This window comes from Tyto alba, unplaced genomic scaffold (genome assembly GCF_018691265.1).
Source record: "Tyto alba isolate M040663 unplaced genomic scaffold, T.alba_DEE_v4.0 Super-Scaffold_45, whole genome shotgun sequence".
In the NCBI taxonomy this organism is placed as follows: domain Eukaryota; kingdom Metazoa; phylum Chordata; class Aves; order Strigiformes; family Tytonidae; genus Tyto; species Tyto alba.
The window spans coordinates 16614368-16902725 of NW_024881321.1; the positions used below are offsets into that span (position 1 = coordinate 16614368).

Genomic DNA, 288358 nt, shown 5'->3' on the forward strand with positions numbered 1-288358 from the left:
TTAGATAACAGAGTCTCGAGCTGACTCCCACATTTTCTATTTCTTTGATAAGACCTAGTTAGCCAAGACTAAACTGTCCAGCACTTATAAATAATGGCCTACAAATAGACTGTCTGCTGCTGGAAACATCCAGAACTCAACACCCCAGGCAGGAATGGTGAATGAATAAGCTCAATTTCAGCCCTAATGAACAACTGCTTCCTCATTAACCACAAATGAAGCCCCGATGACTAGCTCATGAACAGCCAAAGCTAGGAGGAATTAATGTGATGTTTAATTTTAGGCACTTCTTTGTTGTCACTCATAATGTATTGTTAGAGTTTATATTATTGGTCTGGTTCTATGGAGTTATAGTCGTGGTCAATGGCAGACAAATAGCACCAGAGGAGAAAGCCCCTCTGAACAGAAAGCAATAGAAGAGAGATCCACTTTGGCCCTCTTGCAGCAGGAACAGATAGGCTTGAACAGAAACAGCATGAAAAACACAGAAAATCAATGAAATTTCAGTCTGTATATTAGGCAGATTATATTTACCTACCTTGGATAAGTCTTTGGAAGATTATTGTTTAAGCCTATGCAGCTTTTTACAGGGCATGAAATGTGCACATTGTTACTTTTATACATATTTCCTATGATACCTTCTTCCTTTGATACCAACATATAACCATCATGTATTAAAGAAAGAAGAGATTCTCCATTACTGTAAAACAGATGTATAATATAGGATTAGCACCTGAAGAATATAATTTTAATTTTGCCATTTCATAAAGAAGCCTTAATTCATAAATGTTAATGACAATGGGGAGTAACAGTCTTTTCCCTGGAGAAAGATTAGACCTTATATCATATTGTATATTCTTGAACACAGTTTCAACCTAGTTTTTATTATCATGTACCTGTGATAATTCTTTTAGAGTTGATTCTGTTTCACTTATGGAAAACATTTGCATTTACCTGAAAATTTGTGATTTTAATATACATGACAAATATAATTTTTTAACCACTAACATTTCTGTTATTTTAAGTCATTGCAGTTCCCTGTCAAAGAGTGTGTGCATACAAAATATTTTTCTACTCACTAGTGTTGTTTACCACAATGTGTGATGCACAATCTTCTAAAACAGTATCCAACATTTTAAATTAATTCTAATATAGGTTTATCAGTTCCTTGTTATGGTGCAGAACTTATATTAAATTCTGTGATCCATAAAACCTTTTTTTGAATGACACATAGTTTAGTTTTTCATTTAGAGGCTATAAAAGTGTTCACAAAAGTTATGTTGGAAAAAAAATGATTGAAAGTGCTAAAACACTGTACAGAATATAAAATCCTTTCATAGACTTTTTATGACACATGAAACATGAGTCTTAAAGGTTTAATGTTACTGACTTTTATACAAGGCTTTTTAATTCTTGATTCCAGTTATGGTTCTGCAAATGAACTGTGACATTAAAAAGAATCAGGCTGGAACTGCCTTAGCTCTCTCTCTAGATGAGTTTCTCCTGGCCATGAAGGGTTCACATAATCTGCCCCACCCTGCCCACGTCTGGTTAGCACTAACTTGCTTTAGCAGCAGCCAAGTGTAAATCCTGCACTGCGTTAAATCTGCCTAACACGTCGCATCCTACTCAAATTCGTCATTAAGGTTAGGTGGGCTTATAAATTATTAAGAAGGGTGAATTGTTACTTAATTTCCCTTTCTCTTAATATTTAATAGTGTGATACAACAATTGGGCACATGATTTAATTGACTGAATACAGAACCAGCACTGATACCTACTCCAAATAAAGAGAGATTAAACCAGTTATTCCGTTATTTACATACGGGCAAAGAAGCTCATGCTATTGGGACCAGTGGAGAAACAGGTTCTTACACCTTATAAGAGCTAAAGGAAGGCAAGCATTCATACATGGAGCACTCTCCCAGCTCAACAGATTTTCCATACTCTCCAAAGGAGTAGTGACACACATTTTCTGGGCCTTTCTGTAGGTGGATCTGTCTCTAGACAATGATTGTACACTATATGCTTCCAGACAAATGCAGACATGAGCAGGTTGGAGGGGGCTCCCCAGCACACCAAGTGACCTGTGGTACATATACCACATTAGGGACTACTAATGGGGGAAGGAACTGCAGTCTTGGCCTCCTTGAATCCATCTCTACATAGCTACTTTGGGCAATCACATTTTGCCCGAAAAGCAGTTCAGCTCCATGGGACCAAGGACTTAAGGAGGCATGACAGTGACTGAACCTAAGTTTTGTTTGACCTGTACATTTGCAGCAGCTGCCTGCTTCAACAGCTGTATTTGAGCAAGTTGTGTATACAATCAAGAGAAAGAAAAAGGGTGTGTCTTATCCCATCCTGAAATAAGTATTTTACACCATTAGAAATGCCCATTTCTCTCCACTGAGTACAAAAGCAGCTAGGACAGCTAGTCAGGTGTAGATGTATATATTGCTATACAAGAGGGATCTTGGCCTTTGAGTCTCTTCAGCCTGGCAACAGCCAGTTGAGAGATCAGTGCAGTAGCAGATTGTGCCCATGCAAGAGTTGTGCCTTGCAATTATTCCCCTTCTGCTATCAGCAGTCAAGATAAACACCCGTGATTGCATCCATAAAAGTAAATAACGTAGGATAGAACCAATTATATTATTATTGGCCCTGTAGGCAAGAGACATGCTGCTGTTTGCATCTATACAGCTAAAATCCCTTTGCCTCCAAACAAAATAGCTTTGTCTCTACTACTTACTGAGAAGAGCCCTTGGCTCATGCAGAACTCTGCCCAGCTGTTGTTAGAGATAGAGATAGAGAGCTAGCTGGTATGGCTTCTTGTTTGCATAAGTGGACAAGATGGGTGATTCTGGACTCTGCTTAAGCTCAGGCCCCAAACCAGTTTAGTTTACTTGTGCAGATACAGTCAAAGGTTGTAGGTGAAGATAGACAAGAACATTCTAGGTTCTACCTTTTTTAATGTGTATATAATTCTCAATACAATTCCACACAGAAGATTGATTAAAATTGAAGTTTTAAGGACAGGGACAGCTTTTCACTGTTGCATTTTATTAAGTAATGCTGCATACCTGGAAAACAGTCCATCACTAAATTGTTATGGTTTCTATTACTACAATACACAGAAATTCTGTTCATAGCCCAGGTTTATATAGGGTATGTACTAGGCTATTTACAAAAAGGAATAAAAAGGGAGACTTTGATTCAGATAAAGCACTGTTACACAGTACCTTTTACAAGATTACATTCAAAATCCTGTTGTTTGGTTTCTAAGGCTTAGAAAATACAAAAATAATACCAAAGTTTTAATTTTTTCATATGTTTGTCAGAGGAGTAAACCTTGACTGCTGTTACACAGTAGGGAACCTGGATTAAATTACAGGTATTTCTGATATTTTAAGCTAATACTACAGCCACTACTCTGTATTGCCTTTCTCACATTTTACAAACCTAGTCAAAAAGAAAGAGTAGGAAAATGCCACAAATATTTCACTGAAATGTTGGGGGTTTTATGTCTAAGATGTCTTTTTATGTGTGTACCTATTTCTGCTGTCCATGATTGTTCAATAAAATCTCTTTCAATGTCTTCTGCAAAATTCATTTGGCAAACAGATTTTTATAATAATGTTATTGGTTTCTATTAAATATATATATATATATATATATATATATATATCATGCTAACTATCTCACAACAGAACAAAATATATACATATCCAGCTGAAGAAATGACCAACATCCTGCTGGTCCTTTGCCATGTAGTCTGCCTTTAGCTTGCTATTTGGTGCAACTGTGATATCAATAGATGGCATGATAAGCTGTGACTCAGGACCAATTTACTTTGGGGCATGATGGAATCAAAATATCTGTTGTAAGTTCTTATGCTTGCTTTATACCTCATTACAAAATGATTATAGTTGTAGCTATGCACACTTACCCAATTTCAGTGTATGCCATACTCCAAGTTAGTGGAATGGAATCTCACTATTCTGTACAGGGTTCAAAAACCTCAATAAAGTTTTGCCAACTTTCTTTTTAATCCTATTACTAAGTGGCAAAACCACATTTACAACAAAAGTTAATAGTGCATGATTGTGAAGCAGCAATCTAGCTCATGAGCACTGTGTCCAGCAAATGCTATGGGCAATGTGATTCAGCTGCTGATGAAGAAAAATCCACTGCTGTTACCACAGTACATTGATCTATTCTGAACTAATTTCATAATTCCAAGGTTTGAATTGGTTGCTCCTGAAGATTTGGCAAGCCCATTACAGGCAGGTAGAAACAATTTGTACATTGTGTATCAACATTAGCAACCAAACTTTATTTTTATTTTGCTTTTTAAGGTTTTTAATTTAGCTTTTGTCTACAGAACATGCTTGAGTTGTTTGTAAGAAGAAATATTTTTACAGTGTGAAGAAGAAAAGAAAAATAAAGCTGTAAAGTGCCATGAAAAGCTGTCTGCTACAAGGGTGATATTTCTCTCCTGACAGAAAAGCTCCATGTTGTTTTTCCAAAACCCCTCACTAAACTCAGAAACATTGATCCAGACATTTCTATTGCTTCCTTGCTCCACAGGTTGATTACATATTTCATGAAAACTCAGAGCTGTTGTAAATTTTCAAACAAGAGAAAGCATACCACCTATCCATATCACAGCAGAATGGCATTTCAACTTGTATTATAGTTTTGCCACCACAATTTCCATTCACAACCTAAGGACAGATTTAAATATTAAGTAATGTCAAGCGGTAATAACATATAAATGAAATTAAAAGTAATACCTTGCTCTCAAATCTTTGTAAAAGCAACCTTTTATTTTAATAATTAAAAGAGTCCTTTTTCATAAAGTGCCACAAAAATTGACAAAAATATGCTGAAAGAACCAAGGCCAAAATCTGGATTTTTTGTTGTCATTGCTTGAATATCAGTTTCCTTTAAAAAACATCAGACTAAGTTTAGTCCCTGGTGTAACTCTTGCACCTCATCACTTTCAACTACTCATCCTGTACCCAGTTTCAAGTGCAGGTATATGGGAGAGGGGTCTATCTTCATACAGTGGGTCATCTCACTATCTCAGGCCCCCACTTTCTCCCTGCTCTTTCTCCAGGACTTCCCCCTTCATTTAGCTAGAATGAACCCCAACTGAAAGCTGCCTGCTGCCTTTTTTTTTTTTTTTTTTTTTTTTAAATGCTGTTTTGAGAGTTGACTGCTCAGGTGAGAAAATTGAATTTTCTCAAGTATTTTGAGGACAGAAAGGTTAGAAAAGAAAGTCTCATTTAGAGAACATCATCTTTTGGGCAAATGTGTTTTACTAAAGAGGCAAGGGATTTTTTGATCCAAAAATCCAAAATACCAGAATCAAAATAGTTGTTAACTACAGTAAGAATGTAAAAAAACAATTGCAACCAACAGGACTATATGAGAGAGACTGAAGTTGGACAAAAGAAGAGGACATTTTCTTAAGATATTTAATTAAAGTAGTGACAAAGAATAGGAGGAAGAATTAAAAGATACAGAACTACAAAATAGCAAAAAAAAAAATTATTTTGCATTGAAAGCAGGAAGTTAACTCCTTGCCAAAATTCAATAGAGGTGCTTAACCTGGATGAGTGTTGAAAATACAGCACAGAAAGAGTGCCACAGAGATGTAAAGTAGTACAGGAGAAAAGCAGCATTAGAGAAAAGTAGGAATAACAGCACTACTAAGGAAAACGGAACGAGAAGTAATGACACAAGTTGGTAAGTCCAGGTTTCTGCTACCCCATGGGCAGGTGCTTGCTACTGAATTCACTTTCATTCTGTGCTTCTTTCATTGAAAATGTCTTTTACCGCTCACATTTTCTGCTTGTCCCTAAAATTCTTTTCAAGATATCTAATCTTTCCTGTCAGACTGGGATATTTTCCTATGTTTCCCCATGTTCTTTGTGTAGAAACTCCAATTTCTGTATTTTTAACTAAAGGAAAGTCAAAGTCTCCTGCAGATTTGATTGCCTGAATCCACATGTAGCTGACTTCATTATCTTACTAGAAATTATTTGTCTTTTTTTAAATTAATATACACAGATACAGATATACTTCAGCTTTTCCTTCCATTTAATTCAGTTGTAATCAAATTGTGATTCCGTGATCTGAGACCAGTTCTTCTATGATGTTTCTATTTTTCACTGAAAATCTAAATTAGCACCATCTCTTAGTTCAGAATCAGTTGGTGAAAAAACCCCTATTAATATATCAGTAAGTATCCAATATTACAAATATGAAAACATTGTCTGGTTCAGATAAATACATGTTAGATGTTACAAATTGCATTGTTGTGGTCATGATCTGATTCTGTACACAGAGATAATAAAATCAGTAGTTTAACTAGTATAGCTGGAAAGAATGGATAAACTTCTGGAATCATGAGCCGAGAATGGAAGGAACAAAACTGAAACATTGCTGAGACACTGATGGGTGCATATCCTGAATAGTACATGTAGTTCTGGAACCCAGTGTCAGAAAGGACACAGTAGCACTAAAAAGCAAAGAAGAATGACAAAGAGAAGAAGGTATAGAACAGTTCCCATGCAAAGAACAGCTAAATAAACTAGGATCCGTCAGTGCTGAAAAGATATGCAACAGGGTCCTGAGTGGCATGGAGAAAGAAAGCAGTACCATATTGCTTTTCTTAATAAAAGACAGAAAGAGTCTTACATGAAATTAGCAGATCATGCCGTCAAACAAAGGACATTTTTTTCTCATAATTCATAGTTAAGCTGCAGAACACTTAACCACAAGAATTTTGTGGATGCTTAATGGTTACATGAGTTCAAAAAGCAAATGGACAAACTAATGAAGAAAAAATCCAAGTCTAGCAAGTACAAAAATATGACTGTTATGTCCAGATGTCCCTGAGCTGCAAATCAGTGAAAGATGTGCTGGGCACGTATCATTGCATGTACTTCTCCAGGCACTTGCTGTTGGCTGTGCTGGAACTGGGCTAATGGGATTTCTGCTGCAGCGAGATACAGCCATTCTTACATTGCTATTAGCACCACTCAGTTTTAGTACAACTTGGTGTTGGTGTATATTGGGAAACAAAATTAACTCATGATTGAACTTCTAATAGTTTTCTTTTCTCTTAGTGCAATAGAGAATTGCACACAATTCAAAACGGAATAAATGGTTATAGTGTTTATAGCCAACTCCTAGCCCTATACCAGAACTTCCCTTATCTTTCTTTTTTATGATTATGCATCAGATTCTCTCTTTTCCCTGCAAGTCCTCTCTCCAGGGTTCTGTGAAGACACAAGCTTCATGTAGGAGGCTGAACCAGAAGGGTCACAGCTGTAGAAGCCAGCTAACAGAGGCAAAGAATTTCCTTCCCTTGACTGCACTGTTTACGACGCCTCCTCAATATGAATCTTTTTCTAGATGGTATTTTAATCTACATGTATCATTTTAAATGCTGAAAAAAAACTACAAAAATATTATTAAATATGGGGCCTGTGAAAAGCTGCTATTGACAAGTAGGATTTGAATCTTGTCCATGGTGTTGATTTATTCTGCCTGCAAAGGGAATTAAATTAATGTCAAAGTCTTCTGGCCAATCCATATCTACATCCACAAAATGGAAAGCATCTTGATTCTTGCAATAGTAGCACTGAGCTGACTAAAATAATATCCTTTTCACTGCCATTATACTAACACAATATAATTGGGGAATTGCTAGAGTCCCTATATTTAATTTTAGTGCCTCGGCAAATGATCCTAATAGCCTAATGGCTAGATGCTGCTGTTGCTAATGCCGTCCAATTGACTAGGTTTCAAAGTGTATCAATGAGTCTTTTAAGTATCCACTAGAGCTGTAAGGTTTCAGATTACGGCTCTTAAACTATATGTGATCTCTAATGAAAAAAGGGGAAAAAAAAGGAATTGATAAAGCAAGCTAAGGCAGCAAAGTCAGCAAAAATTGTGCAGGCGATCTAACTTCACTCTATAACTGGGTGAGCACATAAATTACATTTGGTCAGTAAATAATACACCTGGGGAAGTAAGCAACAGTGCAAATAATAATCCATTTTTTAATAATTAAATTTTAGCTAGGTTCTCATTTGGTCACAATGATAATTTTTTTATAGAACTATAAGTATAATCATGGGATTTGTAAAAAAAAAAAATTGCTTTGTAGCTTTTTATGAAAATTAACACATATCCAGTATTGATCCTGATTTGTGCATGTTAAAACAAGTCTCCTTGGGTAAAATATTCTTAAAGTCAATAATATGCTGTAATCTCATGTGACACTAATAAAATAACACAAATGACAATTCATTTTTGTTTACTTGTCTCCTCTTTAATGGATTGATAAATTTTGTTAAAAAAAGGAAAACTAGATCTTGGTGCATAGTAGGCATATTTCTAAAACAGTTCTGATTGATTTTTGGAGTCATTTCTGAAGAAACAATCAATCTCTAGAATTCTTTCCTGAAACATATTTTAATGGCTGTTGATATATGTTGTGCATATCACAATCACCCAAAATGCAACTCTGAAGGTCTTAATCCAGCAAAAAATTTACACTTGCTTCCCTCGAGCATTTGATTCTTCCAAACATAAAAGTAGTTGTTGTGCAGCTGATTTCACAGATTTTAAATTAAGAATATGTGTTTGCAGATTCTAACCTAAAAGAAGCTGAGATATTACAGAAAACAATTATGTCATAATCAGAACTTATCTGTCTGCGATGCCAGTTGTATTTATTTCAAATTGCCCCAAATCAAGATAGCAGCTACTATCCTTCCTCAAGTAGCTGCATCTTGCAACTCTTAGAAAGATAATAGGAAAAGGTGAAAGTGCTGTCACAATAGTTTTAAGAACTACATGTATCTACTAAGACAAACAGAACAACCTTGAAACTATTCTTCTGCCAAAGACAGTATTGCGTGTCCTCAGCTGTGGGAGAGAGAGAGAGAAAAAAATAAGTTAATTTACTCCACCGATGCGAACTGCTAAAAGGAAGTAGGGTTTCAAGGAGCTGACATGCTTTTGAATTTTGTTGGCTAGGTCAAGTATTTTCACAAGAGGAATCTCAGTGGTCTCAGCTGATATTTTGGTGTTCACATAACAGAGCTAAGAGCTCAGTAAATGGTAGAAAAAATAAAGTCTGAGTGAGGAAATGGTACCAACCTATCTTTTCAGAGCAGAGGTGGATTTAGAACAGCATTTGCCAGCTGTGAAAGAGTTCTGCAAGCAGCAGAACCAAAATGCTGTATTTGGGCTAAAAGGTAGAGCTTCTGTGGCAGCAGTCTGGTTTCTAATAGGGAAAACTCCACACTGAAACTGAGAAATTCAACTTCCCACAGTGGGATCATACTCTTCATCATCTGGATATAAATGTTTCTTGAACAGGGGACAAACAGTCTCCATACATAACCATGATAATGCAATTCTGATTTTTTTTTTTTTAGAGAAAAGGGACTAAAAAGCATTTAGTGGACCAGATTGTAAAGCACTGTTGAGTTCAGTAGAAATGCTCATGGACCTGATCTATGCATAAACTTGCTACCCTTTTGCACTGATTACTGTCCAGACACCCAGTTTCCTATGACCTTATATTTGGGCTGTCTTAATCCCACAGTTCCTGAGATTTAGAAGTGATCAAGCAGTACTAAACAGAAAATGAGCAAAACAAAGCAAAGCTATTTATTCTTTTTCATCTTTTCCTCCAAAAAAACCAAAGCCTCCTCTTTTTTTTTTTTTTTTTTTTTTTTTTTTATTTAAATATTTAATTTCTAAGGAAAATCTCTGTCTTCATAGGTTTCCTACAGAGGGAGCAATATCATTGATGCCTGGCAATTTTTTAATAAAAAGTAGTCATCGGTGTGAATAGACAAATTCATAATAAATTTGTAACAATTCATAGTACTGCCTTTTTTTTAGTTTACTGCTTCTGAAATAATCTAAGAAATTCTTTTTAATTCACAGAAGCAAACAAAAAATGTTTTTATATGTAAACCATATCAATTTAACAAATTACACACCCTCAAAATTACAGTTTAAACCAGTTAAATTCTCTGGCTAAACAAATTTTTGGTGTTGTTGCTCCATCGTGAAAAGATTTATTCCAGAGACAGGTTAACCTGTATGCTTGTTGATATCTGTAGGTATCCTACCTATCTTCCTACCTCTTCCTAATTCAGTTTAAGCAAAGAGATTACTTGAATTAATGTTACCTATTAAGTCATTCGCTTTGTTTTTGCCTTAAAAAGCCCTGCTTCCAGTCTTAAGGTCCTAGAAATTCCATCCGGCCCTCCACCATTCATTAAAACAAACACTGACTATTTTATTATTTGCAGTCTTGCCATCTCCCCACTGAAACAAAAGGGTAGATTGTCTGCTCCAGGAGACACCTGGAAGGTGCACACAGTACAAAGGCCAGAATTCAAAGGAGTTCCCAGTGTATTCAACAAGCAATTACTTCGGCTTGTGATGGGAGACTGTCAGCTTCAAACACGAGGCATTCTTTGGAAAGATTAGTCCAAATTACATTTTATTACATTGGCCTGCTTGGACAGCCTAAACTTCATCTCGTTCTTATTCTAATGGAATTCAATCAAGGGTATTAATATATTGTTTATGACATGTTTGGAGTTCTTGTGTTATCAGCATACATTCATGAGAGGAGCTTCAAACAGTATCAGATAACAGTGAGCTGGATGTTGGATGTTGTACAGCACAGGGGATTTTATCATCTTGTTGAACCAGTGGCAGTGATTAAATTAAACTGTCTGAACAAAGCTTTTGCATGTCAGGCTGTTGAATGGCAAAATGAAAGAGTGACACACTTCAAAGATCAAGGAGAGAGGGAGAGCTGAAAAACCATGCTTACGTAACTTCTTATTTAATATATTGAATAACTGAACCATTGGCTGCCTGGGCTTTTACTAGCAAGTAATCAGAACAAAACATTTTATGCATTCTAGCATTCATTCACTGCATGTGAATGCCAAGGTGCATACGAAGTTCTCATATCATTGTTACTCCTTTCATCTCAGTGAGCACCACACTGAATCTTACTAGGTTTTTTCCCTGCCATACTTTTGAAAAACTACCAGAAAATCTGGTTTATACCAATTTCCCTTACAGCTTAGTTTTCATATATTCAAGGTCCAAAGACACAATTCTTACATATTTTTTAAAATGAGCAATACCAACGTTCATAATTTCATAGACACCAGTAGGCCTGTTTGTGAGAATAAAATGTGTTCATAAAAGTAAGGTCTAAAATATCCAGACTCCAAAGTCTTGAAATACAAGATGGTTAATAATATATATTACCTTTTAATATAAATTAAAAAAAAAAAAAAAAAGAAAAAACAAGTGCCAATATGGAAAGACTGTTTGAAAAAAAAGAAAATAAAAAGCAAATTAATGACCTATATGCTATCATCCCAGATTGTCAGGTTTCTGAAAATAACTTTTACAGTATAGCATATGACTTGTTGCTATTTTTAGTATGAATTCAGATATCTTCCTTCTACCAAATCTTATGCAGACAAATACTGTTACCATTCCATCTATTACATTGCAATCTCCATAAAAAATGGCTTTCTTCTAAAATCCCAAATAAGAGACTCCTAAATTTAAAATAAATAGGCTGAACCAAAAAGCAATTTCTGTTACAAGGTTTCACTGAATCTTCACTGAGGATGGATTATTGGCTAGGTATTACATTTTTAAATATTCATTACTAGCATAAATAAAATTTTAAGAAACACCAGAATGATTTTATTTTGCTCTATGCAGAACCCAGAATAGGTCTTGACCTTGTTCAGGGTGTTAATATAACATGAATTATCATTTCTTATCAATAATAATTTCATTCCATTACTTTACTTTGTATATTTAAACAAGCACTAGTATCTTTTTTGCATAAATAAATAGATTTCCCTTATTTATACAGCAAGATTAATTTGTTTTCATGTGAAAAAAAAATGAAAGCATCCTTATTTTTATCAGTTGTGACTTAAAAAACATCTTCTTCAAAACTTTTAATGTTTTTATTTGATAGTAATATTCTTTCTTCTTGTAGAGCCATAGTGCAATGACATCCATTAACATTCAAAACTAGAGAACGCTTTCAAATTCAAATCCACTTGAGATGGTACAGTAGCAGAAATGGAGCCTGAGGGAAAGAATTTTGAGAATAAACAGAGGACCAGCCCATTAGAATATTCCACTGTGTATATCAGTTTTTATAATTGGTGGTACACGTGTGCATACATGTTTGTATTCCATTGCAGCTCTATGAATAAATCAAGATTTAATATTTATGTCAAACAGGCTAAATATTAAATGTTTCAGTGCACTACAGTCTTTATGCAATAGTACAAAGACATCTCATTATCTGGTGTATATTTAAGCATATGTATGTATGCGTGCTTATTTAAGGGCAAATACACAATAACTTCCCAGAAATACTTGTTTATGTTAGACATTTCAGGATTTTCAACCTATGATTTACTACATGTATAATTCTTACTTTTTTGATCTTCCTCTGTTTTCATAGTTAAATAGCACTGTATATGAAATAACTAAATTGCCAAATGACATGAAATGTCGTACTTAGAAAACACAATTGCTTAGTTTTCTTTGCAAAAAGTAAATATTACATATTCACTACTTATGACTCACTGGCAGCCTAACCAAAATAATGTAACCATTTTACGAAATAGCAAGTCTATTTTACTATTTTTCTAAGCTATATTTCAATTTAATTTTTCAAATAATTATACCTAAAATAAGTATAAAAATGCTGGGTTTAGTATCATGCAAGTTTCTAAAGTTTGCTGAGATGAACAGCATTATAGTGGATGGAATTCAAGAGGCTCTTATCTTTAATTTCAGTTCCGTTACTAGAGAAGGCCAAAAAATGGGTCTCATTATTCATGCACATATTCATGTACAACAAGGAGAATGTGACCCAGGTTGTATACTAAGTTACTACCTCCCTCTGTGTTGCAGTTTTTTCAATCTATAGACTAGAATGAAAAATATAGTACTATGTACACAGATAACATGTATTTTTTTTGTGTATAAGCATATGTATACATTCACTGTGCTTTGGGGCTTTATTTTTTTGCTTGTCTAATATAGGTGTAATTCACTAGTAAGTAAGGTGAAAACATTGACTAGCCGTCAGATTACAATTATAGTTGAGAATTTCCTCTGGTGTCTTTTAGCTACTATGTGATATACTGACACTTTCCAAATCAGATAACTTCCAGATATTTGTAGAACAAGGTCCCTAGCCTGTGAACACTTATACATACGACCAGTTCCACTGCACTCAGCAAAATTACTACATGAATAATGGTAGTTGGGTCTCTGAGAGGGGAATTCATCTGATCAATAATAAAAGTCTGTGTCTAATTTAATCTATATAATTAACAGATTAATATAATTTGATTTATCCATAACAGTAGTCTAAAACAGGTCAGACTGTACCCCAAAATTGCATCTCTCCACAAACAAACAAACATGCCTGAGGCAACTAGCTCAGTAGTAGACCTCATTATGGCAAATGTGAAGTTAGACAAGATGAATCTCCAAGCTAAATATCTGCAAAGTCAGTTTCTAGCATGAGGGAAGTAGGTCTCCATCCTGAACTATTCAACTGCAGGGGAATTCTTCTGTAACTCGTAAAGGAAAAATAAATATGTTCAAGACAGGATTACAATCCAAAGCAGGAACGAGGTGAACACTTGCATGGGCTGTATAGGTATGAAAGGATCCACTAACACTCTTTGAGCCATCCATTCCTTGTCAACAACCTTTCTCAAATAGGTTCACTTCAAATAATAGTAGCTTATTAATTATGTTTATCAGTGAAATTCATATTGTTTTCCTGTAGAAATAAAATAGAAAGAGTGTTGTGATTCAGTGGTATTATTCACCATGGAACTGTTTCATATTCAGGGAAAATGACATTTGGGCTTTGTTCCCCATATTGCTAAAGACTTTCAAACCCTGGATAGGCTCTGGGAAATCTGCTTGTGAATTCCTTTCCTCACCGTGCTATTCCATACAAAGTCATGCAGACATGGACTTACATAGTTCCATATTCCATATTGAAAGTGGAAACAACAGCGGAGTCCTGTTTGTCTAGTAAAAGCCTCATTTAGAAGAGCACTTTACAACATGACTTTCTGCAGCTAGAGGACACATTACTTCAACTAGAATGCCTGAGGAGTCTGTTCCCGTTCCTAATATCTAAGAATGTATTAATTATTCTTAAACACGGCTATTAGAAGTGTTAGCACATCAATATAAAGCAAAGAAAAAGGCAGTTTAAAGTGTGCAAAAGGAGCAAGGCAATATTTTACTGTCTAAACTGTAATGCTTGTGTTAATACTTGTGGTCGGAATCCATCATCATGCATCAATGCATGCCAGGTCATATAGGAAGGAAGCACTACTCTAACTGGCAGCCATAGCATGGATCAAAAGACCAGAGTGATATGCTAATTTGGTTTAAGATGAATAAGCATGTCAGCCGCAGCATTTTATGTAAAACAGAACTTGTGAAGTTTTACAATCAGGTAGACACCAGAAAGGAATTACAATAATCCACCTTGGAGGTGACAGAAGTACAATATGGATTAGCATTTCAGCTGTGGCCTGAGAAAATATTATCCTCAACCCAGCAACAGCAAGCACATAAATGAGTAAAAAGTGTAGTGAGGATGGCATGTAAACGACTACTAAAGAACATAAAGAGTAAGATGACTATGATTATCTCTGGCAAGGGATACAGTGGAAAATGTGGCTACAGACAAACAACACGAGGAATCCAATGAAGTACTTATATGTGGCTTTTATCTCCATAGTATCTGAAACACCTTTGTACCTTTATATGAAGGCCCTTATTCATCAATGCACTTAAACTGGCAATTTGACATATATCCAGGAGAGCTAGAAAACTCTAGCCACTGCCTAGTAAGAGAGGGGGTGACTCCTACTACTCGCAGCACAGGGTTGCAAGAGCTGTTAGCCCCCAAAACACTCCTAAATGCCCAAGTAGTTACTGTGGCTCCAAAAGGAGTTATTCCCCCTACCTTTGCTCCTGACACAAATAATGAGGAATTTTTCTTTTTCGTATATAGTTCCAACACTGTGTTCTAATAACAGTTCTTACTTCTTTGCATAAAGATTACCATCTACAAAAGAAGACGTAGCAAAATCACTGGTGTATAACATGGCTGCCTACTTAAAAATGGAAAGTCACACTGAGAGCACAGTAAGGCAGTGAACTTGGATTTGAAGTGGCTATGAATAAGCTTACAGAAGCAATTAAAATATTTGTTTAACATTCCATCTTAAACATTTGCACTCTAGGAAACACTTGTACAAGTCTGGCAGTGATGGTTAGGCTTCCATCTTCTAGTGAGAGAAATGGTACTCTCTGCTGCTTACAGGGCAATTATTCCGGACATGGCTTGAAAACCCAAAGCTTATGTTAAATGTATATACTAACATTCCTATGCTTCATTTTGTATGAACAAGGATTTGTCGAGTGCTGATATACCAAATACTTCCTCAGGGAATTACACTGGACATGGTGTAAGTCTAATTTAAACCATTATAGGAATATAACATATAAAATACAAAGATCATGAATTTTGATAAATATGGATAAAATTTCTGTTTGCTTCACTGGGATAGGTTGTACCTGGACAGGTGTTTTATGGGGACATTCCCCATGAAACTGATTATCCTTATTCTATTGAATGCCAACAGGCAGTTTAATTGAGAAAATATTATCACATGTTCAGTGTCAAGTAGTTTAATGGTGTTTAACCAGGTGCTAAATAAGTGTCAAATACTGAGCTCCACACTTCTAATATGTATGTTGCAAAGTAAAGATTAAGCAGGTATATTTCACATGTATATAACCAGGAATAATTTTTGTACTCAGTAGTGAACAGATAAATTAATAAGTGTACAGGATCTAAACAAGTAGAGCTAGATTCACAGCTTTACCAACACATGAATATAATTTTATAGGAAATATGCAATGCAAACCCCACCAAATTAGCACGTATAGTTGTAATAGTATTCCATATATTCCTGCAAATTTTATGCTTTATATTAATTTACAACAGTGAGCAGTTTGATAAGTAAACCAGTGTAAGAGCTGTATGAGCTTCTTTACACAGCCACATACTTTTACTGTCACTATCTGTCAGTTCTCTGTTTTGCTACTCTCCTCTGTATCAGGTTTGAAATTGGCTTGTGAACTTTTCCAGAACTTATTCAGAAGCTGCATCACATTAAAATAACTTTATCATGCCCCCATTTTCTTTTCTATTTAGGTAATGAAACATTATAAAAGTCCGTACCTTGCTGTCTGACTCAGAGCAGCAAATAACAGAATGTTTTCCCTCTTATTTTTGTAGTTCAGGATGCTTTAAATGTTGGTAGGCTGCGTAGAAGCTGCTTAAACTCGTCACCCTCCAAAGAATGACTCTTACTTTCCAAAAACATTTTGGACAATTGAAGAGCCCCTTAATCTTGGCCACCACTTAGGCCGCCTAGTTCTTGTGAGGTTTGTAGTCTGAGCATATGTTTAGCTTGTTCATAAGCAAAATCTTTGGGCTGCTACAATGCTTGTGAGAAAATATTTAGCTTGCAATAGACTTGGGCTATGCTACCGTATGGGAAAAATAAAAAAAACCAACAACTAAGTATATCTTTCAAGGCCTATTTTTATATAGCCTCCTCCAGACAAAAGAATCAACAAGACACTTGCAACAGTGCCATCTGGTGACTCCCATACAGTCAGCCTTAATAACAGGATTAATTTTCAACAGTTGTAAACTTGTAGCACAAAAGATACCCACAATAATTAGGAATGTCTTAATTCTAATTTTAAAGAGTAAAAAACAAATTCATTTACATAGTTGGATACTGTCTGGGGCCAGGGAGGTGATCCAATTACTTTGTATGTTTATAAACAGCAGTCAAAAGAGTAAGACATACAAAATTATAGAAAATAAAAATATTAAAATATCACATCACATGTTAATATACACATACTTGGAACTACAAAGAAACTAGTTTTGTACAGTTAAGGAAAACGGTGGGATGAAGGAAAACTTAAGTAAAAGATCTTTAGTCTAGTCCTATATATTTAAAAATCAGGAGAAACAAGACAAATCCTGGATTAGCACTAATATTGTACCATTCTTTTGAAGGGCAACAGTGATGACCTGGGTAACTTAAGGCCAGTAAACATCACAAAAAAACCCAGAGAAAATTAATGGAAAAACTAATAAGCTGATTCAATTAATACAAGATTAAAGGAATTAATGTAATTCATGATGGTCAACATGGTTTTGTAGAAAGTAGGTCTTGTTAAATAAAATTTATTTAATTCTTTGATGGGATTCTTAGTTTAGTTTATAATGATTTCACTACTCTGTCTGTAACTGCATACTTTTGGACTTTCATAGAGTTTTGACTTCAGAAGACCAGACAGCCTAAACCATCTCAGTTAAAAACTCCTTTCACTGGAATCAGAAATGGCTCAATATTCCAAAATTCAGTGACATTGTTGAGACTTGATTTAAATAAGGACAGGACATATACATAAGCACATGCTATGGCCATATTATATAATTCAAGTGCATGCAGAAGCAGGAGCATCCATCCTGATTTTAGCAGGGTACTACAAGTTTCAGTAGCTGAGCTGATACTTTGTCATTGATAACCCTGAACTAGATGAAAAAAATGTTGCTGATACAGTTTGTAGATTGGACAAAACCTGGCAGAGTGATAAATGTAAAGTCATGACAAACAGACAGAGGGTTTTGAACTGTTCAGTAAGGTGGACCAATTCAAATTAAATCCAGTTTAACACAGACACGTGAAAAGCTAAACAAATGGGAACAAGTTGGGCCATACTTGAAAAGTGGAAGCCCACGTTCTGCAAAACAATAACACTACAAAGGATTTAAGGGATATCTAAGAAAGCATAGTTCAAAGGGAACTGTGAGTGTGATACTGGAGCAAAACAGTGAATAGGGTAGACCAATCTTATCTCCACACACAGCACAGATGAGATTACTATCAGACAGAAAGGAAGGCAAAAAAATAAAAAAAAAAAAAAACAGGCTGAAGAGAAGACCAGAATGAGCACTGGAGAGAAGAAGGAAAATGCTTTACAGAAAGAAAAATCCTTTCACCTTATCAAAAAGAAGATAGAGTGGTGACTTGATTATAATAGCTCCCTCAGAAGAAAATCCCACAGACTAAGTGTTCTTTAGCTAAGAAGGAAAAAGCATAACAAGCAGCTCCATACTGAACTCAGGCCAGATAAATTAAAACCAGAAATAAGGCACATAAAGTTTAATAGTGGAGATGATTAACTATGGAACAAACCAACAAAGGAAGCAGTGGATACACTATCTCTATTAATGTCTTCAACTCAAGAATAAATGTCTTTTTGGATATGCTTTATCTAAACACAAGTTATTGAACTCAATAGAAAGGCTGTTGGGTGAAATTCAAAGGCTTGTGAAATACAGGAAGTCAGAGTAGATGATCTAATGGGAATATTTGCAAAGACTAATCTTAGCCTCAGGATACTAGTCTCCTTGGGTTACCTCTTCAGTCAATAGAGAGTTTTCTTTAGAGAGCAATTCAGAGACGAAGAATAACTTTACTGCTCTGATTTGCCCCTTTCGACCAAGAGTTTGCCTCTCTCCACTGACTGCAGAGAAAAACAGAGGTTTAAGGATAGTTGAAATATTCAGGCTTTTTCACTAAAATACCACCATCCTAAGGCATAAAATTACAATATTATTAAATGTTTGGGGAAGGACTTAATTGGTGAACTGTGGGAAGGACGGGGACTGGGATGGGGACAGCTCTCTTTTCACTAATTAACCCTTGATAACCTAATCTGATTATGCTGGGAGCTACAAATTGTCCCTGAGAGATCATAATTTAAAAAAAGAGGCTGAAGATTAACATGGCACTTCTCTTCCACTCCCTTAAATATCCTACTTTAGGAAATCTCCATCTTTCCTCCGTTCCCCTCATTTTGGAGACCACAGACAGGCAACAGATCCAGAAATATATTTGGTGGACAGAAATGAGCTCTTGGTCAGTGGCCAGGTAGGAAAATTCATCCTGCCTCTACTTTCTCTTTTCACTACTGGAAATGGTAAGAGTTGTCTCATCTCACTTCTTACCTAATCTACCACATCTAATAAATGTGGCTATTTATATGGTATTTATTTTAAATGACGGTGTTACTATGGTACTGGTATATCCTCACCAGGGTGGCATATCTTCCTACACTACAGTTAGCGTATGTGCCACCCTTATCTTGATTGTGCCTTCTTGTCTTAAACGTTGTATATTGCTAACTGCCAGAAAGTACATAAACACCAAAAAGAAAAAGCTGAAGTGGCTATCAACTACAGAGGGTTGCATAACTTCCTTTGGTGCGGTTTCTAAGACAGTTTGTGTATATTTTATTACTCTGAATTAAAGCAAAAAGATGCCACTACAGATTTGCTATGCTGAAAACTCTCCCTGTTGTGGTTATTTTACTACTGGTGTATCCCATTTGAGTACAGTTAAATGCATAAAATACAAAATGTTAAGTGCTTAAACCTCAGTTCTCTCTTTTGTGAGCCAAAATCATGCAATCAATAGCACGTTTTTTTATGCTTCCTTCTAGTTTTAAAATGTTTTTTAAAATAAATCAAAAGGTTGAATTACACCAATCCTTCATTAAACTGGAAATTGAGCCTAAAATAGTATTTATTAGAATCCATGCAAAACTAACAGTTATTTTACAAAGCAGCAGCAGTGGTTGCAAATGTTTGTCTGCCATCTAGTGGAATATGCAATAGTTTTCAGTAATATATATATATATATTTATCCTATTCCTTTGTGTTTTACAAATATTGTAAGTTCTTTAAAAAATTAATTTCAGAAGTATGAAAAGCATGAAGGATAATGGTACCATCCTCATAAAATTCTTCAACAAACTTTAATTGATGTAAAGACAAAATAGTCATATTTGTAGATGCAAAGGTCTGTAGCAAATCACGTTGTGTCAGCTGATTATCACAGAAGCTGGGATAGAAAAAGACGAATATGTTGAAAACAGGGCAAAACTGTTTTTTCTTCAGCCTGAGGATTTTTCCTAGAGATTTTCTTGCCAAAGCTAAACATACAGATGCCAAATGAGACTTGGATACATAGTATTTGACACAGCACATGACAGTAATACTAAAAAGCAAATAAAACTTGTATTTTAGGATGAATAATATTTTGGAATGAAGGACATCCCTGATATTTATGTGATAACTCTGCACACAAGATTGGCATACCTATGCCAATATATTGGATACCTACACTTCACACTGTAACACTCTAAAAGTATTTTAAGGATACAGAAATACAGAAGTTTGTGCACCAGGACAAGGAGCAGATTTGGCCATGCAGAACATTGTGCAACTCCATTCTCTCTGATAGTCGTGCACATATTAGGACCAATCAAAATATTTTTATCAAAACTGTTTCCAGGAGAAAAATGTGTTGCCAAGAAAACTCTTTATTGAATAGTGCCTGATTATCTTGGGGAAATATTGTAGAAATGATTGCTGAAAAATTGGAAGACATTGAAGCCTGACCCCCCTCTAAAGAGAGAATTAAAACTGAGGGGAAAGGAGAGAGGAAAATGGTGAATTGGGGCAGACGTAGTTGGCAGAAAACCCAACTCACAGATGAGAAATGGGAGCACAACACGTAGAATGAATGACTAATTATAACACTACTGAACAAAAACATTTGGAGCTTTAGTAAAATTATTTTCCTTTTTTATTTTAATTATTGTTACTTTTTAAATATTTTGATGAATAAAATGAAAAACCTATTTTAACTAGAGTGCCCTCCCATGAGAATGCTAAAGGATCTGCCCGAACAAAATCATGTCTTTATGTTCTCCATTCAGTCACAGTTAAGAGGAACAATGCCCATATATGTTGGTTCATGTCCTGTATTGCCATTTCACTAACTTCATTAACTTCAATAAAACTTCACAGGGTGCAAGTCAATACTGAATTTGGCACAACACATCTAAAAATGGAACAGCTGCTGCAAAGTCATCTGACCAGCGCATACAGAGAGCCACTGATTGACTAAGACTGGCAGCTTTATTACTGATGTCGTTCTTCACAGTAAAATGCATAGCCCGAGATACCATGCTAAAAATATAGGCCAGATTATCAGTCTGTGTATGCGCCATAGATATTTTTCTGCCTTCACTGTGAGTGCATTTGTCACAGAACATAGGAATAAATAGCTGTGCATGTACCTTGCTGAGTTGTTCCTATGCCTGAGATGATTGATTTCACCTGAACAGTGAAGCTAAACAAAACATTCTTGAATTAGAAAAGCACTTGATCGGAAAAGAGCCCAAGTTTTATTTCACCCTGTATCCCTGTACATACAATATCCTATACAATTCAGACTGTATCTTGTATTTTCCCTAAGAGAATAGAGATGCTTCTTTTAGTATGTCCTAGGAAACGTTTGGCCAGGTATTTTTCTTTGCATATTTACTTCAAAATGTGTAAGATCAGCATACGATTCTCCTTTAAATCCCTCATTAAATTTTATGTATGACAGAGTACTGTATTTGCAAGTGATTAATATTTTTCCTTAACTTTTCTCTTGCAGCATTTACATCTCATAAAGTCTTGACCTTTATATGTAAGGTGCATATTATTGTAACATCCTGGGGTTTTCACAGCTGTTAAACCACAAACAGTAAATAACCACCTGTGGCTCATGACTGGCTTTGAGTTCAACACAAGTTCACTGGTCACAGGAATGAGACTATTTCTCTGTCCTTGATTAGCTGTACCCTCCCAAAATTGTAATTCATCCTGTTCACAATCATCTGCCCCTGTAAACTGGCTTGGGAACAAAACCAGAAGGTGTACCAAGCAGCTTTCCGAGGAGGCAAGAAGAAATGTCATGAGGAGCTTTTCTGGGAGCCTGGGGAAGTGGGATGGAGCAATAGCTGATGACTCAGCTCCTTCAAGTACTGTCCTCACAAGCTGCGCCAGCGGGCAGCGATGGCAGAGGGTTGGGCGGCCCCACTCTTACCACTGCCAGCTTCAAGGCCAAAAAACCACTGGAACGGCCCAAAATGGTTTAGCTCGGCCATCCCAGGCTTTCCTTGGATGAGAGTTCCCCTCACTCAGCCTGGCCGCACCTCCCTGGCTGGGGTGGTGGGTCAGTCCCGGGCAGCCGGGCCCTTCCCTGATGGACCCCCAGGGCGGCCCTGGCCTGTGCAGTACCCTGGCACAGCAGCAGCATTGCTCAGAGTACTTAATAAACAATCCCATCTGCTTCAACAAAGTCTTGCTGTTAAAGGGACTGAACCTGTGGGTGGGGAGAAGGGCAATATGACCACCTCTTAACCCTAGTCTCGCTTACTTGTACCTCCTGTCTATTACATAGGAAGATAACTCTTACCTGTTGGTATCCTCAAGCATAACAATTTTGTACCAGGTGTACAAATAAAATAATCAAATAAAATCAAGCTGGGACATCCCTCAGCGTTGTCACCCTCTCATGGTGTCCTTCCCCACTCAGGGGTCCTCCCAGCAGTTCCCTTGGGGAACCTCAGCAGGGCCAAGCACCGCAACTTCCACTCCCCCATTTTCCATCTCCTTCACTGGAAGTTACATTCGAGCGTTAAAACTCCCACACACCCACATGATAACACCACTGAGATCTTTTCGAGATCCATTTTCACGAGCTGGTCTCTCCTTACATGGAAGAATTGGAGGTGATAAAACAGGAATATTTATAAAGTGATAATAAAAGTGCCTAGGCTCAATATATTCCAGATTGCCAGTTCAGATAATTAATAGTTGTGTTGTTTGAATTTTTTTATCAGGTAACATTTAAATGTTTTGAAAACTGGGCTTCCATTTATCTTACTGACAGAAACAACACAGATATTCATCCTAAATATTCCTAATAATTCCTCTGCAGTCAGAAGGAACTGCTACAGGCAGCATGTCTGACACACTGCAGAGAGGTATTACAGACTTTTCCCCAGAAACTGGATTAAACCATGTCTTTTAGAAGTATTCTTAATTTCATTTTAACATCAAGCAGTAGTCAGTTTGACATTTCCCTACTATGCCATGTCAAAGTTTACTTACCTTTACTCCTGGGAACTTGCACCTTATTTTTAAGGTATGATTTGTCTAATACCAGCCACTGGATCTGGTATGTTTTCTGTCATGTTGAAAAGATGTAGCCACAAGAATTCCTTCTATGTTCAAGAGCATACCATGGCCACTATGTATCTTCCCAAATTCTCTTTGGGAACCTGCACATTCCTGAATTCTTTGACCTCATGAGGCTTGCTCTTCAGTCCCAAAACAGTTTTATGGCTTTCATTTAAATTACCTTTGTGTAAACTTTCTAGAAGTATAAACTGGGCCTGGAAGCAGTAATCAGGCAGCATTATGGTTTTATGTCACTATTTCTACTTGGTAAACTTATTTTCTGTATCTGACAGGCACTCTTCCTACAACTTCACAAAATCCTCACAGTAAAGTAGCTGTTTATGATGCTTCAAAAATCCTTCTCAATTTACCGTTTCTTAAGAACTGAGATTTTGGTTTTTACATTTTTAAAGGTACGGGGTTTCTTTTCAAATTTTACTCCCAAGGTAACAAGACGGCAAAACAGGTAACAACACAGTACATTCGTATTTTTACTGAACGATGCCAATGTTGTGCTTTAAGTGAAAACTGTCCTGAATAAGTTGAGGTATACTACATCAACATCTCACATGTAAACCCATAAATAATAAAAAGATTAGCCCACTGATATTTCCACCAAAAAAAAATGTTCAAATGGAACCGAGAACATTTTTTTTGTCTTTCATTGCTGACAAAATCTCAACTTCACTGGTCCACTGTTCGCTCTTGCTGATGCTACACGACTGGTCTTCAATTCTGTTACCACCTTTGCTCTTTCAAACACTCCCTAATGTTAAGATGGAATCCTCAGGATCATGTTTGTCTTTTCTAATACTCCATGACCTCCTGTAAAGTTATTTTCTTAAGTTTATATTTCCAAAATATAATTAGACAGTTACAAATGTTAGGGATCCTGACAGTTACCTAGAATGTCATGCTCTCTGCAGGACTGCATTCATGATTGTGCTTAAGCTCTCACACCTGTGCTATATGTGACACTAAAGATTGTCAGTATAAGAACGAGAAACTAAGTGGTAGGCAGGACTGCATTTTATTCACAATCACGGAAAAGGAATGGGAATACTCAGTTCCTGCCACAGGTCAGCATGAGTGGTACTCTGCAGAGTCTTTGTTAGGTTGTGTGCTGCCTGACCTATTCATAATTATCATCCAAAAAGGGACAAAGCAACAAAATTTGCCGAAGATGAAGTTAGTGATCACTTTAGACTTTAGTTAGTAAGACTACTGGCAAACTGTGAAGAACTGCAGGAAGATATGTAAGACTGATTAAGAAATACAATGTCAGATGCAATTCAGCATAGATAAATAAAAAATTATACACATGGAGATAAACAACCATAGTTTCACCTGGAAAAATAGCCTCTGAGCTTAGCATTATCTCTCAAGACTAAGATCCTGTGGTTACGATAGATAACGCCAGGAAAAGAGCTCAGTGCTCAATTCAGATTTAAAAGGTCAAGTATTAGGAATTACTAGGAAAGGAATAAAGAACATGAAAGTAAACAGGCCAGTACTTAACTACATGTCTAATGCCGCATGCAGTTTTGATTCCCTTCTCAGAATATACGAGACCCAGAAAAGTTGCAAAGCACAATAAATGCAGAAGATATTCCATGCCTTTGGCTACTCAAGGAATATTTTAACTAATGCATTTTAGTTTAGAAGAAGAAATTTAAAGGTGAATGTTATATATCTGCAGAACCATGACTGGCACACACATGGTAGGTAGAAGCTTACTATGCAGGAAATTTTAAATTAAGCTAGTAAAAATCAGATTCAAAATCAACAAGCGACAATTCTTTATGCAACAGACATCAATTGATAAAAGCTGCTGTTATTCAGGAGGCCTATACAGTCCAAGGGAAACTGGACAAGTACTGGAAAAAGAAGCACTGGGGATTACTAAATCAACAAACCACATGATGTTCAGGAAAGCCTGGAATAGAAGACACTTGGAAGCTAGGAGAACACATACGGAAAAGAACCAAATGTGCTTACATTGTTCTTATCCTTCCTCAGGCAGCTGCTTTTGACTACAAAAGAGGCTATTGTGTTAGAAAAAATCTTTGCTCAGGACCTGGACAGCTAGTCCTGTTATGTTTGTCTTTTCATGAGTTCCAAAAGCATGTAAGGAGCCCAGAAGAAAAGCATGTGCTGTTTGCTTGGCTTCTTAGTTAAATGTAGTAGAAGGTGGTGTGTGTCAAATGCAGCCAAGGCTTCTCAGCCATCAATGGTAAGCCCGAGTGCTCATGTTCACATAATGGCGATGCTAATAGCAGGAGATTTATTTTATTGCAGAGAAACATTTCCAGTATGAAACTCCCTACTAGAGGAATTTTCTTTTTTTTTTTTTTTTTTTTTACCAAGAGGAAGAAAAAAAATATTTCGTGTATTTGTTCTGGATGGTACCCCAAATCAAAAGCAATTAGGACTTCTGTTACACCAACTCCTAAGCACATGTGTTCCACACAGTATTTTGAAAGAAACTTTGCCAAGTACACTGAAGAAAAATATACAGACTTTCCAGGTAACCACAGATCTACCAGTTTTAAGGAACATGTCCTTCCTGCTTTCAGCCCATGTATGTTAAATATTCAACCTTAAGGTTTGCATTTCATTTTGTAAATACGAACTTCTAAGTATAACCAATGTTACCATCTAGTTCACTGTAATAATAAAAATGATGCATTTTTAGTTTTATATACATGAAACCAGGTGTTTGAACGTCAAAACCATGCCCTGCTTCTATAATTCTGCATAATAAATGGTCTACCAGCAAATGTCTAAGTGCATAAAAACTGTAAGCTTATTGATGGTAAAATAGTAGGTGCAACCTACCGAACAGATCAAGAATTATATATAAACGTTGTTCTTATATTGCATTTGCCAGCTGGTTTTAAGCATTTAAGAGCTAATTGGCAATTGGTGTTGATCTGACCTGATGTTTTCATGATCTTTTACTGAGTTTTCAAACTTCCTAGGATAAATTTTATCAAGGTATCCCTAGTATGAAGGGATATAGACAATGTTTTCAAAAAGCATTACTCTCAGTATTCAGAAGTTATAAATCTGGGGTAACACCACCAATTTACAACTGATTTTAAGTGTTCGTGAGTGAACAAAATGTTGCCATTTAAAAATCCCCCCCCAACTCAGTTATCCAGAAGTTTTCACAGCACCCTCCTGGAATGATTTTTTTGGCCAGGCTAACTAGAAATAATGGTAAGCAGTTTGGTGTAATATAAATATTTTTCTATTTTCTCTGCCAGCAATATGGTGTATTTAGCCTTCTCCATCGCCTTTTGTAGAGCTATGATCTCAAGTACATATGATGTAAATTCTTAAAAGCAGAAAGAACTTTTTCTCTGCACAAATATAATGTTTGGCTTAAGTAAGATCCAAGGTTCATTTCCAGATGTGCTCCACCCTATTAACTTTGGAGGTTATTTGAGGTCCCATTAACACTACACCTTGAAACCATGCTAACCAAAAAATTGAAGAAGCTTTAACAGCAGCAGATGATGAACACACAAGAAACCATTTTCTTATGAAGTAGAATCCCTGGATGCAAATGTATTTACTGGAAAGTAACATGATAAACAGTTTACTGTATATACTACAAACACCTGCTTTGGCATCAGTGAAGATTCCTAGTGCTGAATGAGGAGACATTCCTATACCAAACAACTGCTTAAGACTCATTGAGTCCCATCATCCACATCCAATAATTCTCATATGTGCTTTGACTATGCATTAATAATTCAGCCTTAATATTTTTAGGTCTAGTACTCAGAACAAATGTAGCCTCTGAACTCCATAAAATATTCCATCTAGAATTTAAATTTTCACACATTTCTGCATGGATAACAAGTTCCTTTGTTATTAAAGTTAAAAAAAAAAAAAACAACAAACAAACAAACATTTTTTCCAGCAATTTGAATCAAAAGGACAATTCATTACTTACGTTATCAAAAGTGCTTTATTTCTTACTTTCGGATTGAGACTTAAGTCACTACTCATACTCTAATTAAATAAAGTCAGGATGGGCTTCATTTCCATCTCGTCCATAAACAATACTAAAATTGTAATTTTTCATCAAAGCAAGAGATAAAAACCAGGATATATTATCAGTTCTAAAGGATGCATTTACAAGCTATACTCATTATAATAATATTCATTGCTACACACTAGTAAATTCAGCAAGTGTGCAGTACCTGACACTGTTTGAAAAATACTGGATGCCAAAGAAGAGCAATTGCAGTATATTCACAAATAGTTCACAAAAATAGGAGGTAATGAGATTATTGGTAAACTTATTAAAAAACTCTTCAAATCTATTCTATATATCATCCTTTACAAAAAACTTATAGAAATATCCTGAAAGCTTTGCACACACACTTATTTCACTTTTTTCTGAATAATGGCAATCTTCAAAGCCTCTGTTAACTTTAACGTGGCATTCTTCTCACACAGAAATCTTCTCCCTTATCAGCCTGTCATATTTTCAGCAGCCTAGAAACAGAAAAAACATGTATTGCAAGTCACCAAAAGTTGACAATATGTAGATTAAATTTAATCTTTTATTGTAACTATTTTAGTTTACATAGAGAGCATAAAAGTCTAAAAATAAGCTTGTGAAAATTATAACGTATAGTATTGTTCTCTAATAAATACTTCTGTTTTTTAAAAAAAAACAATGCTGTCAGCTGCCATTAGCCTTTATTAACATAGTCATTACTGTTTGCTTGTGTTAAATTGTATATCCTGTATCTCAGCAGCTTGTATCCTGTACATTTTAGCCTAATGCTGTCAGGAAGTGCTCAAATGAATGATTTTCTTTTCCCTTTGGAGTTTACTTCATTATACAATTTATAGAAATTATTACTCCCACTTTTACAGATAAATTATTGACACAGAACTTAGAAGAGTAACACTAATAACTGCATAAATCACACTGCCAACTATTTGATTAAGTTAATTGGTATGTATTTTTATTACTGAATAACTGAACTCAGCCAACAAGGTACAGTTGTTGGAGACTGACACTGGTAGATTTTAAACCAATTATGGGATAAACGGGCCAAGGATAGAAATGGGAATGGTAAACCAGTAAAAGCAAAGGAAGAAGTAAAATGCATGCACACATGTAAGCATGTACACAAATATAAAATATGCATGAGCATAGAAAAATGTTAAGTTCAAAGTGCAGTAAAAAGTTTGAAAGCCAGTGAAAAATAGCCTTAACTAGCATCCATCTAGTCAAAAACCCATATGTTGAATTTTCTAAGAATCACAATGCAGTCTTCCAGAACAGAGATAGGCAGGCTATTCACTACTAGCGAAACAGGTGAATGCTAAATTATGAAAAGCCCCATATATAAACACACCAGGAAATTCCCTCTTGTTTGTCTTTGGAGAGATTCAAAGTACAGATTCATGACATAAATGCAATATGTGATGATTACATTAGCAAGCTGCATTTACCTGTTCACAAGTACTGCTGCATACTATCAGGCCTGAGGTTGCAGAAATGAAGTGATATGGGTTAAAGTAGAAAGTAGCAATCTATCTATGGTATGATGCAGGTAAGGGGGCAAATGGTGGCTACTAATGCCCAGAATAAAACTCTGTGGGTTTTAGCTGTTGTTTTTTGTCTTTCAAAAATGTTAACCCAATAATTTTTGAAAAGCATTTATTGCTTCAGGTTCCATTCAGTTGTGCTCATTGCCTTTCCTATGGAATAGTCAATTTCCTTGTTTTAAAAGTCAGTCATATCTTAAAGTACAATTTGCAAATTGAAGCATAGCAAGTTGGACATACACCTGACTTAAAACCAAATTTATAAGTTTTTAAAGAAAAAGCATTACCTTTAGAGCTTCCGTAGCCTTACGCAGTTCTTTAATAACAGATGATAATGCTTCTGGATTTATCCCTTGTTCACAAAGCCGCACACAAATAGACAATGTCTCCATATCCAAACCAGTGTTTAATATTCTTGATATCTCAAACAGAACTGCAACAGTAAAAGAGAAAGCACTTTGGTCCCTACAGACTATGCAATTTCAATGATCAAAAATGTTATTCAACAACATTTGATTTCTACAGCAGAGTCTGTGAACATGGCAGTTGTGGAACGCTCTTGCAGTCTGACCCTCAACACCAACATTTTTGTACAGCTTTCCAGCATAAGCTAGAAGCCACAGCTTCTAACATAAATACCATGCTTTTCTGGTTCAGCAGACTGAATACTGTATAATGGGTTTTGAAAAATAAAAAAATAAGAACTCAATAATTAACATGCATGTCAAATACGTAAAAAGTAGGCTATAAGAGTAATCCATGCTTTTGAACTCCAGATACTGACAAAGTCCTACAGAAACAGATTGGAACCACATTCTTAAAGTTTTTACAGAGAATGGGAAGAGTTTTCTAGACACCTCCTTCCACAACTAAACCCGTCTTTAGGTCTAACATTAACACTGGTTTAAGGATAAGCAATACTGTTTGATTTCTACGTGACCCGAATCATGAGCAGCACCACATGTCAGTATGAAACCTTTTGTAGGAGGAGATTCCAGTCAGCTTTGTACAGAAACAAAGATCTCACTCTCTCCTTCCAAACCTTGCCTGGAAGGCCCCTCTTTCATTCTTATGAACAGTTTCTAATAGATGTAACAGAACAACTCAGTGAGATTTTACTGCTGGTTGCTACAGTAATCTCCATCCTGAGGCTAAACCTCTAGCAATACAGGTGTATTTTGAACAGATGTCATTCACACTGTTTCTGTAATCAAACCTCCCCCAAACTAGGAGAAAGTGAAGTATAAGGTCTTTCTTACCACATAAAACCAATGTGGCAAGTGACTACTGTCCACTTGACAGCTCTGAAAATGTTCTACTTTGGTATACCAAAGACATAGTGCAGCACACCCTCCAAGTCACACCTACTCAGGCCAAGACATCAAAGGCCTAATGTATCCAGTTAATTCCACCGAAGTCACAAGGAAACGTCAGATGCTATGAAAAACACATCTAGGTGTGGTAATACTCTGGAAGCCCACACAAGTAGGCTGGATTAAGAATACACACCAGTTTAAGATGTGAAAGCAGCCTGACAGACCAAAGCCCCAGCTACAAGCCACAAGGGGAACTCGGTTCTCCACAAGACTTTCTGTCCCCACTGGCTTGAAAGCAAACCGTTCCAAACGCGTTACACATGCACACCCTGTCCACAAAAAAGCATCTTCAACAGCCAGAGCAACATCAAATTGATGCATTTGCAATAAAGTGCCACTGAACACTAAGAGCTACAAAACTAAGGCAGACTGGCAACTTCCCAGAAATAAACAATTCTTACTTTAACCACTTTAAAACTTATCTCAAAATTTACTAAGCATGTGACATATTTGAAGGCAGAGCAGTAAATCTAACTAAAGATAACTTCCAATTTTCTGTATCGGCAAGAGCTGTGGTTACTAGTTTCTAATAGAAAATACCTTTAGGTGTTGAGGCAGCAGTTTCTCCACAAAAAAATCTGAGCTTTTCACCATTCTGCAGAGAACAGCTGCTAAATATGTATACCTGACATTCTAAATTAAGCATTTTACTTCTCTAAAATATTAAAGATATAAAAGAACACTTTTTTTGTTAATATCAACCCATTTGCTTCCATTAGTTGCCTATTTTTAGGCAGTAGGTTAAGATGCGACACAGATCTCTATGGGGGGTCGACAGTTGGGCGGGGGACCCTGAAGGGGCCTGCAGTGTGGATCCTGACTGGGTTCTCACCCTTGAACAGATAAAAATGTATATCCTTAGTAATGCAAACATGCCCAGCTTGTGCGGGGCAACCTTGAGAGAGGAATAAAAGCAAACTGTTCAATGCTTGCTAGACTAACAGTGGGAAACCCAGAGAAACTGCAACTGTAGCACATGAAATCACAGCTGTAGATTTTTAGGGCACAGCCCTTCATTACAGGAGGTTGCTACGGAAAAGGCCAATAGAAGCTAAGTCAGTTAAGCAACTGCCAATAGGCTGCGATCTAACTGCACTGGTTTGCCTTGAGGCTTATAAAAGGTGTGTGAAAAAGGGCAATTAAAGAAATCATCATCATAATTGATCTGTAACCCATATTGTCATCTGTCCGTCTATAGCACAACAGATTTCATGTTCTATTTTAAAAAGTCTGAAAAAATTATCTTACAAATATTTTTCCTACTCATTATGATGGCCCTTATCAAGAAAAATCTCATTACATGGACATAGCTATCAGTGCTTTACATTTTCAACTACTTCACCAAAGCACTTCAAATAAATACTCTTATAATGGAAATTTCAAAAGATTAATGTTATTGTGAACACAAAAAAACCCCAAACAATTTATTAATTATTGAGTGCAGTAAAAGTTCAAACATGAGGGTATTTCTACGACTCTAAGTAAATCTTTACAAATCAAGCGTATATTTAAGTTAATGAAAAAAAAAAAAAACACAAACAAACAAACAAAAAAACCCACAAAAAAACCCTGACCTCAGGAAGAGATTAAATTATGAAAGTCTATCCTAAATAAAATATCCACATTGTTACACAGGAAGCCTGGGCTCTTAAATCTGAAGGCTAGTATACTTTACATAGCAGTTCTCAAAAGCCTTGCTTTGTCTTTATATCCGCATATTGTCCCTCCTGTCTAAAACACTCCTGCAGAAGTGGAGAGAAGGTAGGTGTCAAGTACAGTTAGGAGAACTTGGAATCACTGTCCTTCACAAATCTCTCTCTATCTGCATAGAATGGTCTTATCCTCTTGAGGCATCAAAGCAGCCATAATAAACCTGCTACGCCTGCCTCACCTCCAGCAGTGGGCCAGAGTGGGTACATCATCAGCTGAAACACTAATTTTTACACCAGTTCAACTTATGAAGGTCTTCGCTAAGTAATCCTTATGTAATAGTAGTCATAATACAAAGGAAGACCGTAACAAAACAACAAACGCAAAGCAATACCCCACTGAACACCCTCCCTAGCTTCTAGTCGCTCTCATTAAGGCGTTTCTTGAGAGTCTTCGTATTTAACAACCCTCAGAAGATTTCCAGGCAGCTTTCCACTCTGTCTGCCTGAAATCCATGTAAGCTTTTAGCATAGCCATTCCATGGAATCCCGGAGTTTCACAGGACATATTGCTAACAAACACCTCCTAAACGTGCCAGCTTTGATTCCTCAGAGTCAGGCTGGAAGAAGCAGCGAACCCCTGATCTCCACTCACCCTGCTCACCTTTCTCAAGGCATACACATCTCCAAAATGTTTCCCACTACTCCCAGTGCCACTTTGCCCACATTCCCTGTCCCACAACAGCGCCAGGGTTTTTTTTGGTATTAGAAAATATTCTATTTCTGTAATGCTGACTGCTCTTCTCAAAACTTTTTCACTGTCGTTTTTCGGTTTTTTTTTTTTTTTTTTTTTTTTTTTTTCAGTAAGTCACTTTGTTTTTCTGACAGGAGATGTCCACAGGAACAAGATACCGGGGTTCGGATCAGCTCAGGTGCTGCCACCCCCAGCACCACAGGGCTGGTCCTCCTGTTTAAATCCATGATGCACAGAGCGAGGTAACGCTAGCTTTCCTTAACCCCTTCAGATAACGAGAAAGAACAGCAAACAGACACGCTTATAAGCGCTGAAAAGATAACGCTGCTCTAAATGAAAAACCGAGAAACGCCACACGAGGCACAAGACACGAAGCGCTTCAGGCATAACGTGCGACAGGAAGCAAACCCAAGATAAATCCTTAACCGACTTCAAACCACGATCCTCCTCCTCCTCCTCCTCCTCCTCCTCCTCCTCCTCCTCCTCCTCCTCCTCCTCCTCCTCCTCCTCCTCCTCCTCCTCCTCCTCCTCCTCCTCCTCCTCCTCCTCCTCCTCCTCCTCCTCCTCCTCCTCCTCCTCCTCCTCCTCCTCCTCCTCCTCCTCCTCCTCCTCCTCCTCCTCCTCCTCCTCCTCCTCCTCCTCCTCCTCCTCCTCCTCCTCCTCCTCCTCCTCCTCCTCCTCCTCCTCCTCCTCCTCCTCCTCCTCCTCCTCCTCCTCCTCCTCCTCCTCCTCCTCCTCCTCCTCCTCCTCCTCCTCCTCCTCCTCCTCCGGGTGGTTTAAGAGCAAGCTAAAGGCCCCACGGCCCAAAGAGGGGCGAGACCCGCCGGGAGAGGCCGCCCCCGCCGCCACCACCCACCGTCCATCGTCTCCCGCACCGCGTTAAGGCTGGCGGCGTTACTCGCCATGACGACCCCGCGTCCCCCTCACCTCCCACCCGGAAGCGGAACGAATTTTAACCGCCCCCCCCCCGAAAGCCCCGGCGCCGTTCAAACGCTCCCGCCCCAGCAGGAAGGCGAGGGGCGGGCTTTCTTTCGAATTTGCGCGGCGGCTCTGCCGGCGATTGGCCCGTTCGAGATCGGAGGGGAAGTGGGGCGCGCCCTGCCGTTGGCCCGGGCAGCAGGAGCCGCGCGCCGCGATTGGGCAGAGCGGCGGGAGGGGCGGGGCTGGTTAAAGGGCCTCCCGGCGCGGCGGCGGGCGCTCTGACCCGGGGAGAGCATGAGTGGGCGCGGCGGCGTCATCTCCCCCCCCCCGGTAACGGTAAATCGGCCGCCGCCCCCTCCTCCTTCCCTGCGCGGGGGGGGGGTGGGGGTGGGGCTGCTGCGGGGCCCAGGCCCGGGGGGTGGGTGGGGGTTTTAGCGCCCGAGCGAAGCGGGACCTGCGTGAGGGCGGCTTCCCGCCGCCCCGCCGGGCTTGGCCTCAGTCCCCTCCCGCCGCCGCCTCCGCTGGCTCCGCAGCTCCGGGGGCCGCCCGCGCCCCGGCCGGAGCGCCGGGTTCCCCAAGCCCCTGAGGGCTCCAGCGTTCGGTGTGCGAGCTGCCCCCCTCTGGGGTACATTTGGCTTCATCGCCGAATATTCTCGTGTTGGTTTGTTGCTGTTGTGGGGCTGTTTTTTGTTTGTTTGTTTTTGCTTTTTTGTTGTTGCTTGGTGCTTTGGTTTTGTTTTTTTTTTTTTTTTTTTTTTTTAATTTTCAGTGTCTTTTTTTGTCTCGCTTTCAGAGGTTTTATTTCTTTTTAGTTGTTTGTATCCGCCTTAATTATCAGCTCTTCACACATCAAGATAAAACTAACCGGTTTTGTTAGTCTTTTAAATGTTTCTGGCGCCTTAAAAATGATTGATCATCTCTTCCCAAAACTTTCGGGATGACTGTGAAAAGTCAAAATTATAATTTCCTTTATTTTTTTTTTCCTGCCCTTTATTTTTCCTCTCCCTCTCTCTTTTCCAGGTATAGTTTAGTGTTATGGGTGATACAAAAGAAGCTAAAATGCAGATAACACCAGAAACTCCAGGGCGAGTCACAGTCCTGAATCCTTTTGAAAGTCCCAGTGATTATTACACTCTTCAGGAACAGATTGTCTCCAGTCCTTCAGTCTTTAAATCAACAAAATCCTCATCTGTAAGATACAGTCTTCGGTTGTCTAACTATACAGATGTAGTTCTGATATTTTGAAATGCCTTAAAAGGTGTATTTTATTTAGTGTACTTTAAGGTATATACTAAGCCAAAGAGTTTTGGTGGCATTTGGTGGTTCTTCTGATTACAGTAGTATGCTGCTTTTAATATTAATGTTGTCACTTAGTCTTCCTACTTTCCTGATTTTTTTATTTTTTTATTTTTTTTTTTTGTCTTTAGATATTAGGTGTATCAGTAGATTAGCATATACCCACTAAGTGCCAGAACCAGTTGAAAGTAGATAAAGGACAATTGTTGGATGTGGTGTTCTTGTCCCACTTAAAGTGGAAAAAACCCCCAGTTCCTACTTACATGCTAAGCAGGCTGGATGCAAATAAAACTTAATTGCTCTTCTATTATGAGCTGTTTACATAGTCAAAGAATCAAGTTAATGATTTTATGTATATATAACATTTTTTAGTTGCAAATTGTATTTTGGATTGCAGTTGGAATTACCTGATAAGCAGAGATGATGCTTTGCTAATGAAACTAAAAAGACTCATTTGGTAGATTATTTTTCAAACAGATATTTGAACAGTAGTTTGTAATTGTTAAAAAAAGGGGCAAAGCTGATTTACATCTGAATTTGGGTTTTGTTGTGAGCTATGCCTGGTGTTATGAGGGAGACTTTGCAGGATGTGTATGGGGATGCAACTCCTAAGTCTTCTTGGAAATGTGAGGTGAAAGGAAGGCTGCTGTATTTGGATAACTTGGTGCAGATATGGACGTTGGGTTTTCATGGAACCACAGTTTTGATTATGGCAATCTAGAAGCAACTAAACTTTATCCCAAGTTCTGTATCTTTAGTAGATCTGTCCTCAGAAATTGAGAAGAAATTGATACCTCAGTTTGTAAATATTGGCTATAACCTTCTACTTCATATTGTCTTGTAAATTGTTGTAATATCCCTAACAGGATAAAGAAGCCTGATTGACTTACTCATTCTTTTAAGTGGATCACTTAAATAGAAACTCTTTTGATTGTTTTTGACAGAAACTATATGGAAGTTATGATTGCACTGTTCCATTGAGATTTGTCCTGTGATTTTATTTTTACCTTTCTAGACTAGCAAGCATTAAGATGTCCATTTCTTTTTTTAGACACCAGGAAAATTTAGATGGTCTATTGATCAGCTTGCTCTAATAAATCCTGTGGAAATTGACTCTGAAGATGTTCGACGCCAAGCGATGTATCTGAGTCATGCTAGGTAACTCACCATCTGTTTTTATGCAGTTAATGTAGCTTGAATACTAGAACACTGTTCTTTTGCTTTATTGACGTCTCAGCGTGGCATTAAAGACTTTTTATTCAAATCTTTTAACATAGATTTTTGTGTCCCTGATGTGGATATACTATTTAGATTAGGCTGCCTCTGTGTCACTCTTTTTTAATGTTAGGAACTGCTGATCCACTCTGACTGCAGTTTGGAAGACAGCCAGGTAAAAGCAGTTAATGGAAGCAAGAAAATGACTTGCCAGTGATTGTTATCAAGCTACCCCTCCTGCTCCTTGTCACAACACAATTTATCTCTCAGCATGCTCCATACTGAGACCTGTGAAGTGTAGGCTTCTTTGGTCTTTGGGGCTCCTGCAGAACGGTAGAGCTGGGAAAGCTAGCTAGGTAAGCCAGTACCCTTTGTGAAAGGTATAGATTTGACTTAATGTGAAGGAGGGAAGACCAATAAGCTTGCTGTCTGCTTTTTGCCTTGGAGGAGAAGGAGATTGTTAGTTACTTGAAATAATTTGGGGATCTTGATATCAACTTTTTCCTTTCTCTGAAAATAACTTCTGCAGGGAAAACAAGTAAAACAGGCTTGGTATTCACAGCTCATCTTGCAGGATAATCTTACACAGTAATAGTATAGAACATGTCAAGGGAAGGCCACGGTGGTGAATCCTGTAGACACTCACACACGTTTCTCAGATAGGGACTTGCACAAAGAATTGTACCTCATGACACAAAGCACCACAGTAATAGAATAATAAAACAATCCCCCATCCTGCTTATAGGACTTTCAAGTCCTGTTAGTGAAATGAAACACAGATAGAGGGCTGTTTAGTGCAAGAGTCCTCTGAATACTCATAGAATCATATAATGGTTTGGGTTGGAAGGGACATTTAAAGGTCATCTAGTCCAACCCCCCTGCCATGAGCAGGGACATCTTCAACTAGATCAGGTTGCTCAGAGCCCCATCCAACCTGGCCTTGAATGTTTCCAGGGATGGAGCATCCACAATGTCTCTGGTCAACCTGGTCCAGTGTTTCACCACCCTCATCCTAAAAAAGAACTATTGCTCTTAGTGCCTGACTGAATCTAGAATCTTTATTTTTGAACAGGAAGAGCTATAAGAAGGAATATGAATATCTTGCTACAGTAGAGATGTAGAAAGAATGCAACTGTCCTCAGCTGTACCTGTGAATCACCATGTCTTAATGTTGATACTGTTTTTCTTAATATCTCTTTGTTTCCTGGCCTTCCTCTAGCCGCCAGTAGGTTTCATAATCTAATGCTTTTTATATGTTATAAAGCCTAAAGCCTTACATTTTTAGAGAGTTGATTACATTGGTTCTGGAAGCCTATTAGCACACATACCAACTAGCTTTAATTTAGATGGCTTGGGTGAAAATTCCAATGGTGATTAGTGGCATAGCCTGTAGATGTAAACGTGTATTGTCTCAGTGGGTCCTTTCAGCCTGTCCCACTGTTTCATACCCATTGTGATTTATTTTCTAGTCGTATCAGATGATTTTTAAAAAGAGGCTACTTTCTTTGTGTAGATATGCTGTGTCCATGCTTGCATGTCTCAGACTGAGGTGGTTATTTCTGGTGGCTGCAAACTGTACATAGTTAAATGCATATATATGTATGTGTGTAAGATTTTGTATGGCAACTGGGTTTAATTTACATTTCTTAAATACTGCTTTGTGGAACCTAAAGCGTCATAAATACAACTCTTGACATTAAAGGTTCCTGATAAAAGAGTTTTCAAAGTCCACGCATAATGCTACACAAACTATATACTCCATTTTAATAATGCTTGTTAACAAGTCATTTTTCTCAATTGCAAAGGAACACAAGCATAAGAAATTTGGTGTATAAGTACTCCAAACTGTTAATTCTCCATTATGCAGTGAAAACAGTTTGTGTAGCAGCACAGTGTAAAAGCTCATGAGTGCCTTGCAAAGTCTAAGTGTGTATCATGTGTAGACTTGATTTTGTGCAGTATTACTGTTTCCATAAACTAGGCATCACCTATGTGTATGTGTTCATCGCACTGCTTATAAAATGATTAAGAGAACTTTTCTGGCAGACAGTTAGTGAAAAATAGTCTGTCAGTAATTGGGCAGACAGTGACAGACTTGTCCACAAACTTTCCTCTTCGCTTGTTATTTGTACTGGTAGAAATGGAATGTTTCTAAATTGGATTCTATGCTACTATATGTAAAGTATTAAAAAATTGTGTACTGTACCTTGCATACCGTGTGTCACAGTTGCAAGTGCTCTGTTGCTCGAAGTTGCATACAAGGCTGGCGGCTTTTTATTTTTGTTAAATACATACAATGTTTTCACTTTTTTTCCCAGAGTTATGCACTAAAGAAAAACCATCCTCTTCTGCACTGACCAGCACTTTTAGCGGGAGCTGTTTTCCCAGGTCCCCTGTTTCTCCTTTGGAATCTGACTTGGAATTACATAGTGATCCCCTATGCATAAATATACAGTGATTTGTGCTTATTTTTTGGTATAATGACTAAATTTTGTGCCAATGTCTTCATAGAACTGTCACTTTAGCATTGTATATGGCAGACATAGAAGATGGCATGTCCAAGTATTGCAGATCCAGCTGAAGTCTGATTAGCATCAAAGAAAGAGGGTTGTGAGGGGAAGTTTATGTATGTATTGGGCACACTTACATGTGTTTGTGTAGCTAATTATGGCCATTTTCTGACTGATTTCTAAAATTGCTCAAGGGTAATTCAGGTATACTAACTGTATATGAAAGTATTATGTGATGCTACAGTGATGATGAATATTCATTGTAAAATCTTTTTAAGCTTTTAAATTACATAGTAGTATCTGAAAGTGAGACTTGAAGGTGGCCATTAAAGGATGTATAAATGTAGAACCTCACACATCCTTTTGAAGGTGGCTCAAGTAACTACAATATTAAAAAAAAAAAAACAAAACTAGGTTAAAAGGTGCATGAGCAATGTACCTTTTGAACCAATGAATTGATTCAAACTGAAATACAATGTTCTATCCTGAACTGAAGAAAATATAGCAGACTAGCTATTTGAAAGGGGGAACTCTGTGATGGGAAGATGGGCTGTGTCAGTAGTTTAGGCATGTAAACATGAGTATCTTCTCTTGCCCTTTTCCTTACAGCTCAAGTTTTTATTGTGCTTGGTTTTGTGGTGAGATTCATTGTAAGCCTACTCTCATGGCAACCCGAATAGTAAAATCTACTCATATGGCAAGTTCAACATAACTAAATGGATTATTTTGAAGTATCAGTTATGATTTGAGTTTTTGGCCAGATAAAGGTATTTGATAAGACTTGATAAAAAGACCTGATACAAGGAGTAAATAGAAGATTTGCAAATATGTACTTATAAATGGTACAGATATTTTTCAAGTGAACTGAAATAACTGAGAAGTACATTTATATTTCTAAATTTATAGTATGAGATTATTGCGCATAACAGTAAAAACATAAGATTTAGGGCTTAATGCAGTTTCATTTATAATGTTTCTCTTAAGCATCTGTAAAAGATTACGTGGTTGGACTTTACTCTTTTTTTCTTTCCAACTATGTGATGGTGTTGATAATTGAGTTGTTTTTCATTTGTTACTTAGAATTGATAAGGAGACAGAAGACAGAAGACAAAAAGCCATTGAGGAGGTAATAAAACTTTCTATGCTATGAAGTACTGATTTGTTTTACCTATACACCTACAAAAAAGATCCACGTCTATTATAGGATTTAAAAACTCATAAGTCTATTATTTTACTGGTCAGTGAGAAAGTAAATTTGTGTCCTCATCCCTTGCAGTTGTAGTTGGAATCCAGTTGGTCTTTTTCTTCCCATCTTCTTTCACGTACCTGTAAGTCAAAATAGTAGATTTTGCTGCTTTCATGTTGCTTAGTTAGTAGGAATGTAGCTGTAAGATAACTCTTATAAATAGTTAATTTAAGGTCAAAAATAATGATTGAGTATTTTGGGGTTTATAGTAACTGTTAGTGTTAGGTGGCTTAGTTTCTTTTATTGCATTTTTTAAAATATAGCAGAACCTTGGTGGTTGTTTTATTTCTTCCAAAGTCTGCTTAGTTGGAGGCAAGACTTTTTTATGGTAGTTTGTAGTTCTGTCCATTTTTCATTTTATTTTTTACTATCTGTCTAGCAGAGAAGGAAGAGTAAAGTGTTTCAAATCTTCACTACAGAAATCTTCAATGTTATTTCAATTAAAAAAAATAAAATAAACTAAGGCTCTGTTAGGCAAGTCTTCCTTAGTGTTACTGACCTTTTTATATTGTATCATGCTGTTACCAGTTTCTGTGTCTATAAGCAAAAAATATGTTTTATGATTCCATGAAGGTGCCATGTAGTTGACCTGTAACTAAGATACTCTGTTCTAAATCTGCATTAAAAGGATATTTCTTCTTTGGAATGGATCATTCAGCAGAACAGCTTGAGACCATGTCTCTGATAAAAATTATGCCTTTAATAGTTGGGTGTTTCAAGCTGAGTTGTTTTGTTTTGTTTTTTCATTTGCTTTGAGTCTTGCTTTTATTGAGAGCAGGATTTGCCATGTATTTCTTGAGGTTATGTAATAGTGTTCATGTCCTCAGCATCAGGGTGTTCGAGACTGCAACTGTGACAGCAGATAGAGTTTCTGGTTCAAAGAGTAAGACTGCTAACCAGTTTAGCCAAATACACTAATAATATTGCCAAAGAGCCTTGGTTGTCCACTTCTTTTACTGTTACTGGAGTGTCTCTTTAGCACTTCTGCAAAATAGCACAACTATCAAAATACTACGATTTAACAAACTGAAAATCTGAAAAGAATTATGTTAAACAACTGTGCAGTAAGTATGGCTGAGACAATTCACATTTGTAAATGAGTAATTAGTGTTAAATGTAACTTTTGTACAATTTTCATTCTTCAGACTTGAAAGATCTGACATGGTATGTGTCATAAAGAAAACGGGAGTCATCTTAAAATCTCTGGGCCTGAAGTAATTAAATATATTTTGGGTGTAAGGGATAACTAAGTTTTGGGGAAGAAGGAGTTAAAATTCTTAAAATATAGATGTGTGAATAGCAAAAGATATGACTTAAAGTTTTCTTGTTCAGGGTACTAATCTAAATTTAAAGTTGAGAGTCTCCAATTTTTAAAAGTGGTAAGATGGTTTATTTCTATTCTACTCTAGTTTTTCACAAGACGACTCATAGTTCCTTCTCCTTGGATTGAACACGAAGGCAAGCAAGTTTCTCAGTTTAATTCAACTAAATGTAAGTTGCTTTTGTGTGTCCACCCCAAATTACTTCGCTTTTGAAGAAAGTATCAAGCATAATTTTTTCAACCTCAATTTAAATTTTAAGAACCAATGATAAAAAAGGGCACAACTGATAGATTTTTAGTTGTTCTCTCCAAGTGCGTTCTTTGTTTTCAAATCATTTATTAATTCAGAATTTTACATAATTCTTCCTTTTTGTTATTGCTTTACTCCTGTTCTTAAATCTTTTTCCTTTCATAACCTGTCTTCAACTGGTTTAATTTACATACGCAACTTTGCTGTGGGAATGCTGGTAATAGTCAAGTCATCTACTTCACTCCTGATACCTGCACATCTGACACTTTCTGACTGCTTTCCTGCCAATATAAATACATGGGGAAACTGAGTTCCATATGTTTCTACCCTTACCTGCCACATAAATTCCTCTTGTCCTCTTAGTGTCCTGCTAGTTCATTGTCATTGTATGTCGGGTTGTGGCGTTTCTCAAGTTTATTTCATTTATGCCATTATTAGATTTTTTTTTTTATTAATGCTGTTGTTATTAAAGTGTATATATAACCATCGTAATGGATGGTAAATTGATTACAAGCTGGACAAATATCAGCTATAAAGTATTGTTTGCATTCGGTATAGTTCTGTAGGAAACTCTTAAATAAGTGTTTAGGCATTTTTGCATAATTTGGAAGAGGCTAAACTGTTGCATTTTTTTATCAGGGAGATGCAGCTTGAGGGTAGTGTATTTCCAGTTGTCAATTCTAGAATCGTCATTTCTTGGGCAGAGAACATAAGCCACAATCCTAGACCTGGGAAAGTGAGTGGTGAAAGAAAATGGTCTAATATGTTGCTTAGCTGTATAAAAAGGGGGCAGTGGGAGATTCTTCATCTTTGTCTTCAAGTCCAGACTGCATGATTTTCTGGAAACGTGTTTTACTTGAACACAGCCTGTTTGGCTAAGCATAAACGGAGTTTATTTTAAATCTCTAATATAGAGGAGGCTGCAGGAAGCAAAGATTTGAGCAAAGTTGATGCTACTTCACTAAGCTTTTTTTGAATAGAAAGGAACCAAAATTCTCTATCTCAGCTATAATAGTAACCTTTCTTCAGTACTCCATTCTAATCTATTCCAAGCTTTGATGCAAAAATTTTGTTTAGTAGTATTAAATATTCTAATTTACTGCTGCTAGTTTTCAAAATTCTCTATGCAATGCATGCTTAAATGTAAGCTCTTATCTGTTTTTCAGCCATAGATTTGAATAACATTTCTCCAATTGGAAGACAGCTAACTTTGCAGCCTGGGAAAAGCAATGGTGGGTAAAAAGCAATGTCTGAAATTGCAGGCTTTCTCTGAAGCAAAATAACCCATTTTTTTAATGGCTATTTAATTTCAAAAGGGAACTATTTTTTTGTTAGTATTCCAGTAGAAGTACTTTTTCTTGAACTGCATGGTAGTATCAATTTTAATATCAATTTCTCATAGTAATTTAATTCTATTATACTCTCAGATTTTTTCTGAAGTAAAACCAAAAGTCCTCTGTAGACTGTAGAGTGCATTTTTTCCAACTCCATGTATGTACTTTTTCTGAAAAAAAAGTGAATACAAGCCTCAGGTTTATGGGTAAATTACAGCTTCGAGAAACCTTTAATGTGTTGGATCATTTTGGGTTAGAGTGTCTAATTCTCTGCCAAATAAATAGCTGAAATCTTAAGACATCTTTTAAAATATTTCATTTTAAATAAATAGGTAGTGTTTTTCCCCAGTGTATTTTGATGATCTTTTTCCCATTTCCTTTTGAATCCTTCCTTTCTTCAGAGACCTCTCTCCTCAGTTAAGAATGTCTCTCTAGAGGCTTTTATGTTACAACCTTTGGTTTTTTATATCTAGGCCTGAGTGTGCTGTCAAATCAGAATCCTAGCTTTAATTAACACTTTTCCTTATTGCAACTGTAACTTAAGTAGCTCACTTGCAATGCAATTTGAAAGCCAATTTTTGCTTCTGCAGATTTAGTAAAAGGTCACTGCAAGCTAATTTTGTTGGTTTTATTCATTTCAGCTGCTTGTCAGACAGTACTGTCCTTGCCAGTGGATTTTAATTTAGAGAAAATACTAGGTATGTTGTGTAATATCTAAATTTAATTATGAATGTCTAAATAGAAAACTTGGTTTTGTGTTGTTTGCTGAGGTTTTTTTGTCTTATGAAATATTGAAAACCTGATGTACAAATGGAAGTTTTCAGTATGTGTTCTAAACAGTTACTGCGTGTTACATGGGACATCTGACTTAAATGTGATTTGAGTGTAAACATAAAAAGAGGAGGGATATGGAGGACAACTGGAAATGGATTAACAATTCTGAATGCGTAAAAGATAGTAAGGAGAAGACACCCTCGCCTCCCCCCAAATAGAGCAGTAATTTAATAGAGCTGTTTGATGTACAGATTGCTGGCCATGAGGCTTCTAGCCCAACTTTGCCTTGAGCAAAGCTACACTATAATTCTCAGCTTTTAATTTAATCGAAGCCGTGGTGGTGACGAGAAGTTGTGTGGTGGCAGTAAAGCCATGACCGCTGAGTGGGGAGACACAAGTCCAAATTAACTGTCTGATTATAACTGCTGTATCAAGCAATTACTGCCAGCTTCTCAGGCAAAGAGGCTGGAAAGGCCTGTTCTTACAGCTCAGGTGTGGGAATAGTGGGTGTAGCCAGCTCAGAGGTTTTTGGCTGCATGCTCCTATCCCAGTACTGAAGTGCACAACCATGATTTTGGGCCATCAGAATTAAAACAGGAAAACAATCATATCTATTGCTTTAGTGTTTTGTCTTAGCAAATATTTCCATCAGTGCATAGTTTGTGAATTACTGTTTCTTTCACAAGGAATATCCAATTAGAATAGAGCAAGAGCAAAAAACTAAAATAATCTGTTAAATCTCAGCATATTTTAAGGGGTCTTTGTTAACATCTCTATGCTTTTCTACTGTAAACTGCTAACTGCTTTGACTTTCTTCGAGTTGAGTCTGGGTTGCCCTTGGATGTATCATGATGATCATCAAAGCATATGGGAGACCTGAAAAAGGGTCTAGTTTTGCTTGGGTAGCATAATAACCCCCTTGTCACCACTCAGATGTGAAGAATAATAGAATTTTGGAAAAGGCCAGTAAGTAGATGCTAGGCAGTATTTATTATCTTTTTAAACGCAGACTTTAGTGTTAAAGGATGGTAGGCAGAAGTAGAACCTTGGTAGACAGAGCAGATTTTTGTAATTATAACAAGTGATTCTTTGGAATAGGTACCTAAATTAGATTAATTACTTGCTGTATTGGTAGATTGGATTAAACATTTTAATTTAGTTATATAGGTCTCTGTAGTGGAAGATTTATTTTTTTGTCTTGCATTCTTACTGAAAATTACTTGTCCCCCCATTTCTAGGTGAATATTTTAGAACTGATGAATTTGCAGATCAGTCTCAGGAAAATCTGAGCTCTTCATCACTCAGAAGAAAGCTGTTTCTAGAAGAAAATGGGAGTGTATCTGGGTGTTTGTCCCCTTCTCTACATAGTTCACGTGGTAGTCAGCCACTTGGAGTGCTTTGTTCAATAGACATATCTCCAGTCCGATGCAGAAGCCCTCTGGAAACATCTAGTTCAGTAAGTAGCCTGTTCTGGGGGCTGGGTGGAATGTGACTTACCTGGCACAGGAGGAGTTCTCAGAGCAAGATCTACCAAGTCTGTGTTCTAACAGACTTCACCAGAGGAACAACCGTGTTTTTAATAAGCTACAACTGCTTTATGACAGAGTAGGTGTTAGACCAAAGGGTGGTGTGGGTTTGGTTTGGTTGTGGTTGTTTTTTTTTTTTTTTTTTTCAAATTAATTTTAAAAAAGCACAAAAAAAGTCTTGAAATAATATACTACTGACTTTTTAATACATCAAATTATTAGGTTGTGCTGCTATTCTTTTGTATAAAAGGAATTATGCTTTCATTTTGTTATGAATAGGAAGATAGGAAGTAAGAATGGATACATATACAAGACCTTCTGAAATCATGTTGAAACTATTTTTTTTTTTTTTTTTTTCATAAAATGCGTACACCAAAAAGGCCTATTTAAATCCATGAACTGGCTAAAATACTAGTTATAGCTCAAATTCATTTATGGATGTGGAACTGGTGGATCTTTGAATGCAGTGCTAAATATGCTTTTTTCTTTTCCATTGACCAGAGATTTCAGATGAATAGACATTTATTAGAACACAGAACATAATGTCTTCTTTAAATTAAGCAAGATGAACTGTATTCCCAGATGGATATAGCACAGCTACACTGGTTTAGGTGGTGTGGTTTCATCTATTTGGTAGCTGAAGTGCATGGAAAAAACTACCTCAGCAAGAATGTGGTTTAAAAAAAAAAGTCTTCGCTATGGTAACCTAGTAAAGAAATCCTACAACATAATTAATACTGCTAGAAATGATGTTTGGTTTTGCACCACACTCTTAGGCAAGATCACAACCACTATTAAGAAAAAGTATGTTGCCTGCTGCTCAGTTAAATAACTCAGATAATACGGATTCCTTTAAAATACAAATAGTGGCTGGCTTTCATCTGCATTGCTATGCGCAAGAAATTGCAATTAAATACTTGACTATATATACAGATAACATTAATTCTCTGTTAAGGCTTCTCATAGTTCTTAAATATAATGGGTATTATAGTCTTAGTTGGTATTATGTGACAGTTTGAGTCCATTGCTCTTTTCCTGTGTGGAGGCATAAAGTCCAAGAAGTGAAGAGCTGCAACTGGAATATTTAAGATAGAGTAATGATACATTATTGTACATGATTAATTTCCTCAGTGCTGCCATATTAGGCTTTCTAGGTAGAACACATTTTGATATACATAGTAGTCAATGCTTACGTTATGAAAATAAGCCTTTCTTTGGTTTTGTTTTTAACTGAAGGGTCAGTTTTCATCAAGTCCTATTCAGGGAGGAACAAGGGCTTACAGTCTGGGAAGTATAACCAGTCCCACATTTCCAGAGGGGTCTCCTGTACAAAATGGTTCTCCTACTTTTTCACCAATTGCTTTTCACATCAGAAAGACACCACTGTCAGGTATGGTTTAATTGTATATATATTATTCTTTCTTGATTCACGTATTTTTATTATAAAAACTGCTGCATTCTTACTGGAACTTGTTTCTGTTTGGAGACGAGTTACTGTGCTTGGCAGACCAGCAGTCTCCTTCTATATGACACATTTACTGTTTAGCAGGGAAATATCATAATGATGTGAAACAGTGAAATGTATCTGCTTGCAAAAAATCAACTAGGGAGAATATTTTAGAAGAAGGAATTGAGAGGAAGGAAAAAAATTAAAGGAATAATCAAGTGTGAGAAGGGGGGATTAAAGCCATATGCCTGAACTAAGTTAGGTCACAATTCTGATTTGGCCAAACCAGATGCATTTTAATTGGACAAAGAATGTTTAGCATGAGTTTTCAAATCATGTGAATGCAAAGATTATTTGAAATGCAACTGACTAGTGAAGAAATCACAAACATTTTGTGTCCTTGTTGCTGTAGAAAATGTCAGTATTTCATGTTTCATCCATTACCCAGTAAGACTTAATGCCACGTTTGTACATGATTTTGCTCTTATGAGCCTTCTGTTTTTTTAACACTGTTATATGTGGAGATTGTATAGGTGCTTTCTCCCTTCTTTGATTTTCTTAAACTTTATTGCTGCCCCAAAATTTTTAAATGCCTATAGAATATATGTATTGATATTTTTTGGGGAAAAAAGCCACTGAACCAGCCTTCACAGTTTCCTTTGAACACTGTGTAGTATTGACATTTGAAAATGCAAGGCCTCCAATACACCAAATCATGTAAAAGGAAACAAATTTAGTGGTAAAAATGGAATAAAAACCTGCCTTTACCATGGTAGTTTAAATGTGCTGGTGGTTTGTGGGGTGTTTTTTCGGGGGGGGGGGGGGAGGAGGTGTTGGGGTTTTTTGGGTGTTTTTTTTTTTTGTTTTCTGTGTTTTTTCTTTGTTTTCTGTTTTTGTGTTGTGTTTTTTTTTTTTTTAATTGTATTCTGGGTTTTTGTGGTTTTGTTTTTTTTTTTTTTTTTTTTTTAAGAAGGTCTTGGAGCTGGGAGACAGTGGTCAGTGAAATACTATATAGTTGGCTATAATTCTTGAAAGGACTGTAGGGCTTTGAGGATGATGCCTTTAACTCCACCTAATATCTGATAGAAGAACTCCATTGTTTTTTACAGACCAAAGAAAATTCACATTTCATTCTCCAGATATTCCTTCTTCCTCAAATAGAATGACACCCCCAATTATGAGAAGTCCTTATATAGATGGTTGTTCCCCGATTAAAAATTGTTCTCCTATGAGGCTTGGATCATGTAGAGGAACTGCCCAGTATCAGACTTCCGTCATTAGAATACCGATTGCAGTTGAGAATCAGAGTGAGGATGAGGAAGACAAAGAAAATGCTTCTCCAGCAGAAGCTCGGTTCCCAGAAATGGATAACGGAATAAACTTATGCCAGGAAGATGGTGATTCTTTTGCACGTGGTACGCATCTCGTGGTAGCAACTGTGTCTATTGCATCAGCTCACTCAGAAGCTTGTCATCAAAGGTTGTCATCATTTCAGGATATAGAAGGCTCAAAGGAAAATAATACTGTAGATATGGCTGACGCAGCTGACGTGTCGGAGGAGAACACTTGGATAAAAGAAACAATTGGCAATAGCAATGCACCAATGACCAGCTTTATGACAGGGATAACTTTCAGCATTGAAAACTCTCGCATGTGCATGTCGCCTCTGGCAGAAAGCAGTGCAATTCCTTGTGACAACAGTAGTATTCAGGTAAAAATAAAAATCTTTTGCTTCTCTGGAAAACTGAGATTGACGTACTAGCTTTTAATATGTAAACCATTCTGGAAGTAACTGTCTGTATTCCTCTCATCGGGTGTAGCACGTAGATGGTATTGGGACTTATTCCTGTCCCCCATCCATTTTCCTCTTAGTGGAGTTAGCATAGCATTTATAAATTATTTTTGTGTTACTGTGTACAATAATGTATTGAACTTACTCCAAACCAATTCTGACAGACCCATTTACAATTTGCTTTTGTTACTAACTGATGGTAGTTGCTTTGTTGGATTAAGTTCTGTTAATTAAATGCAAGTCATATAATGTATGAGAATCTGAGAGGTTTGTTGGTGTTAAATGGCAGTAAATATTTAAAGCCCTGCTTCTTGATTTCAGGTGGACAGTGGTTATAATACACAGACTTGTGGAAGCAGCATTATGGATACTGCGGGGGCTGAAAACAGTTGCAGAGAAAATGATGTGAATACTAATGTGTTTCAGAATAAATCTCAGCTGCTTAGAACAAAGGTAGGAGTTAAATTGTGATACAAAAGTAATAGGCTTCCCATCTAAAGCATCTGTTCCCTATTTTATGCAGTTTCAGGAAGCCTGAGGGGAGAGACTGCCAGGTGATAACAGAGACCATGTTAATGTAGCCTCTTTTCAAGTATTATGTTAAAAACAAGAAATAAATGGAGGACGAATATAAGCTGTCAATAAAATTAATGCGTTCTATGACAACAGCAGAGGTAGTTTCAGATGAAACTGACGTATATGCATGGAGGGTAGTTGTGAGAAGAGCCAAGTTGCTTATGGCTTCTGATGTATTGTAGTCTGTCTTACTTTTGTTTCTGTTGTTCTTGCTGCTGCTTTTTATTGTTAAGTTTTTAAATGTCTGCCTGTGGATAAGTAAATTTTTTAGGAAAAGTTGTCCCCTACTTTTCATAAACTAGCCTCAAGTTTCCTAGACCATACCTGGCATACTCATTTGGTGGGGAACTTTCTGCTTGGGTACAGGCTTTTGATTACAAGCCCTTTGACCTATCTTAAAACAAATTGCAAAAGATAATACATATCTAGCAAGACTCCCAAACTTGTAATCTTGTGACTGATGGGAAGGAGTTCTACTTCTTCCACAGTATGGGAAGCAAGGCTAGTTTCTTTGGAGGAGAGAGCAAAGATCATTTCTTCTCAATTAGTAATTATGGTCTTACAAACTTAGTAGCTTATGGTCTACTACTTAGTGTCATTCACAGTCCTTGAAGAGGAGACAGTACTGATCAGTAGTACCAATTATAAAAAAATTCAAGTAAGTCCATTCAGCCCTCACTTCACTTCTGCATCTGACATGCTAACAGCCCCTTCTTTGCTAATGTAAAGAGCAGATTGCTGTTGTCTTATAGACCATTGACATCAAATTTTGAACTCCACTCATTCAAGATTGGGATAACTGTGCCCTTACAGGAAGATAGATGGATATTTTATCTTTAACTTCTAAAAATACCTATCTACTCTGAGGTCATGCCCCAGTCACCCTGTTGGACATGGATTATACATGTGAATATACGCACTAGGATCTGTTGCCTAGGATCAAACCTGTGCTAGAGACTCACCAGTGTCGTGCAGCTGTCTTTTCCCATTGCTAGTCTTCCAATTGCTAGATCCTGACTAAGCCCAACTTTGTATTTTGGATTAAGATTTAAGCGTGGAGGCATTAAGTGCTTCATTCAGCTCTCACAACAGAGAACCCACAGAGAATGCAAATAAAAAAGGACGGATGTTGTCGGCTGAAAGAATCCAGTCCAGCTCATTCAGAGCATGTGTGCTCTGAAGGGAGGTTCTTGCTGACAGCATGTCTCAAAGATTTGTGCAGAGAAAACTATCTTTCATGTCCTTTTCAGAATGGGAGAGATGGGAGGCTAAGGTACTAACTGTAACTTGAAATTTTCAGTAGTAAGTTTGGATCTTGTTTATTTGTGGAATTTTTGTGAAAATGGTTTTAAAATTAACTTTTCCTTATTAACCTAGGAGGGTTCCGTTTTAAACCATAAGGACAATCAGTTGCTGAAAGCAAAATCTCCAGAGAAGCAATCCTGTTTCCAAAAAGCAAAAAAACATAGTACAGTATTTGGTCAAAATACAACTTGTAACATTTCTGCCTGGAAACATAAAAGTGAAAATCAAGTTCAGGGATTTCACAAAAATGGTATGTAGTTTTCTGATAGAGAACTTAAATTGTGTTGTCTAATAAATTTTTATATATATGACCTCAATTACATAGATTATACATACATTGCTTTTTTTTTAATGCAAATTTAGTAAATTGTCTGGTATATATTAAGAGAGTCTTTTAATTATGTGGGATTTTTCAGGTCTTACCAAGAAATTTACTTGGTACTTATTGGTACCATTAAGTGATTGCTTTGAAAATTAAGGCAGCTAGACTTGGTGCAAAGAAACCATACTGTTTTTTCAGAATTGTGTTCCTTCTGTGATTAGGGTAGATTCCATGAGGAGCCTTGTTTTGAAAGTTTGGACATAACTTCAGCTTCAAGAGAAGTAATTCAGATAAATAGAGCAAATCTACAGTAATTTGTGTAGGAGCAAACGTAACTGCAAAAACACATACCTTTTAAGACACAAATTGTAAAGGCACAAGGGAAACTCTTGGAGGGGACAGAAAAAGGAAAGGAGTATTAGTTTTGATTTGGATGGTTTTTCCTCTGATCAGATTTATTGTGTGGCTTCAGGCATACTGGCACCAAGAGAGTCACTGGACAGAAGTGAACTGCAAGGGGTGTGACAAGAGCCAGGCTGGGGTAAGGGGAGAAGGGTGGGTGTCAGTACCAGACTAAAGTAACAGGGATGAAACTCGGCTATGACTTTCACAAGGAAAGAATAAAACTTCTGTGTTATAGTAGAGTGCAAACTGTTAAAAATTGGTGCTTTGATTTTTAATATCAAGCTAGTCCTTTCAATTGTTTTCCTTGTGAACAGCTGTATGAAAACACCATTCTAGTTATGCAAATCAGATACTTTTCCACAATAAAAAAGCTTAATTCTCTTATTACTAAGTTTTATGTCAAAAGAAACCTTTCAGCAATCCTTTGTACAGTTTTTCCTTGGTTTGACAGGAAACGGCATATCTGTCAGTTAGCTTTGCCATGTACTTAGGTAAAATGTACTATTGGGTACTTTAAAATTAAGTTAGTGTTGTTTATGAAAGCAATTGCATTAGTACTAATCTTGAAGTTGATCATCTGACTCCACCAGTGTCTCCTAAGATGACTTGTGTCCACACTGATGCTCTGGTACCCTTTCAAATGAACCAAGAAGGTGCAATAAGGTTAACTGGTCTCAGTACATCATTAAGATAATGGTGCAGCCTTCCTTCCATTACAGTAAACCAGTACACTTTTACTTCCCTCTTAAGTCCCAATACTATTATGTTGCTTACAGAAATTACCAAAATATTTAGATAAACTTTTAGAAATATAATTAACTATTGCATGTCACTTTTTGCAAAACGTATTAATATAAGCAAACTCTTGATTCTTTCAAGAAAACCACAGATGAACTAAAGTATTAGAGTGGGGGAGGGTATGGAAGCCCACAACTCCCTTTGCCTGATCAAATCAGATCTGGTTAAATTTGACTGGATTTCTTCAAAAGAACCTTCTCAAATTCATAAATGTGAAATATAGGAAAAAAATCCATATGGTAATTTTCTAGCCCTAGTGACTAAGAAGGGAAGAAGAGAGAACAACTGAGATTTCAGGGCTCTGTGTTTGTAGAGCTCTGACGTAAACTGTGTTGGATTCATCAAAGTCCATTCTAGTATGTGCCCCCCCGAATGAGTCTCTCTCTCTTTCCATAGCGAGGATATCCAGTCCCAGGACAGTGGATGGAGGTTCTGCTTCCTATTCTATTCCACAGCAAAGCTCACACCAAAGTGACAGACTGTGGCTGATGAGTAGCTATTGACACACTAAGCCTGAAACAGTTGGTCAGACCTGAATTTGAAGGCAACTGACAAAAATTAAAAAAAAAACATCTCAGAAGGGGAGGTATGAACAGAATTGCATAGCATTAAAAAGCAATGTGCTAGACCTGAGACTTGTGTGCAAGTCTTGTATGAATAGAACAGTTCTTGCAATACTTGCGTTAATAGTTCACCAGTGACGGCCTTCTGAAAAATATACTTAAAAAGGGAAACTTGTATACCATCAATAAAGCATCATTTGATTTTAGTTCTCACATTGCAGAACTAGTAATTAAAAAAATTACTTTAGATTTCTAACCAGCAAAAATGACAACATGAATTATTGTTACTTCCATAGCAATTTAATCAGTATTTCTTTAATGTATACTGGATTGAGAGGAATTGAACCTAATATCCTGAATTATCTATTTCATGCTCTTGAAACAGTGCCCTATTAAAAGCTGGAAATACACTGAATTGGTAAGTTCTAGGAGATGAATTTTATTAAAGTAGGGAATGACCTTAGACTTCTGGAAAATTAATTTATTGAAGAGGGCCTTCAAAATGTTCTTAGCTCTAGCTTGTAAGGTTTGTAGCTCAAAAGCAAGACAGAACTTGTCTGAGATTTAAAAGTTACTTATGACCTTGCGTAGTTTCTGTTTCTCATGATAACTCCCTTTAACCATAATCAATTGAAAGGGTCAATTTCAGATTTCTGGTCTGTACAAAGGATTTATTTTTGCAAGTGTGATTACTAAAAACAGTAGGAATGTTAATGTAAAGGGGAAGAGGAGAAGCAGGAACAGATCCAAATTAGGATCTGTTTGGTATGATATGTATAATTAAGATTTGGTTTAATTTTTTAAAATAAAATTTTTTAATACTTTTTAATATGTTCAGTGATTGGAGGGCTTCATAGTATTCATAAATAATGAAAAAAAATCACTAAGCTATCTAATTGTACCCTGTGTAAGTATTTTCTTAAATGTAAGAGAAAAGGAAGAACAGAAATAAGGGAATATGAGAATTAAGGGTCACCCTAATTAAATTGCCTGTATTCTCTGTCCTGTTTTGTAGTCTTCAATTAGGTGGGAATTATTTATAACAACATGCATATTTTTAGTATGTTTGTATAATTGTTTTGTAGAAGAAACCTACTGTGCAAATTATTGTGGAAATCATTTGACTGTTCTGTTTCTCGAGTTGTACTTAATGCATTGGTTGGCACATATTGCACAAAACTGTCATTGTTTACATTAAATTAATTCTAGTGGTTTTAATGAGTCTTTTAACATATGTAAGTGTAGTGAAACAGAATAAAAAGACATCTCTTTAATACCTAAGATGCTTGAATTTTTTTTGCTACAGTTTGCAGCATCTTTCATTGGTGTATATGTATGGGCAAGCTTTTTCCCATACATAGTTAAAAAATTGGTTTAGTTATTGCAATATACAGTGCTGAATTAGAAGTGCTGTAGCAGTTATAGACGTGCACAGCACTGGATCTTGAAACTGAATTTTACTGTTAAAGCCTCCCAAGTCATGTAGAACAGTGATGACGGGATTCAAACATCGCATTCATAGGATGTAGGTTTTCTCTATTGCACTTAAACATGTTAATTATCTCCTCTTGTTGCCTTTTATTGATAAAGTAAGTATTTATTTGATCAAGCCATTTACAAGGACAGCATATAGGAAGCTGAGTGAATAGGGCCAAGTGACAACCAGATCTTGATCAACTGTGACCCACTGATTAACCAAGAAAAGCGCTGACAAGTGGCTCGTATAGAAGTTCATGAGCTGTAACTTGAAAGCTGTCTAAGGAATAGCTTAGCATATGGGGTTGCAGTTTCTTGCCTTGAGAGCTGGGAATTGGCACTAGCAGAATCTGTCTATGAGAACTACTGCATTCCCAGGTGCTGTGGAGGAGAGCTTTACTGAGATGAACTTGCAGAATGCAATAGCAACCACCTCGGAGGTGCTGTGGTGGGAGTTCAGCACTGAGCCAAGGAGCACACTTAAAATTACTTCAGGTCTCAAAGCACATAAAACACATTTTATGACTACAGAGCCAGGTGATGGAGCTTGACTATAACAATGCAGTTCAAGGCATGAAACACTTAAGGGTTCTTTTTGAGAATTCTAAATAACTAGTAATTCTAACTCACCAGCATCTTAACAGTGCAAGCTAGAATGATTCACCCCAAGACTTGTCATTACACAAAAATCCACAAGTAACACAAACATAACATGGTTTCCATCTTTTTTTTAAGGCAGTTCATCAGAGGCTAATTAATGATTTCAAATTGCCTTAAGGTCCAGGACAAAGAATAATGCATTTTTATGATATGGTTTCTCTTTCTGCCTGCATATCTTGTGTAAATATAGACAGCTGATCTGGTGTGAGAGAGAACTTTCCCAGAAGGAAGTGTAAATCAGGCTGTGGCATTTATCTTTCAAGAGTAAATTCTGTTATGACTTAAGACCTGTAACTAGCACAATTACTTCTTTCAGTTCTGACACGCTAAAGAGAATGGACTTAAGAGACTGACTTTTGTCAGGCTCTTGTGTGGCCTTAAGGTTGTTAAAAAAAAACCAAACCGACCTACAACTCTTCCTTCACTTTGCAGAAGCATTTATTTTCACTCACAAGAGTAAACTGTAGACATACCTGGTTTTAAAACTATGGTTATGCACACACATATTCTTAAAAAGTTTGTTTTTTTTTTAAAAAAAAGGCAGCTTTACAAATGATTAAAATGTGTATTTAAAAGTAAACAAAATCTGTTTCTGGCATTTTGCCCATAGGGAAATATATGTCAACACAAATAATTAAGTGACTTCCTATTAACCTTTATATCCAGCTATTTCTGTAGCTTCTTTTTCTTTTTCTGCGGTTCATTCTTGCTGCTTATCTCTGTAGACAGGCTTGCAGGCACATCATCTTCTAGTATCTACAGTAAGAAAGGAATTAGAAGTCAGAACACTTAACTCATCTGAAGCTTATGCTATCCTGATAGCACTTGAGTTCACTTCTACAGACCTTTTACAAACACTATCAACATCAGAAATTTCTGTTAATAGTAGTCATCTGGAAGAGGGTCTGCCATCATATAACTATCACAGCTAGAATGCTCAACTGAAATAAAATCTGGAAAAAGCTAAGGGAAATACAAGCAGCAGCACCTCTTCTGACTAAATTGCCAGCAGTTCTTTTGCAGCAGATTCTGTGCTGCCTTCTCAGCTGTTTGCCATGCCTCAGCAAATGCTCAGAAGGCAGCAGGTATGAATGAGGGATGAAAAGGGGTCTTAACCTAACACTTTTCATTTTGCTTTTGAAACTATCACCACTGCAGTGTTTTATGAACTGCTGTTCCAGACAAGCAGAGGCCGTGTCAGGCTCAGGACAATGCACAGCAAAAATCTTTGGTAGAAACTGGAAAAACTTTTTAGATAAGTGGAAAACAAACAAGGAACAAGAAGAATAGTGAAAAGCCTGTATGCTTACAGAGAATGACTTGTCCTGAAGGAAAGATCATTAAGCAGCATGCTGTGCTTGCTTTGAGAATAGGAAAGTGAATGGTATTCAAGCAGAGAAGAGTGAAAGAGGCTATGATAAAATACAGTTCATTTAAGTAGGGTTCATAAAACAACTGGACCAAGACCAGACCCCTGAATACTCCTCTACACTTGAGTCTATGGGCAAACCATAATGTCTGATTAGAGAAGGTAATGGGCACTTCAGCAGCTTGATGCCAGGTTATAAATTATGTGAATGTGACAACAGCATATACAAGTAGAAGAGTCATTTAATTGTATTAGGCTAACACAGGCACCAATGGTGGAAATAAACTTGCCACTGTAAGCTGAAGGCTAGGGGTTTGGCCAGCTAGTTAGGATGGCAGTGATTACGACAAGCTCAGGAGCATCGGAGAGGCTGTGAGAACAGGTATCACTGTAACAATAAATAACCTTCAATGAGTAAATGTCACAAGAAGGCTCAAGACAGTCTAGGCTTCCAGGTACCAAAAAGGCCTGTTTCTTGAAGCAACTAGTCAGAGAACCCATAAAATGGGAGAAGCAACTCTTGCCTGAGGACCTGCTGAAGAGGTTACCCACAGAACCATCCCTTTAATACTGATTTTGGTGTACTTAAAATGCAGCACCATGGTAGGAGGAAAAAAAACCCAAACCTTAAAGTGTATTACATCAGCAATAAAAAGGAATTTAATGAAGACTTTATTAAAGGGGGTTGCAAAAAGGCAAAATGCTTTCAGGGGTGAGAGGGATGTTTAAAAAAAAAAGACCTGGAGTAAGAATACGCCAATTATCCACAGAATTTCAAGAGAACAGTTAAAAAAAAGTCAATAGAGTGATTAGTATTACAAGTCAACAGATATCCTTTAAGAGAAAATCTTGTCCAAATGAAGAAATAAGTGCAAAATTAAGTTAAAATAAACAGGCAAGCATAAAAGACTGAGGAACAGTAATAAAAATTCTCAAAGTTGAGAGGAAAGGAATTCTTCCTTTCTCCTCCATCAATGGATAGCTTGACAATAATAAAAGCCTAAAGCAGATATGAACAACACATAAGTCAAAGTGTATTTTGAAGCACTGCACTCAAGAAAATTAAGACCAACATCAAGAAAAATGCTACAAATGACCATCATAAAAAAAGAAGATTTAGAACGAACTGGTAAGAAGAATATTAACAGTGCCAGGACTAGACAGTGTCCAAAGAGTTCTAAAAGCATGTATAAAACTATCAGCTAGCAATTGTTGGCAAGTACAAATCTACTTGCTTAAAATTGGTCTTAATACTAGGAGGAAATAAAGATGATGAGAAGTGTTCCCACAGAGCACAACACAAAAAATCCTGTATGTATGTGATCCTGTATGGACCTATGGCATGCTCACATTCATGCCGGTGCTTCTGTTCCTCCCAGCTCAAAGAAATCATGTATCAGAACTACCAAAACATAAAGGTGGTAAGAGAGATCAAATATATAAAATAGTTTCCAGAAAAACAAGAGCTAACATAGTGGATAACAGAAGTATATAGAATTGAGTGGCATAGGAATTGTAAACAAGAATAAAACTTTTTCAGAGTGTAGAAAATGCAGTGTGTCATCAGGTAACAGTATTAGGCATCATTCTTGAGACAAATGAAAGGATAAGTACTTTTCCATACACAGTGAACTGTGGAACCCGCTGCTACAAGCTACCGTGGGAGTCAGAAGTGTAAGCTGGGAAGAGAGTGATAAAACAAATTCACAGAACAAGACTATCTACTGAACACGAAGATGTGTATCTCTGGGTGAGACAGTATTTAAGCTGTAAATTGCTGGAAGCTTTGAATGGACACGAAGGGAATGAGCACTGTACGTGCATCTTACTCCTAGTTCCTTACTAGGAAGGAGGACTAGTAACGGATGTTAAGGATGACAAAGTATTTTGGATTAACCAGTACAGCCATTCCTGTATCAAGGAATAAGCTAAAATAACAGTACTGGCTTCATTGCAGAGCAAGGACCTTCACAGAAATTAGTACAAGGGGAGGAGAAAAAACCAATAAATTAGTACAAGTAGAAGGGATGGGGAGGGGAAAAAAAAAGAATGAGCTTGCATTAACCTTACTTTGTGACTATATTCAATGACCAAGGTGTGTCCCTCTGGGACCGGTGTCACTGCAACAGGAGTTTCCCTCACGCCCACAACAGCAGCTCTGACAAACCCCAGCCAGTGAGCGCAAGCAGTGGGCAGCTCAGCACATGAACACACAGCCGGATGCAAGATTTCTTTCTATGACAAATTTCATTATCTATTTCCTCTCTTTAAAATCATGAGGATTGCCTTCAACTCAAGCTAATACAACAGCTCAAAGATCTGAATATTTACATGTGTTTGGAAACATGATTTCTTGCAAGAAAGAAGTAACAACATTTGACTGTATAAACAAGGACCTCTTGCTTATTTTGGGTTTTATTTTTCTGCCATGATTATGGATACTAAATTACTGCAATCATCTGTTTACCAAAAAAGTCACATGTAACTTGATGAAGTACACCATCTTGTAATAACATGCAGAATACTCAGCAGGCCTGAGGTGTGAGACCAGGTGAAAACCCCAGTGTCACAGATGTACTGAGCAGCTAGAACTGGAAAGTCTTAAGACCAGAGACAAAGTTATTAGGACATTACAGTTCTTACACAAGATTATCCAGAGAGAATTTTTATATTGTGAAAGTTGTAAGAAAGGACTGCCATTTGCAGCCAGCAATTATACAGTTTCCTTCTGAGCCACGCATCACAGTTACACTGTAATTTTTTGGAGCAAAAAGATGATCCTACTGAGTTTTGGCAGATTTTCAAAAGGGAGATTTGATTACAGAACCATGAAATTCAAAAGATATTACTTCAGCAAATCATCATCTCTCCCATCAGTGGAAATATCCCTGATGGGCCCAGAAGGAAAATTTAATTTAGAACCCTTTGTTCTTTTCAACAGCCAGCGAAGGCAGACCTGTGTTTTATTGAGGGCAGATAGGAAGCAATCACTACAATCTGCTGCTAAATGATTTTTTTCTTCTGTCTTAAATTTCAATTTTATCCTATGCTGATTTTTTAAGATTAGTGAAAGATAGTATGATCCTATGAATCACAAACCTTGTGCCTTACCTTTGGTTCTACCAATACCATCCGAATTTTCTGATGTTGGATGTTGGAAGCATCTAACATAATGTTCACTTTAACTTTATCAAATACACGTAATGTTGTGTCTTCCACAGTAAGTGACGGTACCTGAAAGTTCAAATTTTGTGTAAATACTCACTGCTTACAATGCCTAATGTTTTTATACAAATAAGTATTTTTGTAGGAAATTACTGATACCTGTCAGTAAAAAGGGAACACAGATTACTGTCCTGAATGTTCAGAGTGTCATAGTATGTGGTATATACATTTTTGCTGTATTTACTCAGATAATTAGATATTAGTAGTATCTATTACAGAAACCGATTCCTGTCAGAACCTATTTATTCAGGCTTGTAAAGACTACAGTGGCCCTACTACTACAGATTAATAAGCCTGTACTTAGAAAAGCTTCTCTTACCCTTCTAAATCCAACTAGAATAGATTTTAGTAATTCTGCTAATTTACCAAATCAAAAAATAAAGGTATTTAAGAACAAACCTTATAAAACATACCTCATTGTTGTAATCCAGTCTTGGTGTTGGTTTACCTTTTTCTTCAAAAAAGACTGTTCCTTCTAACCCATACTTGGGAATCAGAACCACAACTGCATTTTTTCTTACAAATAATATATACGCATCTTCATTCACTACTCCTTTGTTTTTGAAGAACAGCTGTAACAAAAGTAAAATACATGAATAAGAAAAAAAAGCACGAGAATGTTCTCTTTTGGATAACAAATATACTGGTTTAAAAAAATGAAAACATTCAAATACAAATCTATACTTAGTGATAATTATACACCATATACTGAAAGCAGATTTAGAAAAGTCATATGAACGGTTCATAACATTACCGTAGTATTAAGCATTCATCATGTTTATAAAAACACAAAGTAAAAAGGATCCTCAAGATAACATTATTCTAAATTTTTCAGAACTAGCTGCATAATGTTGAAGCTCTTCCTCAAAGAAGCAGCCCTCATTATTAATCATTCCTGCAGACTTGCTTGCTTTTGCTCTACAAAGCACAACTCAATGTTCCCTCCCTTTGACTAAAATCAACATGAATTGTCCATAGTTAATCCTCACATTTCAGAACCACTTACCTGTGTATGGAATGCAACAGATGCTCTTTGTGCATATTGAGCCATTTTATGTCGGTAATTGAGATTTTTACACATATCCGCTAGTTTATGTTTATCTGTAAGTTCTGGGTAAGTACTGTCTGCTCCTATGGCCACTGCCAAAAGTCGATGTACAATAATGTCAGCATACCTGAAAAGATGAGATTAAATGACATATCAAAACATAACTACTTTTTTTTTTTTTTTTTAAAGTTCCTGAATATAATTTTGTTTTTATGAATCTTATAGATCAGTAAGTTTTGGTAATAATGATGGTCTACTGATAACTCCTTGTATTAATTCAAGATCAGTCTATTTGCTGACCAAAGATTCATTCTGGCTCTGAACAGTGTATTATACTATTTTCTAAGATAAATTCTTTACTAAATTCTACCAATAGAGCCTATATTGTTGAATGTTTACAAAGAAGAAACAAAGTTTTATTTTTGTACTAAAGAATGATATTTCACCACGGCAGCTTAAGCTACGCGCTCTTCCCTTTCCAATGAACTAGACAAATCTAGTGTAGAATGGTATTTCAATGCCATTGATCTGCAAAGCATAATCACACTTGAACTATCGGCACATAACTTGTATGAAAACTTCAGACAGGAACTTTCTAATATATCTGTTGGCAACTGAAATTTGCTGTTAGGGCTCCTAGAAGCTCCACAAATTATCTACATAAATGCACAGAAATTTTAAGACACTTGTAAGATATTTCACTTTAAATGTTTCTAAGGAACAATATATGACAACAATTATTTTCCTCAAATCTTAGATACTTCTTGGTTAAAAGAAAAAAAAAAACAACCCTCATTTTCCAAGGTGTATGATTTCATTACAATGCAACAGCTACAGTAGCAAGTTTCAAATTTCGCAATGTTTTTATATGTATAATTACAGTCTCCTCAAAATTTAAACACAGCTTCTACCTGAAAAATGACTGGCCAAAGTACCTCAGTCTCTGGTTGACTTATATAATGCTAACTGATCCCCGAGTGCATTTCTATGCCAGAGATATGCATTAGGGATGTACTTCTCTTATTTTTATGAGTCATTTTAAAACATTTTATTAGACCTTAGGAGTTGTAGACAGTGAACTTGGGAGCTTACATGAAGACAGATCATCATGTAAAGCCACTGCTGTTTCAACTGAAATCTAAAGCTGAAGAGAAACAGTATTTTAAATTGACAACACCACAATTTAAAATGTAATTTCCTCACAAGTAAATCACATTTTGTTCTCTGAAACTTTTGTAAAATAAAAGTACCTTCTAATAGGTGAGGTAAAGTGGGTATAAATAGGTGAGGCTAAACCATAGTGATGAAAATCATTATCCATTCCAGAGCAGAAATAAACAGCTTGCATCATGCAGCGGGTGGCCAAAATTCGCAACAGCGTATTTAGATAGGGGAATGTAGGAGATTCAGCTCTGTCTAATGATTCAGCTAAAGCCTTTGCTGAATCTGTCTTAACTTCCAAATTCTGAGAGGAGGGAAGGAAAAAAAAAAAAGTCAGGTATTGCTAACAAATATTAACAGAGTATAAGCAGAAATGTAACAGCTAATCTTAGCAACTGGCACCAGTATCACACCTAGTAACCTAATGGAATGCAACAACAAAAAAGAATAATCCACCCACGCATAGGTCCCGCCCTCATTACTACTAGCAAAAAATAAAAAGCTACGTCAGTAGTCTAGGCATTCAAAAGACATCCATTCAGAACTAAGAAACACTTTATGCTAATATTAACAATTTTTTAATTTCCTTTGATTTTTCCATCCCTTTATGGAATAAATCAGATGGGATATGAAAAAAAAAAAAGTTATTTATGCCACAAGCAAAATGTAAGCAGTAATCAACCTTGTACTTCCTCCACAAAATTATTAAAACATACTTTTGAAAACTGATTTGTAAAACTAGTACTGTATGACAATTTGTTCCCTGTTTGCCAGTGTTCCCTGATAAAAATTCAGGTAGCGTGAAAAAAACATAATGCATTTTTAATTTCCAGTCACACAAAGTAAGTTTGAACTGATCTTGTGATGAACATTCTTTCCTTCATGTACACCACTGACAACAAAGTATGATCTTGAGATCAAATTATGCCTGTGTTATGGTAAAATAATGGGATATTTATTTTAAAAGTATAACAAAAATATACCATATTAATACCTAATTTTGATGGTTGTGTCAGAATAGTGAAAAGCCACTTTGGATTATTACAAGAATGTTTCTCTATGTACAGGAATTTAGCTTTCCACATAAAACAGTACTTCAAAAATAATTTTCAGAGTACAAATGATATCATTATTATTCCAGTTTTATAGCAATGGAAAACAAAATGGACTGGGTTTGGGCTTGTCTTTTGGTCTTATACTGATAGAATTTAGGAGTTTCTCTCTTGCCCCTAGGAAAAAAAAAGGGGGTGGGGGTGAAGAGTTGAAGAGAAAGGAAATATGAATGCACACCATAATGTATCGAAAGTTAAAAGTTTATCTCAAATAAAAGATCCTGAAACTGGAAAAGGAATTTTTCTGTTCAGACTTGTTAATTAAATCAGACTCATTTCAGGCTAAATTAACCTCTAGCTGATCTAAGGAGAGGATGGAATCTATAAAGACATATGAACACATTTTCTCACTTCCTGACTTTAAGAGAGACATGCTATTTGATGTGACTGACCAATTTTTAACTACATCAACAATATACGTGATCTGAAGCCAAAAACTGGCTCAAAAATCACAAGTGGCTTCAAGAGAAGAAACAGTCACAGCATTCAAGAGTTACAATACAAAGAGCGATTTGCTTTCTCACCTAAGAAAGGATTTAAAAAGCTAAGATTTTTCTTTCCATCTAGAGGTAGTGTTACCTTGCTATAAGTACCAGCAATTTCAAAGTCTAGCTGATACACTTTCAAAATACTGCTTTCCAACCCTTATTCTTGGGTAAATGACCAACCAGAGAGAAAACACAGCATTTTATACTTAAGTCACTTAATTAGAATGGTAAAAACTTGCCTTGGACTTTGCAGCCTTCACAAGGATGTCATAATTTGATGGGGGAGGAGCGGGGTGTTTCCGGAGCAAGGCAAACTCCGGGAACTCTTGATGAATTTTTTGTGCTACAGAAACATTGGCAAGCAACATGAACTCTTCAACCATGGAATTTGTTTCTCTATCAACATAAAACATTTCATATTGTTAGAAAAGCATTAAATATTTACTTTGAGTGCTTAATGATGAAACATTCCACCATCATAACAATATTATGTAACATTAAGTAGTGGTTTTGATCTTTATACAATTAGGCAAACATTTTTAAGACTAAAACCATAACAATTATTAAGTTCCAAATACCGAGTCAGAAGAAAAAACCTAAAATATTCCAAAATAACAAATCATGTTAAAGAAAAATGCTCTATAAAATGACCAAAAGGACCAACAGACAAGCCTCTTGATTTGTTCTTAAGAGTACTGTTCAAATATTGTGCCTATGAAGTTTGAAAGCACCATGTTGCACACCATGAAGTTGTGACAGTATATGTAACAATTTGTAGATTTTTAGCACAGAAGCTAAGTAGTAGTATGAGAGAAAGTACTTTATCTTCAGAAATTGAATCAGTAGCTGTTTTTAGAACTCCTCAGTAAGATTATCTGCATTACTCTGCACAGGTGCAGTAGGTGCTCCGTTGTTCTTAATGTTTCAGTAACCTGTAACTCCAAGGTCTACTTTCTCTCCTTTGTTAATACCAGAAGATGAGTATCACAGATAAGCCAGTGGGATGTCGAGAGTTTGGACCTTAGTGCTCCTTAAAACCATAGTAAAGACCTAAGTTCATCTATGAAGCATACAGTTCAAAACTTGCTTCGTACATAGTGCAACAGAATAGAGGAATTCTCTTTTACAGGATCTGATTGCCCAGAACAGCTGTGGCTGCCCCCTTCCCTTGAAGGGTTCAAGGCCAGGCTGGACAGGGCTCTGAGCAACCTGGTCTGGTGGAAGGTGTCCCTACCCATGGAAGGGTGCTTTGGACTAGACAATCTTTAAAGGTCCCGTCCAACCCAAATCCTTCTGTAATTCTATGATTGTCCTGCACTATTATAGGAACTTTGTATACTATTAACTCAGTGTTGCGACTTAAACATGTCTTTAATTCCATCCCTGCCCTGAAGTAACTAATTGAGGAAAGTAAAATGCATACTTGAGCTCCTTAGTCTGCAGATCAATAGGATCATGAGTTTCACTGTCCATGTGGAAACGAACTTCTGGTGAGGAAAGTGTCAATGCTCTGAAAGTCAGTAAGTGGTGTTAACAAATTACAGTAAAGCAGACACAGCAGCTGAATTGCAAGCCTGTACACAACATCAGGGTTTATCATAAAACTGTGCTTTAAAATGAGAAGAAATTTTAACAATTAGCAGAAATTAAAATTGTGGAATTAATGTTCAAAATGGCAGAAATTATGATGCTGACACACATCAGTAGTACTTCCTAAAATTTCAAATGCTACTCCTCTGGCTCTATTTTTATAATGACTGTAAGAGATCCAGATTGATTAACCTTGTGAAGGAAAAGATAACATCCCAAGTTTGTATTTTTGGGGGAATGAAGATAGGCATTTTTATGCAAATCAAAATGGAAAAATACTTCTTTCAAAATATTTTTCACTGGAAAAAATGGACAGAGAGGACCATTATACAGTTTGACAGAAAAAAATAGCTAGGAAGAAAACAGGTAAAAAAGATAACGGGGACACTGCACAGTTTACCCATTATCAATTCTTCTCTTCTTCAGAATTTTTGCTAATTTGTTTAGTCCACGTAGGCTGGTAGTAACATCATCATTCATAGCTGCTGAATCAATTCTCATCTGTGCTTCGGCATATGTAAGCGAAGCCTTGAAGAAGTTAAACAAAAAAAAGACATCATGTTACATAATTGAATACTGAAAAGAAAAACATAGTTCCGTCTTGCAGAAACTGCAGTTTGCTGTCAGAGCTGGTTCACAATACAAAGCTTTACATTCAACACTAAATGCATGTCATTTTCAAAGAATAATGGACAAAACAGGACAGATCTATGCAAGATATTAAGAAATACCAGCCATTTAGAGTGTGTTTTTATGCTGATCACAGATGTATTTTATACATTAAAGGTCTAACTTTCAGACACCTATTAGACATCTACAGTCTCCACTGAATTTAACTGAAAATTATGTCTAGGTGGTATATACCCACCACGTGCAATATATATATATATATGTATGTATAAATACATTTTTATTTTTTAAATGAAACATCATAACAAAGTAACTGAACAAAAAACACTCCAGCCTCGGAGGTTAAGAACAGAGCAGAATCAAACATTTTTATTTTTAGCATTTAAACATTATTTTCCAATTCTAAGAAAATATGAAACAGACGGAAAGAAGAAAACTTTATTATCAAGTCTGTTGATCACTGTTTTTATAAAAATGTCTCCAGCTTTTTTCCAGAACTATAATAACAGTTACATGACTAACCTTAGATTTAATAATACTCTTCACAAATCTGGTTTTTAGAATTTCAGCCTTATGGTTCATCTCCCATATACATGAAAATGCAAGCCTATGAGAGGGAGAAGGGGAGGAAAAATGTCTGTTAAAGCCTACATGTAAGCGTCTGGAGTTTCTCATCAGGATCAAAGTATGGTTCATATACATATACCTGTCCACATTAGACCTCAGGGAGCATAAATTGGAACTAAGTAATTCTGGAACCATATCAATCCTCTGCAAAGAAAAGAATAAAAATCATGACTAGTTATAAGTATGCATTTTGATCTCCTGATTTGTCATATACTAAAAACTTGGAAATAACAACCATTTTTTTGCCAAGAAAGCTCAGATTTCTGAAAGAAAAGTAAGCTATTTTAGCAGAAATTCATTCCAAGATCCATTTTAAGTATCAGTTTTTCAGTAACAGCTATTTCTGAAAATAAATTGTGGTCTAAGAAGTTAAAATAACCAGGACTAACTGTACAGTTGTAATTAATACAAATCATCGGAAACAACAGATATTTAGCTATCACAAGAAAAAAACAATGGAAAGGTTAGAAACAGGCCACCTCTGCAATTTTGGATCAGTATTAAAACAGAACTCCAGTTTTATTAACGCTTCAAACAGGAGTTGAAGCGGATATTCTCCAGATAATGGGTTTAAAAAGAAAAGAAAAATATTTCTCCCTCTTGCTGTGCAGGCTAAATGAGAGAGAGCATCTTCATTTTGATAGTATTCAGCAAATGAAGTGAAGCCCAAAGGAGTCTACTTTTTTTCTTTAGTTTAGAGACTGTGTCTCTACTTCCAAGAATTAAAAGAGGAAAGCAATGAAAATCCAATTGTTTAATTATACAAAAAGCTATAGAAAACAATTACTTTTTCACACAGATATACTGTTGTTCCTCTTTTCACCGACTCCTCATCCAAAGCATTTCCTGGACGAATAAAATGACTGACGTCTGCAATATGTACACCAACCTGAAAAACAAGCATCATGTTATGCATCTCAAGAAACAGAAATAATTCTCAACATGAAAGAAACTTTCTCAAGTTTTTATTTACAACTCAGTTTACCCATTCTCAGTTCACTTCAGCAGCTCCTATATTTAGTAATAGGAATAATTAAAACCTATCATACTGACGTTAAAAAATTGGTAGTTGCAGCAATTATTCAAAACAAGGGCATGTGCACATTTAGTGGAAAATTATATTCATTACCAATGCACCTCTTCTTGCCTGGAGGCTCAAATAACCTCTCTGTTTTTCTTCAAGGTTCACTTCAAATTTGTTTTTACTTTTCTGTTTGCTAGACCTTCCATTTTGGCACACCCTGCTATTACAATTACAAATTAATTTATAAAGAAAACCTGACTAAGTCAGATATAAGGGGGTAGGGAGCTGGTGTTAAGACTGTAGTTTTTTAATGTTTGTTTGGTTTTTTTTTTAAATAAACCAATAATTCCTTAGGTGTTACAGCAGTAGCTTCCCTTTCTCTGATAGTTCCTTAACCTAGCTGTAGATATCCAAGTTTATACTGAGCTAAAGCAGTAAATAAATTCTATGTTAATTTCCCATGCCAAAAGAGCAGAAAGCAGGGTGAATTTAGAAGACACTAAATTACCGCTTCTGACCCTGATGTAATGCGAATCAACTCCCTTTATTATCACCTTGCAGTTGTGCAAACACCACTAATTTCTTTTATGACAGATCTGGACCTTTGCTCATGTCATTACCATTATTGCACTGTTTATAAAATAATGGAAGAAATAAACAAATGGCTTGATTTAAAAAAAAAGACAATACCTCTATATTTCCATTTTCTATTTCTCTATAGTGTAATGCATCATCAATATCTGTACAGCCAGGAGGATCAACACTACAAACAGACAGATGTCTTAGGTCCTCCCTGTATTTCAGATCCTGAAATTAAAAAAAAAAAAGGTTGTTTTCAAGAACACCTTCCATATCAAAGTAAAAATGATCATTTGAGAAAGGTACTTCGCATAAGATTTTCCAAAGCAACCAAGAGTGGTTTTTCCGCTTTAGGACAAGATCAAAAGCAGATATGCAGAAACTAGTGATAGAAAAAATAAGAAGATGATCAAGTACTGAAAGTTTTTTTGTTTTACAAACAGGAAGAGAAGCAATACAACCACAGTCTCCTCATAATCTTAGAATCAGCAGGACCAGGAATCAAGATTTATTTTTTTTAAAGTGAAATTTTGATTTACATCCAGCTGAACAATTTGTTTAGGATATGATTGCTCTCAACTCTAGCTTTCTAAGGTTTAGATGTCTAGGCAGTTGAAAAGAATTGCACACTTTGGAAATATCTACCTTTTTATGATGGCTACAAAAATACTTCAGATATCTCAGACTAGAAAACTTACTTTTAGAGAGCTAATTTACACAAAGATCCCTCCTTCAGTTTCCACACTCAAAAGAAAGAACAGGTAATAAAAGTAGCCCACCTCAAAGAAATTAAAATACACAAAACGCACAAACAAAAACAGTCAGCCCAGCCCACAACAAAACAAACTAGCCCATCCTAAAAACATATCATGCTTGGATTGTTCCCTGAGGACATTTTTCCACATGTTCTAAAGCAACCATTTCTCATACTTAAGCTACTGGGGAGAACCTGAAATTCACTAACAGCATTTAAAACGAGCAATTCTGCAAACACCAATTTCTCTTTCTGTAATTACTCTACTGGATTATGGAGGGATCATATTAAATTATTTTTTATACATTTGATATATGCATCTGATATATATATATAGTATCCGATATATTCTATGCATCAGATTATCTTATCGATGACACAGGCTGCCACATTTGGTTACAAAGCTATTTAGCAAGATGAAAAATTCTTAGGGATCTTACAATTACCTGCATTGTAGTCTCTCCTTTGAAAAAAAAATGGGCTTTATATTTTTATTTTTTAATGAAACCTGCAATATGTTTTTTATCTTAAGATGGCTATCCTTAACACACACAGTTTTAGCCAAACCCCCAAAACCCACAGAGGTCTTGTTTCCATAGGAAATCCAGGTGAAAGTTCACCCTAAGACAAAATGGTTTTGGACAACATTTCTCCTCTATTTTTGGTGCACTGGGATGTCCAAGAACGCCACAGTTTGATTTGAAGGAGAAGGCACAGTAATTATTACAATAATTTTATAATTGTTACCTGTTCTGTAATGTTCCATGGCATTTTTGGTAGAAAACTAAGGACAGCCTGGGAAAAAGGCTGATGAGGGACATCATGCTCAAGCAGAAGAACTTCTGTCTCTGTCTCTTTATCTCCAGCACTTCCCAAGTTCTTTACAAAATGACCCTGAGAAACAATATACATACATATATCTATATACACACATGGACATCAAGCAATATTGTTTGCTCAGAAATAAGTATTTGAGATGATTATTCCACAGGTTATTAATAAATTAAACTACACAATATTAAGTAATCTTTCTTTCTTCAGACAACTTTCTCATCTTTGAGAGAAATGTAATTTGAAGTATTTAATTGATTCAGTAGGTCTGAACTGTGTACATCCCCCTCTTTTCCTGGAATGGTACTAAATCCTCCACAGTTAAGACTGCAAAAATTTTAACTGTGGCAATTAGGTATTGCTGGAAAGAAATAACATTGCTGCATAAGCAGTAAAACTAGTAAGGTTTAATTTCTCCATGGGTTTGTGTTGTGCCATACATTCCATTCCCTAATACCACATCAACCCTACTTCCTCCCTCATGTCTCATCCCCTGCAGTAATGCTCTTTGTCCTAATGCTCCTTCCATATATTCCAACTTTCCTTCATTTCTCTAAACTTGTGTGAGTCACCTGTGCTCTCATTCAGTACAGGCTATGTGTTCCTACATGAGCCAATAGAAGCCCCTCCAAAGCCTAGTTAGTATTCAACACAAACTGAAGCCAGTGTCCTCAATTTCTCTTACAGCCTCTTGTTTATTTCCAAAGAATAAAGAACTTAATTATCTGTAACTCAGCCTCACGGGCAATTTGATTGAATTTGGCCAAACTGTTTAAAACTACTTGCCAGGACAGTGATCAGTGTGTGGATGAGCAAAGTCACAGTGAAAAGTTTGCATTTGTAGGAACACAGACTAAAACAAGGTGGTCCCTGGTTAGTCTAAATAAAGCACCTTTGTTAGCATATATATTTTCACTGCAGAACCTGAGGAGTAAGCTTCGTAAGTATGATAACCCATACCTGGGTTTGGGGGTAAGAGTAAACTAAATCATTTATTGACTTTCTTAACTTGCACCATCAAATGGCATTCAAAGAACTTAAAATTCACATTTTTGAAGTTACTCAGCGTTGCAGATAATAAACATCTCACCTAATACAAAAAAATCAGAGATAGTTCAGAAGAAAATGCTTAAACTTACATTAGGATACCTGGAATTCCTGGGCCAGCCATCAATAGCAACAATTATTCTTTGTCCTTCCAACGTATCTGCTTGTCTTGTTTCTATTCGAATGCGAGGAATTCTGCGATCAGCTGGTGTAAACAAATGGCGTCTTGCCTATTGACAGCCAGAAAAAGGAACAAGTAATTTCCAATTAAAGAGGAAAAAAATAATCTGCACTTACAATAACTGGATTATTTCCTTACCTCTTTGATCTGTGATTTGGAAAGCATGCCACAAAACGGTCGCCAGTTCCGTTTTATAATGCCCACTACCTTTCCTGTAGGTCTCAGCATGTCCTTGCTAACAGAAGTCTTCAGCTGGTAGAACACACAACAGTTAAAAATACAAAACTGTCTGAAATCATGTTAACAAGTTGGACTACAGCATTTATATCAAACCTTGGTGGTCACATCTTATGTGTCATTATAATGCCATAAATTCTATTATGACTTCAGAAACTGAACTATGCGCCTCCCTGTGCTTTGCATGACTTTTAATATTTTTAGTATGTGTCATGACTACCCTGTTGTGGGATTAATGGACATCGTTTCAGGAAAAAAAAAAGAACAACAGAAAAACACTGAAGAAATGATGTCTTGTCCTACCATCTCTGCTTACTCCACAACTATCTCCATTTTCTTTTACAACATATTATTTTAAATTTTAGGAGCCCTGTTACATTGCTTTAAAATTATCCAGTAATTCTAAACACGATAATTAAAAAAACATTCCCATGGAATTCAGAGGGAAGATCATGTTTTTGAAGAAATGCAAATATTTGTTGAACAGGGTATATACATGTGTGTGCACTGCATGCACATTAGGCAGAATTACTACAAGAAGCTAAAGAATATTTTACAACTGGCTCCAAATGTATGCATTGCCTACAAAAGCTGACCATCATCGTGATACAGCACTTGCTCCTACTCTAGCAAATCCTAATCTAAACATCGGTATATAGGTTTACATTATTACCTGACTAACACTCAGAAACTTTTGGGTTTATTAAGTTTAACAAAGTAATGTGAGAATTTCTGATTGGGATTAATTAGAAAGTATTAATTTTATACATAACCATGTATTTAACATAACTGTGGAACTACAATTAAGTTCTACAATTTCCATATCCACAATAGTATAAAAAAGGATGTAGAACTCTAAAGCCTAACACTGTAAGGGTACTGCAGATTTCATCTCTCTCAACATAAGAGTTCAGTAAAGAGTTATTTATTTCATACAATGTTTTCTCTCTCCTCTTCATTTTCAATGTCGTCTTCATTCTGGCCATCATCTTGCAAGACCACTGAGGATGGAGCCACCCATTCATCTTTTGCCAACAGCTCCACAGCTACAATATCTTCATGAACTGCTCGGTTTAAATGTTTCAGTCCCTGTATAATTATCTGGATTTTTTAGAAAGCAAAATGGAAATGCAAATATTCATGGATGACAGCAACAGAAGACCCAAATCAGAGCAGTATAACAAAACAATATAGATGTGTAACAGGCTTTGTACTCTAAAGAACATTTGAAGGCATTTTTGTGATGCATTTTTTTTCCTCCGTCTAGGTTGCTTTCAGTGCTTGATGGTATTATTTCAGGATTCCAATTGCCTCTGTAAAAATAATTCGGTTTCCCCAGACACTCTTTTTTTTTTTTTTTTAATTTAAAAATCAGACAATCTTCCTACTTTTGCAGGCTATGGTGTTCCATACACTACTCAGAAATAGGAATAAAAGAAATTGAGAGCCAGAGAAGCACCTCCAGCTGCCACCACAAATAGAGAGGGAGGAGGCAACTCCTGCAGCGTCTGTACAACCGTTCTAACAGAGAAACCAGCTGGCAAACATATGGGTTAACTGTTTGGAGGGAAACAGGCCATCTACTCATCAGCAGGCACAAAAATAGCAAGGGAAATAAAGCAAGAGAGCCCCACAAAGGCTCACCAAAGATTTTCTGAAAAATACTCCTGCAAACTTGTCTCTCTGTCTCTCACCATTTATTTCAAACTAATTACAAAAAAAAAGGTTTATATTAGAGTTAATTAAAAAACTATTAACAACTAAGATTCAGCTTTACTTTACCAAATACTTTATGAAAGCACAAAGTGTAATTTTAAATACATTATCTTTTCAAAAAGAGCACAGTCAGCATTTCAGTAGTCTATATACATATAAATGAAAGTAAAGAAAAAAGTCAGAAAAAACAAAGAGGAAAAATTACTATAATGATCCATACTAACATATGTCACCATGAAATAACTGCATCTTAAGCCATTACTGAGGCAAATTAAAGTTCACAGCATGAAGGCAAAATGAAAAACTCACCTCTTTTTCTTCAACATCTCCATGAACCCAAACAGTAGCTTCAAGATAATTGTCTCTGCTTGCCCTGTAAGTTCCTTGGAGGTAAACACCAGATTTTATTCCTTGCTGCAATTTGCTAAGAGGAATATGTTCTGGGAAAATTATTTTTCCACTTTCTATTTCTTTCTTTCAATTAAAAAAAAAAAAAAAAAAAAAAGGAAATTTTCAATCTTTTGTATTCATGATTATTCCAAAACCAAGCTCAGAAGTATGACACTCAAGCTAACACACTCCAAAATTGTAACTATGTGTAAGTATGAATATGCACAATAATGAAAAAACACTATTAAGCAGTAATTTCTCAAATGAAGCATAAAAAGCATAAAAAAACATAGAAATGTGGCAATTCTAGGAACACCTCTTTTTCTTTCCCTGTTTGCCTGCCTGCAGTTACTTACAAAAATACTGCACAAGTGACATACGCTTTTATGTTGATTTGGATATACTGACTAAACATATACCTAGTGAAGAAAATACTAGCATACTACTACATAGTAAAGAGTACAACACACGGTATAAGTATGTACCATAAGCTATATGAAACCTTATGAAAATACACTACTGTAACTAAACTTTGGAGTGGAGAATTATTTAAAGCTGAATGAACTACAGCTAACAGCTGAGAACATCAGCTGAGCTCTCCACTTTCTTCCCACTCTTGCATGTCCCACTCTGTTCTGTAAGAAACAATTCTGATGCAATAAACCTTCCCATTTTCTTGGTGGTGTCAGTTTTCAGCTAGGTCAGTCTTAGGTGAAAATATAAGTCTTGATTCTGATAAACACAAAGCACAAGGAAATAGAAGAGGATGTAGCTCATCTTTGAGCTGCAGCCTGCACTTACGTCAACTGACCAGAAAAATAAGAGCTTTTGATAGAAAATGCTTTTGACAATAACTTAACATAAACTTTCAAACAACAGATACAATACAAAGATCTAAATGGTTTGCAATACACACATCTGTAGTTTTCGTTTTGTTTCCATCATTTCTAAAATTTATACACTTTCTTTAACCAACTGTTATTATTCCCATTTTCACATCAGTTCTCTAAAGCAAACAGATTTTTACAAATAACTAAATACCTACTAATAGGTATTTAAGAAGCAGTAAAAACAGCTGCAGTATTTCCTTTTTTCTTTTCATCTGTCAAAGTTATATTGCCAAAATGATGATAAAGTCCAGAGTGCTCAGATTCTGAACTGATGCTAGTAGCCTGACATACAGTGTCCAATAATATACTGCAAACCATTTGTCATTAATTTATTTTTGTAAGAGAAAATAAAAGCATACCCCATCATCAGATACACAAGCAAGACGATCTACAAGATCAGGACTAGATATCAAGCTTTTTATATACTCCTCACCTACAAAAAGCAGACACATAAATATTTATGCAAGAGATGCACGGGATTTAGGTATGAAGAGACTGCTGAGACTGTGTATCTGAGCAATAAATTAAACATACATTCCACTTCACTTACAAGTATAAGCAGTTATCCCTTCCTCCAGAGCTTTCTCCTTATTAGTTCTGTCATTTGTTAAAAAGATAACTTGAATTGGCTCCTCATCCTCTATTTTCTTCAAGTGTTCATTGTACCATTTTACCGCTACCCGAATGGCTCTGTCATTGCGGTCGTTAGAAGATTCTCCTTTCCTTTGCTCTACGTATGTTTCTCTATGTAAATAAATAATTAAAAGGGAGGGGGGAACAAAACAAATACCAACATCTATCCATCCTTACAAAAACTTTTCAGACAAACAAGAACAAGGCTGTAAAGCCAACAGAATCATTTCTTTACCGATTTTTAGAACATGTGTAACACTATAGGCCACTGAAGGGTCAGGAGACAGGTAAAGAAAAAATAGGAAGGAAATGTTAATTTCTAATACAACCATCTCACTGACAATTGAAGAGGACTGCATTCAAGATGCTAGAACTATAGATTTGCAATTCCTAGAACCACAATACTGCAGTGTTGGAAATTACATGTGAGCACAAATAAAGGCAAATTAATTGCACCTTCACTTCTTTGAGCTTTCTGTCACTGACTAATAGATTTTTTGCATTCCACTGCAGACTAAGCTGACAACATTAATAAAGCATTGGAGTATGTTTAAAAGGGACAGTAAAACTCCATTGCTCAATTCCATTGCTCAAGTTAACAGTCTTGTCTGCAAACTATTCAACGTTCCAATCACCTTTTCGTAATACACATATGCTCATACTAATTATAAACCAGAAAAGCTCTTGGAAGATGCAACTACTACTCAGTAGGATTTCTTAGAGGTATACAGTTCCATGTAGCCCAGTCAAATTTTTTTACCTAGTTCACATGTTCCAGTTCTGTTTTCCAGTTTCTTTTACTAGACATCAGTACAACTTTATTATACCCTATTCCACACCTTACCTATGATGTTCATTGGTAAAAGAATAGAAATGTTTTTCAGGATTTTGAATCACGTCCCTAATTCGCTTATATACTGGTGCACTCCGATTTCTGACTTCTTGTAAGACTGTCTGCAGCACAATGACATTCTTAATAACAGGATCTTCAAGTATATCAATCTGAGGAACAAAATGAAAATAAATCAAAATTGTTGTTTAATTCTGTTCAATAACAGGACTTGAAATATTCGTTTGGTTAATACATAAAAATCTAACGTGAATAATGAGTTGCACTACTTCTGCCTTTTTCTCTCACTGCTGGGAGACCGAACAGTGTATCAAGCTGCTTCTTCCTGCTTGTGGGCAAAAAGTTCAAATCGGATTTTCCAGCCTCTTTGTGACCTGAACTTTGCTGGCGCCAAATTAAGGGCTTATTCTGACTTCCACCAAATTCAGCCACAACATATGCAGGACTCCAATCAAATTTAAGGCCAGGTGTACACTAGAAATTTTATTTACATAAAATGTTTTTTTTTAAATTATAGTCTTCATAAACAAAATACATCTATGCACATTCTGACAGTAATCCAATGTAATTTAAAGACTGTCTGGCATATGTCTCTGTGAGCAATGCAAACCATAAAATAGTACCTGACCACTGTTACACATCTAACATGGACGGGCCTGTGCACGTGTAGGCTTAAATTCCCCGAAACCAATCCCACTGATGCACTGTAATTTTAATTTCTGCAGATTCAAATCAACTGGAGTTGTGTTAGCTGCTCTTCACCTTTTCAAAGACAATTTTTCTGGAGGAAATTTGTTTAAAATTTTTCAGCACTTTTGTTTGCCAACTCCTGAGAGCAGTGGTGTGCAAGAGACACAAATGTACACCAAAAATCCATGCTCCTGTCAGGAAAAAAAAGGTGAGCTTAATTTCATAAACTTGTGTCAAGGAACTGTGCAACCCCACCTCCAGAAAGAGACAGCAGTAAAACTCTATTAAAAACAATGCCAGACCAAGTTTCTCTGCACCTCATATTCAGATAACTTAAGACTTAGAGCCATGCTCATCGGGCAAAAAAATTCAATATTATTTTACGCACAAGCTAAATTACCAGCCCATGGCTTTCTGTTGCAATCCTGTTCCCGTTGCTAAAGGAGAAGGTAAACTGTTACTGTTACCGTGACTTCCTAATCCCCGCTGCCCCAGTTCACGGCAGCATAGTCTGGCACATTCTCAGGGAGCTCTACAGCACGTATATACAAACTTTACCAACAAACACGAAGAAGTCCATGGGTAACAGGCTGAAAACATTCTTCGACTTCCTGTTTTGGGAAGAAAATCCTTACTTGCAACTTTTGGGATGAGTAACTGCTAAAACACGCAAGCGCTGCGCTCCTCTGCAGCGTAAACCACATCGGCTCTCTTCCCCCGACATTTCCTACCCATACCAGACTCTAACAAACAAAAAAATCCTCGCTGTTCTTCACTCCTACCGTTCAGGCAGCAAAACGTAAAACCGGAATCTCGTCTAAAAGCAGATGCGACGCGGTGATGCTGAAGGCCTCCTCAGCAGCGGGCAAAGAAGGAAATAAAGCCTTCAGGGCTCAAGCAGACACAAGCGATAAGGGGAAGGCCTCAGCCCGCCTGAGCACTGCTAGAGGCGCCTCTCCAGGAGCGGTGCGTGGATCCCAGGCCTGAGGCGGGGTGCGGGAGGCCCGGCCGGGCCCGGTGGAGGGGCGCGGGGCCCCCCCCGAGAGGCAAGGTGCCGCCGAGGGGCCGCTCACCTGGTGGAGGAGGAGGTTGGTGTCGGGCAGCAGGTAGTGCGGAGCGGGGCAGAGGCTGCTGGCGGGGCCGGGGGGCCGCGGCTGGAGGCCGGCGGTGGGCGCGGAGCCGGCGGGGCGGGGCGGGCAGAGGCGGCACGCGGCGGCGCCGCACGGGATGTCCTCGCGCAGGTAGTGCTCGCGCACCACCTTCACCACGGCGCCCGCCCGCGTGCGCTTCAGGAAGGTCCGCGAGGTCAGCATGGCGCGCGGCGGCACGCGGGGCCTGCCGGGTCGCTCCCCTTCCCCCACTCCCGGCCTCGGTCGCCGTGGTGATGGCGTCGCGCGGCCCCGCCCCCCCCCCCCCCCCAGCCGCCCTGAGGGGCCGCGCATGCGCCGCCGCCGCCGGAGGTGAGGGCCTTTCCCCCGGTGTTCGCGGCAGCCTTCCCCCCCCCCCCCCCCCCCGCTGCTGTTACCGGTCGGGCAGTTGCCTTTCCCGCAGCGCTGGGGTTTGCAGCGGGTAGAGCGGCATCTCCTCCTGCCGCGGAGAACGGGGGAAAAAAAAGGGGGTGGGGGGTGGGTGCTGTCAGGGGTTTGGCGCCGGCCTGGGCTCCGAGCGCAGCGTTCCCCTCTCTGTGGGGCTCCCAGCAGCGCGCGTTAGCCCGTGCGCCGCCTCGGTGAGGGCCGCGGTCGGTGCCGGGCGGTTGTAAAAGCACCTGCGGCTGTTCGGTGAGCGAGCCGGGTGAGAGCAGCAGCGCTACGTCTGCAGGCAAGAGGAAGGTGACCGCTGAAGTTACTCCTCTGCCGTTTGCTCCGGCGAGGCTCGCGGTGCCCCACGTTGCGCGTTCGCTGGCACTGTACGCCTCGGGAGTTTTCGGGGCATTGCTCTTCCGACAGCGTGAATGGCAGGTGCACATCTTGATTTAGCTGTAACGTCTTACAAGTGAGCTTGATTCACACCGGTATTTAGTTTATTGCAGTCTTGCTAATAATTATTTAGGAAGAGAGTCCTCGGGCAATTGCCCACTTAAGAGCTTCGAAAATTGTTTTCCTTGGGTGAACAAAAATACATAGTCATGTGATGTCTAGAAGTATTGCTTAGCGGTCTTGTTTAACTGGTTAATTTTCCATAACGATATAATACCTTTTACTTAATTGTTTTGATTCTTGCAGCTGATTCTTCAAGGAGTTCATCTCAAATTATAACTTCAAAAATAGTGAAGAAAATGTCACATAAAAGCTCTAAGGAAATCAGAAAAGTAAACATTTCTAGCTCCTTGGAGTCTGAAGATATTAGCTTAGAAACCACAATACCAACTGATGATGTCTCTTCCTCTGAAGAGAGAGAAGGTACTGTTAAAGTCACGAAGCAGCTGATTGAACGGAAAGAGTTGCTCCATAATCTTCAGCTGCTTAAAATAGAGTTATCTCAGAAAAACTTGATGATTGACAACTTGAAAGTAGAATATTTGACCAAGGTAAGAAGTGTTGCTCCTTTCGTTGTATAATATTTTCTTGTTTCTAGTGCTTTTGGAGTATGGTAGAAACTTCTGTTCTGAGGAGAATTTCTGTAGTTTGCATGGTGGAAGCCTAGTTAGTTGCCTTCTGTATGTTTTTGGTTGGTTGGTTTTGTTTGTTGTTTTTTAATGAGAAAATGAGGAAACAGAAATATGGAGAGCTTAGCTGGCTTGTCCAAGTCATCATACTTATAAATGAATGATGCGGGGTCAAATTAGTTTTTCCTTGTTTAAAAACAAAGGAGAAAGAGCTGTTTGCTTTCAGAAATGAAGAATGGTTTTGTCACTGTTGTAAGCAGCTTAATAGGGCTTTTAACTTGAGCTTGTGGAATACTAGAAAAAGTAATCTGAATATTATTCAGTGGTCTATTAATGAAGTTGTAGCTAGAATATATCAACGTGCTAATAATAGGAGATTTTGTTGTGTACAGTTTCCACTAAGATGCATGAAACTAAGACAGGTGTAAAAGCTTTGCCACTTACGTGTGCAGTCCACATTTACAACCTACTGTATATTAACTGTGGCTTTCACTAGGTTGCTGTGCTGAGTTGAAGCCTCATTTGAAAATTAGCTGATCAGGTAGCTATTTTGCTGAAAAAGATAATTTTTAGAACTAAGTCTTTTTTATTTTTAGTTAGTTAGGACAAAATCCATATCATATTTTATGAAGTCTTAGTATATTTAGAGTTCTTGTTAGACAATCATTAATATACTTCCTGTGGCATTGGGCTTTCCACTTTTTTCTTTCAAGTTGTTCCTTTTGTAAAATATTTTTTAAACGTTATCAAGGTGGCTTCTTTTCTTCATTTTACACTTATATTCTTTATATTTAGATTGAAGAGCTAGAAGAGAAGCTTAATGATGCAATCCATCAAAAGCAGCTGTTGTCTTTACGACTGGATAGTCAGCTGGCATTACAGCAAGAAGATGCGAGGTATGATGGAAGTAAAACTAAGAACTTCATTTTTAATAATTTACCAATATGAACTCAAATTAATTAATGGACAGCTAAAGGAAACTGATTACGAATTGCAGGAGTAGGATTTATTTTGCAGATTATATTAGTATTTCCATTCTAAAAATTGAATGTACATTTTTAATTTGCATATAAGTAAATCTGAATTAAACTCTCACTGGCTGCAGTTTGTGGTTTTGGTTTTGTAGTTACCAGGATTCAAAATTTAATAGGAACTGTGAGTAAGAATGTTCTTAAAAGCAATAAAGAGCAAAAGGAGTAGGTAGAGGGGGCAGACTTTCCATCAGTTTAAACTGAATTTTTAATAACTCAGTAGCCTAGATGACTTGTGAAAGATAAAGGGATAATGTTTAGCATTTCCAATTAAGATTGCTTATTGGTCAGAAATGCTTTTGGTTGATAACGTAGAAACTTACTTTTCATCCTGTGTTCCTGAAACATTTTAAGTTAACCTATAGCTGAAAATAGGCTGTCTAGCAGGGTTCTCCAAATTACTTCAAGTTAAATGTTTTAACACCTGTGAAGGAAGAGCATTACTTAATAGTCTCATGTTACAGTAGAGGATGCACCAGTTTACAGGATGTGACTAATTCCAAGTCATATTCTGTAGTAAGTCTAGAACAGATTTAGGGATGTGAAGCCAGACCTGAGATTAGTTACAGTAAAGTCTTTCAACTGGAAGCAGCTGAATGTCAGAAAAATGTTTGTCATTCTGCATGGTTATTTGCACGAGAGTGGAATATTTTTATGTTGGCCATACTTGAATTATCTGAGGAGTGCTCAGTAAAAAAGTACTGATGTGCAAATTATTCTTAATAGGCATAAAAAAACTTGAACTACTTTCCTTTCCCCAATCTTTTCACTAGTTCACCTGTCTGTCTTTACCTCACTTTTCAGCCCCATTTAGCAGAATTGTACACTATGTGTAGAATATGCCCTTGTGTGACTGCTTTGCTGACCTGGGACTTTCTTTTGTCTTTTTGAAACCAGTGGGACTGACATCACTTTGTAGTACTAGCTAGTTTTTAATATTACTTTTCAAATAATGTAGGAATTACTGAGTTTTGGAGAATTATTTCATTTGCATATGTTTTCAAGAGTTACAGCTAAAACCTCCAAAAATGTGGTCGGTCACCATTGATTTAAGTAAAGAAAATGTTTGAAAGTGTTTTTTTAATTTTATAAGTGACATGCAGTTTCTCTTGTCATATAACCTTGACACTGGTGCTAATAGTAATGACAGTGTTTTAAGGCTGGAAACAAGGTTGCTTGTTCAAATGTAGTAGTGTTTGTGTTTGTTTTTTTAAAAGAACCCCAACTTTGTATGTTACACTCAGTAGAAAATAAAGGGTTGAGTGTGAAATAGACCGAAACTTGGTAATACACAAATTGAAGTTACTATTACATTGTTTGGTGATTTGCTTGTTCCTTAGGTTTTGTGTGGAAGTATATTCTGCTTTTTCATGTTTTTAACCTTTTGGTAATTTAAGACTAATTTATAAATTCAGGTCAGCATATGTGGAGATGGTTACTTCTCAGATCCAGTTTTGTATCGTCAATGACTATGAAGTTCCTGTCTTTTCATATATACTGTGTCTGAATAAGATTGTGTAACCATGGTGGTATGCACTCTTGTGCTAATTACCTAAACTCTCTGTAAATTTTACCGTCTACCTAATGGTTGTAACTCAGTCCCTTGCCAGGGTATTGTGAAAGTTTGTCACTTGTATTGCTTGCTACTTAATGTCTTCTGTTTTCAAATCAATCTTGAAGAAAACACCAGGCTCTAATGAAACAAGAAATGGAAACTATTTTATTGAGACAGAAGCAACTGGAGGAAACAAATCATCAACTAAGGGAGAGGGCTGGAGATATCCGTCGTAGTTTGCGAGACTTGGAATTAACAGATGATTGCTATGAGAAGCTAAAGGCTCTTCCCGACGGTCAGCTTTCTATCCCTGAATATGTTTCTGTGAGTATTGTGTTTTCTATTGGTTTAAAACATAACTGTATCTTGAGTCTGGCTGGGATGGAGTTAACTTTCTTCACAGGAGCCTGAATCTTGTGGTGCTTCAGGTTTGTGACTAAAACAGTGTTGGTAAGACACCAATGTTTTGGCTATTTCTGGGCAGTGCTTGCACAGCTAGCTTATAAAGGCTTACTCTTTTCCCCATGCTGCCTCCCCCTGTCCCCAGTGAGCTAGGGGTGGTCATGAGATTGAGAGAGGACACAGCTGGACAGCTGACCTGAATTACCCAAGGGAATATTGCATGCCACCTAAGGTCATGCTCAACAATATAAACGGGAGGTGGAGGAAGAAAGAGGAGGTGGGGTGTGGCTTCCAAGGTGGTTACTGCTCAGAGACTGGCTGACCATCTGTCTGCTTGTGGGAGGTGGTTAGTCATTGTCTTTGTGTGGCTTTTTTTTTTTTAATTCACCTCTCTCCTTCCTTCACTAATTAAACTGTAGAGAAAACTTGACACTTCAGTTTTCTTGCTTTCATTCTTCTCACTCCCTCTGTTCTGCTCCCACTGGAGGCTACAAGTGAGCGAGCAGCCTTATGGGTGCTTGGCTGCTGGCCAGGGTCAACACACCACAAGTAGTAAATTGTTTTTGTTTACAATTTAAAGGGATGCGTATATAATAGAAGCCTATCTGTATTCTTAGAATACTTATTCTTCCCTAACTAGAAATAAAGGAACTTCAGAGGCAGATGTGCTTCTGGATCGGTCTGTTACGACTGGATTCCAGTAAAGAGGGGAACCTTTTAATCCCAGACTCTGATGTTTTAAAGAGATTAAACTGCTGATCTGTATTAAGAAGGTTAACTAGATAGGGTGTTACAATTAAATGGTGGGCACACTTTGATGATATGAAATACAGCAGGCTGAATATAGGAATTTGAAACTCAGCTTGCCAGAACCGCAAGGTGAGATGGCTCTTGCAAACATCTCTTACATTTCCCTCATGTTTTCCATCTGGCCCTTTCCTACCTGACTAAAAGCAGGCAATAAAGTGTACCTCAAAGTCTACTTTAGGACTTATTTTCTTGATTTAAGAAGTTTGTTAATTAAAGTTTATGGGTAGAGGAAGGGGCAGGGGTATACTCTGCTTGCAATAAAAGGCTATGCCTTCACAGGCCATGGGACATGTTTAGATCATCTGGGCTCACTTCTGTGAATGAAGAAGATTTAGACAGATGAACCTTAATTCACCAAAGTATTAACATTGTACTTATCTATAGAGCTAGTTATTAAGGAAACTGCAAATAACATAATGTTAAAAAGCTTAGTGTATTTGTTAAAGTATAAATGCTGCGTGAATGAGTTCTCTTGCTGGGTGAAAGTCATGGAATACTGTGCTCTAAATATGTACAGAGAAGTAAAAGTTGTCGTTATTATCTAAAGGATGTTCTTGGGTACATCTTTTCAAAAGTTCTAAAATTTGGACTTTTGAAAGTGCTAGGAAAATCTTAAGGCTCTGAGTGATAAACAAGGACACTTAGCTTGCAGCCTATTAGGTTATTAACCCCTAGCTGTCTACCGCACTCATTGCCCTCTATAGAAGGATTTGAGGGGTTTTTGTTGACTTCTGCACCACCGTGGTTGATAAAGCAGATTTTTAACACAAACTGAAATCCATGCCAGCTTGCTTGAAATTGATGTGCAGGAAGCTCCAGTGCTTCAGGAGTTGATTGACAGTCAGTACAAAAGGTTGTGGTGTAGCTAGGCAGGACAGACACCAGGAGTTAGTAACCTTCCCAGCTGCTTTAAGTGAAGCTTTCACAGCACAGTTAGAGTGCTTAGATTGTATTTGTGAGTAAAAAGGGGCTCTAAAAAGATGTGAAGCAGGAGAGGCAAGTAACAGCCACCTTCTACCCCTAATCTACCTTTCTTTTCCTCTTGTGTTCAACCAATAAATGCGACTTTTGTCTGTGAATCAAACTCTTTTAGTTATGTATTCAGTGAGGCCCCCTTCCTCTTTAAAGATACGTCACTTTTTACTTTTGAATTGGTCCTTTTTTGGCCAAATTATTTTTATTTTATTTTTTTCTGTAGAAGACATTCTAAAGATACACTGTAGTAAGATGCTGTTTTCTGCTCCTTCTCTCAAGTTCTTTGGCAACTTCTTTTGGCAACAGAATCAGTATTAGTTAAACTCAATGATTGTTTATCATTACTTTGAGTTATTCAGCTGATACAGATGCTGGGAGGCTACAGAACTGTTTTGCATATCCTGTCTGTGCATCTGTTTGACTTCTGAAGGCTAGGAAATGGATGTTGAAGGCAAAAAGTAATTTTTCCGATGCTGTTTTCTGCTTTGCTTACCTAAGGAAGAATTGGGCATTTCTCAGTCTCATAAAATCTCTGGCTCCCGATCTATGTGCAGACTAGTAGTATAGCCTACTGATATTAGGGTAAAATTCTCCTTGGCGTGAGAGTTCAGCTTAGAGAAAACTTGACCAGGAAATTTCCACTCTTTTTTCTAATTATCAATTAGAAAATACTGCCTTACAGTTTTCCAGCATAGAAGTAAATGTATATATAATGCTTATACTTTATTTGAAACCTGGTATACTGGACAAACAGCAGGAAGTGCTTAAATAAAGATTTTGGCTATAGAGATATTGCAAGTTTAAAATGCTAGAATTAAAACAAATATGAGATGTTTTTCACTATTCTTCCACAAAGGGGTGCAATAGTGACATGTTAGAGTGAAGACCAAGCAATATTTAATGTTAATGATGATAACAAATGAAAAATTATGTCTTAAGCATCTTTCTCTTAAAAACATGCTTTTTTCTTTTGAACTTATATGCAAAAATTTAGATTTTTTTAACCATTTATAGAAATTACTTTTGAAACAGTATATGCAAAATTTTAAAGCACTTAAAGTCGTTGAACTGGTGCTTGGCAGCCAAATGACTTAATTTGTCCAGTAAAGTAAGCCTCTTGTGTACTCTTCTGTAAAAGTTTTTCACCAGGTTGTGTAAAAATGGTATCTGTAAATTCTGTTTGATCCAGTTTGAATCTCCATCTCTTTCAGTTGCATCATTTTGCTAACTACAGCGCAGTTGCTATTTAAGAGGGCAGTTCACTGATGCAACTACTTTCACAGAACTTCATTTAGCAGAAGCCAACTTTCTCATCCTCTGCACCCACCCATTTTTAGCTTAGCTAGTTTTCCGTAAAAAGTGGTGGGCTTATGCTCAGAGTTTCTTAAAAATTGTGTAGAAAGTGGTAACTTTTTCCTCACAGCACATCTATATAAATTTGTAATTTTTAAGATATGCAGTTGTTTCTGAAATCCCATTACACTAATTTTTTGGTTTTGGTGTATGAACTTGACAAGAAGCAATGTATGGTTTGAGCTGCTGAGTTACATGAATGTTTATTGACCATCAAGCAAGCTAAATAACAGTAACAGTTGAACTTTTGCTACAACCTTCCCCTCATTTGCACTTTCTTATTACCATGGACTGATCTGTTGTTGGGAAGGCTGTGCAGATATGTTTATCCTTAATACCTGTATCCCATATCATCTTGGTTTGATACTGGGTAATCTATTTTAGGTTTGTTGTGGTTTGGGAATGTGTCATGATGGTGTAAGTTATGTTTTCTAGGGAAATCACAGTAAAAATATAAAAATTTAAGGGAGAAACTGGGTGTGAATAAATAAAAAAAACAAAACAGTGTTTCAAATGGTTACCAATTAGTGATGATCAAGGTTATTTTTTTAAGGAAAAAAATATTATTACTTTTTGGGGGGGAAAAGTAAAGTATTTGATTGAAATTCAGTTGCTTGGTTTCAGATGTAATCAGACAAGTTCTTAAAGAATCCAGATAGATGAAAACTATAGTCAACGGAAGCTGTAGCTAAGAGACTAAAATAGTACTTAGTCGCTGCTTTGCGTGCACATTTCTAAAGTTTGGGGGTTTTTCCTAAGGAAGTAGTTTAAGTCTGTTGTACCTCGGAAATTAGAAAGAACCCACAAAGCTAACTTCACTGTTTGATTTAATGCAATCCCATTAGAAGCAATGTGATTTCACAGATGAATGTGAAAAAGCTCCTGAAATATTGAAGGAATAGAATACTGCAAGAGAAAAACAATAATGAAGCTGTAAAATAAGGCAATAATAAGCAGTTGGTTCACATCCCAGAAGAAAAAGGCAATTTGTAGTTTTAACTGTAGCATCTGATAGTTCAATTTGTCATTTGGAATTTGCAGAACATGAACCAAAAAAGTGATTAATTTGGGTTTAATTGGATTGTAGTTTTAAAAACAATCCTTAAGTTTGTTCATTTTATGTGTAAACTTATGCATAATGAATTGAGAATCTCTTGTTACCATCTTAAAAAAAAATTAAAATAGCAACTATATTTTGGGAAAGCTTGTATTTTTTTTCAATAAAAAGTAACTTTAAATTTATAGCATATATCCTGTTTTAGCTTATGTTTGTTTTGCAACTAAAGGTAAGGATAAAATTGGAGCTCTCTTGTTGAGTATAACAAATTCAAACAACTGCAACTTTTAACAAGCATGGTCTGTGAAAAACCTTGGAAAAAACCCCACAACAAACAAAAAATAAACCCCACTTTTTGGAAAATTTCACTTTTCTGCCGTACTAATAATCTTCCAATCATGTTGCCCACTTGCTTTATTGTGTAAAGCAAACTCCACCTATGTTTACATCATAAATTTTCATGGCTTCTGTGTTTTTTTAGAATTGTATGCTGTCAACTGTATGGAATATACCTGGAACTTTTTTGTCTTCTGCTATTTACAGGTAGCAAAACAGAGACCTGTCTGTCTTCTACGTGGAAGTGTAGTACAGCTTGCTCTTGAATGCTTACTTTATCTGTGCTTTCTTGCTTGTATTTCTTCTTTAATCATGTATCAAACAAAGCATTAATGATGGGGGGTATGGAGTAGCTTTTGCATGAAAATACTGCTTAATTATCTATTCTTTTCATCCCCCAAAACAAACATTTTTAAAGTATCAAGTTAATCTGGGAGCAATAATCTGTGTGTGTGTGGGTGTATATCAAAAAAGTTCTTTCTTCTTTGTTTTGTTTCTGTTTTTTACTACTGTGGTTTTACTACTGTATTTTCTAGTATTTTTTCTTGTTTAGTAGAAATGCTCTGGAAAAGTTTTATGGATCTGAAAATTAATTGTCTGAAACTATGACAATGACCGGAGTTGGGAAAAATAGGAGTATGTGTTATAGATCCTTTTTTTTTTTTTTTTAAATCCTTTTACAAGGCTATTTTTTTTTTCAATATTAATTTAACAGAAAAGAGTTTCAGAGGCCTAGTTGCATGATGCAGATGAATCCATATAGCAACATGTTACTGTTGAAAGTGTGTGTGTGGGGTGTGTCACGGTGCTGTTACCACTTCTTTGCATTGTTCCTGTGCTTGCTCTTGCATTTTTCTTCATGCAGATTCAGCACACTGAACTGTCAGAAAACAAAACTAATCTCTCATCATTTCTACACACCCCATAAAAATTCATATTGTCTTGCGGGAAGGTAGCAAGTTAAGTTGGTTTATTGCTAAACAGTGCTAAACAGGCTAGTGCTAAACAGGCTTTTTTTTTCTTCTTTTTACGCTGTTAATCAAATAGGCTCTAGAGTTGGCACAAGTAAGAGGGTGGGAGTAAGTGGTCCATTAGCAGCTGTATTTTTTAATTGGGCAGCCTGACTGGGAGCTGCCTTAATTGGATGGAAATGTATATCTTTACCTTTATTGCTCTTTTTTTTTGAATTCTATGCCAAACACAGACATTATTTCTTAGCTACTGCTGTCAAAGGCTAAAGAAAGACATTGTCTTTGCTTTTACATTTCCACATCCCCCCAGCCCCCACCAAGTTCCTGGTATGCACTAGAAATCATTTGGTGAATTATTGACGTTAAATGTTGAGCTGATTTGGTTTTGGGATTGTAGTTTTGCAATTGCAATTCTGCTAGTCTCAATTTTTAATATATATATATATATATATACTGTTCTTCTAGATCCGATTCTATGAAGCAGTCCATTCCTTAAGAAAAGAGCTAAGTGATCTACAGATGAAAAAGGAAAGCCTAACAGAAGAACTAAGTGGGTACAAATCCCAACTGAAGTGTCTGACAGAGGTCTGTGCACCTTAATTACCTCAGTTAAGGAACTGTGTAAATATATATATCTATTGCAAAAAACTTATTCTCCAAAGCATTATACTGTATCAGGTATAAAAGCTTTGCTGTATAAAAACTACTGGGAGGATGAAGGGGCAGGGTGGGAGGGAAAAGGGAAGCATGCTATATATGTACTTGCATAACAGCTAATTTTATGTTATGGTTACCCTGCAAGATTTGCTCATGAGACTGTTCAGGACAGGCTTACCAGCTGTGTTGTGAGGAACAAGGCTCAAGGTGGGGAAGCTGAGGCAGAAGGTCCATCCAGCAGTAGTTGAAGACACAACGATGATTTAGTGTATAGTTTTTGAGATGGTGATGTCTTGGTAGTAATTTGCTTCATCCTTTGTTTTAATTTATAAAAGTGCTGTCTTTTTTTTTTTTTTAAGAATTCTTTGGAGTTGCAAATTTTCTGCTATGCTTTTTCCACTTCTTGTATTTTAATTTCCCTATATATTTCTATATAAAATAAAAAAGATAATTTGATTTCAGGTAAGATATAAATGCCAGAAGTAGAGAAACAAATTACCTAAATATATTTAATTTTTATTTTCAAAGAGTAAAGGAGTTGGAACAGTATAAGGAGGATGTTGTTCAAGGTATTTGTGAGTATTTATAGTATTGTTAGTATGTATACAGCTAGTATGATTTGTATTTTGGCTTAATTCCACATAAATCTGAAGTTGTGAAAAGACTGTTTCAGGTACCCAGAGTATATTTATCCAAGTCATGGCTATCAAGGATTTAGATGCCACTGTCATTTTACTACTTCTGATACGATTCTTTATTTACCACCTTTTTTCCTCAAAATCTACTTATGGAATAATCAGGTATAAAGATATATTAATTATACAGGATTATCATGTTTAATATTATTTGCTCTTTTCTTTCTGATCGAATTTAAAAAAGTAGTCAAAAAAATTGTCCATTTGTGTTCTTCAGCATTATTTTGTGTTATCATCTCTGGTCATAATGGAAATTAAATAAAACCTGTTAACTTCAATTTACATGAGCACTTTCCTTCATTGTGCATTTAATGTGCTCTAATTTAATAAAATTCTGCAGGAGGGCTTCAGCCTTCTGAGATTTGACTGACATCTGTGTTAATTTTTGCTGCAGCAATTTAACAGGTTAGTAGATAACAATAATTAAAGTTGTGCTGGAAACATTTTTCTTAGTACGTGGACCTTTATTAAATGTAGAAACTGATAATTTTGTTCTTTTTGTACCACATGGTGGCAGCATCGACCTTTGCCACTGATTTATTTTTCAAAGTTTGAAGCTTACTGTGCTTTTCTCTTGATGCTGAGAAAGCACTAGAATGTTGCTTGTGTTGAAATGAGATGGTTCTTTGAATGCTTTTACCCTGTTTGCATAATCAAGCCTAAAATGAGAGACAATTAGTGAGAATAAATGCCTCATTTAAAAAAATTATAATCAGGGAAGAGATTCAGATGTTGAAATGTCACAAGAAAAAAAGTCTTACAGTTGTTAATAAAAATGATTCCTTAGGATTTCCAGGTTTCAGGTAAGATCACTTACTACACTTCTTCCACATGCACAAAAAACCTTCAAACCCAAGTCTTCACCCTACCTATTACACACAAAGATGATGAGTTTTGGATATTTAATGGAATGTGACCAGATATGAGGTATTTTGTGTATGGAGGGACTAAAGAGTTTGTATGTTGTTTCTGGCAAGCTCAGATTTGACCTAGTGACTTGGTGAGTGTCACTAACAAGGTACCTCAGGCTGTTTCAGATAATCGGGTAAAGAGGAGCATCATCAATATGTGAGGGTACTTTAGGATCTAATGTACTTAGTACACTAAAGCTAGCAAACCTATGTATCTCTTGCAGTTTGTGAAGAAGTGGTTTCAAGGTATAATGCTGGGGTAATTATTTATTTGAGCTCCTTCGATAAAGTCAAGGTTTATTGAAAGGAAATTTATCAGTAGGAAATAAAGGACAGTTTCATTTAAAGTCTTACTTAAGCTCTTATGCTCTTCTTTTACTGTTTTTGTGGTGTTCTAATCATTCTTTATTTCCAGCTATGTGGAACGTAGTTGCTGAAGTTTCTTGCCTGTTATTTAATAACTTACCCTCTTCAAATCTTTCCTCTGGTTTCCCATCCAATATTCCTTAAGTTTTAAGTTTTCTCCAACAGTTGCAGTATTTCCGTTCTCTACATAGTTTATCAACAAAGCATCAGTGCTGGGTTTAAAACTTCTTTAGGAAACTACTAATATAGACATTTGAAATACAGTCTTCACTGAAGTTAAGACAATCTTTTTTTTTCTGTGAGAATAAACAGCTTCCAATAAGCATTTATTTTTTTCATCTCTTGCAGATAATTAAGGCTCTTCCTAATGCATTTCAGCGTGGTTTTTTCTTCTTCTTTGTGAAACATGGAAAGGAACTAGAATACATACTTAGTCCACATCTTTCTATTAGCTACTAATGGTTTGGGGGAGGATAATTTTGCTGGCTTTTCTGGATGTTCATGGCTGAATAGGTCTGAGTAAATTTTATACATAGAAATGTTCACCCAGAAATAAAGGTATGAGAAGTATGAGAGAATTAGGTATAGACTCACAGGAAAGTCATATCTAGCCTACAAAGAATTGAAAAAGTTTAAAGGAAAATCTGAACTTGTGTAATATGTTATGCCAACTCTAGGAAAATTTAAATGTTGAATTAATTCAACAAGACAACCATTGCCTAACATCAGCTATGTTATTTTGTGACAGGATGGTTGTAGTCCTTTAATTTGGTCAAAGGAAATGAGCTCTAATTTTACTGTTCCTGTTTTGGAGTGTGAACACAGGACACTTAGATTGTTTTCTCTGCTCATGAGCCTTTATCTACTCTTTAGTGAAAAAGAAAACAACACAGTTCTATTCTCTGAATGCTCTTACAATGAGATGATATGGCTGAATATCAGTTATATAAAGTCAGGTCTTCAAGCCCACTAAATCTTTTCTTTCCTACATACTACAATATTATTTTTTTGGGGGGGGTATGGCTAACCCCCACCAAACAAAACTTATTGTTGGCACAACAGACCTAGCCTGGCGTGAAAGTGGGTGCAGTAGCCTGGTATGGTGGCCTATCAGCCAACTGAGTTTATAAGCATCCAACTGTACCAGCTAGGAAGCTTCGTTCTGTAAAAATTGAACTGTCATCATAGCTTTGTAGAAACTAATTTTCTGAGACTTGACAAATCCACCTGTTCTTTATCTCTAGACAATTCATTAATTCATTTTTATTAGAAAAACTTTTATTTCTGATGCTAAGGCATAAGACATCTTTGAAATGTTTATCACCTGTATTTGTACTCAGTATTGTCGTTGTTTGAGCCTGGTCAGCAGCTAAATGCCCAGCAGCTGCTCACCCACCCTCCCCCCACTTGGGAATGGGGAGGGAATCGGAGGGGCAAAGGGAGACTCGCAGGTTGAGAGAAAAACAGCTTAATAACAGTAACAGAACAACACGCTGACAGCAGTATCTGCAGGTAATGTACCATACAGCTGCTCACCACCCACCAACTGACACCCACCTGCTCCCAGCCAGCCATCCCCAACACAAAGGCCCCACAGCAACACTCCCAGAAGTGAGAGCCCCTCCAGGCCCACTCCTGCCTTTATATAGTGAGCACAATGTCACATGACATGGACCATCAGCCAATCGGGGCCCAGCCCTCCAGCTGTGCTCCCCCCGCCCCCGCACACAGGTGAGGGCACTGGGCCCTGGGGAGCCCCTGGGGTCTCAGGGGGCTGCAGCTCCTCCTGCTGCCAGACCAACGGGAGCTCTAGGCCAGCCCCAAACAGGGCAATTTATAAAAATATACTTTGTTAGTTCAGAAGGGGCATAAGGTTCTAAGTGTGTATCAGCTTCTATTGGCCCTCATTTAATTCTTAGTAGGCTGAGGAGTAAGGCCGTTAAAACTCTACAACTTTGTAACAAAGTTCTCTTCTAATTGTTGCTGCTCTGAATTAGCATTTAATCAAAGCCTGCTGAATCTGTAACACAGACCCAGTAGGGTGGTGAGATGCTTCTGACAACTTGTAGCAGAGAACTGTGTGAAGACTGATTTCTAGCACTGGAACGTAATCTGATAAACACAGCTAGTGTCAAAAGGTCTTTGTCACACTGACCACTTCAAAATCAAAAAGATATAAGTGGTTCAGCAGTACTACCATTAAGTTACTGGCTCTCTGTACACAATTCTTAAAACTGTGATTGAGACCAGTGTGGTTCCTCTGAGTCTAGGTGCAGCAGCAACAGACTGGGGAGAGGTGGTAGAAGGGGTAAAAATAATGTTCTTGTATTGCAGTGCTGACTGATCTGTTACCAAATGTATAGTACTGACTCATTTCAGTCCTTCTTTTACAGTACTCAGTACTTCAAGTACAGATAATGTTGGCACTACCACCTTTGGAGGTACAGATAGAGAAGACAACCCAGATATAGTGTTGTATTACTAGGAGCTTCCCAGAATCAAACCCAACTACTCATGTGTGTGTTCCCATGCTGAACATCAGTGTACTAATTTCAGAGTTGTTTGCTTCCAAAGTGGTTAGAATCTTCCCTCAAACAGATGTGATTTGCTACTTGCATGTTTCTCTTAAGGCTAGGACAGAGTCTGAGAAGGAAATTCTGATTTTATTTGTAGCTCTAGAAGATTAAGGATTACTTTCTTCTTCTGGCTATGAGTTTCTTGGCAATGTTTTCCTGGAATTTGGTCTTGATATGGTTTTATCAGGGCTTCATTTGTTTAGTTATTTTTTTTTCTGTAAAGTTGCCTTCAGGACTTGCGATCAAATTTATAGTATGACAGTTATCTAAAAGCTATGGTTAGCCTACAGTCAAAGCTGGATCTGTGTAAGACAAAGATCTCAATTCTAAGACCTCATCTCTGAATCGGGATTAGTAGCTGTCAGGTTTTGCCAGACATACCTAACAATTTTGTCTGTGATACTGTTTCCCTGCTGGAGGAAAAACATTTCTATAGTCTTCAAAGAATGAACTAAGCTATTGCACTCAAAGGAACCATTGGGGCTAGCTGTACCTGAATGTTGTAAAATCTAGGCTATTGTTGCTACTCTGGGAGAACTGCATTCCCTAAGATTTCTTCTGAAGTTTGCACATCTGTAATTAAAGACTTCACTCTAGGACCCTTCCCCACCTCCCTCTGACACCAATTCTTTTGAGCAGTGCTTTGATTACTTGGTCTTCACATCTCTCTCTAGAAAGGACGGATGAAGCCTTAGTCTTATGTGAGATATGTGCCTTCTTTCTTTCATTATTGTTAATATTTATCTCATTCAGGAAAAGAGCTGCAAAGGAAAACATATTAGCAATAACTAATAGCCTGGGACAGCAGTTTAGCATTTCTGAGACTTAAGAAAACTTAGGTATGGATGAAAGTTCCCCTTTCTATCCAGTGTCTTTATACTTCTTTTAGTATATAGCTATGACTCATATAGACTGCTAGTTGTTCACAAGTACCAAATGGCTTAATTCTGGTCTCTAATGCAATGATCTCAAGGATTTTTTTCACCTGAGAATGTATCACTGAAGATTCTAGTCAGCTCACATCCAGAGAGCAAGAGCTTTTTATTCCCCCCCCCCCCCCCCCCCCTTCTTCTGCATTAGAAGTACTTATGCCAGAGCTTTTCTTTCCTACCTTTCTTGCACAGCTTCCCTATTTTGGAAGTAGCTCAACACTTCTGTTTATTATTTTAGTGGCACATAGTGCCCCATCTACAGTCCTTGGCAGATTACCAATTTCATATGAACATACTAAGAGAGATGTTTTATTCATTCAGTGATGTATATTCTGATATTTAGGCAGTTGTATTCAATAAATAATGTATTGAACAATAATTTTTGAATGCATACTATGTAAACAGATTGAAGCAAAATGTCATCTTTACTAAGTAGCAGCACCTTGTCCAAATAACTTGAGGGAATTGGTTTTCACATCATGATAGTATAGTAGCTTTATGTTTGACTGGGGCCTATAGGTACCTTAGGATATGAACAGAAAGTGGTGGCTTGTGTAACTGATCCTTCAAAGATGAAGTTCTTGTAAATAATGTTAAAAGAAGGATCACTTTTTTCCACAGGCTTATCTGTAGACAGTATGAAGAAGTCATGCTACTTCTGCTTGATTGGCTGGTTAATGTTTTCCCTGCATTTCTGTTGTTTATCTTCTTATCCCCAAAAGCTTTTTGAAAGATCAACTAATCCCTACCATGTATTATGTGTCACTAACTTTGTTCAAAAAGTATGTCACCCAGATTTTGTACGTGAAATTTAGATAGCAGTCACTGAAACAAACACCTATAAGCTGCTATTCATTCTAAATGGAAGATAACAGTGAAGCTCAATGTCATAAAACTGAGGTTTGTCATTAGATCTTTAGTTTCTCTACCAGTTTGGATTTTAAATGGTGCAGGTCAGGCAAGTTCAGAATCTTCTTGCTTGAAACATCCAACTGTCCACAGTGTTTGTAAACAAATGAAAGTGCTTCTTGGTAGGGACTGCTTCACATGCTCTGTAGAAACCACCTGTACTGGTTATTACTGTGTCTCTTGGACAGCTATGTTAACAATTTCTTTAGGCATTGTTTGCATACCCATCTCACACAGGACAGGTTTGTTGTTTTAACCACCTCTTCTGTCTGAGTTGCTACTCTCTGCAGTAGCAAAAATTAATAAGCTGAAGAAAAGTCATGCGTTGTTGGCAGGATCATCGCAATCATGTTCCATGTGAGTATGTACTGGTTTTCCTTTAATTTTTTTAAGGTTTGTGGGCTTCCTTAAGTTATTTTTATTTACTGGAGTTATTCTTAGGACCTCATGTCCTTGAAAGTGCTCTGTATCTTGATCCTTTTAAAAGCCCCGTTTTTGCTTCAGCAGGACAAAGCTGTTCATCAAGACTTCTGAGCTATCTCTTGAAGATAAATTGAAAGATAAAGCTGTTCCATTGCAGAGATCTTACAGTTCAGCGTATACAGACATTGTTATAAGCTAAATTAACTTCATCACATGCAAAGCAAGGCTTATTCTTCCTAAGCACAGACAGCTTAATTGTATGTCTTTAAGATTCATTACTATAGAAGTCCAGAAGCTTGTGCATCTGCTACCTGAAGATATGTATACCATATAGGGGTTTTTCTGTATTAGCCTATAGAGTGTTTATTAGCTTGCTACGTCACATTTCTTCCTGTGATTAAAATACAACTTTGACTCCTAAAAGATTAGGTAGTTGGAAAACAGTGACCTATGCAGTAGAATTAATATTTTTTCAAGAACTATAGTAAATCTTAAAAAAAAAAACCCCACCCCAGACCAACAAAAACAAACCAACCCAAACAAACAAACAAAAAAACCCCCAAAACAACAAAAAAAAATCCAACCGCCCCCACAAAGCAACTCCCCTTTCTTTAATTACCTACTTAACAGATTGATATTTTAGGTATGTCTTAGTATGACTTTTCAAAAGTAGAATTTAACTTCCCTCCCCCTTCTCCAGAGTTATCATGTTGTTACATGACATTAACAACTGTTTTGTTAAATAAAATTCAAAACCTAGTTTAGGTCTCGGGTATTAGAAGAAACTAATTTTGTGGATATTTAACTGTTCTTTTAATTGATGCTTTAGAGCTTTTTATAGCAAATTTAATTTTATACTTTTGGTAGTTGCCTTAAAGCTGCTAAATGTGTAATACTGTAGGAGCTTCAATAGCCCACTCTGTGAAGGATGCATGAATTCCAGCATGGTATTAGCAGCAGAACAGCACAGGATACCCACAGAGGAATTGGATCCAAACTTAATCTTTCAATTTGCACCTAAAAGTTAAGTGCCCTTACCACCATTTCCTATTGCAAGATTAGTCATGTTTGCACTGTGTAACAGGGTACTTGCACCTGTATTTTATATATTTGAAACTCTAGGTAACTTGTAGGCAACACCTTTAAAAACATCTGACAGAGGCTTTATCATTATGATAATGCCGTCTTATTAAATGATGGCATGCTAATTGGTTTAAGAAGAAAGTGTTCTATAGTGTTAATTTGCTTAATGCATATCTATTAATTAGGGTAAACATAAACATAAGCCATATATACCAGTATGTTAGGACGAATAATAATCGTGTCTTTAGATGACGTGTTCTTAATGATATACCATCCAAAATCCTGATGAAAACTTTCTCAGTGGTGTGATTTTTCTGATTGTGATATAATGGGATTTTAGTGAAAGTGGAAATTACTAGATTTGTGAAATACAAACCAAAAAAATCCTTATTTATCAACAGAATAGTTAGAGTATGTTTAGTAGCTTAGGAAGCTTGTCTGTAGTATCTTACAAGTATTTAGGTGTGCGTTTTCAAGCAGGCATTCTGTCAGTCTTGCAGTTTATGGTGCCTATGAATTTGATCAGAGTATTCTTTGTGTCTTTCCATCCTTATCCTAGAGTATTATCCCTGTGTTCATTCCTCCTAGGAAGATGTATTAGGATTCATCCACTTCATACACGCTGTTGTCCTATACTTTTCTTGTCTATTATAAACTAGCTAGACACAATTACTGTCCTCTTATAACTTTAAAGCATAGCTTTCAATTTATTTTGAAAAATTATGCACTCATACAATGTCCCTCACTGCAAAATGAATTTAATTTGCAGTGGCTAAATAGTTAATTTAGTAGTCACGTCTTAAGGCAGTCATTTAGTTTTGTGTTCACATTCAATTAATAACATTGTGATGTCCATTTGGTATAACCAGGTGGAGTTATTGTTTATCAAGCATCCATTATCAAGCTTACCATTTATCAACCATAGCAGAGTATGAAAAAAAAAAAAAATAGATGCCCAGGGGGTATTTTCAAATTTTGAACAAGTAACTCTTGCTGTCCATCAGTTTTCCCTAGTATAGGTGGATGAACATTATTTTTGGTTGGTTTTGTGAAGAAAGTACTTAGTACTACAGCATTTAAGACAAGCAAGTAAGGCAAGTTTCTGAAAATAAATACCAACTTTGTAGAAAAATGTGAGAAATGGAGTTTAGTTTGGTACAAAGGCCTGCTACTCCTGCGGGGGGTGTGAGAGGGATGAGTGTGATCATTATAAAATCTGCTTGTTGTCAAAATGAATAACCAGTGTTTTAAAAGACAAATGCTTTCTGTGTGTTCTTTCTTTGGCTCATTTTTTCTAATTCCCAAAGTATTCTCTCAAAGTGTATGAGGAGGAAAAAGAAGAGAAAATTGAAATTAATGCTGATAGACCATTAAATAAGCAACTTTTTTCTTTTTTTTGCTTCCTCTACCAAAGTTTTGGACCATATACTTCAGCAAACATAAGTTACCAGATACAATTTGGGAGTAACTGGCTGAAATTTTTCATATAATGACAGAAGTTGCTGAACTTTCTGAACAACCAATCCTCTTACTTGCTGGTCCATTTGAGAAAAAGAATCTTCACAAGGAAACTTGTTTGAAAATGTTGTAAAGGTGATGTGACTTTTGTGCTGATACTTAGGTTTGTAGACCACCAGCTGTATATATGAAGGTTACTGGTCTTGGAAGTTGTACTAATGGACAAATGTCTTAGGAAAAATAGGTACATTAATCAATTATTTAGAATAAGAAAAAAATAAGTGTCAGTATAGCTGGTTACTTTGTGATGTGTGCTAGATTTCAAAATACTGAAACAAATGAAAATACTACCACCTGAATATTCATAAGAGGTTTTCACAAAACTTAGTTGGCTTTAAGTAAATATCAGTGTATCTGTGATAATTTCAAAATGTCTTGCCTTCTAGAGCTATGAAGATGAGAGGAGGAATCGGTCAGAGCTTGAGGTTAGATGCCAGCGTTTAACATTGGAACTAGCTGATACCAAGCAGATGATTCAGCGAGGTGATTACAGGCAAGAGAACTATGATAAAGTAAAATGGTAGGTATCTCTATAGTTCAAGTGTTCTACTAACATATAAATGCTAATAGATAAACTTGAACCTTGATTGACTAGAGTTTTTCATTTTTTTTGATTATGCACACCACAGATATTTTTTTCTTACCTCAATCCACTAATGGTTCAATTATCTCCAGTAGTCTATTGCAGTCATAAGATGAACAACATTTTGAAATCTGATGCATCAAATTATCTTCCTAAAAGTTTATATATAGGGATTTACGGTATTTTCAGAAGAACCTACCAGTCTCATTGCAACTAAAGAAGTGGGAGTTGTTGATGCCAAGCATCTTAGAACAAGTACTCCTTTTTTCCTAGTTTAAAAGCAATGATCTAACAAAAGGCCTGATGCTCTAATGGATTATGCTTACACAATGAATTAAGAGGTTAGGACCTTGGGAATTAATATTTCCAACTTAAGATATCCTTGTAACCATAAATTTGAAAGGGCTGTTATGAGAACTGTTTGTCAGAGAATTTTAGGATTATCTTAGTGAATTGGCATAATTGCAGGAAGTTCCAGTGTCTGTTTTCATTTTTGAAGTGCAGATTTTTACAGTTCTAGCCTATGCTTTAAATGCCCATCTTGTAACCAACAATTGCAAAATAATGAAAATGGACTTCTTATAAATACACTCATAGACCTATACTTCACAGTCCAGCTTCCAAATGGCTTTTTCATTGTGCTTGCAAGTACAAAAAATCTGGTCTTTGCAACATTTGTTGGGAAATGGATTAAAAAATGGGGATTATGAATAGAAAACACCCTGTCAGCTCCTTAGTTGTTCATACCAAATAAACTTGGGCACCGTTACTGACACAAATGACTTTTCCACTAAGTCATTGAAGGAGAGTCTGTCTTCTGGATAAGTGTTCACAGCTATATGTACTAAAACAACCTTTGAATCTATCTGGAAGCTTGTTGCAAATAGGATGGATTGATGCTATGGTTTGCTTCCCGTGTGCAACTGCATTTTAATAAGTGGATTGTAATAACGTTCATGTGAATGGCCCCACTGTTTAACAGTGTACATTTAAAATAGTCTTGAGTTGAAAAAGGCATGAATGAACGTGCCAAAACTATATTTGAGAGAGTAGGTTGTATTCATCGGGGTAGGCACAGTCGAAGGGGAGGAGAGAGCACTGTTGGCATGACTGAATGAGAATATTTGGGAGCATTGCAGGAGTTAATCACTTCCAGGCTTGTTTCTGCCTTTAGAAATTCTATGTCAAATCTTCTAGTTCTGGTGTACTACAAGTTATCTCAGTTTTAAGGCATGCTATGCTTAATATAAAACTGGTTAGTTTTTTTCCAAACAGCAAACTCATACTGGCTCATTCATTTCACTGTTCTGACAGGGTCAGATAGAGTGGAGGCATAGAGCTGCTTCTTTGTGCACATGGAAAGTGCTCTTATTCAGGACACCAAAATAATTTTTGCAGCTGTGTCGTGTGTATTTTAAACATAAGAGTAGTAGTACCACCCCCTCCAGTATCAGGGGACTGTATACAAGGGAGAGTAGCAACTGAGAACAAGTATACATTGCCTTCTGTTTGGTTAGGAAGATGGGAATGAGTTTGCTTTGCTTTTTTATGAGACTTCAGTGTCTGCAAAAAGATTCAAGAGAATGTCATGGGAAATAGCATGAAAAGCTTGATAAAGCTAAAAGGATGGATAAGGGTACTAACAGCTCATAGCTAAGGAGAAATGTATAGCCCAAAGTTACACTAAAGAATAATTAGAGAAGGATGAAATAATATAGGATGGGAATTCAGGATTATTGTATTATAGTTTAGGATTATTTTTTAAATACTTCAAAACTAAGAAAAATACTGTATGTAATAAGAAAAATACTGTATGTAATAAGATACTGTTGCAGGTGTTAATACCTCAAAAAATGTAAGATTATCACTAATTGCTCTGAGTGACTGGTTGAAAGAATTCAGTGTCATGAACTGAAAGAAAGCTGAGAAATTACAAATGCGCAGGAATCTTGCTCATTACACTTTATGCAACTAATAGTTTCACTTTATTTTAACAGTGAACGTGATGTATTTGAACATGAATTTTCAGAACTCAGAAGAAAATATGAAATATTAGAGGTGTCACACAAAGCACAAGCTAAAGAAAGAAATGACTTATCAAAAGAGGTAAACGTAAAGTTCGTATTTCAGTAATTGTCTGTTTCTTCACCTTGGGATTTTGATTCTTAGTCTAATAAATTCTGTCAGGATCACCTGTAGGATCGTGGAAAAATTTAGATTAGAATGGTCCTCAGTTAACCAGCGGATCCAACCCTCCCATGCAGTGCAGAGCCATCGTAGGTCAGGTTGATTAGGGCTTTGTCAACCTTGAGTGTTTCTGAGGATAGAGATTCCACAGCCTTTCTGGACAATCTGTTCCAGTGTTTGTCCATACTCTTTGTGAAAATGTTTTTGTAAAATCTATTCAGAGTTGTTGCAGATTTTTTCTATTACCTCTTGTCCTGTTACTATGTACTTCCAAGAGTCTGCCTCTTTCTGTGTGTTTCAGTTGGATAGGTGAAGATAACAATAAGATTTTCCCCAACCAGTTTCCTCTTCTGAAGGCTGAAAAAAACCCCCCATTTCTCTGACCCCTGTATATCACGTGCTGCAGACCATGACTGTCTTGTTCCAGTATGTTAATGTATGTCTTTATGAGGAACTCGGAACGGGACATGACACACCAAATACAGTCTCAGAAGCATTGAACACAGCATAATAATAAATTTCTTCAGCCTATTGTCTGCACTGTTTCTAATACAGCCTAGTAGGCACTTGACCTTCTTTGCTGTCAGGACACACTTTTGACTCACGTTAAGTTTGTTCAGCTGATACTTACTTATCCAATCCATATTTTCCCATAGAGATGTTACGGGAGATGGCTGGAAGCCATGCAAAAGACAAGGACAGTTGCCCCCCCATCCATAGAGGCAACTTTCTCAGGTTTCCTAGGCACAGTTTGGCCTTGGTAAATCCATGTTAGTTGTTTCCAGTCACCTTCTCCTCCATATGCATGAATATGGCTTCCAGGAGGATTTGCTTCATAATCTTTGCAGGGAATGAGGTTAGATGTACAAGCCCACAGTTCTCTGGGTCATCCTCCTGAAGAACTAAGGCCTGAACCAACAGGTCTTGAGCCAAAGTTGCCCTCTAGGTGAAGCTCACAACCAAACATATAATATCAGTATCTGATCATTAGCAAAATATGTAGCTTGGATAGAATATCTCATTAGCGATATAGGTAGCTTCGATAAAATGATATGAGAATATATTGACCTTTCCTAGTTTAGAAACGTGCTATCAAGGCCAAGTACACAAACTCCCTTGGTTCCTCCTTGAGCCCTGGCCAGTCTTGGGGAAGAATCCAAAAGGAGAATGACAAGACAAGCCAATTCACCAGATGTCTCCCATCTGTTTTGTCACATAGATAGATTTATAGATTTGATTAGAACTGTATGAAAGTAGGACCCTCTCACAGTGAAGATGGAGACCTTACCTATGAGTGGATGCACTGCATAGGACTTGCTGGGAAAGGCTCTCCGATCCTTCACTGTGACGAGGCTCTCCAGCTGAAGCACTGATCTGGATGATGGTAAAGTATGAAGGCAATTGGTGATGTATCTTTCTTCATCACTATGACTTATCTGGTATAGTAATGACTGGATGCATTGCCTTATTTCTTAACTGCCTTGTTTCTTATCTATTGCTTATTTTTTTGTATTACGTTGAGACAGCCAGTAAAATAAGCCTGTGTCTTTAACTTGATGTCTATATCCTTTGTGTTAACCTTGTCAATTGGCAAAACACCTCCTTGAAGCTGGATTCTGGTCATCAGAAGCCTTGTTTACTTGCTATGATCTTTCAGACAGCTAACCAACCTCACAGCAATGTTGGCTATCTTCCTCAACATTGTTTAAGTGCTTTCTGTTTTTCCCTATGCATTATGTACGTGCTGTTTTCCTGGGTCTCTAGCTTAGTCTTCTTTTGCTTCAGCCTTCCAAACTCTGCCAATAAGCTCAGGAACCTGGGAGACCCAAGGGCAAAATTATAAATGAAGGCTGAATGCTGTGAGTATGCTCTGTCCCTCAAAAGGTGCAGAACTAGTTAAAACTTGCTTTAGCTCTTTCTGACCAATAATGACAGTAGAGCAGGGCTACTGTAAGGTTTATGTTTTGTTGTGTATGTTTTTTCTAGACATCAATAGAATATATAACTTTTCTTTTTTGTGATTCTCTAGTAAAATAATGGTTCGGTTGCCAGAAGTTTCCTTCAGTTCATTTTTACAGAGGTTAGTTCTGTCAGGAATAGAGGCTGCTATTCTGGACCTCTTCTTTCTATGATACTGCATATTGACAAGAGGCGTTCCAGTCCTGCCTCCCTTTTGAGCAGGATTATCTACTATGGTGATGGACAGTTTTTCTCTAACATGCCTTCATTAGTCTTTGAAAGCATTTCTGCTGGGAAAATGAATAAATGCCTCATCAGGCACAGAATGGTTCTCATCTTTGTTAGGGTTCCACTAAGTTCTGATCCAGTTAGGTCACTCCACTCAGATCCTAGTTGTTGCCATTTTGGTAGCACTAGTATTACACAGGGGAATGTGTTTCTGCTGTTCCAAACACAGTCCAAGAGCCTGAGACCTGTCAGGTCAAGAGCAATGTCCCTTGCTGCTTCTCTGTTCAGTAATTCATTTATCCAAGAGTCACAGATTGTGTTCAGTGATGGCTCCCTTAGTGGACATGTGTGGTAACTATTGATTAAGTGAAGAGAAACATAAGGTAGAGAATGTTTCCATGTCCACTGCCTTGATCTGTAGGACTTCTGATGGTTTATACCAGTACAAGCTTGTTCATAGGAGGGGATTGCTTCACTGAACCTCCGGGATTAATTATTCACCTTAAGTAAGCTATTTAGGATAGAATCATCCAAAACTATTGGAATCAATAAGGGATTTTTGCCTTCATCTGATCTAGGTGTAGCTTGGCAACAGCTTTTCACGTGAAAGAGGCTTTTACTGAATCTCACGAAAGAAACTTTTCCAATTTGTATCATCATTGACTAATTATCAGATGGTTTGTAGCTCAGTACAACTTTGCTGCAAAAATAAGGCTATTTTTTAAGCTGTGTTTCTGTATAGACATCTTTCCTGGAAACACCAAAAGGAACAGAGAAATAATTGATTGTCTGTTCTGAATTAATTTGTGAATTTATTTCTTAATGTAGTATGAAAGGGGCACTGCATGAGAGGGTTGTTCTTGACTTCTGTACTGCTCTAGGCAAGAATCAAGTGGAGGATCTTTGTGTTAACACTTTGGCAGCTGAGTAAATGAGACCAATTATGCCTGAGAGGATTCAGGGGAGGTTGTGTTCCTTACTGTCTCTGTATAACAGTATTACAGATAAAATAGTGGCTACAACTACCATTTTAAAGATAATATTCCTCTGCCTAACTTTACAGGTAGCCATAGAGATTCTCTGAAACACTAGAAGAAACTGGGTTTCTATTAGGAAATATATTCTCCTCTCTATCATTCTCCAGGCTTTGTTAGGCTGTTTATTCATCATTGTTCTAGCATTGTAGGAGAACATCAAAATGCAGGTTTGTTCTCAGCATATAACAATGGCCAAAAAAGTACTGTCATATACATCAAGTTTGTATGTACGCAACAAGTACTGCATTGTGGCAGCATCACTGGTTTTTTTCATTAACTTTGTACTAAATTAATCTGAGGGGGAATAAAAGTAGCACTACTTTAAGCTAAATTACCACTTCAAACTGTGTGATTACTTGAATCTCCTGGAAGGTCCATGGTGGTTTCTGTGTATGCTGATACAGTATCACAAGTTCTAGATTGAAAGAGCATATAATTGTGTTTACACAGTATTTATTTCAGGGGAGGAGGAGTTGGAGGGTTAGTAACTCCTTGATTTCTTTCTTCATGTAGTAATCCATGATGTCTGTGTTTACTGTGGATATACGTAATAACCTGTTACTTAGAGACAGGACAGTTACAGTTTTTTCTTAAATAAAACAAAGTATAGGACAAGCATTTTTACCTTACCCTTTGTGGTGCTTAGCCAGTGGGCAGATGGAAAGAAGCATGCCTCTAAAAACATTTTTTTTTTTTTTTTTTTTTGGTACGAATTTTCAGCTGTTTAACTAGTTACTCCATGTCTTTGACTCGTATCTCCCATAAATAACCTTTAGTCCTTTTATGACTCAGGAAGGCTGAAGTCTATCTAAAACATGTACGTGATGCCTTTATAGCTTTGGGGAACATATTTCTGATAAATTATTAATTTATCATTCTTTGAACTTGGCATGTGACGTCCTCAGGAGAGTAAACAGCAAACTTACTTAAGCTGATAAAACTGCATTTTGCTATGATGAGTAAGGAGTTGGGCCGCTCTGCACCAGTGCCATTATGCTCTGTGGCTGTTCTCTGACAATGTTCACCTCAAACAGATGAAGACTACTCTCCTCCACACCACTTTCTTCTTGGAGTAGTAAAGATGACTGATCTGGTGATTGGGAAGGCTGTTACAGAGACTCACAAGTTATTCACGTTTCTGCTTTGACATCAGTTCAGCCTTCTGTAGCAACACCATGCTAAATGAAAGTCAAAGCAAGGCATGCATAGTCCTCTTTGCCTTTGGTGCTAGCCTGGAACATTACCTTGTCCACAACAAACACGATTTACTTCAGCCCCAGAACTAGCAGTTTTACCATTTCTTTACAGAACAGTAATCAATCTGGTGTCCTTAAACTTCTGTTTCTGAGAATGTTGTAGCCAATAAGATGACAGATTGGCACCAACAGTCAATATCAGTATTTCTGAGGTAGTACTATCACTATTCAGTACTATTCAGATACTGAGGCAGATTAAGAGACACTTTACTTTCTTTTTTTTTTTTTTTTTTTTTTCAGTTGCCAACCACCAGAAAGAAATGATGAAAACTCATAAAATTATAATTTTAATAAAGTATTTTTTTCAGCATAATGTAAGTTGGTGAACCTTTAAACATAAGTGCAAACATAGTTTTTTGGTTCAGATGATTTAACAGAAGAGAGTTAAAATGGAATCATGAATATGTGTACATAGGTTAAATATTTATATTGAAGTTCATGTTAAAGTGTTTTTTTTAATGCCTTTTATAGCTGGTGACCATACAACAGTCCCTCAACTTGTTGCAAAAAGATAAAGATTATCTTAATCGCCAGAATATGGAGCTTAGTGTTCGTTGTGCACATGAAGAAGATCGTCTTGAAAGACTTCAGATTCAGCTAGAGGATGCCAAGAAAGCTAGGGAAGAAGTGTATGAAAAATATGTTGCATCCAGGTAAGTTATTGTGTGTTCACTTCTGTTGGTAGATGAGTTATTTAACTGTTTTCCCTTGTTTCTTGCACAAATCGTGTTTAATTAAAAATAATTTTAACTTTCAGAAAGCTAGTCCATATTCATGTAACTAGAAGCTGAACACTTTTGTTGGGTCTTAATGTGTATCAGGAAATTTTTTTTTTTAAACGTTTGATATAAGACCATAGTAGTGAAGATATCAGCATGTGGCAACTATTCTCTTAGGTGTATATGGAAATTTACACAGGTAACTGCAATTAATTACAAGAGAAAAACTCTTTAAAGTACATATGTTACATATCTTACCACCACCCCTGCCCCAAATGACCTTTATTAAAACCACAAATATTTGAAAGACATTCTGAACAATTATTGCAGAATAAAATATATTTAACTTTTACAAATGTTTAAAATAGGACATAATATAATTTGTCTCAGCTATTAGAGCTATCAGTCTTTCATATCTCAGGTTTGAATACAGATTCTCTAAATGTAGCCTTGAGAAATAGATTGATCATTGTATGCTAGCCACAGTGGTAAATTGTGTAAAATCCTTATGCTATTTGAATTGGTGCAGATATATGTAAAGGATGTTGAACAGGAAACGTTACACTATTCAGCTACATGTCTTGCTACGTATGTAATTTCATAGAATATCTTAATTCAGAAGGGACCCATAAGGAGCAACGAGTCTAACTCTGCTCCTTGCAGGACTACCTAAAACTAAATTATGTGACTAAGAGCATTGTCCTGTTTCAAACCATACTTAGATTTTTCTTATTCAGAATGCAAGGGTATCCAGTTCATGGTATTTCCCTACATCTAGATGCCAAAAGATTACATTTCAATATATATCCTAAAATTACATCAAGTATTTGCCTGTATGTACTGCTTTAATGAACATAAACCCATTTTTTTGTTAATAGTGTCCTTAAACACCTGTGGATTGAATGAATAAGCTTAGAGTATGCAGTAGGTTCAGCTTCTCTTCATCTGCTTGCTTCTTTTTGAATCAGGGAGATGGAACTGCAAACAGCATCTATAAATCTTCTGTCCTTGTATAACTAAGATGGTGTGCTAAAATGACTTCTGTAATACATGTAAAAGACAAATTGTTATCTAAATGGAAGTAGAAGAGCACTCTACTGAAATTATCAGCTATGGAGTTCCAGCCCATATCAGAACTGGGTTTGATACTATTTTTTCTTTCAGTGCAGTCACTTAAACCTTTTTAAAATCTGTTTACGTGTGTGTATCTCAGAACTATGTTCACCTGGAACTTCTGCATTTTAAATAAATTTTTAAGACTCGCTTTTAAGTGGGCTTTAAAAAAAACATGTAGGTTTGCACAGTCTTCATCTAGAAATGTGCTTGTAAGCAGTGACACTTGTAGCTAGGTTTCTATTTCTAGAAAACCACTCTGAAATACTTATCCTATAATAATGATGCAGAGGCACTTTTACAGACTTGTTTGCATTTGAGGAACTTAGAAAGAGACATAAGTAGCTTGCCTCTACCACATCTTGGGATACTGTGCAAGCCTGCTTCACTGTCCTCTGGAATATCAGTAGTTTGTCTCTTGCGGTTTTGAGACCAACTAAAGAGAAATTCTGTGACTTTTACTTTGCCTCTATCAAAGCTGTCACTGGGATTCTGTACTATTGCCAACTCTCTCTCTTGACATCTTTGGTATTTGTGACTCTCTTTGTGATGCTAATTTTCATAGGACAAGCATTAACTGTAATGAATATTTCAGGTATGTCTGATCTCTTCTAGTGACTGTTACTGTCTCTTTCAGGGATAATATAGCATAGCAGAGAAGACAGTGTAGTGTCCTGAGCAGTATGTATAGGACTGCACTGCAGCTTGGTCAGCCTAAGTTATATTCAAGGTTTCGTTGCTGACCTGCTGATGAACTTTGAATAAGTCATTTCATAATGTAAAATGTAAAAATGTTAATGGAAGATTTCTTTTGTAAAATGGCAGTAATAGTATCCTTTCGTAAAATGCTTTAAAACCTGCATGTGATCTGCAATACAGTAGAAGCTGGCCCTTTACGTTTTGCCACACATGTACATACTTTGTGTGCATCTTCTGAGGCTGCGTCCCACAGTGGGGATTCCTGTCTATTCAGCAATTTAAACCATCCATCTCTTTGGTCAAATATCTATGGTATTAGGTTTCTTAGAGAGCTCTACAGAATCCTATTTATTTGTTAGAGAGGTACGTAAGAAAAGCAGCAGAAAACTGTACCAACTAATGAACATTCTACAGTCCTCAGTGCTACCTGCAGGTGGTATCAGTTTGGGTAATAAGTTTCTATTTGCTACCTTTTGAAAAATTTGAGACTTTTTAGTGCTTATTTCACATGTGAATCTCTTTTGTTTGCTGTAATTCAGGAATGAAGATGATGAAAATGAACTCACGTATCTGTTTTTAGGATTATAGAATAATTCACCTTCTGGTCACTGTCAGAACTGCTGACATTGGGGTATTGTAGTTAGAAAATTACAGACTTTAGGAAACTGAGGGATTAACCTGCCAAATTTTTAAGATGACACACTTCAAAATAGGTTGAGATTGTGGCAAGATGAATGACAGCAGCTCATAGCTACAGTTCTTGGGAATCTATATGTAAGCACAGATGAACAAACACAAAAGATTTCCCTTTATATGTTTAATCTTAAAATGCAATCCATAGTTGCATTGAAATGCTCAGATCACGTTTAGTTTATTTGCAGTATAAAGCCTTATGAATAATAGGCCTTGAAATAAGTTTGTTAAAGCCTGCAGCCTAAGGAATACAAAACAACTTGATAAGGCAGAAGCATTTTTAATAACTGATCAAGTAAAAGACTGTAACAGTGGGTCAGGAGTAGGAATGTCAAATGATGGTCCTTTTCTTCAGCAGCAACTCAGTGTTTAGTAAAAGGCCTTGGCAGGACAGTCAAGCTATATACTTGGAATATACCCTTTACCATTTGTTTATTTTACTCATCATAAAGATAAGTGTCATTTTGAACTGTCTTCTGGTGACATCACTGTGGGTGTTCAAGATTCTTCCAGATTCTTCTCATTTTTTTTCAGTGAACCTTTCTGACTTTTATCAGTCTTACCATGGGAAGGAAGGTGTAATTTCTACAATGGCACATGGTAATAGCAAATTGTCTAAGTACCAAGAAAATGGTGATGCTGATTGATTCTGCACATAAGAATTGTATCCTGAGGTCCTGATCTTCAGCATTCTTTTTTTCTCTCTCTTTTTTTTTTTCTTTTTTTTTTTTTTTTCTTTTTTCTTTTTTTTTTTAACAAATTGAGCTATATAACACATAAAGAACACAAAAACTTTCTAATGGTGACCTTACATTCCAGTACAGTGTGGATTTTGGCTCATTTTTTTGGTGTTCTTTTGTTGTGTTTTGGTCTGTTTTTGTTTTTGTTTTGGTTTTTTTTTTCTGTATTATAAATTTTATTGTATCGAAGATCTTCATAAAGCATTTTGCTGTAGTGTGGCGCAATTGAGGAAGGAGATAAATTCGCTTTTACCTTGAAGTGTCAACTAAAATTCAGTGTCTCCATAAAAAGAAAACAAGACAACCTGGACAGCAAGTATTCTGACATTTGAATATTTTGGGGCTTTTAGTAGTTAATGTGAAGGAGTTTTTGGCCAGCTCAGGTACTGATTTCTAAAAATTGTGGGCTATTGCACAATTGGAAGTTGGAAGAAACCTAAAACCTTTTATAGCTGTAAATGCACATTTCTTCATAAGCATGCTTGTATTTGCAAATCTATACTTTCTACCAGTTGCTTCATTGCCGATGGATTATTCTTGAACATTACCTAGATGCTATAAAAATTTAGCATTCCTTAGCTGTTAAGTTCTTACGACATAAGTCTTTTTTTGTAGTTTTGGGGGAGAAATTCTGTGTGGGATTCCCTACAATTTGGACTTCAGAAGTTACACAAAGTTATCAATATTACTCTGAAATTAAGTTCTTTTATTCTGAAATCTTCCGATATCTGCTGCTTAAAAACTTAAGTATGTATTTTAATGAATTTGTCACATTGACAGGATAAATTCCCAAATCTTGTGGGTTTTTTGACCTCACAAACCTCCACAGTATGTGATCTTCAATGTTTCTTGTGTTTTTTTTTTCCCCATATGAAGTGCAAAGAGTACACAACAAAGTCCTGTAGTAGCATGGCAGTACTGTAAGTTAGCAAGTTAATCAACCCTTACCCAGTGAGGAAGAAGCTGGAAAACTTTGGGAAGCAAGGAATTATTTTTTGTTTGGTTGTTTTTTATTTTTTTAAGTGGGTAATTAATATAAGCACTCAGGTAGAGGATGACCAAGAAGTTCTGGAAGAATGTTAAGCATAATGTGTGACTAATCAATGTCAAATTACTTTAAAAATATTTAAACAGTATGCTGAAAGCTTTTATTTATTCTCAATTAAATTTTATTTCTGAGTGATTTTTCACTCAATTTGCGTAACAACATAGGCTAATATGTATTTCAAGCAATTTTGGAGGGAAATGAGTAAGAATTAAAATAAGGTAAATCTAAGAAGTGCTCTGCTTTACCTTGTATAGCTGTACCTGAGGTTTTGATATTTTGGCTAGTGCAATTAATTTTTAATTCCCATGTTGTGTATTTGTTTATTTGCAGAGACCATTATAAAACAGAGTATGAAAAGAGACTGCATGAAGAGTTGGAACAAATAAGGTTAAAAACAAATCAAGAAATTGAGCAATTAAGAAGCGCTTCAAGAGAGATGTATGAACGTGAAAACAGGTAGATAAGATGCAGGCAGTAACGTAATTAGGGCAAAAGTGACCAAGTACTGTTTTGTGCTTGGATATGATCCTAGTTGACTGGCTGTGAGAGGTGATCAAAATGTGAACGTTTAAGTTCAGTTATAAAACTGACAAGAATCTTGTGAAAACTAGAATGAAATTATACTTGTATAGTAAATATATGGTGTTATATTTATTATTAAATGATGGACATCCAACATTGTCATTTAAAGGTATTATTAAAATTCATGTTCTATATAAACATCAGTGGTTTGAAGCTTGTTCAGATGTGTAGTTTTAGTTAATTAATGCAAAACGTGTTGGTTTGCCTGTCATGATATATATTGACAATCTTGAAACTGTGCCAGGAAACCAGAAGAGGAGGTGTTGATGCAGAAAGTAAAGCAGAAAAAATGAGGGAAACCAATAAGATTTATGCCTTTCTAAAATAAATCTTTGAGATTTGTTTACAGCATTATGATTAAAAAAACACATTGATTTCCTGTAAGTTACAAAAACTTCTTTTGAAGAAGATCCTAGTCCTGCAAAGACCTGCATATTGAATTTTGTATGTGTGTCATCTTGATGAATTCCATGGAATTACACTCAGTGTTAGACACATGCATAAGCCTTTAGGGACTTGAAGATTTGGACTTTTGACACTGGATTTATTTTTGAGCTTGTTTTTTTTTTTTTTTCCCCATTTTATTCCTTTAAAATGGGAGGAGCACTTAATTATTCATTATTACTCCATTGTAGATGTTCTGAAAGTGTCTTGTGTGGAGGAGATGACTGTATTAAAAAGATATTTGTGGCATCAGCATCTGTTCCTCTAATAGGTAGTTTTGTTACTGCTCGGAAGAGTGAAAAAAGAACATGACTCCTGCTGTCTGTCTTCCAGTCAACTGAAAGGTTCTAATTAAAGACATCATTGTGTAGTTTTGCAAGTGTGAGTAAAATATATACACACACTCGTATACTTCCACACCACATCCTGTATGCAAATCTATTTTGAATTACAAAGTATGAATTCAAACCTCCACTGTTTGTGGAGATTTGTCAATTGTCTGTATATCACTGAGAAAGCTACTCAAAGATATTTCATTTGTATCTGGAACCAATTTGCAGAAATTTTGTCTTATTTTGAAATAATTACTTCTGAAATATAAAGCCCTTAGATTTGACTTCATATTTTGCAAAAAAAAGGATTTTTAACGTATGCTCTTTTTATAAAATAGTAAAAAAACCCACTATAAGACAGTGCTTCCCAGTCTGAGGTGCCCCTAAATGGTGAGACAAATGGAACCCCAAATTGTGAACAAAGTAATTTGCAGTGAATTTGTGTGATGAGATAAGATGCTGATTGTGACTGAAAATACAGCCAAGATGCTAGTGTCATCTTCAAGCTCAAAGCATTGAATGGTATTACAGCTAAGCTAATCTAATATTCAGTTGCTCTTAGTCCTTACCACTTTGCCAAGCCTGATGTTTCCCTTGAATTTATTGGCACTTATTTTACACTTAGATGAGTCATTTCAAGAAGCTAAAATGATGAGGGGGAAGCCAATAAAAAGGTGATGCTTTCATTCTTAATTTATTTGGGATCACTTTCAGTTGTTTGGTTGTAGTAAGCTTGGCTATGTTTGCATTAGCAAGCATGAATGAATTCACAAGGCACATGAAAGTCTACATGAGGTTTGACTTTGGATTAACTATAGTCTGTTTCCATAGATCAAATGAAATTTAGTAGTTTTGAGCATGTTGGATGCTCTCCCTGAGCACATCTGACTTGGTTCAATCTGTCTGGAATCCAATTTGTGCTCTCTAGTTTAGAGATGTGAACAGAAGTTCAATAAATGGCAGTTGCTAAGTTTATTTCAAAAGCTAATATAGATGCCTCTGCTCTGTGCTTCTGCTTCCATTCCTCTGCCCTCATCCCACCTGTTTGGTTTTTGTTTTTTGTTTGGTTTTTTTTTTGTTTGTTTTGTTTTTTTTTTTTTAATCTATACCTGTTCATGGATCTGTGGGTAGTATTTCTGTCCCATTTTAGGACACTTTCACTTATATGATGTTTGCTAGGTACCTGATGGTCCGTATGGCTTGTATGTGCAGCCGTTAGACAGGTGCTTTACCTCTTTTAAAATTGCAGTCACACTGTCTGAAAGCTGGAGTGTCACTAGCGTATTTCCTAGCTCTGAAAATAGGTCAACAGAAGTTACATCACATCTGTGATTGTCATCTTGTTGGTTGAATAGTACCTCACTTGTGTCCTTTTCCCTTCTATTGTATTTTGAATTGACTAGCTGTTCAGTTAAGCAAAATAGTTTATTCTCTAAATAAGTTGCTGTGTATCTCCTACCATTTAATTTTTACCCCACTTCCGTTACTCTAGTCTTAAGGATACAACATTCCACTCCTACTCTGAGACATAATATGCTTGATCCTGATGCTGTTAACAAAATTAATTGCCATGCTCTTATATTTTGGTATGAGTCAGTTTTAAAGAATATACTCTCAAGATCATTCCCTGAATTTAATTGGTAAATTCTGTAGCTCAGTACCTCAATTTTTAAAGAAAACTTTGTTATCTTTCTCTCACAACCAGTTAATGGTTACATAATTCTGATCATTCTTCTTCATAAGTGACTATTTCCTATTCATATGAATTACTTTGAGTTCAGAAATCAATATCACTGATAATATTTCTTTACTCTAGAAAATAGTCTTTCATCCAAAAATTATATACTTTTAGTGTGGCTAAAGTGACCAAGGACAACATTTACACAGGCTTAATAATTTTCCACTTACCTCTATATCTTGACTTTTCTCTTCAAAATTTGTCTAAGACTGTAGTTTCACTTCACTTTAAGTCAAAAAATTTCTGTTGGAGATGGGGGAAGAAAAAACTTGAGTGGGAAGAGCTTGATTGAATCTCCATTAGCAGCTTAGTTCAGATGAAGAATGTGGTTTAGAATTGAAACTCCTTAGTCATTGCTGCTTGCCATGTTTTTGCTTGCCTCACAGTTTGTGCTTGAGTTTGCGGTATTGTGCTCACATTGGTAGCAAATTAACAGAATTCCTTCTAGATCAAATGAAATTGAAAGGAGTCTCTAAAATCATCTAATACATTCCAAAATGCTAGTAACTTTGTCACAGGAGCAAACCCAGAGTAAAGTAAAATCCTTGAAAATTATCATAAATAACATCGGTGTCTGGTCCTCAACAACCACTGTTTGCTCTGCAAATTGGCTGTTGCTGTGTTGCCCTGAAGAAGGGAGATACAGCCTATAAGTACTGTCTAAGCAGGACTTCCATTTAGAACAGTTTATTGCAGTGTTATGCTATAGGCAGACTACAGATTAACAGATGATTGATACCTATATAATTTTTTAACACAAATACTATATGTATTATTTTTTACATCATACTATTCTCATTTGTGTCAGTGAAATAATAATGAGGTAGTTTGCAAGTCTTGACTGCTTCTTGGTTAAAAAAATTGAAAAAGTACAGATTGAGTGCAATAAAATGTTTGTGGTGTTTTATGGTTCTGTACAGATCAAAAAATGATGCCAGCAATAGAAGCCAGAAGGAGACACCAATGTCTCTGCTAGCTAATCATTACCCGCTCTATCATGAAAATTGTGAATCATCTCAGCTAGGAGGACAGAGTTCCCTTAGTTATTACTGAAATACCAAGCAAAATTATGGGAATTTAATTAATTCCTACAAAAAATAAGTAATTTATAGTTCTAGAATTATTCATATGCTTCTACAGATAAATAGATGGTTTGATCACTGTTATTAGAATTTCAGAACTGGAAACTTTGCTGGTACATGTGAAAGTAATTTGAAGTAAAGCTTCTGTAATGAATAGGCATGTAGATAGACTGACCTCTCTATCGTTCAGTGAGAGCTGAAGAAGGTGGTATTGACGTTAAGATCAGTCAGTCATAATTCATGAAGCAAAACTGTCTTTTCCTTAACACAGTCTTGACAGAATAACTTTTGTTTCCTTTAGAAATTTGAGAGAAGCAAGAGATAATGCTGTTGCTGAAAAAGAAAGAGCAGTTATTGCCGAAAAGGATGCTTTAAGAAAACATGATCAACTCTTAGAACAGTAAGTATCTTTTAAAACTCATATAAAAAAATCTAAGCTTACAAATATATTTATATTTAAGGAGCTTCAGTTAGGAGGAATGACTGCTTTGTTTTTCTGCTTACAAAGAATAAATTGAATTACAAACATTTTGGTTAAATGAAGTTAAAGATTTAATTCTAGTAGTATTTTTTTTTCCGTTACCAGTGCAGTAAAAATATGGAAGTTCAATTCTTCTACAATCCTGTAAAGACAAGCAAACATAATTATGCATCTCATAAGAAGAATGTGGATTTCACACTGTACAGTAACAGGGGTCTAACTCTGAACCTGTTCTGTTGGGTTTTTTTCTTTAGTTAAAAGTAGAATATTATCTGGTATGATGACTTCAATTAATAGTTTTGTAAAGTGTGGATAGAAAGCAGTAGTCATGAACGGTTACATTTTGTTGCATGCATCTTTTCTTACTGTTATCTCTTCTCAGTTTTTCATATTTCATGTATGAAATATAGTGTCTATATAAACGTACAATTCTATTTATGTGGAGAAGGAAACTGGTTGATTTTCTGCCTGTTTACAAGCAGGCTTACCTTCCTGTTCTGCAGCACCTTGTCTTCACTTTTTGTAAATTTAGAATACTAGCTATGGTAAATTACAAGGCAATTTAAAGCTATGGACAGTAATAAAAGCTTTATTATAAAAGGCTTTGTCATGTGTCCTTAATGTTGGACTTGATTCATTATTTAATCTAAATCTTTTTTTCTAAAATAAAAAGATCAGTTCATTAACCAACTGAGCTACCTAGTCATCTACTAAAAGTACTAGATGTGAACTTTTTTTGCTTGGAATTGTTTTTAATTACAAGTAGTAATATGTTAAAATGTTGCTAACTTCATCATAGGCACTAATTAATTAAAGCTTTTACTTTTTATGTATAACTCCTAAATTGCAGTGGTGATATTACTGAAGAAATAGCATTGCCTAAGGACTGAAAAAATGTAATTGGTAACTAGTGGTGTGAAACAATAGGGGTAGTTATAGTGTAAATGATATGGGTCAGAGGATTTGATATCCATGCTGAGTTTCAGGGATTTGACTTCAGATTAATTCTAGTTTGGGCTGAATGGGCCCAAGGGTGCTGAATGCCTTCTAGTAATTAGAGTACGTTACAGGTGTTCTTGGAGTCTCTAAAAGGAATTCAGTTAGCAACCTCTGAGATTATGGCTCCACAATGCAAATCAAAATGTGGAAATCAAAGCTGGTTAAGTGAGGACAACCAGGAAAGTTGGTTCAAAACTTATTTCCTGAGTCAAAATAAAATGCTAATGTGAGTCAACAATGTGTTTCTTTCTGACTCCTACTTTAACCGTGATAAGACTTACTATGACATGTGGGGAGTTCATATCTGACTGGAAGTTCTTCTGGAAAGTAGGTCTGGCGCATGATAATTTGAGTATGCACGTTCTTGTTTTCAATTAAAATAACAACTTTATGATTCTTACTGTCTTTATTTTTAAACTTAAAAACCATGGAAACAATACTTTGCTGTTCTGCAGTATTCTCACTAATATAATGTGTCATTTTTTTCACATTGTTGCTTTTTTGAGGAGGGAAGTTCTCCTGCAATCAGAAACAGAAGATTTTTAAATGCAAGTTTTAGAGGGAAAAAAAAGTTGGTAATATGGCATTTGTTGTCATCTTGTTTGATACACTCATGCTTCTGTCATCCTGTAGCTTTTTGTAGTGATAAGCTCTCCAATTAAGTAAAACTCTCCTTTTCTTGATTTAAATAAGGTAATCAGTTGGTTTATACTGTTTTTTGGAGTTCAAGGAAGCAGATTAATCTTCTGAGGAATATGCTTTTCAGAGAAAAAACTTGCTTGGGAAAATGTGAAACCCATACTTCCCTTCTTTAAAATGTAGGTGTCTCTCTAAAACTACGTCACTTCTAATCACAGTACAGGTGTCAAGACCATGATTTTTTCCACATTCTAAATCATCTACCTAAATGAACTGCAGAGTAACACATTGACATGATGAGATGGAATAAATGCCTTAACTTTCAAGACCCCAAATTGTCAATTTAATGTGAGACAAATAAAATTTCTAATATCACCAGAAACCCCTACGATAAAAAAGGAATACATGTGTTGTCCAATTCTATATTTAAGTGATTATAACAGCTAGTTCTACTTTAGTGAAAACAAGGTGAGTCATCGTAGTTACCACTGGTATCATACTCTGTGTAAACAAACATGTTTGAAAGCTTCAGAAGTATGTGGAATGTTGACTGGCCTGAATGGTAGTTAAATAAAGCCCCTGGCAAATCTTGTGATCAGAAGTGTAACTAATGCCTAATTTTCTAGTCAAGTGCGGTTATTTTAATTTTTTTTACTGATGTTTGTAATAGCTTTTTGTAAACAGCTGTTTACAAATACCAAGAAAATACTGAAGTGATAATATTCATGAAGGAGTTACATTGAGGCTGAAACAGCAGATTCTTTCTCAAAGTAGATCACGATGATGTCAGGAAGTAAGTTCTGTTGCTCTCTTTGCTATTATACAGCTGTAAATTCTGTGTGAGAATCCATGTTTCATTTACCTGTGACAATAAAAAAAAATTAGCGGATTTGATATTGCAGATTAAACTGTGGTCAATGTCACACGTTTTAAAAAAATTATGACCAAATAGAAACATTTTCACTTAGTTTTAAACTGCTGATATTTTTTTTTTTCTAATTTTAAAGCTGTATTTCCTCAATCGAAAATATCTGGGAGTTGAATGAGGAGAGCAATTTTATAACAACTCCATCATCTACTACATCGTAAAGTGTAGATACTAAATGTGTTCTAAATTTTTCTTCTTTTCAATAGTCCTGGAGTGTTTTTTTCAAAGGATTCACTGTTAATCAGTTACTTCTCCTTGCCAAAAACCCCCAACCAAACAAAACAACAATAAAAAAAACAGCACGAAAAAGTAGAAAACAGGCATACTGGTTTCCTATCCTTTTTTTCCCTATTGGTTAAATTTTCTAGTTTCATATAAAGTGCGACATCAAACTGAAATGGTTCTTTTGTTCAGAGTGGACTCTAATGTTTAATATGGGTTGAACTCATACAAGAGCACTTCACCTCAGGGGATGCCTACAAGAACCATCTCTTGCCTTTGATTGTTCACTTTCTTTAAACCTTAAAGAGTATGATATCTTTTTAAAGGACTGTACAGCTCAGCTGTGTTAGTGGAAACTGCCTTAAAGAATCCATAATTACTGGGAACACAAGGGAAATCCATAGATGGTGTGATTTTTACAAAATCTTATTTTTTAGTGGGAAAAAAAAAATCTGTAGTCTGTTATAGTTGATTGATGCTCACATTATCTACTCAAGGTGATTTTTCTTTTCCTGTCTTAGTAATGATAAAAGGGAGAGAAACAAAATAGGTATGCAGGAAACAGAAAAAGAAAATTCAAGAAAATTGTGTTATGACAATACTATTCCTTCAACTTTGCAGTGGGTGCTATTTATAAAAAAAATCAGTTTTGTAGAAGCTAATGGAAGGTTTAAATTCCTGCCTCTGTCTAGGAAGTAGGTACTATTTTTTTCTTATTTTAATATGCACAGATGATGAAAGGGTAATTTTTAAACAATGTTTTTATACTTGTGTTGAGTAAAGTCAGGATGATGGCTACAAAAAATAGTTTAGAGCCTTAGGTTTGTTCTATAAAGATTTCAAAGGATTTTCTGAGTATTATTTAAACATTTCTGGATTGAGATAGATAGATATATATATATATACACACATACACCTCAGCTGTTTAAAACTAGTAGATATGTAATGGGTTATCTACTACAGGTGAAAATATCTTTAGGAGTTTTTTTAATGTTCCTATTTAGAAATGCCTTTCTCAAATAAAAAGCAAAATAGAAAAAAATAATTTATATTGCTTGATAGCAACTGTCTGTGCTTCATAGGTTAAAAAAAGTATGCAACAAGTTCTCTATATTTGTGTTTACCTACGTAATGATTTTCTTTCAAATCAGCTGCAAGCTGTGTGTAGGAGACTTCTTTTAGTCTATCCATTAATCTTTATAATTTGAATCTTTTTTTACCACTATTTTCTTTGGCCTCCGTAGTTGCAGTACTTTTTAGAATCTATTTGTGTGTGAGATTAATGCTATCTGATTTTAATCATCTGTCATAAACTTTGTAGGTGATGGAGAGGTGATCAATCCTATTCATAAAACGGATGTTTAAATTAAATGAAATTAAGATCTCTGTATCCTCTTATTAATTGCAGAGAAGCCTAGAGGACTATCTTAGATGAAAAGATAGTTGGGTAAATTTACTGAATAAAAAAATATTCTACTTTGCATTTAGAATCTCTGCTGAGTATGCAGGAATCTCATTATTAAATTAGCATTTATTACATTGTACATTCATCATTAGTAGAAACATGAAAATTAATTATTTACTCCTTTTATTAACATGCTTTTATAATCTGGATGTTGCTGACTGCAATGACAGGATTCTAATCTTAAAATTACTAAATCAGTGTATTCATGTGCTGGATTTACTGCTAACATTTAAATAAGGGCCTATTATCTTGTCGTGGTTTTTGCTCAGAGGACAACGGAGCACTGTGCAGCCGCTTGCCCCCCAGTGCTGAGAAGGAGAAAATAAGTAAAGACTTGGGGTTCAAGATAGGACAGGGAGGGACAAATCACCCAATGCAGTCAGGGGCAAAAGCCAGACTCATTAGGGGAAGAAAAAAAAGAACATAAATTTATTTTAGACACTAACAACAACAAGAGCACCACTTAACAGACAGAGTAGGACAGCGAGAAGCATTGCCACATCTTGAGAACACCTTCCCCCCACCCCTTCCTTCTTCCCGGGCTCAGCTCTGCTCCCGATATCTCTACCTCCTCCCCCAGCAGCACAGAGGCAGGGAATGGGGGGTGCAGTCAGTGCTGCCGCTTCTTCCAGCTTTGGGGAGGGGAGGAATTTCTGGAACAACTTCCCCCTGCTGCACTGTTGTCCCCCTCTCACAGGAGACAGTCCTCCACAACTTTTCTCTGATGTGAGTCCCTCCCACAGGCCACAGCATTCCCCACACTGCTCCAGTGTGGGTCACTAACTTTTTCCAACTGGAGTCCCTCCCATGGCTGCAGCTCTTCCCGAGCTGCTCCGGCGTGAGACACCCCCCCATGCTGCAATCCTCCCAGCGCTGAACTACAACAGCGGGGGCTGCTGCTTCCCATGGGATCCCAGCCTTTTTCAGGTGCAGCCACCTTAAATGGCTGTATGAGACCCCTCCCAGGCCATAAATCAGTGTCTGCTCCACCGTAGATCTTCATGGGTGGCAGAGGGGGGCCGCCCTGCCGTCTCACCACAGGATACAGGGTGGTCTCTGCTCCGGCACACCTCCCCCCTCCTTTCTTCCTTCGTTCCTCCGCTGACCTTGGTGTTCACACAGCTGCAGCAACTCCTCCTCACCATGTCCCTTCTTAAATACGTTATCGCAGAGGTTCAGCTGATTGGCTGAGTTTTGGTGCAGAGGTGGGGCTGACTTGGAGCTGGGGGAGCTTTGAGAAGCTTCTTACCATAGGGGTGGCCCCCTCCCTTGCTACCCAAAAACTCCGCCACTCATTCAAACCCAGGACATATCTCTTCAGGAATATTTGTGTAAAATGAGGATTTAAATAATTAATTTTTTTAAAAAAATCCACCCTGAAAACCTCTGGCCAAAATATTTCTTTGCCAAAACTCCCATAACCCTATATTAAAAACTAGTGTCATAGCCTTTTAAACCCTAGACATGGTTGCTACTTTTGTATATGAAGAGCTTTTAATCCCTTGAACTGAAGAGGTACATGGGTCTTGAAAATTACTGCCACTTTAAAGCTTCATTCTCAATTAACTTAAGTGTTTTCTAAAATACTTTTTTGGTAATAATCATTTGTTGCTGCTCTATTAATTTGTAACGTCTATAGTATGATGTGTACATATAATTTTGATAACACTTAAGATTTCTATCAGAATAAAGCTGATCCATTTGCTGTCATTGTTAGCCCTTGTATAGATTTTATTCCTAGCCAAAGTAACTACTACACATTTCCCATAAAAACTACCTTCATCTTGTTCTACTGATGAGGAAGTACAAGCTTCAGCTAAAGGGGTAGAATTCCATTAATGTCATGGAAATTGCTGGGAGACACCCTCTGGAAGTTCAGAATCAATGCAAAGAAGGCAGTGAAAAGACCAGGAGTGATAGTATGATGGAGCAGCAGAGAAAAATTCCATTTCCCAGGTGACTAGGTCTAGTTTGTTTCCCAACCATAGAAGCAGCACTGAAATCAGTAACAAAAACAATTCTATGCTTCCTGTATTTCTACTGAAATTACTAGAGAGCCTCCTGCTCTTTTTCTCTTCTGAGGATGTTATTTGGAGTTTACATTTTAATGGGTGATTCTAAGCTGCATTTTAACAAACAGGAGGAAACCTAATTAACTGATTTGATCAAATAGATGAATAGTGATGGTAGGAAGACTGCAGCCTTGCTAGGGTATGCCTGGTTGTCTTTAGTTGTTCATTAAAAAGGATCTCAAAATTTTATGGTCTTAGCTAAGATAGTGTTCTTCCAGAATGAATGCTTTAAGCCTTGTAACCAGTCATCTCATAACTGTACCTGTCTTGATGTCGTAGAACTATCAATATCAAGACTCGCAGGAATGATAAGTTAGTCTGATGGCTGACCTTTCTGAGCTTCGTTACATCTGGAACGCAGGCTTTGAAGTTAGTTCTCTTACTGTGCAAGGAAAGTTCAGTGATTATATTTATAGCTCTAGAAATCTTTTTATTTAAGTTCCTCTTGCCCTAGCTCTTAAGAAATAAGTCTCACAAAATATTATTAGCCTCTGAAGGATGCTTTGCAAAGGTTGTAATAGGAACATATCCTCGTATCATAAAGATTTTTCTTTAAACCGTGATGTTCTCATTTTACCAGTTCATTTCTTGCTGGCCAAAATGCCTTAATTTTAAAACATTAAGATTAGTAAAGGCAAAATGTTAAAATTCTGTGATGGCTATTGTGCAGAGTACCTAAGAAACTATTTACTCTTTTAAGTCCTTAGGTTTCTTTGTTAGCCTGGAAAGTTTGAAAATGTATCAGTGAGAACAACTTTGAAAGCAATTGTAAATTCCTACAAAGAAGCGTTATATGATATGAGAGTGCTGCTGCTTAGACTTTATATATTTCTTGAATTACAGAGTTGAAACTTCCATTGCAGTCCATGGTTTTGCTATGATTGTTAGTATCTCTTATGTATACACACATTTTTGTGATTCACTGTGCAGTTTCATGAAGACTAGCATTTATGAGAGAGAGATTTGGGCTGTTTTGGCCAGAGCTTGTCTTCTGCAGAATAGCATTCAAAGTGTTGAGAAAATGTTAGGTATAATCAGAAACCTAACTCTGCTGCTCTCAGTCTGGTCCTCGCTTGCATGGTGGTGATACTTCTTTCATATGTAAGTAACTCTCATTAGTAAAGAAAATGGTAGTGTATTGTTCTGGAATTAAGGGTGGATATTCCATTTGTAAATGAATAAATGAAGGACTACACATTACCAAAACAGTGTACATGAGTGAGCCAAAATACTTTCAGGCCATAAACCACAGGGAGCTGTTTGCCTTGCATGTTAGTCTGTCCAGATTTGAATATGCCTGATTAATCTTAATCATATTGAGGACTTCACGAAAGAGAGGGACATATGATATGTAGTGCTCGCAACCGATGAAACCACTGTTCACAATCGACAGAACAAGCATGCGAGTCATTGGCAACCTGTTTGCTGCTTTCTCTCTTCATGAGATGGGCTTGTCCAGTGACGAGTGCCTCGATGAGGAGAGAATGGGAAGACCAGGCTTGGAGGGCTGGCTTCCTTTTTGTATGGTCTTGTTTCTAGATAAGATTTCCTGAAGAATGTATCCCAGACTTTGTCAAGGTTGGCTCAGAGAGTTGTTTACATTCAGGGAGACCAGTACTTTTTTTTTTTTTTAAATTACATGCCTTCAGCACTGAAGTATTGCATCACATGGGATAGTGGGAAGGGTATGTCCTTTAGTTTGCTCAGTGCAAAGCTATTTAGATAATTTTTACAGCTGTTTGTCTTTCTAGCTAAATGATCTAAAGTTACAATTGTGTCTACTTATTGCATTGTGGGTAAATCTGTAAGAATATTCTGTGAAACCAGCAAAATGAACATGCAATTAATGTTCAATACATAGTTTACCAGAGTTCAAGAGCTTGCAAAGGATTACCTTGATCCTGGATAGCTGTAGGGTGGTAATGTGATACGTTAGCAGCTTTTTTGCCAAGCACCATATAGCCATAGTGGCACTTTAGATGTAACATGACATTTGAATAGTGGGGTCACCAAAAAGGTGGTACTACTTTGAGTTATTTATGATATCAGCAAATATATATAGACATGAACAGGTTTTATATTAAAAAAAAAAAAAAAAAAAGGTTACTTACAAACAGAACTTTAGCAAGACCAAAGTGAGATGGGAACATTTGTTCTGGGTGGGCCTCTGAGGGGAGTGCTGCATGGAAGTAGATATGCTGGACTGCTGCTGATGGTAGCTGGTGATGGTTAGTGAGAGGATTTGTAAGTCTGTGGTAGGAGGAGTGTGGTGAAAGGCAGCAAGGACAGAGAACCTAGGAACTGAAGAAACTCAAGAGGGATGGAGTGGAAGAGTTCGTATGAAAGAGTAAATCAGGGGGCTTTACCACAAGCAATAAAGGGCTTCTGTATTCCTTACCACTAGGTAGAATTCAGAAAGATGTTGCTCATATGAACATAGACTGCCCAACCCCATATTATAAGCCCTGTTTATTACCAGGTTTTTGTACTTGAAAGGAAACTAATGTTGATGACTGAAAAAAGTGTTGCACAGACCACCCTACAATCTTGTTTCATGAAGCATGGAGAGGGTAGGGATTGTGTGTGTGCCCCTTATAGATAGTCCAGACACAAAAATAAATTGCTATAGCTTATGCTAACTTCACACCCACAGAATAAATGTTCATATAGGCAGCATAACTTGAGAAACTTACTTTTAAAGGGAAGTAAACTTTTTTCATGAAGTGGTAGTGTAGTTGTAGAAATAAGTGTACTAGAAATATAATTTAGGTTCCTTTGAGATGAAGCTTGGGCGTTATGTAAAATGTTTGTATCTGTCAGTCAGTCTTTTCATAAAATGTTAGATTTCGTAATATACACATAAAATGTAAATGTACATACTTGCACTTACAAGCCTATTTGTATATCTCTTCTAAAATTTAAATACTGGCTATATTGTCAAAATGCTGCAACTCTTGGCTGATATTTTAACATAAATACTACTCCATGTATATGTATATAATTTAATCTGAGCTTTGATGTGGAATTTGTCATCTGGAGTTGTTTTTGTGGATATTCTAATTGTTTCATGGAAAGTGTTCGTTGCCATGGGTAAACAGATATAGAAGTGCACTGATTCATCCCTTCTGAAATTTTGCTTACTGTTTGCTCTGATTTCTCTGAGATCTTAACCTTTTCCTTTCCAAAAATACAATCTAGATCGTAAGTTTTGAGATGTATCAAAAAGTTACATTTTTCCATTTTACCTTGGATACATTCCTGAGGTCACTAGAATTGGTTGTGGGTTGTAGAGAGGGGAAGAATTTGTCCCATTCAAAACCCTGTGGGAGGGGGAGAAACTTGTTTGTGCAAAATGGTACTGTAAGTAGATAAAGGTAATTAGAAACCTTAGTCCTTCTCTTGTCTTCATACACCCATCACTTCAGTCAATTAACTGACACTTGAATCTGAGTATACTCAATATAGACTGTTTCTCTAAACAGTAGAGGTCAAACGCAGTGTGACTGATGTAAATCATGTGCCCCTGTGAAATGCCCAGAATTAGGTGGAGTGAAGCCTTGATTGATACCTTAATTCTGAGATTTTTAGACCTAAATTCATGTGAGGAAATAGTGTATCTTTTTTGTCCGTTGCATGTTCATCTGGGACATTTTTGGTTTTATAGGCAGTGTACTTTTTAGAAGCTAGCGGGGCTGGGTTTTTTGGTTTTAGATTTGTCCCTTATGACACTGTTCCCAGTCACAAGTTGTGAAATCTGGGTCTAATTTCTCTGTGGTGTCAAGGTTTTGGTCTTTTTTCAAAGTATTCTATACACTTAGATAAATGGGGTACATTTCAGGTTTATTTTCTTGGTGCCAGATGAATGCATCTTCAAAGAAAAATAAAAACTTTTTAAAGTAGTGCATTTGCTGCAATGTACTTGCATTATTAAAGTGTGCAGATGAACAGAAAGTAGTTGACATGCTACAAGTTAGAAAAGAGCTACCTTATTATGGTAATTTGTTTGCCTGCCAGGGCTCTCTCCCCCTAACCCCCTGCATTTTTTTACTTTGTAAAATAATCAAATCTTCCTTTTGTCCTTTGTCTCAAATGATCATCTGTTTATACAGAACAAATGTATTAAACAGTTTTAGTTTATCCATTAGAGTAAGCAAAAATAATTGCAACCTTTTTTTATTGCTAAATTGATATCTTTTGGCAGAATTGTTTGTGAATTATTTTTAAAGATAGTTTTTACATTTATCTTTATAAGTCTCTTTTGTTATGCCAGCTGTCTAAATCTTTTCATAAACTTCAGTTAAAAGAAACATATTTTCCATGATTATTTTAAAATATAATGTTTACTGGAAGGGAAGTCTAGTGAATTCCCACAGATGAAGTGTGAGTGTATTTCTCCCACTTGTAAATGAGTTCTTATTTCCTACAGTACATATTCTGGTACCACAATGAGTCATTTTCAACATGTTTTAGTTTAGCTTCTAAAACATTTTAAAAACTTGGCAGATGCATGTAAATGAATGTTACATTCAGTTTTAGAAACTGCTTCCAAATAATATTTTACTAACGTGATGACTTTGAATAGACCTTTCAGACTGCAGAAGTGTCCTTCACGATAAGCCTAAAAGCATTTGCAGAGGTCTTATTTTTATTCTGTTTTGAGATTTTTTTTTTTTTTTTTTTTTACCTTTAGCATGTTTTGGTTTAACCATCCTGTAAAACAGGGAGTATACTTTTGTGAAAAGCCTTAATGTTTACAGGCAAAGTGTTGTAAATGGAGTATTTTAGCCAGGCAAGTGATAGTTTTCTTCAGGTATATGAACTGAATTTTACAAAATGTCATGCTATTATATTTTATAACTTTTCAAAATAAATATAGTGGCATCTCTGGTTTAATATGATGTTGTTTAGGGTTATGCCTTTTGTTTTAAGGATATGCCATTCCATACTTTAACCTGTTTCCTAAGATGTTACCTTGGCAGTTCAAATATTAGAAAAGAACTCGAGGCTAAATAGTTTGTATAATTGAAAGGGACTTATGAGTAATGTGGGTGGAGTGGGAGGAAAATGTGGGAGGCAGACCTTACACCTTATACTTAGATTGTATAAAAAAAAAAAAAAAAAAAAAACAAAAAAACAACAAAACAAAACAAAAATACAGCAAACCAACAACACCAAATAACCCACAACCAAAAAAAAAGACTTAACTCAAAAACACCAGTATTCCATTTGTGAGAAATTTTCTGTTCATTTATCTATTGCTTAAAGAATATTATTTTAACTTCCTTGTCCTGGCTTCCTGGTATCTGGAACACTTATTATAATGGGACCTTAGATACTCTGCACACATATTGATACCTATGCTTAGACACACTTACATTTCTGCAGTCTGGATTTGAATACGACCCTAATTTTTTTCCAATTTTTGATGGCATTTGTCTTGTCAGCTTAATATGCATGGTAGGGATAACACTGCAAGTCTGTGACTATTCTGTGATCCAATTCTAACCATCTGTATGTTGTCCACAATGCAACACCATGTTATCAGTAAGTTCTTACTGTAATTACCACCCTTAATAATTTCTCTAGCTTTTTATTAGACACAGAAGATGGGGAAAACATTTAAAACTTGGATTACTAAGTCTTTCATTTAAAGATTTTCTGGAATTCCTTTTCCCTTAGTTGTGTGGTATAACATACAAAGGAAATATTTTTCAAAACCCTTCTTCTCCCCACCTCCCCCAAATTGGTCTTAAATATATTGACCTTTCATCAAGGAGAAATCAAAAAAAGGAGGGAGAGAAGTTAGTTTAGGGGATTGAGAGTCTTTAATTATTTTGTCAGACAAATACATTCTCCTCTTTCCATTATGTCTAAATTGTTGTGAAACTTGCAGAAAATGGATGGTAGACAAAAGAAGAAAGGTAATAAAGATGAGGGATGGAGAAAGGCATAATGTGAATAAAAGAGATAAAAAATGGCAGTCATGAAACTTAACTGGGTGGGATTCATCTGAGTGTAGAATACATAGTGCCATTTGCCAGTCTTTCTTTTTGGAAAAGTGGTCTAAGCCAGGCAAAGACAAAACAGTTGCATAAAGGGATTGGGTGAGTGAAAGGCAATGTGTTGGGGATGGTGGCAGGGTCCATTTCTTCCATTCTGCCCAACCAGTTACTCCTGTATATTTATTTGCAGAGGTGGAAACTGAATCTTATTGATGGTAACTTATTTGATATACTTTTTGTTCAGTACAGGGTGAATATCTCCTTCCAGTTCTAACACTGAAAACACCTGGACATCCATTTTCAGAGATCTGTTTCATTTGTATCACTGTTTCAGAATTTTGTTGATATTTTTGAGGGTTTTTTTTTGTTTGTTTGTTTGTTTGTTTTTTTTTTTAATGTAATATACTGTTAGACTTTGAATTCAAACATTAATTTCAGAGAAAAGTAAGTAAGTGGAATGTGGGTTTCAGTACAGCTTTTACTGCGGCTGGCATCAGTCTTGTCTAACTTTAAATACCTGTGCCGGGATGAAATCATGTCTATAAAGTACTTGTTTCTTTCCTTTGACTTATAAAGGGAGTCTACATGACAGGCTCAGATGTAGATACCCACGTTGTAAACATCTGAAACTGTGAGGCAAGTCCCACCTGTCTTTTCTGAGTTTGAGTTCAGCATAAACTCTTTCCAGTGATTGATGTTTTTTGGAGCATTTATGCTTTATCATCATTCTTACTGAGTCCTCTTCCAATGCAGAATCATTAAGCCTTTAAGCATTTGTCAAATGTTGGTCATACTTCATAATGAAAACATTCAATTGTATGATATACTTTATATGCTGCTTTTTATTTTTTCCCTCTTTTTTTTTTTAAAAAAAAAAGGACTCAAATGTCTTCCATGATTGGAAGGATTTTGATTGACAGAAGTTCACTGAGATTATGAAGGTCTAGAGTTGTGATTATACAAAGGATTAGATCTCATTAATGAAACTACAGAAGATAGGAAGATTCTATGCTCCTTCAAATTTTTCAATTTTAGCTATCTTACAGTAACTCTTAGAAGAGTTACCACACCCAAATTAAGAGGAAGATTGCATTTGTCTTTTTACAGAAAAGGTGAGAAAGGACAGACAAAAATTGGATAATATGCCAGACTGTTTCTGTAATATAAAATGCATGTAAGTCCCTTGGGGTCTAAATGTGATGGCACCATTACACAAAGTATGAAATAGCTGTACTTAAAATGTAATATATGGTTGACAAGTACAAAGCACATGGCTTTCCAGCAGGTTGTCATAGTGATATCTAGGGGTAGATTTTTCCTTGACTAGATTCCACTGAAGTCTTACCAATACCTCCTGTTCTCAAGCACCACCTAACCTCAGAGGCACTTAACATCAGTCTGCATTCCAAGTTGGAGCACATCTAGGTAGAGCTCCCTGTGCATGCTCGGAAGTCTCCTGGTTTGGAAAGCTTAAGTGCTTATTTTGATACGGGTAGGGAGGTGCTTGAACTCTGTTTGAGTCCCTAAAGGACCTGTTTTTATTAGATCATGGCTATCTCATTCAAAAGCATTGAGTTCACTCCAGAACAGTGTTAGAAGAGGAGGCAATGGCTAATCTTTGAGCACTCGCCCAGGAAGTTTGAAACATTGGTCCTTTCCCTCTTAGTCTCCCTAATTATTTAAACTGGTTTTGTGTTACCTGGGAGTTCTGTCAATTTGCCCAGAATTACGGGCAACAAGTGTTGATTTACATAATACGTAAGTTAAGCAATATGCCACAAAAGAGGGAAAATACACAAATTTGTTTGTTTGTTTTTTTTTTTTTTTTTCTGTGAAAGCCAATCATAGAAATCCTCAAAAAATTATAAAATTGCAATTAAGATACAAGTTTTAGACCTTTTTTTAGCTATGTTAAGTTCCTTTTTGCATTTATTTTTCCATTATTAAAAAAAAAATCCAAACAAACCAACAAATGTGGGTATTGGCAATCAAGTAGTTACCTGCAAGGTTTATAAATATAATTTTGAGAGTGAGCCTTTTGATTCTTTTGCCACTGCATGTAACAATATTTTCATAAATTAAACTCTGATCTCTACTGTTCCTAGTGGAAGCTATTCTAGTTGTCATGTTCAAATGGAGTTTTAATTTCTGTTATAAGATTATTTTTACATGGTTTATAACAAGGAGTTCTGATGAAAGCATTATTAGTCTTTAAATATCTGTGGTTCTGCCCTCTTCAAATCTTAGTCGAACTTCATTTTCCTATACTGTAGCTTACTTGACTTCTCATGGGATAGATTCCTTGTTCTCTTGAACAGCTGAGTACCATTTCTTTTAATCTTGACCTTCCTTTGACACAGATAACTGGAATTTTGAACAATGTTTCAGATCATTTCCTGCTCTGTCTTGTATGATACCATCATTTCCACTAGATGTACCTTAGTGATTCCTAGAACTGTATGTTTTTTACATAGCTGGATCATGTTAGCAGTTTAGTTATCCTGATACCATGTAATGATCTGGATCCTTTTCCTCAGTCTGTTCTGTCTTCTAAGTGTCTGGATGGAAAGAGCCACCACTTTAAGTTTTCTAGCCCTATTATAAGTCCTGGATTTGAATATGCTTTCTAATTTGGTTTTGTGATTATGCTACTAATGTAAGAATCTCACTCTCTAGCATGTGAGAGAGGCACATCACTCTAGAAGATGTGCAATGTTTTGCCCCAAGTACTCGACGTGAGATACAACTTACCTAAATATAAGTGTACTCAACATGAGTACTACAAAGGAGTTGCAAACATCTAAGATGTCATTATAGTAAGTGGAAATTTAGTAAGCACAGTGAATGGGATTTGGATAGCCATTCAGCAGACCAAATAAAGGTTGCTACTTCAGGGTTGCAAAGGGTTCTCTTTATAACCTTTTGACTGCACTGACTAGATTTCTACCAGTCATACTGGGGACTCAGCTTACAGGTGGATGCCTAAGCCTTTCTAAACTTACATTTAAAAAAGGACAGAATGGTTGAGGTTGAAAGAGACCTCTGGAGGTCACCTGGTCCAACCATCCCACTCAGACAGGGCCACCTAGATTCAGTTGCCCAAGACCACGTCCTGATGGCTTTTGAATATATCCAAAGATGGAGAGTCCACAACCTCTCTGGTGACCTGTGCCAGGGCTCAGTGACTCTCACAGTACAAAAAGTTTCCTAATGTTCAAATGGAACCTCCCATGTTGCAGTTTGTGCCTGTTGCCTCTGGTTCTGTCACTGGTCACCACTGAAGAAAGCCTGGCTCCATCCTCTTTGCACCTTGGTGGTCTTAAATGTACACAGCTGATGTAGTAATGAACTATATCATCTAAGCAAACTGGAGTTTTTAGAGTAGAAGCTATAAGTAGTAGTATGGTGATACAAAATCTACAAACTTATCCTCTACAGCACTTTCATAGAGGAAGCATTTGAATAATTTTAGAATTGGATTTAGCAAAATTTGATTGATGTGAAATACAAAACTATCATATGTTAGTGAGATAAGAGAACATTGGCTGTAACTAGCTTTTATTTCTATTTTTCTATTCTATTTTACTTTTCTACAGCATTCTTTAGACTGAGATGTGATATGACTGCCTAAGCAACAATTCCTGAAATGTTTTTTAATCTATATTTTTTTTTTTTTCCAAATCTTCAGCTATTTAATTATGTGTCAATAGTATACAAAAATTGAATTGCTGAAAATAGAAATTATGTAGGTTTCAAAAATTACAATTTTAGCTCTGGTATATGATACTAATCAATATGAACTTGCATTACTGAATTTTTGGGGAAAAAATAACATTTGTAAGAATTGCAAATACTTATAAGTTGTTTTCTTGTTTTTATCATTTAACAGTTTATACAAACCTGTCAAGGCATTTTTTTGTACTAACATAAGTTTTAACTCTTCTGTACATTTTATTTAGTAGCTACCAGATTTGTTAGAAAATGTTGACTAATGTTTTTTTTTTTTGTCTTTTAGAAATACATAGTTTTTAATCACATTTGTTTTGCTAATTACTAGGCAGATGGACTGTCCTTCTGTGTCCTATTAAACAGAAAATGCGTGAGCTGTAAGAATGGCTTTTTAATTCACTCTGGGTTTTTGAAGAAAGTAGTATAAATTATGTTACAGTTCAAACAACAGGCTTGCCTTTCACTTGCCTGCTACACTTCAATATTTTACCTATGCATTATCGCTGATCTGTAAAATGATAAGACATGTTTAAGCATCACTTCTTAAATTCTTAAAATCTCATTATTAGTACTTACTATTTTTCCATAGTGATTGCAGTTGCAGCAGTTTTTGTACTTACTTGCCTTGGCCTTCCTACTCCACTTGCCACCCTACAAAATAAATCTTTGTGTATTCAAACTGATGCCAAGATGCCAGCAGTACAAATTATAATGTATGATTCATATTACAAACTCTTAGAGCATTTACTGGTGTGCTAGTACATTCCTATGAAATGACAAAGTCAGATAAATTTATATATGTAAATGTACGATCACTGAAAAAGATTGTCTTTGTTGATCTTACATGTGTGCATATTTCATATCAATTCAATAACCTTTAAATATGGTTAGAAAGAAGTAATTTTCTGTTACTGCCCCATAATGCTAACATACCAAACGAACCATTTAAAATCAATCTTCTGAAATATTAAACTAAATCTGTTTGAAAATTAGAACCATGATATATTTCCCAAAATAAAAATTAAGTTTGTGTATCTGTGGGGGTATTTAATGAAGGAGAATCTCCTAAAGTAAGAGAAAAAACCTAAAATTTTAAAAGGTAACTGAAATGTGATTATACCAAATGAAGAATAGTTTTGCTAGTGTGACACTGATGCTTATAAATGGTTTTCTAGATCTTTACAGAAAGCTGAGTTCTAGCCCCTACCAACTGACTTGTGCTCAAGACCTCTTCCTTTTGCTCTTTTTGTTATTTTTTCAGATTACAATTTCAGAAATTTCATCTTTATTGCATGCTAATACTGATAATACTTTCAGAACTAATAATACTTAGGGAAGTAAGAATACTTTGAGAGGGCCTTGAGAACAAAATATTTTTTTTAATACAATCCAGAAAACACACACATAATTTTGTTACTGAAACTCAGTGGCAAAAAATGGCAGCATGGTTTCTTAATCACAGAGAGTGAAAGAAAAATATTTATTTTATATAGTACTATAAAAAGGTTTCTTTTCTCTTCTTGAGTCACTTCAATGTCAAATAGTTTATTTTTTTGTTTCTTTTCTTTTTTTTAGATCTATTTTTCTTTGCTATTCTTTTGAACAGTCCCAAACTATATTTCTTTCCTTTTCAAAGCTGCATAAATTAATTTGAAGTCTCTGAGAAATGTAGAACGGGAACTATACATGCCATTGGAGCTGTGAAAACTGTATTTTGTAGGAGAATAGTACCAGAGCACTAAGTATTGTTGCTTTTGTTTTTGTAATTTAAAGTATAAAAACTGACAAAGATATTTGCAATAGCAATAGGCTTTTCTTCATTAAATCCATAAAAATAAATGAACATGCAAGTTAGAATTCTCTTTCTAGTGTATATTTTAATTACTTTTCTCTCCACAAAATTTATGGTCCTGTTTTCTGTCTTAAGAGTACTGAATACTGCAATATGATGTTTATTTTATTATTCATATTGCATGCCGTATTTGATCATGATCTGAGAGATGCATTGAATTACTTTAAACGCATGCCTTAGATTCCTATAAATCCGTAGTACAGTTGTTGAACATACTCTGCGTTTCTAAAGAAGCAAAGAAGGATTGCTCACATTCATACAAGAGCTTGCTTCCAAGCCAAGAATGACAGATGCTGTTACAGCTGAGAAATGTAGTGTTTTAGGAAAACACTCAAACAGTAGTTAACTTAGGTCAAAGTAGAAAAAATGAATTTAAAATGTCTTAACCTAGGCTGGAGTTAAAGGTACTTGAAATGTTGGTTGTACAAGCCGTCTCAGATTATGTTCCAATTAGTAAATATGCAATATCTAAATGAAAGTAGTAGTTCTGGTCTCTGCTTTTATTAATCCAAAATGTGTCTAATTTCTTATATTCCTCATTTTAAGTAAATATATTTGCAATAATTTTTTTTTTGTTTCTATTTTCATATTGTAGGGTATGTGTAAATTATAGCGTATCAAGGAATGATGAAGAGGGGAGTTGTCTGTACATAATCCAAACTTTTGTGGCCTGGGTTTGACTTTACTGTGCCAAAGCAACATATTTGTCCTATTTTAACATTGACATGATCAGCTAGAGTCTTTAAATTTGTTCCATGTGCTATAGAGAATAATTCACGAGAGAGTGGTTGTAATTTTTAGCAAGAATAAAAGATAATAGGATAAATGGAAATTGAAAAATAAAGGAAAATTATTAATAAGACACAAGTGCTGAATTGTATAGCATCATGTATAATAATGCTATGTCTAGCATTAATATACACTGCTGTAGAAACACAGGAGAGGTAAGGGCATCAACTCAACAGTGTAGCACTTAATGTACCAAAAAACCTGGAACACACTACTGCACTTCAGTGTGACAAATTTGCTTCCTACAATACTAAAAAAGTGTATGGCTTTACCTGAATAAGAAAAATAGTCGTTCTGAATTATTTTCTTTTTTTAAAAAAGACCCTAAAGATGGCATAGAAGTAATAAATTATCAAATCTGTCATAATCCTTAACTTTGCAAATGTACAAGTAATTCTTTACAGTCCAGCAAGGAAACTTGGGAAAGGTATTTCTTGTCACTAACAAAAAAAATCAAATCATCTGTAATGGGTGAAAAAGTTATAATTCTATGGTTGTGACAAGTGTTATTCTTTGATTAATTTATAAAGTTGTGTGTGCTGGTAAATGGCAAATAACCAGTAATTTGTTTGGCTTTAAAAAGAGATTATATTTTGTATAAACAAGCAATTTCTGTTGAATTGTGTCATGTTCTGTGGCTAGGGAACAGAAATTCGCAAAGATCAATTTTTTCTATTTTAGGAAGCAATTTTAAGATGGGATAAAATGCTAAATGTTCTGTATCTTCCCAGTGTTGGTGTTACAGAGTTGAATTAGCTTGATATGTTTTATTACTATGAAGGGGAGAATTTCCCTTGAAAGTTCAAAGAAAATTGTTCAAGCAGTTTAAGCCACAGGCCACTGTTTAGAATTTGACACATATCTAAAAGACTGTTTCTCTCAAAGTAGATATCTCTTACCAGCATATTTTAATTCAAAGAAGAATTAATTCAGGAAAGTCATGTGTTTTATGTGGGTCAAACAATCTGATCTCTGTAGTTATTTTTGGCTATATCTAAGACTACGTATACACAATTCATTGTGTGTTTTAACGTATCTGGCCTAGTTTTATACTAGTCTTCCTATATACCATTATGAGTTTCAGCACAAAGCTAAGTGAAGACTAATTTATTGTTCTGCTTAGCTTATGTATTGATTGGAGTCTTGGAAAATGCTCTTCATTATTGAAAACCCAGACCTTTTTTTGAAAACCCACTGTGGCCAGAAGAATTGCAATTAATTCAGAAGTAACAAGTTTTTAATGAAATACTGATTCCATTAGGTATTTGTCTCCACATACGTTCATTCATACACTCAAGTCTAAGGACTGTTTCCTTTGTTTATTAATATTCATTCATGTCACCTATAATCAACAGTCCTGCATTCTCATACTTAGTCCCTTTCAACACGAAGCAGAGGATACAGAGAATGAGGTCCGGAACTATCCTGTGATTTCTGCTTTTTCTTCACTTTTCCGGGGGTGTCACCTCCGCTGGTAGCTTTCTCATTGAAGGTAACTTTCTCAAATTTGATACTTAGGTTTTTTGCTTACTCTGCTTTAAAGAGGGAAATGGACATTTCATGCAAGGTCCAAAACATTGACCAAAAAAAAAAAAAAAAAAAAAAAAAGCTGCTGTTAAAAATTACAGAAAGAGTTTCTTCTGAGAGAGTCTGTGAGCTGCTTGTCAAAAACAGGAAACATGGATGGAGGTCCTGTTTTGAGTAAAAGTGTTTTTGATCTTCAATTCCTAAGACCTTAACTCCCATGACAGAGACCTTTTACCTCATCTAAGGACTGCATTCCAGTAATCTGCTGATATAAGGCTTAAGCTTCACTCTGGGGAACAATTTACACTTACAGATCTCTGGGACTTAAGTGTAAGAAAAAATATTCACAGAATCCTCTGACTGTAAGTTCAGTATCATTATATGAATAATGATGGGTGGCACTATTTTCATATAATTTACTAACAAAACTCAAAATGAATTCTCACTTAAGAATAACTGATCGAATTAAATTGGTTCATCAATTAACAGGAGTGTTGAACACATTAGTAAATAGGATTGCTTGTTCCCAGATAAAAGATATTTAAAGTGAGGAGTTATGATTTAAGAGCTATTTTCAATCAAAGAACTTGGGAGTAACACAAGATTGGTCATCTTAGACACCAACAAGAAGTACAAATCTTTCTCTTCAAATTTGGGCAAATCAGAAATGAATTTGATAAGATATGGGGGTGTTTTTGTTTTTTGTTTTTTGTTTTTTTTTTTTTTTTTGTTGTTTTGTTTTTTTTGTGTTTTTTTTTTAGATTTCCTAACTGGGAAAGCTGCTGAGTGTTTTTCCTGTTGCTTTTGCTGACCAGAATCATCTGTACAGTAAATCCCCAACAGCCTGTAACAGTGGGAGTTCTGCTAATGGAAATATAACTAATAAAGTTCTTAAAAGAGAACTTTCTACAGAGAAGTTGAGGAGACTGCTAGTATTCTTGAAAATTTTGCTTTGAAATTGGGTCAGACTTGTCATGTAAGACTCACGTCCCTCCCCTATCAGGCGTACTGCTACATTGTCAAAAGTAGAGTTTTCCTACTCATCACAGGCTTTGAGTAACCTGATATGAGGAAGTATTTGTTACTGTCTGTGTGGCTGAGTCCATCAGATTCTTGACTTATTTTATGACTAGGTCGCTAACCTTTTTTGAGGTAATGTGACTAATGCTTCATTACATACTGTAGTTTGAAATGTTTGGCCCTTTAACTCTGTCAGACAACAAGAAGATGAGTTTCTTTCCCTCTTATTCATCTGTGGTGAAGTTCTATACCGCTTGTATATCTGACGTGCCTTCATTTGATGTTAGTAGACTCAAAATTTCGAAATACTTTGTTGTGTGTGGAAGAGTGATTCTAGGGAACCCTGATGTCTCAGAGCTTTCTCATGGGATGAAAAAGCTCTAATATTTGTAATCATAATCTAGTAGATCGTGTGTCACAGTGATGGTTCCCAGCACAAGTTCACCTCTGAGATCTGCTCTGCTGTGTTTAAACTTCTGAAACCCTTAGGCTTTATGTTGCTTTTAGGATGGTAATTCTGCATTTCTTACTGAAGATTCCCTACCCATGCTCATGGTGTTTTTGTGGGGAATACAACTTGGAGTCACTAACATTGTGGATGTCCTGAAGCAGAAATCACATTTACTTACAACTGGTCTTTAAGGCGTGCTTTTTATATGCACGTTTGCAGTGCACCCTCTTTATTGCTTGCCTTTGAATTTCCATTTAGGGTTACCAGGAATTCTGAAATTCAAAAGGAGTGAAGCTCCACACTGTTTATATAATAGCGGTCAAAGTAAAGTATTAGGCCATGTGCCCCACTAGTATATTGCTAAGACAACTGTGCTTCAGTGTCATCTACCTGTAAACACTGCATCATCAAGAACAGCTGACACTAAGCAGATTTTCTTGTTTTCTGAAAGACTGACTCAATTTTGAATTGTCAAGTTGAACTGTTAGCCTATTAAGTGATTTTAGGGTAAGCTTAGAGTCTGGTTCCAACCTGGTTCAGACTTTAACAGTGGAAGAATGGAATGCTGAGAATGGAACTCAGAGTGAAATAGAGTTTAAAATACTGTGGAAAAATATTAAACACCTCCATCTACTTAAACCTTCTTGTAATAAAGAAGGCAAAAGAATTGCACATGACACAAAATAAGGTTAACTGAAGTACAGTAGTAACTAGACTGGTTTTCAGTCATGGCCTAAGTATACACACAAAACTGATAACTAGCATGGTCAGACTGAAGTGCAACAGTTCATTCTTCAAATTTTAAAGGGGAAATTAACTTTTTCTGTCTATATCTAGGTCCTCATTCAAGGGAGTTCTTTCCTGTAAACCGTAAGAATACAAAGGGTTAAAGCCACGTTTCAACTTACTGTTCAGTGAATGAATTCCTTTACTTTTATCGAAGGCATTAACATTAACTATATGGCTATGTTGGAAGGAACTTTCTAGCTGCTGTTCAGCAAGGAAAAGAATTGCATTTGCAGTTGCTTCATTATTTGCATGATAGATGTAGCCATATTCTAGGGCTCCTAGCACAAAGAATAGATGATGACAGGGATGAAATGATATGGGCACTGAACACACAGAGCAGTACTAGCTTTGTCTTTCTATTCCACAGTAAAAAAAAAAAAAAAAAAAAGAAAAGAACAAAAAGGTGTCTACTTTGATATGCTACGATCTAAAAGATAAAAAGAAAAGGTTATAGTCTCCAGGTACTCAGTTGAGACAGGGAACGTTTGGAGATCAGAAGTATCTTGTCTACAAGTCCCATTAGGGGAAAAGACCTGAAAGACCAAATATTTGTTTTCAAGTCCACTGCAAGAATGAGAAAATTATGTTTCTCAGATGTGGTTATTTCAGGGATTGTCGTAGTTCAGCTGAAGAAACAAGTGTTTAAATGGTAAGACAGAATAGAGAAAATTGGAGGAAAATACAAAAATTAAGACTGAGATGAAGGAAGGGAGAAGAGAGCTGGACCTAATTAGAGGAAACAGAGAAACAGAAAACTTGGTTAGTCTAAGAATTATATGCACTAAAATAAATAAATTTCAGTGCTTTTTGCTGTAGTCTCTCAGGAGCAAGGTGATGGTTATATCACATCTAAGACTCTTCTTAGAAGGTATGCTAGAAACTTTTATTGCAAAGCTTGTCAGTATTCCCATAATTAATGAATTTTTACTTTCTTTTCTTCTTTTCAAACCTGGATTTTGTTTTCTCTTTAACTGCTTCCCACAATATTACTCTTCTCAAATTAATAACTTCAGTAGTAGAAAAAGTAGAAAAGCTATATAAAGGCAAAGTTGTGTCTGTCTATAAAAATTTTGTTAATCTTGTCAGACAACTGATAAAATATAGGAAAATATGTTGTGAAAGCAAATATGCTCAAGAGTGGAGACAGCTTGGAGTTAACTGATTATTTTTCAAAACAGTTACTGCATTTTTGAAGTATTTTCATTTTTCACATGTCTCAGCAGGTAACATAGGATAATTTGATAACTGAAGAATTTATTGGGATAGGCTGCTTTGTAGAAAACTTAGATTCATTGGACTTTTTCCTGCTTAGGAATTAAGAGAAATGAGATTGTTTCATTAGTGTCATAAACAACTTGGTGATGTATATGTTCAGGATTCATTTATTACTCTACTTGAAGCTTTTAAGAGTGTGGAGAATGTGACTGTAGCTCCTTCCTTTTGTTTTGGGCTGTAAGAGTGTCTTCCATATTCTTGTATGTTACTGATGCTGTTGTCTAAGTGTGTTTATTATTCTTATGATATCTTCAAAAGATTCTCTATTGTTTTGAAGGACTTGTACAGTTCAGAAAAATATTTTTTAGAAGAAATATATGTTTCATTTCTGGATAATGGCACACACACATAGCTACACCTTAAGACTTGTGGTAAACCAGCTAGTATACAACTTTTATTATTTGATAGTTGTCTCTAAAGTTGAAATGCAGGTGATGAGCTTGTTTTTTAAGTCAGGCAAATTAATAGAGGTCTTCACACTATCTCCTTTGTTTTCCCCTTCATGGTAATGTTAATGTGGTTCCAGTTACTGTCACTGAATGGAAAAGGATATTTCACATATCCTAGATTTAAAAGAAGACAGATCCAGTAGTGCTCCCCTAGCCGTTGCTTGTCTGTCAGTCATTTTAGTATCCTTTGATTATGCAAAACCCCATCTCTGCTAGCTGTTACTGTTATTGTGTCTTTCCATCCTTTGCTCTTCTTGCAAAAACTTCCCTGAGCTGCCCATTTGCACTGAAGCATGCCTGGTGGCCTGCAGGCAGCTTAATGGAAATTCCTTTGAGTTCTGAAAGACAGATGGAAATCCATGCTTTTTTCCAGTATCATACTTTGATTGAAACAACTGCTGGAAGTACAGTTACAGTGATCTTTGGTACATGTTTTTTAATACTTTAATACCTTTTATATAGCATTCAAATGCTAATAAGTAAATGCAGATTATTTTGTGTGTGATTACACATCATCTTTCTTGTCTTTGAAGGGAACAAATGTTCTTTTGCAAGCAGCAAGCTCAGTATTAGCCAGCAGTGTACCCTGACAGCATCCTGGGCTGTATTAGCAGGAGAATAGTCAAGACATCAAGGGATGTCCAGTTTTGGGACATCCAATACGAGTAACATAATGGTAAACTGGAGTGAATCCAGCAAAGAGCCACCAGAATGGTCAGGGCTGGAGCACTTGCCCCATGAGGGGACACTGAGGAGGGGATTTGTTCAGTCTGGCTACTGGGTCACCTAACAGCAGTGCCCCCAGTGCCTATGAGGAGGTCACCAGGAAGGTGGAGCCAGGCCCTCCACAGCAGGGCAGGGTAGGAAGATGAGAGAACATCAGCTGAAACAGGAGATTCTGACTTGGTATAAGGAAAAACTTCTTCACTACAGCCAAGCATTACTGTGGGCAGAATCCTTCCTTGGGATTTTTCAAGACCTAAGCAGCTAAAGCATTGAGCAATCTGTTCTGACTTCATAGCTGACCTTGTTCTGAGCAGGATGTTGGACTAGACACCCCCTGAAATCCCTTCCAACCTGAATTATTTGATAATTCTGTTTTCCATTTGCATTGTTGACATCTTGTTTTGAAGGGGTAATGTTAGTGGGGAATAAATGGAAAATTACACAGCAATATACTGGTTTCTTGTATTTAGATTTTACTTATTTCTTATGTCACTGCAAACATCAAGGCACTCCATTACATTATTTTTTAGGGGCAAAGTTGCTTTGCTGTCCATCCCTGCTAACTGTAACACTTTTAGGAACACATCCCTGACAGATAACAAGGTATGCCTGTACTTTGAACTCTACTTATCAGGAAATCAAACCTGTTATGTGTGATATAAAGGACATACCAATCATTTGCTAAATTATGGCAGTTTGAACTCTAACCCTCTGACCTACTCTGCCAGACTTTCAGTGGGGAAAATGGAGGTGGGGGGAGCAGTCTCTTTGCTAATACCGTAGTTATGCATGCATCTCCTCTTTTTCAGATGTCAGAGGAGCTTTGTCTGATGTTCTCCCAGTTAGCCCTATCTCAAAAGATTTGTCCCTACTTTCTCATTTCTCTCCTTGTCCATTTCTGGGAAGCTTCAGTGATGACAATTCCTTCTCTTATTTTTTCCCTGCTGATCATCCAAGAAGCTCCTTTTATTCATCACTGTATAGAATAGAAATTTCGTTTTGATGTTATTAATTACATAGAAATTACATTTGTGGAATTAAGAACCTAAATATTTGTATGACCATTTCTGACTTTTAAGGAGCTATATGGCATTCCAAATATTTTTCTTCTCTTTGTAGCTGTGTGGTTTTAGTGCTTTTTAGATTTTATTTGATAAAACTAGAAAGACATTTCGATATTGCTGTTGTCACTTATATAACTGCTGCTCTGTCAGTCATTTCACATTGACTTTTTGCTTTTTTCATTAATGAAATTAAAAATCATACTATAATTACCTTTATTAAATAAATATTTACATCTAAAAGTATGTTAATGAATTTTCTATTAAATCAGAGCAACATGTACAACAACAGACAATAAATACTATTGTGGAAGGTAGAGGACAAGATTGCTGATACATTTTTAAGTTTCTTTTCTTCTTAAACAGTATGCAATTCTTTCTCCTTCTAATGTGTAAATTGTGAATTGAATTTCATTATTCTGACTTATCTTTGTTATTCTTTCAGTCTCTGAGTTTACTACAAAAGTTTTGTCAGAGTTGTATAAGATGGTTAATTGCCTTTTGCTCATTACTATTTTGTGTATAGGAATACAACATATCTGTATACCCATTGCATGACCCATAATATTATTTCAAAATAACTTTGCAATTCAATTTTAATTTTCTGGTTTTTAATTTTAATAAACTGTTTATGCAGCCTGGTTTGTAGAAAGAGTAGCAAAGGAAAAGGATTGGAGAGGAAAGTATATGCAATTTAGAGACCGATGTGTTCACAACGTAAATGGATAGAAAAGGTAACAAACTTTGTCAATACGAACATACAGAATTTATTTCCTTGAATCACATTCCCCTTGTTCATTTATGGTTTAGATTCGATGAATATGTGTATATCAGAAGTTTTCAGTAGCTTCTTTTCAGTGTCTGCAGAGATTTGAAGTTTGTGACTTAAGATACTAAAAAAAAAGAAAAAAAAATGTCAAAACATCTACTGGCTTTAGCAAGGAAGGTTTCATGATTGCTTTGAGAATTTGGGTTTTGTGCGTATGCACACATGTATGCATGTGCATGTTTGAATGCAGTATTCTTTTTTCATGGTGACAGCACTAGTGTAAGTTGATTAACGAAAGAAAAACAAAAAAGTCTGTTACTTGGAAAGGATCTACAGCATACTGGGAATATTGACTGACTATTTACCTCAAGATATTCACATAAATTTGGTAGTTTACTTATGTCAAGTTTCTTTAATTACCAATCTTACAATTGTTTCAGCTACTATCTTGAAAAATTACGGCTCTAGGACATTCAGTAAAGGGAATGTATGCCAATATGCTAAGGGCCAGTTGTGAGCTGAGAAAGTAGGCAATGCTACATCAAAATGTATTTGAGCCACTTAAAGTAAAACTACATGCACATATTGGCACTCTGAAAACTCCCTGAATACTGAATTAGTCTAGCAAGTAATAATCATGCTATCCAGAATCACAAGGAAGACCTGAAAATACTTATATTGATTTAACTGAATATCTGATGAAAAACAACCTCTTTGACTAGTGGGAGTGGAGAGTTTTAAAAGATCCATTTTTCTATGTTTTATCCAAGAGGAAAAAACAATTCAAGCAACAGTTTCAGACTTTACTCTGATTTCTTAGTTTGTTTGAACAATGAAGAACGGTGCTTGCAGTGCAATAATAAAAATGTAATGAACAATTTCTGTAGCTTCTGATATCCCCCAAATCTGTTCAGGTATGTTTCATCTGCTACAATAGCAATGTATTTCAATTCTATTCCAGAAACACAAATACTACTATTATTAAAGAATGTTTTCATGAAGTATTATTTCTGAGAAAGCTAATACTTGGTTTAAGGAGATAAGTTGTTGAATCATTATTGAAATTGTATGACAGCATAAAAAAATAATTCTGAACAGTAGAAAAAAAAAATTATCAAGCCAGAGAATTCTAAGCATATATAGCAAACCTGAAATTTAGTATAGAATAATATTAAAAGTTAATGCTTTTCTTTTTAGTGTTCTATAGCACGGAAGTTGCTGGCATTTTCTTCATTCAGATCTGTTATGTATTTCCCATATCAAAACCTCTCGCATTTACAACTAAAATTAAGTATTTTCTATACCAATCAATATACACTGTTGGGGGATAAGTCTCTCTACAATTCATTGCCTTTTTGTTGATTTAGTACAAAATTCAGCTTTGTTAACATGGCAGTTTTTGCAAGGACTGAAGCAAGCCGTGAACTAAAAATACTGGTTTATAAAAGTTAATGGTTTGGAATGCTATAGGAAATGCATTTAGAGAATAGTGTGCACAGAAAATGTGACTAAAGACATAATGAGGTTTTAATAAATATACTTCAGCTTTTTTGCTCTTGGATTAAGATATGTACAGTAGACTAAACCATATTGCAGAGCAGGGAGCCTTTTCAATCTGGTACTTCAAAGTGATTTTTTTTTTTTTTTTAAATTGAAGTCTTTATCTGTTTGTGCAAAAATGTCGTTTAGGCAATAAGAAATCTAATCATGCTTATTCTGCTGCTTGTCCAGATGTGAGTTCCACCTCAGTTCAGCATGTTTTTCATACTTTCAACATTGGAGGCTTTTGCCATTTTATGTGCTAGCGTACACAGTTGCAAAAGATAGCTTTGTGCAGTGTATTGAGTCTGTGCTGGAAACAATAGAACTGTTCAGCTGCTTCTGACTGCTTTTGGCTTGAAGTAGAGCTGCTGGTGTCTGCATCCTTCAGCTTGGCAATGTCTCCCTTCTAGATTGTTGTCCTGTATTTAGGAGAATTTTATGAAGCTGTTTCCTTTTGTATCTTTTCCGTAGGCTTCAGAGAACTCATTTAATAGCCGTCCTGTTTGAAAAACAGGAATCTTTTATCTCTCTTTAGGGTTACTTTGAAGTTTTATTTAAGGGATCTTGTGAGGTGATAATTTCCATTTTTGGATTCACAAACTAGACATCTCTGTACCTGCATCTCCTAAAATACCTGATCTGGTAGGTGTTCTCTGACCAACCATGTATACTGATGATTTCTGTGTTTCATGTTTGTACAGTTTTTCATAGATTTAGAAGTCATCATTGCCAGAAACATAAGTGAGAATGAAAACAAGAATATACATCCTGACTAAGATGTATATGCAAAGAGAAAAGCAGTTACCATTAGACTCCTAAAAATTACCGAGGTGACTCTTCTCCTATTTATATATCTAAAAAACAGTTTTAAAAGAGGAAATGGTAGAATTATATCTCATTCCTTATTATATACTTATTGGTTTCTTCATATCCTTTCTTTTTGTTAAGGATGCTGTTATTAATATCTCTGGACTGATAAAATTCAATTAGGTATTTGAATATATTTTGTATTTATTTTATTGAATCAAATACCAAAAGTTAACTCAAACAAGATGCTGATTACTTAAACCAAGTAATAACAACCTAGACAAGTGATTCCGAACAAACTAAGCATGCATCAGCAGCATTGAATTGACACAGAGTAGCAACCACATCCTGTTTCATTTTTAAAAACAGTGTGACAGGAGTTGCTCATCTTTTTTACAGTAGACCAAAAGTAAACGCACAGTTTCAGGAAGTGGAGGACTGGTTTCAGTGTCCATCAAAGCTCCAGGATTGATAGAAAACTCCCTAGTGAAGGTTTATTATTAAATTCTCGTGGCTGAAATACAACTCCCAAGCACAGGCTAGGCTAGGCTGAAGCAGTCTCTACCCATTACTGTTGAAGCTGTGTCTCAGTGCATGACCAAATCTTAAGTTTCACAGACAGAGTCAGCGTCAAATAAAAGGAAGCACTATTGCATAGTCCAGAGACAAGGAAACAAAGACGGGTTTCAATCCCTGCCAGTCAGCATGATTTAGCAGATATATCTAAAGCAGACTCATCTTTCATAATGTTCATTCTTCCAATTCTTAGAAGAGATGGAACACTCATCGTGGTAATTAGGGCGCTGTAGCTGTCCTAGTGGAGTAACACAAAGATAAGCAGCTACCTTTATAGTAATTCATCAGGACAGGCCTTTTATATGTATATTCTACAATCCCACCTTTAACTTTGCGCTCTACTGGTTGTGTTACAGGTTAGTGAGATCTGTGCAGCAGCTAACCCATTTCTTTCTCCGGTGTAAGGCACAAGAATGCATGGGAAGTATGCATGTTCCCAAAAGGCAATGCCAGGAAAAATGTCCAGTCTAGTTTACACTGGGCTATAGTCTAGTTAGGGTAGAAGAATACACGGGTTCTACATATGTAAGAACTCCATTTACTGCACAGGTAATTTGGGGTGTAGTTGTCCTGAAACTACAGGCGGTGTAAAACAGCTGTGTATCTTGCTGAATCTGGATGTTTGGAGCTAACACTTCCTGCAAACTTCAAAATAGTATGTGGAAGTGTTGCCTCCAAGGAAGTTGTTTCGACAGAATAAGGATCAGAGGCCAATACGTAACAAATGCTCAGAATGCTGCAAAACACAAAAATCTGCTTTGAAGCAAGCAGCTTTAAACAAAGCTTCTAAGATTTCTCTCTCCAACAGATTTTTACTAAACCACATGCAAAAGTACTGTATGTTTAATTACTTGATATGAAGCAAATGTAACATCTGGCAAGAACTTGCATGTTGAATCATGTTTACCCTTTAGCATTTAAGCTATAGGTTTCTGGATTTTAATTTTTTTTAAAAAACAATCTAAACCAGGAATACTGTACAGAAAAAATTCTCAGCATGTTATTTGAGGAAAGCAAATTTTAAGTGAAAACTATTTCAACAAACAAATTTGTCATTGTTTAAACAATTTGTAGAAGGCATACTTCATCTTCTAGTTAATCATTATACTCGGATCTTATTTTTCTTATGTTGGAGGTATTTAAATTAACTGTTACTGAGTGCATTGTTATTTTAATCCAGATTTTAAGTAATTTAACATCTTTGAGAGACATTAATTAAGCAATAAATGGCATGAAAGACTGACAGTGCCTATAGTGTAACAATTTCCATAAAATACATGTCTTTAAATGAAGAATGACTGTTTTCTTACCCATTTTATAGTAAATATTAAAACAGACTTTCAGTTTGTGAAACCCGCCAGATACATGATGCATCAGAATTATGTTCAGTGCTTCAGAAGCTAAGCAATGAAAGCATTTGAAACTAAGGATCAGAGTTCCTACATTTTCAGTTACTTAGGGGGTAGCGTGTGAACTCAATTCATGGGAAATTTTTGATTGCTCAGAAACAAGACAACCAGGCTTTAATACCAAGGATCAAAAAAAGAACCAGTGAAAACAAGATCCTTTGAGTGCCTATGTTTGAACTGGAGTCTCACAGTTTGATATATGTATGGACAGCGTATGTGCAGTCTGTAACATGACTGAATTCAATTTAGGCCTGTCTAGACTGCTGTTACTCCTTTTGTGACTCCAAGTGGCACAGTGAAGAGCAAGGAAAACTCTGTTCTGTACTTTTGTACTTAGCTTTGGGCTCTTTGGGAGTGAGGAAGCCTTAACAGCCAGACACAGTTGCAAAAGGTGAGAAAGTTAAACTGGGATTTGGACCTCATATTGAAAGAAGCATGGGGAGGATTTGAGGAACGATGCCTGACTACGAGGGTGATAGAAGAATAGAGAGAAAGAAAATCAGCAGATGCAGAGCCGGGCTATAAGATCGGAATGGAAGCTGAATAGGCTAGGAACACAGGTGAAAAGAAAAACAGATGCCCCAGGTAGAAAGAATGAAAATAGAACTGGAAATCAGGAGAAATCTGGGCTGATGCTGGGACAGAGAGGAAGGAGGGCAGGAACACTAGAGGACATGTTGGGGCTGGAAGTGGGACGTTTGCAATAGGACAGCTTAGGGAGGAAATGCCTATGGCATTTAGGTTTCTCTGCAAATTTGGCACTGAACCAAGGCACAGACATTTGTACAAATAGGAGAGTATATTTTAGTTAGTCTAAAGATCTTAGATCTGGAACTGACCCATCTGTGGAATCAGGATGATTGCACAACTTGCAGGGTTTTTTTTCCATTTTTAAACTTAAAAATAATGTCTAAAATATATCCTGAAAAGCTTTGGACTGGTATAATCAAATTTCCAAAATTAGAAAGTGTTGGTGTTTTGAATAATTTTGATAGGAATCTCTTTGGAAGATGTATTATTTTAATTTACTTGCTTGGCATTCTTTCCTATTAACAAGCATAATACTAGGATTTGCTGCTTCTTGAATGCTTAATTTTACAAATGTATTCTCTTCTAATGTACTTCATTGTTCAATTTCACTTTTGAGAAGTGCTGCTGTACATCTTGGGTTTTGTCAATGGGATAGACAGTGGTAAAAAAGAGAGTCTTTCTGTTAGGTAAAAACAGATTAGAGTTGCTATCTCAGTACTCATGGGATGCTTATAAGAAGTTGTAAATGTTAAGTGAGATTACAGACATACATGGTAGAAATCTTTGAATATCACTACTAGATTAGGCCGTGCTGGGTGTGTTTTGTAGTTCCTACATTCAGAAAACAATGTGCTGCCATACTTTCTTCAGTATACAGACTATATTTTATCATGAAATCTTCCAATTTACTCATTATGTGCAGATTTTGAAAAGTTGTTATATCGTTATCCACCACTTACAAAAACAGACTCCTCTGAAAAAATCTTAAAACCATTCTTACAAACCAGAGTTATAGTCCCTCTCTGAATATTCTGTCTTCAACTTTACTCTAGAAATAACCTTTTTGATAACCATTGTGTCACTCTGCTTTAGCAGACTTCAGGCATTATTGACTGGTCATCCAAATGGCACAGAGACGTAATGAAGTTGAGCCCTCATTCCAGATGGTTCTTACATGTCGGATTTTGTCCGTATTTTTCATTACCTCAATCTGTAATTTCGCTTTCATTCCCAACCCTCATTCTTCTGTGAGACAAAAACCTCTACTCTTTCACTATATCAAGTTTGGTAAAATTTCTTGATGGAGAAAAATCCTGCACACCCACATTCCACCATTTTTTTCCATAATACTAATATCAAAGCATAGGGTGGTTTTAGTCTCTTTTGTTTTCCCTTAGAGACCATTTAGGCAGTTTAAGGAATGTATTTTGACATTGTATTACATGACTCTGTACACACATGCACACACACTTGTGCTGAAATAGTAGCCAAGAAAGCAGAGATACTATCTGGCCAAGTAAAAGCAAATATTGCAAAGAAACTCTGGAGCTACAGTGGAGGAGTTACTAGTGAGCTCAACAGTTCAGTAAGGTCAAAAGGAAACTGACCCTTTGTAACCTTACCAGTACAAAACAGATCATGTACATGTTAGCTAGTTCAAGTTTCCAAAATAAAGTACAAAACAAAGTTTTTTCTGAAGTTACTGTTCATGTTTGCATTGATAAGCATGCTCTGAAAGCACCTAGCTGATTGAGTAGACTTATAAAACCATCAGAGAACTACAGACTTCTCAGGAAAGTATAGAAAGTAGGTACAGAAAAGTATGCATAGCCTATGGTTATGTATGTTCCCAGTGTGTAAGTTCTGTACAGAACAGATCATTGAACTTCAGCCTAATTTAAGGTCTGAAGTTGTGTACAAGAATGCATTGCCATTTACTTTGTGTAAAGGCAGAAGATATGAATTCATTGTTGAAAGTCAATAACTATGACTTGTAGATAAATTTCATTTTTGTGTTGCGTTGCACATCAGTTGGTTGGATGACATGTATCATTGTGAAGACTTACTCATTTGGGAACAAAACAGTCTTCCCAGGATTGTAAACAATGTGTACAGCAAAACAGATTTAGTGTCATGTCTGCAGCCAATCATGTACAAAGTGTGGAGAATGTGAGTGCTGAAACTATTTTTGTTTGGTAAAATGAGAATAGGAACATACAGTCAGGGAACAGTGATGAAATCCTTAGAGTATCAGCACTTGAAAAGCAATCCTCGAGCAAAATTGACAGCAGCAGTGAATAACCAGATAGATAATTGTCATTTTAGCAGTTTGAGTGCTGTAACTGTTTCAGAACTGTCATACTATTGAAAAAGAAAATTGTTTTAAAAAGAATGGCCTTTTCATGAGCTTAGTAGGCAGAAGTTCCAATCTGTCCTCATGCAGCCTGTGTGGGAACAGTCTAATTCATGCAGTGGACTGTTTACTCATACACGGGAGTCTACAGAGTGATTATAAAAGGCATCATAATGACACCTGTTTGTTCTGTTCAAGTTAATTCCAGTGGAAATTGCTTCCTCTTTGTGTCTTAGAAACATTCCTACATCTGAAATCCTAGGGGAAAATATTTGAAGTAATCCCCTTGTTTTTGTTAAACACTCTCAATCCCCCCTAAAGATCAGGTGCTAAATAGGATGGAATTGTGTTACAACTGCAATTTGACAAATGACAGCTAACATAACAGCCATGCTGGGTTAGAGTAAAGGTTTATCTGGCATTCTAACAATTTGTTGTTAAGTGATTTCTGTGTGAAAAGTACCATGTTGCAATTAATTCTTGTCAAAGGATTTCTCTGCTGTTTGATACTGAGTTTGATAGTCTCAAGTAAGTTTAGTTTTACCATCCAAAGCATCTTATGGTAAGGAATTTCACAACTTTCATGTGTGAAGAATGACTTCTACTTGTTTTCATTCTGTGTCTGATGATTTATAGATGCCTTCTCATTTATCTGTTGGAAAATACAGTTGATTCCTTTTCTCATTCTCCGTGCCACTCATGTTAGAGGCCTCTCTTGTTTCTTCCTCTTCCTTATACCATTTCTTTGCGAAGCTGTAGAGTCCTAGCTTGATTAAATAATTTCTTCCACACAGTGCAACTGTATAAATGCACAATGTTGCTGGTTGTCAGAGGTAATCCTTATTACCCTTCTCTGATGCTTTACCAGTTCTGTTGTATCCCTTGTAAAGTGAGATACTAGAACAGTAGTCAGCACTCGGTGTACTGGCAGCAGCATGGAATTGTAAAGTGACATGGTGATTTCTGTATTTTCTCTATTGCTTTCACAGTAATTCCCAAAATGTCAGGTTTGACCATTATTTAAAGCTGAGCCAAAGTTTTCATTGATTTATCTAGTATAACCCCAAGATCTCACTTGTGAATGAAAATAGTCAGCTAGGGGTTCATTATTTTATGTATATGGTTAATATCATTTTTACAACCTGTGATTTACTTTCTATAGATCTCCTTTGAATTTCACTTGTTATTTAATGCTAAGATTCATAAGGTTTTCTACTGTTCTTCATATCACCCTCATTTTCTACATTCCAGTAGTTTAGTATTCTATCAGCAAAGTTTTTTACCCCTCTTTTTTGAGATTGCCTGTTAAGTATGAATAGAATGAATGAAGTCTACTTCTAAGTGCAATATTATTTATCTGTCACCTATAATTGCCTTATAGTGATATTCTCAAAAATATGCTTAATTTCTGCTTTTTCAGAAGGACCTGTGGTTCTGAATGACTGTGGAAATTAATACACCACTGTAGTCTGACATTTCTTCATATCTTTGGGTATTGGAAAAAGCATTGTAGCTGATATTCACACTATCCCGAGGGGTGTGCCATTGGTATCACTGATGTCTAATACCACTTCTCCCTATCACATGTGATGTGGTGGTGAAAACAGAAGACAACATCTCCATACTATCTCTTCCAACAAAAGACTTCACTGTCTTCAGTGTCGATACACAGGACGTGTACTGAGAAGGAGATTCACATTGATCTAACATTTAAAAAAAATAAGGCATATTGTAAGGTCATTGTCATTTGATTGTACATTAACCACATTTTCAGAAAATCCATGGACTGAGTTTTCCATATACTGTGTTTTGTTATCATTATAGCATTGAATTTTACTGAAGACACTTCAAATACAGGTTACAATAGTTGCATAGATAATCATACTAATACTTATTGAACTCCGAGAAATACTCTATTCATTTCTGAAATTGATACCTATAATGAACAGAATTAGCATGTATTCTGTTTATTTTTAAATCATCAAAACTTTTTTCTTTTTTTTTTTTTTTTCTTTTAGGTATAGACAAATGCAGCTTGGCACAGAAAGTAAAGTAGCTGAACTTCTTCACCAAAGTAAGTTAAAGTCCTTTGAAAGTGAACATGTTCAACTTATGCAACAAGAAACAGCTAAGAATCTTTCACAATGCCAAATGGAATGTGAGAAATATCAGAGAAAGCTGGAGGTATGTTATATAAAGAGACACTTTAGGGGGCGTTACATTGTTACGTAGTTGTTTTCAATTAGAATGTAAAATGGAAAAGCTTGGGGGAAAAATAACAAAGAACATACATGGCTGAATTAGTATCTCCACCAAATTCTGCTGAAGCAGAATCCAATGACAAAGCTTACTAAGTTTGACCAGTTCAGTGGAAAACAAGACTTAGAGGAGTGGAAGAAGGCAAGATAATCTCTTATGGGGAGATGTTGAAGACAGTACCTAATTCATGTGAGGTATATATATGCTTGTATCACAAAGCTGCTTATATCAGTATATGTGATTACTGCAGGGAAAGAAGACCAGAACAATTATGGTCAATTCAATATCATTATTAAAAACTAGGATTTGTAATAGCATTGTTACATAATAAAAATACTTCTTATTGATACACAATTCTGGAATAAATTTTTACAGCTAAAGGAATTAAGGAGAGCATGATGTATATAGCATTGGAAAAACCTAACACTGCTAATCCTGTCGTGGTTGGTTGACACTGGCCAGCTGCCAGACACCCACCCAGCCACTCTCTCACTCCCCCTTTCCAGGAAGATTGGGGGTGGGTGGTAAATAAGATGAAAAAGCTCATGGGTTGTTATAAAGATAGAGAGATCACTTAACAGTTGCCATCATGGGCAAAACAGACTTGATCTGGGGAAAATTAATTTTCCTTATTAACAGCTGAAATAGATTTGGATGTTGTGAAACAAAGACATAAGCTAAAGCATCTTTCCCCACCCCTTTCTCTTCTGGGTTTAACTTCCCTCCTTCATTTCTGACTCCTCTACCTCCCCCTCCCCGAGCAGTACAGGGAGGGGTGGGGAATGGGGGTTGCAGTCAGTCCAGATCAACTCTTCTCTGCTGTTCATTCCTCCTCATACTTTACTCTGCTCCATTGTGGATCCTCCATGGGCTGCATCTTCCTTCAGGAGAAAATCTGCTTCTACTTGGGCTCTCCACAGGTTGCAGTTCCTTCAGGGCATGTCCACCTGCTCCAGTATGGGGTCCTCCATGGGCTGCAGTGTGGATATCTGGTCTGGTGTGGTCTTTCATGGTCAGCAGAAGGACAACCTGCTTCACCATGGTCTTCTTCACAGGCTGCAAGGGAATCTCTGTTCTGGCACCTGGAGCACCTCCTCCTCTCACCTTGGTGTCTGCATTAAGGCTGTTTCTCACAGTTTTTTCCCTCACTCCTTACTTCCATGCAGCATTTTTGCCCTTTCTTAAATATGTTTTCCCCTGAGGTGCCCCCACCCCGGTGGAGGGGCCGAGCCGTGCCCTGCGGTGGGTGGGTTGGAGCTGGAACCAGCTGTGTCCCCTCCCCTCACAGGGGCTGCCCCACAGCCCCCACCATGCCTGCACCCGGGCACCCGCACTGAATGAACCTATTTACATAGAGTTGAATTACTTGGACCCATTTGTCTATACAAGCTTCAAATTTATTATCTTTCAAACGTGTACTTTCGAAAACGTATCATATCCTGTTCGCTTATTTCGGTATTGGAAATGTGTCGAGTATTCAGGGGAGCAAACTTGTATTAAAACAAAATTTCTTCACCTGTGCAAACTTAGTCCCAAAATCATATCACTGAGTCAAATTTGCGAGATTTAAGTGCGATTTGCAGTGTATGTCTAAAACAAATGTCAGGATACAAACAGGACAGGATAGTATAAAAGCTTTTTTCCAAGTGCCAGATATGGCAGCTCTATTGTTTTGGGGAAGGATGCTGTTCTTCAAGTCCCTGCATTTCTGGTGCTGGACCCGCCTAAGGTGTTTACGAAAAGGAACTATAGAGTGGAAGCAGAATTAGAGTTTTAGATAAAATGTAATTTCTTGTTCTGTCTGTATTGGGACATTCAGATCCTAGCTAATGAGGCTAGTTGTTGTCACGAGCACTGGTAGTACCAGTTTCACTAGACTTTGAGGTTGCTAAACAGATTTTTAGTTGCACGGACACGTCTAAACCTTGAGAAGATAGTTAAATTTGAGTTGTATTTCCATTTTCTTTGTGAATATTTGGTTGATCCGGTAACATCTTGAATATTTGCCATTCAATTCTGCTAACACTTTTGGAACTTCCTTTTCCCTCTAAAGAGAGGGAACACTTCAAAACCAGTACTCTGGCATTAAGAAATGTTCTTGCAGAATTTAAATATTTGATGTCTGAAGCTTTTACTTTTGTTCCTTTCTACTGAATTCTTATTTTTTAATTTCCTTTCTTATATATAGTATCAATGTACTGAGTTTTTTCTTACCCTTCTTACATGATTTTGATCTTAATGAATAGTATAATCACTAATATCTTGAGGCTCAGCTACAGCTGCTTTGTGAACCAACTCTTGTTTTGATTTGAATTTCAGCACAGTTTCTGTTATGCATGCTAAAATGAGAAAACAGAGGGTTTATATATTGCCAAATTGTAACCTATACATTTATGCTTCTGTGACACTAGACCAATCTTTTTATATTCAGGTGGCTTGCTTCTCTAAGCATTGTGCTTTCTTTTGTGTTTTTGACAGTGAATTTGGAATTACTGCTGTATCCACTGTGCATAAATTTTGGTATCTTAAGATCTATATTCCATTGTGACCTTGAATGTTTGGGATTTTTATTTGGGAAGTTAGTATTAAACTTAGCTGCAGTACTACTTGGTTATTACTTTACTTGTTTTGGTCAGATCTTTTTCTGTGAAGGTTGTAGATTACTTACCAAAAATTTGCTTCCTCCAGTTGGTTTTATAATATTTAATGTTGTTTTCTATTTTCAGGTACAATATCAATCTTTAATTCTTACACGGACCTTCATAACTTTTACTTCTGAATATGTGCTTTTTTGTTTAAACTTTGTGGATTAAGTATTTACATTAGTCCTGAATAATAATAGCATATTACCTTTCAGTAATAAGTAAATAATAAGAATCTGATATGTTTTAAATATCAAATTTTTATATTCAAACATTTACCATTCTTTAAAAGAATCTTCTTTTTAAATTGATAGCTGAAATCTGAATCCAGTTAAAGCAACAAAAATAAATGCATTTACCTGGTTTGACTGCTACGTAATAATTTTTTAGCTGTTACCATGCTTTTCCTAACTCCCCTTTAAAATTCCTGTATCTTTTTCAGAGAGAAACTCTTAGAATTACCGTGCCTTAGGAGATGGGCGTAGGTGATATGACCTGAGAGTGTAATCTGTGCAAGAAAATACACTTGAAAAAAACCCCTGTGTTTTAAAGTATTTTAATCTTTTCTGTGCAAAAGTTACATCAAATATTTAGCATCATACTACTAAGCATTTTTCATGTATTATATTTTGCCTCATTCATAAAAAGCTATAATGCTGAATCCCTCATCTTTCTGTTATTCACTCTCACAGGTGCTTACTAAGGAATTTTATAGTCTTCAGTCTTCTAGTGAAACACGTATTATTGAACTTCAAACACAGAATTCTGAGTTTCAAGCAAGGCTAGATACTTATGAAAAACTTGAAAAAGAGCTTGATGAGATAATATTGCAGACTGCAGAAAGTAAGTTCTGTCACAAATGATATTGTAACTGTAGGTGTTTCTGGCATTATGACAAGATGTCTTGTTTCTCATGGCACTTGAAAAGTATTACAGTACCTCTCATTCTCTCTCCTTATGCCTGATAATTAAGATGCAATAATTATTATGATAGAAAATATTAATGACAGGTTTCTAAGTGTATTTGTAAATAAATATCAAATAAGCATGAACTTATATGGATATTAAAAATCATATCAGTGTTTCTTTTTTCCCTCATTTCTCTTTTCCTTATTCTAGTCATCCACTATAATTAGACACATTTTTTTAGGATTCTCCTACTATTTAAGCATATTTTAAATACCAGGAAACCCTCTTTGTTGACAGACAATTATAGGTTTCATAATACAGTACAGTGATTAATGTGAATTTTTGAATAAATTGAGGGGGGGAAAGCTCTTCCTTGTGTTGAATTAATAATAAGTAGATATTAAGTAGTTGCTTGTGGCAGATCAGTCTGTTCCAAGTATTAAACCCTGGATTAAAGTCAGGCCTGATTACTCTTGAAAATTTTTGTCTCTGTTTGTCAAAAATAACAATATCTGATCTCAAACACAGCAAAATTTCTGTGAAATCTCTATTGATTTGATTCTTAGCTTAAATGAATCCATAAAGCAAATAATTTTTAATTTGAAAACAAGACTCTAACCTTGAAGTCTTTCAGCCTGTATGTAAACAGAGCAGGACATTTCAAGCTTTCAAACTAATTATTGTGTCTTCTTGGCATTTTCTTTTTAATTGCTACTCCAAAGAATAATCAAAATTTATAAATAATGTTTTTGAGGTAGAAGGTTGTTGCATAAGCTTTACATAACAATAATGTAGAAAAAAGTATGTATTACTGGGATGCAGTGGTGTCTGGATATCTTTAGTAATTAGACTGGACGTACTTTATTAATTGTATACATTGCAGATTGTACTTGTTAGAATGGCATAACTACCCAAAGGTTCCAGTCTGACCATGAGCACATTTGCTATAAACATGCTTATGTTTTAGTCGGTAACATGGTTTTTTTTCAAATGTACATATATATATATATATATATATATATATAAAAACTTGCCTAAGGAGTATTTATGTATTAATACAGAATTTTTGTACCTTACCTTCATTTTTTCCAAGGGAAAGATAGAGTTCAGAATGCTGGTTTTTATTTACACTGATTTACATTTTTTTATGCATTTTGGGATGGCAGTAAAACTTTCTACATATGTATAGTAGATATAGAATAATATAGATCAATAATAATAATAAGTATAGAATAATATACTTCAGTATTATTTCAATATAATCTCTATTTAGTAATTAACATTGGGTTTTCTTACTATTATTATAGTGTATTTGATATTGAAAGTTAGGATTAATACTAATTAAGACTGAATTCCAGGACCAAGGTGAACTTCTGAGGAAAATCAGAGGAAAAAGTATTTCTTATTAAAAAACACTTCAAAGGAGAACACAGACATACTTCCTCCTGTGTCTCAAATTATGTCCTGGTATATGCATGTCATAAATAGCTGGTAGAAAAATGGGTAGAAATTTAGTTGAAACAAAGGAAATACAATTATTTTTCAAATTCAGTGTGTTCTGGAAATAGTCCAGTCTATCCTTCAGAGAATATCATTTAGGCTGAAGCATTGTGTGGAAGACAGAATTTTCTATAGACTTCCATGAGAATGCAATTTTACTTTTCAGTCCTGTGGTCACTTATTTATATTTCAATATCATGTAATATTTTTTCTCTTCCTTGAGTTATGAAGCCTCTTCTATTTTACAATATTTGGGAGTACTGGTGGTGGTTGGATTCTCTAGACTTTTTAATAAACTGTATTTGCACGTGAGGTGGCTTTTGTCATATATAAGCTTTTAATTTTTTCTTTGGAGAATGTGCTTGTGGAACAGATCATTGAATTGTAACTGTTATTCCCTCATAATGCCTTGCTTTATTAATATTGAAATAACATTAAACAGCCTATTCAGGAAACTATCAAGAATTTATGTAGTCACTCCTTACTGCACCTGAGTGGTTTCCACAAGAATAACAATAGTAAACTTTCTTGGCATTTGTCTATTCTTCCTTTTCAGGGTAATAGCTTCACTTTGGGGTATTTTTGTTGTAGACTAGTTGTTGGCTTTTTCTTGCTTCCATAGATTAGTATCTTTTTTAAGAAAAATGTTGAACCTATATATATCCTCACAATGGCACTTTTTTCTGTTAAGTGGTGTAAAAAACTCTTGTTAATAAGTGTCCCCTAAATTGTAAAATGTATATTTTACACCACAGTCAGGTGAAGAACCTGGAAGGACATAAAAGAAGATAAGGGAAACACACACTGATACAGAACATTACTTCGGCTTGATATGTACAACATTTCCAATTTTTTTTTGTGTTTGTCTTCATGATCTGACACTTATATGGACACTACTTAGGAATTTATAGGGCTGGATCCTACTGACATTTTTCTGAGACATACAACACTGAATTTGTAACCAAAAAGAAGGATTATGACAAAGGCAGGTTAAATTATTTTTTGGGTTTTTTTCTGAACCACAGATATTTAAGGTACTAGAGAATTCCCCATCATAACCAAGACAGCCTTGAAAATCTTAAGTTCTGGTGCCTTTGTACTGCTACACCAGTAACCTTTTGCTGTCATACTTACTGGAATTTCTGTATTGTTTTTCATGTAACTAGATAGGTGACTTGTCACAAGTGCTCTACTAGATGCTTTTCTCTCTCTAAATGTGTTTTAAGAATCCTTTTCAAAATAGCATTAAAAGGGTATTAGGCAAGGGAGGAAGGAAGCTATAGCATTGTGCAGGTTGTTCAGAGAAGGTATTTCTGATTTTGAGGCACTTGAACATTAGGAAAGGTGAGTCAGATAGGACTGTCATGTCATTTCCTAAATTTGTTTTTCCTGTTCCCAAGTACTTGACTCATCAAAGCTGTTTTGTGGTGCCTGGGCTGGTGTTCATTTATGCTCCCTCCCTCTCTCACACCCCTGCTGCTCTCACTTTCTCTTTGTCCCCCTCTACCCCTTCTCTACGTCCCCCTCTCTGCCCCTGCCTACCTCCTACACACACACTTCTTTTTTTCTTTCTTTCTTTTTTTTTTTTTTTTTCTGGCCCACTTTGTCTTACAGGAGAGAGGAAACCTGAATTACACAAGCTGAAATATTAAAATCTGTACATGTTTTAATCTTGCTGTTATTGGGATTTCTTTTCAATTTAAATTTCCAATGTGTTTTAAATCCTTAGAAATATGTTTTCAGAAATCAGTCATCTATGGAGGCAGAGATTATTTTGAATATTTTTACTTTCCATAAACATAAGAATCTTCTTCTTGCCCTTTTCTGAAGATAGGTATGGCATTTGTTTTCCTCAGGTTATGAGAAATTTCTGATTGCCACAGTCTTTCAAAAATGATAGTGAGCAGCCCCACAGTGACATCAGCTCCCTCAGCAACCTCGGATGTGTCCCTTCTGGTCTCATGGACTTGTTTCTGCTCAGTCAGCTTAAGCACTCCCTAATTTTATCTTTCTGTACTTCCTCATGTGCACAGAAAATGAATTCTTTAGAAAAAAAACCTGAAGCAACCTAACCTGCCACTGCTGAATCAAACTTACACTATTGGTGTGTATATTGTGACTATACCAATAATATGAGTATTCAAGGACACTGAACTCTTTTTCTTTACTTTCGTATTGTGTAAGTCTTATGTTAATCAGAAAAATAAAAAGATAAAAGCCTGCCAGTGTTGTAGGAAATTAACGCATGGCATGGTGTTAATGCTAATTGTGAACAAAATTATTCCACTCAAGTCCAGAAGATTAGACCAACTGAAAGTCTTACTTCTAGAAAAATGTTTGTGCATGTGTATAATTATAAATAGAATTTCTTAGAAGTTTGTAAGTTCTTGCATTGTAATTATGTTCTTCAACAGTACCTTTTTGCAATTTTTTGCAGTGGAAAATGAAGTTGAAGCTGAAAGGGTTCTCTTCTCATACGGGTATGGTGCTAATGTTCCTACAACAGCCAAGAGACGACTAAAGCAAAGGTAAAAAAGTGCCTCCTGAATTTACTTGTTGAAGACAAAATAAATGAAGATATGTGCATTATGTTTTGTTTTAGAATTCAGCCAGTTTGATTAACATGAAGTGTTTTTTTTAATTACTTATGTATACAGGAATAGAGTGAAGACTAGGACCTGTTAATGTGATTGATGCATATAAATGAGCATATACATAGTTTTCTAGGTCATTTTAAGATCTTTCTTCATTGTCTTTCAGAAAGATAAATTTTAATTGTAAAAACTAAACAGCTGTAAAAACACACTAGTCACATTGTTTACATTTATAAAATAGGAAATAAGTTTTTAGTGCCCTAAAAATGATTGTATGTAATTGTAACAAAAATACGTCTGTCAGGAAACTAAGGCAGCCAAGGTTTCAGAGCATCACTATTTCATCTTTACAAATATAGGAGCTGATTCCAGTTATATTTCTTCAGTTTACTCTGATACCATTTGATCAATAGATAAAAATTATGTTGGCTGAATAACAAATGTCTTGAACATAGTAATTTTTAAATAATAAGTTTTTATTATGCATTGTCTTTTAGAAATAACAGTGACGTTTGAATAGCTCATATGAGCATAAATGCTACAACTCACTGTGAAGTAGAGGGAATGTAGATTTATTTATCAGATTTTTAAACTGTGACCACAGCAAAAGTGTTGCTGCTGTTCAAAATATGTATAGGTAGTATACAAAGAAAATATAAACTAAGATTGAAATTATGGAATAGTGGGATGTCTGGAGGTCAGCAGGGTCCAACACCATGCTCAGACCAAATCCAATTGTTCAAGAGCTTGTCTGGATAAGTTTTGATTTTCTCAATGGATTGTGATTCCACGTCCTTCACAATACCATGGGTCAGAGTAATGTGATGATTTGATTTGATTTGATTTTGATTTGATTTGATTGTTTTATCCAGAATCCTGTCTCCAGCCTGGCAGAGGAGATACCATAATTAGGATGGTGGTTCTCCCAGGATTAGACACATTCCTTGCACTTTGAGTATGCCTACAAGTTGCTCAAATGCAGGAAAGTCAGCTGCGTAATTTGTGTTAGGGGTGGGCTTTGACAATGCTGTCTTCTACCAGAAAGAGAAACTCCACCATCATTGGTGGATACACGAAGTGTATAAAGATAGAGTGAACATGTACCATAGCTTCACAGTATACATTTCTAGCATTCAGGTTCTGGAAGTGCAGTTTTTGTCATGTATAGCTGTTTTTTTACTACAAGTATTAGTTGTTTTTGTCCTCTCAACCCCCACCTTCTCCATGACAAAGAATACTTGACATCAAAAGTTACTGATGAGAATTAAGGGCAAATGATGGTCTGTTCATGTTTGCAACAAAGCTTTGCGGCCATGTACTGTTGCTTCTGTACTTCATATTTGGTTTTCAAGTAAGTGTTATGACTGTCAATCAGATGTCTTTGCAGATCAGTCCTTTTGTCCCTTTGCTTTAAATTTAAACTAGTCAAAAAACATATTGACAAGCATATTTGAAAGACATACTCGTGTTTATCCTTAAATACTTGCAAATCCAGGTCAAGTTCACTGAATAGTTGTAGCTGGGAAAATTATCATGTGCTACATTCCTGAAGTTGCCATGGGAAGATATCCAAGTTTCCCCTTGCACTCTAATAGCTAATGTATAAGATCCCTAACTAGTCAGAGAAGTGGTTCATTTCTCTTTATTACTAGATGAGATCTTAACACACATCTCCTATCTCCTAAATAAAAATCCAAGTAATTAATTTGGAGAATTAATTTCTCTATTTTCAGTTATTGTTTACACAGTCTAATGCTAGGAGGAACTGAGAGAACCAACCTCTTGATAAATGCTATTGAGAATTTCAGGTAATTCCTCTCATACAAGGTGAAAGTAAAAGATTGTCTCTGTGAACGTGTAGGTTTATAACACAGCTGAAGAATCTCAAGACTTCTGCCAAATCTGAAAGTGTATTCCCTTTTACTGAGGAGAAGGTGTAGGTTATGACTGGTCAAATTTTCACAGAAAGTCTGTACACTCATTTAGTTTTACACACTCTAAGCCTCAGTTTAAGGTTAAATATAATCTCCCTATTGGTCTGCTTTAGCTCACTTACACTCTTACAGATTCAGTATCATGGTCAAGAACTGAGTAACACTTTGCTATACATTATTTGGAGACTAACAGTCTTACGTGTTCAGTTTATGGATGGTATGCATTGAGAGTCTAAGATCTGAACTGGAGTCACTTCTCCCTTTCTTCAATATACAAGTTTCTGAAAAATGCCACACATGACTAGAAGGATAGATCATTGTGGAGAGCTGTTAAGGCACACTAGAAAGTGGTATTAACACTGTGTATCTTCCTCATTTTTAGAGTTCTGAATTTCCCATGTCATGTTGTGAAATAGATTGGTGACTAAAGTACCTACGTATGGAAGGATACAGTGATAAATTCTCTAGATGCCATTGTGATAATAAGCCACCAAGCTGCTGAATCGTACAAAGATGGCAGGATTCATTGCAGGATTTATAAATTTAGACCTCTAATCTTAGGTTTAGCATGGAGACTTTGCATCTAACCTTCCATTATAACCAAATTAGTTGTAATCATAGAATCATGGAACGGTTTGGGTTGGAAGGGACCTTTAAAGAACATCTAGTTCCTATCCCCTGCCATAGGCAGTGGCACCTTCCTCTAGATCAGGTTGCTCAAAGCCTCATCCAACCTGGCCTTGAACACTTCCAGGCCTGGGCATTTACAGCTTCTCAGGACAACAAGTTCCAGTGTCTCACCACCCTCACAGTAAAGAATTTCTTCCTTATATCTAATCTGTATCTACCCTCTTTCAGTTTAGAACCATTACCCCTTGTCATATCACTACATTCCCTGAGAAAGGGTCCTGCCCTATTCTTCCTGTAGACCCCTTTAAGTACTGGAAGGCCACTCTAAGGTCTCCCTGAAGCCTTCTCTTCTCCAGGCTGAACAACCCCAGCTCTCTCAGCCTGTCCTCACAGGGCAGGTGCTCCAGTCCCCTGATCATCTTTGTAGCCCTCCTCTGGACCTGCTCCAATAGGTCCATGTCCTTCTTATGCTGGGAGCCCCAGAGTGGGACACAAGACTCCAGCTGGGGTCTCACAAGAGCAGGGTCCAAGGGGAGAATCACTTCCCTCGACCTGCTGGCCACACTTCTCTTGATGAAGCCCACAGTACAGTTGGTTTTCTGGGCTGCGAGCGCACATTGCTGGCTCACGGTTTTCCATCCACTAACACCCCCAAGTCCTCCTCCGCAGGGCTGCTCTCAATGCACACATCACCCAACCTGTATTTGTGCATGGGGTTGCCTCAAGTCATGTGCAGGACATTGCAGTTGGCCTTACTGAACTTCATGATGTTTGCAGGGGCCCACCTCGCAAGCCTGTGGAGGTCCCTTTCGATGACATCCCTTCCTTCCAGTGTGTCGACCACAGCACACAGCTTGGTGTCATGGGCAAACTTGCTGAGGGTGCACTCAATCCCACTGTCCCTGTATGTCTCCAATAAAGATATTAAACAGCACTGGTCCCAATACTGACCCCTGAGGGATGCCACTTATCACTAGTCTCCACTTGGACACCCAGCCATTGACCACAACTCTTTGAGTGTGGCCATCCAGCCAATTTCTTATCCATTGAGTGGTACATCAATCAAATTCACATCTCTCTTATTTAGAGGCAAGGGTGTCGTGCGGGCACAGTGTCAAATGCTTTGCACAAGTCCAAGTAGGTGATGTCAGTTCTTCAACACAGCCTGTGGAGTTTGGAGTACATTTCAGTTTACCATCCAGGCGTCCATTTTAGTGGAATATAGTGAGGCTCTACAGACTGTATTGAATAGGACTAAATGATTAATACCATCTTGAAAGACTAGGTTAGATGTCTGGAAGCATTCTCTGCAATTGCACACTGAATCTTCCCACTGCTGCCTATGGAACTGTGCTGATGAATTGATGTCACTCATTTGACTTTGGGCATGAAACATGTATTAGGTTGAGGATCTAATTTTTTAAGTAGGTTAAGTAATTCAATAATCCTTTCTCTTCACTTCTAAGTTAATTTGTGGATCTGTGTAAGTTTTTTTTAAAAAGTGACAATAACATTTAATTATTTAGCATATTAAATGTCAGACGAAACAATTTTTCCTCTGTTTTGAAAATTATAAAATACTAAATTTTTCAGTGTTTAACTACAAAATGTATATTAATGTGCAGGGTTTTTTAATGATATTTAAGGAGAAGCCAATTACAGTAATTCCCTAAAGTTGCTAAAAAGTAAAGACTCATAATTAGTTGAAACATTTTGACATGATTACTCTGATTGTGTAGTATTGTACAAATTATATAGGTAATTACTTTAAAAAAAGTATTACAATGGCATAACTGTGGGAATGCTATCTCAGTGCTGTTAAATTTTGCAATATTTTAATTGTTTTTCTAACTAACCATTCTGCATGTTTCACTGTAGCTTATTAGTATTTAAGCACTGGTGAAAAATCAAGGCAATCAAGTTCTGAAGTGTAAATGTGAAAATTTTTTTTGCATATTTTGGAAAAAAATTCAACTTGAGCTTGCTTTTTATTGGCACAGTGTTCATTTGGCAAGGAGGTTACTGCAGCTAGAAAAGCAAAACTCGTTGCTCGTAAAAGATCTGGAACATCAGAAGGAACAAGTAACACAGATTTCACAAGAGGTAAATTACTGCTACAAAAAATCAATTCTGTAGAGACTATAAACATTGAAGAACAGCTGTTCATAAAATGGAATATTTTCTAAACAGTGTTTATTATCTATTTGATGTCAAAAAATGGCCTCTTATTAACCAAAACTCTGTTAAACTTTTTTCAAATAAGTTTATATTGTATTTTGAAACGAAGATCTAAAGAGGAATTACTTTACAGGCAAAACAAGAATGTAAGCCAGACAGACAACGTTCTGATTTCTGAACAGAAGACCAACTAGCCAAACTAGTTTGTTCTGTTTGCTAGTTAATTGTTCAATGAATACTTCATTACTTTTTGCACAACTCATCTCTTAAATCACTTTTGAAGATATTGCTGTAAATCTTTTTCTAAATTGTTTATTCTTGAGTCTTTTGAATATACAATTGTAGGGAATGTTTAGTATAAGCTGTTTTCTAAAAAGGCTAGATTTTTTTTTTTACTTTGTTAAAATTAGTTTAATTTCATGAACTTTTAAAATTCTGTATATAATACCTGAAATCACGTATTACATTGACATGGAAAACAAACACTAAACAAAACTCAGTTTGAAATCTCCCAGAATTAGGGCAAACTAATTTTTAAAAATATTTTTAAGATTGTTTTCTATGTTTCTCTTAGGAACCAGAAGACTTTTAGATTTGCTGTTAGATATTTTCAGCATATGGAATTTCTGGGCTAATTGGTTTAGGAATGTGGTTAGCAGTTTGGTTTTTAAGCCATGGTATTTATAAATTATATTTGCACTATGAAGTACTCCTAAGTACTTCATAGTGCAAATACTTGCATTTTCTACATATTTTTAAATTGCATGTCTTCTATGTATTTTGTATGTGTATATACATGATTTTATATTACTTCAGTGAAAGTTACATGAACAGTGAAGTACGGATTTTTTATAACCAATACTACAGTTTATTATGGATTCTTCTTAGGTATATCCTAGTAGTTTGTATTTGACTAAAACATATCTTTAAAATCTTCTTGACTTGAAAACATCAAGAGATTTGTGAATCCAATGTTATCCTTCATAGTTTTGTCTGTCACTATTCTTCCACTATCATTAATAACGTCTGTGCTTTATTTCCCACTTAAATCTTCCTGGTTTTCACTTCAGTACATTTCTTCTTACCCACCGTGGTTTTATATTTGCCTCTAGATCACTGATGAAAGATTCAGTACCAATGACCTGAGTTCAAATTCCTACAAAATTCCACTAGAACATCTTCACCTCATTTTTATTTTCCCACAAGATGTCATGTGGCCCTTTCTTGATCTTTTATCATATAATGATATAGTTTAAATCAGAATGTCATCCAGTATGAAGTTAAATGCCTTGCAGATAGCCTATTAACATCAAACTTACGAGGTTAAATAAAAATTTTAAGACCTATTTTCTATTAAACTCATGTCTGGAATTCAGGTCTGAATGCTTCAACAGATTTTTTTGTCCTTTATTTTATTTTTCAAATTTTGCATATGATTATAGGCCATTTTGTTTGGTAACAAATACTTAGGCCATTCTGCTTGCCATCCTTCAATATGTACACAGAGAGTTTACACTTGTTACTAGTGGACTGGGAAGCAGTTCATCATTTTCATGGTATACAAACTGGTCATCTGATTTCTTTTCAGAGGACAAACAAATTTTATTGAAAACTTCTGTGTTTTCAGTATTATATAGTTTTACCACAACTCTGACATAATGGGTTGTACTGTTTCTGGGATTTATTTGCTCCCATTTTTTTCATTCTAAGAGTTCTATGCCTGCTCATATCAACTTTCCCCTTGAAATTGTAGCTCTTCTTGTAAATGTTCTGTATCTCATATTTTATACTGATTGCTATCTATTATCTTTTTTTATATAGTTAAAGTTCTTAAGCTTCTGTTTGCTATCTTTACTGCATCCCCTGAGTTAAGAAGGATTTTTTTTTTCTCCAAGCTACTGTCTGTCTTGATTATTTCTTTTTATTTTTTTTTTTTTTTAAGAGCAAAACAGAGATCCTGTAGACTATGGCATGCTCAGGTAGCCCATTATTATTATTTTGATTAACAGTTTGTTCAGTCACCTAGATGAAATCTAGAACATGGATTGAAAGTTGGTGCCAGAGTTCTTGGACCAATTTTTCTTCTGAACTAGGATTAAATATAGGTATTTCACTGCAGTATTTGTGATACAACTGTTTTTCTAAGTTCTTTAAAAGAGGGAGGGAAAGAAAAAGATTGCAGTAACTACAGTGGATGCTCTTTCTAAGAATCTTTTTTTGGACTATCCTCAACCAGTTGTCAACCAGAAAGGAATTACATTGATCTTCTGGGAGAGTCTAGCATTACCAAGAAGAAAGTACCAACTTCTACATAATTTCATTCATTATTTGGAAGTCTGTTATAATGTGCCTTCTTGAAAGTTGGAACCCGATGGAAAAGCTCAGCTGCTGAAAAAAGCTTGTCAGTCTTAGTCCCATTATAGTTTGTCAGGCTTTATTTAACTGCAGGATCCTATCTATTTTCAGGTCTTATAAAAGAATTCTCCCTTAAAGTCGTCTTTCTGTTGCTTTGTATAGCAGTGACCTGCAATGTTAAAGTAGGTATTGAGACATTTCGTACTACAGAAGGTTTGTTCACCATGTCTAGAGCAAACAGAAGGAATTCTCATGACCTGATCCAAGAAAGATCCTCAGCTAGTGATAATGAGTTTATTGCCTCTGCAACTCACTTGATGTTACTCTCAGTTAAAGTAAGTGGAAGTCTATATATCAGCTTATGCAAAGTAGTGATCTACAATTACTACATTCAGTGTCCAATTTAAATTTTGGAATTAATTCACTTTGCAGAGGTTTTGAACAACAGTGCCAGAAGCAATGGATAGACAGTTTCTTGTGTCTAGAAGGCTAATATGGTCTTTGAGTGACTTAAAAAGCAAATACTGAATCAGTATACAGTAAAAGTGATATCCTAAATAAAGACATTTACTAAGTTGATATATTTGTCTTGCTGCTGAATGACTTTTTCAAGCCTTCGTCATGACGTATTTTGTGCTTTTTGTATGCCTTGATTGAAACATTTTTACTAAAAGCAGGTTTACACCTCACTCTGAAAAAGAGAGCATAGATCAAACTGAACAATGATTAAATCCTTCAGCTTGATGGGGATGTTCATTCAGGGATAAATAGTAAACATCCAATTGCAAGGTATTAGATGTATTCCTTAAAAAAATGACACAGAAATACTTAAGTAAATCTTTTACATTAAGGCAGAATGAAATCAAAGTTGCTTACAAAAAATATTGCTTTTCCTCAAGGATAATGCTTCATTTATATACACATGTGTGCATTAGTAAAATTGATCTGTTAAATACACTTATTGCTTAATTGATTACAGTTTAGTGACAACCTCTTTTAAGTTCATAGAATCAAACAGGCAGCAAAGCACCACCATGGAGAGGGAAGAGAGTCTTTTCTCATAACAGCAGCATGTTTTTTAGCTGGTAAAGTTAGCAAGTTAACAGATGACTTAGCAGCCTCAAACCAAGTTTACACCACCTCACTTGTCCTTTCCCACTGCAGTACTTCAATTCTTATCAGTGAGAACAATGAGGAACTTTACACTGTGATGACAGCAGCCTCTGAAAGTTCTTGGGCTATCAAGAACAGAATTCCAAACAAGATCAGTTGGATTAATTTTCTCCTAAAATGGCAGCCTCAAGGTTTTATACTGCTATTTTTAGGCCATCCTAAAATCAGTACTTTGTCTTGAAATTACGTGTTTGTTGTGTAAAGATTCTCTATTGTCTTCCTGAAATTGATGTTTTTTGATAACTTGTACTCTTAGAAAAATAATAGCTTTTTTATCTGCTTATCAATTAGTTTCTGCAAGAAGATGATTGCCTTTTTGTTTTTTACTTCTTTACAATATACTTGGAATTTCACTGTGGACTAGAATAGATATTTCCTGAAGGAACTAATGTATTTAAATAATACTTAAGGATTTGCATTAATTTGAAGAAGTGCAATGTTATTTTCTTTAATTTCACTTCTTAAAACATAAGGTAGAGTTAACTGCCCTTTTAGTAAGGCCAGTCAGGTGAGCAAGCAAAGTTTTTTCTATATTCTGTTTTTTAATAAATGTGAACCATATTCTGTTTTTCAATAGATGTGTACATTATAAGTTCTTTGCTCATTTGACAGAGTATCAAGGTCAGAAGTAAAACTACAATAAAAATACATTGGAATCAATGAAAGATGGAAACAGTCTCATGTTTTTTAAATTGTGAATAGGAGAAAAATCTGATTTTAGAAAACTCCTGAAGTATTATTTAAATGGGCTAGTTCTATAGGAAGGGGCTGGGGTTTTTTCCCTGCTTGTTTGGAACAACACAAAATAGGACAGCTGGCTCCTTATTCTGATTTGGCAAATGCAGATTGTTTAATCTATTGAGAAATTTTATAAACTACTTGGAAAGTTTAACCATTTTCCATTGAATTCATTCTATTAGACTTGTTTGTATCTAAACTTTAGAACATTTTAATTTCTTTTTTAAAGAATCTAGTTGTTATTCTTGACTTACATGTACTCTAGCTGCCGAAACTGCTAAATCTTGATGTGTGATTTTAATTCTGTATATGTTTTAGTGAATGATCTTGTTATATTGCTGAAGATAGAAGCCATATCATGCAAGCTTTTTAAGCCCAGTGACCCTAATTTGTTCGAGGAATAGGGCTAGAAAGGTTTAGTTCCTACTTATGGGTATAACAGATATTTTATGTTACTCTTGTAAACATCCTGTTGGATTTCACTGTTTGTATACAGTAATTGATTAGAAGAAAGGGGACTTTTCTTCTGTTATTACTGTGTTTTTATTTAGATTCAATTTTTGAGCTGAAAATTCCATTGTAATAGTATACTGGTTTACAAAAGTCACTTGTGAACAAGAAGAGGCCTTTACTATATTATTTTTTTTCGTCAATGGAAGCTGTTACATTAAAACCCTTGAAAATGCAGATTAGGGAAGTGTAGAAAGCAGTAATATGATTGCAGTGAAATAGTGTATAATTAGGACAGGAAAGTGAAAGGATAATGTGCTAGATGGTAGTTTGTTTCATTTCTTTTGTGAAATAACAGGTTTGGGGTTTATGTTATTATGCCATTGATAATAATCAATAGTATCAATAATAAGTAATTGTGCTTTATAAATGATAAAACTTATAGTAGTAATACTTCTTTTTTTGGCAGCTTGACAGAGCAAATTCTTTGTTGAGTCAAGTACAACAGCCATACAAATACCTCATTGAAACCGTGCAACAGAGAGATTCTCAAATAAGTCTACAGAAAGAACATATTACACAACTTGAAAAAGATGTCAGGTAATTAAAATCACTGTTTCTTTATTTTAAGCTGAAAGTAAAATCACTTATGTGTTTATCATTGGAAAACAGCTATGTTATTGTCCCTGAAGTAGGAGATGTTGACACTCTATCATTGACTAAGTTCAGTCTTTATGCTGGAATTCTAGCATCTGTGATTTCTTTCACACTGTTAGAAAAAGAGGCTTCAGGTTTCAAAAAACAGCAACAACAGTCATATTTAAAGTTAATTTGGAGTTGAGAAGAGTTCTCATGAAGTAGAGGAAGGTTTAGAAGAGTAAAAGGAAAGAATGACACACCAGATGTATAAAAGTAAAGATAAAGTAGTAAAGTCAGAGAAAAATAATGGACTAGTCTTCCAGCAAAGGGTATTTCAGGCATAACTTGAGCAGACTTCCTCTAGTGGAGACTCTCTGATTTGGTGTTATATCCAGCTGCCAGAACTCTGACCACTGAGCAACTTCCCACCATCATATAGTTTTATAAGCTATGTTTAACATCTGGTTTCCAAGTAAGCTGTTACGAAATAATCTGCCCCTTGCTTTTCAAAAAAGTCAATAGCTGTGTCCCACTGCACTACAGAAGAATTAGCATTTTAATTATTAGGTATTTATGTGGTATCTTGATTTAGGAAATACATACAGTAACAATTATGAAGCATTAATGTGATTGTACTATGAAGCAATTACATGAAAACCACATTTTTTCCTAACAAATCTGCTGAAGCAATGAAAACAGAAAAAGTAGGACTCACCATAGCTAAATACTTTATACTACATACTGTCTTACGAATGTACCTATTCAGAGTATTTTGATGGCTTGGGATAGTATTTGTTATGCCTTGAGGAATACCTAAAAATGCTTATTATCCAAATAAATCTATACGTAAATCAATAAAATAAATAAACTGAAATACTCGTTTATACTTCCTGAGAAGATATCTTTCACTGAGCTTAACTTTGATTCAGTAAGAATAGGTTTTATATTTTTTTATTCCAGAATCAAGTGGTATTAATGTTTTCCCAGACTTGATATGTTATAACAGAAAGTTCAAAGGTAAATTATATTTTTCCAGGAGATGAAAAATCACAATGTACTTCTAAATGCAGGATCTTACTTTCCAATTGTGAAAAAAATCATCAGAGAATTACTCGCTAGCAAATTAAATTTTTAGATTACAGTGACATGAAAATGTCTTTCATTATTCACATAGTAGTCCAAAAGTCTCTCAAAAGCTAGGGGAAAAAAGGAAGTAAATAGTTGAGATCATTTCTGAAAGTATATGTTTCATGCCTTTAAAATATATAAGAAGTTAAATGCATTATTAGCATTGATTCTCTTGAGTTTTTATGGCTCATTACAAATCATCTGTATGCCCAGATACTCTTCTTAAATTTAGCCTACAAATTAAGACACCTAAATTAGGAATTTAGTCAAGTCAGCTTTCCTTACTTGTCCACGGAGGAAGTGGCATCTCCAGAATGCAATTCAGATTTTGGATGGAGTGAGTCATCTGCTAGAGATGCCATGCCTCTCCATTAACTATAAAGGGAATTTTTGGCATCTTAAAGCGCCTGAGATTAAGGAGGAAGATGGGTCTCCACCACAGTATGAGCATTCACAGTAAACATACCAGCAGTACTCCCTACTGTGGTGAGGTGGGGTGCGCTCACCACTACTCCATGTTTCTGTAAATGAAAGCGTGGTCTGCCAAAAAATTATTTTTATCCTCAGTGGTTTTGTAGCAAGAAAGTAACACTTAATTTGCACAATAAATGCTTTGGTAAGAAGTTTTTTCCTGTAGTTTTCAATATTCCTTGTAAACTAAAAATATTATTCCCTTATCACAAGTTTGCCTCAAGTTTGCTGTACTTTCATAGGCAAGTGAAACTCTTGGAAAGAGCCTAGTGTCTTAAGGCTCTTGTGTATGTATCAGTAGTCCCTAATTTTGCTATTCATAACTTCATATTTAAAACAACTGACCTAAATTGTTATCTGATATTTCCTAGAGCACAGAATAAATCATAATCTGATATAAAGTTAATAATGTTGGTCCTTTGCTTTCCCATAAGCAAGAAGAAGGTTAGAGGAAGGGGTTTCTAACCAGAGAATCATTACATTCCAGAAATGTACATTCCAGTTTTAAGTTAAAATATCCCTTTGGTGATTTCAGATTACTTTATGGACCAGTCTAGCTGCCAGCTATTCCAGAACTGAATCAGAATAGGATTCAAGTAAATTAATGATAATCCCTAACAAATATATGCCAAATGAAGCTCTGCTGGATAAAAAGATTTAAACCGCTATTCCTATCTGTCTTAGTTTAATCAACAGCATTTGGTTCGTTTGTGTGTGGAGTATTTTTGAGAGGATGAGTTCGGAGAATTAATGCTCCTCAAGGAGGGCCCTAAATTCTGCAGATAATGTTGGTGCTAGTAGAAAAGTAATAGTGAAAACACTAAACATGGTTTATGAAGTCTGATTTCTCTGTATCTCAGAGCTAAAGGAAAAAGCTGATATTTGTAAAGCCTTTTAAAAATGAATCTTTTTTCAACCATTACCTATATTTATTAGTTGATACTGCAGTTCTGCAGTATCGTCTTTAAGTTGATGTTTAATTTATGCTACAGTTACACTAAGTACATTGTTATTTTTTTTAATTTTACATAGAGTTCATGCATTAGTTTTATTTCTAAAAAGCAATTTAATAAGTACCAGCTAATGGAAAAACAATGTTCAAACTCTTGTTTTCAGACAGACCTTTAAAAATACTAGTAATTTTTTTAATTTTTTTTTTTTTACATCTCAAATTTGAGTACCAGTTTGTAGACAAATTAACATAATGTTGATATGCCTGCCCCCAACAATCAAGACTGAATAGTTCATTTTATCCTCACATCTGCCCTATGCTTGATCATGCTGTTCCTCCCTTCGTGTTTAGTGTGCAGAATGTATGGCAGAGGAGTGTTCTTTTCATGTTGTCTTTTTATCTCATCTGTTCATCAAGGGAGGTGGTTCTGCATTATGTAAATCATGGATTCCCTAGGTAAAGCAGTCACATCTGTGTTACTAGTGCCAGGGTCCCCTATCACCTCTCACTTAACTTGAGTGTGGAGGGATCAGCAAGGACTAATTTGCAACTGAATTTACTTTTTTAGACTTAATCCATAATTGGCTTCTATGCACAGTGATGATGGCTAATAATCTTTTTAGAACATACTCCTAGGGTGGTTCAGTTCCAGCAGATTTCCCAGGATGATGAATCCGTACTTTTTATAAATGTTTTTCAGCAACCTGCAGTGTTTTGTATTTCCTGGTCTATTGAGAAGGATGTTGGTTGCTACTGGATGTGATTTTGATTCTGTGATGAAATACTTAGTTGTGATGAAATCAGCACAAGAGGAAGGCAACTATGAGGAAGGCTATCTATGACAGCAATCTCCTTGTTCATGTTCTTGTGCCATATTTTTTACCGATTTTTCACAAAACGGCCTAAAGTGACTTATGTGGTCCCTTGACAGGAGACAGATGCGTTCAGGATTCTCCACATTTCATCATTCTAGAAAAGCATAATTTCTGACAGCAGTTATTTCCACAAGAGGCATGGGAGAGATTGAGGCAGATCATTTTGATATAACATTCTTGAAGTCCTGCAAATCCATCTAAGTTTCTTTCCAAGGTGGTCTTCAAAGTTAACTTTAACGAGACCGGCTTACATGCCCTCACCCTTAAGCATCATACCTCTAGAGATAAGGCTGCCTTTCAGACCTTCCGTATCAAAATGTCTTCCTCACTTGGGAGGACTATTCAAATAGTACTCAAGGTTGCTTGCGTCACTAGCTGTCAAACTGAATCATAGAATGGTTTGGGTTGGAAGGGACCTTTAAAGATCATCTAATTTCAACCCCTCTGCCATGGGTGAGGACATCTTCCACTAGATCAGGTTGCTCAGAGCCCCATCCAACCTCTCCTTAAAAGGAGAGGAATAGCCAAGTCTCAACCAGTCTCAATCAAGGCCTTAAAGCAGTATATTCCACCAGAGTAGGTGATACTTTGTCTTGCTGAGAAGTGTGTCTGTTCTGGGTATCTTTCACGCAGGTCTGTGGATCTTTAGCCCTTCCTTCACTAAGAACTGCAAGAGCTACTGTGGTTGGTGTAAATGCTTAGCTGAGCAGCTGTCACTGCTGTTAGTTATTTGCATGAACAACTTAGGGACCCATCTCTAGGTTATTACAGGTGTGTGACATTACAGCTTAGATTAAAGTGTGAAGGCATAAGTGTACTGCCACTCAGAGATAGAAGGAGAGGTTGTTTTTTGGGTGATCGCAGCTGTCAGATGTTGCCCACACATATGTTCACTACCACTCTCCTTCTCAGCCCCTTAGAATTCTCCCAGGCAGGCCATGGGCTGTGCTGGCACTTGGCTGTGGAGACAACCGAGGTGGCCCTGGGAGCAGAACACTTCGTGTGCTTGTGCACTGAGCCATGCACCTGCAGATAGGCTCCAGATACAAAACCTCTGGTCTTGAGTGACAGGGCATCTGCAGGGTGAATTTACAGGTGGTCTGCGTATCTCAAAATATTCTGTTAAGTAACCTCTCATTTATGTTAGTCCACATAGCACCCTCATTAATAAAAGTAAAAAGCGATGGTTAATAAGAGCAGTTGTGTGTATGAGGATGACTCCTTCCTACTATAAAGAAATCTCTCTAGCATACAGTTCTTTAACCAGAAATGAAAACATCACATTTAGCACTCCTTTTGAAAAGAAATGCCTTGTAACTGTGTCATGCTGTGGGAAAACAAATCTCTGAATTTCATTCTTATGTGTGTAGTGAAATTATTGTAGTTTTAGTACATAATTTTCTGCTAAAAACATCTAGTTTTATAAATAACTGCAGACATTAAACAGGACTTCATTCATAAAGAGAGGGTATTTATTTTAAATGCAGTTACTCAAATTTCTCTGTACCAGTGGCTGGTTTTAAAAGTGGTTCGCTTACCCAAAAGCACTCCTCAAAAGCCTAACTGTGTGGCAAATCTAGAAGCAGTACAAGGATTTTGCTCACTAAGAAGCTATGTACTGAAATGTTCCTTACCTAAACATTTTGAGTTCTCTAATTGCCATCCAAACATTATAAAGCTCAGCACACAGTGTTAGCTGGGTTTTTACCATCACAGAACGGGCAATGGGCTTTTTATGAGAACATTACCATTCTGTGAAATATGCATCATCTATTCCAACACTACTGCAGTTTACCTGAGAAATGCTCCAAACAAAATTTGTAGAAATACACTTCTTTTTTTTCTACAAATGAACTTTTTCTGACCTGTATTACAGCTTTTAAAAAGTTGTTTGTTTTTGGTTTGTTTTTTTTTTTTTTTTACAGTTTGAAAAAGTTGGGTTTTTTTTTCAATTTGGACACTACACAGTAGAGTTTTTAAGCCACCTGAAGCACTCCCAATTAAAATCATTAAGCAATACTCCCAAATGCCTTTAAAAATCCAATCTGTGGTTATTTAGCTGCTCAATGAGAGATCAGAAATTTTTCATGCAGTTTCTCTTCTAAAACACTTCTATTTGCAGAGTTTTTTATACCTTCCTAACTACATGACTTAAAAAGAAAACTTGACTTAGACTTTAAAAATCAGCTGTCTGCTCTGAGCTATTAATCTGTAATTTGCAGGCATGGGATAGCTGCACTATATGCCTATATTATATATTCAGTTTTACATACAAAACCTTCACATATATTATTTCTGTGTTTGTTTTTTTCATGGTAATATTTATATATGAACATAAAATGCACAAAAAAAAAAAATCAAGATTGGACTTCAGTTTTCAACTTCATCATGCTGTAACATAAAATGAACAGAAAGACACAAGCCTTATAGCATTTGGGGTTCACAGTTCACTGAAAAAGAAACTTACTTTCTTTCAAACTGAATAGATGTAATAATAAAAAACAGTAATATATAAAGCCATGTTTATTTAGTGTGTCCAGCATAAACATGTTATCCAGAATATCTAATAGTAAAAGCTTCTCAACAAGATAGTAGCTAGTATATTTAGACCAGAGATTTAAAAGATGGCTTAATTGCCTAAATTCAAAAGGCTTTAAAAGTCTGACTGGGGAATGTTAGTCTCCATTCTTCAGAAAAAAAACAAGTCACCTAAAAATGTCTTTCTTATGATGTCTAGGCTACTTTGGCTTTAAATCCTGAGTAAAGTGAAACAAAACAAGCCAGTGGTTTCTATGAGCAATGTGTATGTGTCTGACACGTGTATTCCATGGCAAGTCCTGCATTCCTGGTACCTGCATTCATACCTGGCCAGGTTTTGAAAGCATGATGGAATGAAACTGAATCTCTTCCCAGGCATTTTGTTTTCTTCTGGAAACCCAGACACACAGCGGAGCTGCACTGCTTTTCAGTTAGTTCTCCAACCCAGACTTTGGGGCCATGATGTATCCCAAAGGGCACCTACCCCACGCTCAGGATGGAGCGATCAGTGGCGAGGACTGTGGAGCACAGCATGGTCTGCACTTGCCCTGCAGTGTGAAAACAGCCGTTCGTGCTCTTCGATAACTCCAGGGATATTAGATCATTTTGACACAATCAATTTCTCCTAAGTGTTCACTTTTTCACCCCAGACCAAGTCATTGGAAGATTTCCTTTTAATGTTTATTACTTTAGTACTTTAATACATCTCTGTATCATGAAAACTTGAAACTGTGGTTAAAGATGGTCAAGGAGATCTCGTCTCTTCAGATGAAAGTTATAACTCGAGCTCAGGTGTGAGAAACTGATTTGTCTAGACTCATATATTGTGATTTCAGAATCATAGTAAGACAGTTGAGGCACTCTGTCACTAAATGCAGCAGTCTCATCCTTACCTTCAGCTGTGCCTTTCCACTGCACATGGTAAATCAAGTTGTTTTGGTGGTCCACGTGAAAAATTACCTTTAAAAAGACTCCAGCTTTCATCCAGATCGGTGAAGTGGCCTACTGATCTGGTTGGAAATTTTCTAGTACCAATGCAGAGAGCAGGTTACCAATTTGTGGTTAGGGGAGGGTGATCTTTCATCAAGTTTTCACTTAGGTCAGCTGAAATTAACTGTAAAGCTGCTCTCTGATTTGTTACATTTCCAATTAAAACTGGATTAGTTTAAATTAGCTTTTGGTGGAAGTATAGGTTAGTTTAAAGCTAGAACCTCCTTGACTGCTGATATCCAAGATGCCCATTGAGAATATTCTCATAGCAGGGACTGGAATGGTCAGTCTTCTTTCCAAAATTGAACTTTTGAAGGTATTTTTGCTTTACTTGGTCATTACAGGTGTGCATTTATTATTGTCGTATCTGGAAACTGTTTTCTTGCTCTGTGAAATGTATATATGCCTCTTTTTCAGTATTCTTTCAGAAGTATATGAATTATTTCCTTCTATCTGCAATGATGAAAAAGCATAACTATTGCAAAACTACTAAATCTGAAGTCTGCATGTGCTTTGTTAATTCTTTGATACATGTGAAAGAGAACACATCAAGTGCTACTGAATGACGTAGCAGTCTAATTCCTATATTTGACCATAAACAAAGAAAATTATGACACATGGATCAGTAATGTCGTGTTGTTTCAGAAGATATAACTATAATAAGTTCTGTTGTGTAGATTAAATCGAACCTTGAACATCAACTTCTGGTTTAGTCATGAACACTGATGTTTATGCTTATTCAGTATGCTCTTTAAGGCATAAAGGAACTTTTATTATTATTCCTCTAATAAGTTTGTGAGTCATTCTCTAACAGGATTGCTTTATGCTGTTAGGAAGTACAGAAATCCAAGAAAAACTGACATATCAGTAAATTATAACACATGAACGCAGGAAAAAAATAGTACAGCAATTTCATCATGATTAAAAATGTCACAGAAAATAAAATTATTGAAAATATTAAAATATCTTTGTAGCTTTTCATAAATGTTACTACTTTCCTTTTAAATAACTCAGAAAGCTAAGTAATTTGGCCAAAGCATACAATTTTTCTGAGATTTAATGAATGCCTAGAAGGAATTAACAGTCATAATTTACAGTACAGAGCTTGCAAGGAGCTGCCAGAAAATCTCTAGGGCAAGGGATGATGTTGCTTATTTGAAACAAGCAGATGATACACAGCGAATTAAAGAAAAGGTTGATTTATTTTGTTGATCATTTCTGGATTAAATAGTGGGAATATTAAATAATTTGTGTTTACAACATATGTAATTGCTTCATTCCATTTATAAAATTTTAATGCATTTGCTTTTGAACTCCTGACCTGTATTCAGTATCACATATTTACACTCCATATGCAGAATTGCATTTTGCGTAGTTTTTGATTTATGTTATAGTTTATATTGTACAACCTATTTAGTTAAATCATGATCATGGCATATATAACATTGATCTTCCAAGAAAATCTCTATGGCTGTTTTAACAAACTAGATTATACACTGGCATTATGCATGCATTAGTCTGAAGTTTATTGTTGGAAACTGATGTTGGGTCTAAATATGAAGATACATTTAATTATATTAGAATTGCTGCCTGGAATCAACATGTGTATGCTGAACATTTCAAATGTTCATGTTCTATGACTAGGAAAACAAACAATTAAAATTAAACTCAACATTGTGCTATAGAAGCATGTCTTCACGCTAAAACAGTTTTTATACTTGGTTCACAGGACAAACTTGATCCTGTGCATTATCCTGGATTATAAAATAAAAAATGGCAAAAACACATTTATAATTTATTCAGAAACTACACAGCTAAAAGGGAGAGCTGGATATTGTTCTTCCTTGTGTTTGTTATTTTCAAAGTACTACATACAATAGTATAAAAATAGGTGATACTGAGAGAACACTGTGTGCTGCTACTGGTGCTACATACAACACAGAAATCCACATTTTGATATAAAAGTGTAGAAATAAAGGGTCTTTGCTTATAAAAAGAGCTTATTTTGCCTAGAAGAAACAAAGAGACAATAATAAAAGATTCTGATAAATTACCCTTCAGAGAATAATTTTTAAAAAACCCAATAAATTGATTAACCCAAAATATTTATCAATATTTTTAATAGTGTTTCTATTTGACTAAAATAAGATTTTGTAGGTGTCAGCACATTCAGGCCCATTTATAAAAATTTTGAGGCTTGAACATAGAGAAGGATCATTTGATACAATTACTTGAGCAGATTTTAATTGTTGCCAGTATTTAGCTTTAAAAAAATGTGTGTTTCAGCCAGAATACAAGATTAAAAGAGATTATCTGTTGCTATTATTGCATTTCCTATCCTCTTTTTACTAGTCTTTTAAATAAAGAAAAGACAGCTTTGCTGCGTGTCAAGAATCAAATGGCAGCAGATTTGGAGAGACTTCTAAATCACCGTGAGGTAATCTTCCTGTTTTAGCATTATTACCGTAACTGCATTTTTTTTTTCTCTCAGCCTTAAACCATGGGAAAAAATTGCTTTAATTTGGTTTGATTTGTTGAGATTTTTTGTGTGTGTTTTCAGAAACACAGATGATCTTGTCTGTTAGACACTGGGGAAGCTCTCAGTTGTACACTCAGTTGCTAAATTCTCTCTCACGACTTAGTCTCATTGTTCTTCCTTTCCTTATGCATACAACAGACATGCCTTGCAAAGTGTTTAGCTTTCGCAAGCATTTTACAAGTATTTAGATAAAGGTGATGGAATTGATACACATGTAATCTGCAAGGCCTGCATGTGCCACAGTATGCCCCAGGGTCTCGCACTACTCCCCAGTTATTGAGACCAAAAACCTGGACAAAACATTGCTCAATTCCTTTCCAGTACACATAGCTGTGTTTCTTTTCAACTCCAAAATAAGATTTGGGGAGAGGAAACGGAACAGTACTAGCACAGATTTCATCCAGACAAGAGTTTCATCCAAGAAGGAGTCAGTATACTACTGGAATACACTTTCAGACCAAAAAGTATGCAAAATCTTACCATTTAGACATAAATGCTCTATATGGGGATTCCTAAAAGACTTTTGTCAAGACTTCTCTCTAAACAATCTTAAGAGACTAACATGTAATAGAATATGAGAGAAAATCTGTCTGCAGATTAAATGCCCAAAACAAAGGATAGAAATAAATGAAGTTTACAGAAGGAGTCCCATACACAAATTATCTGAAAAATGGGTGAATAGTAATACGAAAAGTTTGCTGAAGCTACAAAATACTGAAGATATAAAACCAAAAGCTGACCATGAGCAGCCATTAAATGATCTCCCAGAGCTGCTGAATGATGTGCCAAGGATTTGCGGAGAGAATGCAACATTAATGGATCAAAAATAATGGATGTAAGGAAAAACAACACAAGTTATATGTATGCAGTGATGGGACCTAACTAGCCAATGACCTGGTCAGAAAGATTATTATAGAGTCATCATATCAACAGTTCTCTGAAAATATCCTTTCAGTTCTCTGACAGGGAAGAGAGGAGAAGATGAGATTCCTTTCAAGGAATCTACAACTCCCCTAAATTGTCCTGCATTATCACTCATTCTGAAACCATTATTTCCATAGAAAACTTGGTATCCATGCATCTCTTGAAGTCCTCTCACTCCACCTCCAAAACTGTTCTCCTCTCTCTCTTTTCTTTGCTATTCCCCCAAATTCCCTTCTTATATCAGTAAACCAAAACCCATGTCATGAATTGGTCCAAACCAGTTTGTCTCTGCTGACCATTTTTTGTTAGAACTAAAACAAAAGAATTTCACTAACAGCTGAGTCGATGTGAGCCTCAACTTAAGTGAAAACTGAACTAATCCTGTTCCCTGAGTGCAGATCCCAAAGGTGAAACAAACACCTTAAAATTAAACAGAAAACAAGTTCTCCAGTTGTTTACTTTTTATGTTGAATTACTCTGCATGTTTGATGCAGTTTCCTCCTAGAATAGTTTTTGCATTTAACTCTCTGAATTTATTGATAGTTGTGAAGTTCCATGCAGAGAGTTTAAAATAGTCTAGTTACAGATGAGAGTAATTGAGAATGCTTCCCCAAACTGCAGATGTCTTTCACCTGGCAGGATCATCTGTAGGTGCATCAAAAGTAATCATTTGATAGTTCTTTTTTCTGATGTCTGCATCCACATCGTATGTTTAAATTTCAAATTGAAGACCAAGAAGGCAGCGAGTGTTCGGTTTGGGTTATATTTGGGTTTGCTTTTTTCTTTTGGTTTTTTTGTGATTTTTTTATTTATGAGAAACCCACTGGTCTCTCTTAATGTAACAGAAAACATATAAAACATTTCTAGATAATTTATAAGCCTTAGCATTATATTAATGCGTTGTCGTATCATTATATGAAAGATACAAAAATACTATGAGGAAACATGACTTAACTGTGTAAACATGTAGTAAATTTTCTAAATTTCCAATATGATAGCCCCTTGGCAGGCTAATTTCAAATGAATTTCTTTTAAAATTTCCTGTTCCTACTCATTCTCTCCCAAGTAGTACTGCTGCCAAGTAGTTACGGTCTCAAAGTAGTTACGCCTTGGGTGCGTAGTTTTAGTAGTGTCATATCAACCAACATGCATTGCAGATGATTAATATCAGTAGAAAGTGTTAAAGGTAAAACTTAACAATGTTTTGTAAGAAAACTATAAAATTTCTACCTCAAAGCCAGGTGAAGTTGTTTACATCCAAACAACATTAGTCCCTCTGAGTACCCGCATCAACTAGTCCTGATATGTAGCAGTTTGTTTCTTTGTGTTGTTCCACCACTTAAAATTTTCAAACTGTGGCCAACAGTGGAAACAAGGCTGAGTGATGCAGGCTTTATAAAAAAGAAAGCAAATAATTGAGTCTGAAACAGACTTCATCCTGAATGTTCTTCCTACCATGGATGTTAAGAAATTGAGCAAATATTTCCAAAATTATTACTGTTTAGTCAAATTTATTTTTTTATCTGTTAAAAATAGGCTGTGGTTTTCGCTCAGAGGACAACTGAGCACCACACAGCTGCTCACTCACTCCTTCCCCCTCAGGACTGGGGAGGAGAAAATAAAGCAAAATGTTTAGGAATAGAGATAAGGACAGGGAGGGATGACTCACCCATTCCAGTCATGGGCACAAGACAAGCTCCTTAGGGGAAGAAAAAGAACATAAATTTAATTTAGACACTAACAACACCACTTAACAGACGGAATAGGACAGTGAGAAGCATTGCCACATCTTAGAAGCACCTTCCCCCCACCCCTCCCTTCTTCCTGGGCTCAGCTCTGCTCCCGATACCTCCACCTCCTCCCCACAGTGGTGCAGGGGTCAGGGAATGGGGTTAGTCAGTCTGCTGCTCCTTCCTCCTCAGGGGGGAACTCCTCACACTCTTCCCCTGCTACGGCATGGTGTCCCTCTCATGGGAGACAGTCCTCCACAAACCTTCTCTGACTTCAGTCCTTCCCACGGGCTGCAGCGTTTCCTGAGCTACTCCAGCGTGTGTCCCTCCCACGTGTTTCAATCCTCCCAGGGCCCAACTACAACAGCGGGGCTTCTCCTTCCCACAGAGTCCCAGCCTCCTTCAGGCACAGTGATCTGCTCTGGCGTGGGGTCCTCCACGGGCTGTAGGTCGACATCTACTCCACCATGGACCTCCATGAGCTGCAGGAGGACAGCCTGCACTGTCACCACAGGCTGCAGGGGAGTCTCTGCACCAGTGCACACCTTCCGCTTCCTCCTCCTTTCTTCCACTGACCACAGCATTTGCATAGGTCTCCTCCTCACAACTCCCACTCCTCCTCTGCAGTTCCCCTTCTTAAATATGTTATCACAGAGGCGCAGCCACCGTCACTGATTGTCTCATCCTTGTGGCGGAGGTGGGTCCAACTTGGAGCTGGGGCAGCTTCGAGAAGCTTCTCGCACCAGGGGCCACTGCTGTAGGCCCCTCTCCCGCTACCAAAAACCCCACCACACGCACGAACCCAGAACGTTGTCATATTGGTTTACCTAACAATTATAATGTTTTTTCAAATCACCTATGCACAAAAGGATATAAATAATGAAAAAGAATCATTAGAAGTTGTGTGTTTTGGGGGAATAAAATTATGAAATGCCAGTGCAATGCACCAAAAACCCCTAAGAAACACAAAATATATGCTGAAGTTGTTTTAGGAAAAATGTATGAAAATAACAAGTAGCTTTTTTGTGCATGTGTGTCTGTATGTTTAACGTTTGTTATTTCTGTTTATTCTGAATGCAGCCTTTTATTTTTTACTTTTAATGCAGATCTCTTCCAGTAGGTCCACAGTTTATTAACTTCTCGAAAAGGCAATTATCTCATGTATTGAAATCTTTGTACAGGGTGGGACAGCTTAGTTTACAGTGAGCTAGTCTTCAGCTAAATTTTTTTGCCATCTTAATAAAAAAGTTAAATGTGCAATAACATCACAATTTCACAGTAACTATCGCTGCTGACAAAAAAAACAATCCAAATTTTCTACTCTTGGTGTAGTAAAGACTTAACTTCATTTAGACAAGGTATATGGTTTTAAATAAAAGTAACGTGCAGTCTGTAAATACAGATTTATGCAGTTTGAAAAAATATGAATTATGGGTTTGTGTTCTGTACATGCTATCATGTAATGTGATTACTATCAGTCTTGTTTTGTCATTGCACATACTAAGCTGTCATGTCTTGTTAGGAATCATGTTGTTGCTCTCATGTTTGCAAGTAAAAACATTAGAGTTCTTGAATAGATAAACCCGAGATATTCATATTTAACATAAAATTAAGTTTAGGTATGTTAAAAGTACAAGCAAAATGCCAAAACAATGTTAATAATGTCTTACAGCAACATGTTTCAGTAAGTATACAATTTTGACTTATGGGATTCCAGCCTGTGTGGTCTCAGACTGTATTAACTCTTTTTAATGAAATGTTAGAGTTTGAGGGGTTGGGGTTTTTTATTTTTATCTCCTTGTGATATCAGATGGGTTCATAATGCTTGCTTTGCAGGTAATTATAGCATTTTATACACTTCTTAAATAAAGAACTTACATTCATGCTTAATCTTACTTCCCTTTTCATGTTTTGGAAGAAAGAAGCTAAATATCAAACTCTGAATCTTGGAAGAATTTATATATGTGAGCTCTTTTATCACAAGAAAAAAATTACACTAGATATTCATGTAATAAAATACTTCATTATTTCAAAATATGTAGACAACTAATTTGATGATGATGATTATTATATTTTGCTGTGGGGAATTAAAGTGAAAATTGGTCACTTGACCATACACATTCTTAAAAGGTTGGGTCCATCCATGAAGGAGAAAAGTTGAAGGTGGTTTTTTTTAGGCTATATTCTTGGCTCAAATTCTTAATTGTTTCTTGGCCTGCTATTTACTTCCTTTTTTTTTTTTTTATTATTAATTAATTAGCAAATGAATGTGGAAAACTTTTAACCCCGCTTCTCATTTAGATCATTGAGAATCAGCTGGTATGATAAAATTTCTTATCTTCTTCATATGGATAAATGCAAATTTGACTATCTGAGACAGAGTTCAATGGCATTATCGTGAATGATCGGTATCCAGCATCATGCTGAGATTACGTTCTTAGAGGTTCATAGTAGAGCCTTCTTAGTGCAGCTGCCCTCTTTGAGGTATCAGAAAGAACTGGGGTACACAGTATTGTGATGCCATTTGTAAACCCCTCAATGCATGACAGCAAGTACAGTTAGTACAGCCAAATTCTTCAGCTGTTTTCTGACTAAGAAATTTTATATGTTTTGTCAAGATAACCAACAGGGGTTTTAATTGCTTTTCCAGATCCACCAGAAGAGCATAAAACATTGTTTGGAGGAACAATGGGGTCTCCCATTTAATAACCTTCCAGTAAACAGTGTTTGTTTTTTTATAAAAGGATATTTCAAATCCAGATTTTTTTTTTTGCTTTATTATTTATAGTCTGTGTTCTCTTTTTAATCAGCTGAACTTTACACTTTTGACAATCTGTCTTTCACTGTGGATAACTACACCAGAAATAAAGACTTGTGGTCTTGATTCTTCCCACTCCAGCTTCAGCATTTATCCCCAGATTTGGACCCTTGTTTGCCTTAGTATCTTTGTATAGTCAAGGGGGGCACAAGTAAGAAGGATGTTCCTTCAAAGCATAAATCAAGATGAAATTATACATTACGCCCAAGTTGACCCAATAGCTATAACACTGCCTTACCTCTTTGGTCCTGATTCTCCTCCTCCCTCCTCCTCTGGCACATCTCTAATGCTGCACTGAGACCATTCAGATCACTAAGCAGAAACCTAACCTGACCAAAAAATAAAACCACAAAAGTGAATTGCTGCCTGTTAGGTTAGCAGTTTGAATCACCTTTGGGAAGGGTCCAGCAAGGAAAAGAGCAAGTGGAAATATTTATATGTCAGTGTTACTTACCTGTGAAAAAGAGGGCATTTTGTGTCCAAAACTGCAGAGTATAGCACACCAAGCTTCTGTGCCATCCTTTATCTGCATCCAAACTTTATGCTTTTGTACACATAATGGGAATCTATAACTTGAAGGCTCCAAAGTGCAATTCTCTGTTAAGTGCTAAAGTCAAGTGGGATGAATCCACTAAATCTTTTTAGCTGAAGCTCTTGATCCGTGATTCCTTTTATCTGCCTTTTTTTTTTTTTTTTTTCCTTCTCTTCCAACAGTCAGCCTTTGACTAAAAGAAATATTTACCGTGAGCTCTGTGATCTTGGCACTTCCATTGCCTTTCATGCTTGATGCAGTTGTTAGTATTTTGGAACATCAGAAGTGCAATTTTAGACTTTATCCATTGGCTTGCAAACTGCAGATGAAAAGTTGGAAGGGCAGTCTGTCAGCACTCAGATGTTTGGCAAGAAGTTTTAGTAATCATTTTCTGAGGTTACATTTAAGAGGTTATAAATTTGCAATGCTTTGATGCATGGCATTGTACTATTTCTTCAGATATTAAAGATGCAGATGTATCATAGTAAAGAAAACCAGTAATGTGGACAATTAAAACCATTTTAGCTTTTCTGATTTAAACTGCAGAGTGTAGAAATTGACTTCTAAAGTCTTGAAAATTAACAAACTGTTGATTATATTTTTTATGTGGAGTTCATAATCCATTGTATTTTGGGGGATAAAAAAAAAACAGAGCAAGTATAACAAATGGCGGAATACTTTTTATGTTTTAAATAGACATACTCTAGGAGGCATGTAAAGAAACAAAAATGATACAGTGGTGTAAGAGACACCAATAGAAGGCTTTAAATAGATGTTCCTCTAAGTGCTAAGATCAGTCTCAGTTTATCTGAATATAAGGGCATTAACTTAATTTACTCTATATTTCTTTTAAAACTGAAATCACCTGTGTGCAATGCAATCTGGTAATACAATAATTTTTAATCTATAAATGTTAAACTAATATTGTGAAACAATTATAATAAGAAATAAAAAGGTAAAATTTATGACATAAACTGTACAAATGGAGGCTGTTTATTATACTCATTCATTTCCTATAGCACAATTGTTTATGCAGACATGATTAGTTATCAGCACATGAATATTATATACTGGTTAAAAAGATATGAAAAGCTGCTGATATTTTATCTCCTTTACACATCTGTGCACTTGTGGTACATTAGCAGCTGTGCATACAAGTGATAGAATGTAAACCTGCTGAACCAGTCACCTGCCTTATTGACACATTCATGCGTTACTGTGCCAGAGCTCTTCAGGTGAAGTTAGCAACCAGAAACCAGGCCCCGGCTATCTGCTATGGCACAAAGTAGAAAATGTGTAGTAGTAGTTTAAATAAACCTATTTGATATCAGTCAGTTAAATGGATGGAGACACATGGGGTTTGATTGCTGTTTATTTACTTCAATCAGGTTAGCTTATGTCAGTAAATTACTGTGTCACTCTAGTTGAATTGAGTACTAAATCTGTCTAAATACGTGTACCTGAATTGGTACGAATCTTCAACTAGACCAGGTTAAAATTTATTCAGGTTAGCCATTGCAAGCTCCTATTGTTTTAAAAATATATTAAAGTATAAAAAAACTCTTACTGAGCTTTTTTTGCTGAGAATAGTCTATCAGGTTAATATTAAAATGCTAATTGCCTAAGTGACTCTTACGTTGAACTTCTTTTCCAATTGCCAGGTGGGAAACTTTTCAAATCTAATGTATAACTCAACATTTATGAGTAAACCTAATCTCTTCCCCCTTTCAAGGTTTTCACGGTTTCTTAACAATATGTCAAAATAATCCTATTTAGTAATTGAATATTGCTCTGGCCTTCATCATAGTAACTGAACACCTCACAAATGTTATCCTCACAACTTAAAGCAGGAAAGTATCACTCCCCCTGTTTTGCAGAAGCAACAATCACAATGAAAAAAATGGTGGTTTGCCCAAAACTCCCCAGAGTGTTAGAGGTTAAGAGTTCACGTGTCCTAATGCAGTATCTTAATCACAGCCATTCTTTCCTTACATGTTTCAGTTCAAAAGCTGAAAAGAAAATTTCCTTAGTGTTTATTTTTCCTAAGTAGACACAAAGTAACTCTTTTCTCTATGTCATCTTGTATATGAACTGATTGTAATTTGGAAGTAGTTTCACAATCAAATTACATTTTCACTTTATATTGTTCTGAGAATTTACATTTACATTCATTTTTTAATCCACATCTCCTGAAAAAGGCCACTTTCCAATGTCCAGTGAGTGTCTTAAAAATGAAATCTAATGATTTTTTAATTTTAACTGTGGAATGGTTATATTTTTTTTATATTGTATTTTCTGAAAAAAAAAGAGAAAAATATTCACATCAGGCTGGTGCTCTTATGTGAATGAGATTAAAAGTTATTTTGTCCAAGAAAACAGAGGATCTGATGGTGTGCAAGAAAAGGAGATAAACATAAGGCAGCATTGTGTTGGTAGTGAGAATAGTGAAAAAGACAGAACAAATGAGAGAGAAAGGTGAAGTTAACAGAAAATAGTTATTATCTTTAAAATGTAGAAAATCTGACTTCTTTTTTGTTTTGTTTTGTTTTTTTTTAATAGATGGTTGCCAAATGTATTTTCCAAATGTGTGTAAGATTAAGGTCCACGTGATCAAGCAGGAGGAACAGCTACTAATTAGTACTGTTAGGATATGTATAGTAATGGCTCTAAGAGTTTTTCAGAGACCTTCTATAAATGACCAAGATAAGGTTCCCAAGGATTTATATAAATCTTGATGACTGTTAGACTTTAAACATGGGCATGTGATTTATCAGAAGTGTTTGCAATTCTGTGACCTTGTTCCAAAATTCTAATGTTTCCAGTGTCTGAGAATCTAGCAGTCTCTGTGCTTGCACATATTCATCTCATGTCAGAATCCTGCACAAAACCCTGCTACTTCTCAATAGTTACCCCATTATCTGGCCCACAGTGATGGGTTTGTGTGTGTGGCAGGGGTTTATAATAAATTTTCTGAAAGAAAAGACTGGTTCTTTTATTCTTCTTTCCCTCCTTTAAGGAGAAGCAGGGTCTCCTGAAGTATCTGTGCTTTACCTTACTTTGACCAGTTACTCCTATATTCTCATGTTTATCTTTCTTACTTTTGTGTTCCCCTTGGGGAATGCCCCTCACTGCTGAATTCTTTACGCCCACAGTTTCATTCCATCTCAGCAGTGACCCTGAGGATTCCAGATGAGTTTTCAGCATTTCTTTATTAGTCATGCTTTAAAGTATGGCTAATACTGTCCTTAGCTGTAATTAAATTATGCTGAAGAAGATTGACTAGAAGTAACCTAGGACAGAAAGCCAATGTGTTGGATTTAAGAACCTAAAGATTAGCAACAGCTGCCATCTGCAAAAAACAGAGGTAGAGAGAAGTTCAGAGACTCGTAAAAAGCTTTGGACTCATAAGGGGGAGGGCAGTACGTGTTTAATCAGGGATGGAAGCTTAGTGGATAAAAGCAGAAAACTGCTTTGTTGGGAGAGAGGGGAAGGAAGGGGTATCTGCAGGGGTTGGGAAGATACAACTGAAAAGAAGTGATTGGTAACAGGTGCCTTCAAACAATCTCTAGCTCTGCCTCTTTCCCTTCTTTTCTGTGTAAAAGGCTGTACATGATAATGTCAAAATTATTTGTGTTTCTATAGTGAATGACTTCCTGCTCATCTATGTGCTGCAACTTGTTTTATATATAAAAAAATGCTGATGTACAATGCTTAGCTCTCTTTTAAAATGTTAAGCCACAGAGTAATTATCATTTTTCTTATGCTACGTTTATGTTCCAAGATTCTAGTTTCTATTAATGTTCTGCATGTTTTCTAAGTAGATTACAGGGACATTTCTGCATCACAAGTAAGCCCCGGAGCTATTCTCAGCTTAAAGCTTGAAGAAACAAAGTGACATTTACATTGCTAAACGAGTGTAGAGAAGTTTCTGGCTCATTTTTTACAAGGAAAAATATGCTCCTAAGCAGTATTTTTCATTTTTGTTATCTATTTTGTTGCTGTCAAGCTTTAATAAAACTTAAATTCCAAATAGTACTGAATTTAGGAAGAAGGACTTAACAGCTGGGTACATTCATTCTTTTCTTGGACCTGTATTATTCAGAACATCTTACTAGTTTTCATATATATTCTTTAAAGAATTATCTTTCCATTCACAGTGGTATACTCTAAACAATTGTGTACTAAATGATGATTTCTCCTCAGCAATTTATTTATTTTCATTTTTAGAATCTTAGAGACCATGATAATAACACAGGGTTTAGTAATGTCAGTTAATATGTCAAATATAAATAATTTTTTTGCTCTCAGAAATAGGAAGTTTCATAGGCAAAATGCAACTTACTTATGGATTATGGGATGGAACTGGCATGTGTATTTTAGATTATATGTTTCTGAAAGAGCCAGAATCAGTTAAAGTGATAAACATTTAAATAAGAAATTGTTGGCTGTTGAACAATCAGAAATTGTTCAGATTTTCTGAACATTTAACTGATGTTCTGTTATATTAATTTTTCCTGTATTAGCTATGAATATTTCCATCACATTCTGCTGCTTATCCAGCTGTGTAAAAATGTTACTTTTGTTCACTTTATGTTAGCATTTGAATATTACCAAGTGGAAAATGAGTTCAAATACTTTGTAGGAAATACCAAAGACAGAGAGAATCAAACTAAAGCGTTACCCTCTCAGAAAATACAGGAACTTCTATATAATTTATGCGAGTAAGTCTGTTTTGACATATTAGCATTTTCAGCATCTGTTTCCTGAAAGTAGAACTTACTCAAGAAAGCATACTTTTTATTAAGCTGAATTTGAGTAAATGAATGTCACAATAGCTCATCTTAAAAACATATTTGAGGATTTAGTCCTAGTTATAATTGCAAATACATTTTTGATCTTCAATACAAAAATTGAAAAAAACTTCAGAATTTGACATTCAGGTTCTGAAATATGAGATAAATTATTTCCTATTTTTCCTAAGAAGTTATAAAGATTTAACTGTTAGGAACAAATTTAAGATACAGCTGAAATAGGCAGAGATTGTTATGTATCTAAAAAGACAGAAGCCGTTCACTGCAATGACTGGGCCATTTTATTGTTGCCACAGTTCTAATTCATTCACCTTATAAAACTGGAAGTAGTTTGTAGACCCATATAGTCAGATATCTGTCAATTCATTTAAAGTTTTTACATGCAGTGGGATATTGGGATATAGAGAACTGAATTAAGTGTAGTGCAGAGAAGCTATCAACGTCCTACATATGGTCTGGCATCTTTCCACCACCCAGTTATCAGGTTCATTTGTTTGATCAGGACATTTCACACTGTCTTCCTGTTTCCAGCTGTACAATGTGTGTCCATGTGCCTAAGATGACCATATGTGCAAATCTCACACCAGAATTCTTGCTGACTTCTCGTATTTCCAATACAGCCGCATTTGAGGATGCAACTATGTCAAATACATGCTGCTTTACATGAGGGATTAAAGCATGACTTGTGATGTTTTCTTAATTGCATAGATGGTTGTTAAACTCTTCTTTGAGCTCAGTTATGCATGCAGGTTCTACTCCTGATAGGCACAAGCCCAGAGCATTCTTCTGCTGAAGCTGAATTTGCATAATTTGTGCCACTGCATCCTCTTCATCTGCAGTCATATATAGTGGAATGGACTGATTTACCATTTGCTTCATCTTGCTGTCATGTCAAAATGGAGCTTCTGTAGTGTCTTTCTACTTTTTCACACTTTGTCATCATTAATATTAATGTCCAGTGTTGTTAATTCTGGGCTAATAGTGTTGGTCTTTTTCCTACTTTCAGCCAAAAAAGGGAGACAAATAATTCATTCTAGGTTATAGGCTGTAGCCCTTCTGCAGTGTGTCTCTAGCTGTTTGGCAGAAATAAAACCCGTGAAGAAAAGTTCTAAAATAATTCTGTGTGTGAATAGTCAGTACTTCTAAAGAGGAGACATTCTAGATACTACTTTTGCTCGAGAGTCTCATTCTTTGCTAATGACACAGATACGTCTCCTTTCTTTAAGTGCACTCCAAAGTTAGAGTACTATATTCAGACTTTTTCTTTAAAGTGCTGTATGCAAGTCATTGCATATTTTGAAAGATGGAACCAGGTTCTATTTCAGTCCTCTGGTCTGTTCTCCAGAAGCATGTCAGTAACTTGGTGCTCTATGCCAACAACCTGTATAGAAGGCTCTGTTTACCTCCATTTTAACTGGTGAACTACCAGTGTAAAGACGATCCGAGAAGTTGTTTGTGAAGTCAAGTGAAGAAGTAGCCAAGGTGGATCTTGCCTAATTTTAAAAATCTTTAGTGTAGATGTCTACATCTGAAAATCATCTATGGATTTGTAGTCAGAAAAGCAAAACAGACACTATTATGCTGTGATTTAGCACATCCTCATCTAAAATTGGCAAAATTAATTGTAACCTATTAATTTCTCACCAACAGCTATATAGAGGAATCAGACAAGCTAGTTTGCCTAGGTATAAATATTATTACTGAAGATATCTAAAGGTCAATGTGAGGAAGTACAACCAACTATCCAGTCACATGTTCCAAAGCTGAACTGCGACCAGAGTTCTTACAAAGATCCCTCTCCATCTTAATATCAGCTGTTAAATGACACAACTTCATTTTTAATGCACCTTTACTTTCACATAATCTAAGTAGGAATCTAAGAGGAATCCAAGTAAGAGAACGCACGGACTTCATAGAGGGCAATATCCTTAGTATTTTCTCTACCCATCACTTTGTATGCCCATCAAGCTTGACCCTACTGAACACCCTGAGACAGAAAACTGTGAAGACAGTTCCTTCTGAACCACCCTGCCCTACCCTTTTCCAGACTGAGATCACATTCTCTCCAGAAGGAGCTATAGGAAGTATAAATTTATTAATTTTTTTCTCTGGATCCTCCCACAAACATTTGTATATTGAATGTGAACTTTTAGTTCTTGAGAGACTGAGAAATCATTTCTGAAATGTGCTCTTTACAAAGCACTACCAAATGGATATAGCATTCTTAAATGCCGGTTTATGTTTCTCAAATCGGTATTCTTTAACATGCCCATAACCTCATTTTCTGAACTCTGCTTTTCCCTGTGCTGACTTGTTGTTTGAAGACTACAATAGCTGCCTAGATGGGAGGGTATGTGCATGTGAAGACAGATTGCATTGACTTAACACGAACATGTTTTTCATCACAGTATGGCTGTCTTCCCTCACTTGCATGTTGTGTTATAGCTATTGTTTTTGTTGTTGTTATTATTTTAGAAGTTAATGTAGCCAGAACAGACACCAGACTGCTAAACTCAAACCTACTATTTGGCTCCCACATTGAGAAGAGTCCAGTCTCTGGACTCAAGGTGTAATGCACTAAGTCTCTTGTGAAGCAATTTTTTGTCTGGTCCCCTCTATACAAGGTGAGCTGTACACTCAGCTGTTCTTGGACGTAAAGAGAGTGCTGTAATCTCTCAAGTTTCTCCAGACTGGATACATATTTTTATTTTGAGTTATAATTTAACCACATGGGAACCATATGGCACTTAAAATGAGGAATACAAGTTTTCCAAAGGAGGTCCTGAATATACATGCTTTCCTCTAACAATACAGAAGGCTTACAGATAGGGGATAGGGACACACATCTAAAATCATCATTTTAGTTCTTGACTCACAAATCCTGAGAGACCTTAAATTTTGATCAGCATCTCTGAGGGAGGCAAACCTCTGTTTTTATCCCTTCTTCAGGTGATTTTTCTGATTTTGTCAGTGAAATTGGTTCTCTTGTTTAAAAATCATATTATTTAGTGTGTTTTCTGTGTTGCCATTCTTTTACTGAGAATTTATGCTGTTTTACTTTCTGGCAACACTTGTCTGTCATCAAAATTCAGTGGTTCTGCCAGAACCTGATACATTTTCTAGGACAGAAATTTCTTGTTCAGCTTCCACTATACAAGTTCTCTGCTTCAAAATGGAGTTCTAATCGAAGGTGAAGTTTACAATCATAAATTCTACATGTAAAGCTAAAAGTAGAACACTGTTTGTCATGGTAAAGGTTCAGTTAACTGTCTGTGCTATTGTTAGGGTCACTTTTGCTTTAGACAACATTTATCTGAGTACAGTAACCATGGGCTTTACTACATGAGGAAGGAGCCAGATGGACCTGACACACATTGGCTTCTTCTGTGATTATTTTAGTGATATGAAAAAAACATTAAATTTACAATCAGAATGAATTATTTTCAGGCCAGGAAGGTAGATGTCTCCTCCTACTGAGCATTTCCAGCTGTTCAGGTTGATCTATGTAAAGTTTCTTTTTTCAGATCATTGTGTGGAGAATTATTTGTAGGTGCAAGACATCCCTGCCATAAGAGCATAAGAATTGACATTTATGTAATTGATTCCTGTAAGCCAGTTTCTTTTTCTTGAGACTGTTACTTTGCATCTGTTTCCAGAGCATGATATATAAGTATATATCATTTTAACTGCTTATATAAATTTACATTTTTATTATAACTATATACATATATAATGTTAAGTGCCTTTGCGAGATTTTGAGTACACAAAGAGGGTTCTTTCTTGCTTTGATTATAGTTGCATGAGAGAGACACTAAGACGAAAAATCCTTATACTTGTTGACAATCCACTGGAACGAAATTGAATTAGTATCTTGTTAAATATCTATTGTGCTTAATCTAGGCAGTTTTTTCATATACTTCATCAATTATTTGCGTGATAAAATAGCATTCCTTTTTGTGCCTCAATTATTTTCCATATCAGGCAATTCCTCTTCAGTTTGTTTTGATTATGTAAGTTATGATTTTGTGATAATATTTAATATGACACTAATTTTGAATTTTTGTAGTACTGAATTAGGAAACTTTAAGATGCTTTTCTAGTACATGTATGTTTGATCATGTACCAAGGACAGCAAAAGCAGCGTTAATAGAGATCCCTTTTATAGTATCTATAACTCAAAATATATTTTATACTGCTGCATGCCTTATTTTTGCATTTGCTTGTCTCTACCTTCTATCACATTTCTAGTTGTAGGAATCAAATTTTATCCTTCATATTGCCAACCTGTTCTTCAGTCTGCGTTTTTCTAGGTACTATTTCAATTATCCATAATAAACAGGTAAGAACAATTTTCACTTGCTTCAAAATCAAACATCATCATAAGAATCTCACATTCTTCTAAAATATGAGTAATATGAGCAGATAGCATCCAATTATTTTACCTTTTTTACTTTATCTTTTAAAAATGATTGACACTTCTTTGGTTTGGTTCCTTTAACACTGTTAAAGCTTGATGATTTTAATATGATATAAAGTTTTTGCAGACTGTAGTAAGAGTTCCACAACAATAGCACTGATATCATTCAGCCTAATAAATTAACAAGATAGAATTAGGGAAAAATCCCAAAACAGAAAACATATTTATTAATGAACATCATGGAAAAGATTGGTGCCTATCCTTTCTCTGTATCGAAACACCACCTTCTCTGTGTATTGGTATGCAAAATTGCTTTTGCTATTTTTAACTAAGGTTCTTGGACATTACAATACCAAAAATAAATGGAAATAAGCAAGTAAGTTCTTCTGATACTATTTACAATGCAATACATGTTACCTTACCTCACCTCCTGCTACGTAGCTCCCATTGTTCTCAGTCCATTCATTCTAATCACTTATTTTTAATTCTGGCTACTCTCTGGTTATGCATTCAAAAGTTTCAATGCATAAGTAAGTGGAATACAGGATGTCAGATTGTTCTAAAGTATGAACCTATGTATGTTTAGGAAAACGAGTAGACTATCTGTGGTATGAATGCCTGTTCCAAAAATGCAGTTCTTCTTAACACAGAAATGTGATACTTCAAATATATGTGCAAGGGGAATTATGATTGCGCATTGGCTATTCAGGATGAAAGTTGTTTTAGGTGAAGCAGAAGGCTGAGAAAAGTAAACGATAAGGAGAGTGAGGTGAGAAATGGATTCAGCTTATGACAACTAAATTTAGGTATCTAAATAGAGGTGTCTGCAGTGAGGTAGGTGTCTTACTTTGCTTTGTAGTCAATAGCAGCCCAGTCAATATGGCTAGTGTTGTTACAACACAAGTCAGTCGACAATAGGTGTCCACTTCTGAATGAGTACTGTCTGTAATGGAAAATTAGATTCCTAGCTCATGTGTAGATACTTAAGTTTAGACACATAAATTTAGGTTTTATAAGCTTGAGTTAAATCCCACGTGATGTGTCACACAAGTCATTACTTTTTTTTTTTGGCATTTGTGCTGGTAGACAGAGCAGGTTAGCTTCCTTAATAAAAAATCATCAGGTTTCTGTGGACAGACTTTCAAAATATGTAATAGAGTATAGCCCCGATACCTGCTTGTGTGGGTGACACTCACTGTAGATAAAGAGTATTTTTGTGCCACCTACATACTTTCATCTTTTTCCTTGTTCATCTTAACACACCTTTTCTTGCTAACTGCATTGTTTTCCATGTATCTGCACTGACATATCCCCACAGAATATAGTGTAAGCAGGGAACAGGTGCTTATGTTCCCAAAGTTTGGGACAGTGAGACCAAAGCTGTAAGGCCAGCGCAGAGGGGAGCTGGGTGAATCCACACGAAGGTGTTCAGTACTCAGAGGCCTCCCAGGAGGAATTACTGTCTGGCTCTCCAAAGCCAGAGCCCTCAGACCTGGAAGCCTCAACACAATGACACACATCTTGCACAGCATGGCTTGCTTATACACCCAGGAGCCAACCTGGCAAGGACCAAATACCTCCACAGAAGAATTGGAACACGCACAACTTTAGCAACACCATTTCTACAATGCACTGAGTAACTGAAGTGAATACTGTAAGTGAACAACTTGCACAGCTTTGCCTGGACGTAGGACCATAGACTTGAGGCAGAAATGTATAAAAATTTTAACCATCCGTTTTCTTCACATCTTCCTTTGCTTAGCTTATCCTGAAAATAATACATGTCCTTCTACAGAAAAAATTCTTCCCATCCATTTTGAACCCTATACCCACTTTCCCCTTTTTTCTCAGGGTCCTGCTCACACTGGAACAAGTTCACATTTTTCTGCTAAGCACAATCTCCAAAGCTTCTTTTTCCTTGCAGGCTTTCTAGACCACCTTGCCAGTCTTTAGGATTGGAAAATATTTTTGAATCATGGTAGCTTGCTAACAGTAATATTGTGTTCAGAAGCAGAGAAATCTAAAGAGATGGGTAAAATTGTTGCAGTTCAAGACAAAGCTTTGTATTCAGTATTTCTTTGGTTGAAAACAGCAAATCTCTTGCAAATGTGTTGGGCCAATTTTCTTTTCTTGTTTAGCAGTACACATACCAATGATTCTATTGGATTCAGTGTTCCCTGTGCTATTTTGCCAAGTTTGTTAAGGTCTTTCTCACTAAATGTGGAAGGATTTTAGAAGAAATATTAAGGCAACTTTAGCTAAATTCTCATGATAAATTTGTCTGCGATGCCAAAATAATTTATTCATTGTGGGATAATTTGTCATCCCCACTCCCTGTCATTCCTTCTCTAGCTTCACAGTAGAGAATTCTTCTGTCACAGGGGAAGCTCATGTGAGAGCTGACTCTCCAGGGCCTACTCTAAGTCTGAAAACAGGCAGGGCTGTCAAGTACAGGACACATTCTGTGAAGTAGAGAAGACCTTTGACTGCCGAGTGGATCTTGACACGAGAATTTGACCCTACGCATACAGGTTTCAACTCTGTTTCTGAAATGAATCTGCATGATGGTTTGGGGGTTTTGCCTTGTTTAAACACGCATCTATTTGGTCCACAGAATAACACAGTTTAAGTATAGGAACAGCACTTGTTAACGTCATAACATTGTTTATGTACAATTTGATCTCCTGTTATGGTGTATTTATTTGCTGTATACTTGCTTGAGTTATTTTCATCAAGAAATTCTGTCTATGTGTCGCTTTGGCAACATCTTTGCAGAGTTTACAACTTTGAAAAACATGTTGGCATCAACTATGCAGTCCTTTTAAACAGCTGCTCTGCAGTCATGCTGTTTCAACATGCCACCACACATGGCTGAATTATGCAAATAGTTAATATTAAATGACTGATATACAAGAACAATTTGTACACTCCAGAAAGCTGCTCTGTGGAGTGTAACGTTCATTCATATAAGCAAGTTAGTGTGGGACAATTTAAAGGCAACAACATAATTGTTTTAACTTCATCACTTGTATTAAAGGCAGCAGTGGACAGAGAGAAGGTATATGTCAGGAATGTTTTAAAAGGCTGAGGGGGGCTTTTTAATTAATTACTAATAGTGCAATGAGAATAGAATGTGCATCAATGTTATTTTCTGCCAGGTATTAAGAAATAGGTAAGATAACAAATGTTTGTCATTCAGCTGCAAATATGAGTTACCCTGTTCTGGTTGAGGCATAAGATAGAATGTTAATTATGCAGAATGCTAATACACTAACAGTATTGGTTATTGAAGTCAACAGTATTTGTAGAAAGCAAGCAAACAAAAACATTTAGTAGTTAAAAAAATGTAAAATTATCTTAAAATGTAATTTGAAAGACTTTTCTACTGACCTTGCTGTTCTATTTCTGCAATAATGAATGCTCTATATAATAATAGTACAATAAATAATAATAATGACTACTTTAAATTCTGTAACTTGTTTTCTAGTAATTACACCCATTATATGTGGGTGGAGAGAACGTTGGGTACTACTTGATGCAAGATGACAAAAGAAGTCCAGTTAAAGTCACAAAATATTATGTTTTTTCCTTCCTAGCTCTACTGTACATTTTGAATAATCTGTTTTGTTCAGCTAAGTAGTAAGAAAAGGTTACTTTTTTAGTTAATCCAAATTGCTTAGAAAGTAAATTATTAAAACATCCAAAATAGTCTGCATTTCTGTATACTTTTTTCTTTTGTCATGTTGGAACTTTCATTTTTCATAAAATTTCTTTTCCACTCTGATGCTATTTTTGCTGTAGGTCCTCTTAAGATTTTTTATTGATTTTTTGTTTATGATCTGGATATAAAGACACATCTATATTTCCGGTAATGTATTTATAAGACTTTTGTGCAAGACTTAGTGCTCGAAAGTACAGTCTGTCACAGTCATTCCAATTAGATTTGTAAACTCCCTCAGCCTGACAAAACAAAATCCAAAAAATTCTTTTAAAATAAATGGAAGCTTAAGTTAAAAGATATAATGTGTTCCTTATTACACAGTAAATGTTGTCTTTTACAACCTTTAAGTAATACAAAATTTGAGTTGTATAAATCCTATGTGCCTTTTTTATTTTCTTACTTTTACTAGTGTCCAATTAGTAATCGTACTATGGTAACTATATGTTCATGCTTGTTAGATTTACTTATCCACTTACATATTTAGTTTGGTGAATATAAATTTATTTTTAATAAATGAATATTTAATAGGTTCAAATGTAATTTTACTTAATAACTTAGCATTGTTCTTTTGTGGTTTTATAGGAACTAGCCACAATGAAACAGCTTCTAATTAGTCTACATGGTAAACACTATGAACAAAATTTACCTCAGTCACATACTGATGTAAAAATTGTGACTGCAAAAAACAAATCAAACCCTTCAGTAAAACTGCTGCCAGAACATGAAGAAGAAAATGTATTTACACCTAAGCCAACATTATTTGTAAGTACTGTAAGAGTAAGTGCCATAAGATTTTTTGATAATTCTCCTCACTTTTTATAAAGAAAAATGTGGGTTTATGCTGCAGTGAGATGTATAATTAATTCAGCTGAATACTTGCGGCTCTTTATGGGAATGGTCAATGTTGAGGAGATAAATTATAGTTTATGATGTTATTTACCTATTTAGTGGTTTCTACATCTTAAGGTCACAGCAAACTAGGGGTTTTTTTTTAAATGCCATTATGATATTATGAGTGGTTAGTAAAATTTTAATAGCTGAAGGGATCCACAGACTATGTATACAATTTTAAATCTACCCCGATCAGATATGAGTTGAATGTGTGTATATATATATATTGAGGAGCAGGAGTGAGAAAATAGGTGTATTTATGTATACTTACATCTGTGTATATATGTATATTAATGTGTGTGTGTGTGTATCTAAATTTAAAAATTACATGCCCAGTATTAATATCACTTTTGTTACTGAGGATACTTAATATTATAAAGCCCTGGTTTGCTCTTTTAGAAACTAAATGCTTGAATTTAAATACTTCTAGTAGCATGCTTCAGATTTAGTGCCTCTAGTATTTGAAAGCTTCATGAAAATGGTTTAGAAGTTTCTGACCGTGACTGTGTCTGAACTGATAAATTTAAGAGAGCCGAGTTGCAATGCTGAATCACAAAACAAATCATGACTCTTATTTACACTTCTTCAGACTGTCTTTCTCTAGGGCAGACTGGTTGTATCCACACTGCATAGCATATGTGCTATTTTGGTCCAAATATACATCTGTATTTTTTTTTTTCTTTAGTGTTATGAGACTAAACACGAGCATACCCAGTGTTGCCTCATCCACAATCCTTTTGGTCCTGCTAAATCATACTGCCCAAACTTTGTCTTTAACGGAGCTATTCAGTGATCCAAAACAGGGACAAAATGTGAGCTGTTAGGTTGTGTAGATGATCCAGGGTTTCAGTGTTTAATCTGTCCTGTCTTGTTTAGGGATATAGAAATGGTATAGGAATCTAGAAAAAACACATTTAGAAATTGTGACCAATTTATCTTTGAAAAATTCTAGTCTTTCCAGACTTTGAAGTAGGGAATCAAAAGTGGGCAGATTGCAGGGTTTCCTCATAGGTGGGGAAATAAGTTATTAATCCTGCCGATTTAGGTCAATTTCTAGAATTTTAAAACCTTGCACAAATAGAGCAGTTTTATTTTTGTAACTGAAATCTTCCAAATGAGAGAAAGATGGAGATTAAAATGTGATGAGTAGCCCCACCACAAGGCCAGCTGAATAAAGTCGATTTTTAAATTGAATGGTTATTAAGTCTTGGAAGAAAGGACAAATAGAGAGCAGACAGAGAACGGGACTAGAAAGGGACATTTAGGGACAGCAGACAAAAGAGACAGTATTCAGTAACATAAGAGATTATACCCAACCCTGAAAGCAGAATAGTCCTTACCTTGTTCCACCTCCACTTCTTCAGTTTTATTTCTGTATACAACCAACCACTGAATTGGCCACAAGGATGTTAAGCAATCCTGACTGTGTAGCAGTAGCCCATAGGATTAGGAAGGCAAGGAAGAGTTGCTTACAGATAATTCTCTGTGACTAAAGAACTTTCTACACTATCAGAAAACTGATAAATTCTTTTATTTTTAATTGTAATTTTTTAAGAACTATATTTCTGCATGGCACACCTAAGATCTCTTCTAAGTTCCATTCCCTTCTCAAGTGGGAAAGTCAGATGATGCTATTTCAAATTAAACCTATTTATGGCACAGCTGATGCATGTTTTCGCTGTAGTAGATATTTTAAAACAAATCATTTACTTCTTATTGTACAATCTGCTTTTCGTAACCTAAAAATAAGGAGGTTTTCATACAGAAATGTAGTAATAATAACCTTAAGAGCATAGTCTTGTTTTTAATTTATTTGCATTTAAGCAAAGAATTCAGTTATCACTGTGAACTACATGGAAGGAAAGAGACTTCAGTGTAGACTGCATGTTTTTCTTCTGGATTTCACTGTCTCACAGTTAAAATGTTCTTTATTTTACAGACAAATAAAGAGGCACCTGTATGGTACAAGAAACTGCAGAAGAAAACATCACCATAGCATTTTTTACAGAATAATTCAAAATAATCCTATGGGGAACTTTTCTTTGAAGAAAATTATTTTCACCATAATGATGCCCTTTTTACCATAAAAGCAAACAACTGTTCTGGTTTTAACTGTTCTTTTATACCCATCAAATGATCTTGCGCTTCATAAAATCGTTTTTAGATCTGTCATGTGAATAAAATGTGTGGAAATAATGCATGAAATGAGTTTACTAACATATATTTGAATTTTAAAAGGTAAATAAACACTACCATATTGTACACATTTATAATCTGGGCAGTTAAAAGATGTGTTCTTCAGAGTGTTCAAATTAATGCATGTTTCAGCTTTTTTATATTGTTTTACTTGGTCCGTGTGTTTCATGCCACATTCCTTACAACCATTCTGGCTCACAGAAATTTTAAAAATATACATGAGCTAGCATCAGACTATATCCTACTTTCTATGAAAGAAATTCATATCAGGTGGAAAAAAAAATAATTTCTTGTTGGCTTTGATTTGTATGGTTTGTCATTCGATGTCATTTGTTCTACCAAACAGGCATTCGAAATATTCTAAAGAAGCAATAGAATACATCTTAATTATCAGCACCAATACTTAATGGGCTAGATACGCTTGCTCTAGTGTAGTTATATCAGTGTAGAAATAAAAATAGAACCATGATGTGCAAGTACGGTAGCATGTAATGGTGAAATGGATGACTTGCCATATTTAATTGTATGAAAATAAGCCCCATCTTCCAAGAACACGGTCTACTTATTTGTTCCACTCCACCATCTATTTAGACTGTAGAAAAGGTCTCTAATATCCTAAAGCACTTTTGACTGCATATGGTGCATTTCTATATATAACATAAATGTAGATGTTAGTGTTTAAAGTGACTGTATACTGACAATATTGCTCAAATTTAATCTAAGAGGAAGCTCCTTTTTCCGTGGCAGTATCTCTTCAACTGATTCATTGTTCCTACCTGGACTTAAACAATAATTATTTACTATATAAATCTGAGCTATGTCAAGTTTATGACTCCTAGATATACTTTTCATTTTCCAAACAGCAGTTTGAACCACAGCAATACTTCCTCTGCTCCAGGTAAGCTTCAGTTTCTTTATTATTTTTTTTTTCTAATTCTGATAGAGAGAGGTAAAAATGCTAGCAAGTGCACATGACAAGATTAAAATTATCATTCTGTGAGTGAGAGAGGCCAGGTGCATGGACAGAGGTAATATCTTTTATTAGACTAACTGCTGTTCACTGGGGAAAAAAATACACAAGCCTTTGGGCTCACAAACTTATCTGTACAGATATTCCTGGATAAACTTTGGTTTCCTAGTCTAGTGTTTTATCTAACTTGTATTTTTATGTGAATAGAATCATTAACTTCTCTTTCATGTTAAAGAGCTCCCATATGCAGATACTAATTTTGTCATTTGTAATAGATACTTTATATGATTCACAGTCCCTAGTTTAACTTCCCAGACTATCCTGTTTGTCTGTTGTCACCCAATAATTAATAAACTGTATTATCTAGAAGCACTGTGAGCTATTTTAGGCAATATACTTGTTGGAATCTTAATTATTCACAATTTGTTCACCTCTAGTATTCTTATAGACAAATTGGTGAGATAAGGACTTAAAGGTGGGTGGAAAATTATCAGACACACCAAGCGTAAGAAATGTGATCATCAACACAATGTCCAACTGGCAGCTGGTGAATAGTAGCATCCCTCAGTCAGTTCATGGGCAATACCAACTTTGGGAGAGCGGTCTATACACTGTAGGGCAGGGTCTCCGAGGAACAAGCTGGAAATTGGGTCAACCAGAACCTTATGAAGTTCAACAAAAGCAATTGCACTCCCACATCTTGGATTGAATATATGCCAGTACTGGCTGGAAAGCAGCTTGGCAGAAACAGACCTTGATGTCCTAGTGGACAACAAATGGAACATGAGTCAGCAATGTGCCAGCCAGCCGCATCCTGAGTGGTATTAGCAACAGGATAAGCAGCAGGTGGAGGGAAGTGATCCTTCCCTTATGTCTGGCACATGGAGGACCACATCTGGAGTGCTGCATCCAGTCTGGGGCTTGTTCAAGCAAGACATTGATATATTGAAGTGAGTCCAGCAGAGATTCACCAAGACGATCAGGAACTGGAGCACCTGATGTAGAAGGGGAGGCCAAAAGAACTGGACTAGCTCAGCCTTAAGGCTTGGGGGTGAACTTGTTGCAGTCTCCAACCACCTAATGGGATGGTACAGAGACAACAGAACCAGACTCCTCTGAGGTGCACAGCAATAGAGTAAGAGGCAATGGACACAAGATGGAGCAGTAGAAAACTCAGCTATTATGAAAAATGTTTTTACTGTGAGGGTACTCAAATACTGGAACAGGTTGCCCAGAGAGGTGGTAGAATCTTCATCTTTGAAGATACTCAGAACTCAGCTGGACAAAGTCCTGAGCAAGCTGATATAATTGGACCTGACTTTCAGATGAACTAGATGACTGATTTTCAGAATTCTTATCCAACCTAAATTACTCTATGGTGATATTTCTAATTATACTAATGTAAGATAGTGACATTAATTTACTTCTTACCATCCAAAAGACACAAAGTGTTCAATTCTTCCATGGAAATACAATATACATGAACATTTTAATGCCTCCAGAATGAATTGTGTGCTGTACATTTCTGTGTCCTCCAGGCAGCAGAATTTCTAGGAAGGCTGACAGATAATTAGCTGATTTGTGGTGAAATTTTATTGGCATTTAAACAGTTCTTCAGATGACAAAGTGGCATATTCTGGCAAGGTTGGTTTTTTTTTTTTTGGAAAATTACTAACAAGATACATCTTTAAATTTGAAAAAAAAAAATGTAATTTGTTAGCATATACTGATAACACATAGTGCTGTTGGTAAATTCTTGTAATCCGCGTAGTCCCTGTGTAAATCTCCTCAATATGTAATTTTTTTTTGAGTTGAAGACTTTGTATTTTTCCTGTGTCTCCTCACTACACTCCAAGGCTAAAATTAATTATCTAGGACGAGACCTAAGCTTTTCATGTGAAAGCTAGAATGTCACTTAAATATAACTATTCAAATGTGAAATGCCCTACAGCAAAAATTAATGAACCTTTTTGCTCTTTAAGTAATTAAAAGGTTCAGTTGCATTACCCGTACAGCATTTTTACTGATGTTCTTTCCCACAAACATAGTTGTCGAATTATTCCAAAATTCCTCTTCGTCGTCTTTGCAGTCTCCCATTGTAGTAGGCCTTGTTTCAATGATGTGTGAGTTAAAAATAATGAAGAGAAATTTCTAAGGGTAATCATGAATGTAAGCAGCTTGTGACTGAAGTGCCCAACTCACATAATCGTCCTCAGTTCCTCTTTCCAAACCAAAGGGAGCAAAGAGAGAAAAATCTCTATCCACTATTTACATTTCTTGGTACATTAAGTTGGTGTTACTTAAGTGATAAGTTTCATAAGTATATGAGTTGAACAAGTAAGAAGGAGGGACAGTTGGTTTACAGCAGATTAGGATGTTTTTCTTTTTTTTTAACAGTGTAATTGTTTTCTCACCTTTCTGTCCCTTGCTAGAAGCAAAGAAGCTCTAATACATCAAGGAAAACTCATTTGAGGAAAAAATCAAAAACATTATTTTTTTTTTTTTAATAAGGACCTAAACTTTTAAGGCTTTTTGCTAAATCCTGTGGTCATACTTCACTGGCAATGTAGTTTCTAAGTATTTTCTATACAAAGAAACAATATGTCACTGGGATTTGTAGTCATCTTCCCCTTCAAGACTTTCTGTACAAAACAGTGATGAAACCTTGTAAAAGAGGAACACCTGCAAATTCAAATACTAATTGTTTGAGTGTTTGTCAGTATCTCTGGGATACAATTTGCTACCTCTTACACTGTAGCTGTTATTTTCTATTTCAGTTATCCTTCTGTATGATACCTAGTTCCAGCAAAAAAAAAAGGAGTACTAACTCTACTAAACCTCTGACACCTTCAAGATGGTCAGATAGAATTCTTTTGCTCCTGGTAGGCGTTCGTCAACTTCCATGTCTTTGGAAGACATGACTCAGAGAGCATGACTTTCTAGAAATAAATTCTTACCTTTTGAAGAATTATTTATGTTATTATGTATAGGTGTCTCAATCAATTGTCAGTCTGTTGCACATTTACATGAATGCGAATTTATACACAACAGTTTCACTCTGTAACAGCCTGTCATCTTTCAGGATTGCTCTCATTAGGGAAGTCTACTGGGGAAAGAATTTATCTCCCTGTTAACATTATATTTAATAGAACACATGCCAGACTTTTTACTGAGTCGAAGAAATGTATCCCTGGTATTTTCTTATACCAAATAATATTGAGGATCTTTATTCATTCTCGACCTCTGAAAATGAAATAAGTATCTCTAGAAGATCAGGTTTTGCTTAGTGTCTTTGGGCAATATTATCCCCTTCTTAAATTCCTAGGATTGATTAGGAACTCTTGACCTTTAAAATGCATAGTTCCACAGCTTAATTAAGGCAGTTCCACTTAGGGTATTTCAGACTGAAGCTGGGCAGCAGTCAGCAGCAGTATAAGGGGCTAACTATTGGGGGATGGCATCACTAGCATAAATGGACAGTAATTAGGAATTATGGAAGAGTGAGTGGTGGGTATTGCAGAAGCTTTCAGCAGTAGAAGTAGGTATGGCTCTTCGCAGATGTTAGACCCTCTGCAGCTCTTTAAGCCCTCTGCTGACAGCAAAAGAAGCACCAACTTTGTTCCACAGAGTTAATTTTGCAATTTCTTTCCTGGGCTTCTTTCCTCACTGATAAGTTTTCCATAATAGTAAATACTTGGGGTTTTTTGTTTGGTTGGTTGGGGTTTTTTTGAGAGAGAGAGAGACTCCTTTTTTTCAGGACGTTGCAACTGGGTTCAAAAAAATGGTGAATTTTAATCAGCTTACCCTTTGAAGGATGAAGGGGACAAAAAAACCCCAGCAGATTTAATCCTCATGAAAGCAGGAAATGGCAGAAGTATTAAATGCAAAAAGTTAGGATTGATCATGGAAATAGCTTTTATTCAGAAACTTACATGTTTTCATAGACTGTGTGCCCTTTTTGAAGATACTACAGAAATAACCACTGTAAAGAGAATGCCGCTTTGATTGAAGCAATAGAATCAACTTTGTTTGACCATGAATAATTGAAGTCTTTGTGTTAATGCTTCTTTTAAGGAGTAGTGGATCAGTAAATGTAACTTAATTGCAGGAAAAGTCTTATGGATGGAATTTATGACTATTTCAATGAAAGTCTTTTCATTTTTCCTTTTGGTTAAATAGAAGAAGGATTACTTAGATGATTCAGTGTTGTAGCTGAAATTGTTAGCAATTCCCAATGCTCCTTTTTATCATGATTTTAGAGATACATATTGTGGCATGCAAGACTTTCTCTTCTGCTTTCTTATTCAGTTCTTTGGAAGAATTTGTTTCTTTGTGCATTATTATTAGGTAGAGCCTGGCAATGTAGTGCTTGACTTCTATGAGGGAGTTGCCATCTAGAATCTGTATGTGGATTTCAAACAGGATTGTTACCTAAGTGCAGTGGTCCTTTCTGAAAGAAAGTGTTGGAAATATTCCCATCGAGTTCTCTCTGAGACCTTGAGAGAGGGTCGTTTCTGTGCCCGAGCTTTCTCATGCTCCCCATCGCTAGTATAGTGCCACACATACAGTAGACTTGTCACTCTACATTTCACAGGCCTACAGTTTCCAAGCACACAGCTTTCAGTGCCAGTGGAGCTGTGTAAATGGAGATTCGCAAGTTGTCATCTGGAGCTATGTGTAAGATATTCACACAAAAATTGATATCACTCATCTCCTCTGTGATACTGTGGGAAATGTAAACAAGGAAAAAATACAGTATTTTGATGCCGTCTATTCACTGGTCACCTTTTCCTTCTTGGGGGTTAAATTGTTTTAGCATATAGATAAAATTCTAGTGAGTCTTCATTCTTGGACAAAGAAACTTGGACGTTCTTGGATTGAAAAGGAAACGTGCTGCAAGTCCTGCAAGGGTGGATAAGTCCTTTTTTTCATATACTTCATCACGTGTCTGGTACTGACCAGACAACTGCTAAGAGATCATTAGGTAGCTCTTCTTACACATTAATCTTTATTTTACTAACTTATTACTTAAATACTAAGTCCCCAAAAATCTACTCAGTATTTATGAGTAAAGGAGTACGTGCCTGAAAGTAACAACGGGCAGTAAAGGGACTAATATGTCAATGACTTCAGTCTTACTGAATTAGCACATTCCTTGTCATTTTGTGTCATTTCTTTCATTATTGCAGTAATTAACTTTGCAGAATTGCATTTGTTCCTTTCAGCAGGGAATGGAGAACAATAACAGTGTTTACCAACAGCAGGAGGGAGCTTACCTTTCTTTCTCAACCCCATAAAAATCTCTGTAGGCTAATCTCAGTGCACAGCTAGGGTGCCCTCCTACACAATGGAGACTGTCTGAAACCTCCCTCGGGGAAACCTAAGTGAGCTGATTAGATCTGTTGTCAATGAAAACTACATACCCAATCCTATGAAATATAGCAGTTTTTCATTCTGACATGCCATTTCGAATCTATAAGGGCTGAAATCTTTGTCAAATAGTTTTACACCATGATAGTAATTCTGAGATAGCTGGATTACTTAAAAAGTGCAGAGTATTTTCAAGCCATTAAACTCTGTGAAATGACAAAGAAACAAACTATGTAAAGTTCTTACATTTCCAGCTGCAGTAACATCAGGAATCCTTGATCATTCACTATTATTCTTTTGTTGTCATAAACTGAAATATGATACAAAATACATATGCATTTTTAACATAAATGCAAGTTTAAATTATTTGAGTTTAATTATATTTATTTTTAATACCAAGCAAAATATTTTTCGTTGAACATCTATGTTTAAGGTGCTTTTAGTCATGAATGAAATGCCAATAAAGTATCTTGAAATTAATTTCATTTAAAAATATAAAAAGGGTTATTGTACTGCATCATCATCATGGGCTTGTCTGATCTACTATCCTGTCTCCCAAAGATTGTGAGGTTTGTGATAGAAAGGTGCAAACTCCCCATGGGCCAACAGTGGACAGCACCACATTTACTGATTTGAATGACAGCCATAGTTTTCATAAAAATATATTTGATATGCAAGCTTTCAGATTTACTGGCTGTTTCTGGAAAATGGAATGCCTGATCTACCTTCTCAGCTATTTTTTTATTATTATTATTCTTTCATGTAGGAGATTTTCAGTGTTCTTTATTCTTACCACTTCTAATTTCTGAAAATCTAAAGATGTAACTGTAAGGTTCTTAAAACTCTGCTTTCCTGCCACCCAGCCATGGAGATATGAAGACTACAGATATGCCAGCATTCTCTGTGACCACCTAGATTTGTCCTAGTTGTGACAACGTCAAGTCCTACTTCTACATAGAGAGATGACAGTACTAACAGTGCTTCACTCTGTATGAAATACCAATTGTTGGGTTTGGTAATAAGAACAGCTGTGATCCTGAACATGTATTTATTGAATCAGAAACTGGAGCCCAGCCTGAACAGAACTGGCGAAGCTATTGGCTTCACAGTGCTCAACAGTCATTATACTGCTCCCATGGGAAACCGAGTATGTCACCGTTTCACTCAGGTGGTGGATAGGATTGAATCTGATCATCCCCATTGAGACGTCACAGAAGTTAACTTTGGGCAAGATAATGATGGGAGCATTTCTGAAGAAAGAAGTGACCTTCAGCCCTTCAGCTTTGGAAAGAAATGGCCAGGACAAAATTCAAAGTTCCCAGTCTATTATCTTGAAGCACCTTCTACAGACTACATAAAGCACCTAAGTACGCTGATAGGGTATTGCGTTTAGTATAAGCTTCTTCCTGCTTCATTTTTTGATGTCTACTTTAAAAATAACAGATTTCTAGTTTTTATTTATCTCATTCCTAAGCACCTAACTTCATGAAATAATAAGGAACCTTGGACAAATCTTAGAGAGCATGGATACCATGACTACTTGAATACTCAACTTTGCAAAGGTTAGCCCTTACTTTTCAGTTTTAGGTTACCAGTAAGAGTAGATTTAAGCCAACAGTGCAAATTATGGGGCCATAGCATTTGATGGAGGGTGGATATTTAAAAATATAATGCATTAATGTTTAACAAAGTATTTGTAGAGGGGAATTCCTTAAGTTGCATAATTCAGTGTGAATGGGCAACTTCTTTGGCCATTAGGTTATTACTTGGCTTTCCACAAGCATTGTTTTTACTCCTGCATTCAGAGTAGAGAGAAGCAGGCATTGCATCACACTGTCTCTCAGTAATATTTTTGAAAAAAACACTGATATGAGACTAGTTTAATGGTACCACAATATCCTTGGGGTAAAGAACATTGAGCTTTTATTGTTCTTCTTAAATTAGATACCAGGAAAGCTTATTGCCACTTCTTCATACTATAAATAACATCACCTGGATTGGAAGCTCTGCAATGGATCATTGCAAAATGCTTCTGCTGATAGAACACAGTGGACCATGCTGGTCTAAACCTACTGTGATTAATAATTATCTCATAGTTGAATTTCACTACGTTCAAATAATTGTTTTAATCTAAGACTTAAAATAACAGGGATTGATGCAGCTGTGGGATTGATGAGAGACAGTTTGTGCCATTGCAACCTGCTCTATTCACATGATCTGTCAATGCTAAGGTGAAGCAAAAGGAAAAGAGTTAACATCCTCTGTGTCCCTTCCACTTTTACTACTTTCTCTTTTCAGAGAAGTCACATTTGAATACAAAACTTAAAATTTGAAAAACTGTAGTACTTCATGGTGAAACAGTTTAAAACATATAGAACAAGATGTGATTTTTATCCTGGTCCTGCCAAAACATATGTTGTAATATTAGTTTGTTTCTCCAGTGCAACAAAAATACAGATTCATTTATTTTTTTCATAGGTTACATGCAGTTATGTAGTATTTTATGGAAATTTGTACCGGGCATTGTTTGCCAGATTTATAAATCAGTAGACCTTACTCTTGAATTGCACAGAAGCAAAATTTTCTAATCACTAAAAAAAATCTATGTGTTTTGTTACTCTACAAAGTTATCCATATGCAATCTAGAGAGAAAGAAGCCTTGTTTTGTTAAAAGATTGAATCAACTTTTCCTCTCCTTTATCTAGTTTATATCTTTCAAGCAGCACAGGGATTAAGACGTTGTTAAAGTCTTGCCTCATCCAACTTGCCACACTAGTTAGGAGTTCCTGAGTAAGTGGCCTCCATAGCTTAACTAAGCATGTTATGAATCAGTCAGGTAAACACATTTGAAATAGGCTATACGTTCATGAACTGAAGTTTGCCATACCATAGCATAATAGACATAGACTAAGCTTTCATTAAGTCACCCAGCAACAGGAATATGTATGGGTCAAATGTGAACATCCTAACACATAAATATTTTTTTCTAGAGCTGCTCCACTAAAAAAAAAATAACAGAATATCATTGAAAATGTTTTTTATTGGTCTCTTTCTCTGAAAGTAAGTGTTTCTTTTTACTTATTTTCTTTTTTTTAATATTTCAAAAAGTATTTTCAAAAAGAAATTAGGAAAAAATTAACTTTTAAAAAATTAGTATCTTACAAGTGGAAACTAGCTAAGATGGTTGTAACAGATTATTGCAATTTAAATCCTTTTGGAAAACAGTATCCTTAATTGCCTGAATAAATGAATATCCTTAAAATAAGTGTAGAATAAAGATGGATTTAATATTTTATTGAATATTGTGTTGCATGTTTTTCCAGCATGTTTTGTAGAAAATAATATGAGTAACACTTGAAGCTGTAAGTGCCAATATGTTGACAAAGTGTTTCATGTTTTTCTCACTGAAAAATTAGTTACTTCCGTTGATTAGGCTCTACTTATTTTCTGAAATGCAGAAAATTACGAGGAAAAAAATCAACATTGTGATAACTAACTGTACCTATTATTTAATATAATCTACTACTTAATGTATGCCTGAGAACTGATATTAAAAACATTCTAAAGGACTTTGAATGTATCTGCAGCTCATGGGAATAATATAGTTAGCTAAACTAAGGTGAGATCTATGTCATTAGACATTCCACCTTCTATAACATTTGATTTTACTTTTTTTTTTTTTTCAAGTGGACATCTAACTTACGTTGCTTATTTGAGAAGAGGGCATTTCTCTGTGTGTGCATTTTGATAGATGTATGCCAATTCTGAAGCCTTATTGTGAATAGACATTTGAGTCATCACCGATAACCACTGTCATTTTTCACCTATCATCTTATTTCTAGATTGTTCCAGTGTTGGCAAATTGGTTATTTTCTGACTATGCCTTACCTAAGCAAATGAAACTAGACAAACTGTGTGGAGGCAGTTGTTTCCTTGATGGGAGGAGTTCATCATGAGGCAAACAGAAACCATGAAGGGGGGATGCAGCTGTGCCTTTTCATTACCGTACATGATTAGAAATACAGAAATTTCCCCATCCAGCAAGATGAATATTGTCACCAACTCTGTAAGTCCCCAAGTGAACAGGAGATAGGACTCGTGTGCAGCCACATGAGTAGGGTTTGGTTTGTCCATCTTTCTTATTGGTCAACTTATGATGGCCACTAAATGCAGCAGATGTTCTGATGAGTTTTTAGCCTCACTGGTGAGTTCAAATACATTCTCTGACTTTCGGAGTTTGGACTAAGATCAGGTTTTTAAACATTCTTACCACAAAATGTCATTCCCCTTCCATGGCGTGACTGGGATGAAAAATCCAATACACCTTCAGAAGCTTTCATGGGAAGCACTTTTCAAACTCCTTACCCTTCTACTGCAGCCCAAGGTAGGTTTTTGTAATCTCTGCTTTGCTGTTGTTCCTCCTGACAAGTGAAATCCAGTTATTTAAATCACTTATTGAAAGATGTTTAATGTGTCTTCAGTGGAGGTCAAACTTCACTTAGTCTTGAGGCAAATGCATAGAAAATCAGTACTTGCTATTGGCATTTTTTTAAATTACTTGCTCATTCCTAAACTTCCTCTTTTTTTTCAAAAAATGTCAATCATGCTACCAGGATATGTTGAAAAATGTAATGGTCATCTGAGTTACTCTTATTAAGCAAGAGAGAACCCTGTCATAATTTTAATATCCTCTTCCTGCTGCTGCAGCTGTTTCTGATAGCAGAAGGGCTTCCTATTGCGTTTTTTTTTCTGCCCAGGGGCATACTGTTTAGATAGACAGGAGATACTACCTAATTCTTTGTGCTCCTTTGAGTTGGGCTGGCTCCTCTGAACAGATCATGGAATTGGAGTGCGCAACAGCAAAAGTGAAGCAACCAAGACACATTACCAGATAACTTAAATCAGGAATTCCCAAGCTATGGTGTGCATGCCATTAGTGCTCTATAAGCTGGTCCAGCGTGATTCTCAAATACTAACAAAAACGATCCATCGGAACATAAACAATGATACTCAAGCAACCTCGCATTGGGAGACTGATCAAGATTGAAATTGTCTAGATTAAACTCCAGCCATTCGACCTTCAACCTTGGTAGATCTTTATTTGATAGTGCAAAGAATCCATTCTCACAGTTTTTGCTCTATATAGTCATCTATATTTCACGTAAATTTTAAGTGTCTACTGAAAAGGCCCTTCTAAACAGCTGTCAGTCTGTGAGCTTGTGCTTATGAACTACCAGCATTCCTCAAGAGGTAAATGAGAAAAGAAAACCTGTTGGTAAGAAGTTTAAATTCATTTTACAAGGTGGTTTGTTTGTTTGTTTGTTTGTTTGTTTTAAAAAAAAAAAAAAGTAAAGAGGGGGATCATAAGTAGGGAAGACTGAAAACTGCATTCTTAAAATGAGCACCTCAGCACCTCAGTTTGCTGCCTGGTCAATACAGAATTAAGGCCTTCAGAGGGAAGCGTCTGCCTCCATGTAGAGGCCTAGCCCTCTCCATTGGCTGTACACCGACTATTTCAGTAGGCACTACACATGGGTGCAGGCTCAACAGCTAAGTGATTTCACCTCCTCTTGAACTGTGAATGCTCAAAAAGATTGAACATTTCAGTAAAACACCCTCACCAGTGCCAGTTACAGCCTAACAGCTCTACATGAGGTTCACCTGTTCAGGCATCTAAGATTTACATCCTTCTTGGCCACCTGAGGAATAATCGTCTTGAGCTAACTAGCCATTATTAAGAACCTTTTTATGTCTTCATATGTATCTACACTGGAAGATGTATAGTTCAGAAATATTCAGTGTACCAAGGAATTTAGGGATTTGTTGCTTCAGTAGAAAAATTTCCCACTTTCATTATTTATTTCTCCCCCACACTTAATCTCCTCAATAAAATTGATTAATTACTATGTTTTCTTTAAAAATGCTAAATAGCTTGTTAGAAACCAATGCCCATAGGACCTTATACACCAACCCAGCAATATTCCATTAGAAAAAAATTGAGATTTATCAATTAGGAATTTTAGTCAAAAATGCTGAGCTAAATTAGGTGATGTACTTTACAAAACTGTGTTTTGCATAAACTCTGTTATCTTTTTTAGCCAACTTCATTCAAGGTAGTTCAACGAGGTCTTGTTTTTCATAAGCATATACTGAGTGGCATAAATTGTATTATCTTTCTATTTTGATAAATCCCCACATTGACTATTCACATTAAGCTGCTCAAATTAATGTCACAATGCAAATCTATAATTACCTGCATCATTTAATTTACATTTTCTTTTACGTATTGGTTCTAACACTAGCTTTCTTAACGGTCTTCTGGAACATGTCTAATATTCTAACAATTACTGAATATTAATCCTGAAAGCTTACTGACCAGCTCTTTTAAAATTCTTGGTGTGAAGTTATCCAGACATACTCATCTAAGACCATTAATAGTATCTGGTTTAATATGTTCTTGAATTACTGTTGAAATGGAAAATATTTTGTCATTATATGATACAAATACATTTCCTACTCTTTTTCCAAATACAGCACGGGAAAATTTAGCATGGTTTTTCTTCTTATCAACAGTTCTACATCTTTTATCTAAAAACAATTGTTAGAGTTCTTAATACATTTCATGGACTTTTTTTAGATGTTCTTTTCAATGGGGGTCATTGACTTCTTAGGCATCTTTCTTTCTCCATATTATTTTTCCATAATCACTGCCATCAAAGTTATATTTGCTGTTACTAGTTCTTTTCCCAGCTGTTGAGTATCTATAATTATAACTGCTTTACAAAATGCCCTCTAAAGAGGCAGAAAGGAAGAAGTTGTTCTTTTGAGGAAGGGGTGGTTTGTTTTGACTAGATTCTGTGGGATTGTAGACTTTGAAAACTGTACTCAACTCACTCAGACTCTGACTAATTATTCACTGGTAACTACTTAAGCCTACTATTTATTTCAGCTTTGTCAAATTAGCCCTTTTAAATCACCAAGGCGATACCTTTTTGTTTCAGTTCTTTCTGCTGATCATAGACAGTATGATTAAATAATCATTTTGGGATGTCCACCACAGCTTTCCCTTTTTTTTGACTGGTTATCAGATCTGATGATTATAAACTTGTCTAGCACAGAATTCTCCTATGCCGGATGCAGTATTGTTTGAGTAGAGAGAACACCACTTAATTTTAGAAATTCTGAAGACATTAGCGCCAAGAGCATGAGCTCTCCTGCTTCACCACTAAGAGCATAGCTACGTGACACACTGAAATTTAGGTTCCTACCCTTGCTGTGAATATTAATGTTCAGGTACCACAGGGAACATAGCCACACAGGGTCATTAGCTTCTCCGGAGAGCCAAAGTGGTCTGCCAGTGTCTCTGCAGTGCTCCCAGTATCGCAGTACACCGCACACTGTACACTGCAGATATTCTCTACAGTCCCCAGGATCTTCTGTCTGCACATTATAGGCAGCTGATTAAGGAGCTTATCCTTCCCTTGCTTGAAAGAGCAGAGCATAAGAGGTGAAGGAATTTTTTCTGACCACATCCCTTAATTATTTTCGCTCTCAACATCAGGATTTAGTTCCAAATAAGTATTCACTGCCCTACCTCATTATGCTCCTAGGGATTGTTAAACAAGTAGCATGTCATTGCTTTAATGCCTTCCTAGCTTGTCCAGCCAGACCATCCTCTCTGCCACATTCGAGCCCGTAAAGGTTCCATCTCTCTCTCCCAGCTGGCGGACCAGTATATCACAAAACCCAAACCACTCTACGTTACATCTCTAATCAGATTTCAGCCAAAACATGCAAGTATGCCAGTTTTACAGTTAGCGTTTGTTAACAAATTTTCAGCATAAACACTCCAGAGCCAAAAATATTTTCTTTAGTAGTAAAGAATGTGGGTTTGTCTCATATATTCAAGCAGTTAAACATCAGTGAAGGACCACCCATTGCTAACAAATGTTGCCAACAGCATTTTCTTTTACAAAGCGGGCAGCCTCCACGTTGCACAGTGGAGGCGGAAGAAAAGAGTGGTGATGACTCCCACCAAACTTCCAAGTGACAGGCAAACCACCTTTTCAAAAATCCTGAATGTTATTTTCTAAGTACACATTTTAATTATGTTGTGTAATTATCGCCGTGTACAGATTTCCATCTGTGCTAATAGTACATAAATAATTAAATGACATGCTTAAGGAGCATGCTGTTGTAGTTTCTGGCCCTATCGTGCAACAAGTCAGAGCCAAGCAGCTGTATGACAATGGACGAAAACACAGGAAACACTCATCTCCCAAAGCTGAGTCAGTGATCTGTTATTCTCAGAAAGGCCTGTTGTAATAAACAGCCTCCAGTTCAGATATACATTAAACCTATAGAGGTCAAAAAATGGGACTGCAAACAGTAAAAGATTTTTTTCTGTACTTCCTCCTATCAGATGGGCTGAAAATATTTGAAATGTACCCGAAACCAAGAAATATGAGACTGTTACCTAAAATTATTAAGACTCTTTAAAATCTCAGTAAAGATTGGGTTCAGCTTCTGAGTAAGATGTCTTGTTTCCTCCAGACAGGTTGATGATTCTTAATCCAAGAATTCAAGTAATGAGCAGTTGAAGTTTCCATCTTGAAGCATCTGTTCCGCCAAGTCAGCACTGGCCTTGATAAATAGCAAATCAGACTGATGCATGCAAGTGTATACACACATGCTCAAGTTAAACTTGAGGGAAAATACTTGAACAGATCTCTGCATAGACAGATTTATATAATTAATCTGTAATTAGGCTTCTTACAGTGCAGACTGACTCAGTCAGGCCAAAACACAGAAAATGCAGACATGGTAGGATCTTTACCTGTTGCTGCAAAAAAATTTTTCAAAGGTTATTTGTGGGTAAGTTTACATACCTTCACTTAGTTGTCACAAACCTTCACTGCTATTCTAACTTACTCATCTTACAGTGGAAGAAAAATATGTTTAGCTAAAGGATAAAAACAAACCACAAGTACAAGTGCAACTGGGTGCTTTTAGTAATCTCAGCAAACTTCAGACATGAATTTAAAAGTTTTACTTCATTTTTAAGTCTGCAAAAGAGAAGCTTGCATACACCACTCATTTCATAAAGTCTGTACCAAGATTTGCAATGGTGACTCTCCCTTGGCCTGTAGAATAGAGGAATCAATTGTTTTGCAGTTTTTATATCTTTGCATTCTAAAAAACTGTCCAATCCAGTTCTCTGAGGCTGGAATCATTCTACTGAGGAGGTTTCCATCTGACATGATGTGCCAAATCAATTCCAGTAACAAGAAATGTCAAGCTGATTCAAGAAGGTATACTTCTCACTCCCAGCAGTGTGGCAAAGAAATCCTGAGGGACTCCACTGGGAACGGGAAGGTTTTACACAACTGTCCTAGGGTATAGAGCAGGGTTAGCAAAACAAAAACTCATTTTCTGTACATGCTTCACAACAAAGCCTTGTCCAAGGGGAATGAGAGGTATTTTCCTGATTGTAAGACTTCATGCACCAGAGCACAAAGGTGGAACTGGATGACTACTGAAATGTTAAGAGAGGAAAAAAGTCAGGATGAAGTGTATTTTTATTCAAAATGCCAGTCTGAACTAATTAGGGAGCACCATTTGTTATTGCAAGAAGAATATCCATTTCTCCATAGGGTTTATCATAGTATTTTTGGTAAAGTGAAATGAAAAATGGGAACTGGGCTTGCCTTTGCATAAGCAAAGGGAACACCTCTGTAAACTAATCCTGAAATGGCAACAGACAAAGGTACATAGCAATAGACTATCGTTTCATGATTTTCCACATTCACTCTAACAAAAAGTCACCCTGCTACATTCCTCGTTGTGGTGGTGCTGTATTATATAGTACAAGTGGCATTCGCAAAGCCTGTCATGAGTTAAGATGGTACCTCGTGGCTAGTGCAATCCTGTTTTCCGTGGAAAGTTAGAATGAGAAAAATAATGACTGTCTCGAGGTAAAAGGATCATACTGGCTCTCTTTTGAAAGTCAAAAGTAAGGAGAGAAAACATTTCTTTCCTGAGGGAGATGGAGTCTAATGGATGGCCAAAAGTACAGACAGCTACTGATTTTGCAAGAAGAAAGTTTATTTCCACTTCTTTAGTGAGTTTACATGAAAAAATTAGGTGGGTATTTGCTGACTCGGAACAGGTCTCTGAATATGATAAAAGCTCCTGAAATTATCAGACATCTTCCTGTGGCTTCAAGTCTGGCTCAGTTCAGCTGAGGTCCTCAGGTTTCCCTCACCTCATCATTATGAAACAACTTGTCCACATCTTTCCACTCCTCCCATAACCCTCCAAACACCACACGTGCAGGTCCCCGCCAACTCTGGCCCTTCTCCTCCCCACCGGGATGGTGGAACACAAGTACCTTCCCCAAGAGGTATGTCTGGCGGCGCCGATGAGTTGTTAGGAAATCAGGGAGCCTGTCTCCATCGCGTCCCCCCCTCCCACCCATCTCGAACTCCTTGGCTCCCAACCCCTCTCCCACAAGGCAGTGCCGTGCTCCACCACCGCCAAACTCCCGACCGCCTGGGACTTGACATTTGTTCTTGTTTTCTCCTGTCTCCCCTAATGGGTATAGCACTACTAAGCGAAGAGGAATGCACAGAACAAGAGAGTTCAAAGTAATTGAGTCTACATTCATTCAGAAAGCCTGGATCCTTGCCCGCTCAGAACCTGCAGCATTTACATAGTTTCAGAAAGTTTAACCCTTTTTCATTGCACCTGGTAATGCTCCTTCGAGCGCTGAGCATTGCGCTTCTCTTTTCAGCGACCAAAGGCGCTGAAGCGTCTTTCACATATCCAGCTCTAGAAGCTCACCACTCAATGTTTTATTGCTCCTGTTTTGTTCTGCGGGACAGTAACTGAAGACCTTGAGCTGTTTTTTTTCTAAGATGCTCAGGGAACTGTGTTGCAGATGAATGATCACTTACCATAACTCCTGAAGGCATCTGATGAAAGTCTTACTTACACAAACAGAACTGTGCTGGGTTTAAAAAAGCTTACTCGGTTTCCTCCTGAAAATTTGTCTGTTAAGGTGTAAACTTGCTTCTAACTCTGCCTGCAAAATCACTGAAGAAACAGAAACGTTCCAGAGTGATTACAACTGTAATTTTTTTTTTCCTGATGATTAATTCTGAACAAACTCTCATTTCAATTTAATTTAGGAGATTTTATTAGTTGGCAGGTTATTACTGACATTAAATTTGTAAATAAAAGTGATTTGTTCAGAGAAGTATAAAATCTAATAACAGTGGAAATTCTTAAAATGCGCTATAAAATACTTTTTTCTGTCTGGATGTAAACGTGCATTTAGACTATGTACAGCACTGTGTAGGTCAGATAAACAGTGAACCTCAGCAGGAACAAAAGTTGATCTGATTTGCCTGTTTAATTGTTAGTGACAGTATGACAAAGTTAGTGATAGTTAATGCCGAAATAAAAAATCACCCTTTAAGAGTGATACAATCTTTAATAATCTTCCATTGTCTGTTGCTTGACAAAAGACTGTAGGACCAGGCCCATCATTAGCACAAGAACATGGCAATGAGATTGGATTTATTTACCTGCAGTTCAGATGTAATTACATCCCTTTTTAAAAAACAAACAAACAAACAAACAAACAAACAAACACATTCAGAGGTGCTTCTGAAAATGTTTTAAATATAGACAGTGTTACTCAGTGATACCATCCTAATTAACCTGCCAAAGTGTTTGCCAGAGCAGGCCCTTTATAAATGTACATATACAAAACAAAGCAAAACAAAAAAACAATTTTGAAATTATCTGTTTATCATTCATTTAATCAGATGGAGGTAAAACATATAATTAAAGTATGCAAGTCTCAGAAACATTTCAGTTACTGCAGCCATACAATTTACATCAGTGTCTGAAAGTTACTAGTATATGCAGCATATCAGCTGCTGCCTAGCCCTATATTGTGCCTGATCTAGAAGAATTACAGCCGAATTAATTTCCAGACAGCATAGTGCAGTATTACTAGTGTTGCATTCTTAAAGCTGTTACAGGGCAGTTTATACTAAACTTGTCATTTCAGAGGGTCAAATACGTAGTTCAAAGCCTAACTGGGTTGAAATAGCGTACATGAAGGGCATTCAAAAAAACATAGTTTGAAACGTAACCCTAAACTAGGGTTATGTGAAGGGCATTCACACAAAAACAAAACAGGATTTTAAAATCTGCTGGTTAAAACACCTGTTTCTAGGCTAGAATGGGGAAATAAATGCAAGCAATGGGTCTCCGGAAAAGGACACTGAAGTTGTATATTGTATAAATGTGAGTACGTGTTAGTGTTGGATGGAAATCAGCCTGCATGACTTTAAATGCTACACGGACAGGAGTAGCCGGATCTCTGTTAGTAATAACAAGCATCAAGCGGCTACATATTGCTAAACAGACAGTTTGTGTAAAGAAATGTTATGCTGAACTCTTTTCTGGTTCTGTAATTAGCTTTCTGCATGCAGGCTCTGAGACATCCTACTTGTCGTGGACTGGAAGGCAAACGGGAGGAGTGCCAGGTTGACCAGAAAAATGCTTTTTTACATTTAAAACAAGAGCCTTGTCTGTAAATGATAGGGGACAAATTCAGGGAGGTGGAGGTTGCCAACATTTCTGTGGATTCACAGACTCTCTCCCTACAAACCTGGAGCGCAGGGCTGGCAGGGCCAGGAGAAAGGTGGAAAGTTTGACTTTTTTTCCAGGGCTCCACTATGTGCTGTACTTTTCCCATACAACGTGAGCCCTTTGGCGTTGCACAAAAGGACGGCGTCTCACCTTTTTCTCCTCCTTCAGAGAAACATGCTGGTGCTTAGCTCACTGTCCTGTGTCTACCAGGAAATACGCTTTTCATTGAAACCACACCTCAAAACAAGTAAATAGAAACTTGCCTCATCCGAGAGAGGGAAGAAAAATAGGAGACAATTGTCACTATCTCTTTTCCTCTCCCCTTCTTCTCCTCTGAGCTATTTCTGTAACAGCATTTTCACAGCGTATGGTGGAGATGTATATTGCAGCGCTGAAATTTATTAGCAGCAGGTTTTGAGTACGAGTTGCCTTCAGGACAAAAAATAATAAATTTGAATGACTGCCTTTAAAACCCTTTTGAAGATGAAAGGTAGGAGAGACGGTTGTTTTAAAATACCTACATTAGCAACGCTTCTTTAAAAGACTATAAATAATGCTAAAGGACGAGAGGGGCCTCGGCAGACCGCAGCACTTGTTGAAAACCCTCTTCCACTTTGCTGCCGGCAGCACACCGGGCGCCCCTGCCTGCACCCAGCCCCTGCCTTCTTCCAGCCCCTGCCCGCTCCTAGCCCTGCCTGCACCCTGCCTGCACCCAGCCCTTGATCTCTCACAGCCCCTGCCTGCTCCCAATCCCTGCCTGCTCCCAATCCCTGCCTGCACCCTGCCTGCACCCAGCCCCTGCCTTCCTCCAGCCCCTGCCTGCTCCCAGACCTTGCCTGCACCCTGCCCGTCCCCAGCCGCTGCTCCGGGCACCTCTCCCCGGGGCGCTAGGCCGGCTGCTGGACGCGCGTTACCGCCTCACCGGGACCGGGGCCGGGGCCGGGGCCGGGGCCCCACCGCCCCTCACCGCCGCCGCGCTGCCCGGGGCTGGGGCCGCCGCGGCGGGGCGGGGCGGGGCGGGGCGGGGCCGGGCCGGGCCGGGCGGCCGCGCCGCGGGGAGGAGCGTTCCGCGCTCCCCGTAGGCCGGGCGGCCCGCAGGGCCGTCCCCCTTCGCCGGGCTGGGTGGGGTGTAAGGGGGGGGGGGGGGGGGGCGGCCGGGGGGTGGGGTAGGGTGAAATAGAGGCGGGCGTGTGTCACCGGGTAGATACCCGCGGCCAGGTACAGGCGGCGGCACTGACGACACCGGCGTGGATGCGCTGCGGGGCTGGGGCTCCCGCGGAGCGAGCGCACGAGTAAGCCGCAGCCGCCCGCAGCCGCCCGCGGGCCAGTCGCCCTGCGCCGGGGCGGGCTAGCCCGTCCTCGCCGCCGCCAGCCCGCCGGATGGCCACCCGGGTGCTGACCATGAGCGCCCGCCTGGGTCCGGTGCAGCAGCCCGAGGAGCCGGTGTTCGCGCAGCTCAAGCCCGTGCTGGGGGCCAGGGAGGCTGCGATCTTCCCCGGGGAGGACCTGAAGCAGCCGCCGCCGCCTCAGCAGCAGCAGCACCCGGGGGGCGGCGGCGGGGGGGGCGGCGGCGCGACCCTGCCGGCGGAGGAGATGGTCCAGGTAGGCGGTGGCCACCCCCCCACCACCACCCCTTTCCCCCTCACAGCCGTCGCGGGGAGCGGGCGGGCCTGGGTGGGGCCGGGCGGCGGTAGCGGGGTGCGTGTGAGGGGGGGGGGGGGGAGCGGGAGCGGCCCCTTCCCGCCGGGCGGCGGAGCGCGGTGAGGCGGCCCGGGGCGCGGCTGAGGCGGCCGAGGCGGGGCGCGGGCTCCGGCGGCGGCTGACGGGCCGCCCCGGGGAGCGGAGCGGGGAGGGAAGGAGGGAGGGGAGCAGGGCTGTCCCCGCGGGTGTGTTGAAAGCTACAGCTGCTGCTTCTACACTTGCCCGGCGGCGGAATTAGAGCGGCCGCCTGTCCTCCTCGCCCACGCAGGGAGTCATGTTCGGGGGGGGGGGGGGGGGGGGGGGGGGGGGAACGGGCAACGACACGGGACGGACACGACACACCGGGCGTGTGTGGGGGGGGGACGGGGGACGGGGGACTTCCCGGGACTTTCTGCCCGTCCCGGGCGGCTCTTCGGGAGCGGATCCGCAGGCAAACAGCTGGAGGAGCTAAAAGCGGGGAGGCGCCGGCCGCAGGCTGCCGGCGGGGTTCGCTCGGGGCGCGGCTCCCGGCGCCCCCCGAGAGTCACCGGCCTCCCCCCCCCCCCGTCCGCCCCCGCGGGGGCTGCCCGGGGGTCCCGGGGGGGGTCCCGGGGACGGGCAGCGGGCCGTCGGGGCGCTGCGTTTCGGCGGTGGCTTTCCCCGGCGAATAACTTAACTCCCGTCTTCAAAGCGAGCTGCCCTCGGCTCGTAAACAAGAGCTGGAAAAAGTAGCCTGGCATGTCGGGGCAGATCCAGATCAAAGGGACGGGAAGGCGGCTCTGTTTGTTTGTGGTGTTTACCGGGGGTCTTTGAAGAAAGGTCCTAAAATCCACTTTCGGGCAGAGTTGCTGTTTGTCAGCTGCTTTCTCTTGCGGGGTGCTAAACGGGTCTGGTATGAGCGCTCTCTTGACAGGGCAGGGGGGAATGTAGCATTTGCCCACTGGAGAGTGCGTGATAAATGTTTTGCCGATGACTGTACCAGCAATGTATCGGGCTCCAGCCACCCACGGATTCCCTCGCACCACTACGCTAAGAGAATGATTTCCCAGTAATTAAAAGCTCTCCTAGGACCCAGTCATGGATAGGGACATGTTTGTCAAGCTATTAGCCAATTATACACTGCACAGATTTTTTAATTTTTTTTAATGTATTTTTTTTTATAAAAAGTGTAGTCCCAGAGACACTTTACACAAAGGGTACTCTGATGCAGTCAACCCGTCGTCTTTTTATTCGATAGCATTTATAACATTACACTTTGGTGTCATATTTCTAATCAAATACCTTCGCTTTAAGGATTAAAAATCCTGGAAGTACAGAGAAAAAAAATATATATAAAAACATTATTTGAAGTATTAACATTCAAATAGCCAGCTGAGGATGTGGCTTTTAGAGTTAGCATTTCAAAGAGAAGCTAGAGAAGCGGGTGAAACAGATAGGCAGTCACCCAGGTCGAGCAGTGAATTCCAGAGCAGGAGATCTGCAGATTAGGCACAGCTCCTGTCACTTCTGCCGCCTCGAACTGTGTTGTAGGCATAAAAGATGAAAAGTTTGTCATGCGCTGAAACATCAGATCGATCTTGATGCTTTGCTCTGCATGAACGACTTGTGCCATGGCTTTATCTCCTTGTCCTTGATGATGTTGATTAGCACGCCGATTATAAAAGACAGGTTTTCATTACCGTGAATGTTTATAACTTCCTCTGTAGGTAGCTTGCGGCTGGCTGAACAGTATTGCCTTTTATTTGCAAAGCCTCACGCGACTTGCATGCCGTCATCTTTCCTAGCTGGTAACAAATCATGTGGATTATGGTCTGTTTTGTTCTTGTAGACAAGATGTGAAATGGAGAAATACCTGGCACCTCAGCTCCCGCCCGTTCCCGTCATCCCCGAACATAAGAAATACAGAAGAGACAGCGCCTCGGTTGTAGACCAGTTCTTCACCGACAGCGAAGGGTTGCCTTACAGCATCAACATGAACGTCTTCCTCCCTGACATTAGCCACCTGAGAACTGGCCTGTACAAATCTCAGCGACCCTGTGTAACCCATATCAAGACAGAGCCGGTCACCATCTTCAGCCACCAGAGCGAAACTCCGGCCCCTGCCCCTGCCCCCACTCAGGCCCTCCCCGAATTTACCAGCATCTTCAGCTCCCACCAAACTCCCGATGTGAACAACATTTTCATCAAGCAGGAGCTTCCGACTCCAGATATTCATCTTTCCGTCACGCCCCAGCAAGGCCAGTTATATCAGCTCTTGAGCTCTCCGGATTTAGATATGCCCAACGCCACTCCTCAGGCAGCCGTGATGGACTCCCTGAACAACGTCTCCGTGCCGTCAGCCATGGCGGGCCTCAACACGCTCTCCTCGGCTGTCCCACAGACTGCGATGAAACAGTTCCAGGGCATCCCCCCCTGCACCTACACCATGCCAAACCAGTTTCTGCAGCAGCAGGCCACTTACTTCCCTCCTTCGCCCCCAAGCTCAGAGCCTGGAAGTCCAGACAGACAAGCAGAGATGCTACAGAATTTAACCCCTCCTCCATCATACGCCGCAACTATAGCTTCCAAGCTGGCAATTCACAATCCGAATTTACCAGCGACTCTGCCCATAACCCCCCAGAACATCCAACCAGTCAGATACAACAGGAGAAGTAACCCAGATTTGGAGAAAAGGCGTATCCACTACTGTGACTATCCCGGTAAGCGATCTGTGCCAGAAAATACCAGCTCCTGCAATAAAAAAAAAAAAAAAAAAAGTGTCAATAATCACAGACGAGGTATAAGTGGTTTTCTTTAGTTCTAGTCTACACCCAGGGAGAACTAAATCATTTCTTGTCAGAGTAGAATTCCTCATCTTTATTGTTTTATTTTGTGTGGCAAACTTTCACATTCTTTAAATAATATATATCCTTTTCCTCATGTCATTTGTAATTCTCTTAACACCTGAGCTCATTTTGCCATGTTAGAAAACTTGTACTCTATAGCAAAAGTAAAAAGTGATGGCCTTCCCTAATGTAAGTCACTGTGACAGTGCAGCTCTGGCTCTCACTTTTCCAATACCCAGGGTGGAGCAGAGGCTCAGTTTGAATCCACTGGCTCTGAAAGAGCTCCTGGTAGCCGAGTCCACGGCCCTGTCTTCCCTGTTACCAAAAGGGGATTCAGCTGCCTGTATAAATCCATTAAAGCTACCTCTGAAAATTGTCCACGAGTGGATTTCCTTCCAGCCTCTCTTACACCAAAGGGGAAGAGGGCCCTGACTATAAACTGTGCCTCCATGTAGCGCGTGATCCCAGGTACAGGATGCTCACTCACACCCCTCTGAGCACAGAGGGAAACTGCTGCTCGTGGTGATCCCCCCCTTCACCACCGTAGCTCTCGGCAGCGTGCCACCCGTTCGGTGTGCCGTCTGATCAGCGCTGGGTGGGACAGCTACGCTGAGCCCTGGGGAAGGATGACACCGAGTCTGGCTTCATCAAATCCTTAGGAAATTTTTAAAAAATAAAGCCTCCCCCTGAGTGATTAACTTATGTAGCAGGTGATACTGTATGTAGATTGTAGCATCTGTTGGTCTATACTGCATTGCAAGGTAGTAAGTCTACCTAAACATTTTTCTGTGTAAAGCAACAGATCCCTGGGAGCTTTCTATAGCAAGTTTTATTTCTAAATTGTGATGGTACCAGAAGGTAGTAGACAATGTTTCCAGATAGTGCCTCAGCACTCAGTGAGGAAGTTTAAAGGTAAGGTGGAGCGTTCCTGTTCTCCCTGTTGAAATGCCTCTCTGCTTTTTTGTTTTGTCTTGTTTTAGGCTGCACGAAAGTTTATACAAAGTCTTCTCACTTAAAGCGCACCTGAGAACTCACACAGGTATGTACTCACTCTCTCACCATCTCTTGTTCGTTCATGGCTTACACATTTTCTGAGAAAGCAAGACTGGTTGATCTGCCATCTTCTCCCTGGTTTATGTGGAGTGGTGTGGGTTCAGGCTGGCCGTTCAGTTAGGAAAAATGTAGGGCTTGGTCAATGAGAAGAAAAATTGCTTTTATTCTTAATGCAGTTTTGTGAAACCTTTTATAGGACAGAACCCAAAACAGCTAAGAATAAAACAGATGGAAACTTTCCTTTTCAATTTAAAATGCCATAATGTGTTACCAAAAAAAAAAAAAAAAAGTACTATTTTTCCCCTTGAATAATGAATTATGTATAGTAAATGTTATCGTTTTCAAAATTTATCTAAATAGATAGAATATTCTTGTTTGGGCTTTTTCTTTGACCTGTTAGAATTGTTAGATCTTAGAATTTTTCAGAAACATCCTGAAAAATCACAAGACGTCATCATTTGCCTCAACCTTAGCATTAAGTGTGCTTTTTGTTTCTAAGACAAGTGGTTATATATATATATATATATATATATTTTTTAAAAAAAGACGTAATTTCCATTTTTTTTGTCGGTGGGAGACATTAAAATGGCGGAAGTGAGAAGCCTCGGTGCGTCACACGTGCTTTCTGTACCTCGTTCAAATTCTGCCTGCAGCTGCAGAGGCAGTGCCCGCTCACGGGCCCGCGTGGAGCGGCGCTGGGGACGGCGCTGCCTGTGCGTGGGCGCGGGGGGCAGCGGCCGGGCGGTGGAACTGCCCTCGGCGGGGCTCCTGGGCGCTCCCCGGCTGAGGCAGGGGGAGAGAGGAGAGAGGGAGACCGGGAGAAAAGCACGGCTCACCAGCAGCCCACCTGGAAGTATTTAGGACAGTTCCTTGCTGGGATCTCAGTACAGAACCGCTCGTGCTAAATCAGTGAAAAGCACATGGCTGATTTTGTAAAGAAATCAAGTGAGAGGGCTGCAGCTCCTCTTACAGAACCCGAGTAGGAACGCCAGCTCTTTTATGTGTGGACGTTGATTCGGAGCAAAACACGTCACGGTTCAGGCTTATTGAAGCAGGCTGTCAGCACTACGGCTGTGCCGTTCGGGTAGTGGGGTTTCGCCTAAGTTTAAACCAAAAGTCAAAACAAAACTTAGCATGAGCTATGATCTAACAAAATGTTTCACTATCTCTATGGAGACAAGGCCTTCTATTCAGCAGCTATGTTGAATGGTTCGTTGGATTATCGTAAAGAAATTGAGTATCTCCAGGCTAGATGTTACTATGGAAATTTTGTTTTGATAAATGAAAGAGTTATCTGTGTTGCAGTCGCACTAAAAAATTAAAAGCAACTGTACAAAGATTATTGCTTTGCATTAGTAGTAGACTAAACACGAACACTGTTAAAAATATTTTTGATATATATAATCACTCCTTAGCAGAAAGCTTAGTAAGAAAGGAATATTTTCATGGGGCTATAAACCTGAATAATGTCAGAGAGTATAATTCTGTTGCTCTTTAATAAATAATGTGTAAATTTAAGAGTGTGCAATTTCCACTTACTCACTTTAGCCAGCAACTAAATACCAGTTTTAAATATCTCCCTTGCTATTATACAATAACTAGGAAGAGAGATAAAAGCAAAGCTTTTTGAACATTGCATAGTCAGCAATTGAAATGTACACTTTGCCTTTTTTAAAATCAATTTATATCTTTTTCTGTACCTTGAGTAGTAATGACTTTAGGGTTTATAAAGTTAGTACTCGTGTTCATAGAAATACATACCACATTACTAATATATATTGCTTAGGGTCACTAATGTTTATTGTTGCCTTCACTTTTTTAAGTATAGATATTTGACCTTAGAAATGTGGATAAATGTGCAAAGGTCAGAGGAGCTGATGTATTCATGGAAACAAGAATGTTGTTTTAGATAAAAATCTACTCAACTTAAGCAGGTCTGTAATACAAAGGGTCTTCTGGGGAGGTGAATGAAGGGATAAACTGTCTAAAGCATAGATTACATGCAAGAATGTGAGTCTGTATCCTGTTACCTGCATTATTTCAGAGTTTGCATTAGTTTAACTCTCTTGAATATTCACTTAATACTTGAAGATTTCCAGCACCGATTCTGATCTCTGCTTTAACAAATGGTTGAAATGTGTATCACAAGCAAGATCTCTGACTTTTACCCAGTACCATAAATTGATTAAGTGAATGTTAAAGTAAATGGGCGCAAACTCAGGGAAACCTGTGAAGTTGCACAGCTCCCCAGGAGTGCAGGGGAATCTCACAACTGATCTCCAAAAACGAAGGGCTCAATGCTGAGGGCTAAATTTGGGTGTGGGCCTCTGTGCATCCCAACCCCCAGAACTATGAATTCATACAGCACTATAAAGCTTTGATTTAGATTTTTTTTTTAAAAGGACTTTTGTAAAGCTTATACCTTCAAAGTCTAAAGCAAGTGTCACGTAATCCATTTTAATAAAGTTGTGTTTGATATTCTTTCAGATCCCTTCAGGGATAGCAGACCTGTTTATCTGGCTAAACCCGTTCTTTAGTAATCATGGACCACTGAGGTTGTTTTCTCCTTATTCTTAGTTTCTTAACAATACCTTTTAAAATTGGCTGCAGTTTCTCTCTCATCCCAACCAGTCCCCTCCCTTCTCAGCAATCTGTCATCTTAAAATAAAAGAGCCTGCAGCAAAGTTTGTCTGCCATTAAAAGTTAGGACAGACCTTATGGTTTTCCTTTTGTATTGGAAAATCTCAGCCTTTTCACAGTATTTATTTAGCAGCCTTTGTCTTCTGAAAGGCTTTCACTGGGTTTAGTAGTCGTTCTTTGAGAACAAACCTAAGGGAAATGTTTTTTTTTTTTATAGGTGGAATGCAGGCTGTAGTCTTTTTTTTTCCAATTTAGATATGAACACACTGACTTTATAAATTACATTTAAATAAAACGATAGGAAACAGGCAAGAGGAAAATCCCTTGCATTTTTCTTCTCTGGTGTTCCCAAGGTGTCTGTCTGCCTTACACCAAGTCAGGTGGTTTAAGCTAGTAGAGCTATTCTGATTTCATGTAATTACACTGGACTGTTGCTGTTGTTTAGGAATCCAGTATGCATGTGAAGAGCTAAGCAAGCTTAACGAATTTGTACCAGTCACTGAAGCAGACACCCATTTTTCTTTCTGTAGGTAATGCTTCAGCGTTTGTAAATTATGAAGTAAATTTTAGTTGTTGATAAACTGTTAACCCCAAAATTGAACATGAACAAGGATTCGTATGCTGCAAAGACATTTTGTATCCATCTTCATGCAGTTCTGGAGCAGATGTCTGGTACATTTTAGTACCTTAAAACAACACTTCGGCATGGTGTCTTAGCTCGATACTAGTTGTTCCAGAAAGAGGTAAAATGGTATTCAGTATGCTAAAGTACCTGTGGGAACATCTCTCAAAAGAGATTGGATTTTTCTACCTTTTGAAGCAGGGATTTTCTTTTAAAATAATTTTACCGCTTCGTCATGGAACAAGTTTCGTTTCATAACCAGCATTGTGCAACTGCAGTATATAATGGGGGAGGGGGTATGCATTTATTTATTGCAGGCTGTCCAGCAGTAAAACCACCTTAAGGCTCTGGCATAACATCTGTATGTCCAACTTGAAAAATGTGCTAAATGTCGATGAAAAACAGTTACTTGTGTGTTGTAGATAAACCTCACTCAGTTCCTCTTCTGGCGTCTGAGTATATAGATGTATATTTGAGTAATCCTTTAGAAACAGCAGTCCTATAACCTATCCTGTTAGATTTCTTTGTATGTTAAAGATTTGAACTTGGAAGTTGAGCCTTTGATGTGCAGGCACCTTGAATACCCTACCTGTACCCTACCTGTAACGCAGCAGAAGAGCCGCTGGCTCCAGGGTGGTTTGTGTTTTTTGTTTTTTTTATTATTTCTGTGAGCAGCTGCACACTTCAGAATTGTGTATGGTTTTAAGAGGAAAATCTGTCATTGTTTTGAACACATCAGGGCATGCACATTGAGGACATTTTCCAGCTGCATGTTGGTTTTCCGTATACAGAGTCTTTGTACAGGCATGTTCTCTGGTCACATGGTGGGCTTGCCATTAATAGTTTCTAGCATTAACTGCAGAACTATTTCATCTCTATCTATAGATCTAGTTTGTATTTGGTGATGGGAAGTGAAAGCCGAGATAACTCAAGAGAAATGGCATTTCTCTAAATGAGATGCACTCAAAATACTTCCACTGTCCCTAGTTATTTCAAATGTTTATGTAGTCATGGGACAGCTGCTGGCTTGTGTGGTTCCTCAAGGTGTTAAACATTTTATTTTATTTTAGATTTCTGCCTTAATAGATCCAAAATTAGGATCTGATGGTACATCAGAATTAGAACCAGTTGTGTGCAACAGACTTCATCAGTCCATGAGACTTGGTGCTCTGAGTATACCATGGCTGTGAACAGGTGCTTGTTAAAGGTGGTAGCGTATAGAATTGCCCAGGAATTCGGGATGCCCGTTCTTCAGAAGGGAAGACAAGCGGTAGTTGGACTCCTGCTGCAAAAAAAAACACCTTGCAAAAACACGTATTGACTCAAATCATCCTGGGAGTTAGGTGAGGGGTTTCACTCTTGGTTTATAAGTGGGGAACAGAAGCCTTAAACGTCTCTGCATTGCTCATTGTTGCAGCCTTCTGTGTACGTAGCAAACCTCATCCTGGAAAAATCTTTGCATCATGAAAATAGCTATTAAGTAATATTTCTGCGCAGATTCTGCTTTAACCTGCTAGATGAGTCATTTGCACAGATTAGACTTTAAAGAGGTGTCAGTAAATGCCATCATTGACAGAGACAATAAGGAAAAATAGAGGAGAGTTAAATAAAACTGTTGGCAAAGTGCATTAAAGTGCAGTGTTGCTAGACACTGATGGAGAATATGTTGGTATCTTTTATTTATGAATTCTGCTAAATCCATTAGTTGCCTGTGTGAGAAATGGAAGTACATTATTTTCCTGTGCAAACCACAGTTTAAGGGAAAATAATGCATTCTTTTTCAAACACTCTGTGAATGATCACAGACCTTGGGATTAATTGGTCCGGTTCTTCGTCTGTAGTCATAACCTAAATGAGACATATTTGAGTGTGTTGCTCAAAAGGGGGTGAAATCTTAGCAACATAAACCTGAATTTTAATTAAATGTTACTGGTCGTTCACATCAGCGTCCAGCACACAATTTTTATGAAGCAGGAATTAAATTCCAAGGTGTCAGGTGAGGGGTACTCCTGTTAGATTTGAGATAGTGAAAAGAAAAGCCTAATATTTTCTTTTTGATTAAAAGCCTAGAAAGTTCCTTTAAGCATGAAAGCTTAAAAAAAAATGTTGATTCTGTCAATTGCTCCCTGAGAGGATTAAACTTCAGTTCCAGGATATTTGATTCCCGATAAGGAAACTGTTGACCTAGGAGACCAGCTTTAAATATAGTTCATTTTCAGACCGCCCTACATAGGCTAATATAGTCCCAAGATTTGCAGCAATTGCCGGTGATTAAAACTTTCCATTATTTGATTAGACATTCCTTATTGTAATTAATTTCTGAGCTTGACTGGGACGATTGACTCCTGGTTCCAGGATAGTGTGTTGTTTGTTGTTTGTTAGATGACCTGCACCTCCCATTGGTGAAAGATTAGAAACATTTAAGTAATGTCCTAGTTTAGTCTGAGTATCTTGGTAGCAGCATTCCTGTCCTGTCAGGCTGCATTATTTATATTCAGTGATCTCTAACAACTCTGATTAAGGACATATTAGAAGCTTTGATTTTGGCAAGTGTACAGTGCTTTGCTTTGAGTTAAAATAGCTTTAATGTATTGCTTTCATTTTTTTTTTTTTTTCCTGGTGTGTGTGCATACAGTAGATGGAAATCTGGAAGTCTACAGTACATGTTTAATAAATTCCATTTTAAGAGCACTTCTTATCTGACTGTACAAGAGCCAGTGTTATGGTGTGAGAGCTAAAGAGCCGTTCCTGCACCACAGGCATGGATGAGGAAATGTGTTCTTCAGCACAAGACGTGTAGATACAGCCATGCACCCCAGATGGCATGGATTTCTTATAAACCTACTTTTAAAAAAATTCCTTTTCTCTTTGTTTGCATATCTCCTTGAAGCAGAGACCACCTCTGTTAAGACAGAATGTTATACCAGAAAGAAAATAAACCATTGCATAGGCCAGTCAGGATTCCCCAGTAATCCTTGAACTGCGCAAGACAACACTTAGCAAAATAAGAGTGCTTCAGGCACTGGTGGGAGCTCTGAGAAGATAATGCCATCTGCGCCTCTGTAGTCAGAAAGCAAATGCTGCACAACCCTTTTGACCATCCTCATTGCTTATCAGCCAGTTATCTTTTTTTCCTGTTCGTGCGTTTGTTAGAGAGAGATCAAATAGTGCTTGATTTATCAGCGATTGGACTTACGAAGAGCAACAGCTCTGTATTACGGGATTCCTTAAAATGCTGTTTCCTTGTGAAGCAGTACTTAATGGTCACCTTCTACCCATTACTATACTATGCAGAGGCTTTATCACATTTAAAAAAGTACAGCATATGTTATGCATTCATATCAATGGTGGGCTGAATGTTTCAAGGACTAAATTTATTTTGTCACTCACAAAATAAGCTGGACATACCTTGCATGCTGTCAGCCCTCTGATCCATCTCCGTGTTGGACAACTGAGAATTTCAGTGCACTACAGAACTTTTTAACACCTGAGGGATTTTTTTTTTATTTTAAAATTTCAGCTTTCTACTATTTCTCAAAACAAAACAAAACTGTCTTAAAGGGCAAAATCCCAACCAACAAGCTGCTTTTTAATCACAACTACAGTGCATAGTCAATGGCAGAAGGAAGGTCTAATTTTAGGTAAAAGTTGAGAGCTAAAAACTTCTTTTAAATGAGTGCAGACGTACACCCAAGCAACTACTTTCAGTTCCTGTCAGCCTGGAAGAAACCAGAGTTTAAAACTGTGATGCTGTGAACTAGAGGAAAGCTATTCCAGGCAAATTAAAACAGAGGAAAAACATTCCATTTGTTTCTTGTTTTTTTCTGAAAATTTGAGGCTATAGCATGTCAGAAAACTAAGACAACTGATGTTAAGATGTGGAAAAATTTGAAAACAAATGCACTGGAAAACTTTGAGACAACATATGTCTTTATAATAACCTGTTTTAAAACTAGACATAATATAGGTTATGTACATAATTGGTGCAATTATGGTGCAGAAACTTCTGCTTCACCTACCACCTTTTTGTCACACTTAGTTGAATATTTTTTAAGTCCAAACACTTGCCGCTAGAAATAGTGAAATTCCATAGGATTTTACTAAAAACTAGAAATTCCATAATAAATACAAGTAATATTAATATGATGAAAAGAATGGTGGGGGGTGGTGTCTTTATACTTTTATACCCGTTCTAGCTATAATCAGGTGTTGTCTTTTTGGAGTCTTTGAAAAGTGTGCTTCTTTTTCCTCCTCGAGGAAGCTCCAAACTCACTGCTCTGACAAATTTTTGATAGGAAATGAGAGAAGTTGCAGGCATTGGCTGGTGTAATACCTGTATTTGGATTTCTGCATACCAATAGAGTTACCTAACTTTAGGTTTGAAAATCTGACCCTTGCTGTATGCAGCTTTATATTTAAAGAAAGCCATCCTAGCAGTGAATTGCAGGAATAAAGTCACACAGCTCTTCGGTTAAATAAGGAGTCTTATTTTCTTGTTAATGAGGGAAAAATCATCACTAATGGAGGTTTTCAGTGACTCTTTTTTTCCAAACAGAATTTTAAACAGACACATATTCTTGAACAGAAGCTGCATGTGGAAGATAGAAGGTGTCGTCAAAATGATCGTCAGATCATCACACACCCCCTCACCCCGCCACTAGTGCATTGTACCTTACCCAAATGAGCATGGCCATGACAGTCACTGCCAGTGGCTAGAATTCATGTTAGGAAAGCCACTGGTGCATTTTGAAACTACTAAATCCCAAGAAAATAAAGGGAAAAGAGCTGACACAGTGCGCCTCACTGGTCCAGATCGTTCTCTTGTGTTACCGACAAGGATCCCGAACCTTGGGGTCTACCTTGGGATAGTTTATCAGGTGAAGTGGCTGGTTAGGTTAGCATGTTATATGTAGATATCCAGACATCTTTTTGCCATCCTTGTAATCTCACAGCATTGTATGTATGTTTTTTTTTGTTTTGTTTTGTTTTTTTAACAGCACAGACAGACGCATTGCAAACAAAATAGTCTCCTTTCAGGTTAAACTCCCTTATCTCTTGCTAGGTGCTTTCTGTAAAAGAGCTTCCAAACTAAACATTAGGGCCTAAAATTTCTGTGCTCAAGTACAAGTCTGTTTCTCATGCTCCACAAATGTATTTTTTTAAAACTGAAGAATGGATACATATTAACAGCTCAAGAACTTAAAAAATATCTTTTGTGATGTATAAGCCTAGCAAAATATTTTAAATCAGTGATACTGGAAGGAGGTTATGCAGAAATCCAATTAAACTTATGAAATCCCTATCCTGTTGAAGTATAATTTAAAGGAAAGCAGTTCTGTTTCCCAGAAGTGCTGTGTATAATATTTCTGGCTTGGGAAGAAAGGGTTGGAGTGTGCTATTTGGCTGGAAATCGGTACCAGCTTCCTCCATGGTGTTTTAGTTGAACAGTGTTGACATTCTAACAAATCCCGTGGAAGCTCCCCTGAAGTGGAGGAGTTAGCTGTTTTCTTGCTTTTACAGTGAAATATCTGTTTGATACCACGATCGTGTTCCAGTAACTGAGCCGTACTGCCTTCGTATTTGATGACCAGTGGCATTCTTGGTTTAACACCCTATAGAAGCCCTAAATTGCTGGAGGAAAACCAAATATTTCTGAAACTTTACAGCTACTGTATTTCGCACAATCATTAAAGTAAACAAATCTTACATTACTATGTAGCCAATGAAAACAGTGGATAAAGGGTTCAGTGTCCCTTGTTGTGTATACCTGCTTTTTTTTATTCAAGTAAATCTTCAACCCCAGATTTCTCAGTGCTTTAAAGCCGGCATAGCAAAGAAGTAGGATCACTTCAGAAAATATGTAACGTGTGAGGCTCTTTCTCCCTTGCTGCAGGAACTTAAACCAAATTCTTATTTCTGCTAAATGACAAAAAGCATGTGTATAGGTTGGGAGAGAGAAAATACTACCAGCTAGTTGTTCAGCTTTCTTTAAAGGAGTGAAAATAATCTCCACCTTCTTTTTCTTGCCCCCCCTTCCTCCTTGCCCAAAAGGAAAACATTTGAAATTGATTCAGTTCTTAAATAGAACTTTCCAACGGAAACTAGGATTACAAACATAGATATTCAGTATTTTACCCCTAGGATTTATTCAAAATAATCCGGGCCTCTACATTGGCGCTAAAAATACATTTTCCAGTTCTCACTGTTGGCCAAAGCAGGGGTTAAAAGCAGCGTTCTGGCTTTAATTTCCAGTACATAAAAGTAACACTGTTAAAACAATCTGCGTGAGGCACCAGCTCCCTCCCCTCCGCGCATCCCCGGAGCGCTGATGGGTCTGCAGAAGCCGGCGGGCGGGGAGGAGAGGTGCTGTTCCTTCCGCGGGGCACTGCCTCGCGCTTCCCCTGTCGCCCGGGGAGGTTTCGTGGCTGTGGCAGGCGGGGAAGTGACCACAGCAGAGTTTCTAGATAGCGTCTGTGGGAAGTCGGGTCCCCTGGAGTTTGATGGGGGTCTGGCCGGTGGATTCAGCCTTGACTTGGAAGCTGTGGCACCCAGCAAGGCGCAGGGCTCACCCGCGGCGCCGGCTGCTGGCAGTTCGTATGCCAGGGGCCTTCACAGCTCCTGCTGATGCTGCTCCCAGGTTAGGAAAAGTCTTAACAGGGGACAGCACTTCTGTTTGGACTCAGATAGGGTCAGGAACTGCCTATGCAGGACAACTCTGAGACTACTTTTACAGTGCAGCCTAGTCTGACGCTCAGTGATGTTGCACGTAGCTTCATACCTCCTTGATGCCAGGCTTGGAAACTGTGATTTTAATCCCTTGGTCCTCATGCTGGTCCGGTCTGGATATTTGTAGGCTTTTGTTCAACTAGTGCTATTTTTCCTGCCCTCTTTACGATTTCTCTCATTCCTTGTGTAATTCTACGAAGTGGATAAGCAAGCATTTGGAGTCTGTAGAGGCCTGACTGTGTATATGCGGTCTCTTGGCAGTTAGGGTGGGGAGATCACAAGACTGAGAGTTTAGCATCGAGTATAATATGGCAGTTTTAAGTGCAGGCTTTTAAGGAGGAGTTTGAAGCCAATATGGGAGAATAGGAGAAAGAAAGTAAAATAAATAAATACACTGGCTTTAAGTTAAATGTGCGGGAGTAATGCTTTTGTGCAACCTCTGTGTGCACACGTGTTTTAACACAAAGAGTTCATGGAAGATCTCCCTGGTGCTCTGCCTATGGATCAGCAGTGCAGCTTTTTACAGACTGCGTTAATAACCCAGTTTAAATACATTAAAGATGATGTATATAGTGCAAAAGATCCCTCTCTGAATAGAGACCTTCCCTGTCATTCTGCCATGAAGACCAAATGTGTTATCACAACTGGCTTCTCTGATGTTAGAAAAGCTTTACACACAGTGTTTGAATGAAATCTGTATTTTAACCTACAGTATATGTTGCATGGACCAAAAAAGAAACCATTTATGATAGATCGTTTCAGTCTTCAATCAGTATCAGACAGAATGAAGCCAACTATGACAGAAAACTGTAACGATCTGTGTTGTGATTCGCCATACACCAAATAATTTTGAACTCTGTGAGAGGTGATGCCAGGCTCTAAGTTTGTTTTTCTTAAGGGTTGATATATTTCCAGTATGATTTCAATAAATCCTGGTCGCGGTTTATGCAAAGAGGTGGTTGGTTGGGTGGCTAGTTTTTCTTGTAGAGGTCTGGTTCTGGTTGTGACCGTGCTGTCAGCATGAAGTCACATCCCCATTATGAGCAAAGGGCTGGTTCTGCTCTTAGTAATAGACAGAAGGTAACTAGTTAGTTGATCAGAAAAAGCAGTAGAAACTGCCAGACAAAACCAGTTTCATAATTCCATCTGAATGATAATTTAGCGTCCCTGAAGTAATGTTTTGGAGTTTCTCTAATGGTGTTCTCTGCATAACTGGTGCAGAACAAACAGTCTGATTGCAGGATACTGGCTTCTGTCTTTCTTCCGCATGCCTGTATGGTGGTAAAACAGGGAAAAGTAGGAGTCACTCCACAGTGCTGTAGGATTGAGACTGCAGGGGTAAAGATCTGAGACCAGTGGAGAGGGCGAAGGTCTGTAAGCTGTGTTGGAAAGGACTTTTTGGAAGGCCCAGCCTTGGTCTGATTCTGCTCCAGATGAAGCTACTGCGGTGTGCTTTGATAAACTCAGTTTTCTTTCTCTTCTTGCCAAATGGGTCAAATTAACATAAACGATATAGATAGCAATCCACTCTCCCAACTGAAAGGTGTTTTTATTAACCAACATCAAGCAATAGCCTATAAATAGGTAATCTTAGCCTCTTTATTTATATGAAGCTTGCTTGTGTGGTGACATCATGTTCATACCAGCTCCCGAGCAGGTGTATGTAGACCTGTAAAGTTCTGATTTCACACAGAAGTCATCTTGACTTTCTGGCTTCATATTTCTCCCATTTCAACAAACACCTATAAATTAGAGGCATGCTTAAAATACCCCATCTATAGTTCTAAAATGGATGAGCACAAATGTTTTAGGTGCTTGGGCTGGTGTATTCAAGACTAGCTGGATACTTCGAAGCTGTATTCAGCACTGCTGTAACGCAGCAAGTTTTCAGCAACGCTGTGCTCCCCTTACATCAGTATAGACTGATGGAGACAGCAAGCATTTGCCAGCTCTAAAATATGGCTCAGCACCTGACTGTAGACATTTAATTCTGAAAACGGGTGCTTTGATCTTTTAGGTGCTTTCTCCTATATATAGCTAGCCCAAACCAGGATACCGCAAGTTTTTATTGCCCCTGACATTTTAGAAAATACTATCCCTGTTGTGTTTGTAACACACTGTGCCCCTTTCTTCACACATCAGAAGCTCTTGAACAGATCTGCACACTACAAAGAATCTTTAGAGAAATCTTCCTTCCCATTTCAGACCTCTTAAAAAAGGCTCTGTATAACTTAATTTACCCATTTTTAAAAGGTGCAAGTACAAGTTAAAATCTAGGCGGGATTGTCACATGAGACTGATTTTTTTTCCCTACTCCCTCTCATACTCAGATGAGTGTAAGGGAGCGTATTTCAGTCTCATTTAGTTTTCTTACCTCTATGCATTTCTGTACCAAAGCGGTCTCCAATTTGTATGTTTGAAAGTTTCTTAGGTTTTACCGAGGTATTAAATCACGGATTCGAGAACAAAATTTGCTGAAAAAACAAAGGGGCCTACTGAATAGAACTGTGAATAATTAGGAAACACCAGCTCCTGTTTTGTCACTGATTTCTTCTTTAAATTGAAGAGCAATGCCGTTGAATGTGTTCTCGTCTCAGTTTTCTCCCGAAGAGTGACAGCTGACAGTCTCATTTCTCTGTGCTCCGCTTCAGGTGAGAAGCCGTACAAGTGCACGTGGGAAGGCTGCGACTGGAGATTCGCTCGCTCGGATGAATTAACGCGCCACTACAGGAAGCACACGGGGGCAAAGCCCTTCCAGTGCGCTGTCTGCAATCGCAGCTTCTCCCGCTCTGATCACCTGGCTCTCCACATGAAGAGACATCAGAACTAAAAGCTGGACTTGTCATTGAGGCTGTTTTGTATCTATGCAATTTCCTATTGACTCTCAATGTACAACTAAAATGAGTTTAATTTTTGAGTATGGGTTATCCATTTAAAAGAAATCTCAAAAGAAACTGGAAGTGTATATTTTGTATATTTATGCAGAAAAAGGGAAGACACTGTATCACAACACCAGAGTGTTCAGTCGTTTGTTTGCTCTCATGATGTATATGGCTTTAGTCCGCAGGTTTCATCTCTTTACAAGTATTATGTCTTGACACATTGCAGCTTTATACATTTTTTTTTTTTCTCTTGCGGTGTTTTGACCAAAGCACTGTCATTATGACAATGTTTAGTAAATGAATTAATGAGGGGCTGCAGGTGAATGAACGCAGTGGAAAAGCCATGAATTGTAATCTGTCAGGTTTTTACTGGACATATTTAGTACTTGTGGGTTTTTTTAAAATGTTAAGTCGTTCTGTGGAGATAAAGTACATAGAAAAATTCATAAACAGCCATAGAACAAAACATTTTGTTCTGTATGTTGCATGTTTGCTATGACAAAGATTTTGTAAATATGCAAATCAGCTTTCTAGGTTTAATACAAAAGTTTTCTAAAAATCATCGGAAAAAAGCAGTTGTTTTACATTTGATAACACGGCACATTTACAGAAAAAGTTATTTAAATACCTCTCAAAACAGTACCAACTTAGCTTCATTTTTCTTAAGATAAATGAGCTAAGCGTTCAGATGTTGTGTACCTGTTAACTCAAATGGTGTGCACTGAATATTCAAAGCAGGATTTTGTTTTCAAATTGCTTAAAAGGGCAAAACACGTAGAATGAACTGTAAAGTCAATGTTGGAAGCTTAAATAACAAAGATGGTTACAACGAACACAGAATGTTAAACCTCTTACTATAAGCTAAACTTAGCATCACTTTAAAAAGAGGGATTTAGGATGCAATTTTCATATACAGACATGTTAAGCTGGTTCAGCACCAGTATGATCTAGTTTCATGTGGATATTGCATGTCATTTACTAGAAGGCAAAGGATACAGTAATTTTGTTTAAAATTACAGTGCAGTTTAGTTAATCCACGGTTCAGATTGACACACGCAGGGGAAAATTTACTGCTGACAAAAGTAGCTGAAACTCCACTGAAGTCAATGAAGTGGTGCCCTTTTATGCTAACAATGACTTTGATCCACCATATTCAGCCTTGAAATAGATGAAGGGCCAAAGATGAAGTTAGACCGTGTAGGATTTGGCCAGACAACAGGATAAAACCAAACAAACCTAATAAGTGTCTGGACTTCACAAGCCGTAATATTAAGCTGTCAACCAAAGGCTAGACTAGACAATCAAAATACCAAAAAAGGGTCTTGCAGGAAAAGCTAGCTTTGTTAAAACTGTTGTTTGTCTTTATTTATTTGTGGTATATGATAGACTCTTTTTTTTTAAGACAATTTTACATATACGTGATAAATTATAGTTTTGTTTGTTATAGTTAGAAATGTTGCTCTTAATGTAAATAGTTGACAAACGATGTAAATAATTTTGTAAGGCTTCAAATGTTTATACGTGGAAACACATGCATAAATTGGTTGCTGTTTTGCTTCTTTTGCCTCCCCCTTACCTTATTTTTGTATTGTGGTATTTCCTATGCAAATGACGGGGCAAACAGCTGTATAGTTCTAGAATGTTTTGAGAGAGAATGAAATGGTTTATATATAAAGACTTTTTTTTTTTTTTTTTTTTTTTGCAAAATAAAACAAAGTGCCTAATGTGTGTGTGTGCATGCGTGTGCTCTCTGTAGCTCCTGACAGTGAAGGCTCTGTGGTTTTGCACTGGGAGCTGGAAGTTGTAACAATATTAGGCTCAGAATGTCTGTTCTTCATAGCAGGGATTGTCTCTTTGGAAAGTACCTGGCACTTCTGCATCCTGCCCTGATGAAAATAATAAATGTGAAGGGATAAGAGATGATGCTTTTCTGCCATCATGACTTTACAGGAAGTGTACAGTAGCCTGAAAATGGTTGCAATTGTCCATCCATGGTAGCGTGATTGTAAATTAAAGGTACCCATTGGGTGCGTGGAAGAAGTATACAAATTCTCTCTCACTTTCAAAATGGGTAAAACCTATTCACACTCATCTCCAGCACTGTCAAAAAGATATTTTTTTTTTTCCTAAAAAATATCCTTTCGTGCCTGTAGAAAGACAGGAATGTCCCATAACAGCGGCATGCAGTGCCTCCCCACAACAGTGTCTCCTTTTCAGTATTTTTCCCTTGGGAGATGGAAGGATGGTTCTATTTTCAAGTGAACATGTATGTTCAGATCTGAGGGCTACATCTGTGTTCTCATTCTCTCCTCTGAGCTTAAAGGCAAGCACACTGAGCTTTTTCAAATAAATTTATCTTAAAACAAATAGAAGGGTCAGTTTAAGTAGCATTTACTACCAAATTCTGATCATCCAATTAAATCAGCTATCAATTTACTCAAAATTCAGTTGTAGTCTTGTAAACTTGGGCTCCTAAATCCTCGAATTTCTCTGTTCTTTCCTTACAACCTAACTTCGATTTTCCTTTGATTGACTTTTGTCTCTTAATCAGCCTCTCCCACACGTCAACTGATCCCTCCTTTTGAAAAACACCTAGGATAGCGTTAGCGAAGTCAGTGAACACCTGGTTAATTGCCAGGAAAATCCGCTTGCGTCTCATCTAACCCCGCACAACCGCAAACGTAAGAGCGATGTTTCGGAGAACAGGGAGAGGGAGCTCCCAGGGGCATGGCTGCGGCACTACCCTCTCCCGGTCCAGCCACTAGAAAAACGCCCGGGGTTTCTTGGGAGCGTTTCTGCTCGGGAGGGCGGCTGGCAGTGAAGGGGGCAGGCGCTCGGGTGCCGTCGCTGCGCAGGATCGCGCCCTGAGCTTGTTGCGCTGAGCGCCGGGTGAAGCCAGGAGCAGCCACAGGCCTCACCCCGCCAACCCGGGGCTGGGCCGCTGGTGGGTTTGGTAGCTCTTCCGAGACTTTCGCGGGGAATCTTCGCTCCTCCTGTGTTTTGTCTCAAGTCCGCAGATGAAGGCAGCGCTCGCTTACGCGTTTCTCATGCCTTTTCACAACAAAAGCTCGCTGATTGCATGGTTTCAGCCTCCAACATTGCCTCATACTTGTTTTAGATGTTTCCATTGCTCAGCTACCTGGTTGCATAAACCAGCTTAATGGCTTCATATTAATCTTGAATGAAAGGCCATAATTAGGCCCATCTACCTCAGCAGCGTTTAGCCTAATGCAAACAGTGACAGGCACAGCAAACCCGTGCACCAGCATACATTACAAAACTGAAGGTAGAGGAGCTTTCTCCACTGGCAAGCACTATGTCCCCAATGCCTGGCTGATCACAAAACCTGCCAGAAAAAGTAGTGTCACCGTAGCCCCTGCTCGGTTCATTTAAAGCAGTCAGCACAGACTCCCCCCAAGATACTGAAGGCACCCTCAAATTCAACTCTCCAGTTATCCTTCAGCACCTGAATTATCATTCCACACAAAGAGGGAAACTCCAGTTGGCCAACTGGCTTTTCTGGTGGCCACGTGAACACCTAGTCATTCTCTTGACTTGATGCCAAGTTCCTTCCTGTGGTTTTCAATGTGAGTTTAGGGCCTGATCCTCCGCAGAAGCACCTCTATGCCCACATGGAAGCTTTGTGCCCTCCATTACATGGGATCTTTGCACGGAACCTTTTTAATCTGGTCGGTACGGTGCCACGAGGCTTTGCCATGCTCTACAACTATAATAGTGGTGTTGCTGTTGACCTTCATGAAAGAGAGTCCGGCTCAACAACTGACTATTAGCCAAAAGAATGTGGTGAATTACTCATGCGCTGAATAATGCATCCTGGCACTTCAAGTGTATTAGGATAGAGGGAATTTATTTGCCACTGTAAGTAGCAGAAGCAGCCCGATGGGTATGCTTTTAATAAAGCGACTTGCATACTTTGCTTGTGTTTACTTATTCCTCTTCTCCTCCACTACTAACCACTAGGTTGTTGTTGTCATCTACTGTGTTTCTAGCACCCTCACCAATGCTGCCTGTTTAAGATCTGGGATTTGAGCTGACACAGGCCACTGGAGAAGCCCAGGACAGAGCAGGCAGAGTCTGGTCTGTCTACGGTGAGCAAAGGCTCATCTACGGCAAACGAAGAGTGCCGTGGTTCCTGAGATTTCTTTGATGTTGTTACTGTGCTTTTTAAAAATAGTTACTGTTTATATATAAATATGTATGCAAATACATATTGGCACGTGTGTGCGCGTGTGTGTGTTCATTTGCATATTTAGTTCAGTTCTGAATCCTGGCAAATATTTGCTTTTGACGACGTGTCACGGCAACGAGCTCCACAGGTTAGCTGAGGAGCGGACGGGGGAGGAGAAAATGGGTGGTCATGTGTTTTCACACCAAATTTCCAAACAATCGGAGAAACTTAAAGGTATGTTTTCCCTCCTATGTGTGTGTACTGAGGAAGAAATACAACAGTGAATTTCTGTTTCCAAGAAGTAACTTGTTTTTTATTTTGAAGTCCTTTAAATTTGAGAGAGAGAGAGAGAGAGAGCTGTGGGGAGAGGAAAGGGCAGCTATATTGCAGAAACAAAGATAATTCACACTGAAAAAGAAAGTAACTCTTCAGCTAGGCAAGTTAACACCATGAGTTATTTCTGCAGGAGAACCTGTGCCGGTGGCAACAGGCGGCATCCTGAGATGAGGTCTCAGGGGTAGCTTGTCATCCTCCTCCTTTAGCTCCGTTTTTTCCTCCCCAGTCTCTGTCTGCCCCTGTTCCTGCTGCCCATCATTCCCAGGCTTAATTCTGATTTCGCATTGCTCCCACAGCTCCAGTTGCTGCTGGTGCTCCTTCCCACCCCACACAGCCAGTGGCCGGTGACGGGCTTGGGCTAGTGCTGCCCCTGCCCCTGCTTTTGCCTGCATGTGCCCCGCTGCGGGGCTGCTCCTGGCTGGGGCACACATCTCACCCGACTCAGGTTTTAATTTGTGGCATAAAGAATAACAGCATGGCTTGTTTACTTTCAGCCAGTCTCCCTGCGTTGTATTGTATAACCAGTGCAAACTTCCTTTTTTTTTCCTTTATGTACAGTGCTTGTGTCAATACGTAGGACATGATATTACTACGTGTATAACGACTTTTGCACCCAGTGTGATCTTTTTTCCATGCAGGGTTCGGGAAGCTGATTAGAGCCTTCTCCCTCCCATGAGACAGAGCAAAGGCGTGTGATGCCAAAGGGGATTCTTGCACTTCTGAGGCAGCAGCTCAGAAACGTTTAGCTGTTCAGAGTGGAGTCATGAGGTCTCCAACCTTGCTTTTTGTGCTGACCTGCCCATTTTCCTGCCTGTTTTTTTTACTGTTGTAGAGTCAGTTCAACAGCTTCAGCTACAGGAAGCTTTAGGAAAATGTGGTTTGCCTCTTTCTCAAGAACCGAGGAGTCACATTGGCTGATTTGCCATTGCCTCTGCCTGGGAAATCAAAGTCTGAAGTCTCTTCTAAATAATATCCCCAAAGGCCATTTCTCTTCCCAGCCTCAGTTGTTGTTTCTGTTTATACTTGTTTTGTTTAGCTGGCTATTGTTATTGTGGTTTGTCATTATTTCCAACCCATTGGGGTGGATCACTAGACCAGAAAAAGGACATAGGCACCCTCAGAGGGACCACAGTCCCAGTCTCCCAGGTCAGTACCCGCACTGTGAGGTTGAGGACTCATGGCTCTCTTTTTCCAGTCTCATGCGTCTGACACTCTCGGCTGCTCGCGGGCCCGGCCTTGAGGAGGGCAAAGGGGAGCACAGTGAGCCCTCTCCCTGCCTCTGAATAGCCTGTGGTCTAGTGGGTCTCCTGGGAAGCTGGGGATGTTGGCTTTTGGTGGCTTTCTTAGGCCCAGAAGGAGTGGGTACCACACCTCCTGGCCACTGGAGCATTGTCCTAATTCATAGGTTAGTCTATCAAAGAGGGGTACCATCACCAAATTGCTTTGAGGTGGTGGTTTTTCAAAGAAAAGCAGTGCCAGCTTGTGAGAAGCTTCATCCTGTACACATGCAGAAAGTGAGCTAGAAGAGTGATTTTGACATTAAGACACCCAGAGGATTTAGGCAGGGCAATACCTCATTTCTGGATCCGGACCAGGGATGAGCATGACCTGAGTCCCTAACAGCATGAAGCCTGAGGCTCTGCTGCATATCTGCACAAGCACATCTCTAGGACCCTAAGGAATTTTAAACTCATAAATTTATCAGCATACAGAGTTTAACCTGTAGGGTTAAACATTAGCAGTACGAAGGTTTTCTGGATTATGTGCTTACATTACACCCCACCTTAGGTGCTAAATCCCTTTTAAGTGGATCAGACCTGATGTTTTGCTTCAGTGAGAAGAAGCAATGTGCAGCTTCAGTAACTCACATGACTGGAGAAGGCTTGAGAAATCTGTTTCTGCAGGCTGTGTTGGCACCAGAGCCGTACTTGAGGTCTGGGGCTGTAGGAGCAGCCTTCTCCCTTGGTAGTGATGGTGCAGAGCTGGCAGCAGGTGAGCACTGCCACCGCCTTGTAGGTGATTCGAGCCACCTTGTACAGGCTGGACCAGGAACCTCCACCGCTAATTGAAATGATATAGTGAAACAGAATTTCATTTGAAAAACTGCTGTATGTAAGTATGACACAAAAGAAGACATAAGGTCTGAGTATATTGCTCTCAGAGAGTTTTCACAACAAACGTCTGGATTTCAGTCTTTTAATCTGCAGTCTCTCCTGGGGCCAGATCCACATTTGATCCTTAAGAAGGTTTGTTTTCCAGTTTTGTTCGAATAAAGTGATCTCCCAAGAGCAAAATTTGTAGGATTTCTGCTGTGGAAAATGGCAGAATTCTTGACAGATTAGCACCATTTCCGCTGTTGCCCATTATCAATAAGAACCTTATATGGTCCAAACCTTTCCCCTCAGGCCATTTCTGATTAATCCTTTAAATGAACACTCAAGTTCACAAAGTGTTGGTAAGAAAAGGCAATAGTAATGTGTTCAGATATGCTTGAAGTTGAAGTTGGTCTGGCTTGGTTATTTTGTTCTCAGTGTTCTCAGATAAATAATGAAATAGCAGCAGTTTTCTTATACAAATATTTGTATGCTATTACTAAATTTACCTGTGGCTTCCCCTCCACCCCCAAAATTAATAAATCGCTGTTTTCCTAACACTGCATTTGGTTTTTCTCCTGTGCTGTTATCAGGCTAGAACTAAGAATCATTCCTCCTTTGAAGAAGCTCAGACGAATGGGTAAGCCAGGCTACATGTCCCCAGGGGAAAACTTACTTCATTTTTGAAACATTAACAACAGCAATCAAATGAAATGTGAGTATTTTCAGAGTACATACTGTGCCTTAGGACATTTAAGCTAATTTCTTGAATAAAGGAACTTTTCAGTAACCTTAAAGAAGCATGCCCTGAAAAGACAGTTCTGAATACCAGCTATTTCTGACATGTACCATCTGCAGAAAAATTAGGCTCAGGGGACCCACATGTTCCTCTTTTATCATCTTTGTAAGATTTTGTGTATTTATGTTACTTAGCTTGCACATAGTGGCTGGTAGATGTTCCTTCATTTGCTTGCGGCTGGCATTGCTGTTTTGTGATGGCCCCTTAGAGGCACCTCCTGCTGTTTTCTCAGTGTTGCTCACTTGGTCCTCGCAGTGGGGAACAGGGTGTTTGCTGAGGTCTGGTGGCTGAATCGAGGATGAACAGTCTTCAACTTGTTTCCAAGCAAGTATTCTTTTCATGCAAATACTGCCGGCCACCACTGCCACAAGGTGCGTGGGTTGGTGCACCTTACCATGCCGGGAGAAACATCTGGGGCTGGCATATTTGCTGTTACAACTGAATAAACTTGAACTGAATGCAATTTGTACAACTGTGGTTTGGGATGGCTTGGCCCATGCCTGGACAGACACCTGATTTGAATCCTTTTTCAGTGCTCAGTGTAAGTGCAGAAAGTTCCCATCATCTGCTCCCTCTCAGACTTTTACTTCTTAATGACACTGGGGAATTAGAAAATGGACAAATGTTTTTTTTTGTTTTTTTTTTTGTTTTTTCCCCAAGTGTCTCATCCTTGGCATTGAAGCATAAACATCTGAAAAACCGCCCTTACCAATTAATGGTAACAAATTAATCTTACAGCCAAGGCAATGCATAAAATCAGTCTGCAAGAAAATATATATGTTTATGCCGGGAAGTTGGATAAGCAGCTTTCTCCTCGCAACGGCGTAGTTGTACAAACATTAAGTTCAAGCAACCACAGATGTGTCTGTGCTAGTAAATTAAGGGTGGTCGGGACTGGTCCCTGGTGCCGAGGCTGATGGAGATGGAACTGGCCACATCTGTACTACTGGCCTCCCCTCCCCTCCGTGCCCTGCCCACTCACCTCCCATTGAATGCGTCCCCAGCCCATGCCAGCTGCTGGCCCGCGCTTGGGAATTGTTTGGGAATGTTGGCCCCAGCCCCGCTGTGCCAGGCGCTGTGCTAGCAATTAAACAGCACAGACAATTGCCTTCCAGTGCCTGGGAACGCTCCCCGGCACTGTTTCATTTACCAAGATGGACGTTAGCTTTGGAGTTCGAGCTTTGGCAGATTCAGCTCGGCTTCCCCTCTGACTTTAAAAGGAGGGAAACAAACAAACAAACAAAATGGCATTCAGGGGAGCAGTTCTGCTGCATGTGGTCCTTCTTAGAGCCTGAGAAATATGCAAATACACAGGCTCTATTGATTTGCTTCGAATTACTCCACATTGACAATAGAATAAAGACAAAAAGCAGAAATGACCCAGAAAATTGCCGTACTGCTAAGAAAAGGGAAAAGGCATTTTATTTTACTTTATTTTATTTTATTTTATTTTATTTTATTTTATTTTATTTTATTTTATTTTATTTTATTTTATTTTATTTTATTTTATTTTATTTTATTTTATTTTATTTTATTTTATTTTATTTTATTTTATTATTTATTTTATTTTATTTTATTTTATTTTATTTTATTTCATTTTACTGAGTGACAGAGCTTGAGGAAAAAGTCTAGTTGGGAGGTTCAGCTGGGAGGGTCCTCAGGGAGCTATGCAGAAAACAGGGGAGGAAATATTCAGAAATGTTCCTTCTTTAAAAAAAAAAAAAAAAAATTAGAGAGAGAAGGAGAGAAAAGAAGAGGTCTAATCCCTTTGAAGCTTGCAGTTTTATGAGAGCTTTGTCCTTGGGAACTGTGCACCAAAGATGACTAGAGCCGCTTCAGGCTTTGCAAAATTACTACAAACATAAGGTGAGTGGCTTTATCATAAAATTGGAGTGGCCATTAAAACTTCAAAGGAAACGTATGACCTGAATTTTACCTGTCACAGTCTGGAGTATTTATTAGAGGAAGATTTGATTCCTTTAGTTAACAACCTGGTACTCACGTGAGGTCATGGATCAGATTATAGTTTTCATTGGAGGTATGACAGATTAGATGTTAATATTTTATTGCTCCTGACCTTGGGAATCCAGAAACCATTGGACAGGTGAGAGCTGAAAAAAAAAAAAAAAAAAAAAAACAACAACCTGACTTCTTTAGGAATGAGAGCATATTTCTAATACCTGAGTGTGGCCATAGTGGTACCTTTCCATTGACTAGCACCCAACCATGCTGACTTTGACAGGACTCAGAGACTGCTGGGGATTGTAGTCCTTTAGGAGTCCCATCAAGCAGCACCATTGCCCATTTACTTAGAAAACTTGAAATAAGAATTCCCCAAAGGAGGAGCAGACTCAGTAGTCAAAACGGTAGAGAAAGAAACTGAGATAAAGCTGTCTTTTCTCAGCAACATTAATGTGTTTTCCCAACCTTTGTCCTTTCTCCTAAATCTACTGGTTGTCTCTGCTCAAGCCAGAGCAGTTCAACACCTCATCTCATAGGCACAGGCAGCCCCTTCCCTTTGTTCTTGATGGGGCTGCCAAACTGATCACCCCTTCTACTGCCTATGTTCCTTCTCATTTTCAACCTGCTCCTTTCCCTCCTTTGAAACTTTCCAGAAAGACAGGTCTGCCTGTGGCTCCCCACTTTCCCTTCCAGTCTTTTCTGCTATTCCTCTGCTTGTCTGCCCGCCCCCAAGAAGTGCTTTTAACGGCCCTTTTAATTGAGCAATTTCCACACAGACCTTTGGTATTCCAGGCTGCTTGTATTGCATCTGAGCAGGCATCTATGTGAATACGTTTGCCTGCAGCTGTACTTGTAAATTATCAGCATCATTTTGCTAATATTTGCATTAGACTGAAATGCCTATTGTTTTAAGAGAACATAGCAACAGCATTTTAACCGTTCCTAAGTGGGATCCTCTCTAAAACTGTTAATCTGCACATTCCAAAGTTAGTGAAGTAACTTCTGCAATATCCTAGCTGAGGAAATAAAAACATTAAGAGGTACCTTGATTGAAGGACGTGGTATGGCTGTGACCCAGTTGAGAGCAGAACCTGTGGATCTGGATTCTGAGGCAAATACTAACCCTTGTAATTACCTGTAAATATTTTCCTAGATCTAGATTAAGATTTAAAATTGGGATCTCAATGCACTTTAAGTACCTAATCCTGGACAGTGGTCAAGATGGCCAGCTTAATAGTACTGCCCTACTTCTAAAGGTACCTCTACGAACAGCCTAAAACCAGTGGTCTTTTTGCTTATTAGGAATAATGATGGTGGTAGCCAGCTTTTACATAAACAGCTTGTGGGAGGACTACTTTCCTGAGTACTACTTTTTCAAGGACTCAGATGTCCACAAGACTTTTTACATTAGTCCACTGTTGAGGCTGACACAAACATGACATCCCTAGTAGCCTTGCCCGGGTAGACAAACAAGGGTACAGGGACTCCTTGGAAAGGAAGACTCTGTGAAAGAAAAACTGGATTTGTGTCAGCTAGCTAATTCAGAAACCAATAACTCTTACAGTGCATTGAAGTAAAGTAGACATCCAAAATCTAGATGTTATGATTTTAAATGCAAGATTATCTATAAACATCTCTGTGACAGGACTGGCTCAAACCTCTTCCAACCATGTGATTAAACTTGCAGATAAGGTTGTAATCTTTGAAATAAATAAAAAAACACAAAACCAACCCAAACCAAAAATTAAATTATCAGTCTAGAGGTGCAAGTCCATTTCCCTAGCTGAAAGCTAGACTCTCTCAGTCACCTTTCAGCACTGAAGTGACCAAGAATTGCAGGTCTTCTGGGCCTTCAACCAAGATGACTTTACCTAGTCCTGATGAATCTCTCTTTACCTCCGCAGCAACCTGAAATCCCATCACCTCATCTCTCTTGCTCTGAATCACCCTCTTTCCCTCATCCTCCTCCATTATCTCCCATTCCTAGCACCAGATTATCCCAATCATTCATGGCCTGACTTTTCTTCCTTCCTTTCTCCTCCAAGTCGGAGCTGTGGTCACAGCGACCCTAGGCACAGTCCAACTGGTGGCATGGTGGGATGTCTATCCTAACCAAAGCAGTCTTACCACCCTGCTATCAGGTAGGTCATTTCATTTTCCAAGAGAGCAAGAAAGAGACTCAGACTCTTTTTCCTCACTACATTGGGCCAATTGCATTCCCTTTTCTACCACACCAGTACCCCAGTCCCCTCACATACAGAAAGCCCAGGATCAAATTGTTCCACCAACAGCTAACAACCCACAGCAAAACTGGCCTGGCTGGTTGGAGGCTAGCCAAGTAGCAATACAGTGGATCATGTGTCATGGGTACTTATAGAAATGAAATGTCACAGCACTCAAATAGAGAAGGAAGACTTGGTCTTAGGCCATGAAGTGTAAAAAAGCTTTATTGGAATCTTTGCTAGTTGAAACGGATCATAAACTACTTATTGCTGCTGCTAAAAGTGGCCTGGAATGCATCTTGCTGGGAAACAATTATTTTTTTTTCTGTTATAGGAAATGCAAACTGGATGCTAACCTGAGTGAGACTTGTGAAGCAGATAGACTCTGTAGAGCACCTGGGAAAAAATGCAGTGGGATAAAGTCCAGAGGTAGGCTATTTACATTGCAGTTTTATTGAAAAACCTGTCTGAGACAAAATATGGAGTGTAACTGCTGTATATAAGGATTTGATCCCACAGTAAGGAACTGAGACTTTCATCAAGTTTCTGGGAAAGTCTGTTTCCAGTTTCTATTATCAGTGTTAAAAGAAGCTCTTAGGACTAGTAGGATTTTGATTTAAGTGGTCAGGAAAATAAGCCCTTAAGTGTTATAATAAATGTTTTAAAGAATAATGTGAGCAACAGGTAATCAACCTAAGAAAGGTGCAAGAAACTGGCTTCAGACAAACAGAGAAATCTGTAAAGACTTGACCTGAGGTTTTGATACATAACAAAGAAGTGGGAGAATCTGTATTCAGTATTTCATTTTAGGACTAGAAATTAAACAGGCTCCCTGACCCAAATAATCAAAATTAAGATGGATGCAAAAACTTACATTAATTTAACAAGAAAGTTAAATTTGAAAGTACCACAACCAGGGAGATCATCACGCATGTCAAGTATCTTCTTACTGGACAGGATGCATCATAATGCCCAGTTGTGAGTCACAAGTTGGGCAAAAATTAAACAGGATTAAATGGGCAGTGGATAATGTCAGAAGTAGGCATCAGTTGCATCCAGCCTTTCGCCTGATGTCTGATTCCCTGCATAGCTGGTCCCAGCCCTCTGCCAAGACTTGCTACAACCCAGCCTGGTCACACTGCTCCAGCCTCTTGGCCTTGTCAGGCGGTCTGCCCTGATGCCCAGCCCATGGTCTTTCCATGCCCCTGTGCCACGTCCACTCCACCCCCACACTGTCCCCTGGCCTGCTTCCTATTACCAAGGTTTTGCTCCAACTGTCCTCCAGCTCCAACACTTCATCTCATGGTCTTTTTGTATCCTGCCCGGTCTTCCCTCATGCCTAAACTGCTTGTATCCATTAGCAAACCATGGTCATGTAGTCATAGTTTTCCTCTTTCTCAAGCTCTTTATCTAGATTTGCTGTCTCTGTTTACACCTTTGGACCCAAGAATGCTTCCCAGTTCCCATGTTTGGATGTGTGCTGGTATGAAAATCTGGACATGTGTGCTGGATGGGAGCTGCAGCGTGTCCCAACAGGCCCAACAATTCAGATGACCAGGAAATGAGGGCCCTAAGATATGCTGCAGAGCAAGTTAGTACAGATTCAGCTGCTATTTCTCAGCTAGCTGGCTCTCTAGTCCCAGGTCCCAGTCCAATTTTCCATACTCAGTCACCTCTCCCCATCTCCACACCCAGCCAGCCTAGGTTTCTGTTCCCTGCTTTGGGACCATCTCACAAAACTTCTCCTTCTAGTGGATCCCATTCTGACCCTCTGATCTGACTGTTACCATCTCAGCCTTCAAGCCACATCTCTTCTTCCTCTTCCCGCTGCCTTGGTTCTAGCAGCAATGCAAGAAAGGCAAATTCTTGCTCTTGATTCTTGTACACGATCCCTTTCCAGTCCTAACCAATGCTACCAGCCACTAAGTCACAAAGTCAGTCTTCCTTCCTTTAGCTCAGTTGCTTTGTGGAGACACCCAGTGCTTGAGTCTACAGGAGCCATGCTTCTGCCTCTGTTCTGAAAAGGATCCTATAACCTTGTCATTAAAGGTCTGATGTCAAATGTCTTGGACATAGTGCTGACCAGAGTGTGAGCAAAGAACTTGGTTTTGCATACACAGTGAGACCAGACCCCTGCATAGGTGATCTATAAGCAGACACGTGCCCAGACTTGCATGCTGTGCCTGGGACCGTGTTTGTACTGCACGGTCACATGGAGGAATTTGTGAGAAATTCAAGCACGTTTAGTGACTCTGCAGGATTTTAGACAAATCTCTGAGCAGGTGCAGACCTCAAATTTTTCAATTGCCTGAATTTGGGTAGATTTTCATAGGGGCAGGGAAAGGCACAGAACTAGGTTTGTCGTCATTGATGGACTTCTGAGGACTGGCTAGAAAACATGGCAACCCAGGGCTGTTTAACAGAAAAGCTCAAGAATTGCTTTACATGTCAAAATGCCCCAAAATAATTTCAGAAATATCAGGGGAATAAAAAGGAAACTCTGCAGGCGATAGACAGACACCTGTAAAATTTCAAGCCATTTTGTTACATTTTGTTAGATTATAAGCAATCCTACCTCAGCTGGAAATGTCTACATTTGTGCTCTCAAGGGCTTTAAATGATGGGGAGAAGAAGACAAGGCAAAGAACAGGGTGGATAAATCAGTGCTCAGAGATTTCTAGAGTGCGGTGCTTTGGGGGTCTTGTACCACTCTGATCTTTTGCTGTTGGAGGGACAGACCCAAGCACCAGTCGTCTTCAGTCACCAACCTTATACTGTGTTCTCCTGGAAGAAGCTGGAGAAGGCAGCCTGTGTGCCCTCACCACCAGGATTATTTCTGAGCTGCCCAATGGACCTGTGGCTGCACCATGGCTGCCATTAATCCAGGCACCACCACTGCCTATACTATTATTAGCCAGGTTCAGGCTGCACTCAAAGACACAACCGTCTGCTGCTGTGTATTTTCATGAACATAGGACGCAAAGGCTTTGCCTCTCAGCATAGGATCACTCTGTGGGACAGGGTGCTCATGTGAAGCACTCAGCTCCCTGTATCTCGACGATAAATTTAAAAGTGTTCTTTAAACATTGATCTTACCTGGTCACAGCCTTTAACGAACAGCTCGAGAGCAGAACCCCCCCCAGGATCACTGGCTGTGTGTTCAGTAAGGTCACTGGGGTCTGATCCTCAAGAGTTAACTCTGCCTGCTGGGGGGCAGTTACAATCCCGGACTGTTGTCTCCCACACTGAGCTCTGCTAGGGTGCCGCTGGGGCTGCCGGAGCTGCCGGGAGCCAGTGTGCACCCGTGTTTTACCTCTTCCAGGAGTCAGGATGTGGCTGGAGTGTGCGCCCAGCCCCGGGAGCTCAGAGGGGCTCCACACATACACCCCTCTCAGGGACCTGCCAAATGGCTGATGTTTGCTGAGGGTCAGCTGCTGTCTCATTCCCTTTATGTAGTGTAATCGTTCCCAGTACTGTATTTTCCCTTCCCACCATGTACCTCTCCTCTAGCTCCTTGCATTCGGTCTTCTAACACTTCATATTCTCTTGGTAGGTTCCTTGGCGCCTTTGATGTGTGTATGAAAGTTGGTGAAGCTATTGAAGTCTACCAGCTGACCAACACAAAACACCATGAAACAGCGCAGGTCACATACCACATCCAAGTCAGCCTAAACCTAGCAACCCTCAGTCTTTCATGCTCCTTTGGGCTAGTGTGGCCAAGAAGACCTGGGACTTTTGGCTAGATCTGTCATATCAAAACCAAGCAATTCACAGTCTCTTTGTTCCACGACCATACCAGGTTCTAGTCTGACTTGAATGGGAGAGGTATTCTTAAGACTGCTTTTGTTTATTTATTTTCAGATGCGCATACCACAAAAATTAGATTACAGTTTGGATTTTGTCATGGCTGTCTCCTGCAAAGTCTGATTCTGTCTGTAGCAAGTATTTTCTGGAGGGTTTCTTCTATTAATTACATGCTGCCACCCACTTATTTCCTTAAGGCAGATTTTGCATCTGTGATTTGCCTATGAAGCTTCCTTCCTTTAAGGTAGTACATCTCTAAGGTGGGCATACTGACAGCATAGAAAAGCCTTTTACAATCCAGGGGTCAAATATTCTTTTTCTGCCACATGGAGGGATGGAAAGTGCACAGACTATGTGACAGAGAACAATAATTCACCCTGTGCTAACATTAGAAGCAGTTACAAACTGAGGAAACAGTGGGAGAATCCAGCATCACCTTGATCCTGCAATCCCACATATGCTTGACTTGACATTTTTAAACAAGGAGAAGCATAAGATAAACACACAGCACTAAGGAGATGATCATTTGGAATTTTGTTAACATATTATGTGTTTTACTGGTTAAATGGCAGAATGTTGAGACAACTTGCTGAGGAGCTGTAGATGTGAGTGCAAGCCTGGGTGCAGATTGCAGTTAAGAGCCACTTACAGTTGGCCACCTGTGTATGGACACCCAGCCATTTGGGCTGGAAAATCAGAGATGGGGGACTGCCTACCAAAATACAGCCATTGCGTGAGCCTCACAGGCCAGCCACACACAGGGACATCTCTAATCTCGGTGTCAATGTTTGTTTTGCGGTGCAGCACCTATCTGGTGACTTAGCAAGCAGTTCTTGACTCACAGCAAGGGTTCCTATGTATGTCTTCATGGGGAAATCTGGGAACCCTAGAAACCGTGGTTCTGTGATAACTGGAGGCTATCATAACCTCTAATGAGTTTCTCTTGCTGCTTTTTTATGACAGATTTACTGATGCAGGACCTTTTGAGGCATTCAGCCCACTCTTTCCTGACTGGCAGCCCTTGCTTGCAGTAACACCATGTTTTCTTTTGTTTCTGTTTATCTTTCGCTCCCTGGCTTAATGAATATTTATTTATTCTGTTCAACATGGGGCTGTTTCTGAGGGACAGTTCAGACTGCCCATCCACATACCTCAAGTATACCCAGATGATGGCAGGGATGTCCGGGAGAAGGTGTGAGATGTGCGTCCTCCCTCCACCTCCTTGGGCACACAAAGAGATGGAAGCTGTCTCTCAAACCTTGAATAAGTGCTTTAACTGCAAGGTACAGTGTACAGAAAAATTTGCTACCGTGTCCTTTCTCATCCAGGCTTGGTGTTTGTTGTCTTACCTGCTCTGTGTGCCCTGAGCCCTGCAGGCAAAGCAGAGAGGCACGGCCAGTGTGTGCGTCCCATGAAGGCATTGCTGCTGAGCTGCTTCACACAGTCCTACCCAAGGCCCTCATCACCTTGGATGCAAGCACATTATCTTCAGGTTTTGTCTCTCTTTGTTTTTTTTGTGTTTTTTTTTTTTGTTGTTGTTGTTGTGTTGTTTTTTTCGGTGTTGTTGTTGTGTAGATTTGTTTTGTTTTGTTTTGTTTTTTAATGGAAAACATTTGAGGATTTGATGGAGCATCTCATAGCTTCAGAGCCACCTGAACACCATCTTTCCCTTCCCCCTTCCATGTACTCTTGAGCTTAAACTGGAGTGAAAGCTCAGGCCTTTCACTCTTTGCAGGATGTTGATAGAAAAAACAGAAACATTTTTAGCTTTCAGATTGATATCTTCACTTTAGTTCTCTGTCCCTGCTCTCATCTGCCCTTTAATTGTGTCAAAGGCTTGTTTGGAGTAGTTGTGGTTTAAAACTGGAGAAGGAAGTATTCTGCTTTGGCAAACCTTGCATGCAGAAAATCTGCGACATGGTTGTCAGTTCATGCTTTGTGACTTTATTTACAAATACATTTCAAGGAGTAGAAACTGTATAGAGCACGTTTTGACAAATATGTTAAAACAGACCTTCTTTGAGACAGTTGACTGAATTTTCCAGCTCCCTTTTCCAAAAACAAGTACTTAGGAGCTGATTTCCTTTTTATTTTCTCATAATTGTTGTGCTTCTTCCCATATACTGACTTCACAAATTGTAACAAACCGCACTGTATGCTACCCAGAGTAACCAGGATTGGAGAATAAAAGTAGGAATGTACCTGAAATGTGTGAGTTATCTGCAGACTATTAATATAGGACACTTCACTATACTGGTAAAACCACAGCAAGCTATACCTCCTATAGCTGCCTTTCCACTTTTTTGTCTTCAGGTTGCACAGTTGGCCTGAGCTGACAGAAACATTATTCTGAATAGCACAAATAAAGCTATAAATCCCCATGTGAGAATTTTAATGAGCCTAACATTTCCACACTTAAAAATGTTCACCCGTGGAAATTATTTGTTTCAAATTTTTAATAGAAGAAATTATGAATACGTGTTTGTATATCTCACAGTTTTCTATTCACTAAAGCTAAATAGAGGCCCTGATGAAATTTATCATTGAACAAGATTTTTAGTTCTCCTAAGCATACTAGAGTGACAACTGAGTTTGTTGAGAAAGCCCAAATGCTCCTTAAATAAAACTGAAATGAAGCTGTAGCACCTCTGCTTAACAATAGCAAACAGAAAACAGTGAGAGAGCACTTGACGTTGAAAATTTAATTTTCATCACCATGTATTTATCTGAGCTTAGTTCCCACTCTTGGCTGATAAGGAATAACTAATCATGATTTAAGCATTTCTTCAAACCTAGCAACCTGTTGAACAGCTTCTTAATGTGCCTATCAATCACTTGGAGATAAGGATAGTTTGCACTCATAATAGCTAGTTGTAAAAATAAATAGAAGTTACTATAACTAGTTCAATCAACAATGGGATCTTTGAGGTCAGAGTGGAAATAATCAAACAGTAAGCATGAATAGGCTGTAATTTTTCTGATTAACAAATGTTTTGCTTGTCATGTGATCTTGAGAGCTGCTCTTAGCTTCTTAGAGGACTAAAATACATTTCAAAATGTATGTATTTACATTAGGGGGTTAAACAAATGTATGCACATACCAGTTAGTTTCTAAAGCTATCTGTATGTAAAGATTTTTTTATTTTTATTTTAAAAAGTATCTTCATCCTAAAGTTAAATTCTCAACAGGGCACTCTACAAAGCATACAGGATAAAAAAGGGAAATCTAATAATGTGTAGAAAGTACTGTGGAATGCAAACTACAAATTAGTGCCATACAAAATAAACATATTACTCACATCTCTCCGATACAGCTGAAAATATAACAGTCAACAGGAACATATTACATCTCAGCACCAGTTGCTGATCAAAATAACAGTGTCCATATATAGCTGCTAGTTGTGCGAAAGGAGTAAGAGAACTATATCTATATCCATATATACATCCAAGTCAATGACATCCACAACCTGAAGACTGAGGAGACGTTGACCTTAGCTTTATGAATCTAAAATAGATGCTCTGATCACCTTCTGGAGGCACTTATATTTGCCAAGATTATATGAAGATCACAAGACCCTCATTTTAGGTATTCTAGATTGCACCTGTGCTACTTGTCTAAAAGAGTAAACGTAGATGATGTGAATATAGCTTTCCTCTGTCCTCACATTGCCTGTACAAAAATACAAGGTCTTCCTTCTATGCCCTGTGATAATCAGTGCAGTGATTTCAGACAAATGTAAATATGTCTGTAGTTCATATACTGTACTCATATATGCATACAGCCTGGAAACATGTGCTCTTAAAAGTTACAGAATCACAGAATCACTCAGGCAGGAAGAGACCTTGGGAAGTCTCTCATCCTGCCTCCTGCCCAAGTTAGTGTGAGGCACAAACTCAGACCAGGTTGTTAGGGCTTTATCTGGTCAGGTCTTGAAAACTTCCAAGAGGTGATTATCTTCACAGTGATTTCTTTTTTTTTTTTTTTGGCTTATAATCACTCTGAGTCTACCTTTTTTTTTTTCAATTTAAAGCTACCACCTCTTGTTTTCCCACTCTGCATCACTGTGAAGGACCTGGATCCATCTCCTTGCTGGCTTCCCTGTAGGTACTGGGAGCTGCAGTTGAATGCCTCAGCAGCCGTCTTCTCCGGTCTGAACAAGCCCTGCTCCCTCATCCTCTCCTTACAGCAGGAGCACTCCAAGTGGAATTAAATTGCTGATGGAAATCCCTGTGTTGGCAAGAAACCACATCATATTTGCTCTATTGGTTGGTCACTTCTAACCTTGTTCATTCAATCATGAAAAGAGTGACAGACAGCACTTGACAACTTTCTGGGATCCTACATGGTTAATTCATGTCAGCCTTTTCTCCCTGAAGAGGTGAGTGCCCATTCAATCACAAAGTGCCATACAAAGTTTGGCCTGATTCTGCAACTCACAACTTCCATACGTCTAACTCATCTCAGCAGCCATCCCTCTGTTAAATACAGCAAGGGTGTTGGCTATGTATTTTGGTATTCAAAAGGAAAAACCAGTCAGGAGAGGAGGAACTACAAAGCAGCATTCTAGAGGAAAATTTGCTTAAAGACCATGGAAAGGATGAGATTCACTGATGTCTAGGAGGAGGAGGCAGGACATGAAATACCATGGAGTCATCCTAAAAAACCCCCCAAACCAAACCAACCAACCAAACAAGCAAATAAACCCAACCAAGCAACAACAAAAAAACAACCAAACAAACAACAAAAACAACAACAACAGCAACAACAACAACAAAACAAAAAAAAAACAAAAAATCTTTCTGGAACAGCAGATTGTGTGGAACTCTACCACACAAGATCTGAATCAATTTTGTTTAAGGAAAAGAGATGTTCTAAATGAGATGCTGTGACTACTTATCCATCAGTCACTTTGATCTATTTTGACTCATCTCTTTTAATTTGAACACAACAGAGGAATACAGCAATAGTAGCTTCCTCAGGAGTAGATTAAAGAAAACAGAATATAATAAAGGGCTGAGCACTTCTCTGGCATTATGGGCAGTTTATCTAGGACGTGTCTTTTGAAAGAGATATCCAGTTTTTATTTAAGGGTCTCAGGTGGAAAACCCTCTTGATTCCTTAGTAGAGTGTTCCACTCATCATTTCTCTGATAGCTGAAAAAAATAAAAGATGTGTGTGTTCTCTGAATACAGCAATTAGTGAAAATGTGTTAATTCAAAGGGATCAAAGCAGATTTTTAGATTAATTTTCCAAATTATTGCTTAGATTTCATTTGTGGGAGTGAGTATGTGTGTTTGATTTAAACCCAGGTCTGTCACTGCGCACTTGTTTTTTGTTTCATAAACTTAATGAAACCTGTAAGTAAATTAAGTGGGAAATTATGAATATTCCACTGAGGGCACTCATAAATATAAACCATTGGCTTTAAATAGTGAGACCTTTGGAAAACATTCTGAGTAAACTTATCAATATTCACATAAAACCACATAGGTCCCCAGTAATAGAATTCTAAAAAATGTCTTCCTCTCAAGTAAATAAACTCCAGGTCCTTGACTACATGTAAGATTGTGAATGGCAGACTGCAAAATATTGCCTTATTCTGACTTAATAAAAATGGTTTTACTTGCTTTTGAGACTGCAGTAGGGTTGGTTGCAGTGACAGCACCGGCTGTAGAGTAGCAGTTCTTATTTCAGTGTAACGCCCATGCATCCGTGATATTTGAAATTGTATGAGTTGCAAGTTTAAGAGTTTAAAGCTTTCTCATAAATGCTGGTCATAAGGAAATGGATTAAAGAAGCAAAATACAGAACTCATTGAACTTGTCTATATTTTAAACTGGAAGGATTCTATCTGACAAAACCTTTTGTTTTAAAATAGCTACCTCAACAGGAGCGAGAACAGATTGGGTTACTGAAAGGGCCAGTGACAACTCAGGGGAAACAAACCTCTATGACTTAGGATGCTCTAGTGTCTGACCCGTGTGGTGGATATCATCTACTGTTTCTGTTCATTCCTCCCTCTCATTCTGTTGCCTTCACCAGGTTGCTTTTCAATCTAAGAAGTCATGGAGTAAGGAGGAAAAAGAAATCCCCTTCCTACCATTTCCACCCAGATTGGTGAGTTCCTCACTGAAGACCTGCATGTGGGAGCCTGGGGGGTGACACCATGGAGCTCAGACCTGTGCTACTGGGGAGGCACATGGCTGGCTCATGGAGACCTTCTTTTGTGCCACTGGTTGAAAAGGTGGGGTCACCCCGCCTTAGACAATTTAAGAAATAAAACTACAGTTTAGCTAACATTTTTTGAAGGATTTTGATGGAAAAAAATGGACAGTCTTGAAATCATTGTCCAAGCAAGGACCACAAAACTGAGAGAATATCAGTTAACAAGTGAGACTATGGAATCTGGCTGGATAGATCCCCTTTCAGACATCTCCTCCAGCTTAGGTGAGGGCCTCACTGATGTACGCTGTGTCTAAGCAAACTAAGGGCTCCAGTCAGGCACCTGAGCTTGGGTATCTAGTGCCATTTGATGAGCACCAGAAGAGTGGTGCTGTTGGACTCCTCAGGGCAGTCAGGGCAATTGCATGGGACTGACTGATAGGGCCCAGGAGGGCTTGGAGGTTTTGGAGACCACGTGAGATACCTCACAGCACCTTGGAAATCCCTGGAGACCAGAGTCCAGGCAACTGAACTGGACCCTAAATGACAGTTTGAAGGGACGGGGTTCAGCTCCAAGTTGTAGACATCTAAACTTAGGTGTCAGTGCAGGAACAACACAGGAGGCAACAGGTCTTCCTACATGGTAGATAGGTCATTCTTGCTACAAGCTGAATAGCTTTCTGGACCCCAGACTATATATTTCAGTTTTTACAGATGAGTGGTTATACAGAGTTTTGAACGGACTGCCTGGGATTACAGTGAATATTGGAAAAAAAAAAAAAAAAAAAGAAAAAAGAAAAGTCAGGAATTATCTACAATTATCTATGCAGGGAACTGAGCTAAACCTGAGGCAATTTTTGTTTTTTAACAAGCTGAAACTGAACCATTAATTTAATGTTTTTGTGGAATGAGGACGCCACCTGAAGAAAGTCTTTCCATTTACTGGTTTCACTAGAACCTGATTACTCATGGTAGGGACCCATTCAGCTTCAGGGTTTGCCCTCCCAAAAGGTCTGCACAGCAGATTCAGTCTCATCCCCTTGTTTCTCTCCACCTAACTCACCGTTGCATGCAGCTCAGGTTCTCACTCCTGAACAGTAGCACTGATCTACTGAGGAGGGAAAGAAATGTCAAAATCCTCATCTTCTGCTTCCCTGCTACTCGTCCAAGTTCCCTGTGGGACACAAAGCCACATTTTCTCACTGGTTCCTTTCCTTACATGAAAGGAAATAGTTGGAGTTACCAGGTAATGAATTGGTCTGACAGCTGGAATCAAATTAAAAAAAAAAAAAAAAATGACTCTAACTTTTGTCTGCAGAATCTTGGCCCTTACTCACTGATGCTTTTCCCCTTGCCAAAGGTCAACTTGCCTATACAGTAGGCAATGTAGTTAATAGAATTGTTATTTTGTTAAAAAAAATTACAAACTTTATCCTTGGGGAGCAAAAAAAAAAAAAAAAAGAAGGCTTCAAAACCATGTTATTACTTTAGTAAGACTTCTTGGTTTTCTTCTTACTTTGTCAACTCAGTCATGACAAGAAGGAGCCAAATGAAGACTTTTAGCTCATTCATTTCTTGTGGGCTTATCCATGAATGCTTGGGTTGTGTCTCTGTCATGTGGATTTCCAAAGTTCTTCCTGTTCAAGCTTTATGTAAGGTCAGGTTTGTTCGTGTCCTTCTGTTGGATGCCTTTAGGCAGTCATAGCAGAAGTGTCATCAAGGTTAGCCATCAGACTATGACTCCCAGTCAAAACTGAAGGAAAAAACTGATCAGTGAATTTATCAAAAGATAAAATGCAGTTCATTTAAATGATTCTGCTAAACAGTACATCCACAGGGTACAAATTTTTGGGGGTCTGTTGAACAGCAAATTTTCGTATGACTTCAGACCTTGGAAAACTGACATGCAGTCTTTTATAACTATGTGCTTGATGCAGATGTGTCTGAACTTTTTCCAGAAATAAGTACATGAAATGTGACACTTTGAACTATTCCATGATTTAATTTCACTTTTAAGCACTAGAAGTAGATACTCCTATAGAACAATGTGGTAATGTGGTGATGGGCTCCTGAAAATATCTACAAAATATAAATTGGATTGTCCTGTTACAATAATAAGACATGTCAGTTTGTCTTTTCAAATCATGAAGCATAAACCAACATTTTCCTACTATCTTATTATTTATTCTAGGATTTGTGGCTGTACATAGTGGTAGGAAAAGGGTTTTTGTTTTTATCTATATACTAACCAAATTAAATTTAAAAAAGGTAGGACTTATATGTAGATCGGACAAGAATAACAGCACATTTTAGAAAAGCTCAGTCATTCTGTGTTGTTGCGAGAGCTACTGATGCTTTTTAAAGTTTTAGCCCACATGAGGAATACAAGAGATGCTCAAGTAGTGCCCAAGAGTTTCTTGATTTTTTTAAAAAAGATGCTAACATTAAAAGTATGCATCTGTGTACACCTGCACAGACACAAAGTTCTCTCACTAACGCGTGTGCTTCCATACTTCCTGGTCATATTGTTTCTGAGGGACAGAGACACCCAGCCTCCCACATCTGTGTGACCTGGGAAAAAATGTGTCCGGGCAGCTGGTTGTTCAGGAGGCTGTGAGATGGATGTATCTACAACTTCGACCAGCAACTACTGAGCTCTAGGAGACTGATGGGAGTACAGGAGGCATATCAGCAGTTGAATCTAATAACAGATTGGCCTTTTCTCGAGCAATGCTTTGGGCCAGGTTGTGGCTGCTCTTTTCCACAAATTTTCTGATGTCCTGAAAATAACAAAAATGGTTGCTTTGCTGTATGCAGCTGCAGGTTGCGCTATTAATAAACACTGTGTTTTGACAATATGCCTCATCAAAAATCAATGACTTAGGACCTGTGTATGCATCCACATATTTTTAATTTGATAAATTCAGTTTTGGAAACAATTTGAAATCGCTGGTTCACTGAAGAACTCCCAAGTCTTAACTGAAGAGATACCAGATATCTTACCGCAGCCCACACAGTCCAGTGAAACAACGTTCTCATGATGTTTTCTGTGAATCAGGATGATTTTTTGGGGCAGGAAGAAAGGATTTGAAAAGGATAATTAAAGTGTACTTTTATGTGAGATGCCACCTGTGACTAATAAAAACATAAAACATTACATTAGTTCCAACCTGACTGTCATCCTGGCTTCCCCGTGTCTTATACAGATAAGAAGAGATGTCAAAAATGTGCAAAGCATATGAAATAAGACCAAAAACTTGAGTCAAACATCTGCCTTAATGCTAAATCTTTCTACTTCTAAATTTAAACTAATATTTCCAAAATACATTTGTGAATACATTTCTTATTTAAAAGAAAAGAAAAATCCCCTGTATGGATATGCTTCAAAACTCCCTAATTATTTCTGAGTCTTGTTACAGTCTGTCAGATAATTGTTTGATCTTTCACTCTTTTAAGTCAATGTCAAAACTCTTACTGATTTTAATGGGTTCAGAACTCAGGCTGAAGTAGGGAATTTTAAAAATACAGACTCTTGGCACCAGGTACCATAACATTTCTGAAGGTGTATAATGTTAAAAGGGATTTTTAGCAAGCAGCAGAGTAGATTTCTTTGAAGTTATTCAGCCTATTGGGCATATGGATGTACAACAAGCACAGGGTATGTCCGCTCATTGAGGACTCTTGTAAAGTTTTAAATGATAAAAATTTGAAGCTCTGTAAATGCTGACTGAAACCCTCATTTGCTTTCACAGCTCTAAATATCCAGATTTTTCATAAAAAGTAACTCACTGTTCCCTCCTGAGCACAGAGCTACATCTACATTATGGGGACAGCTCCATTCTTTACCCCCTCTCTAAGTCTGAACATCACGTTGTTGTTTTGAAAAGTTATTTTTCTATGTGCAACTGGCTGAAATGATTTGGATACATTACTTTCAGCAGCAGTAGTCAAGAACTGACTTTGTGTTGGGATCTCACCATATCACTGGATGAGTCTTTCATTACCACGACATGAAATCAAATTTACAGCCAGAAACTCCTTGGTAGCTTCTGGTGGTCTACATAAGGAGGTGCTTGTACACTCTATGGGTCTACCTACTTTAGCTACTTAGTACTCTGCAGAAGTTATTGCTGAGGTGCAGATTTGCCTTGTGTCTATAACTGGAATCATACAGCACACACATGAGAGCACCTCACTGGCATTGGGGTCAAGGTACCTCCAAAAGGGAGAAAACACGTCTTCCCTGTGGCCTCCAGCAGTTTGCACTCTGCACAAGCACATGAGTCTGCCAGCAACCTCAAAACAGTCTGGGGTGGCTGTAGAGAAATACACTTTGCTGGGTACAGATGTGTGGTGTCACGTGCCTAGGACAGGCAATTGGTATGAAACTGATTGCCACAGAGATGCTCATAGAACCAAGATGGATCACACCAAATCAAAAGCTGCTCCTCCTTTCTCTTGCACCTCACCAGCTGGTAATATGAATGCCCACAATGTGGCAACTCACATGGCAGATGTCTGGTCTGTCTGCTTGCATTTAATTTATCTCCTTAGCTCTATGGGGCAAAGATCTTATCTCCACTTATGGGTAAAATCCTGTGGGGTTCTTAATTGAGCAACTTCAGTTCTCATTTAGGCCTCTCACAAATTACACACCTTCTGGGACTGAGACCAGGACACTCACCATGAGGAGATCCTAAGCCAAAAACACTGACAGATCCAGCACAATATTAATCAAGACACCAAATATAAATAGTACATAAGGTGGTTTGCAGAATCATGTACTGTATCTGAATGTATCCCTGGAGTAAAGTTCTATGTGTTATTACAGTGAGGATACTGAAGTGGCTTGTATGTTAACTGGAACACTGTGTAAATTAGTAAACAAAGCTTAAAATTGCACTGGGCAAATTAGACTTTCAGAGTTGCCAGGAAAACTGTTTTAATGGAAGGTGTGTCTGTAGAAAAAGCAACCTGAACTGGAGTCCTTGCGTGTGAAAACTGGAGTCCTCGGGTGAGAAATGGTCACTGCAGGCAGAAATGAGGGACATGGTCAAGGCCTGCTGATGAGACTATGTTGTTTTGTGCTGGAAATTGTCTCCAGGAATCTAAGCCTTGCACTACTGAAGTCACTGAGAGAACTGACTGTGCTTTTTTTCTGGAAAAAGAAAGCAAGTAAAATCTCTTTGCTAAAATTTTACATGCCAAACTTTAACCTGGGACTGATTTGACTGGTCAGAGGGAACTGGTCAGTGCTCTCTGGTAACTGGAATACCAAACTGCATGACAGAGCCTTCCATGGAGAGGATAGATGGGTCCACAGTAACTGCACAATTGCCATAGCTGCCACAGAATCGGAAGTGGTATTAATGTTTGGAACAGGAGGATAGTTAGTATGTCTACATGGCACAAAGCAGTACTTTGCAAAGCTACCTCTAAATGAGTCGGAAGTAGTCTATCTTCGTGCAGCTTTCTCCTCAGGCTAATGAACTCTGCCTCTTGGCAGGGCTAATTAACCCATATGAAATGCTATGCTAATATGGCTAAATTGTGTTCGCTACCCACATTACATAGTTTCAAGTCAGGTTGGCTATCTGCATTAAACTGCAGTTGTGGCTGTGCCAAGGGCATCAAAATACCCTGCAAATGTGAGTCTCAGAGCTTGACTCTGCCTGTCCTCCTCAGAGAGATTTCTCATTGCAGGCAGTGGGAACTTAGCCTAAGGAGCCCATGACTGGGCCTTTAAACATTCAAGACCAACATTTTGAATAATTGACTCTCTATTTTGCCTCAGGATATTATGATAGTTTTCAAAGGCTGGTTACAATATAGCAATAACCCACAACAATGTGTGTGTTAGTATGCAATCGGTGCATGCCTTCAGTGCATTGGCATGGAGCCTTTACCACCCAAGAAGTATTCCCGAAGTGATCCAAAGCCTACTGAAATCTGTGGAAAACTTTCTATTGACTTCAAGTGGCTTTGATTTCCATTGACTTCAATGGGCTTTGGATCAGCCCCAGAGATTCCCATCCCTCATATGAGGATTGTTTACAAGAAGTAATCTTTAGATAAAATACACAAACATCTCTTGGAACAAGGACCAACACCTAGGACTTCTTGGCAATAGATGGAGTCATACCCTTTCTTGCTTTCTATCTCTCAAAGTCCCTGTGTTTGTTTTTTGTACAGCTGGGTAATTTCAGAACAGTGGTGGCTGGAGCACTCCCTGGGGACTTGGAAGATGGGTAGCTGAATCTTTCCAGATGGGAAACTACCATAGGCTTCATATCACCCATCCTTCACGAACACCGTAAACACTAAATTGTTTTATACAAAGCGGTTGTTGGCAGATCTTCTTTTGGCTGCTTTACAAAAAGTGGTATGAGCCACTCTATTGTATGGAGGCAGAGGGATCCAGACAGTGTGTAGGATGCCTTAGGAAAGACCAGTGGACCAAAATTCCTCAAGCTTTGGATCCCACTGAGGCTGAGGCTTGATCAGGGGCCAAGCTTCTCAGCTCTGTCATGAGGGAAATATATCTGGGGCATGATTCTAGGTGTGTGGGGAACTTCCCGAGTCAAAAAGGCAAGAATCTGTGAAAGAGAAATGTCTGTGGTGGTACTGGGAAGTTGTGAGAAAGCAGGCTTGGGTGTAGGTGTTCACATGCTGGCTAAGGCCCTCGTTGTAGGCTTCTCCCAGTCCTGACCTCAGTTGCTCATCATTGCAGAGAGTTCAGCATGTTCAACACTGGACCAACAAACACAAGGCCTTATCCATCCAGGGTCTAACTCAGTCTTTCAGGTTAGTGCCTGTGGCAGTAACATCTGGGCACATACTCAGTTTCTGTTGAAGAAAAATAGAGATGGAAACCTGAGAGTCTAATTCCAAATAAAAAATCCTGGATTCAGGGTTATCAGGAAACCTTATTCAGTTATTACTTTGGCACCGAAATTAATTTTTATTGTGGAATGGGACTTTCTTGGTGAGTAAACTTTGATAATTGGTGCTGCAAAGGTTGTAGAGATGATGATAAGATCTGAGGTTACAAGAATGTGGTAACTGTTTGGTGATCATACAGGTAGAGTGGTGTTTCCACAGCCAGATTAGTAAAAGTATCCCAGTAAGAAAGGAATTAAAATGCTTAGAATTCTTTAATCAGTATCCTCACAGAGTAATAATATAATAAATGTATTTCTGATATATAGATGAGGGTTTTTTCAGATCATTTAATCTATAGGCTTATTGATTAAAGTATTAACAGAGAGGTAATTATCTAATAAAGTGTCTAAGTAATGTCTAGTTAACAATTAATGTGCTGTTAATAAGAGCTAATGTATACTGTTTAGTTAAATGCACACTCATTAATCAAAACAGAGCGAGCTACAACAATGCTAAGTATTACTGTATCAGTGTATTGCCAGCTTGGACAGTGGTGTTAATTATAGGCCAGATGTTGATAATCTTGCTCAGATCAAGGAGTTACTTGTCCCATCAATAGCCTCAGGGGGTATTTCTACATTCACTCTGAGATGCTGCCTGAGGCTGCTCCCAAGACCACATGCACTGAGTCCGCCTCTCCACTAGTAAATTAAACGGTGCCAGAGCACTGGGACTTAAGTCATCAGCGCAGTCGCTGACATGCTTTTGGCCTGAGCCATCAAGCTCTCCCTGAAACAATTCCCTGGCACAACTGGGAACTCAGCAGAGGCCAGGGACTGTTCCCAGGTGGCCATGTGAGTGCGGCCACCCTGTTTTAGGGAGAAAGGGAGTTTAATACTAATAGCATGGTACACTGAGATTTGGCCAGTTTTGATGCTGGCGAATGGTCCCATGCAAGTGTCATTCATTAGTGTAAGCGCAGCTGGACTGCACAAATAGTAAAATCTGCAGGCGCAGCCCCAGATGTGGCTGAAATCCACTTTGCAGGGTCCAAGAGACTCCCTCTCAGTTCACAGTCCTGCTATGCACCCCACAACCCAGCAGGCAGCTTTCCCAGGCACACCAGAACAAACAGGAACTTTGGGGGTCAGGGACAACCCTCTTTCCCGGACTCATGGGCAATCCTGTGGGTGCTTGTAACTGCTTCTGGAGTGCTACAGGTACTGTCAGAAGTATGCAAGTGCTTTTCCCTTTCGTTTGTTGCAAACAATGGGCTTTGGCTGTTCAAGCACTTGAAACAAAGCCCATGGAGGCCCTTCGAAATAGGATGCAGGTGCATCCATTGTAGACCTCTTGTAGCATACATGGATATCGATTGCTACTCCAGTCTGGTGTGTTCAGCGTGTTGACTCCTCTGTGAAATGTCAATCGGGACCATGATGCTCTGCAGAGCTGAGCCTGAGGTAACCAAACCAAATATTGTCTCTAACTTCAAGCAGTATATAAATACGTATACATATATACACCTATATATTGCTGGCATGTATCAACTGTTGATGGAGCAAGTTCTGATGATGCTGTTAAATTGCTCTAAGTAGTTAATCAGTGGCTCTATTTTATTGTTTTTGACACTGCTTTCTAGAGGTTGAAGAAGTTTACCTTTATAAGAAGCAGAAAGTTGACAGATATAGTAGATAATTCTGTTATGCCTGCTTGGAAATGATTAATGCTAAACTTTTGAACAGGTCTGCCTTGAAAAGGAAATGTCACCTGTTCAAACGCAGCTTTGTATGTTCTCCTGCGGTAATGTATTCAGTGCTTATCAACATGCTGATCTGCTGGTAGTTTCAGGGAGTAAATGTGAGTTTCAGCAATTGAAGCCCGATCCTGCAGGTGCATGTTTAGGCAAAACTGCCATTAGTTTTAATGAGAGTTTGTCTTATTCAGAAGTGCAGGATGAAGCCAGCAAGTGGGTAAATGAAATATGTGAGCACAAGGGTGGGTTTTTATTGCTCAGAATACATTGATGTGCCTTTGAGACTTCCATCCAAAAATGTTTGGAGTTCGCTTTAATTTTTCAAGCAAAACCAGTCACTGGAATATTTTAATGATTTATTAAATTCTCATTTTATTTCCCTCCCTTCCGGCTGCTTAGCAAAGAGTTTCCAGCTGTTTGTACTTCCATTTGATATATAAAGTAGACCCTTACTCTGCAAAGCACTCAGGAATATGTGTAACCAAGTGTGTGAACAGTACCCTCTGACTGCAATAAGTTATCAGTGGGCTTGAAATTATGATTCTGCAAAGAGCTAGCTCTTCATAAGTACTTAGGTGTCTAAAAATACAGATGTGGTGATATGAGATTTTTAAAGATGCTTAAACATGTTTCTCTCTCCCTCTGTAATGATTTCTTTAGCACTCCATCTAGTAATTAGAGAATAGCAATTGCAGAGCCCACTTGCACTGTAATGTATTTCAACAAATTGCAGTTTCTGTAGTATGGGGAATTAGGAAAACCAGGTTAAATCTAACAGGAATCTCAAGAATAGAGAGAAACTAAATGATTGCAATACTTGACTGTCATTTCCTCCCTAGAATTACAATAATCATCTACAGGTTTTTTACCACACTACCTCTCAGACATACTGGGACATACGCTCTTTCTGGTATTAAGCAAAATAAGAGGTCTTATGATCTATCAAGTTGTTTGAAGAACTCCAACTGTTTCTTCTGTTCATGATTTGCCTTTGAGCTGTTCACGTTTTCCATGAATTTGTCCATTGTTCAGATTTGTATGAAATTTATTTTCTGGGAAAAGCCTATTAATTAACTAACCAAGGAACCAAAGATTGGGGCCAAAGGGCCAGATTTTCAAGCACTCACTAGGGAGGGTTGTGTTTATACATATTTCATGGGAGGGGTTATAATTTCAAAAATAATTGTGGTGGTTTGGAATTTGTAAATGCTTTGGGTGGATATTGTTACATACTAAGTTTTTGAAGTAACTAACATTCAAATGACATTCTTAGTCATTTAACTATTCAGTATTTGAGCTTCTCCTTAGAAAGTAGTTTGACAAATACCAACACCATGGAAACTGTAATATTTATGTACTAATCGAATACAAATAGAACATTTCCCCTACCACTTACCTTTGTACAGGGTGGACAGTTCCTCATTCCAGATCTGTCCCTGTCCCTCTATCTATCTATCTATCTATCTATCTATCTATCTATCTATCTATCTATCTATCTATCTATCTATCTATCTATCTATCTATCTATCTATCTATCTATCTATCTATCTATCTATCTATCTATCTATCTATCTATCTATCTATTCATCTATCTATCTACGTTAACCCTGCCATAATCAATTCTTAATGCATATTACCAGCATTGTCTCAATAAAATTTTTGTTCTACACACTTCTTTCATTGATCAGTTTGCATATCAATAATTCACTGATAGTCAGTTTGATCATTTGAGTTTGACACAACTGAAACTGCAATTCAGTATGATTCTTTTTCCTTGCAAATATGTAAGATTCCCAGTTTTCTAAATTATTGTGTATTTTTACTGTATCCTTTTAGCTGAATTCACACATTTTGAATGAGACCAGTTCAGGTTTTGTACAGACATTTGAAGGTATTTAAGCGCTGCTATTGGGGTGTTTGCTTTTTTTACTGAACATTACAAAATGTACTAAGAAGAACAAATAAAGACCAACAGTCTTTGTTGGCTGTTATTGAAAATTGCTGGAAAATAAGTCAAGTAAATATCTTCCTTTTTAGGGTGTATCTATACTTCAATTGAAGGTATCACTGTAGCCAGTGTTAGTATCACCACAGTAGCTATAAATTAGCTGGTAGTGTAACTGCAGCAGTATATGCCTCTGCTTGGGCTGACCACACAATATTTACCTGGCTGAGATATATGTATGTTATGAGATATATATATTAAACTTTATACTGATGCTCTCACTTGGTCCAGGTAGTTTACAGTTAGCTCTGTGCTGCCTGTGAAAGCTTCCATCATATCGTTGACTGTCCCCTAAGAAAGAGCTGTTGGTAAGCTGGAGGTTAATTGAATGAGGAGAGTTAGTTTGGTAAGCAACCCTAGGCCAGAACTGCAGGGCTGTCTCTGAATGGCTTGGATGATTAAAACACTATTTTTAGAATTAGGAATACTGTCTTCTAGAAACATTTATATTGATAGTGTTGATTGCAATAAATATACCAAAAGATGATCATATTTCTGTTGCAAATACACTGGTTCAAAGGATCAGTGACACAGGACAACTTACTTGTTTTCAAATGAAGTGTGTTTAATAAGATGTAGTGTGTTTAATAAGAATTATAACAAAAACAGATAAAATAAATTTTAGGCCTGAATCTCAGAGATTCCATATATCCCCTAGACCATCCCTTAAACAGGAAAACAGGAACTGGTTTAATGAATCGGATGAGATGAAGGAGAAGAGAAATCCTTCTTCTCTAACGCACAGTGACAATAAAGCTTCCTGCATACCTTACAGGACCAGTGGATGAAATATCCATTGGACTTTAGCACCCTCTGTGTCACTGTACAGAGGGAATTCAGCAAGAAATGGAAGACATATGGGAGAGCTGTTGTCAGGGTATTTTCTTCTTTTGCCATGTGTCCCACTACAGTAATGTAAAAAGATGCAGGTCCTAGCAGTTGCAAGAAGGATACACTCTCCAGCTGGCTTTCCTTATCATCCCTTGTCCCTTGTGTGATATAACAGCACCATTCCCACTGTTGGAGACTTTTCATTGCTCTCAGGGAAACGTCCAAAGGACTCCAAGGGTATGCAAGTAACAGTATGCAAGTTACATCCCCATGTAACGCCGAGTGGAGCCGCATACCCTGTCTGAAGAATAGAAATCATTATGCAATCTCAAATCACTCATTGATCATGCATAATATGCAAGCATAAGTTATTATCTAAATTAAATTGTTTACCAGGTTAAATTATGATGCCTTTCACTGCACAGAGAAGTAAAATAGTACTTTGCAAACAATCCTTGAGAAAGTCCCTTTAATGTGTTAACTGCCAGGTCCTGAAGTGTCATTCCAGACACTGATTAAAGTACAGACTAGAAAATAGTGGTTGTTTGATGACAATCTCTATAGGGATGCCCAGACTTTCTGTTTCTTCTCTTGTTCTGTGTACCAATACGGACCTAGTGTAAACAGAAACATGAGCTTTCATTACCTTGTATTCAAGCAACTGCAATAAAAACTGCTAATGGAAGAGGAGGAATGAAGAGGGAAAAGATCAAATGCCCTGAAAGATATTTACACAACATAAGAGTTTTGTGACCATAAGATACTATTTCGAGGTTATGTACAGGGAGTGAAGAAAGAAACTGCACTTTCAGAAAACTTTGTGACAAGAGTAGGTGGGAAAATAATTATGTTGCATGACTACCCTTCTCTTTGTACAGGCACAATATATGTCAAATGCCAAAGCAAATAGTTTATAAGTGAAGCATAAGTTTAGTCATTTGATGTCTGATCAGAAGTATTTATACATACCTGTAGTATGAGTGTCTTTATTTTATTTTTTCTTTTTTAAACATGGGAGGTTTACTGATGGGAATGTTCAGGCTTTTAGTTTAGAAATGACTTTACTTTAGAATTTTGTTTAGAACATAAAGATTTTTGTATGATTCAATGTGGAAGCATTTCCTTAACGTGCCCTTTTCCTTCTTCGAGTGGATAACTAACCTGCTGAAGGGTGGGGGAACAGTAGATAAACATTTTGGTGTGACTTTTCTGACACTGTTTCTCAGGATGTCATGAGCAAGGTAAGGAAACACAGTCTATAGGAAATAATTGGGAAGCAGGAGAGCCTGAAACATCTTTCTTAAAGATTAAGCATGAGATTCACTGCAAAATTATGAAGTCCTTCTGAGTGGGTTCCTTGCAGGCTTTTATTCCGGTCCCAGTCCTACTCTGGATTTTCATCAAGGATTGATAAAACATGCTAGAGCGCATACACACACAGTTAATTTGCAGATGGCACCAACAGGATGATGATCCAAGCAAGTTGGAAGAGAGCTTCAGAAATCAAATGGGCAAAGTGGATGGATGGCCTGAAATCCACAGAATTAAACTAAACCGGGGGAAGTGCAGAGAACTTCAGTTCAGAGTGTAAAATCAAACACACAAATAAAATGGAGAATAATGAGAGATGCAACAGCACAACAGGAAAGGATTTGGAGATTACTGTGAAGCAAAAACCAAGTCAGCAATCTGAGGCTGTTGTGAACAAAACAAGTTCAGCATGATGTGATCAAGAATGTCATCTATAAGAGATGGGAGGGAACTGCTTAGCTCTGGTGCTGGTGAAAGCTCAGCTGGAAGACTCTGCCCGCTTTTGGGCTCTGCGCTTGGACAAGGGTGTAGGCAAACTCCAGGTGAAGGTAACAAGCAGGGTAAGAGGTTTAGAAACCATAACATACAAAAGAAGAACCATAGAAAGACAATTGCTTGGTCTAAAAGGGAAGACTGAGGAGGGAATGTAAAAATCTACTACAGTAAGAAGATTACCAGAAAAAAAATAGTTTCACTTGAAGGAACTGAAAATGTCCTTCTCTAGAGGCTTTTAAGGATGGGCTAGAAAAATGCCTGTAGGGATGATCTGGGAGCACAACAACCTCTTAAGGTAATTTCTCGCCTTATATTGCTTTGATTCATTGACCCACCCCATAAAATTGCATCTGAAATCAAACATATACTTTTAAATAGATTATTAGTAGAGGTATTTTGGGTGGTGTATTTTTAGCATGGCACCCTACTGTTTTTTCCACAGACAGATAGTTTTGTAATTCTGATGTCAGTGGTTTCTTAGCACTTGATGATTTTCATGAATATTCACACTGAAGATTTAGGAGGCCTTTTCTACATCAGAATGATGTTTCAAAGAGTTTTGCTATAATGTTATAGGTATTTGTTAGATGGTAAATACCTCTTTATTCTGTTTCCTCACAGTTAATCACAAAGGGCAAAGTTTTAATCTCTCAGAACAGCTATAACATTTGTATTTAATGTACATATTGATATTTAGTTGTAAGATACAGTATTCTGAGTACTTTTTATTTATCCAGTTTCTTTAGTTTCTAAGTCATATCTCAAAGTAACCTTTTACTGGCACGATGGAGGTTCATTTGCATCACATTTGTTTCATTAGCACCCTTTTGCAATGTTTTATGTTTCAGAGCACTTGCCCTTTAAAATATACTTACCTACAAGTGGTGACCTCCAGATTCTGCCCTCAGTACAGGGAATGAGACAAGACTGTGATAATAATTGACTTTCTTGTTATCTTGATAACATTTTATTGTCATTCAAGAAATTACCTTGAATTGATTGAAAAGAAAATGTGCTGTACAGTTTTCAAATCGAATTTAGCATTCTGCTTAAAAGAAAACCAAAAGGCTTCCTTTATTTTTCTGGCTGAGGAAATGGAGAGACAGTTTTGCTTTAGAAAAAAAGTTGTGAATGTGACAGTAATTTTAAAAATGTTTTGACTTAAATCCACATTTCTTTCAGCGAATGTAGTTGTGTCCCATCATTAGAGCTCAATACTAAATCCATTTGTTAGCAGAAGAGACACACATAAATTAATCACTGACAGAGTACAAGGTTATGCTCATCGTAATAATAATGCAGGCTCTGTTGTGCAGAAAGTTAGGTGATAAACCGTCTGCTTTATGGTATGAGAAGGATTGCATGTAGCTGCACCTGATGTGACTCTGTTGTGTCATTTGCTACAGATTCATGGACAAAGGACGTTCTGTAATCGCAGGATAAGAATATATATATATATTTTTTTTTTTAACCTAGGGTTTAGTTGGGATTTTGGTGCATTCTTTGTGGGATGCGCATCCATGCACACAATAGGCTTCTCCTACGATAACCAGAAACACAACTAATGTTCCCCTTCTGTGCAGCAGTGAGGTACCTGTATCTGCCTTCCTCCTGCCAGGGTGGCTGCAGGTCCTCTGGAATGGAGCTCCAGACGCAGCCCAGCCCATGGGCCACGGATTCTCAGCCTGACCGAAAAGGGAAGCCTGCTCCTGGAGGGACACGGCGGCGGAGGAGATGTTGCAGCCTGGGGGGATGAGCGAGGCAGGCCGTCTGGCAGAGTGGCTCAGCAGATCTCTGAGGCATGAAGTCACCTCAGTGAAGCCACCCCACACATGTCAAAGCGGCTGATAGATTATGCATGTGCACCATCTCGCCTTTCAGCTTCACTCCATCAGTGGGCCTGCATGGGGTGCTTCCTCTGCCCGGAGAGATTTTACAAGGGATTCCACTTAAATTCTCTCTCCACCAACCTGAACTTGACTCTTTCTTGGCAAGAGTTCATGTGCAGTTTCGCCCACCTCCAGGGTTCCCGGGAGAGCTGCTCGTTGTTCCAGTCTGCTCACCTGGGAAGGTGCATCACAAGGATGCACCTCCTGTGGTTATTTTCCCTTTGAGGTGAGGGAGATGAAATTGTTTGCCTGGTATATACCATTCACTTTCCTTATGGTAATGGATGAACACCTTTTTCTTGCTGTTGGATTTCCTTGATGGAACCCGCAATGCTGCACAGCTTCCCTATGTATTTACCCAGCCTGTAGGACACCATATTCTGGTTTCATTCTTCAGTTTTCTTTGAAGTCAATGAAGCAGGACTGGCTCTTGAAAGTGCAGAGGTTGGGATCCAACCTGTATTCATGCTGTGTTGTGCCTTAACTGTGCAGGTTATACCAAAAGATGCATCGGGACCAAATAAGACATTAACTGACTTATTAAGTCAGCAAATGACTTTTTTTTTTTTTTTTATTGTATGGATTTTTATTCATTTATTCATCCCCAAATTTTATCAATAGATTTCTTCTAATGATTTAAAGTCAAACCCTGCTGTATCACAGACCTCAGTAAAGGAAAATAAATTATTTGTACTTCACTGTTTCTACTTGAAAATTAACAGAGATTCTGCCACTACTTTCATGTCAAAGTAATATTTTCCCTGAAACAAGGCAGAAGACTATGGTCACATCTGAACAAAATACAGAGAGATATGTGCTCTGTGCTTGAAACTGTCTGCCCTGCAGTACATAGCTGGTATAAGGGTGGTCTTCTTCCAGGGCTATGCCAGTATAGACAGACCTCTTGCTTGTATGTCCATATTTGTCAAAACCTGGAAATACTACATGTAGTGACAGAGCTGTCCCAGCAGAAATACAGACCACAGACCAAGTCCTATCTGTCCAGATAAGTCCAATGTTGAGGAGAAGTCCTACCCTGAAAAGGAAAGAATAATCTTGACAGAAGAGGTGGGGGATTTGAGCAAAATATTAAGGCAAGGACCAAAACCACTCATACATGCATTCAGAGTGGAGCATAAACAGCTTCTGTGATGAAGCACTGACAAACTATGAACAGTCAAACACCTTACATCATTGAGAGGCAGGAATATCTTCTTGCTCCTCGGTTAATGTATATAATATACTCTTCCCACTATGGAAACAACATGCTGTGTCTCATCCTTTATTCTCATTTGTGTACTCCATCCTCCTTTTCCTGATTCTTCTGGCAGAGCCATGTGTTTTCCACACTTCCCCTGTCTCATGGACACTTAACATCATTATTATCTCTGCAGCACTAATTGCCTGAGCTGCAACAACCTCTGCCTACATTGCTGGAGTCCTTCTGTCATTTTCTAGAGAAGCACTTTAGTCATGTCACCAAGATGGTCAGATGAACTCTTGAAACTGGTTAAAATTTAGTTATCTTTGAACTATAATACCTTATGCTTCTGAGACAGTACTGGAAGGTAAGGGTAAGTTTAGGAAAGAGAATTTGCCTTTTGCTTTCTTCATTTAGATGACAGCTGCATCTGACCTTGTTTATCATAGCATTTTTAATACGCAGCAAAGAATTATGATGGTGAGTCTGAGGCGATTCTTCGTATCCCCCACTGGTGTTTCACTGAGGGCTGGGTGGATACATGATGCTGATTCCTTTTTGTTGACAGTTGCTAAACTGCAGTAAATCTCTGTTAAAAGAAGAGTATATCTTCCAATGCAGGTATTTGTCACTGAAATTTGGAAGGGAATGAGTTTGGTTCATGCCAGCTTTCATTCAGACAGGTAGGCTGGTGCTCAGCCAGTACATATATGTTAACAATTTAGTCATCTATAGAAGTGATTGCTTAGGTGTAAATTTGCCTTGTGTCTGTTCTTGGAATTGTGCAGCACACATGTCAGTGCACCCCAGGAGCCGAGGCTGAAGCCAAGCTCCAGGGCTCCATCCAGAACACTCCACCAACAGTGGTGCAAGGTATCTCCAAAAGGGGCAAAGCACATCTTCCCTATGTCCCTCAGCAGTTCACACTCTTCACAAATGCAAAATTATGACAGTAATGGTAAAGCAATCTGGGGTGGCTGTACAGTATTCTACTTCGCATTGAAATGTGCACCTTGGACAGGTAACTGATGTCAACTTCATTGCCAGAATCAACATTTTGTGGAATAGATCCACAACATTATTACTCTGCTATAATGAATTCCACCACAACATCATAGCTCCACTATAATGAATTGCACAAAGCCAAGCCCTGATTGTTCTTTTTTTTTTTTTTTTTTTTTTTTCTTGTGAGGGGGGCCTCAGCAGTTGCTACTATGGGTACACTTACTTGTAAATGCTTTTTGGTCCAATGTGCTGTCCATGTTGTGCCACAGTCCAAACACCCACAAGTGGCTTCAGTGGTGGGGTAATGCAATATTGCCAGAAAAATGAAAGGGAACACAAAGTGCAAGATTGACTGTAGTCAAAACATCATCCCTTTGGTAACAACCACTTCACTTATGAATCAGTGATCACTTCTATTAATGTTATTACATTACAGACAATTAAGTCTAACTCTTACATTTTGACTAATTTTATGTACCTACACAGCTCTGGTGGTTGTTATCTGTTAAAGCATCTTCCACTGTTGTGGGACAAGCTGAGGTTTAGATCCTCTTGTAAGACCTTTTCTACCACAGACCTCTCCTTTTTACCCTTTTTTTTTTTTAAAAAAAAAAAAAAAACAAAAAACAAAAAACAAAAAACAAACAAACCTCTCTCACTATTGAAACCTGATCTTTTTCCTGGTCCCTGTCTATTGTGATAGAAACTGTCCCACTGACAACTCTATGGCTGGACCTTGGACCGGGGAAGGATACATCTTTATCCTGATCATAACCTGACTGGATTTGACACATGTACAGAAACATCTCTCCAAGAGCTTGTGTTGATTGTCTTATTCAGGTAACCCGTGTAATAGTTATTAAAAGATATATAACAGTAAAGAAAGATGTCAAAAAGCTTGCAGATCTCCATCTAAGCCTTAGTCTTTCCTTGTGTGTTTTCCATATGTTCCTCTCAGTTCTGTTCTACTTCTACTAGAAGATATAGATATCCAGCAACTGTTGATTGTTTCCCACCCATTCTACTCCAGACAAAAGGTTTTAATGGGCTTAAGCTTCTTTGATCCTGACCTTGGAAACATCCATCTATAACCTGTCTATCTGGAGCCAGGTGGTAGACATTTCACTGTTAGCAGTCCCTGCTCTTAAAGACTCTTAGGCATCCTCTCTGGAAGATATTAATCTTTGTCATTATTCTATTTAGAATTTGTTTTTCTTAACAGTCTCTTTTAATTCTGTATAACTGAACAAAAAATATCAAACAGATAAAATGAGGTACTTATGATAGTAATGAAAATAATAGAGATCTCATTCTTTACAACAACCAAATGACTATGAAGTGCTTCACACACTGAAACCTCACAATCTGGATTTTACACAAGTAAAAATAAATGCACACACCCATAAAACTAGTAAAACTGGCTGTTGCAGCTACACATAGTTCCTTGTGTTCATTAAAATTCTATCTTTATTGAGCTTATCTTGATTGGCATGCAGATCAAAGTGAAAATGTAATAAATAAAATAATATACATAATGGAATCCATGGAAAGAAGCTATTCAGAAGATAATTCCAGTAGGTAAATTGCAATGCAGTATTAAAAACAACAGTGCAGAAGCATTTGAAACATAACACGTCATACATTGTTGAAGGGCCGGATCCTGAGGCCATTACTCACTTGCATAGACACACTGACTTCAAAAGAATTACTCACTATGAGTAAAGATAGTTGGAGTACAGCTAAACAAGAGAGTATTAGCTCCTTCGGTGCAGCTGTGTAGCTGAACAACAGCTCTGTGTGAGCGTGATCCCGTCAGCGATACCCAGCTCAGTCCATAATGGCAGCTCCAGTCCTCCTCTGGGATGTGGTGAGCACCTGCCTCGAGCAGAGAATACCTGACCGAATGGAAAGTGGGAGCACAAATACGCATAAATATGAAATGAATATGTTTTCCTTCAGTTGTGCCCACCTGTGCTGCTTATGAAAATAATTTTCTTTCTTCCTTAGATCTGGCTGGCCTTGTACAGCCCATACATGAAAAAGTGATCTGGATCAGCCTCGGCTCATCCATTATTAAACAAATAGTTGTGCTTTGCTGAACTGGGGACCAGATTTGCATAGCTGAATTTTTATAGATGTTTAAATGTATGGAGAAAGAGAAGTTTGACTTTCAGATGTCAAGGATGAATTTTTAGGGCAAGTAGCAAAGAATAAAATTTTTTTTCACCTTAAACTGCTAACTAGGGCATTCTGATGCAGTCATAGGACATGAACATAAGGCCTCTTAACGTCATTTTATTGTAATTTTTATTGGCACAATTACACAAGTAAGATAAGGGAAGATTTACAAAGTTAGTCACAAAATGTGAACAAAACAGAAACTAGTGACAGATTCTAGACAACAGAAACCAGAAGACAGGGTTTGTACATCATGGGTTATTGAGCCAAATGAGTTAAATCCAGAGTACGAGAGAAAGAGTATGTAGGAAAAAAAATGACAAAACAGAAGTGTAAGAGAAAGATTTCTTAAATAAATTTAGAAACCCACTGGAATCAGTGGCTACTGTTCACTTCCACTGTTTGAGCTTTGGGAATGAACAAAAAGATCTGGGTATGCCAGATTTTGCTTTTCTGGAAAATAAAATTGAGGGAAAATTTCTCCCACTTTGGTCTTTCATCCCTTTTAAGTTTGAGCATTCTTATTACGTACGCAGTATAGCCAAGAATTAGCCAGGCTGTCATGCCATAAAGATGAGTTTCAACAGAGAAAAACATTTGTCTGTGGTTACAGACTGGCTCTCTGGGAAAAAAAACAAAACAAAAACTGGTTGCGGCAGTATGTACTGGAACTTCTAAAAGCAAAGCACGAGGCTAAGTTTACCTGTCTGCCTACCACTGCCTAGAGTGTTTTCCCAGGTCTCAGCTAGTTTATAACATATGGTTACCTGCAGTCATGTGAAAGTGTTTTCAACCAGCCTGGTGAATTATTGGCAGCCACTACTGTTTTACATAAAAAAACATTTCACACTATTTTGAAGTAGTAGGAGGCAGTGTCCCCTTCCTCAAAACATTAATAGATACTCTGAGACAAATCCAATACTTCTTTGACCCAATTTTATGTTCATATGACTCAATCAATCTCAACAGTATTACATCCATGTGTCATTTTGGAATAAAACACTGTAGTGAATCAGTCCCCTTTGCTCCTTTCTCCTATATTTTTCCACTGCTACCATGAGAGATTCAAGAAGTTTTCCACATCTGGGAGATTTCGGGGTAAGCAACGGAGGATATTGGCACCCATAAAACCCTGACAAGTATCTCAGAGATTACGATGTCTATAATACTGGAAAAAATGCCACCCTGGTTATTTCAGTACTTTTTTTCTTTTTTATTGTTTATATTTTTTGAGCAAACCAAAATCCAATTCAAATATCTGAGTGGACCCTTCTCTTTAAATGAAAGTATCTCCCCCAGCTTATTGAAGCCCCTGACTAACTGACACGGAAGTTAGCTGCATTATGCGGGCTTCAGGCCATCCTCAGCACAACCAGTTTTCATCAAGCTGAAACTTGCTGTGTTTAGGCAGGTTGGGATTTCTAAACAGGTTGTTCAGCCCTATTTTCTATGCTCAGTTGCCCAAGGATTTGTTTTCTTCCAAGAGCAACAACAAAGTGTTTGGTTTACAAAAATTTTGAAAGAGTCTATCATTTTGAGAGATTTTTCTAGCCTTAAAATAGGCAGTTCCACTAGGACAGACACCAGATTTTCAAGATGGAAGGGTTCTGCAAACTATAAAGGACTGGTGGACTGTTACTTTTGGCTTTTTTCTTAAAATTGTGACCTTTCAGGTATGTTGTGACACGGCAGCAGTTTGATAGGATTTGGAGGTCTAACTGAGGATATTTGAGGGCTCTGAGGAGGTTTGTCTTGAGCGTTAACACCATTTTACTTGATCATGCTCATTAATAAAGTACTTAGAGCCTAGAAGAGGCATGACTGTCTACTTAAGCCTAAATGAAGATAAATAACCTTTCCTGTAATGTATATGATTACATGGTATTTGATGGTGTGGGACTTTGGTGCAAAACTGTAATAAAATGCTTTTCCAGCATGTCATGTTCAAGTAAACATATATTTACCTGAAAAGAAAAAAAGAAAAAAGAAGACCCAGGCCCTGCAGAGGATGTAAACTGATGAGTCTGTTAGCATCTTTTCCAAAGAAGCAAATAATAAATCTGTGCAAGGTATAGTTGCTTCCCATAAAGGGAAAAAACCCAAACCAAACATACATTCATATAAGTAACTTAAAGATGAAATGAAGAGTCCATCTCAATTATCAATACAGATCAATACAATATAGATCATGCAAGACTTTATTTTGCCATATATTCTGTATGTGCTAGAGTCTGTTCTTAATGTAAGATGTTGAGCTACACATTTAAGCAGCACTGTATGGATAAAAGATACATACATATCCAACTTATTCAACTTAGCAGTTATCTTCACTGATAGAGTCAGCCTTGTGCCCGTAGACTCCTACGAAATTCTTAGACATTCAATGGCTAGGCTGCTTTCGCAAGCTTTATACTACTGTAGTAGTTCAAAGAAGAAGAAATAAAAACCCTAGAGACTTTAGACAAGGGTTTCAAAAACTCCCAGTAACAGGCACTTACAGAGTTTCTAGTGGTAGCCATATACTTGAATTTTCAGACCTACACAAGTCTGTGCTACTCTGTATACAACAGACATCGTATCTGCTGGAAATGTCATGCCGGTCCTAACATTTTTTTCTAGCTTCAAATTCCAAACAAGAGAGGAATCTGGAGGTGTTAAATGCCACATGGAGTGCTTAGAAAGAGACAATCCTTGCCACAAAATATTTTTGAGGCTGCAAACTTAGGAGAAATGAGGTACCGTTATCCCCGTTTTATAAGTATAGGCATCAAGAGATGAAAGGATCTGCTTCTGTTATTCATGGAAAGATTACCATTGACTTCAGTGGGTGTAGTATCAGCCCTATAGCGGTATGAAACTTGGCTCCTAATTACATTAGGCCCACGTAGGCTTAGTTTCAGCCACAGTTCATTTTTATCACCAGGTTGTTAACCTGTAAACCAAAGGTATTTCAACTGCTGACAGAGTCTGACTTGTGGTTCTAGGCTCCCAGGATGCTTGACTAAGAGAAACCCATGTCCAGTCACGTTTCATTTGTGCTTGAAGTGTTTGGCTTCCATCAATGGCTTGGGATGGCCTGTTCTCTGCAGATTAAGAGGAAATAATATATGACGCATAGGCTTGTCTCACTCACTTCAAAGTGTGAGCAACAGTGACTCACCCACCTCCACAGACATCTTTAAACCCTGTGCTGAGTTTCCTATTTTTCTTCTTGTGTCATAGATAGCATTGCTGTCTTTTGTTTTCTCCAGCCTACATTCACTGGCTTTGCAGAATTTTGAATCCAATCTGGCAATGAGGTTGAGCTTTTTTTTTCATGGTGCCTTTGGGTTCCCATATTCTTTCATAGTTTACTTAACCAAACAGCATGTGTTTAAGTTTCTCAGTAACTCTGGGTGTTACCAAATAAGAATAATCTGCATAATATCTACATGAAAGGGAGGCTTGTTATTCACACTTCGTTATCATCTTGTCCCAACAGACAGCTGCTGTCACGGTTTGCCCTTTTCAGTGGAAGTGGGCTAAATTCATCCTAGTCACAGACAAGGGTAGGTGGCTGTGGTGCAGTCCCCATCCATTTAGAATATGACACGTTAGATTGAATTATTGGTTTACTGAGCAGAGAAGCTTATTAAACAGCAAAGATTAATTAACCTAACTGTGAAGTGAGCTGGTCCATGTAGAACATCACCTGAGACAGGGAAATTTTCCAAAAGTTCTTCAAAATATACTTTTTTAGCAATACCATGAAAAAAAAAAAACCCAATAATTACCTTATTATAGAAGTCTTGCCAGATTACGCTACATCTTCGCCAGGAAGGATTTATCTGCTCTTGTGCTCTTGCAGTCCAATGCCAGAATTCAGTGAACCCGGGTCATTCATGGATGTGTAGGCTGTTGATCCTGTAGGCTAGTATGCAAAAAATAGATACCAACACTGCTTCTCCTACACCACTGTTTTTGAATTAAAGTGACCGTGGTGGCTCTGCCCTGTGCTGAACCCAGTGCTGTTGATATGCATTAGACATGATCTAAGCATGCCTAGAAGATTGGGATCCTTGGGGGGGCCTTAGGCAATAGAATACCTACTTTGTAAATCCCAAATGCACTCAGGGAAAAGGCAGTCTATGTATTTAGTTCAGTCAAGGTGTCAGTGGTGTAATTTTAAGCATCAAAGTAAATTTTGTAATGGAAATTTTGAGTACTTTAGTAGGGCAAATGTTATTGGGAAAATCACTTTTCTCTTTCTTTGATGAAATTCTCCTCGGTTTCACCATAAATGCTTAGGTGCTTTATTTGAATGTTGCTGAAGGCACCTGCCTGTCTGAGCTTCAGCTCTTCTGGGTGTCCAGAGCTCTGCTTTGGCACATGCCCAGAACAGTTTAAGCAGCCTGATAGCTATCTCCCACCTGAGAAGCTAGGCATTCCTCTCCTGAAGTCTCCTGGGGGGGCTCAAACATGCAGACATTCTCAAAAAACACCAAACGCACACCCAGAAGGCTCCTTGGAAAATGCTTTGTGGGTTCTTTTTTAGAAGAGACAGTGGAGGAGGATCTGCCACCCACCTTTCATACAATAGTCGGTGGTTAAGACATTCACTTAGGATGCTAGACTCAGATTCAACACTTCGCTCTGACTGAAGGGGTTGAAACCAATGGTTTTCTAAGGACAATGTCCTCCCAAGGGGTGACATTATTTAGAGGGAGAGAGATGGGGTTTTATGCACACTCTCTACTCTTCCTCTTAAAGTTGTTTTACTGTGTAGCAGAAAACAAAAGTCACTTAACAAGCATCTCCACAGAGGTACATTATTCTGTAGATTACGCAAAGTAAGTTTGAGCAGAGCTCACTCCTTCAAGGCCTATTTATATGCCTTCTGGTCAACACCCTTTCAGTTCAACTCAGACAAGTGGGAGATTTGACACTTGAAAGACTGGAAGAAATTAAATCCTGGTGTCCCACTTTATCCTCTACAGCTTCACTTGTACTAAATAGACAGAAATGTTTCCATCACCAGCACATTTCAGAACTATGTTTTTGGAAAGAGGAAATGTAGGCACCTACTTACAAGCTCTGGTCTGTGAATATGAAGTAAGACACATCTTGATCTTTGTATTTGCTGCAAAGTAGCTGAAAGTGCCTGAATAGTGAGTATGGTGAAAACCTAGATTTGAGTCCTGTCTTGGGGCACCTGACCTTCTATATGCTGTGTATGCAAAGTGTCATACATAGGTTATGGTTTCCACTCCAGTGGTCAGCCACACAGGCTCCAACTGTACTTAGTTTTCATTATTCTTGACAAGAATTAATAATTCCAATTTGAGTTGCTTTCTACCTTAACCAGCAGTTCTTCCATTTAGTGATATAATTTTCCTGTTCCTAGGTCCACTTGTCTTACTGGACCACTATATTTCTCACTTAACGTCGATTATATTTGATCTGCTTTGTAGACAAGGATTTCAAATAATTCATGATGGCAAGAAGGTTATATTCTACTGTATCTATAGCTTTGGTCTTTTTTTCATGGATGTACTTTTTTTTTTTCCTTGCCCACTAAGCAAACACTGAAGTGAATTCTTGGTAGAGAGTGTGAAGTCTTTACATTCCTGCTAAAGCAGAGGAAACCCTAGGGAAATCCAGAAACCAGGAAGAGCTAGTCAGAGTGTGCCCTAGGTTTTGATATCCAGTGGAAACTCTGTCTCTGAAATGATGGTGACAGAAGAAGATGGCAACAGCACATATAGGTTACATCTGTGTGGGGATAGGAAGGGTTGGCAGGAGCTGGGAAGCTTGGAGCAAGGGAGTTTAGGTGAGAGACAGTGGATGAGAGGTCGACTTGAGTGGACAGGAAAAAGTGGGGCTTTGAGTTGCTGGGAATTTGTGGGCTAGTCTGGAATGATGAGAAAGAGTATGTGGGAATTTCAAGTGGGAGGGATTTTTCTGCAGAAGAGTGGAGGGAGGGTTAGAAGTCAGGACATAGTTGACACTTAAGGGAGCAAAGTGTAAGATCTGGTAATTGTGCTGGGGAGGAAATTTCCCCTCAGGGAAAGGACATCAAATGTATTAGGAGTTGGTGGGGGCCTCTGAGGAAATACAGTGACTAGGAGATGAATGCTTTGGAAGAAATGATGCTCTGAGATCAGACTGAATGGAATTAGGGAAATGGAGGCAGTCTCTCATCTTCCCTTTCTTACTGCTTCCACCTCCAGGGTCCTCAAAATTCCTGCATGGGAGCAGCAATGCATACAGAGGACAACCACCTCTTCCTCTATCCTGTATCAGTCTTTGATTTTGAAAGGACAGAGCTGTTTGAAGGTAGTGATCATGTGGGTAACCTTTTATGTCTCTGGGTGACTTGTTCCAGTACAAAAACTAAAGCAGTTGTGGCATGTCCATCCCTGGAGGACTCCAACACTCAGCTGGAAAAGGCCCCAGCTGAGCTGATACAGTATTTGCGATAGTTCCACTCTGAGCTGGGGATTTCTGTAGATGATCTCCAGTGCTCCCTTTCTCACAGGGTTTCCCATGTTCCTTGGTTCTAGGAATCCAGAAGACTTATGGTCACAGATGTATGCTTACCTTTGACACCTTACACTATACCAGCCTCATTCCATTTCCCTTTATTTTTGCTCAAGATGACAGAGACATGTATCTGCATTATCCCATGTTAATGTTCCCATAAACTTCCAGTAATGCATTCTGAGTTCACATTTCCATAACAGAAAACAATATAATTCAGAGAATACAAAGAAGACCACCCAAGGGATTTATGTGCCTCTTGCTGAATTCATCTTGCCGTTCAGATGTCTTTCTGATCTCCCCATTTTGTCCCTCAAGGTTGCCTGTATGCCAAAGGGCACGTTGACTTGGCTTTTTTCTGGATTCCATTAAATGCCAATTCTGAAGTCATAAATGTAGCTTGTTGAAGAATAAAAACACACCTTTTCCTGTATGAATTGGTAATATAGTTCTTTTGCAGTGCTCACAGCTGAAGTTGGTGGGATGATTTGGACAAAATGTACTTTCTAATGACACAGAAGATTCTGTGGAATCATAAAGACTTTTCTTATGTTTCCTACCAAAGAAACCCTCTCTAAACTGAATGACAAGGTTGGAAAAATTACACTATTTCATTGATTTGTTTTAGAAACCAGGAGGTATGAGATAGTGCCTGAACCTGCCCTTGGTCCTTCCAGCTCCAGCCACACCACTGAGGCACCACTGTTACAGCCCAGCCACCACAGCTCCCTCCGCTCTTGAGGAGCCACCAAGTCTAGCTGCCACCCTGAGAAAGTGCCCATCTTCCTCCTGCGACATTAGAGGGAGTCTGAAGTGACTAACCCCTAATTTACATGCCTAACATAGGTGATTAACATTAGGTAGGATGAATTGTGGCTGCAGTGTATCATTGAAACATCTTACCTTATTTTCCAGATCAAAGTATTTCATGTTTTGGTTCTGATGAAACAGTTTGGTACTTAACAAGAGGAGCATATAAACATTCAACGTACTAATTAGAGAAGCCAGCTGTTTGCTGTATCGTTCCATTATTCTGCAATCCTGTTTCAACTAATACATTATGGCATGTGTTTTATTATGGACTTCCACAATCAATCCATAAAATTAAATAAATATCTGTAACTGTAGTTGTATAAATGGTGCTACTAACACCAAGAAATTTTGGGTTGTACTGAAATCAGAATCACTCCCCGAGTTAATTTTTAAAATAAAAATGTGAAACTTTTTATTTGGTGGCAATTTTAAAAATGTTTGGTTTACTTGTGACTCAGAACCAAAACAAATGTTGAGATTATATTTTACATTGACTCTGTTCACAGTTTTAACCAGCCCTTCTGTCCCAACAACAAGAGAGCCATTCAGCTATCAATTCTTTAAGACCGAGTGAAGAGTTGGAAAGTAATGAGAAATTCCAGTGGTCTTTGTTGGTACTAGGTCAATGGACTGCATTACCACTAAACTGCTGTATACTACCCAAATCATTTGGCTTTAAGATGCAAAAGTAGGATAAGAGTTTAAGGATATGATGAATATTCTTCAGAAAAATTCTAGGTCAACATATTCTAAATGGATAATAAGTATGACTGTTTACCAAAGCATTTGCTAGCAATAGTAAAAAATTCACCAGAATCTTATTCAACCTTAAAAAAAAATAAAAATCAAAAGGAAAAAACAATGGTTTGAATAGAATATGATCTGAAGAACACACACAAAAAATCCATTTATGATATTGTTTGACTATGTAGTGTGCAAGTAAAAATGTTATGATTGTTTGCAGAGTATCTACTATTAAACTAGAAAAAGCATGCTGTGACTTGATTGACCTATGCATCAGTGCATGCCAATCTATTTGAGTTATTTCACAGTTTGGGAACGTTTTCACATAATCCTATACATATGCTTACTACATTTGTTTTTTTAGTTAACTTGCCCCTCTTTTGAAGAATACACATAATCTTCAGTGTTCAGCTGGGAAGACAACTTATAAACAGTGATTCTCAATAAAAAAATCATCTCTGCTGATTCTTGTTGGCTAAGGGTTGGTACTGATATCACTGAATTTCTTGTAAAAGGCCGCTTTATCTGAGCAGCAAGAAATTGTGCGATGTTAAGAGGAGATGTTGTGGTTCTATTACAGATACCAGATTCGAGTCAGCAGTGGACTATGCTCAGGACTATGTAATCAAGGTGGTTTGTATGTTGAGAAACATTGCAGCCACATGCAGAGGAGGTGTCTTGGCATTTAGCAGGAATCTCCATCCTGCAACCCTCAAATCCACAATCACAATCCATCATGAAGAATAGTGGCTTCATCCTGTCTGTTCACTCCACGGTCTAAGCATGGTTTTCCATCTTGAACGTAACCAGTCTTCCACATATGTTTTATTTTATTATACACAATGAGATACACACTATGATATCATTAGAAACTAAATATTTATTAGTCTTCAATAACAGAAATACTCCCTGTATTGGCATGTGATACTTGAAAGCAACCATTTATTTTATATGTTATGATATATGTTGTGGTGTAACAACAGATGAAAGCTGTTGATTTTTCAACAATGGTCACTTCTGGGATGAATGAATACAAGTCATGAGATAATCCTTACTCCTACTCACTTGTCTGTGGTAGAAGAGGAGTGGAAATAGGGAAAAAAAAGCAGAATTATATTTCAGAATTTATCAGTAAATATTCAAGATACTAATGAGAAAGTCTGCATCACTGATGAAATAGTAATTTTTAGCACCTGCAGAAAAAATATCACCTGAATGTCTAAAAGTGCTTTAAACATTATATGCTTCCAATAGCAAATACATTAATATATATATATATATATATTTTTAACCTCTAAATAACAATAAGCAACATTTGGTATTGTCTTGCAGGAACTTCCTTAAAAAAACCCTTGATATACTCCAGATTCTTAGCCAAATGAAAGCTTAGAAATATGATTGTATTTATCAGCAGTCTCCAGGGAGTTAATTTTAAGCTGGGTTAGAATGCAATGACTGGAAGTAAATAATTTTTCCAGTGCTAAAATACTTTCTTTTGCTTTTCAGTGCTGATACACTCTTTTTTTTTTTTTTTTTTTTTTTCTTGATGCTTTTGGGGTTAAAAGCAAGATTCCTCCCAGCTGTTTGCAAATTAGAATCTGAAGAGGAATTAGGAAACAAATGTGTTTACTGAGTAAGATTAAGTCAGTGCATGAGCAGGGGAACAGGAAGGATCATAAACCAGAGAGACCAGTTCAAACCAATTTTCACAGAACTCCTCCCCTTAGTAACATTACTGTAAGTTACAAATATTACATCATCAGAACAAATGATTATTTGCTAATCCATGATTCAGAAGGCCAACCATTGTTAAACAGCACCCTTTGGAAACTGGTTAACCCTGTGTACTCCATTTACTACATCACCAAATGTAGAGATGGAAAGAAGCTATGAATAAAGTGTGCCAAGAGGACAACAACTATGAAATCGGTAAAATACATATACACTCTTTTATCAAGAAAACTGACAAAAGGTGGCAGGTAATCAAACCTGTCATGAGACTCCATTAGCACAGTCAAAGAACAAGTGCAATGCAAAACTGCACCATAATCTTGTTTAGTTAATGTATTACATTGCTGACAGTTCATTTTCTGGAGACTGTGCTGAATTTCTCATGAAGAATGTTAATCATGATAACTTCTTTGATGTACATCTATAATTTGGGAAATGGGCTTGGGTAACCACAGGTATATCATATAAACACTGATATCCACATCTGCCCAGACCTCTATTTTTTTCCTATCCCAATGAATACTCCTGCTAGATGACAGAAATATCTCTGGAGATTAAGAGATGTATACAGTGTATGAAGGTGTCCCAGGAACCACAAGCAGAACATATTACCAAAATCAGAAGATAGGAGAAGGTGCTGTTTAAGGACAGGTCTTTATTAGTATTTTAGTCTGGGTTGGGACTGTTACTTTCAGGGGAATCTCCCGACAGCCCCTACCTACTATAGAATCATAGAATGATTCTAGATGACCTTTAAAGTCCAGCCCTCCTGCAATGAGCAGGGGCATCTGCAGCCAGACTAAGTTGCTCAGAGGTTCTGACCTTGAATGTTTCCAGGGATGGGGCACCTACTACCTCTCTGGGAAACCTGTTCCAGTGTTTCACCACCCTATATCTAAT

General features: G+C 37.5%; 5 protein-coding genes and 1 pseudogene across 13 annotated transcripts; 4 read left to right on the forward strand and 2 right to left on the reverse strand.

Moving 5' to 3' along the window:
* Nucleotides 1-24510: 24510 nt before the first annotated feature.
* MZT1 (mitotic spindle organizing protein 1) lies at nt 24511-33624 on the reverse strand. Its single transcript, XM_032987624.2, has 3 exons — nt 33542-33624; nt 29194-29339; nt 24511-27838 (listed from the first exon to the last, which is right to left on the reverse strand). The coding sequence occupies exons 1-3, from the start codon at nt 33588-33590 to the stop codon at nt 27815-27817; spliced, it is 219 nt and encodes a 72-aa protein (XP_032843515.1). The 5' UTR covers nt 33591-33624; the 3' UTR covers nt 24511-27814.
* A 240-nt stretch (nt 33625-33864) lies between these two features.
* On the forward strand, nt 33865-72340 carry BORA (BORA aurora kinase A activator). 3 transcript variants are annotated; one of them, XM_042805809.1, is made up of 13 exons: nt 33865-33942; nt 34627-34797; nt 35954-36060; nt 39708-39753; nt 41283-41364; nt 42611-42676; nt 43420-43476; nt 44791-45008; nt 46315-46468; nt 47635-48236; nt 48639-48770; nt 50271-50448; nt 71722-72340. In XM_042805809.1, the coding sequence occupies exons 2-13, from the start codon at nt 34642-34644 to the stop codon at nt 71751-71753; spliced, it is 1830 nt and encodes a 609-aa protein (XP_042661743.1). In that variant the 5' UTR covers nt 33865-33942; nt 34627-34641; the 3' UTR covers nt 71754-72340. The 3 variants fall into 3 exon arrangements, with proteins under 3 accessions (XP_042661743.1, XP_042661744.1, XP_032843502.2); XM_042805810.1 differs by lacking the exon at nt 33865-33942 and adding an exon at nt 34128-34231; XM_032987611.2 differs by lacking the exons at nt 33865-33942; nt 34627-34797 and adding an exon at nt 39904-39955 and having other exon boundaries at nt 35960-36060.
* Nucleotides 54839-76862, reverse strand: DIS3 (DIS3 homolog, exosome endoribonuclease and 3'-5' exoribonuclease). The gene is made up of 21 exons (XM_042805801.1): nt 76568-76862; nt 74799-74956; nt 73872-74065; nt 73681-73754; nt 72351-72515; nt 71262-71426; nt 70227-70340; nt 70000-70137; nt 68777-68923; nt 67387-67503; nt 66460-66561; nt 65752-65816; nt 65568-65652; nt 64816-64943; nt 64249-64335; nt 63065-63221; nt 61315-61529; nt 60023-60191; nt 59430-59588; nt 58903-59025; nt 54839-55178 (listed from the first exon to the last, which is right to left on the reverse strand). The coding sequence occupies exons 1-21, from the start codon at nt 76805-76807 to the stop codon at nt 55089-55091; spliced, it is 2892 nt and encodes a 963-aa protein (XP_042661735.1). The 5' UTR covers nt 76808-76862; the 3' UTR covers nt 54839-55088.
* On the forward strand, nt 75891-200435 carry PIBF1 (progesterone immunomodulatory binding factor 1). 7 transcript variants are annotated; one of them, XM_042805805.1, is made up of 18 exons: nt 75891-76582; nt 77717-78021; nt 78895-78995; nt 80811-81009; nt 87055-87174; nt 97046-97179; nt 99240-99348; nt 104381-104562; nt 109252-109377; nt 113401-113499; nt 149581-149746; nt 153156-153306; nt 157310-157400; nt 162031-162133; nt 167394-167524; nt 176870-176954; nt 196592-196771; nt 198840-200435. In XM_042805805.1, the coding sequence occupies exons 2-18, from the start codon at nt 77770-77772 to the stop codon at nt 198894-198896; spliced, it is 2286 nt and encodes a 761-aa protein (XP_042661739.1). In that variant the 5' UTR covers nt 75891-76582; nt 77717-77769; the 3' UTR covers nt 198897-200435. The 7 variants fall into 7 exon arrangements, with proteins under 7 accessions (XP_042661739.1, XP_042661741.1, XP_042661742.1 ...); XM_042805807.1 differs by lacking the exon at nt 75891-76582 and adding an exon at nt 76931-76954; XM_042805803.1 differs by lacking the exon at nt 75891-76582 and adding an exon at nt 77019-77486.
* LOC116960389 lies at nt 158346-158499 on the forward strand (annotated as a pseudogene).
* Nucleotides 200436-219282: 18847 nt separating the features above from the next.
* On the forward strand, nt 219283-238231 carry KLF5 (Kruppel like factor 5). Its single transcript, XM_042806097.1, is given in 5 exon segments — nt 219283-219704; nt 221611-222481; nt 223588-223617; nt 223620-223646; nt 236300-238231. Coding segments are annotated over 5 exon segments (1329 nt in total). The 5' UTR covers nt 219283-219482; the 3' UTR covers nt 236479-238231.
* Nucleotides 238232-288358: the final 50127 nt, after the last annotated feature.

What these genes read in the sequence shown, in the direction of transcription:
- MZT1 (XM_032987624.2), bottom strand. Translation starts at nt 33,590, where the DNA reads ATGGCGAGTAACGCCGCCAGCCTTAACGCGGTGCGGGAGACGATGGAC. An exon ending in GGTGCGGGAGACGATGGACG is followed by an intron (nt 29,340 to 33,541) that starts GTGGGTGGTGGC and finishes TTACTGTTGCAG; the next exon opens with TTCTGTTTGAGATATCAAGA. An exon ending in AGGCTACGGAAGCTCTAAAG is followed by an intron (nt 27,839 to 29,193) that starts GTAATGCTTTTT and finishes TTCTGTTTCTAG; the next exon opens with GCTGCTGAAAATATGACAGG.
- BORA (XM_042805809.1), top strand. Translation starts at nt 34,642, where the DNA reads ATGGGTGATACAAAAGAAGCTAAAATGCAGATAACACCAGAAACTCCA. An exon ending in GCAGCCTGGGAAAAGCAATG is followed by an intron (nt 42,677 to 43,419) that starts GTGGGTAAAAAG and finishes TATTCATTTCAG; the next exon opens with CTGCTTGTCAGACAGTACTG. An exon ending in CAGAAAGACACCACTGTCAG is followed by an intron (nt 46,469 to 47,634) that starts GTATGGTTTAAT and finishes TGTTTTTTACAG; the next exon opens with ACCAAAGAAAATTCACATTT.
- DIS3 (XM_042805801.1), bottom strand. Translation starts at nt 76,807, where the DNA reads ATGCTGACCTCGCGGACCTTCCTGAAGCGCACGCGGGCGGGCGCCGTG. An exon ending in TTTACCAATGAACATCATAG is followed by an intron (nt 74,066 to 74,798) that starts GTAAGGTGTGGA and finishes TTATTTACATAG; the next exon opens with AGAAACATACGTAGAGCAAA. An exon ending in AGAGTATTATTAAATCTAAG is followed by an intron (nt 64,944 to 65,567) that starts GTTAGTCATGTA and finishes AACTTCTTCAAG; the next exon opens with GCTTCGCTTACATATGCCGA.
- PIBF1 (XM_042805802.1), top strand. An exon ending in GAAATGACTTATCAAAAGAG is followed by an intron (nt 99,349 to 104,380) that starts GTAAACGTAAAG and finishes TGCCTTTTATAG; the next exon opens with CTGGTGACCATACAACAGTC. An exon ending in AATATTGCAGACTGCAGAAA is followed by an intron (nt 153,307 to 157,309) that starts GTAAGTTCTGTC and finishes AATTTTTTGCAG; the next exon opens with TGGAAAATGAAGTTGAAGCT.